Source organism: Ovis canadensis, chromosome 26 (assembly GCF_042477335.2).
Source record: "Ovis canadensis isolate MfBH-ARS-UI-01 breed Bighorn chromosome 26, ARS-UI_OviCan_v2, whole genome shotgun sequence".
Lineage (NCBI taxonomy): Eukaryota > Metazoa > Chordata > Mammalia > Artiodactyla > Bovidae > Ovis > Ovis canadensis.
In genome coordinates, this window is record NC_091270.1 from 14,698,462 (window position 1) to 14,978,967 (window position 280,506).

Here is a 280,506-nt window from a genome sequence, read left to right on the forward strand (position 1 = left end):
GCGGAAATGGGCCTCATCTCGCCTGGAGGGCAAAACCTCCTGGATTTTCTCGAGTTGCGGCAGGTGCTCTCGACTTACGACGGGGACCTCAGGGACCCGCTCTGGTGGCCTCAGGAAAGGCCAGTCCCCATGCTAGTTCCTCGGGGGCCTCTCGGGATTCCTCTCCCGTCGATGCCGGGGCCTAAAACCTTGTGTGGAGTCGGGGCCGGAACCTGAGGATTCCTCTCCAGTGCTGACATGGATCTTGGGGTACTTCTGGAGTCTCCCCAGGGGAGTCAGTCCTCGTCTCGAATGCGGGCATGCACTTGCGCTTTCCTCCAGAGCGGTAGCAGCAGTGTCACGCAGTCCGCCGCGTGGATCAAAGGATCTATGGTTTTCCCTCGAGTCTTTCCCCCGAGGCTTTCCCACGAGGCTTTCCCACAGGGCTGTCCCACGTGCACACGTGGTGGGAGTCGATCCTCGGCTTGAACGTCAAGGCAGTGCAGGGAAAACAGGTTCCTCTGGAATGGACTGACATATCTGGGGGACTCTTGGAATGGTGGCACGACCCTGGAGTTCCTCTCGCCTTTCCTGTGGAGAGCGCCTCCTCTTGAGATGCGACGGGAACGCCGGGAATTCTTTCCCTACGAAACAGGGAAGGATCCCTCATCTCGAGCTAGGAGGTGGAAACGGAGCTCCCCTGGATGTGTGAGGGACCCCACGTGCTTCCACTCGAGTGGAGACGGGTATGTCGGGGAACTTCTGGACTTGCAGCAAGGGTGTGAAGGACCCTTTGGAAGTTCCAGTGGTTAGATGTGATTGGCCTCGAGAAGCCTCAGCGGAAATGGGCCTCATCTCGCCTGGAGGGCAAAACCTCCTGGATTTTCTCGAGTTGCGGCAGGTGCTCTCGACTTACGACGGGGACCTCAGGGACCCGCTCTGGTGGCCTCAGGAAAGGCCAGTCCCCATGCGAGTTCCTCGGGGGCCTCTCGGGATTCCTCTCCCGTCGATGCCGGGGCCTAAGACCTTGTGTGGAGTCGGGGCCGGAACCTGAGGATTCCTCTCCAGTGCTGACATGGATCTTGGGGTACTTCTGGAGTCTCCCCAGGGGAGTCAGTCCTCGTCTCGAATTCGGGCATGCACTTGCGCTTTCCTCCAGAGCGGTAGGAGCAGTGTCACGCAGTCCGCCGCGTGGATCAAAGGATCTATGGTTTTCCCTCGAGTCTTTCCCACGAGGCTTTCCCACGAGGCTTTCCCACAGGGCTTTCCCACGTGCACACGTGGTGGGAGTCGATCCTCGGCTTGAACGTCAAGGCAGTGCAGGGAAAACAGGTTCCTCTGGAATGGACTGACACATCTGGGGGACTCTTGGAATGGTGGCACGACCCTGGAGTTCCTCTCGCCTTTCCTGTGGAGAGCGCCTCCTCTTGAGATGCGACGGGAACGCCGGGAATTCTTTCCCTACGAAACAGGGAAAGGATCCCTCATCTCGAGCTAGGAGGCGGAAACGGGGCTCCCCTGGATGTGTGCGGGACACCACGTGCTTCCTCTCGAGTGGAGACGGGTATGTCGGGGAACTTCTTAAGTTGCAGCAATGGTGTGAAGGACCCTTTGGAAGTTCCAGTGGTTAGATGTGATTGGCCTCGAGAAGCCTCAGCGGAAATGGGCCTCATCTCGCCTGGAGGGCAAAACCTCCTGGATTTTCTCGAGTTGCGGCAGGTGCTCTCGACTTACGACGGGGACCTCAGGGACCCGCTCTGGTGGCCTCAGGAAAGGCCAGTCCCCATGCTAGTTCCTCGGGGGCCTCTCGGGATTCCTCTCCCGTTGATGCCGGGGCCTAAGACCTTGTGTGGAGTCGGGGCCGGAACCTGAGGATTCCTCTCCAGTGCTGACATGGATCTTGGGGTACTTCTGGAGTCTCCCCAGGGGAGTCAGTCCTCGTCTCGAATGCGGGCATGCACTTGCGCTTTCCTCCAGAGCGGTAGCAGCAGTGTCACGCAGTCCGCCGCGTGGATCAAAGGATCTATGGTTTTCCCTCGAGTCTTACCCACGAGGCTTTCCCACGAGGCTTTTCCACAGGGCTGTCCCACGTGCACACGTGGTGGGAGTCGATCCTCGGCTTGAACGTCAAGGCAGTGCAGGGAAAACAGGTTCCTCTGGAATGGACTGACATATCTGGGGGTCTCTTGGAATGGTGGCACGACCCTGGAGTTCCTCTCCCCTTTCCTGTGGAGAGCACCTCCTCTTGAGATGCGACGGGAACGCCGGGAATTCTTTCCCTACGAAACAGGGAAGGATCCCTCATCTCGAGCTAGGAGGTGGAAACGGAGCTCCCCTGGATGTGTGAGGGACCCCACGTGCTTCCACTCGAGTGGAGACGGGTATGTCGGGGAACTTCTGGACTTGCAGCAAGGGTGTGAAGGACCCTTTGGAAGTTCCAGTGGTTAGATGTGATTGGCCTCGAGAAGCCTCAGCGGAAATGGGCCTCATCTCGCCTGGAGGGCAAAACCTCCTGGATTTTCTCGAGTTGCGGCAGGTGCTCTCGACTTACGACGGGGACCTCAGGGACCCGCTCTGGTGGCCTCAGGAAAGGCCAGTCCCCAAGCGAGTTCCTCGGGGGCCTCTCGGGATTCCTCTCCCGTCGATGCCGGGGCCTAAGACCTTGTGTGGAGTCGGGGCCGGAACCTGAGGATTCCTCTCCAGTGCTGACATGGATCTTGGGGTACTTCTGGAGTCTCCCCAGGGGAGTCAGTCCTCATCTCGAATGCGGGCATGCACTTGCGCTTTCCTCCAGAGCGGTAGGAGCAGTGTCACGCAGTCCGCCGCGTTGATCAAAGGATCTATGGTTTTCCCTCGAGTCTTTCCCACGAGGCTTTCCCACGAGGCTTTCCCACAGGGCTTTCCCACGTGCACACGTGGTGGGAGTCGATCCTCGGCTTGAACGTCAAGGCAGTGCAGGGAAAACAGGTTCCTCTGGAATGGACTGACACATCTGGGGGACTCTTGGAATGGTGGCACGACCCTGGAGTTCCTCTCGCCTTTCCTGTGGAGAGCGCCTCCTCTTGAGATGCGACGGGAACGCCGGGAATTCTTTCCCTACGAAACAGGGAAAGGATCCCTCATCTCGAGCTAGGAGGCGGAAACGGGGCTCCCCTGGATGTGTGCGGGACACCACGTGCTTCCTCTCGAGTGGAGACGGGTATGTCGGGGAACTTCTTGAGTTGCAGCAATGGTGTGAAGGACCCTTTGGAAGTTCCAGTGGTTAGATGTGACTGGCCTCGAGAAGCCTCAGCGGAAATGGGCCTCATCTCGCCTGGAGGGCAAAACCTCCTGGATTTTCTCGAGTTGCGGCAGGTGCTCTCGACTTACGACGGGGACCTCAGGGACCCGATCTGGTGGCCTCAGGAAAGGCCAGTCCCCATGCTAGTTCCTCGGGGGCCTCTCGGGATTCCTCTCCCGTTGATGCCGGGGCCTAAGACCTTGTGTGGAGTCGGGGCCGGAACCTGAGGATTCCTCTCCAGTGCTGACATGGATCTTGGGGTACTTCTGGAGTCTCCCCAGGGGAGTCAGTCCTCGTCTCGAATGCGGGCATGCACTTGCGCTTTCCTCCAGAGCGGTAGCAGCAGTGTCACGCAGTCCGCCGCGTGGATCAAAGGATCTATGGTTTTCCCTCGAGTCTTTCCCACGAGGCTTTCCCACGAGGCTTTCCCACAGGGCTGTCCCACGTGCACACGTGGTGGGAGTCGATCCTCGGCTTGAACGTCAAGGCAGTGCAGGGAAAACAGGTTCCTCTGGAATGGACTGACATATCTGGGGGTCTCTTGGAATGGTGGCACGACCCTGGAGTTCCTCTCCCCTTTCCTGTGGAGAGCGCCTCCTCTTGAGATGCGACGGGAAGCCGGGAATTCTTTCCCTACGAAACAGGGAAGGATCCCTCATCTCGAGCTAGGAGGTGGAAACGGAGCTCCCCTGGATGTGTGAGGGACCCCACGTGCTTCCACTCGAGTGGAGACGGGTATGTCGGGGAACTTCTGGACTTGCAGCAAGGGTGTGAAGGACCCTTTGGAAGTTCCAGTGGTTAGATGTGATTGGCCTCGAGAAGCCTCAGCGGAAATGGGCCTCATCTCGCCTGGAGGGCAAAACCTCCTGGATTTTCTCGAGTTGCGGCAGGTGCTCTCGACTTACGACGGGGACCTCAGGGACCCGCTCTGGTGGCCTTAGGAAAGGCCAGTCCCCATGCGAGTTCCTCGCGGGCCTCTCGGGATTCCTCTCCCGTCGATGCCGGGGCCTAAGACCTTGTGTGGAGTCGGGGCCGGAACCTGAGGATTCGTCTCCAGTGCTGACATGGATCTTGGGGTACTTCTGGAGTCTCCCCAGGGGAGTCAGTCCTCGTCTCGAATGCGGGCATGCACTTGCGCTTTCCTCCAGAGCGGTAGGAGCAGTGTCACGCAGTCCGCCGCGTGGATCAAAGGATCTATGGTTTTCCCTCGAGTCTTTCCCTCGAGGCTTTCCCACGAGGCTTTCCCACAGGGCTTTCCCACGTGCACACGTGGTGGGAGTCGATCCTCGGCTTGAACGTCAAGGCAGTGCAGGGAAAACAGGTTCCTCTGGAATGGACTGACACATCTGGGGGACTCTTGGAATGGTGGCACGACCCTGGAGTTCCTCTCGCCTTTCCTGTGGAGAGCGCCTCCTCTTGAGATGCGACGGGAACGCCGGGAATTCTTTCCCTACGAAACAGGGAAAGGATCCCTCATCTCGAGCTAGGAGGCGGAAACGGGGCTCCGCTGGATGTGTGCGGGACACCACGTGCTTCCTCTCGAGTGGAGACGGGTATGTCGGGGAACTTCTTGAGTTGCAGCAATGGTGTGAAGGACCCTTTGGAAGTTCCAGTGGTTAGATGTGATTGGCCTCGAGAAGCCTCAGCGGAAATGGGCCTCATCTCGCCTGGAGGGCAAAACCTCCTGGATTTTCTCGAGTTGCGGCAGGTGCTCTCGACTTACGACGGGGACCTCAGGGACCCGCTCTGGTGGCCTCAGGAAAGGCCAGTCCCCATGCTAGTTCCTCGGGGGCCTCTCGGGATTCCTCTCCCGTTGATGCCGGGGCCTAAGACCTTGTGTGGAGTCGGGGCCGGAACCTGAGGATTCCTCTCCAGTGCTGACATGGATCTTGGGGTACTTCTGGAGTCTCCCCAGGGGAGTCAGTCCTCGTCTCGAATGCGGGCATGCACTTGCGCTTTCCTCCAGAGCGGTAGCAGCAGTGTCACGCAGTCCGCCGCGTTGATCAAAGGATCTATGGTTTTCCCTCGAGTCTTTCCCACGAGGCTTTCCCACGAGGCTTTTCCACAGGGCTGTCCCACGTGCACACGTGGTGGAAGTCGATCCTCGGCTTGAACGTCAAGGCAGTGCAGGGAAAACAGGTTCCTCTGGATTGGACTGACACATCTGGGGGTCTCTTGGAATGGTGGCACGACCCTGGAGTTCCTCTCCCCTTTCCTGTGGAGAGCACCTCCTCTTGAGATGCGACGGGAATGCCGGGAATTCTTTCCCTACGAAACAGGGAAGGATCCCTCATCTCGAGCTAGGAGGTGGAAACGGAGCTCCCCTGGATGTGTGAGGGACCCCACGTGCTTCCACTCGAGTGCAGACGGGTATGTCGGGGAACTTCTGGACTTGCAGCAAGGGTGTGAAGGACCCTTTGGAAGTTCCAGTGGTTAGAAGTGATTGGCCTCGAGAAGCCTCAGCGGAAATGGGCCTCATCTCGCCTGGAGGGCAAAACCTCCTGGATTTTCTCGAGTTGCGGCAGGTGCTCTCGACTTACGACGGGGACCTCAGGGACCCGCTCTGGTGGCCTCAGGAAAGGCCAGTCCCCATGCGAGTTCCTCGGGGGCCTCTCGGGATTCCTCTCCCGTCGATGCCGGGGCCTAAGACCTTGTGTGGAGTCGGGGCCGGAACCTGAGGATTCCTCTCCAGTGCTGACATGGATCTTGGGGTACTTCTGGAGTCTCCCCAGGGGAGTCAGTCCTCGTCTCGAATGCGGGCATGCACTTGCGCTTTCCTCCAGAGCGGTAGCAGCAGTGTCACGCAGTCCGCCGCGTGGATCAAAGGATCTATGGTTTTCCCTCGAGTCTTTCCCACGAGGCTTTCCCACGAGGCTTTCCCACAGGGCTTTCAAACGTGCACACGTGGTGGGAGTCGATCCTCGGCTTGAACGTCAAGGCAGTGCAGGGAAAACAGGTTCCTCTGGAATGGACTGACACATCTGGGGGACTCTTGGAATGGTGGCACGACCCTGGAGTTCCTCTCGCCTTTCCTGTGGAGAGCGCCTCCTCTTGAGATGCGACGGGAACGCCGGGAATTCTTTCCCTACGAAACAGGGAAAGGATCCCTCATCTCGAGCTAGGAGGCGGAAACGGGGCTCCCCTGGATGTGTGCGGGACACCACGTGCTTCCTCTCGAGTGGAGACGGGTATGTCGGGGAACTTCTTGAGTTGCAGCAAGGGTGTGAAGGACCCTTTGGAAGTTCCAGTGGTTAGATGTGATTGGCCTCGAGAAGCCTCAGCGGAAATGGGCCTCATCTCGCCTGGAGGGCAAAACCTCCTGGATTTTCTCGAGATGCGGCAGGTGCTCTCGACTTACGACGGGGACCTCAGGGACCCGCTCTGGTGGCCTCAGGAAAGGCCAGTCCCCATGCTAGTTCCTCGGGGGCCTCTCGGGATTCCTCTCCCGTTGATGCCGGGGCCTAAGACCTTGTGTGGAGTCGGGGCCGGAACCTGAGGATTCCTCTCCAGTGCTGACATGGATCTTGGGGTACTTCTGGAGTCTCCCCAGGGGAGTCAGTCCTCGTCTCGAATGCGGGCATGCACTTGCGCTTTCCTCCAGAGCGGTAGCAGCAGTGTCACGCAGTCCGCCACGTGGATCAAAGGATCTATGGTTTTCCCTCGAGTCTTTCCCACGAGGCTTTCCCACGAGGCTTTCCCACAGGGCTGTCCCACGTGCACACGTGGTGGGAGTCGATCCTCGGCTTGAACGTCAAGGCAGTGCAGGGAAAACAGGTTCCTCTGGAATGGACTGACACATCTGGGGGACTCTTGGAATGGTGGCACGACCCTGGAGTTCCTCTCGCCTTTCCTGTGGAGAGCGCCTCCTCTTGAGATGCGACGGGAGCGCCGGGAATTCTTTCCCTACGAAACAGGGAAAGGATCCCTCATCTCGAACTAGGAGGCGGAAACGGGGCTCCCCTGGATGTGTGCGGGACACCACGTGCTTCCTCTCGAGTGGAGACGGGTATGTCGGGGAACTTCTTGAGTTGCAGGAAGGGTGTGAAGGACCCTTTGGAAGTTCCAGTGGTTAGATGTGATTGGGCTTGAGAAGCCTCAGCGGAAATGGGCCTCATCTCGCCTGGAGGGCAAAACCTCCTGGATTTTCTCGAGTTGCGGCAGGTGCTCTCGACTTACGACGGGGACCTCAGGGACCCGCTCTGGTGGCCTCAGGAAAGGCCAGTCCCCATGCGAGTTCCTCGGGGGCATCTCGGGATTCCTCTCCCGTCGATGCCGGGGCCTAAGACCTTTGTGGAGTCGGGGCCGGAACCTGAGGATTCCTCTCCAGTGCTGACATGGATCTTGGGGTACTTCTGGAGTCTCCCCAGGGGAGTCAGTCCTCGTCTCGAATGCGGGCATGCACTTGCGCTTTCCTCCAGAGCGGTAGCAGCAGTGTCACGCAGTCCGCCGCGTGGATCAAAGGATCTATGGTTTTCCCTCGAGTCTTTCCCACGAGGCTTTCCCACGAGGCTTTCCCACAGGGCTGTCCCACGTGCACACGTGGTGGGAGTCGATCCTCGGCTTGAACGTCAAGGCAGTGCAGGGAAAACAGGTTCCTCTGGAATGGACTGACACATCTGGGGGACTCTTGGAATGGTGGCACGACTCTGGAGTTCTTCTCGCCTTTCCTGTGGAGAGCGCCTCCTCTTGAGATGCGACGGGAACGCCGGGAATTCTTTCCCTACGAAACAGGGAAAGGATCCCTCATCTCGAGCTAGGAGGCCAACGGGGCTCCCCTGGATGTGTGCGGGACACCACGGGCTTCCTCTCGAGTGGAGACGGGTATGTCGGGGAACTTCTTGAGTTGCAGCAAGGGTGTTAAGGACCCTTTGGAAGTTCCAGTGGTTAGATGTGATTGGCCTCGAGAAGCCTCAGCGGAAATGGGCCTCATCTCGCCTGGAGGGCAAAACCTCCTGGATTTTCTCGAGTTGCGGCAGGTGCTCTCGACTTACGACGGGGACCTCAGGGACCCGCTCTGGTGGCCTCAGGAAAGGCCAGTCCCCATGCTAGTTCCTCGGGGGCCTCTCGGGATTCCTCTCCCGTTGATGCCGGGGCCTAAGACCTTGTGTGGAGTCGGGGCCGGAACCTGAGGATTCCTCTCCAGTGCTGACATGGATCTTGGGGTACTTCTGGAGTCTCCCCAGGGGAGTCAGTCCTCGTCTCGAATGCGGGCATGCACTTGCGCTTTCCTCCAGAGCGGTAGCAGCAGTGTCACGCAGTCCGCCGCGTGGATCAAAGGATCTATGGTTTTCCCTCGAGTCTTTCCCACGAGGCTTTCCCACGAGGCTTTTCCACAGGGCTGTCCCACGTGCACACGTGGTGGGAGTCGATCCTCGGCTTGAACGTCAAGGCAGTGCAGGGAAAACAGGTTCCTCTGGATTGGACTGACACATCTGGGGGTCTCTTGGAATGGTGGCACGACCCTGGAGTTCCTCTCCCCTTTCCTGTGGAGAGCACCTCCTCTTGAGATGCGACGGGAACGCCGGGAATTCTTTCCCTACGAAACAGGGAAGGATCCCTCATCTCGAGCTAGGAGGTGGAAACGGAGCTCCCCTGGATGTGTGAGGGACCCCACGTGCTTCCACTCGAGTGCAGACGGGTATGTCGGGGAACTTCTGGACTTGCAGCAAGGGTGTGAAGGACCCTTTGGAAGTTCCAGTGGTTAGAAGTGATTGGCCTCGAGAAGCCTCAGCGGAAATGGGCCTCATCTCGCCTGGAGGGCAAAACCTCCTGGATTTTCTCGAGTTGCGGCAGGTGCTCTCGACTTACGACGGGGACCTCAGGGACCCGCTCTGGTGGCCTCAGGAAAGGCCAGTCCCCATGAGAGTTCCTCGGGGGCGTCTCGGGATTCCTCTCCCGTCGATGCCGGGGCCTAAGACCTTGTGTGGAGTCGGGGCCGGAACCTGAGGATTCCTCTCCACTGCTGACATGGATCTTGGGGTACCTCTGGAGTCTCCCCAGGGGAGTCAGTCCTCGTCTCGAATGCGGGCATGCACTTGCGCTTTCCTCCAGAGCGGTAGCAGCAGTGTCACGCAGTCCGCCACGTGGATCAAAGGATCTATGGTTTTCCCTCGAGTCTTTCACACGAGGCTTTCCCACGAGGCTTTCCCACAGGGCTGTCCCACGTGCACACGTGGTGGCAGTCGATCCTCGGCTTGAACGTCAAGGCAGTGCAGGGAAAACAGGTTCCTCTGGAATGGACTGACATATCTGGGGGTCTCTTGGAATGGTGGCACGACCCTGGAGTTCCTCTCCCCTTTCCTGTGGAGAGCACCTCCTCTTGAGATGCGACGGGAACGCCGGGAATTCTTTCCCTACGAAACAGGGAAGGATCCCTCATCTCGAGCTAGGAGGTGGAAACGGAGCTCCCCTGGATGTGTGAGGGACCCCACGTGCTTCCTCTCGAATGGAGACGGGTATGTCGGGGAACTTCTTGAGTTGCAGCAATGGTGTGAAGGACCCTTTGGAAGTTCCAGTGGTTAGATGTGATTGGCCTCGAGAAGCCTCAGCGGAAATGGGCCTCATCTCGCCTGGAGGGCAAAACCTCCTGGATTTTCTCGAGTTGCGGCAGGTGCTCTCGACTTACGACGGGGACCTCAGGGACCCGCTCTGGTGGCCTCAGGAAAGGCCAGTCCCCATGCTAGTTCCTCGGGGGCCTCTCGGGATTCCTCTCCCGTCGATGCCGGGGCCTAAGACCTTGTGTGGAGTCGGGGCCGGAACCTGAGGATTCCTCTCCAGTGCTGACATGGATCTTGGGGTACTTCTGGAGTCTCCCCAGGGGAGTCAGTCCTCGTCTCGAATGCGGGCATGCACTTGCGCTTTCCTCCAGAGCGGTAGCAGCAGTGTCACGCAGTCCGCCGCGTGGATCAAAGGATCTATGGTTTTCCCTCGAGTCTTTCCCACGAGGCTTTCCCACGAGGCTTTCCCACAGGGCTGTCCCACGTGCACACGTGGTGGGAGTCGATCCTCGGCTTGAACGTCAAGGCAGTGCAGGGAAAACAGGTTCCTCTGGAATGGACTGACATATCTGGGGGTCTCTTGGAATGGTGGCACGACCCTGGAGTTCCTCTCCCCTTTCCTGTGGAGAGCACCTCCTCTTGAGATGCGACGGGAAGCCGGGAATTCTTTCCCTACGAAACAGGGAAGGATCCCTCATCTCGAGCTAGGAGGTGGAAACTGAGCTCCCCTGGATGTGTGAGGGACCCCACGTGCTTCCACTCGAGTGGAGACGGGTATGTCGGGGAACTTCTGGACTTGCAGCAAGGGTGTGAAGGACCCTTTGGAAGTTCCAGTGGTTAGATGTGATTGGCCTCGAGAAGCCTCAGCGGAAATGGGCCTCATCTCGCCTGGAGGGCAAAACCTCCTGGATTTTCTCGAGTTGCGGCAGGTGCTCTCGACTTACGACGGGGACCTCAGGGACCCGCTCTGGTGGCCTCAGGAAAGGCCAGTCCCCATGCGAGTTCCTCGGGGGCCTCTCGGGATTCCTCTCCCGTCGATGCCGGGGCCTAAGACCTTGTGTGGAGTCGGGGCCGGAACCTGAGGATTCCTCTCCAGTGCTGACATGGATCTTGGGGTACTTCTGGAGTCTCCCCAGGGGAGTCAGTCCTCGTCTCGAATGCGGGCATGCACTTGCGCTTTCCTCCAGAGCGGTAGGAGCAGTGTCATGCAGTCCGCCGCGTGGATCAAAGGATCTATGGTTTTCCCTCTAGTCTTTCCCTCGAGGCTTTCCCACGAGGCTTTCCCACAGGGCTTTCCCACGTGCACACGTGGTGGGAGTCGATCCTCGGCTTGAACGTCAAGGCAGTGCAGGGAAAACAGGTTCCTCTTGAATGGACTGACACATCTGGGGGTCTCTTGGAATGGTGTCACGACCCTGGAGTTCCTCTCGCCTTTCCTGTGGAGAGCGCCTCCTCTTGAGATGCGACGGGAACGCCGGGAATTCTTTCCCTACGAAACAGGGAAAGGATCCCTCATCTCGAGCTAGGAGGCGGAAACGGGGCTCCCCTGGATGTGTGCGGGACCCCACGTGCTTCCTCTCGAGTGGAGACGGGTATGTCGGGGAACTTCTTGAGTTGCAGCAAGGGTGTGAAGGACCGTTTGGAAGTTCCAGTGGTTAGACGTGATTGGCCTCGAGAAGCCTCAGCGGAAATGGGCCTCATCTCGCCTGGAGGGCAAATCCTCCTGGATTTTCTCGAGTTGCGGCAGGTGCTCTCGACTTACGACGGGGACCTCAGGGACCCGCTCTGGTGGCCTCAGGAAAGGCCAGTCTCCATGCGAGTTCCTCGGGGGCCTCTCGGGATTCCTCTCTCGTCCATGCCGGGGCCTAAGACCTTGTGTGGAGTCGGGGCCGGAACCTGAGGATTCCTCTCCAGTGCTGACATGGATCTTGGGGTACTTCTGGAGTCTCCCCAGGGGAGTCAGTCCTCGTCTCGAATGCGGGCATGCACTTGCGCTTTCCTCCAGAGCGGTAGCAGCAGTGTCACGCAGTTCGCCGCGTGGATCAAAGGATCTATGGTTTTCCCTCCAGTCTTTCCCCACGAGGCTTTCCCACGAGGCTTTCCCACAGGGCTGTCCCACGTGCACACGTGGTGGGAGTCGATCCTCAGCTTGAACGTCAAGGCAGTGCCGGGAAAACAGGTTCCTCTGGAATGGACTGACACATCTGGGGGACTCTTGGAATGGTGGCACGACCCTGGAGTTCCTCTCGCCTTTCCTGTGGAGAGCGCCTCCTCTTGAGATGCGACGGGAACGCCGGGAATTCTTTCCCTACGAAACAGGGAAAGGATCCCTCATCTCGAGCTAGGAGGAGGAAACGGGGCTCCCCTGGATGTGTGCGTGACCCACGTGCTTCCTCTCGAGTGGAGACGGGTATGTCGGGGAACTTCTTGAGTTGCAGCAAGGGTGTGAAGGACCCTTTGGAAGTTCCAGTGGTTAGACGTCATTAGCCTCGAGAAGCCTCAGCAGAAATGGGCCTCATCTCGCCTGGAGGGCAAAACCTCGTGGATTTTCTCGAGTTGCGGCAGGTGCTCTCGACTTACGACGGGGACCTCAGGGAACCGCTCTGGTGGCCTCAGGAAAGGCCAGTCCCCATGCGAGTTCCTCGGGGGCCTCTCGGGATTCCTCTCCCGTCGATGCCGGGGCCTAAGACCTTGTGTGGAATCTGGGCCGGAACCTGAGGATTCCTCTCCAGTGCTGACATGGATCTTGGGGTACTTCTGGAGTCTCCCCAGGGGAGTCAGTGCTCGTCTCGAATGCGGGCATGCACTTGCGCTTTCCTCCAGAGCGGTAGCAGCAGCGTCACGCAGTCCGCCGCGTGGATCAAAGGATCTATGATTTTCCCTCGAGTCTTTCCCACGAGGCTTTCCCACGAGGCTTTCCCACAGGGCTGTCCCACGTGCACACGTGGTGGGAGTCGATCCTCGGCTTGAACGTCAAGGCAGTGCAGGGAAAACAGGTTCCTCTGGAATGGACTGACTCATCTGGGGGACTCTTGGAATGGTGGCACGACCCTGGAGTTCCTCTCGCCTTTCCTGTGGAGAGCGCCTCCTCTTGAGATGCGACGGGAACGCCGGGAATTCTTTCCCTACGAAACAGGGAAAGGATCACTCATCTCGAGCTAGGAGGCGGAATCGGGGCTCCCCTGGATGTGTGCGGGACACCACGTGCTTCCTCTCGAGTGCAGACAGGTATGTCGTGGAACTTCTTGAGTTGCAGCAATGGTGTGAAGGACCCTTTGCAAGTTCCAGTGGTTAGATGTGATTGGCCTCGAGAAGCCTCAGCGGAAATGGGCCTCATCTCGCCTGGAGGGCAAAACCTCCTGGATTTTCTCGAGTTGCGGCAGGTGCTCTCGACTTACGACGGGGACCTCAGGGACCCGCTCTGGTGGCCTCAGGAAAGGCCAGTCCCCATGCGAGTTCCTCGGGGGCGTCTCGGGATTCCTCTCCCGTCGATGCCAGGGCCTAAGACCTTGTGTGGAGTCGGGCCCGGAACCTTAGGATTCCTCTCCAGTGCTGACATGGATCTTGGGGTACTTCTGGAGTCTCCCCAGGGGAGTCAGTCCTCGTCTCGAATGCGGGCATGCACTTGCGCTTTCCTCCAGAGCGGTAGCAGCAGTGTCATGCAGTCCGCCGCGTGGATCAAAGGATCTATGGTTTTCCCTCAAGTCTTTCCCACGAGGCTTTCCCACGAGGCTTTCCCACAGGGCTGTCCCACGTGCACACGTGGTGGGAGTCGATCCTCGGCTTGAACGTCAAGGCAGTGCAGGGAAAACAGGTTCCTCTTGAATGGACTGACACATCTGGGGGACTCTTGGAATGGTGTCACGACCCTGGAGTTCCTCTCGCCTTTCCTGTGGAGAGCGCCTCCTCTTGAGATGCGACGGGAACGCCGGGAATTCTTTCCCTACGAAACAGGGAAAGGATCCCTCATCTCGAGCTAGGAGGCGGAAACGGGGCTCCCCTGGATGTGTGCGGGACCCCACGTGCTTCCTCTCGAGTGGAGACGGGTATGTCGGGGAACTTCTTGAGTTGCAGCAAGGGTGTGAAGGACCGTTTGGAAGTTCCAGTGGTTAGACGTGATTGGCCTCGAGAAGCCTCAGCGGAAATGGGCCTCATCTCGCCTGGAGGGCAAATTCTCCTGGATTTTCTCGAGTTGCGGCAGGTGTTCTCGACTTATGACGGGGACCTCAGGGACCCGCTCTGGTGGCCTCAGGAAAGGCCAGTCCCCATGCGAGTTCCTCGGGGGCCTCTCGGGATTCCTCTCCCGTCGATGCCGGGGCCTAAGACCTTGTGTGGAGTCGGGGCCGGAACCTGAGGATTCCTCTCCAGTGCTGACATGGATCTTGGGGTACTTCTGGAGTCTCCCCAGGGGAGTCAGTGCTCGTCTCGAATGCGGGCATGCACTTGCGCTTTCCTCCAGAGCGGTAGCAGCAGCGTCACGCAGTCCGCCGCGTGGATCAAAGGATCTATGATTTTCCCTCGAGTCTTTCCCACGAGGCTTTCCCACGAGGCTTTCCCACAGGGCTGTCCCACGTGCACACGTGGTGGGAGTCGATCCTCGACTTGAACGTCAAGGCAGTGCAGGGAAAACAGGTTCCTCTGGAATGGACTGACTCATCTGGGGGACTCTTGGAATGGTGGCACGAACCTGGAGTTCCTCTCGCCTTTCCTGTGGAGAGCGCCTCCTCTTGAGATGCGACGGGAACGCCGGGAATTCTTTCCCTACGAAACAGGGAAAGGATCACTCATCTCGAGCTAGGAGGCGGAATCGGGGCTCCCCTGGATGTGTGCGGGACACCACGTGCTTCCTCTCGAGTGCAGACAGGTATGTCGGGGAACTTCTTGAGTTGCAGCAATGGTGTGAAGGACCCTTTGGAAGTTCCAGTGGTTAGATGTGATTGGCCTCGAGAAGCCTCAGCGGAAATGGGACTCATCTCGCCTGGAGGGCAAAACCTCCTGGATTTTCTCGAGTTGCGGCAGGTGCTCTCGACTTACGACGGGGACCTCAGGGACCCGCTCTGGTGGCCTCAGGAAAGGCCAGTCCCCATGCGAGTTCCTCGGGGGCGTCTCGGATTCCTCTCCCGTCGATGCCGGGGCCTCAGACCTTGTGTGGAGTCGGGGCCGGAACCTGAGGATTCCTCTCCAGTGCTGACATGGATCTTGGGGTACTTCTGGAGTCTCCCCAGGGGAGTCAGTCCTCGTCTCGAATGCGGGCATGCACTTGCGCTTTCCTCCAGAGCGGTAGCAGCAGTGTCATGCAGTCCGCCGCGTGGATCAAAGGATCTATGGTTTTCCCTCAAGTCTTTCCCACGAGTCTTTCCCACGAGGCTTTCCCACGAGGCTGTCCCACGTGCACACGTGGTGGGAGTCGATCCTCGGCTTGAACGTCAAGGCAGTACAGGGAAAACAGGTTCCTCTTGAATGGATTGACACATCTGGGGGACTCTTGGAATGGTGTCACGACCCTGGAGTTCCTCTCGCCTTTCCTGTGGAGAGCGCCTCCTCTTGAGATGCGACGGGAACGCCGGGAATTCTTTCCCTACGAAACAGGGAAAGGATCCCTCATCTCGAGCTAGGAGGCGGAAACGGGGCTCCCCTGGATGTGTGCGGGACCCCACGTGCTTCCTCACGAGTGGAGACGGGTATGTCGGGGAACTTTTGAGTTGCAGCAAGGGTGTGAAGGACCCTTTGGAAGTTCCAGTGGTTAGACTTGATTGGCCTCGAGAAACCTCAGCGGAAATGGGCCTCATCTCGCCTGGAGGGCAAAACCTCCTGGATTTTCTCGAGTTGCGGCAGGTGTTCTCGACTTACGACGGGGACCTCAGGGACCCGCTCTGGTGGCCTCAGGAAAGGCCAGTCTCCATGCGAGTTCCTCGGGGGCCTCTCGGGATTCCTCTCTCGTCGATGCCGGGGCCTAAGACCTTGTGTGGAGTCGGGGCCGGAACCTGAGGATTCCTCTCCAGTGCTGACATGGATCTTGGGGTACTTCTGGAGTCTCCCCAGGGGAGTCAGTCCTCGTCTCGAATGCGGGCATGCACTTGCGCTTTCCTCCAGAACGGTAGAAGCAGTGTCACGCATTCGGCCGCGTGGATCAAAGGATCTATGGTTTTCCCTCGAGTCTTTCCCACGAGGCTTTCCCACGAGGCTTTCCGACAGGGATGTCCCACGTGCACACGTGGTGGGAGTCGATCCTCGGCTTGAACGTCAAGGCAGTGCAGGGAAAACAGGTTCCTCTGGAATGGACTGACACATCTGGGGGACTCTTGGAATGGTGGCACGACCCTGGAGTTCCTCTCGCCTTTCCTGTGGAGAGCGCCTCCTCTTGAGATGCGACGGGAACGCCGGGAATTCTTTCCCTACGAAACAGGGAAAGGATCCCTCATCTCGAGCTAGGAGGCGGAAACGGGGCTCCCCTGGATGTGTGCGTGACCCACGTGCTTCCTCTCGAGTGAAGATGGGTATGTCGGGGAACTTCTTGAGTTGCAGCAAGGGTGGGAAGGACCCTTTGGAAGTTCCAGTGGTTAGACGTGATTAGCCTCGAGAAGCCTCAGCGGAAATGGGCCTCATCTCGCCTGGAGGGCAAAACCTCCTGGATTTTCTCGAGTTGCGGCAGGTGTTCTCGACTTATGACGGGGACCTCAGGGACCCGCTCTGGTGGCCTCAGGAAAGGCCAGTCCCCATGCGAGTTCCTCGGGGGCCTCTCGGGATTCCTCTCCCGTCGATGCCGGGGACTAAGACCTTGTGTGGAGTCGGGGCCGGAACCTGAGGATTCCTCTCCAGTGCTGACATGGATCTTGGGGTACTTCTGGAGTCTCCCCAGGGGAGTCAGTCCTCCTCTCAAATGCGGGCATGCACTTGCGCTTTCCTCCAGAGCGGTAGCAGCAGCGTCACGCAGTCCTCTGCGTGGATCAAAGGATCTATGACTTTCCCTCGAGTCTTTCCCACGAGGCTTTCCCACGAGGCTTTCCCACAGGGCTGTCCCACGTGCACACGTGGTGGGAGTCGATCCTCGGCTTAAACGTCAAGGCAGTGCAGGGAAAACAGGTTCCTTTGGAATGGACTGGCACATCTGGGGGACTCTTGGAATGCTGTCACGACCCTGGAGTTCCTCTCGCCTTTCCTGTGGAGAGCGCCTCCTCTTGAGATGCGACGGGAACGCCGGGAATTCTTTCCCTACGAAACAGGGAAAGGATCCCTCATCTCGAGCTAGGAGGTGGAAACGGGGCTCCCCTGGATGTGTGCGGGACACCACGTGCTTCCTCTCGAGTGCAGACGGGTATGTCGGGGAACTTCTTGAGTTGCAGCAAGGGTGGGAAGGACCCTTTGGAAGTTCCAGTGGTTAGACGTGATTAGCCTCGAGAAGCCTCAGCGGAAATGGGCCTCATCTCGCCTGGAGGGCAAAACCTCCTGGATTTTCTCGAGTTGCGGCAGGTGCTCTCGACTTACGACGGGGACCCCAGGGACCCGCTCTGGTGGCCTCAGGAAAGGCCAGTCCCCATGCGAGTTCCTCGGGGGCCTCTCGGGATTCCTCTCCCATCGATGCCGGGGCCTAAGACCTTGTGTGGAGTCGGGGCCGGAACCTGAGGATTCCTCTCCAGTGCTGACATGGATCTTGGGGTACTTCTGGAGTCTCCCCAGGGGAGTCAGTCCTCGTCTCGAATGCGGGCATGCACTTGCGCTTTCCTCCAGAGCGGTAGCAGCAGTGAAACGCAGTCCGCCGCGTGGATCAAAGGATCTATGGTTTTCCCTCGAGTCTTTCCCACGAGGCTTTCCCACGAGGCTTTCCCACAGGGCTGTCCCACGTGCACACGTGGTGGGAGTCGATCCTCGGCTTGAACGTCAAGGCAGTGCCGGGAAAACAGGTTCCTCTGGAATGGACTGACACATCTGGGGGACTCTTGGAATGGTGGCACGACCCTGGAGTTCCTCTCGCCTTTCCTGTGGAGAGCGCCTCCTCTTGAGATGCGACGGGAACGCCGGGAATTCTTTCCCTACGAAACAGGGAAAGGATCACTCATCTCGAGCTAGGAGGCGGAATCGGGGCTCCCCTGGATGTGTGCGGGACACCACGTGCTTCCTCTCGAGTGCAGACAGGTATGTCGGGGAACTTCTTGAGTTGCAGCAATGGTGTGAAGGACCCTTTGGAAGTTCCAGTGGTTAGATGTGATTGGCCTCGAGAAGCCTCAGCGGAAATGGGCCTCATCTCGCCTGGAGGGCAAAACCTCCTTGATTTTCTCGAGTTGCGGCAGGTGCTCTCGACTTATGACGGGGACCTCAGCGACCCGCTCTGGTGGCCTCAGGAAAGGCCAGTCTCCATGCGAGTTCCTCGGGGGCCTCTCGGGATTCCTCTCTCGTCGATGCCGGGGCCTAAGATCTTGTGTGGAGTCGGGGCCTGAACCTGAGGATTCCTCTCCAGTGCTGACATGGATCTTGGGGTACTTCTGGAGTCTCCCCAGGGGAGTCAGTCCTCGTCTCGAATGCGGGCATGCACTTGCGCTTTCCTCCAGAACGGTAGAAGCAGTGTCACGCATTCGGCCGCGTGGATCAAAGGATCTATGGTTTTCCCTCGAGTCTTTCCCACGAGGCTTTCCCACGAGGCTTTCCGACAGGGCTGTCCCACGTGCACACGTGGTGGGAGTCGATCCTCGGCTTGAACGTCAAGGCAGTGCAGGGAAAACAGGTTCCTCTGGAATGGACTGACACATCTGCGGGACTCTTGGAATGGTGGCACGACCCTGGAGTTCCTCTCGCCTTTCCTGTGGAGAGCGCCTCCTCTTGAGATGCGACGGGAACGCCGGGAATTCTTTCCCTACGAAACAGGGAAAGGATCCCTCATCTCGAGCTAGGAGGCGGAAACGGGGCTCCCCTGGATGTGTGCGTGACCCACGTGCTTCCTCTCGAGTGGAGATGGGTATGTCGGGGAACTTCTTGAGTTGCAGCAAGGGTGTGAAGGACCCTTTGGAAGTTCCAGTGGTTAGACGTGATTAGCCTCGAGAAGCCTCAGCGGAAATGGGCCTCATCTCGCCTGGAGGGCAAAACCTCCTGGATTTTCTCGAGTTGCGGCAGGTGTTCTCGACTTATGATGGGGACCTCAGGGACCCGCTCTGGTGGCCTCAGGAAAGGCCAGTCCCCATGCGAGTTCCTCGGGGGCCTCTCGGGATTCCTCTCCCGTCGATGCCGGGGCCTAAGACCTTGTGTGGAGTCGGGTCCTGAACCTGAGGATTCCTCTCCAGTGCTGACATGGATCTTGGGGTATTTCTGGAGTCTCCCCAGGGGAGTCAGTCCTCGTCTCGAATGCGGGCATGCACTTGCGCTTTCCTCCAGAACGGTAGAAGCAGTGTCACGCATTCTGCCGCGTGGATCAAAGGATCTATGGTTTTCCCTCGAGTCTTTCCCACGAGGCTTTCCCACGAGGCTTTCCCACAGGGCTGTCCCACGTGCACACGTGGTGGGAGTCGATCCTCGGCTTGAACGTCAAGGCAGTGCCGGGAAAACAGGTTCCTCTGGAATGGACTGACACATCTGGGGGACTCTTGGAATGGTGGCACGACCCTGGAGTTCCTCTCGCCTTTCCTGTGGAGAGCGCCTCCTCTTGAGATGCGACGGGAACGCCGGGAATTCTTTCCCTACGAAACAGGGAAAGGATCCCTCATCTCGAGCTAGGAGGCGGAAACGGGGCTCCCCTGGATGTGTGCGTGACCCACGTGCTTCCTCTCGAGTGGAGACGGGTATGTCGGGGAACTTCTTGAGTTGCAGCAAGGGTGTGAAGGACCCTTTGGAAGTTCCAGTGGTTAGACGTGATTAGCCTCGAGAAGCCTAAGCGGAAATGGGCCTCATCTCGCCTGGAGGGCAAAACCTCGTGGATTTTCTCGAGTTGCGGCAGGTGCTCTCGACTTACGACGGGGACCTCAGGGACCCGCTCTGGTGGCCTCAGGAAAGGCCAGTCCCCATGCGAGTTCCTCGGGGGCCTCTCGGGATTCCTCTCCCGTCGATGCCGGGGCCTAAGACCTTGTGTGGAGTCGGGGCCGGAACCTGAGGATTCCTCTCCAGTGCTGACATGGATCTTGGGGTACTTCTGGGGTATCCCCAGGGGAGTCAGTCCTCGTCTCGAATGCGGGCATGCACTTGCGCTTTCCTCCAGAGCGGTAGCAGCAGTGTCACGCAGTCCGCCGGGTGGACCAAAGGATGTTTGGTTTTCCCTCGAGTCTTTCCCACGAGGCTTTCCCACGAGGCTGTCCCACGTGCACACGTGGTGGGAGTCGATCCTCGGCTGAACGTCAAGGCAGTGCCGGGAAAACAGGTTCCTCTGGAATGGACTGACACATATGGGGGACTCTTGGAATGGTGGCACGACCCTGGAGTTCCTCTCGCCTTTCCTGTGGAGAGCGCCTCCTCTTGAGATGCGACGGGAACGCCGGGAATTCTTTCCCTACGAAACAGGGAAAGGATCACTCATCTCGAGCTAGGAGGCGGAAACGGGGCTCCCCTGGATGTGTGCGGGACCCCACGTGCTTCCTCTTGAGTGGAGACTGGTATGTCGGGGAACTTCTTGAGTTGCAGCAAGGGTGTGAAGGACCCTTTGGAAGTTCCAGTGGTTAGATGTGATTGGCCTCGAGAAGCCTCAGCGGAAATGGGCCTCATCTCGCCTGGAGGGCAAAACCTCGTGGATTTTCTCGAGTTGCGGCAGGTGCTCTCGACTTACGACGGGGACCTCAGGGAACCGCTCTGGTGGCCTCAGGAAAGGCCAGTCCCCATGCGAGTTCCTCGGGGGCCTCTCGGGATTCCTCTCCCGTCGATGCCGGGGCGTAAGACCTTGTGTGGAATCGGGGCCGGAACCTGAGGATTCCTCTCCAGTGCTGACATGGATCTTGGGGTACTTCTGGAGTCTCCCCAGGGGAGTCAGTCCTCGTCTCGAATGCGGGCATGCACTTGCGCTTTCCTCCAGAGCGGTAGCAGCAGTGTCACGCAGTCCGCCGCGTGGATCAAAGGATCTATGGTTTTCCCTCGAGTCTTTCCCACGAGGCTTTCCCACGAGGCTTTCCCACAGGGCTGTCCCACGTGCACACGTGGTGGGAGTCGTTCCTCGGCTTGAACGTCAAGGCAGTGGAGGGAAAAGAGGTTCCTCTGGAATGGACTGACACATCTGGGGGACTCTTGGAATGGTGGCACGACCCTGGAGTTCCTCTCGCCTTTCCTGTGGAGAGCGCCTCCTCTTGAGATGCGACGGGAACGCCGGGAATTCTTTCCCTACGAAACAGGGAAAGGATCCCTCATCTCGAGTTAGGAGGCGGAAACGGGGCTCCCCTGGATGTGTGCGGGACCCACGTGCTTCCTCTCGAGTGGAGACGGGTATGTCGGGGAACTTCTTGAGTTGCAGCAAGGGTGTGAAGTACCCTTTGGAAGTTCCAGTGGTTAGACGTGATTAGCCTCGAGAAGCCTCAGCGGAAATGGGCCTCATCTCGCCTGGAGGGCAAAACCTCGTGGATTTTCTCGAGTTGCGGCAGGTGCTCTCGACTTACGACGGGGACCTCAGGGACCCGCTCTGGTGGCCTCAGGAAAGGCCAGTCCCCAAGCGAGTTCCTCGGGGGCCTCTCGGGATTCCTCTCCCGTCGATGCCCGGGCCTAAGACCTTGTGTGGAGTCGGGGCCGGAACCTGAGGATTCCTCTCCAGTGCTGACATGGATCTTGGGGTACTTCTGGAGTCTCCCCAGGGGAGTCAGTCCTCGTCTCGAATGCGGGCATGCACTTGCGCTTTCCTCCAGAGCGGTAGCAGCAGTGTCACGCAGTCCGCCGCGTGGATCAAAGGATCTATGGTTTTCGCTCGAGTCTTTCCCAAGAGGCTTTCCCACGAGGCTTTCCCACAGGGCTGTCCCACGGGCACACGTGGTGGGAGTCGATCCTCGGCTTGAACGTCAAGTCAGTGCAGGGAAAAAAGGTTCCTCTGGAATGGACTGACACATCTGGGGGACTCTTGGAATGGTGTCACGACCCTGGAGTTCCTCTCGCCTTTCCTGTGGAGAGCGCCTCCTCTTGAGATGCGACGGGAACGCCGGGAATTCTTTCCCTACGAAACAGGGAAAGGATCACTCATCTCGAGCTAAGAGGCGGAAACGGGGCTCCCCTGGATGTGTGCGGGACCCCACGTGCTTCCTCTTGAGTGGAGACTGGTATGTCGGGGAACTTCTTGAGTTGCAGCAAGGGTGTGAAGGACCCTATGGAAGTTCCAGTGGTTAGATGTGATTGGCCTCGAGAAGACTCAGCGGAAATGGGCCTCATCTCGCCTGGACGGCAAAACCTCCTGGATTTTCTCGAGTTGCGGCAGGTGCTCTCGACTTACGACGGGGACCTGAGGGAACCGCTCTGGTGGCCTCAGGAAAGGCCAGTCCCCATGCGAGTTCCTCGGGGGCGTCTCGGGATTCCTCTCCCGTCGATGCCGGGGCCTAAGACCTTGTGTGGAGTCGGGGCCGGAACGTGAGGATTCTTCTCCAGTGCTGACATGGATCTTGGGGTACTTCTGGAGTCTCCCCAGGGGAGTCAGTCCTCGTCTCGAATGCGGGCATGCACTTGCGCTTTCCTCCAGAGCGGTAGCAGCAGTGTCACGCAGTCCGCCGCGTGGATCAAAGGATCTATGGTTTTCCCTCGAGTCTTTCCCACGAGGCTTTCCCACGAGGCTTTCCCACGAGGCTTTCCCACAGGGCTGTCCCACGTGCACACGTGGTGGGAGTCGATCCTCGGCTTGAACGTCAAGTGCAGGGAAAAAAGGTTCCTCTGGAATGGACTGACACATCTGGGGGACTCTTGGAATGGTGGCACGACCCTGGAGTTCCTCTCGCCTTTCCTGTGGAGAGCGCCTCCTCTTGAGATGCGACGGGAACGCCGGGAATTCTTTCCCTACGAAACAGGGAAAGGATCCCTCATCTCGAGCTAGGAGGCGGAAACGGGGCTCCCCTGGATGTGTGCGGGACACCACGTGCTTCCTCTCGAGTGCAGACGGGTATGTCGGGGAACTTCTTGAGTTGCAGCAAGGGTGTGAAGGACCCTTTGGAAGTTCCAGTGGTTAGACGTGATTAGCCTCGAGAAGCCTCAGCGGAAATGGGCCTCATCTCGCCTGGAGGGCAAAACCTCGTGGATTTTCTCGAGTTGCGGCAGGTGCTCTCGACTTACGACGGGGACCTCAGGGAACCGCTCTGGTGGCCTCAGGAAAGGCCAGTCCCCATGCGAGTTCCTCGGGTGCCTCTCGGGATTCCTCTCCTGTCGATGCCGTGGCCTAAGACCTTGTGTGGAGTCGGGGCCGAAACCTGAGGATTCCTCTCCAGTGCTGACATGGATCTTGGGGTACGTCTGGAGTCTCCCCAGGGGAGTCAGTCCTCGTCTCGAATGCGGGCATGCATTGCGCTTTCCTCCAGAGCGGTAGCAGCAGTGTCACGCAGTCCGCCGCGTGGATCAAAGGATCTATGGTTTTCCCTCGAGTCTTTCCCACGAGGCTTTCCCAGGAGGCTTTCCCACAGGGCTGTCCCACGTGCACACGTGGTGGGAGTCGATCCTCGGCTTGAACGTCAAGGCAGTGCAGGGAAAACAGGTTCCTCTGGAATGGACTGACACATCTGGGGGACTCTTGGAATGGTGTCACGACCCTGGAGTTCCTCTCGCCTTTCCTGTGGAGAGCGCCTCCTCTTGAGATGCGACGGGAACGCCGGGAATTCTTTCCCTACGAAACAGGGAAAGGATCCCTCATCTCGAGCTAGGAGGCGGAAACGGGGCTCCCCTGGATGTGTGCGGGACCCCACGTGCTTCCTCTTGAGTGGAGACTGGTATGTCGGGGAACTTCTTGAGTTGCAGCAAGGGTGTGAAGGACCCTTTGGAAGGTCCAGTGGTTAGATGTGATTGGCCTCGAGAAGCCTCAGCGGAAATGGGCCTCATCTCGCCTGGAGGGCAAAACCTCCTGGATTTTCTCGAGTTGCGGCAGGTGCTCTCGACTTACGACGGGGACCTCAGGGAACCGCTCTGGTGGCCTCAGGAAAGGCCAGTCCCCATGCGAGTTCCTCGGGGGCGTCTCGGGATTCCTCTCCAGTCGATGCCGGGGCCTAAGACCTTGTGTGGAGTCGGGGCCGGAACCTGAGGATTCCTCTCCAGTGCTGACATGGATCTTGGGGTACTTCTGGAGTCTCCCCAGGGGAGTCAGTCCTCGTCTCGAATGCGGGCATGCACTTGCGCTTTCCTCCAGAGCGGTAGCAGCAGTGTCACGCAGTCCGCTGCGTGGATCAAAGGATCTATGGTTTTCCCTCGAGTCTTTCCCACGAGGCTTTCCCACGAGGCTTTCCCACAGGGCTTTCCCACGTGCACACGTGGTGGGAGTCGATCCTCGGCTTGAACGTCAAGGCAGTGCAGGGAAAACAGGTTCCTCTGGAATGGACTGACACATCTGGGGGACTCTTGGAATGGTGGCACGACCCTGGAGTTCCTCTCGCCTTTCCTGTGGAGAGCGCCTCCTCTTGAGATGCGACGGGAACGCCGGGAATTCTTTCCCTACGAAACAGGGAAAGGATCCCTCATCTCGAGCTAGGAGGCGGAAACGGGGCTCCCCTGGATGTGTGCGGGACACCACGTGCTTCCTCTCGAGTGCAGACGGGTATGTCGGGGAACTTCTTGAGTTGCAGCAAGGGTGTGAAGGACCCTTTGGAAGTTCCAGTGGTTAGATGTGATTGGCCTCGAGAAGCCTCAGCGGAAATGGGCCTCATCTCGCCTGGAGGGCAAAACCTCCTGGATTTTCTCGAGTTGCGGCAGGTGCTCTCGACTTACGACGGGGACCTCAGGGACCCGCTCTGGTGGCCTCAGGAAAGGCCAGTCCCCATGCGAGTTCCTCGGGGGCCTCTCGGGATTCCTCTCCCGTCGATGCCGGGGCCTAAGACCTTGTGTGGATTCGGGGCCGGAACCTGAGGATTCCTCTCCAGTGCTGACATGGATCTTGATGTACGTTTGGAGTCTCCCCAGGGGAGTCAGTCCTCGTCTCGAATGCGGGCATGCATTGCGCTTTCCTCCAGAGCGGTAGCAGCAGTGTCACGCAGTCCGCTGCGTGGATCAAAGGATCTATGGTTTTCCCTCGAGTCTTTCCCACGAGGCTTTCCCACGAGGCTTTCCCACAGGGCTTTCCCACGTGCACACGAGCTGGGAGTCGATCCTCGCCTTAAACGTCATGGCAGTGCAGGGAAAACAGGTTCCTCTGGAATGGACTGACAAATCTGGGGGACTCTTGGAATGGTGGCACGACCCTGGAGTTCCTCTCGCCTTTCCTGTGGAGAGCGCCTCCTCTTGAGATGCGACGGGAACGCCGGGAATTCTTTCCCTACGAAACAGGGAAAGGATCCCTCATCTCGAGCTAGGAGGCGGAAACGGGGCTCCCCTGGGTGTGTGCGGGACACCACGTGCTTCCTCTCGAGTGCAGACGGGTATGTCGGGGAAATTCTTGAGTTGCAGCAATGGTGTGAAGGAACTTTTGGAAGTTCCAGTGGTTAGATGTGATTGGCCTCGAGAAGCCTCAGCGGAAATGGGCCTCATCTCGCCTGGAGGGCAAAACCTCCTGGATTTTCTCGAGTTGCGGCAGGTGCTCTCGACTTACGACGGGGACCTCAGGGAACCGCTCTGGTGGCCTCAGGAAAGGCCAGTCCCCATGCGAGTTCCTCGGGGGCCTCTCGGGATTCCTCTCCCGTCGATGCCGGGGCCTAAGACCTTGTGTGCATTCGGGGCCGGAACTTGAGGATTCCTCTCCAGTGCTGACATGGATCTTGGGGTACTTCTGGAGTCTCCCCAGGGGAGTCAGTCCTCGTCTCGAATGCGGGCATGCACTTGCGCTTTCCTCCAGAGCGGTAGCAGCAGTGTCACGCAGTCCGCAGCGTGGATCAAAGGATGTTTGGTTTTCCCTCGAGTCTTTCCCACGAGGCTTTCCCACGAGGCTGTCCCACGTGCACACGTGGTGGGAGTCGATCCTCGGCTTGAACGTCAAGGCAGTGCAGGGAAAACAGGTTCCTCTGGAATGGACTGACACATCTGGGGGACTCTTGGAATGGTGGCATGACCCTGGAGTTCCTCTCGCCTTTCCTGTGGAGAGCGTCTCCTCTTGAGATGCGACGGGAATGCCGGGAATTCTTTCCCTACGAAACAGGGAAAGGATCCCTCATCTCGAGCTAGGAGGCGGAAACGGGGCTCCCCTGGATGTGTGCGGGACACCACGTGCTTCCTCTCGAGTGCAGAAGGGTATGTCGGGGAACTTCTTGAGTTGCAGCAATGGTGTGAAGGACCCTTTGGAAGTTCCAGTGGTTAGATGTGATTGGCCTCGAGAACCCTCAGCGGAAATGGGCCTCATCTCGCCTGGAGGGCAAAACCTCCTGGATTTTCTCGAGTTGCGGCAGGTGCTCTCGACTTACGACGGGGACCTCAGGGACCCGCTCTGGTGGCCTCAGGAAAGGCCAGTCCCCATGCGAGTTCCTCTGGGGATTCCTCTCCCGTAGATGCCGGGGCCTAAGACGTTGTGTGGAGTCGGGGCCGGAACCTGAGGATTCCTCTCCAGTGCTGACATGGATCTTGGGGTACTTCTGGACTCTCCCCAGGGGAGTCAGTCCTCGTCTCGAATGCGGGCATGCACTTGCGCTTTCCTCCAGAGCGGTAGCAGCAGTGTCACGCAGTCCGCCCAATGGATCAAAGGATCTATGGTTTTCCCTCGAGTCTTTCCCACGAGGCTTTCCCACGAGGCTTTCCCTCAGGGCTGTCCCACGTGCACAAGTGGTGGGAGTCGATCCTCGGCTTGAACGTCAAGGCAGTGCAGGGAAAACAGGTTCCTCTGGAATGGACTGACACATCTGGGGGTCTCTTGGAATGGTGGCACGACCCTGGAGTTCCTCTCCCCTTTCCTGTGGAGAGCGCCTCCTCTTGAGATGCGACGGGAACGCCGGGAATTCTTTCCCTACGAAACAGGGAAAGGATCCCTCATCTCGAGCTAGGAGGCGGAAACGGGGCTCCCCTGGATGTGTGCGGGACACCACGTGCTTCCTCTCGAGTGGAGACGGGTATGTCGGGGAACTTCTTGAGTTGCAGCAAGGGTGTGAAGGACCCTTTGGAAGTTCCAGTGGTTAGACGTGATTAGCCTCGAGAAGCCTCAGCGGAAATGGGCCTCGTCTCGCCTGGAGGGCAAAACCTCCTGGATTTTCTCGAGTTGCGGCAGGTGCTCTCGACTTACGACGGGGACCTCAGGGACCCGCTCTGGTGGCCTCAGGAAAGGCCAGTCCCCATGCGAGTTCTTCGGGGGCCTCTCGGGATTCCTCTCCCGTCGATGCCGGGGCCTAAGTCCTTGTGTGGAGTCGGGGCCGGAACCTGAGGATTCCTCTCCAGGGCTGACATGGATCTTGGGGTACTTCTGGAGTTTCCCCAGGGGAGTCAGTCTTCGTCTCGAATGCGGGCATGCACTTGCGCTTTCCTCCAGAGCGGTAGCAGTAGTGTCACCCAGTCCGCCTCGTGGATCAAAGGATCTATGGTTTTCCCTCGAGTATTTTCCACGAGGCTTTCCCACGAGGTTTTCCCACAGGGCTGTCCCACGTGCACACGTGGTGGGAGTCGATCCTCGGCTTGAACGTCAAGGCAGTGCAGGGAAAACAGGTTCCTCTGGAATGGACTGACACATCTGGGGGACTCTTGGAATGGTGGCACGACCCTGGAGTTCCTCTCGCCTTTCCTGTGGAGAGCGCCTCCTCTTGAGATGCGACGGGAACGCCGGGAATTCTTTCCCTAAGAAGCAGGGAAAGGATCCCTCATCTCGAGCTAGGAGTCGGAAACGGAGCTCCCCTGGATGTGGGCGGGAAACCACATGCTTCCTCTCGAGTGGAGACGGGTATGTCGGGGAACTTCTTGAGTTGCAGCAAGGGTGTGAAGGACCCTTTGGAAGTTCCAGTGGTTAGACGTGATTAGCCTCGAGAAGCCTCAGCGGAAATGGGCCTCATCTCGCCTGGAGGGCAAAACCTCCTGGATTTTCTCGAGTTGCGGCAGGTGCTCTCGACTTACGACGGGGACCTCAGGGAACCGCTCTGGTGGCCTCAGGAAAGGCCAGTCCCCATGCGAGTTCCTCTGGGGATTCCACTCCCGTCGATGCCGGGGCCTAAGACCTTGTGTGGAGTCGGGGCCGGAACCTGAGGATTCCTCTCCAGTGCTGACATGGATCTTGGGGTACTTCTGGAATCTACCCCAGGGGAGTCAGTCCTCGTCTCAAATGCGGGCATGCACTTGCGCTTTCCTCCAGAGCGGTAGCAGCAGTGTCACGCAGTCCGCCGCATGGATCAAAGGATCTATGGTTTTCCCTCGAGTCTTTCCCACCATGCTTTCCCACGAGGCTTTCCCACAGGGCTGTCCCACGTGCACACGTGGTGGGAGTCGATCCTTGGCTTGAACGTCAAGGCAGTGCAGGGAAAACAGGTTCCTCTGGAATGGACTGACACATCTGGGGGACTCTTGGAATGGTGTCACGACCCTGGAGTTCCTCTCGCCTTTCCTGTGGAGAGCGCCTCCTCTTGAGATGCGACGGGAACGCCGGGAATTCTTTCCCTACGAAACAGGGAAAGGATCCCTCATCTCGAGCTAGGAGGCGGAAACGGGGCTCCCCTGGATGTGTGCGGGACACCACGTGCTTCCTCTCGAGTGGAGACGGGTATGTCGGGGAACTTCTTGAGTTGCAGCAAGGGTGTGAAGGACCCTTTGGAAGTTCCAGTGGTTAGATGTGATTGGCCTCCAGAAGCCTCAGCGGAAATGGGCCTCATCTCGCCTGGAGGGCAAAACCTCCTGGATTTTCTCGAGTTGCGGCAGGTTCTCTCGACTTACGACGGGGACCTCAGGGACCCGCTCTGGTGGCCTCAGGAAAGGCCAGTCCCCATGCGAGTTCCTCTGGGGATTCCTCTCCCGTCGATGCCGGGGCCTAAGACCTTGTGTGAAGTCGGGGCCGGAACCTGAGGATTCCTCTCCAGTGCTGACATGGATCTTGGGGTACTTCTGGACTCTCCCCAGGGGAGTCAGTCCTCGTCTCGAATGCGGGCATGCACTTGCGCTTTCCTCCAGAGCGGTAGCAGCAGTGTCACGCAGTCCGCCCAATGGATCAAAGGATCTATGGTTTTCCCTCGAGTCTTTCCCACGAGGCTTTCCCACGAGGCTTTCCCTCAGGGCTGTCCCACGTGCACACGTGGTGGGAGTCGATCCTCGGCTTGAACGTCAAGGCAGTGCAGGGAAAACAGGTTCCTCTGTAATGGACTGACACATCTGGGGGTCTCTTGGAATGGTGGCACGACCCTGGAGTTCCTCTCCCCTTTCCTGTGGAGAGCGCCTCCTCTTGAGATGCGACGGGAACGCCGGGAATTCTTTCCCTACGAAACAGGGAAAGGATCCCTCATCTCGAGCTAGGAGGCGGAAACGGGGCTCCCCTGGATGTGTGCGGGACCCCACGTGCTTCCTCTCGAGTGGAGACGGGTATGTCGGGGAAGTTCTTGAGTTGCAGCAAGGGTGTGAAGGACCCTTTGGAAGTTCCAGTGGTTAGACGTGATTAGCCTCGAGAAGCCTCAGCGGAAATGGGCCTCATCTCGCCTGGAGGGCAAAACCTCCTGGATTTTCTCGAGTTGCGGCAGGTGCTCTCGACTTACGACGGGGACCTCAGGGACCCGCTCTGGTGGCCTCAGGAAAGGCCAGTCCCCATGCGAGTTCTTCGGGGGCCTCTCGGGATTCCTCTCCCGTCGATGCCGGGGCCTAAGTCCTTGTGTGGAGTCGGGGCCGGAACCTGAGGATTCCTCTCCAGGGCTGACATGGATCTTGGGGTACTTCTGGAGTTTCCCCAGGGGAGTCAGTCTTCGTCTCGAATGCGGGCATGCACTTGCGCTTTCCTCCAGAGCGGTAGCAGTAGTGTCACCCAGTCCGCCTCGAGGATCAAAGGATCTATGGTTTTCCCTCGAGTCTTTTCCACGAGGCTTTCCCACGAGGTTTTCCCACAGGGCTGTCCCACGTGCACACGTGGTGGGAGTCGATCCTCGGCTTGAACGTCAAGGCAGTGCAGGGAAAACAGGTTCCTCTGGAATGGACTGACACATCTGGGGGACTCTTGGAATGGTGTCACGACCCTGGAGTTCCTCTCGCCTTTCCTGTGGAGAGCGCCTCCTCTTGAGATGCGACGGGAACGCCGGGAATTCTTTCCCTACGAAACAGGGAAAGGATCCCTCATCTCGAGCTAGGAGGCGGAAACGGGGCTCCCCTGGGTGTGTGCGGGACACCACGTGCTTCCTCTCGAGTGCAGACGGGTATGTCGGGGAAATTCTTGAGTTGCAGCAATGGTGTGAAGGAACTTTTGGAAGTTCCAGTGGTTAGATGTGATTGGCCTCGAGAAGCCTCAGCGGAAATGGGCCTCATCTCGCCTGGAGGGCAAAACCTCCTGGATTTTCTCGAGTTGCGGCAGGTGCTCTCGACTTACGACGGGGACCTCAGGGAACCGCTCTGGTGGCCTCAGGAAAGGCCAGTCCCCATGCGAGTTCCTCGGGGGCCTCTCGGGATTCCTCTCCCGTCGATGCCGGGGCCTAAGACCTTGTGTGCATTCGGGGCCGGAACTTGAGGATTCCTCTCCAGTGCTGACATGGATCTTGGGGTACTTCTGGAGTCTCCCCAGGGGAGTCAGTCCTCGTCTCGAATGCGGGCATGCACTTGCGCTTTCCTCCAGAGCGGTAGCAGCAGTGTCACGCAGTCCGCAGCGTGGATCAAAGGATGTTTGGTTTTCCCTCGAGTCTTTCCCACGAGGCTTTCCCACGAGGCTGTCCCACGTGCACACGTGGTGGGAGTCGATCCTCGGCTTGAACGTCAAGGCAGTGCAGGGAAAACAGGTTCCTCTGGAATGGACTGACACATCTGGGGGACTCTTGGAATGGTGGCATGACCCTGGAGTTCCTCTCGCCTTTCCTGTGGAGAGCGTCTCCTCTTGAGATGCGACGGGAATGCCGGGAATTCTTTCCCTACGAAACAGGGAAAGGATCCCTCATCTCGAGCTAGGAGGCGGAAACGGGGCTCCCCTGGATGTGTGCGGGACACCACGTGCTTCCTCTCGAGTGCAGAAGGGTATGTCGGGGAACTTCTTGAGTTGCAGCAATGGTGTGAAGGACCCTTTGGAAGTTCCAGTGGTTAGATGTGATTGGCCTCGAGAACCCTCAGCGGAAATGGGCCTCATCTCGCCTGGAGGGCAAAACCTCCTGGATTTTCTCGAGTTGCGGCAGGTGCTCTCGACTTACGACGGGGACCTCAGGGACCCGCTCTGGTGGCCTCAGGAAAGGCCAGTCCCCATGCGAGTTCCTCTGGGGATTCCTCTCCCGTCGATGCCGGGGCCTAAGACCTTGTGTGGAGTCGGGGCCGGAACCTGAGGATTCCTCTCCAGTGCTGACATGGATCTTGGGGTACTTCTGGACTCTCCCCAGGGGAGTCAGTCCTCGTCTCGAATGCGGGCATGCACTTGCGCTTTCCTCCAGAGCGGTAGCAGCAGTGTCACGCAGTCCGCCCAATGGATCAAAGGATCTATGGTTTTCCCTCGAGTCTTTCCCACGAGGCTTTCCCACGAGGCTTTCCCTCAGGGCTGTCCCACGTGCACAAGTGGTGGGAGTCGATCCTCGGCTTGAACGTCAAGGCAGTGCAGGGAAAACAGGTTCCTCTGGAATGGACTGACACATCTGGGGGTCTCTTGGAATGGTGGCACGACCCTGGAGTTCCTCTCCCCTTTCCTGTGGAGAGCGCCTCCTCTTGAGATGCGACGGGAACGCCGGGAATTCTTTCCCTACGAAACAGGGAAAGGATCCCTCATCTCGAGCTAGGAGGCGGAAACGGGGCTCCCCTGGATGTGTGCGGGACACCACGTGCTTCCTCTCGAGTGGAGACGGGTATGTCGGGGAACTTCTTGAGTTGCAGCAAGGGTGTGAAGGACCCTTTGGAAGTTCCAGTGGTTAGACGTGATTAGCCTCGAGAAGCCTCAGCGGAAATGGGCCTCGTCTCGCCTGGAGGGCAAAACCTCCTGGATTTTCTCGAGTTGCGGCAGGTGCTCTCGACTTACGACGGGGACCTCAGGGACCCGCTCTGGTGGCCTCAGGAAAGGCCAGTCCCCATGCGAGTTCTTCGGGGGCCTCTCGGGATTCCTCTCCCGTCGATGCCGGGGCCTAAGTCCTTGTGTGGAGTCGGGGCCGGAACCTGAGGATTCCTCTCCAGGGCTGACATGGATCTTGGGGTACTTCTGGAGTTTCCCCAGGGGAGTCAGTCTTCGTCTCGAATGCGGGCATGCACTTGCGCTTTCCTCCAGAGCGGTAGCAGTAGTGTCACCCAGTCCGCCTCGTGGATCAAAGGATCTATGGTTTTCCCTCGAGTATTTTCCACGAGGCTTTCCCACGAGGTTTTCCCACAGGGCTGTCCCACGTGCACACGTGGTGGGAGTCGATCCTCGGCTTGAACGTCAAGGCAGTGCAGGGAAAACAGGTTCCTCTGGAATGGACTGACACATCTGGGGGACTCTTGGAATGGTGGCACGACCCTGGAGTTCCTCTCGCCTTTCCTGTGGAGAGCGCCTCCTCTTGAGATGCGACGGGAACGCCGGGAATTCTTTCCCTAAGAAGCAGGGAAAGGATCCCTCATCTCGAGCTAGGAGTCGGAAACGGAGCTCCCCTGGATGTGGGCGGGAAACCACATGCTTCCTCTCGAGTGGAGACGGGTATGTCGGGGAACTTCTTGAGTTGCAGCAAGGGTGTGAAGGACCCTTTGGAAGTTCCAGTGGTTAGACGTGATTAGCCTCGAGAAGCCTCAGCGGAAATGGGCCTCATCTCGCCTGGAGGGCAAAACCTCCTGGATTTTCTCGAGTTGCGGCAGGTGCTCTCGACTTACGACGGGGACCTCAGGGAACCGCTCTGGTGGCCTCAGGAAAGGCCAGTGCCCATGCGAGTTCCTCTGGGGATTCCACTCCCGTCGATGCCGGGGCCTAAGACCTTGTGTGGAGTCGGGGCCGGAACCTGAGGATTCCTCTCCAGTGCTGACATGGATCTTGGGGTACTTCTGGAATCTACCCCAGGGGAGTCAGTCCTCGTCTCAAATGCGGGCATGCACTTGCGCTTTCCTCCAGAGCGGTAGCAGCAGTGTCACGCAGTCCGCCGCATGGATCAAAGGATCTATGGTTTTCCCTCGAGTCTTTCCCACCATGCTTTCCCACGAGGCTTTCCCACAGGGCTGTCCCACGTGCACACGTGGTGGGAGTCGATCCTTGGCTTGAACGTCAAGGCAGTGCAGGGAAAACAGGTTCCTCTGGAATGGACTGACACATCTGGGGGACTCTTGGAATGGTGTCACGACCCTGGAGTTCCTCTCGCCTTTCCTGTGGAGAGCGCCTCCTCTTGAGATGCGACGGGAACGCCGGGAATTCTTTCCCTACGAAACAGGGAAAGGATCCCTCATCTCGAGCTAGGAGGCGGAAACGGGGCTCCCCTGGATGTGTGCGGGACACCACGTGCTTCCTCTCGAGTGGAGACGGGTATGTCGGGGAACTTCTTGAGTTGCAGCAAGGGTGTGAAGGACCCTTTGGAAGTTCCAGTGGTTAGATGTGATTGGCCTCCAGAAGCCTCAGCGGAAATGGGCCTCATCTCGCCTGGAGGGCAAAACCTCCTGGATTTTCTCGAGTTGCGGCAGGTTCTCTCGACTTACGACGGGGACCTCAGGGACCCGCTCTGGTGGCCTCAGGAAAGGCCAGTCCCCATGCGAGTTCCTCTGGGGATTCCTCTCCCGTCGATGCCGGGGCCTAAGACCTTGTGTGAAGTCGGGGCCGGAACCTGAGGATTCCTCTCCAGTGCTGACATGGATCTTGGGGTACTTCTGGACTCTCCCCAGGGGAGTCAGTCCTCGTCTCGAATGCGGGCATGCACTTGCGCTTTCCTCCAGAGCGGTAGCAGCAGTGTCACGCAGTCCGCCCAATGGATCAAAGGATCTATGGTTTTCCCTCGAGTCTTTCCCACGAGGCTTTCCCACGAGGCTTTCCCTCAGGGCTGTCCCACGTGCACACGTGGTGGGAGTCGATCCTCGGCTTGAACGTCAAGGCAGTGCAGGGAAAACAGGTTCCTCTGTAATGGACTGACACATCTGGGGGTCTCTTGGAATGGTGGCACGACCCTGGAGTTCCTCTCCCCTTTCCTGTGGAGAGCGCCTCCTCTTGAGATGCGACGGGAACGCCGGGAATTCTTTCCCTACGAAACAGGGAAAGGATCCCTCATCTCGAGCTAGGAGGCGGAAACGGGGCTCCCCTGGATGTGTGCGGGACCCCACGTGCTTCCTCTCGAGTGGAGACGGGTATGTCGGGGAAGTTCTTGAGTTGCAGCAAGGGTGTGAAGGACCCTTTGGAAGTTCCAGTGGTTAGACGTGATTAGCCTCGAGAAGCCTCAGCGGAAATGGGCCTCATCTCGCCTGGAGGGCAAAACCTCCTGGATTTTCTCGAGTTGCGGCAGGTGCTCTCGACTTACGACGGGGACCTCAGGGACCCGCTCTGGTGGCCTCAGGAAAGGCCAGTCCCCATGCGAGTTCTTCGGGGGCCTCTCGGGATTCCTCTCCCGTCGATGCCGGGGCCTAAGTCCTTGTGTGGAGTCGGGGCCGGAACCTGAGGATTCCTCTCCAGGGCTGACATGGATCTTGGGGTACTTCTGGAGTTTCCCCAGGGGAGTCAGTCTTCGTCTCGAATGCGGGCATGCACTTGCGCTTTCCTCCAGAGCGGTAGCAGTAGTGTCACCCAGTCCGCCTCGAGGATCAAAGGATCTATGGTTTTCCCTCGAGTCTTTTCCACGAGGCTTTCCCACGAGGTTTTCCCACAGGGCTGTCCCACGTGCACACGTGGTGGGAGTCGATCCTCGGCTTGAACGTCAAGGCAGTGCAGGGAAAACAGGTTCCTCTGGAATGGACTGACACATCTGGGGGACTCTTGGAATGGTGGCACGACCCTGGAGTTCCTCTCGCCTTTCCTGTGGAGAGCGCCTCCTCTTGAGATGCGACGGGAACGCCGGGAATTCTTTCCCTAAGAAGCAGGGAAAGGATCCCTCATCTCGAGCTAGGAGTCGGAAACGGAGCTCCCCTGGATGTGGGCGGGAAACCACATGCTTCCTCTCGAGTGGAGACGGGTATGTCGGGGAACTTCTTGAGTTGCAGCAAGGGTGTGAAGGACCCTTTGGAAGTTCCAGTGGTTAGACGTGATTAGCCTCGAGAAGCCTCAGCGGAAATGGGCCTCATCTCGCCTGGAGGGCAAAACCTCCTGGATTTTCTCGAGTTGCGGCAGGTGCTCTCGACTTACGACGGGGACCTCAGGGAACCGCTCTGGTGGCCTCAGGAAAGGCCAGTCCCCATGCGAGTTCCTCTGGGGATTCCACTCCCGTCGATGCCGGGGCCTAAGACCTTGTGTGGAGTCGGGGCCGGAACCTGAGGATTCCTCTCCAGTGCTGACATGGATCTTGGGGTACTTCTGGAATCTACCCCAGGGGAGTCAGTCCTCGTCTCAAATGCGGGCATGCACTTGCGCTTTCCTCCAGAGCGGTAGCAGCAGTGTCACGCAGTCCGCCGCATGGATCAAAGGATCTATGGTTTTCCCTCGAGTCTTTCCCACCATGCTTTCCCACGAGGCTTTCCCACAGGGCTGTCCCACGTGCACACGTGGTGGGAGTCGATCCTTGGCTTGAACGTCAAGGCAGTGCAGGGAAAACAGGTTCCTCTGGAATGGACTGACACATCTGGGGGACTCTTGGAATGGTGTCACGACCCTGGAGTTCCTCTCGCCTTTCCTGTGGAGAGCGCCTCCTCTTGAGATGCGACGGGAACGCCGGGAATTCTTTCCCTACGAAACAGGGAAAGGATCCCTCATCTCGAGCTAGGAGGCGGAAACGGGGCTCCCCTGGATGTGTGCGGGACACCACGTGCTTCCTCTCGAGTGGAGACGGGTATGTCGGGGAACTTCTTGAGTTGCAGCAAGGGTGTGAAGGACCCTTTGGAAGTTCCAGTGGTTAGATGTGATTGGCCTCCAGAAGCCTCAGCGGAAATGGGCCTCATCTCGCCTGGAGGGCAAAACCTCCTGGATTTTCTCGAGTTGCGGCAGGTTCTCTCGACTTACGACGGGGACCTCAGGGACCCGCTCTGGTGGCCTCAGGAAAGGCCAGTCCCCATGCGAGTTCCTCTGGGGATTCCTCTCCCGTCGATGCCGGGGCCTAAGACCTTGTGTGAAGTCGGGGCCGGAACCTGAGGATTCCTCTCCAGTGCTGACATGGATCTTGGGGTACTTCTGGACTCTCCCCAGGGGAGTCAGTCCTCGTCTCGAATGCGGGCATGCACTTGCGCTTTCCTCCAGAGCGGTAGCAGCAGTGTCACGCAGTCCGCCCAATGGATCAAAGGATCTATGGTTTTCCCTCGAGTCTTTCCCACGAGGCTTTCCCACGAGGCTTTCCCTCAGGGCTGTCCCACGTGCACACGTGGTGGGAGTCGATCCTCGGCTTGAACGTCAAGGCAGTGCAGGGAAAACAGGTTCCTCTGTAATGGACTGACACATCTGGGGGTCTCTTGGAATGGTGGCACGACCCTGGAGTTCCTCTCCCCTTTCCTGTGGAGAGCGCCTCCTCTTGAGATGCGACGGGAACGCCGGGAATTCTTTCCCTACGAAACAGGGAAAGGATCCCTCATCTCGAGCTAGGAGGCGGAAACGGGGCTCCCCTGGATGTGTGCGGGACCCCACGTGCTTCCTCTCGAGTGGAGACGGGTATGTCGGGGAAGTTCTTGAGTTGCAGCAAGGGTGTGAAGGACCCTTTGGAAGTTCCAGTGGTTAGACGTGATTAGCCTCGAGAAGCCTCAGCGGAAATGGGCCTCATCTCGCCTGGAGGGCAAAACCTCCTGGATTTTCTCGAGTTGCGGCAGGTGCTCTCGACTTACGACGGGGACCTCAGGGACCCGCTCTGGTGGCCTCAGGAAAGGCCAGTCCCCATGCGAGTTCTTCGGGGGCCTCTCGGGATTCCTCTCCCGTCGATGCCGGGGCCTAAGTCCTTGTGTGGAGTCGGGGCCGGAACCTGAGGATTCCTCTCCAGTGCTGACATGGATCTTGGGGTACTTCTGGAGTTTCCCCAGGGGAGTCAGTCTTCGTCTCGAATGCGGGCATGCACTTGCGCTTTCCTCCAGAGCGGTAGCAGTAGTGTCACACAGTCCGCCACGTGGATCAAAGGATCTATGGTTTTCCCTCGAGTCTTTTCCACGAGGCTTTCCCACGAGGTTTTCCCACAGGGCTGTCCCACGTGCACACGTGGTGGGAGTCGATCCTCGGCTTGAACGTCAAGGCAGTGCAGGGAAAACAGGTTCCTCTGGAATGGACTGACACATCTGGGGGACTCTTGGAATGGTGGCACGACCCTGGAGTTCCTCTCGCCTTTCCTGTGGAGAGCGCCTCCTCTTGAGATGCGACGGGAACGCCGGGAATTCTGTCCCTAAGAAGCAGGGAAAGGATCCCTCATCTCGAGCTAGGAGTCGGAAACGGAGCTCCCCTGGATGTGGGCGGGAAACCACATGCTTCCTCTCGAGTGGAGACGGGTATGTCGGGGAACTTCTTGAGTTGCAGCAAGGGTGTGAAGGACCCTTTGGAAGTTCCAGTGGTTAGACGTGATTAGCCTCGAGAAGCCTCAGCGGAAATGGGCCTCATCTCGCCTGGAGGGCAAAACCTCCTGGATTTTCTCGAGTTGCGGCAGGTGCTCTCGACTTACGACGGGGACCTCAGGGACCCGCTCTGGTGGCCTCAGGAAAGGCCAGTGCCCATGCGAGTTCCTCTGGGGATTCCACTCCCGTCGATGCCGGGGCCTAAGACCTTGTGTGGAGTCGGGGCCGGAACCTGAGGATTCCTCTCCAGTGCTGACATGGATCTTGGGGCACTTCTGGAATCTACCCCAGGGGAGTCAGTCCTCGTCTCGAATGCGGGCATGCACTTGCGCTTTCCTCCAGAGCGGTAGCAGCAGTGTCACGCAGTCCGCCGCATGGATCAAAGGATCTATGGTTTTCCCTCGAGTCATTCCCACCATGCTTTCCCACGAGGCTTTCCCACAGGGCTGTTCCACGTGCACACGTGGTGGGAGTCGATCCTTGGCTTGAACGTCAAGGCAGTGCAGGGAAAACAGGTTCCTCTGGAATGGACTGACACATCTGGGGGACTCTTGGAATGGTGGCACGACCCTGGAGTTCCTCTCGCCTTTCCTGTGGAGAGCGCCTCCTCTTGAGATGCGACGGGAACGCCGGGAATTCTTTCCCTACGAAACAGGGAAAGGATCCCTCATCTCGAGCTAGGAGGCGGAAACGGGGCTCCCCTGGATGTGTGCGGGACCCGACGTGCTTCCTCTCGAGTGGAGACGGGTATGTCGGGGAACTTCTTGAGTTGCAGCAAGGGTGTGAAGGACCCTTTGGAAGTTCCAGTGGTTAGATGTGATTGGCCTCCAGAAGCCTCAGCGGAAATGGGCCTCATCTCGCCTGGAGGGCAAAACCTCCTGGATTTTCTCGAGTTGCGGCAGGTTCTCTCGACTTACGACGGGGACCTCAGGGACCCGCTCTGGTGGCCTCAGGAAAGGCCAGTCCCCATGCGAGTTCCTCGGGGGCGTCTTGGGATTCCTCTCCCGTCGATGCCGGGGCCTAAGACCTTGTGTGGAGTCGGGGCCGGAACCTGAGGATTCCTCTCCAGTGCTGACATGGATATTGGGGTACTTCTGGAGTCTCCCCAGGGGAGTCAGTCCTCGTCTCGAATGCGGGCATGCACTTGCGCTTTCCTCCAGAGCGGTAGCAGTAGTGTCACCCATTCCGCCTCGTGGATCAAAGGATCTATGGTTTTCCTCGAGTCTTTTCCACGAGGCTTTCCCACGAGGTTTTCCCACAGGGCTGTCCCACGTGCACACGTGGTGGGAGTCGATCCTCGGCTTGAACGTCAAGGCAGTGCAGGGAAAACAGGTTCCTCTGGAATGGACTGACACATCTGGGGGACTCTTGGAATGGTGGCACGACCCTGGAGTTCCTCTCGCCTTTCCTGTGGAGAGCGCCTCCTCTTGAGATGCGACGGGAACGCCGGGAATTCTTTCCCTAAGAAGCAGGGAAAGGATCCCTCATCTCGAGCTAGGAGTCAGAAACGGAGCTCCCCTGGATGTGGGCGGGAAACCACATGCTTCCTCTCGAGTGGAGACGGGGATGTCGGGGAACTTCTGGAGTTGCAGCAAGGGTGTGAAGGACCCTTTGGAAGTTCCAGTGGTTAGACGTGATTTGCCTCGAGAAGCCTCAGCGGAAATGGGCCTCATCTCGCCTGGAGGGCAAAACCTCCTGGATTTTCTCGAGTTGCGGCAGGTGCTCTCGACTTACGACGGGGACCTCAGGGAACCGCTCTGGTGGCCTCAGGAAAGGCCAGTGCCCATGCGAGTTCCTCTGGGGATTCCACTCCCGTCGATGCCGGGGCCTAAGACCTTGTGTGGAGTCGGGGCCGGAACCTGAGGATTCCTCTCCAGTGCTGACATGGATCTTGGGGTACTTCTGGAATCTACCCCAGGGGAGTCAGTCCTCGTCTCAAATGCGGGCATGCACTTGCGCTTTCCTCCAGAGCGGTAGCAGCAGTGTCACGCAGTCCGCCGCATGGATCAAAGGATCTATGGTTTTCCCTCGAGTCTTTCCCACCATGCTTTCCCACGAGGCTTTCCCACAGGGCTGTCCCACGTGCACACGTGGTGGGAGTCGATCCTTGGCTTGAACGTCAAGGCAGTGCAGGGAAAACAGGTTCCTCTGGAATGGACTGACACATCTGGGGGACTCTTGGAATGGTGGCACGACCCTGGAGTTCCTCTCGCCTTTCCTGTGGAGAGCGCCTCCTCTTGAGATGCGACGGGAACGCCGGGAATTCTTTCCCTACGAAACAGGGAAAGGATCCCTCATCTCGAGCTAGGAGGCGGAAACGGGGCTCCCCTGGATGTGTGCGGGACACCACGTGCTTCCTCTCGAGTGGAGACGGGTATGTCGGGGAACTTCTTGAGTTGCAGCAAGGGTGTGAAGGACCCTTTGGAAGTTCCAGTGGTTAGATGTGATTGGCCTCCAGAAGCCTCAGCGGAAATGGGCCTCATCTCGCCTGGAGGGCAAAACCTCCTGGATTTTCTCGAGTTGCGGCAGGTTCTCTCAACTTACGACGGGGACCTCAGGGACCCGCTCTGGTGGCCTCAGGAAAGGCCAGTCCCCATGCGAGTTCCTCTGGGGATTCCTCTCCCGTCGATGCCGGGGCCTAAGACCTTGTGTGAAGTCGGGGCCGGAACCTGAGGATTCCTCTCCAGTGCTGACATGGATCTTGGGGTACTTCTGGACTCTCCCCAGGGGAGTCAGTCCTCGTCTCGAATGCCGGCATGCACTTGCGCTTTCCTCCAGAGCGGTAGCAGCAGTGTCACGCAGTCCGCCCAATGGATCAAAGGATCTATGGTTTTCCCTCGAGTCTTTCCCACGAGGCTTTCCCAGGAGGCTTTCCCTCAGGGCTGTCCCACGTGCACACGTGGTGGGAGTCGATCCTCGGCTTGAACGTCAAGGCAGTGCAGGGAAAACAGGTTCCTCTGTAATGGACTGACACATCTGGGGGTCTCTTGGAATGGTGGCACGACCCTGGAGTTCCTCTCCCCTTTCCTGTGGAGAGCGCCTCCTCTTGAGATGCGACGGGAACGCCGGGAATTCTTTCCCTACGAAACAGGGAAAGGATCCCTCATCTCGAGCTAGGAGGCGGAAACGGGGCTCCCCTGGATGTGTGCGGGACCCCACGTGCTTCCTCTCGAGTGGAGACGGGTATGTCGGGGAAGTTCTTGAGTTGCAGCAAGGGTGTGAAGGACCCTTTGGAAGTTCCAGTGGTTAGACGTGATTAGCCTCGAGAAGCCTCAGCGGAAATGGGCCTCATCTCGCCTGGAGGGCAAAACCTCCTGGATTTTCTCGAGTTGCGGCAGGTGCTCTCGACTTACGACGGGGACCTCAGGGACCCGCTCTGGTGGCCTCAGGAAAGGCCAGTCCCCATGCGAGTTCTTCGGGGGCCTCTCGGGATTCCTCTCCCGTCGATGCCGGGGCCTAAGTCCTTGTGTGGAGTCGGGGCCGGAACCTGAGGATTCCTCTCCAGTGCTGACATGGATCTTGGGGTACTTCTGGAGTTTCCCCAGGGGAGTCAGTCTTCGTCTCGAATGCGGGCATGCACTTGCGCTTTCCTCCAGAGCGGTAGCAGCAGTGTCACGCAGTCCGCCTCGTGGATCAAAGGATCTATGGTTTTCCCTCGAGTCTTTTCCACGAGGCTTTCCCACGAGGTTTTCCCACAGGGCTGTCCCACGTGCACACGTGGTGGGAGTCGATCCTCGGCTTGAACGTCAAGGCAGTGCAGGGAAAACAGGTTCCTCTGGAATGGACTGACACATCTGGGGGACTCTTGGAATGGTGGCACGACCCTGGAGTTCCTCTCGCCTTTCCTGTGGAGAGCGCCTCATCTTGAGATGCGACGGGAACGCCGGGAATTCTTTCCCTAAGAAGCAGGGAAAGGATCCCTCATCTCGAGCTAGGAGTCGGAAACGGAGCTCCCCTGGATGTGGGCGGGAAACCACATGCTTCCTCTCGAGTGGAGACGGGTATGTCGGGGAACTTCTTGAGTTGCAGCAAGGGTGTGAAGGACCCTTTGGAAGTTCCAGTGGTTAGACGTGATTAGCCTCGAGAAGCCTCAGCGGAAATGGGCCTCATCTCGCCTGGAGGGTAAAAACCTCCTGGATTTTCTCAAGTTGCGGCAGGTGCTCTCGACTTACGACGGGGACCTCAGGGACCCGCTCTGGTGGCCTCAGGAAAGGCCAGTCCCCATGCGAGTTCCTCTGGGGATTCCACTCCCGTCGATGCCGGGGCCTAAGACCTTGTGTGGAGTCGGGGCCGGAACCTGAGGATTCCTCTCCAGTGCTGACATGGATCTTGGGGCACTTCTGGAATCTACCCCAGGGGAGTCAGTCCTCGTCTCGAATGCGGGCATGCACTTGCGCTCTCCTCCAGAGGGGTAGCAGCAGTGTCACGCAGTCCGCCGCATTGATCAAAGGATCTATGGTTTTCCCTCGAGTCATTCCCACCATGCTTTCCCACGAGGCTTTCCCACAGGGCTGTCCCACGTGCACACGTGGTGGGAGTCGATCCTTGGCTTGAACGTCAAGGCAGTGCAGGGAAAACAGGTTCCTCTGGAATGGACTGACACATCTGGGGGACTCTTGGAATGGTGGCACGACCCTGGAGTTCCTCTCGCCTTTCCTGTGGAGAGCGCCTCCTCTTGAGATGCGACGGGAACGCCGGGAATTCTTTCCCTACGAAACAGGGAAAGGATCCCTCATCTCGAGCTAGGAGGCGGAAACGGGGCTCCCCTGGATGTGTGCGGGACACCACGTGCTTCCTCTCGAGTGGAGACGGGTATGTCGGGGAACTTCTTGAGTTGCAGCAAGGGTGTGAAGGACCCTTTGGAAGTTCCAGTGGTTAGACGTGATTAGCCTCGAGAAGCCTCAGCGGAAATGGGCCTCATCTCGCCTGGAGGGCAAAACCTCCTGGATTTTCTCGAGTTGCGGCAGGTGCTCTCGACTTACGACGGGGACCTCAGGGAACCGCTCTGGTGGCCTCAGGAAAGGCCAGTCCCCATGCGAGTTCCTCTGGGGATTCCACTCCCGTCGATGCCGGGGCCTAAGACCTTGTGTGGAGTCGGGGCCGGAACCTGAGGATTCCTCTCCAGTGCTGACATGGATCTTGGGGTACTTCTGGAATCTACCCCAGGGGAGTCAGTCCTCGTCTCAAATGCGGGCATGCACTTGCGCTTTCCTCCAGAGCGGTAGCAGCAGTGTCACGCAGTCCGCCGCATGGATCAAAGGATCTATGGTTTTCCCTCGAGTCTTTCCCACCATGCTTTCCCACGAGGCTTTCCCACAGGGCTGTCCCAGGTGCACACGTGGTGGGAGTCGATCCTTGGCTTGAACGTCAAGGCAGTGCAGGGAAAACAGGTTCCTCTGGAATGGACTGACACATCTGGGGGACTCTTGGAATGGTGTCACGACCCTGGAGTTCCTCTCGCCTTTCCTGTGGAGAGCGCCTCCTCTTGAGATGCGACGGGAACGCCGGGAATTCTTTCCCTACGAAACAGGGAAAGGATCCCTCATCTCGAGCTAGGAGGCGGAAACGGGGCTCCCCTGGATGTGTGCGGGACACCACGTGCTTCCTCTCGAGTGGAGACGGGTATGTCGGGGAACTTCTTGAGTTGCAGCAAGGGTGTGAAGGACCCTTTGGAAGTTCCAGTGGTTAGATGTGATTGGCCTCCAGAAGCCTCAGCGGAAATGGGCCTCATCTCGCCTGGAGGGCAAAACCTCCTGGATTTTCTCGAGTTGCGGCAGGTTCTCTCGACTTACGACGGGGACCTCAGGGACCCGCTCTGGTGGCCTCAGGAAAGGCCAGTCCCCATGCGAGTTCCTCTGGGGATTCCTCTCCCGTCGATGCCGGGGCCTAAGACCTTGTGTGAAGTCGGGGCCGGAACCTGAGGATTCCTCTCCAGTGCTGACATGGATCTTGGGGTACTTCTGGACTCTCCCCAGGGGAGTCAGTCCTCGTCTCGAATGCGGGCATGCACTTGCGCTTTCCTCCAGAGCGGTAGCAGCAGTGTCACGCAGTCCGCCCAATGGATCAAAGGATCTATGGTTTTCCCTCGAGTCTTTCCCACGAGGCTTTCCCACGAGGCTTTCCCTCAGGGCTGTCCCACGTGCACACGTGGTGGGAGTCGATCCTCGGCTTGAACGTCAAGGCAGTGCAGGGAAAACAGGTTCCTCTGTAATGGACTGACACATCTGGGGGTCTCTTGGAATGGTGGCACGACCCTGGAGTTCCTCTCCCCTTTCCTGTGGAGAGCGCCTCCTCTTGAGATGCGACGGGAACGCCGGGAATTCTTTCCCTACGAAACAGGGAAAGGATCCCTCATCTCGAGCTAGGAGGCGGAAACGGGGCTCCCCTGGATGTGTGCGGGACCCCACGTGCTTCCTCTCGAGTGGAGACGGGTATGTCGGGGAAGTTCTTGAGTTGCAGCAAGGGTGTGAAGGACCCTTTGGAAGTTCCAGTGGTTAGACGTGATTAGCCTCGAGAAGCCTCAGCGGAAATGGGCCTCATCTCGCCTGGAGGGCAAAACCTCCTGGATTTTCTCGAGTTGCGGCAGGTGCTCTCGACTTACGACGGGGACCTCAGGGACCCGCTCTGGTGGCCTCAGGAAAGGCCAGTCCCCATGCGAGTTCTTCGGGAGCCTCTCGGGATTCCTCTCCCGTGGATGCCGGGGCCTAAGTCCTTGTGTGGAGTCGGGGCCGGAACCTGAGGATTCCTCTCCAGTGCTGACATGGATCTTGGGGTACTTCTGGAGTTTCCCCAGGGGAGTCAGTCTTCGTCTCGAATGCGGGCATGCACTTGCGCTTTCCTCCAGAGCGGTAGCAGTAGTGTCACACAGTCCGCCTCGTGGATCAAAGGATCTATGGTTTTCCCTCGAGTCTTTTCCACGAGGCTTTCCCACGAGGTTTTCCCACAGGGCTGTCCCACGTGCACACGTGGTGGGAGTCGATCCTCGGCTTGAACGTCAAGGCAGTGCAGGGAAAACAGGTTCCTCTGGAATGGACTGACACATCTGGGGGACTCTTGGAATGGTGGCACGACCCTGGAGTTCCTCTCGCCTTTCCTGTGGAGAGCGCCTCCTCTTGAGATGCGACGGGAACGCCGGGAATTCTTTCCCTAAGAAGCAGGGAAAGGATCCCTCATCTCGAGCTAGGAGTCGGAAACGGAGCTCCCCTGGATGTGGGCGGGAAACCACATGCTTCCTCTCGAGTGGAGACGGGTATGTCGGGGAACTTCTTGAGTTGCAGCAAGGGTGTGAAGGACCCTTTGGAAGTTCCAGTGGTTAGACGTGATTAGCCTCGAGAAGCCTCAGCGGAAATGGGCCTCATCTCGCCTGGAGGGCAAAACCTCCTGGATTTTCTCGAGTTGCGGCAGGTGCTCTCGACTTACGACGGGGACCTCAGGGACCCGCTCTGGTGGCCTCAGGAAAGGCCAGTCCCCATGCGAGTTCCTCTGGGGATTCCACTCCCGTCGATGCCGGGGCCTAAGACCTTGTGTGGAGTCGGGGCCGGAACCTGAGGATTCCTCTCCAGTGCTGACATGGATCTTGGGGCACTTCTGGAATCTACCCCAGGGGAGTCAGTCCTCGTCTCGAATGCGGGCATGCACTTGCGCTTTCCTCCAGAGCGGTAGCAGCAGTGTCACGCAGTCCGCCGCATGGATCAAAGGATCTATGGTTTTCCCTCGAGTCATTCCCACCATGCTTTCCCACGAGGCTTTCCCACAGGGCTGTTCCACGTGCACACGTGGTGGGAGTCGATCCTTGGCTTGAACGTCAAGGCAGTGCAGGGAAAACAGGTTCCTCTGGAATGGACTGACACATCTGGGGGACTCTTGGAATGGTGGCACGACCCTGGAGTTCCTCTCGCCTTTCCTGTGGAGAGCGCCTCCTCTTGAGATGCGACGGGAACACCGGGAATTCTTTCCCTACGAAACAGGGAAAGGATCCCTCATCTCGAGCTAGGAGGCGGAAACGGGGCTCCCCTGGATGTGTGCGGGACACCACGTGCTTCCTCTCGAGTGGAGACGGGTATGTCGGGGAACTTCTTGAGTTGCAGCAAGGGTGTGAAGGACCCTTTGGAAGTTCCAGTGGTTAGATGTGATTGGCCTCCAGAAGCCACAGCGGAAATGGGCCTCATCTCGCCTGGAGGGCAAAACCTCCTGGATTTTCTCGAGTTGCGGCAGGTTCTCTCGACTTACGACGGGGACCTCAGGGACCCGCTCTGGTGGCCTCAGGAAAGGCCAGTCCCCATGCGAGTTCCTCGGGGGCGTCTTGGGATTCCTCTCCCGTCGATGCCGGGGCCTAAGACCTTGTGTGGAGTCGGGGCCGGAACCTGAGGATTCCTCTCCAGTGCTGACATGGATATTGGGGTACTTCTGGAGTCTCCCCAGGGGAGTCAGTCCTCGTCTCGAATGCGGGCATGCACTTGCGCTTTCCTCCAGAACGGTAGCAGTAGTGTCACCCAGTCCGCCTCGTGGATCAAAGGATCTATGGTTTTCCTCGAGTCTTTTCCACGAGGCTTTCCCACGAGGTTTTCCCACAGGGCTGTCCCACGTGCACACGTGGTGGGAGTCGATCCTCGGCTTGAACGTCAAGGCAGTGCAGGGAAAACAGGTTCCTCTGGAATGGACTGACACATCTGGGGGACTCTTGGAATGGTGGCACGACCCTGGAGTTCCTCTCGCCTTTCCTGTGGAGAGCGCCTCCTCTTGAGATGCGACGGGAACGCCGGGAATTCTTTCCCTAAGAAGCAGGGAAAGGATCCCTCATCTCGAGCTAGGAGTCAGAAACGGAGCTCCCCTGGATGTGGGCGGGAAACCACATGCTTCCTCTCGAGTGGAGACGGGTATGTCGGGGAACTTCTTGAGTTGCAGCAAGGGTGTGAAGGACCCTTTGGAAGTTCCAGTGGTTAGACGTGATTAGCCTCGAGAAGCCTCAGCGGAAATGGGCCTCATCTCGCCTGGAGGGCAAAACCTCCTGGATTTTCTCGAGTTGCGGCAGGTGCTCTCGACTTACGACGGGGACCTCAGGGAACCGCTCTGGTGGCCTCAGGAAAGGCCAGTCCCCATGCGAGTTCCTCTGGGGATTCCACTCCCGTCGATGCCGGGGCCTAAGACCTTGTGTGGAGTCGGGGCCGGAACCTGAGGATTCCTCTCCAGTGCTGACATGGATCTTGGGGTACTTCTGGAATCTACCCCAGGGGAGTCAGTCCTCGTCTCAAATGCGGGCATGCACTTGCGCTTTCCTCCAGAGCGGTAGCAGCAGTGTCACGCAGTCCGCCGCATGGATCAAAGGATCTATGGTTTTCCCTCGAGTCTTTCCCACCATGCTTTCCCACGAGGCTTTCCCACAGGGCTGTCCCACGTGCACACGTGGTGGGAGTCGATCCTTGGCTTGAACGTCAAGGCAGTGTAGGGAAAACAGGTTCCTCTGGAATGGACTGACACATCTGGGGGACTCTTGGAATGGTGGCACGACCCTGGAGTTCCTCTCGCCTTTCCTGTGGAGAGCGCCTCCTCTTGAGATGCGACGGGAACGCCGGGAATTCTTTCCCTACGAAACAGGGAAAGGATCCCTCATCTCGAGCTAGGAGGCGGAAACGGGGCTCCCCTGGATGTGTGCGGGACACCACGTGCTTCCTCTCGAGTGGAGACGGGTATGTCGGGGAACTTCTTGAGTTGCAGCAAGGGTGTGAAGGACCCTTTGGAAGTTCCAGTGGTTAGATGTGATTGGCCTCCAGAAGCCTCAGCGGAAATGGGCCTCATCTCGCCTGGAGGGCAAAACCTCCTGGATTTTCTCGAGTTGCGGCAGGTTCTCTCGACTTACGACGGGGACCTCAGGGACCCGCTCTGGTGGCCTCAGGAAAGGCCAGTCCCCATGCGAGTTCCTCTGGGGATTCCTCTCCCGTCGATGCCGGGGCCTAAGACCTTGTGTGAAGTCGGGGCCGGAACCTGAGGATTCCTCTCCAGTGCTGACATGGATCTTGGGGTACTTCTGGACTCTCCCCAGGGGAGTCAGTCCTCGTCTCGAATGCGGGCATGCACTTGCGCTTTCCTCCAGAGCGGTAGCAGCAGTGTCACGCAGTCCGCCCAATGGATCAAAGGATCTATGGTTTTCCCTCGAGTCTTTCCCACGAGGCTTTCCCACGAGGCTTTCCCTCAGGGCTGTCCCACGTGCACACGTGGTGGGAGTCGATACTCGGCTTGAACGTCAAGGCAGTGCAGGGAAAACAGGTTCCTCTGTAATGGACTGACACATCTGGGGGTCTCTTGGAATGGTGGCACGACCCTGGAGTTCCTCTCCCCTTTCCTGTGGAGAGCGCCTCCTCTTGAGATGCGACGGGAACGCCGGGAATTCTTTCCCTACGAAACAGGGAAAGGATCCCTCATCTCGAGCTAGGAGGCGGAAACGGGGCTCCCCTGGATGTGCGCGGGACCCCCGTGCTTCCTCTCGAGTGGAGACGGGTATGTCGGGGAAGTTCTTGAGTTGCAGCAAGGGTGTGAAGGACCCTTTGGAAGTTCCAGTGGTTAGACGTGATTAGCCTCGAGAAGCCTCAGCGGAAATGGGCCTCATCTCGCCTGGAGGGCAAAACCTCCTGGATTTTCTCGAGTTGCGGCAGGTGCTCTCGACTTACGACGGGGACCTCAGGGACCCGCTCTGGTGGCCTCAGGAAAGGCCAGTCCCCATGCGAGTTCTTCGGGGGCCTCTCGGGATTCCTCTCCCGTCGATGCTGGGGCCTAAGTCCTTGTGTGGAGTCGGGGCCGGAACCTGAGGATTCCTCTCCAGTGCTGACATGGATCATGGGATACTTCTGGAGTTTCCCCAGGGGAGTCAGTCTTCGTCTCGAATGCGGGCATGCACTTGCGCTTTCCTCCAGAGCGGTAGCAGCAGTGTCACGCAGTCCGCCTCGTGGATCAAAGGATCTATGGTTTTCCCTCGAGTCTTTTCCACGAGGCTTTCCCACGAGGTTTTCCCACAGGGCTGTCCCACGTGCACACGTGGTGGGAGTCGATCCTCGGCTTGAACGTCAAGGCAGTGCAGGGAAAACAGGTTCCTCTGGAATGGACTGACACATCTGGGGGACTCTTGGAATGGTGGCACGACCCTGGAGTTCCTCTCGCCTTTCCTGTGGAGAGCGCCTCCTCTTGAGATGCGACGGGAACGCCGGGAATTCTTTCCCTAAGAAGCTGGGAAAGGATCCCTCATCTCGAGCTAGGAGTCGGAAACGGAGCTCCCCTGGATGTGGGCGGGAAACCACATGCTTCCTCTCGAGTGGAGACGGGTATGTCGGGGAACTTCTTGAGTTGCAGCAAGGGTGTGAAGGACCCTTTGGAAGTTCCAGTGGTTAGACGTGATTAGCCTCGAGAAGCCTCAGCGGAAATGGGCCTCATCTCGCCTGGAGGGCAAAACCTCCTGGATTTTCTCGAGTTGCGGCAGGTGCTCTCGACTTACGACGGGGACCTCAGGGACCCGCTCTGGTGGCCTCAGGAAAGGCCAGTCCCCATGCGAGTTCCTCTGGGGATTCCACTCCCGTCGATGCCGGGGCCTAAGACCTTGTGTGGAGTCGGGGCCGGAACCTGAGGATTCCTCTCCAGTGCTGACATGGATCTTGGGGCACTTCTGGAATCTACCCCAGGGGAGTCAGTCCTCGTCTCGAATGCGGGCATGCACTTGCGCTTTCCTCCAGAGGGGTAGCAGCAGTGTCACGCAGTCCGCCGCATTGATCAAAGGATCTATGGTTTTCCCTCGAGTCATTCCCACCATGCTTTCCCACGAGGCTTTCCCACAGGGCTGTCCCACGTGCACTCGTGGTGGGAGTCGATCCTTGGCTTGAACGTCAAGGCAGTGCAGGGAAAACAGGTTCCTCTGGAATGGACTGACACATCTGGGGGACTCTTGGAATGGTGGCACGACCCTGGAGTTCCTCTCGCCTTTCCTGTGGAGAGCGCCTCCTCTTGAGATGCGACGGGAACGCCGGGAATTCTTTCCCTACGAAACAGGGAAAGGATCCCTCATCTCGAGCTAGGAGGCGGAAACGGGGCTCCCCTGGATGTGTGCGGGACACCACGTGCTTCCTCTCGAGTGGAGACGGGTATGTCGGGGAACTTCTTGAGTTGCAGCAAGGGTGTGAAGGACCCTTTGGATGTTCCAGTGGTTAGATGTGATTGGCCTCCAGAAGCCTCAGCGGAAATGGGCCTCATCTCGCCTGGAGGGCAAAACCTCCTGGATTTTCTCGAGTTGCGGAAGGTTCTCTCGACTTACGACGGGGACCTCAGGGACCCGCTCTGGTGGCCTCAGGAAAGGCCAGTCCCCATGCGAGTTCCTCTGGGGATTCCACTCCCGTCGATGCCGGGGCCTAAGACCTTGTGTGGAGTCGGGGCCGGAACCTGAGGATTCCTCTCCAGTGCTGACATGGATCTTGGGGCACTTCTGGAATCTACCCCAGGGGAGTCAGTCCTCGTCTCGAATGCGGGCATGCACTTGCGCTTTCCTCCAGAGCGGTAGCAGCAGTGTCACGCAGTCCGCCGCATGGATCAAAGGATCTATGGTTTTCCCTCGAGTCATTCCCACCATGCTTTCCCACGAGGCTTTCCCACAGGGCTGTCCCACGTGCACACGTGGTGGGAGTCGATCCTTGGCTTGAACGTCAAGGCAGTGCAGGGAAAACAGGTTCCTCTGGAATGGACTGACACATCTGGGGGACTCTTGGAATGGTGGCACGACCCTGGAGTTCCTCTCGCCTTTCCTGTGGAGAGCGCCTCCTCTTGAGATGCGACGGGAACGCCGGGAATTCTTTCCCTACGAAACAGGGAAAGGATCCCTCATCTCGAGCTAGGAGGCGGAAACGGGGCTCCCCTGGATGTGTGCGGGACACCACGTGCTTCCTCTCGAGTGGAGACGGGTATGTCGGGGAACTTCTTGAGTTGCAGCAAGGGTGTGAAGGACCCTTTGGATGTTCCAGTGGTTAGATGTGATTGGCCTCCAGAAGCCTCAGCGGAAATGGGCCTCATCTCGCCTGGAGGGCAAAACCTCCTGGATTTTCTCGAGTTGCGGCAGGTTCTCTCGACTTACGACGGGGACCTCAGGGACCCGCTCTGGTGGCCTCAGGAAAGGCCAGTCCCCATGCGAGTTCCTCGGGGGCGTCTTGGGATTCCTCTCCCGTCGATGCCGGGGCCTAAGACCTTGTGTGGAGTCGGTGCCGGAACCTGAGGATTCCTCTCCAGTGCTGACATGGATCTTGGGGTACTTCTGGAGTCTCCCCAGGGGAGTCAGTCCTCGTCTCGAATGCGGGCATGCACTTGCGCTTTCCTCCAGGGCGGTAGCAGCACTGTCATGCAGTCCGCCGCGTGGATCAAAGGATCTATGGTTTTCCCTCGAGTCTTTCCCACGAGGCTTTCCCACGAGGCTTTCCCACAGGGCTGTCCCACGTGCACACGTGGTGGGAGTCGATCCTCGGCTTGAACGTCAAGGCAGTGCAGGGAAAACAGGTTCCTCTGGAATGGACTGACACATCTGGGGGACTCTTGGAATGGTGTCACGACCCTGGAGTTCCTCTCGCCTTTCCTGTGGAGAGCGCCTCCTCTTGAGATGCGACGGGAACGCCGGGAATTCTTTCCCTACGAAACAGGGAAAGGATCCCTCATCTCGAGCTAGGAGGCGGAAACGGGGCTCCCCTGGATGTGTGCAGGACACCATGTGCTTCCTCTCGAGTGGAGACGGGTATGTCGGGAACTTCTTGAGTTGCAGCAAGGGTGTGCAGGACCCTTTGGAAGTTCCAGTGGTTAGATGTGATTGGCCTCGAGAAGCCTCAGCGGAAATGGGCCTCATCTCTCCTGGAGGGTAAAACCTCCTGGATTTTTTCGAGTTGCGGCAGGTGCTCTCGACTTACGACGGGGACCTCAGGGACCCGCTCTGGTGGCCTCAGGAAAGGCCAGTCCCCATGCGAGTTCCTCGGGGGCCTCTCGAGATTCCTCTCCCGTCGATGCCGGGGCCTAAGACTTTGTGTGGAGTCGGGGCCGGAACATGAGGATTCCTCTCCAGTGCTGACATGGATCTTGGGGTACTTCTGGAGTCTCCCCAGGGGAGTCAGTCCTCGTCTCGAATGCGGGCATGCACTTGCGCTTTCCTCCAAAGCGGTAGCAGCAGTGTCACGCAGTCCGCCGCGTGGATCAAAGGATCTATGGTTTTCCCTCGAGTCTTTCCCATGAGGCTTTCCCACGAGGCTTTCCCACAGGGCTGTCCCACGTGCACACGTGGTGGGAGTCGATCCTCGGCTTGAACGTCAAGGCAGTGCAGGGAAAACAGGTTCCTCTGGAATGGACTGACACATCTGGGGGACTCTTGGAATGGTGGCACGACCCTGGAGTTCCTCTCGCCTTTCCTGTGGAGAGCGCCTCCTCTTGAGATGCGACGGGAACGCCGGGAATTCTTTCCCTACGAAACAGGGAAAGGATCCCTCATCTCGAGCTAGGAGGCGGAAACGGGGCTCCCCTGGATGTGTGCGGGACACCACGTGCTTCCTCTCGAGTGCAGACGGGTATGTCGGGGAACTTCTTGAGTTGCAGCAAGGGTGTGAAGGACCCTTTGGAAGTTCCAGTGGGTAGATGTGATTGGCCTCAAGAAGCCTCAGCGGAAATGGGCCTCATCTTGCCTGGAGGGCAAAACCTCCTGGATTTTCTCGAGTTGCGGCAGGTGCTCTCGACTTACGACGGGGACCTCAGGGACCCGCTCTGGTGGCCTCAGGAAAGGCCAGCCCCCATGCGAGTTACTCGGTGGCCTCTCGGGAGTCCTCTCCCGTCGATGCCGTGGCCTAAGACCCTGTGTGGAGTCGGGGCCGGAACCTGAGGATTCCTCTCCAGTGCTGACATGGATCTTGGGGTACTTCTGGAGTCTCCCCAGGGGAGTCATTCCTCGTCTCGAATGCGGGCATGCACTTGCGCTTTCCTCCAGAGCGGTAGCAGCAGTGTCACGCAGTCCGCCGCGTGGATCAAAGGATCTATGGTTTTCCCTCGAGTCTTTCCCACGAGGCTTTCCCACGAGGCTTTCCCACAGGGCTGTCCCACGTGCACACGTGGTGGGAGTCGATCCTCGGCTTGAACGTCACGGCAGTGCAGGGAAAACAGGTTCCTCTGGAATGGACTGACACATCTGGGGGACTCTTGGAATGGTGGCACGACCCTGGAGTTCCTCTCGCCTTTCCTGTGGAGAGCGCCTCCTCTTGAGATGCGACGGGAACGCCGGGAAGTCTTTCCCTACGAAACAGGGAAAGGATCCCTCATCTCGAGCTAGGAGGCGGAAACGGGGCTCCCCTGAATGTGTGAGGGACCCCACGTGCTTCCTCTCGAGTGGAGACGGGTATGTCGGGGAACTTCTTGAGTTGCAGCAAGGGTGTGAAGGACCCTTTGGAAGTTCCAGTGGTTAGATGTGATTGGCCTCGAGAAGCCTCAGCGGAAATGGGCCTCATCTCGCCTGGAAGGCAAAACCTCCTGGATTTTCTCGAGTTGCGGCAGGTGCTTTCGACTTACGACGGGGACCTCAGGGACCCGCTCTGGTGGCCTCAGGAAAGGCCAGTCCCCATGCGAGTTCCTCCGGGGCCTCTCGGGATTCCTCTCCCGTCAATGCCGGGGCCTAAGACCTTGTGTGGAGTCGGGGCCGGAACCTGAGGATTCCTCTCCAGTGCTGACATGGATCTTGGGGTACTTCTGGAGTCTCCCCAGGGGAGTCAGTCCTCGTCTCGAATGCGGGCATGCACTTGCGCTTTCCTCCAGAGCGGTAGCAGCCGTGTCACGCTGTCCGCCGCGTGGATCAAAGGATCTATGGTTTTCCCTCGAGTCTTTCCCACGAGGCTTTCCCACGAGGCTTTCCCACAGGGCTGTCCCACGTGCACACGTGGTGGGAGTGGATCCTCGGCTTGAACGTCAAGGCAGTGCAGGGAAAACAGGTTCCTCTGGAATGGACTGACACATCTGGGGGACTCTTGGAATGGTGTCACGACCCTGGAGTTCTTCTCGCCTTTCCTGTGGAGAGCGCCTCCTCTTGAGATGCGACGGAAACGCCGGGAATTCTTTCCCTACGAAACAGGGAAAGGATCCCTCATCTCGAGCTAGGAGGCGGAAACGGGGCTCCCCTGGATGTGTGCGGGACACCACGTGCTTCCTCTCGAGTGGAGACGGGTATGACGGGGAACTTCTTGAGTTGCAGCAAGGGTGTGAAGGACCCTTTGGAAGTTCCAGTGGTTAGATGTGATTGGCCTCGAGAAGCCTCAGCAGAAATGGGCCTCATCTCGACTGGAGGGCAAAACCTCCTGGATTTTCTCGAGTTGCGGCAGGTGCTCTCGACTTACGACGGGGACCTCAGGGACCCGCTCTGGTGGCCTCAGGAAAGGCCAGTCCCCATGCGAGTTCCTCGGGGGCCTCTCGGGATTCCTCTCCCGTCGATGCCGGGGCCTAAGACCTTGTGTGGAGTCGGGGCAGGAACCTGAGGATTCCTCTCCAGTGCTGACATGGATCTTGGGGTACTTCTGGAGTCTCCCCAGGGGAGTCAGTCCTCGTCTCAAATGCGGGCATGCACTTGCGCTTTCCTCCAGAGCGGTAGCAGCAGTGTCACGCAGTCCGCCGCGTGGATCAAAGGATCTATGGTTTTCCCTCGAGTCTTTCCCACGAGGCTTTCCCACGAGGCTTTCCCACAGGGCTGTCCCACGTGCACACGTGGTGGGAGTCGATCCTCGGCTTGAACGTCAAGGCAATGCAGGGAAAACAGGTTCCTCTGGAATGGACTGACACATCTGGGGGACTCTTGGAATGGTGGCACGACCCTGGAGTTCCTCTCGCCTTTCCTGTGGAGAGCGCCTCCTCTTGAGATGCGACGGGAACGCCGGGAATTCTTTCCCTACGAAACAGGGAAAGGATCCCTCATCTCGAGCTAGGAGGCGGAAACGGGGCTCCCCTGGATGTGTGCGGGACCCCAAGTGCTTCCTCTCGAGTGGAGACGGGTATGTCGGGGAACTTCTTGAGTTGCAGCAAGGGTGTGGAGGACCCTTTGGAAGTTCCAGTGGTTAGATGTGATTGGCCTTGAGAAGCCTCAGCGGAAATGGGCCTCATCTCGCCTGGAGGGCAAAACCTCCTGGATTGTCTCGAGTTGCGGCAGGTGCTCTCGACTTACGACGGGGACCTCAGGGACCCGCTCTGGTGGCCTCAGGAAAGGCCAGTCCCCATGCGAGTTCCTCGGGGTCCTCTCGGGATTCCTCTCCCGTCGATGCCGGGGCCTAAGACCTTGTGTGGAGTCGGGGCCGGAACCTGAGGATTCCTCTCCAGTGCTGACATGGATCTTGGGGTACTTCTGGAGTCTCCCCAGGGGAGTCAGTCCTCGTCTCGAATGCGGGCATGCACTTGCGCTTTCCTCCAGAGCGGTAGCAGCAGTGTCACGCAGTCCGCCGCGTGGATCAAAGGATCTATGGTTTTCCCTCGAGTCTTTCCCACGAGGCTTTCCCACGAGGCTTTCCCACAGGGCTGTCCCACATGCACACGTGGTGGGAGTCGATCCTCGGCTTGAACGTCAAGGCAATGCAGGGAAAACAGGTTCCTCTGGAATGGACTGACACATCTGGGGGACTCTTGGAATGGTGGCACGACCCTGGAGTTCCTCTCGCCTTTCCTGTGGAGAGCGCCTCCTCTTGAGATGCGACGGGAACGCCGGGAATTCTTTCCCTACGAAACAGGGAAAGGATCCCTCATCTCGAGCTAGGAGGCGGAAACGGGGCTCCCCTGGATGTGTGCGGGACCCCAAGTGCTTCCTCTCGAGTGGAGACGGGTATGTCGGGGAACTTCTTGAGTTGCAGCAAGGGTGTGGAGGACCCTTTGGAAGTTCCAGTGGTTAGATGTGATTGGCCTTGAGAAGCCTCAGCGGAAATGGGCCTCATCTCGCCTGGAGGGCAAAACCTCCTGGATTTTCTCGAGTTGCGGCAGGTGCTCTCGACTTACGACGGGGACCTCAGGGACCCGCTCTGGTGGCCTCAGGAAAGGCCAGTCCCCATGCGAGTTCCTCGGGGGCCTCTCGGGATTCCTCTCCCGTCGATGTCGGGGCCTAAGACCTTGTGTGGAGTCGGGGCCGGAACCTGAGGATTCCTCTCCAGTGCTGACATGGATCTTGGTGTACTTCTGAAGTCTCCCCAGGGGAGTCAGTCCTCGTCTCGAATGCGGGCATGCACTTGCGCTTTCTTCCAGAGCGGTAGCAGCAGTGTCACGCAGTCCCCCGGGTGGAGCAAAGGATCTATGGTTTTCCCTCGAGTCTTTCCCACGAGGCTTTCCCACGAGGCTTTCCCACAGGGCTGTCCCACGTGCACACGTGGTGGGAGTCGATCCTCGGCTTGAACGTCAAGGCAGTGCAGGGAAAACAGGTTCCTCTGGAATGGACTGACACATCTGGGGGACTCTTGGAATGGTGGCACGACCCTGGAGTTCCTCTCGCCTTTCCTGTGGATAGCGCTTCCTCTTGAGATGCGACGGGAATGCCGGGAATTCTTTCCCTACGAAACAGGGAAAGGATCCCTCATCTCGAGCTAGGAGGCGGAAACGGGGCTCCCCTGGATGTGTGCGGGACCCCACGTGCTTCCTCTCGAGTGGAGACGGGTATGTCGGGGAACTTCTTGAGTTGCAGCAAGGGTGTGAAGGACCCGTTGGAAGTTCCAGTGGTTAGATGTGATTGGCCTCGAGAAGCCTCAGCGGAAATGGGCCTCATCTCGCCTGGAGGGCAAAACCTCCTGGATTTTCTCGAGTTGCTGCAGGTGCTCTCGACTTTCGACGGGGACCTCAGGGAACCGCTCTGGTGGCCTCAGGAAAGGCCAGTCCCCATGCGAGTTCCTCGGGGGCGTCTCGGGATTCCTCTCCCGTCGATGCAGTGGCCTAAGACCTTGTGTGGAGTCGGGGCCGGAACCTGAGGATTCCTCTCCAGTGCTGACATGGATCTTGGGGTACTTCTGGAGTCTCCCCAGGGGAGTCAGTCCTCGTCTCGAATGCGGGCATGCACTTGCGCTTTCCTCCAGAGCGGTAGAAGCAGTGTCACGCAGTCCGCCGCGTGGATCAAATGATCTATGGTTTTCCCTCGAGTCTTTCCCAGGAGGCTTTCCCACGAGGCTTTACCACAGGGCTGTCCCACGTGCACACGTGGTGGGAGTCGATCCTCGGCTTAACGTCAAGGCAGTGCAGGGAAAACAGGTTCCTCTGGAATGGACTGACACATCTGGGGGACTCTTGGAATGGTGGCACGACCCTGGAGTTCCTTTCGCCTTTCCTGTGGAGAGCGCCTCCTCTTGAGATGCGACGGGAACGCCGGGAATTCTTTCCCTACGAAACAGGGAAAGGATCCCTCATCTTGAGCTAGGAGGCGGAAACGGGGCTCCCCTGGATGTGTGCGGGACACCACGTGCTTCCTCTCGAGTGGAGACGGGTATGTCGGGGAACTTCTTGAGTTGCAGCAAGGGTGTGAAGGACCCTTTGGAAGTTTCAGTGGTTTGATGTGATTGGCCTCGAGAAGCCTCAGCGGAAATGGGCCTCATCTCGCCTGGAGGGCAAAACTGGATTTTCTCGAGTTGCGGCAGGTGCTCTCGACTCGACGGGGACCTCAGGGAACCGCTCTGGTGGCCTCAGGAAAGGCCAGTCATGCGAGTTCCTCGGGGGCGTCTCGGGATTCCTCTCCCGTCGATGCAGTGGCCTAAGACCTTGTGTGGAGTCGGGGCCACCTGAGGATTCCTCTCCAGTGCTGACATGGATCTTGACTTCTGGAGTCTCCCCAGGGGAGTCAGTCCTCGTCTCGAATGCATGCACTTGCGCTTTCCTCCAGCGGTAGAAGCAGTGTCACGCAGTCCGCCGCGTGGATCAAAGGATCTATGGTCGAGTCTTTCCCACGAGGCTTTCCCACGAGCTTACCACAGGGCTGTCCCACGTGCACACGGGTGGGAGTCGATCCTCGGCTTAAACGTCAAGGCAGTGCAGGGAAAACAGGTTCCTCTGGAATGGACTGACACATCTGGGGGACTCTTGGAATGGTGGCACGACCCTGGAGTTCCTTTCGCCTTTCCTGTGGAGAGCGCCTCCTCTTGAGATGCGACGGGAACGCCGGGAATTCTTTCCCTACGAAACAGGGAAAGGATCCCTCATCTTGAGCTAGGAGGCGGAAACGGGGCTCCCCTGGATGTGTGCGGGACACCACGTGCTTCCTCTCGAGTGGAGACGGGTATGTCGGGGAACTTCTTGAGTTGCAGCAAGGGTGTGAAGGACCCTTTGGAAGTTTCAGTGGTTTGATGTGATTGGCCTCGAGAAGCCTCAGCGGAAATGGGCCTCATCTCGCCTGGAGGGCAAAACTTCCTGGATTTTCTCGAGTTGCGGCAGGTGCTCTCGACTTACGACGGGGACCTCAGGGACCCGCTCTGGTGGCCTCAGGAAAGGCCAGTCACCATGTGAGTTCCTCGGGGGCCTCTCGGGATTCCTCTCCCGTCGATGCCGGGGCCTAAGACCTTGTGTGGAGTCGGGGCCGGAACCTGAGGATTCCTCTCCAGTGCTGACATGGATCTTGGGGTACTTCTGGAGTCTCCCCAGGGGAGTCAGTCCTCGTCTCGAATGCGGGCATGCACTTGCGCTTTCCTCCAGAGCGGTAGCAGCAGTGTCACGCAGTCCGCCGCGTGGATCAAAGGATCTAAGGTTTTCCCTCGAGTCTTTCCCACGAGGCTTTCCCACGAGGCTTTCCCACAGGGCTGTCCCACGTGCACACGTGGTGGGAGTCGATCCTCGGCTTGAACGTCAAGGCAGTGCAGGGAAAACAGGTTCCTCTGGAATGGACTGACACATGTGGGCGACTCTTGGAATGGTGGCACGACCCTGGAGTTCCTCACGCCTTTCCTGTGGAGAGCGCCTCCTCTTGAGATGCGACGGGAACGCCGGGAATTCTTTCCCTACGAAACAGGGAAAGGATCCCTCATCTCGAGCTAGGAGGCGGAAACGGGGCTCCCCAGGATATGTGCGGGACCCCACGTGCTTCCTCTCGAGTGGAGACGGGTATGTCGGGGAACTTCTTGAGTTGCAGCAAGGGTGTGGAGGACCCTTTGGAAGTTCCAGTGGTTAGATGTGATTGGCCTTGAGAAGCCTCAGCGGAAATGGGCCTCATCTCGCCTGGAGGGCAAAACCTCCTGGATTTTCTCGAGTTGCGGCAGGTGCTCTCGACTTACGACGGGGACCTCAGGGACCCGCTCTGGTGGCCTCAGGAAAGGCCAGTCACCATGTGAGTTCCTCGGGGGCCTCTCGGGATTCCTCTCCCCTCGATGCCGGGGCCTAAGACCTTGTGTGGAGTCGGGGCCGGAACCTGAGGATTCCTCTCCAGTGCTGACATGGATCTTGGGGTACTTCTGGAGTCTCCCCAGGGGAGTCAGTCCTCGTCTCGAATGCGGGCATGCACTTGCGCTTTCCTCCAGAGCGGTAGCAGCAGTGTCACGCAGTCCGCCGCGTGGATCAAAGGATCTAAGGTTTTCCCTCGAGTCTTTCCCACGAGGCTTTCCCACGAGGCTTTCCCACAGGGCTGTCCCACGTGCACACGTGGTGGGAGTCGATCCTCGGCTTGAACGTCAAGGCAGTGCAGGGAAAACAGGTTCCTCTGGAATGGACTGACACATCTGGGGGACTCTTGGAATGGTGGCACGACCCTGGAGTTCCTCTCGCCTTTCCTGTGGAGAGCGCCTCCTCTTGAGATGCGACGGGAACGCCGGGAATTCTTTCCCTACGAAACAGGGAAAGGATCCCTCATCTCGAGCTAGGAGGCGGAAACGGGGCTCCCCTGGATGTGTGCGGGACACCACGTGCTTCCTCTCGAGTGGAGACGGGTATGTCGGGGAACTTCTTGAGTTGCAGCAAGGGTGTGAAGGACCCTTTGGAAGTTCCAGTGGTTAGACGTGATTAGCCTCGAGAAGCCTCAGCGGAAATGGGCCTCATCTCGCCTGGAGGGCAAAACCTCCTGGATTTTCTCGAGTTGCGGCAGGTGCTCTCGACTTACGACGGGGACCTCAGGGAACCTCTCTGGTGGCCTCAGGAAAGGCCAGTCCCCATGCGAGTTCCTCGGTGGCCTCTCGGGATTCCTCTCCCGTCGATGCCGGGGCCTAAGACCTTGTGTGGAGTCGGGGCCGGAACCTGAGGATTCCTCTCCAGTGCTGACATGGATCTTGGGGTACTTCTGGAGTCTCCCCAGGGGAGTCAGTGCTCGTCTCGAATGCGGGCATGCACTTGCGCTTTCCTAAAGAGCGGTAGCAGCAGTGTCACGCAGTCCGCCGCGTGGATCAAAGGATCTATGGTTTTCCCTCGAGTCTTTCCCACGAGGCTTTCCCACGAGGCTTTCCCACAGGGCTGTCCCACGTGCACACGTGGTGGGAGTCGATCCTCGGCTTGAACGTCAAGGCAGTGCAGGGAAAACAGGTTCCTCTGGAATGGACTGACATATCTGGGGGTCTCTTGGAATGGTGGCACGACCCTGGAGTTCCTCTCGCCTTTCCTGTGGAGAGCACCTCCTCTTGAGATGCGACGGGACCGCCGGGAATTCTTTCCCTACGAAACAGGGAAGGATCACTCATCTCGAGCGAGGAGGCGGAAACGGGGCTCCCCTGGATGTGTGAGGGACCCCACGTGCTTCCTCTCGAGTGGAGACGCGTATGTCGGGGAACTTCTTGAGTTGCAGCAATGGTGTGAAGGACCCTTTGGAAGTTCCAGTGGTTAGATGTGATTGGCCTCGAGAAGCCTCAGCGGAAATGGGCCTCATCTCGCCTGGAGGGCAAAACCTCCTGGATTTTCTCGAGTTGCGGCAGGTGCTCTCGACTTACGACGGGGACCTCAGGGAACCGCTCTGGTGGCCTCAGGAAAGGCCAGTCCCCATGCTAGTTCCTCGGTGGCCTCTCGGGATTCCGCTCCCGTCGATGCCGGGGCCTAAGACCTTGTGTGGAGTCGGGGCCGGATCCTGAGGATTCCTCTCCAGTGCTGACATGCATCTTGGGGTACTTCTGGAGTCTCCCCAGGGGAGTCAGTCCTCGTCTCGAATGCGGGCATGCACTTGCGCTTTCCTCCAGAGCGGTAGCAGCAGTGTCACGCAGTCCGCCGCGTGGATCAAAGGATCTATGGTTTTCCCTCGAGTCTTTCCCACGAGGCTTTCCCACGAGGCTTTCCCACAGGGCTGTCCCACGTGCACACGTGGTGGGAGTCGATCCTCGGCTTGAACGTCAAGGCAGTGCAGGGAAAACAGGTTCCTCTGGAATGGACTGACACATCTGGGGGACTCTTGGAATGGTGTCTCGACCCTGGAGTTCCTCTCGCCTTTCCTGTGGAGAGCTCCTCCTCTTGAGATGCGACGGGAACGCCGGGAATTCTTTCCCTACGAAACAGGGAAAGGATCCCTCATCTCGAGCTAGGAGGCGGAAACGGCGCTCCCCTGGATGTGTGCGGGACCCCAAGTGCTTCCTCTCGAGTGGAGACGGGTATGTCTCGGAACTTCTTGAGTTGCAGCAAGGGTGTGGAGGACCCTTTGGAAGTTCCAGTGGTTAAATGTGATTGGCCTTGAGAAGCCTCAGCGGAAATGGGCCTCATCTCGCCTGGAGGGCAAAACCTCCTGGATTTTCTCGAGTTGCGGCAGGTGCTCTCGACTTACGACGGGGACCTCAGGGACCCGCTCTGGTGGCCTCAGGAAAGGCCAGTCCCCATGCGAGTTCCTCGGGGGCCTCTCGGGATTCCTCTCCCGTCGATGCCGGGGCCTAAGACCTTGTGTGGAGTCGGGGCCGGAACCTGAGGATTCCTCTCCAGTGCTGACATGGATCTTGGTGTACTTCTGGAGTCTCCCCAGGGGAGTCAGTCCTCGTCTCGATTGCGGGCATGCACTTGCGCTTTCCTCCAGAGCGGTAGCAGCAGTGTCACGCAGTCCGCCGCGTGGATCAAAGGATCTATGGTTTTCCCTCGAGTCTTTCCCACGAGGCTTTCCCACGAGGCTTTCCCACAGGGCTGTCCCACGTGCACACGTGGTGGGAGTCGATCCTCGGCTTGAACGTCAAGGCAGTGCAGGGAAAACAGGTTCCTCTGGAATGGACTGACATATCTGGGGGTCTCTTGGAATGGTGTCACGACCCTGGAGTTCCTCTCCCCTTTCCTGTGGAGAGCACCTCCTGTTGAGATGCGACGGGAACGCCGGGAATTCTTTCCCTACGAAACAGGGAAGGATCACTCATCTCGAGCGAGGAGGTGGAAACGGAGCTCCCCTGGATGTGTGAGGGACCCCACGTGCTTCCTCTCGAGTGGAGACGGGCATGTCGGGGAACTTCTTGAGTTGCAGCAATGGTGTGAAGGACCCTTTGGAAGTTCCAGTGGTTAGATGTGATTGGCCTCGAGAAGCCTCAGCGGAAATGGGCCTCATCTCGCCTGGAGGGCAAAACCTCCTGGATTTTCTCGAGTTGCGGCAGGTGCTCTCGACTTACGACGGGGACCTCAGGGAACCGCTCTGGTGGCCTCAGGAAAGGCCAGTCCCCATGCGAGTTCCTCGGGGGCCTCTCGGGATTCCTCTCCCTTCGATGCCGGGGCCTAAGACCTTCTGTGGAGTCGGGGCCGGATCCTGAGGATTCCTCTCCAGTGCTGACATGGATCTTGGGGTACTTCTGGAGTCTCCCCAGGGGAGTCAGTCCTCGTCTCGAATGCGGGCATGCATTTGCGCTTTCCTCCAGAGCGGTAGCAGCAGTGTCACGCAGTCCGCCGCGTGGATCAAAGGATCTATGGTTTTCCCTCGAGTCTTTCCCACGAGGCTTTCCCACGAGGCTTTCCCACAGGGCTGTCCCACGTGCTCACGTGGTGGGAGTCGATCCTCGGCTTGAACGTCAAGGCAGTGCAGGGCAAACAGGTTCCTCTGGAATGGACTGACACATCTGGGGGACTCTTGGAATGGTGTCTCGACCCTGGAGTTCCTCTCGCCTTTCCTGTGGAGAGCTCCTTCTCTTGAGATGCGACGGGAACGCCGGGAATTCTTTCCCTATGAAACAGGGAAAGGATCCCTCATCTCGAGCTAGGAGGCGGAAACGGGGCTCCCCTGGATGTGTGCGGGACCCCAAGTGCTTCCTCTCGAGTGGAGACGGGTATGTCGGGGAACTTCTTGAGTTGCAGCAAGGGTGTGGAGGACCCTTTGGAAGTTCCAGTGGTTAGATGTGATTGGCCTTGAGAAGCCTCAGCGGAAATGGGCCTCATCTCGCCTGGAGGGCAAAACCTCCTGGATTTTCTCGAGGTGCGGCAGGTGCTCTCGACTTACGACGGGGACCTCAGGGACCCGCTCTGGTGGCCTCAGGAAAGGCCAGTCCCCATGCGAGTTCCTCGGGGGCCTCTCGGGATTCCTCTCCCGTCGATGCCGGGGCCTAAGACCTTGTGTGGAGTCGGGGCCGGAACCTGAGGATTCCTCTCCAGTGCTGACATGGATCATGGGGTACTTCTGGAGTCTCCCCAGGGGAGTCAGTCCTCGTCTCGAATGCGGGCATGCGCTTGCGCTTTCCTCCAGAGCGGTAGGAGCAGTGTCACGCAGTCCGCCGCGTGGATCAAAGGATCTATGGTTTTCCCTTGAGTCTTTCCCACGAGGCTTTCCCACGAGGCTTTCCCACAGGGCTGTCCCACGTGCACACGTGGTGTGAGTCGATCCTCGGCTTGAACGTCAAGGCAGTGCAGGGAAAACAGGTTCCTCTGGAATGGACTGACACATCTGGGGGACTCTTGGAATGGTGGCACGACCCTGGAGTTCCTCTCGCCTTTCCTGTGGAGAGCGCCTCCTCTTGAGATGCGACGGGAACGCCGGGAATTCTTTCCCTACGAAACAGGGAAAGGATCCCTCATCTCGAGCTAGGAGGCGGAAACGGGGCTCCCCTGGATGTGTGCGGGACACCACGTGCTTCCTCTCGACTGGAGACGGGTATGTCGGGGAACTTCTTGAGTTGCAGCAAGGGTGTGAAGGACCCTTTGGAAGTTCCAGTGGTTAGATGTGATTGGCCTTGAGAAACCTCAGCGGAAATGGGCCTCATCTCGCCTGGAGGGCAAAACCTCCTGGATTTTCTCGAGTTGCGGCAGGTGCTCTCGACTTACGACGGGGACCTCAGGGACCCGCTCTGGTGGCCTCAGGAAAGGCCAGTCCCCATGCTAGTTCCTCGGGGGCCTCTCGGGATTCCTCTCCCGTCGATGCCGGGGCCTAAGACCTTGTGTGGAGTCGGGGCCGGAACCTGAGGATTCCTCTCCAGTGCTGACATGGATCTTGGGGTACTTCTGGAGTCTCCCCAGGGGAGTCAGTCCTCGTCTCGAATGCGGGCATGCACTTGCGCTTTCCTCCAGAGCGGTAGGAGCAGTGTCACGCAGTCCGCCGCGTGGATCAAAGGATCTATGGTTTTCCCTCAAGTCTTTCCCACGAGGCTTTCCCACGAGGCTTTCCCACAGGGCTTTCCCACGTGCACACGTGGTGGGAGTCGATCCTCGGCTTGAACGTCAAGGCAGTGCAGGGAAAACAGGTTCCTCTGGAATGGACTGACACATCTGGGGGACTCTTGGAATGGTGGCACGACCCTGGAGTTCCTCTCCCCTTTCCTGTGGAGAGCGCCTCCTCTTGAGATGCGACGGGAACGCCGGGAATTCTTTCCCTACGAAACAGGGAAAGGATCCCTCATCTCGAGCTAGGAGGCGGAAACGGGGCTCCCCTGGATGTGTGCGGGACACCACGTGCTTCCTCTCGAGTGGAGACGGGTATGTCGGGGAACTTCTTGAGTTGCAGCAATGGTGTGAAGGACCCTTTGGAAGTTCCAGTGGTTAGATGTGATTAGCCTCGAGAAGCCTCAGTGGAAATGGCCCTCATCTCGCCTGGAGGGCAAAACCGCCTGGATTTTCTCGAGTTGCGGCAGGTGCTCTCGACTTACGACGGGGACCTCAGGGACCCGCTCTGGTGGCCTCAGGAAAGGCCAGTCCCCATGCGAGTTCTTCGGTGGCCTCTCGGGATTCCTCTCCCGTCGATGCCGGGGCCTAAGACCTTGTGTGGAGTCGGGGCCGGAACCTGAGGATTCCTCTCCAGTGCTGACATGGATCTTGGGGTACTTCTGGAGTCTCCCCAGGGGAGTCAGTCCTCGTCTCGAATGCGGGCATGCACTTGCGCTTTCCTCCAGAGCGGTAGCAGCAGTGTCACGCAGTCCGCCCAATGGATCAAAGGATCTATGGTTTTCCCTCGAGTCTTTCCCACGAGGCTTTCCCACGAGGCTTTCCCACAGGGCTGTCCCACGTGCACACGTGGTGGGAGTCGATCCTCGGCTTGAACGTCAAGGCAGTGCAGGGAAAACAGGTTCCTCTGGAATGGACTGACATATCTGGGGGTCTCTTGGAATGGTGGCACGACCCTGGAGTTCCTCTCCCCTTTCCTGTGGAGAGCACCTCCTCTTGAGATGCGACGGGAACGCCGGGAATTCTTTCCCTACGAAACAGGGAAAGGATCCCTCATCTCGAGCTAGGAGGCGGAAACGGGGCTCCCCTGGATGTGTGCGGGACCCCAAGTGCTTCCTCTCGAGTGGAGACGGGTATGTCGGGGAACTTCTTGAGTTGCAGCAAGGGTGTGGAGGACCCTTTGGAAGTTCCAGTGGTTAGATGTGATTGGCCTTGAGAAGCCTCAGCGGAAATGGGCCTCATCTCGCCTGGAGGGCAAAACCTCCTGGATTTTCTCGAGTTGCGGCAGGTGCTCTCGACTTACGACGGGGACCTCAGGGACCCGCTCTGGTGGCCTCAGGAAAGGCCAGTCCCCATGCGAGTTCCTCGGGGGCCTCTCGGGATTCCTCTCCCGTCGATGCCGGGGCCTAAGACCTTGTGTGGAGTCGGGGCCGGAACCTGAGGATTCCTCTCCAGTGCTGACATGGATCATGGGGTACTTCTGGAGTCTCCCCAGGGGAGTCAGTCCTCGTCTCGAATGCGGGCATGCGCTTGCGCTTTCCTTCAGAGCGGTAGGAGCAGTGTCACGCAGTCCGCCGCGTGGATCAAAGGATCTATGGTTTTCCCTTGAGTCTTTCCCACGAGGCTTTCCCACGAGGCTTTCCCACAGGGCTGTCCCACGTGCACACGTGGTGGGAGTCGATCCTCGGCTTGAACGTCAAGGCAGTGCAGGGAAAACAGGTTCCTCTGGAATGGACTGACACATCTGGGGGACTCTTGGAATGGTGGCACGACCCTGGAGTTCCTCTCGCCTTTCCTGTGGAGAGCGCCTCCTCTTGAGATGCGACGGGAACGCCGGGAATTCTTTCCCTACGAAACAGGGAAAGGATCCCTCATCTCGAGCTAGGAGGCGGAAACGGGGCTCCCCTGGATGTGTGCGGGACACCACGTGCTTCCTCTCGACTGGAGACGGGTATGTCGGGGAACTTCTTGAGTTGCAGCAAGGGTGTGAAGGACCCTTTGGAAGTTCCAGTGGTTAGATGTGATTGGCCTTGAGAAGCCTCAGCGGAAATGGGCCTCATCTCGCCTGGAGGGCAAAACCTCCTGGATTTTCTCGAGTTGCGGCAGGTGCTCTCGACTTACGACGGGGACCTCAGGGACCCGCTCTGGTGGCCTCAGGAAAGGCCAGTCCCCATGCTAGTTCCTCGGGGGCCTCTCGGGTTTCCTCTCCCGTCGATGCCGGGGCCTAAGACCTTGTGTGGAGTCGGGGCCGGAACATGAGGATTCCTCTCCAGTGCTGACATGGATCTTGGGGTACTTCTGGAGTCTCCCCAGGGGAGTCAGTCCTCGTCTCGAATGCGGGCATGCACTTGCGCTTTCCTCCAGAGCGGTAGCAGCAGTGTCACGCAGTCCGCCTCGTGGATCAAAGGATCTATGGTTTTCCCTCAAGTCTTTCCCACGAGGCTTTCCCACGAGGCTTTCCCACAGGGCTTTCCCACGTGCACACGTGGTGGGAGTCGATCCTCGGCTTGAACGTCAAGGCAGTGCAGGGAAAACAGGTTCCTCTGGAATGGACTGACACATCTGGGGGACTCTTGGAATGGTGGCACGACCCTGGAGTTCCTCTCGCCTTTCCTGTGGAGAGCGCCTCCTCTTGAGATGCGACGGGAACGCCGGGAATTCTTTCCCTACGAAACAGGGAAAGGATCCCTCTTCTCGAGCTAGGAGGCGGAAACGGGGCTCCCCTGGATGTGTGCGGGACACCACGTGCTTCCTCTCGAGTGGAGACGGGTATGTCGGGGAACTTCTTGAGTTGCAGCAATGGTGTGAAGGACCCTTTGGAAGTTCCAGTGGTTAGATGTGATTGGCCTCGAGAAGCCTCAGCGGAAATGGGCCTCATCTCGCCTGGAGGGCAAAACCTCCTGGATTTTCTCGAGTTGCGGCAGGTGCTCTCGACTTACGACGGGGACCTCAGGGACCCGCTCTGGTGGCCTCAGGAAAGGCCAGTCCCCATGCTAGTTCCTCGGGGGCCTCTCGGGATTCCTCTCCCGTCGATGCCGGGGCCTAAAACCTTGTGTGGAGTCGGGGCCGGAACCTGAGGATTCCTCTCCAGTGCTGACATGGATCTTGGGGTACTTCTGGAGTCTCCCCAGGGGAGTCAGTCCTCGTCTCGAATGCGGGCATGCACTTGCGCTTTCCTCCAGAGCGGTAGCAGCAGTGTCACGCAGTCCGCCCAATGGATCAAAGGATCTATGGTTTTCCCTCGAGTCTTTCCCACGAGGCTTTCCCACGAGGCTTTCCCACAGGGCTGTCCCACGTGCACACGTGGTGGGAGTCGATCCTCGGCTTGAACGTCAAGGCAGTGCAGGGAAAACAGGTTCCTCTGGAATGGACTGACATATCTGGGGGTCTCTTGGAATGGTGGCACGACCCTGGAGTTCCTCTCCCCTTTCCTGTGGAGAGCACCTCCTCTTGAGATGCGACGGGAACGCCGGGAATTCTTTCCCTACGAAACAGGGAAAGGATCCCTCATCTCGAGCTAGGAGGCGGAAACGGGGCTCCCCTGGATGTGTGCGGGACCCCAAGTGCTTCCTCTCGAGTGGAGACGGGTATGTCGGGGAACTTCTTGAGTTGCAGCAAGGGTGTGGAGGACCCTTTGGAAGTTCCAGTGGTTAGATGTGATTGGCCTTGAGAAGCCTCAGCGGAAATGGGCCTCATCTCGCCTGGAGGGCAAAACCTCCTGGATTTTCTCGAGTTGCGGCAGGTGCTCTCGACTTACGACGGGGACCTCAGGGACCCGCTCTGGTGGCCTCAGGAAAGGCCAGTCCCCATGCGAGTTCCTCGGGGGCCTCTCGGGATTCCTCTCCCGTCGATGCCGGGGCCTAAGACCTTGTGTGGAGTCGGGGCCGGAACCTGAGGTTTCCTCTCCAGTGCTGACATGGATCTTGGTGTACTTCTGGAGTCTCCCCAGGGGAGTCAGTCCTCGTCTCGATTGCGGGCATGCACTTGCGCTTTCCTCCAGAGCGGTAGCAGCAGTGTCACGCAGTCCGCCGCGTGGATCAAAGGATCTATGGTTTTCCCTCGAGTCTTTCCCACGAGGCTTTCCCACGAGGCTTTCCCACAGGGCTGTCCCACGTGCACACGTGTTGGGAGTCGATCCTCGGCTTGAACGTCAAGGCAGTGCAGGGAAAACAGGTTCCTCTGGAATGGACTGACATATCTGGGGGTCTCTTGGAATGGTGTCACGACCCTGGAGTTCCTCTCCCCTTTCCTGTGGAGAGCACCTCCTGTTGAGATGCGACGGGAACGCCGGGAATTCTCTCCCTACGAAACAGGGAAGGATCACTCATCTCGAGCGAGGAGGTGGAAACGGAGCTCCCCTGGATGTGTGAGGGACCCCACGTGCTTCCTCTCGAGTGGAGACGGGCATGTCGGGGAACTTCTTGAGTTGCAGCAATGGTGTGAAAGACCCTTTGGAAGTTCCAGTGGTTAGATGTGATTGGCCTCGAGAAGCCTCAGCGGAAATGGGCCTCATCTCGCCTGGAGGGCAAAACCTCCTGGATTTTCTCGAGTTGCGGCAGGTGCTCTCGACTTACGACGGGGACCTCAGGGAACCGCTCTGGTGGCCTCAGGAAAGGCCAGTCCCCATGCGAGTTCCTCGGGGGCCTCTCGGGATTCCTCTCCCTTCGATGCCGGGGCCTAAGACCTTCTGTGGAGTCGGGGCCGGATCCTGAGGATTCCTCTCCAGTGCTGACATGGATCTTGGGGTACTTCTGGAGTCTCCCCAGGGGAGTCAGTCCTCGTCTCGAATGCGGGCATGCACTTGCGCTTTCCTCCAGAGCGGTAGCAGCAGTGTCACGCAGTCCGCCGCGTGGATCAAAGGATCTATGGTTTTCCCTCGAGTCTTTCCCACGAGGCTTTCCCACGAGGCTTTCCCACAGGGCTGTCCCACGTGCACACGTGGTGGGAGTCGATCCTCGGCTTGAACGTCAAGGCAGTGCAGGGAAAACAGGTTCCTCTGGAATGGACTGACACATCTGGGGGACTCTTGGAATGGTGTCTCGACCCTGGAGTTCCTCTCGCCTTTCCTGTGGAGAGCTCCTCCTCTTGAGATGCGACGGGAACGCCGGGAATTCTTTCCCTACGAAACAGGGAAAGGATCCCTCATCTCGAGCTAGGAGGCGGAAACGGGGCTCCCCTGGATGTGTGCGGGACCCCAAGTGCTTCCTCTCGAGTGGAGACGGGTATGTCGGGGAACTTCTTGAGTTGCAGCAAGGGTGTGGAGGACCCTTTGGAAGTTCCAGTGGTTAGATGTGATTGGCCTTGAGAAGCCTCAGCGGAAATGGGCCTCATCTCGCCTGGAGGGCAAAACCTCCTGGATTTTCTCGAGGTGCGGCAGGTGCTCTCGACTTACGACGGGGACCTCAGGGACCCGCTCTGGTGGCCTCAGGAAAGGCCAGTCCCCATGCGAGTTCCTCGGGGGCCTCTCGGGATTCCTCTCCCGTCGATGCCGGGGCCTAAGACCTTGTGTGGAGTCGGGGCCGGAACCTGAGGATTCCTCTCCAGTGCTGACATGGATCATGGGGTACTTCTGGAGTCTCCCCAGGGGAGTCAGTCCTCGTCTCGAATGCGGGCATGCGCTTGCGCTTTCCTCCAGAGCGGTAGGAGCAGTGTCACGCAGTCCGCCGCGTGGATCAAAGGATCTATGGTTTTCCCTTGAGTCTTTCCCACGAGGCTTTCCCACGAGGCTTTCCCACAGGGCTGTCCCACGTGCACACGTGGTGGGAGTCGATCCTCGGCTTGAACGTCAAGGCAGTGCAGGGAAAACAGGTTCCTCTGGAATGGACTGACACATCTGGGGGACTCTTGGAATGGTGGCACGACCCTGGAGTTCCTCTCGCCTTTCCTGTGGAGAGCGCCTCCTCTTGAGATGCGACGGGAACGCCGGGAATTCTTTCCCTACGAAACAGGGAAAGGATCCCTCATCTCGAGCTAGGAGGCGGAAACGGGGCTCCCCTGGATGTGTGCGGGACACCACGTGCTTCCTCTCGACTGGAGACGGGTATGTCGGGGAACTTCTTGAGTTGCAGCAAGGGTGTGAAGGACCCTTTGGAAGTTCCAGTGGTTAGATGTGATTGGCCTTGAGAAGCCTCAGCGGAAATGGGCCTCATCTCGCCTGGAGGGCAAAACCTCCTGGATTTTCTCGAGTTGCGGCAGGTGCTCTCGACTTACGACGGGGACCTCAGGGACCCGCTCTGGTGGCCTCAGGAAAGGCCAGTCCCCATGCTAGTTCCTCGGGGGCCTCTCGGGATTCCTCTCCCGTCGATGCCGGGGCCTAAGACCTTGTGTGGAGTCGGGGCCGGAACCTGAGGATTCCTCTCCAGTGCTGACATGGATCTTGGGGTACTTCTGGAGTCTCCCCAGGGGAGTCAGTCCTCGTCTCGAATGCGGGCATGCACTTGCGCTTTCCTCCAGAGCGGTAGGAGCAGTGTCACGCAGTCCGCCGCGTGGATCAAAGGATCTATGGTTTTCCCTCGAGTCTTTCCCACGAGGCTTTCCCACGAGGCTTTCCCACAGGGCTTTCCCACGTGCACACGTGGTGGGAGTCGATCCTCGGCTTGAACGTCAAGGCAGTGCAGGGAAAACAGGTTCCTCTGGAATGGACTGACACATCTGGGGGACTCTTGGAATGGTGGCACGACCCTGGAGTTCCTCTCGCCTTTCCTGTGGAGAGCGCCTCCTCTTGAGATGCGACGGGAACGCCGGGAATTCTTTCCCTACGAAACAGGGAAAGGATCCCTCATCTCGAGCTAGGAGGCGGAAACGGGGCTCCCCTGGATGTGTGCGGGACACCACGTGCTTCCTCTCGAGTGGAGACGGGTATGTCGGGGAACTTCTTAAGTTGCAGCAATGGTGTGAAGGACCCTTTGGAAGTTCCAGTGGTTAGATGTGATTGGCCTCGAGAAGCCTCAGCGGAAATGGGCCTCATCTCGCCTGGAGGGCAAAACCTCCTGGATTTTCTCGAGTTGCGGCAGGTGCTCTCGACTTACGACGGGGACCTCAGGGACCCGCTCTGGTGGCCTCAGGAAAGGCCAGTCCCCATGCTAGTTCCTCGGGGGCCTCTCGGGATTCCTCTCCCGTTGATGCCGGGGCCTAAGACCTTGTGTGGAGTCGGGGCCGGAACCTGAGGATTCCTCTCCACTGCTGACATGGATCTTGGGGTACCTCTGGAGTCTCCCCAGGGGAGTCAGTCCTCGTCTCGAATGCGGGCATGCACTTGCGCTTTCCTCCAGAGCGGTAGCAGCAGTGTCATGCAGTCCGCCACGTGGATCAAAGGATCTATGGTTTTCCCTCGAGTCTTTCACACGAGGCTTTCCCACGAGGCTTTCCCACAGGGCTGTCCCACGTGCACACGTGGTGGCAGTCGATCCTCGGCTTGAACGTCAAGGCAGTGCAGGGAAAACAGGTTCCTCTGGAATGGACTGACATATCTGGGGGTCTCTTGGAATGGTGGCACGACCCTGGAGTTCCTCTCCCCTTTCCTGTGGAGAGCACCTCCTCTTGAGATGCGACGGGAACGCCGGGAATTCTTTCCCTACGAAACAGGGAAGGATCCCTCATCTCGAGCTAGGAGGTGGAAACGGAGCTCCCCTGGATGTGTGAGGGACCCCACGTGCTTCCTCTCGAGTGGAGACGGGTATGTCGGGGAACTTCTTGAGTTGCAGCAATGGTGTGAAGGACCCTTTGGAAGTTCCAGTGGTTAGATGTGATTGGCCTCGAGAAGCCTCAGCGGAAATGGGCCTCATCTCGCCTGGAGGGCAAAACCTCCTGGATTTTCTCGAGTTGCGGCAGGTGCTCTCGACTTACGACGGGGACCTCAGGGACCCGCTCTGGTGGCCTCAGGAAAGGCCAGTCCCCATGCTAGTTCCTCGGGGGCCTCTCGGGATTCCTCTCCCGTCGATGCCGGGGCCTAAGACCTTGTGTGGAGTCGGGGCCGGAACCTGAGGATTCCTCTCCAGTGCTGACATGGATCTTGGGGTACTTCTGGAGTCTCCCCAGGGGAGTCAGTCCTCGTCTCGAATGCGGGCATGCACTTGCGCTTTCCTCCAGAGCGGTAGGAGCAGTGTCACGCAGTCCGCCGCGTGGATCAAAGGATCTATGGTTTTCCCTCGAGTCTTTCCCTTGAGGCTTTCCCACGAGGCTTTCCCACAGGGCTTTCCCACGTGCACACGTGGTGGGAGTCGATCCTCGGCTTGAACGTCAAGGCAGTGCAGGGAAAACAGGTTCCTCTGGAATGGACTGACACATCTGGGGGACTCTTGGAATGGTGGCACGACCCTGGAGTTCCTCTCGCCTTTCCTGTGGAGAGCGCCTCCTCTTGAGATGCGACGGGAACGCCGGGAATTCTTTCCCTACGAAACAGGGAAAGGATCCCTCATCTCGAGCTAGGAGGCGGAAACGGGGCTCCCCTGGATGTGTGCGGGACACCACGTGCTTCCTCTCGAGTGGAGACGGGTATGTCGGGGAACTTCTTGAGTTGCAGCAATGGTGTGAAGGACCCTTTGGAAGTTCCAGTGGTTAGATGTGATTGGCCTCGAGAAGCCTCAGCGGAAATGGGCCTCATCTCGCCTGGAGGGCAAACCCTCCTGGATTTTCTCGAGTTGCGGCAGGTGCTCTCGACTTACGACGGGGACCTCAGGGACCCGCTCTGGTGGCCTCAGGAAAGGCCAGTCCCCATGCTAGTTCCTCGGGGGCCTCTCGGGATTCCTCTCCCGTTGATGCCGGGGCCTAAGACCTTGTGTGGAGTCGGGGCCGGAACCTGAGGATTCCTCTCCAGTGCTGACATGGATCTTGGGGTACTTCTGGAGTCTCCCCAGGGGAGTCAGTCCTCGTCTCGAATGCGGGCATGCACTTGCGCTTTCCTCCAGAGCGGTAGCAGCAGTGTCACGCAGTCCGCCGCGTGGATCAAAGGATCTATGGTTTTCCCTCGAGTCTTTCCCACGAGGCTTTCCCACGAGGCTTTTCCACAGGGCTGTCCCACGTGCACACGTGGTGGGAGTCGATCCTCGGCTTGAACGTCAAGGCAGTGCAGGGAAAACAGGTTCCTCTGGATTGGACTGACACATCTGGGGGTCTCTTGGAATGGTGGCACGACCCTGGAGTTCCTCTCGCCTTTCCTGTGGAGAGCACCTCCTCTTGAGATGCGACGGGAACGCCGGGAATTCTTTCCCTACGAAACAGGGAAGGATCCCTCATCTCGAGCTAGGAGGTGGAAACGGAGCTCCCCTGGATGTGTGAGGGACCCCACGTGCTTCCACTCGAGTGCAGACGGGTATGTCGTGGAACTTCTGGACTTGCAGCAAGGGTGTGAAGGACCCTTTGGAAGTTCCAGTGGTTAGAAGTGATTGGCCTCGAGAAGCCTCAGCGGAAATGGGCCTCATCTCGCCTGGAGGGCAAAACCTCCTGGATTTTCTCGAGTTGCGGCAGGTGCTCTCGACTTACGACGGGGACCTCAGGGACCCGCTCTGGTGGCCTCAGGAAAGGCCAGTCCCCATGAGAGTTCCTCGGGGGCGTCTCGGGATTCCTCTCCCGTCGATGCCGGGGCCTAAGACCTTGTGTGGAGTCGGGGCCGGAACCTGAGGATTCCTCTCCACTGCTGACATGGATCTTGGGGTACCTCTGGAGTCTCCCCAGGGGAGTCAGTCCTCGTCTCGAATGCGGGCATGCACTTGCGCTTTCCTCCAGAGCGGTAGCAGCAGTGTCACGCAGTCCGCCACGTGGATCAAAGGATCTATGGTTTTCCCTCGAGTCTTTCACACGAGGCTTTCCCACGAGGCTTTCCCACAGGGCTGTCCCACGTGCACACGTGGTGGCAGTCGATCCTCGGCTTGAACGTCAAGGCAGTGCAGGGAAAACAGGTTCCTCTGGAATGGACTGACATATCTGGGGGTCTCTTGGAATGGTGGCACGACCCTGGAGTTCCTCTCCCCTTTCCTGTGGAGAGCACCTCCTCTTGAGATGCGACGGGAACGCCGGGAATTCTTTCCCTACGAAACAGGGAAGGATCCCTCATCTCGAGCTAGGAGGTGGAAACGGAGCTCCCCTGGATGTGTGAGGGACCCCACGTGCTTCCTCTCGAATGGAGACGGGTATGTCGGGGAACTTCTTGAGTTGCAGCAATGGTGTGAAGGACCCTTTGGAAGTTCCAGTGGTTAGATGTGATTGGCCTCGAGAAGCCTCAGCGGAAATGGGCCTCATCTCGCCTGGAGGGCAAAACCTCCTGGATTTTCTCGAGTTGCGGCAGGTGCTCTCGACTTACGACGGGGACCTCAGGGACCCGCTCTGGTGGCCTCAGGAAAGGCCAGTCCCCATGCTAGTTCCTCGGGGGCCTCTCGGGATTCCTCTCCCGTCGATGCCGGGGCCTAAGACCTTGTGTGGAGTCGGGGCCGGAACCTGAGGATTCCTCTCCAGTGCTGACATGGATCTTGGGGTACTTCTGGAGTCTCCCCAGGGGAGTCAGTCCTCGTCTCGAATGCGGGCATGCACTTGCGCTTTCCTCCAGAGCGGTAGCAGCAGTGTCACGCAGTCCGCCGCGTGGATCAAAGGATCTATGGTTTTCCATCGAGTCTTTCCCACGAGGCTTTCCCACGAGGCTTTCCCACAGGGCTGTCCCACGTGCACACGTGGTGGGAGTCGATCCTCGGCTTGAACGTCAAGGCAGTGCAGGGAAAACAGGTTCCTCTGGAATGGACTGACATATCTGGGGGTCTCTTGGAATGGTGGCACGACCCTGGAGTTCCTCTCCCCTTTCCTGTGGAGAGCACCTCCTCTTGAGATGCGACGGGAAGCCGGGAATTCTTTCCCTACGAAACAGGGAAGGATCCCTCATCTCGAGCTAGGAGGTGGAAACTGAGCTCCCCTGGATGTGTGAGGGACCCCACGTGCTTCCACTCGAGTGGAGACGGGTATGTCGGGGAACTTCTGGACTTGCAGCAAGGGTGTGAAGGACCCTTTGGAAGTTCCAGTGGTTAGATGTGATTGGCCTCGAGAAGCCTCAGCGGAAATGGGCCTCATCTCGCCTGGAGGGCAAAACCTCCTGGATTTTCTCGAGTTGCGGCAGGTGCTCTCGACTTACGACGGGGACCTCAGGGACCCGCTCTGGTGGCCTCAGGAAAGGCCAGTCCCCATGCGAGTTCCTCGGGGGCCTCTCGGGATTCCTCTCCCGTCGATGCCGGGGCCTAAGACCTTGTGTGGAGTCGGGGCCGGAACCTGAGGATTCCTCTCCAGTGCTGACATGGATCTTGGGGTACTTCTGGAGTCTCCCCAGGGGAGTCAGTCCTCGTCTCGAATGCGGGCATGCACTTGCGCTTTCCTCCAGAGCGGTAGGAGCAGTGTCACGCAGTCCGCCGCGTGGATCAAAGGATCTATGGTTTTCCCTCGAGTCTTTCCCTCGAGGCTTTCCCACGAGGCTTTCCCACAGGGCTTTCCCACGTGCACACGTGGTGGGAGTCGATCCTCGGCTTGAACGTCAAGGCAGTGCAGGGAAAACAGGTTCCTCTGGATTGGACTGACACATCTGGGGGACTCTTGGAATGGTGGCACGACCCTGGAGTTCCTCTCCCCTTTCCTGTGGAGAGCACCTCCTCTTGAGATGCGACGGGAACGCCGGGAATTCTTTCCCTACGAAACAGGGAAGGATCCCTCATCTCGAGCTAGGAGGCCAACGGGGCTCCCCTGGATGTGTGCGGGACACCACGGGCTTCCTCTCGAGTGGAGACGGGTATGTCGGGGAACTTCTTGAGTTGCAGCAAGGGTGTGAAGGACCCTTTGGAAGTTCCAGTGGTTAGATGTGATTGGCCTCGAGAAGCCTCAGCGGAAATGGGCCTCATCTCGCCTGGAGGGCAAAACCTCCTGGATTTTCTCGAGTTGCGGCAGGTGCTCTCGACTTACGACGGGGACCTCAGGGACCCGCTCTGGTGGCCTCAGGAAAGGCCAGTCCCCATGCTAGTTCCTCGGGGGCCTCTCGAGATTCCTCTCCCGTTGATGCCGGGGCCTAAGACCTTGTGTGGAGTCGGGGCCGGAACCTGAGGATTCCTCTCCAGTGCTGACATGGATCTTGGGGTACTTCTGGAGTCTCCCCAGGGGAGTCAGTCCTCGTCTCGAATGCGGGCATGCACTTGCGCTTTCCTCCAGAGCGGTAGCAGCAGTGTCACGCAGTCCGCCACGTGGATCAAAGGATCTATGGTTTTCCCTCGAGTCTTTCCCACGAGGCTTTCCCACGAGGCTTTCCCACAGGGCTGTCCCACGTGCACACGTGGTGGGAGTCGATCCTCGGCTTGAACGTCAAGGCAGTGCAGGGAAAACAGGTTCCTCTGGAATGGACTGACACATCTGGGGGACTCTTGGAATGGTGGCACGACCCTGGAGTTCCTCTCGCCTTTCCTGTGGAGAGCGCCTCCTCTTGAGATGCGACGGGAGCGCCGGGAATTCTTTCCCTACGAAACAGGGAAAGGATCCCTCATCTCGAACTAGGAGGCGGAAACGGGGCTCCCCTGGATGTGTGCGGGACACCACGTGCTTCCTCTCGAGTGGAGACGGGTATGTCGGGGAACTTCTTGAGTTGCAGCAAGGGTGTGAAGGACCCTTTGGAAGTTCCAGTGGTTAGATGTGATTGGCCTTGAGAAGCCTCAGCGGAAATGGGCCTCATCTCGCCTGGAGGGCAAAACCTCCTGGATTTTCTCGAGTTGCGGCAGGTGCTCTCGACTTACGACGGGGACCTCAGGGACCCGCTCTGGTGGCCTCAGGAAAGGCCAGTCCCCATGCGAGTTCCTCGGGGGCATCTCGGGATTCCTCTCCCGTCGATGCCGGGGCCTAAGACCTTTGTGGAGTCGGGGCCGGAACCTGAGGATTCCTCTCCAGTGCTGACATGGATCTTGGGGTACTTCTGGAGTCTCCCCAGGGGAGTCAGTCCTCGTCTCGAATGCGGGCATGCACTTGCGCTTTCCTCCAGAGCGGTAGCAGCAGTGTCACGCAGTCCGCCGCGTGGATCAAAGGATCTATGGTTTTCCCTCGAGTCTTTCCCACGAGGCTTTCCCACGAGGCTTTCCCACAGGGCTGTCCCACGTGCACACGTGGTGGGAGTCGATCCTCGGCTTGAACGTCAAGGCAGTGCAGGGAAAACAGGTTCCTCTGGAATGGACTGACACATCTGGGGGACTCTTGGAATGGTGGCACGACTCTGGAGTTCTTCTCGCCTTTCCTGTGGAGAGCGCCTCCTCTTGAGATGCGACGGGAACGCCGGGAATTCTTTCCCTACGAAACAGGGAAAGGATCCCTCATCTCGAGCTAGGAGGCCAACGGGGCTCCCCTGGATGTGTGCGGGACACCACGGGCTTCCTCTCGAGTGGAGACGGGTATGTCGGGGAACTTCTTGAGTTGCAGCAAGGGTGTTAAGGACCCTTTGGAAGTTCCAGTGGTTAGATGTGATTGGCCTCGAGAAGCCTCAGCGGAAATGGGCCTCATCTCGCCTGGAGGGCAAAACCTCCTGGATTTTCTCGAGTTGCGGCAGGTGCTCTCGACTTACGACGGGGACCTCAGGGACCCGCTCTGGTGGCCTCAGGAAAGGCCAGTCCCCATGCGAGTTCCTCGGGGGCGTCTCGGGATTCCTCTCCCGTCGATGCCGGGGCCTAAGACCTTGTGTGGAGTCGGGGCCGGAACCTGAGGATTCCTCTCCAGTGCTGACATGGATCTTGGGGTACCTCTGGAGTCTCCCCAGGGGAGTCAGTCCTCGACTCGAATGCGGGCATGCACTTGCGCTTTCCTCCAGAGCGGTAGCAGCAGTGTCACGCAGTCCGCCACGTGGATCAAAGGATCTATGGTTTTCCCTCGAGTCTTTCACACGAGGCTTTCCCACGAGGCTTTCCCACAGGGCTGTCCCACGTGCACACGTGGTGGCAGTCGATCCTCGGCTTGAACGTCAAGGCAGTGCAGGGAAAACAGGTTCCTCTGGAATGGACTGACATATCTGGGGGTCTCTTGGAATGGTGGCACGACCCTGGAGTTCCTCTCCCCTTTCCTGTGGAGAGCACCTCCTCTTGAGATGCGACGGGAACGCCGGGAATTCTTTCCCTACGAAACAGGGAAGGATCCCTCATCTTGAGGTAGGAGGTGGAAACGGAGCTCCCCTGGATGTGTGAGGGACCCCACGTGCTTCCTCTCGAGTGGAGCCCGTTATGTCGGGGAACTTCTTGAGTTGCAGCAATGGTGTGAAGGACCCTTTGGAAGTTCCAGTGGTTAGATGTGATTGGCCTCGAGAAGCCTCAGCGGAAATGGGCCTCATCTCGCCTGGAGGGCAAAACCTCCTGGATTTTCTCGAGTTGCGGCAGGTGCTCTCGACTTACGACGGGGACCTCAGGGACCCGCTCTGGTGGCCTCAGGAAAGGCCAGTCCCCATGCGAGTTCCTCGGGGGCCTCTCGGGATTCCTCTCCCGTCGATGCCGGGGCCTAAGACCTTGTGTGGAGTAGGGGCCGGAACCTGAGGATTCCTCTCCAGTGCTGACATGGATCTTGGGGTACTTCTGGAGTCTCCCCAGGGGAGTCAGTCCTCGTCTCGAATGCGGGCATGCTCTTGCGCTTTCCTCCAGAGCGGTAGCAGCAGTGTCACGCAGTCCGCCGCGTGGATCAAAGGATCTATGGTTTTCCCTCGAGTCTTTCCCACGAGGCTTTCCCACGAGGCTTTCCCACAGGGCTGTCCCACGTGCACACGTGGTGGGAGTGGATCCTCGGCTTGAACGTCAAGGCAGTGCAGGGAAAACAGGTTCCTCTGGAATGGACTGACACATCTGGGGGACTCTTGGAATGGTGGCACGACACTGGAGTTCCTCTCGCCTTTCCTGTGGAGAGCGCCTCCTCTTGAGATGCGACGGGAACGCCGGGAATTCTATCCCTACGAAACAGGGAAAGGATCCCTCATCTCGAGCTAGGAGGCGGAAACGGGGCTCCCCTGGATGTGTGCGGGACCCCACGTGCTTCCTCTCGAGTGGAGACGGGTATGTCGGGGAACTTCTTGAGTTGCAGCAAGGGTGTGAAGGACCCTTTGGAAGTTCCAGTGGTTAGACGTGATTAGCCTCGAGAAGCCTCAGCGGAAATGGGCCTCATCTCCCCTGGAGGGCAAAACCTCCTGGATTTTCTCGAGTTGCGGCAGGTGCTCTCGACTTACGACGGGGACCTCAGGGACCCGCTCTGGTGGCCTCAGGAAAGGCCAGTCCCCATGCGAGTTCCTCGGGGGCCTCTCGGGATTCCTCTCCCGTCGATGCCGGGGCCTAAGTCCTTGTGTGGAGTCGGGGCCGGAACCTGAGGATTCCTCTCCAGTGCTGACATGGATCTTGGGGTACTTCTGGAGTCTCCCCAGGGGAGTCAGTCCTCGTCTCGAATGCGGGCATGCACTTGCGCTTTCCTCCAGAGCGGTAGCAGCAGTGTCACGCAGTCCGCCGCGTGGATCAAAGGATCTATGGTTTTCCCTCGAGTCTTTCCCATGAGGCTTTCCCACGAGGCTTTCCCACAGGGCTGTCCCACGTGCACACGTGGTGGGAGTCGATCCTCGGCTTGAACGTCAAGGCAGTGCAGGGAAAACAGGTTCCTCTGGAATGGACTGACACATCTGGGGGACTCTTGGAATGGTGGCACGACCCTGGAGTTCCTCTCGCCTTTCCTGTGGAGAGCACCTCCTCTTGAGATGCGACGGGAACGCCGGGAATTCTTACCCTACGAAACAGGGAAAGGATCCCTCATCTCGAGCTAGGAGGCGGAAACGGGGCTCCCCTGGATGTGTGCGGGACCCCACGTGCTTCCTCTCGAGTGGAGACGGGTATGTCGGGGAACTTCTTGAGTTGCAGCAAGGGTGTGAAGGACCCTTTGGAAGTTCCAGTGGTTAGACGTGATTAGCCTCGAGAAGCCTCAGCGGAAATGGGCCTCATCTCGCCTGGAGGGCAAAACCTCCTGGATTTTCTCGAGTTGCGGCAGGTGCTCTCGACTTACGACGGGGACCTCAGGGACCCGCTCTGGTGGCCTCAGGAAAGGCCAGTCCCCATGCGAGTTCCTCGGGGGCCTCTCGGGATTCCTCTCCCGTCGATGCCGGGGCCTAAGACCTTGTGTGGAGTCGGGGCCGGAACCTGAGGATTCCTCTCCAGTGCTGACATGGATCTTGGGGTACTTCTGGAGTCTCCCCAGGGGAGTCAGTCCTCGTCTCGAATGCGGGCATGCTCTTGCGCTTTCCTCCAGAGCGGTAGCAGCAGTGTCACGCAGTCCGCCGCGTGGATCAAAGGATTTATGGTTTTCCCTCGAGTCTTTCCCACGAGTCTTTCCCACGAGGCTTTCCCACAGGGCTGTCCCACGTGTAAACGTGGTGGGAGTGGATCCTCGGCTTGAACGTCAAGGCAGTGCAGGGAAAACAGGTTCCTCTGGAATGGACTGACACATCTGGGGGACTCTTGGAATGGTGGCACGACCCTGGAGTTCCTCTCGCCTTTCCTGTGGGGAGCGCCTCCTCTTGAGATGCGACGGGAACCCCGGGAATTCTTTCCCTACGAAACAGGGAAAGGATCCCTCATCTCGAGGTAGGAGGCGGAAACGGGGCTCCCCTGGATGTGTGCGGGACCCCACGTGCTTCCTCTCGAGTGGAGACGGGTATGTCGCGGAACTTCTTGAGTTGCAGCAAGGGTGTGAAGGACCCTTTGGAAGTTCCAGTGGTTAGACGTGATTAGCCTCGAGAAGCCTCAGCGGAAATGGGCCTCATCTCGCCTGGAGGGCAAAACCTCCTGGATTTTCTCGAGTTGCTGCAGGTGCTCTCGACTTACGACGGGGTCCTCGGGGACCCGGTCTGGTGGCCTCAGGAAAGGCCAGTCCCCATGTGAGTTCCTCGGGGGCCGCTCGGGATTCCTCTCCCATCGATGCCGGGGCCTAAGACCTTGTGTGGAGTCGGGGGGGGAACCTGAGGATTCCTCTCCAGTGCTGACATGGATCTTGGGGTACTTCTGGAGTCTCCCCAGGGGAGTCAGTCCTCGTCTCGAATGCGGGCATGCACTTGCGCTTTCCTCCAGAGCGGTAGCAGCAGTGTCACGCAGTCCGCCGCGTGGATCAAAGGATCTATGGTTTTCCCTCGAGTCTTTCCCACGAGGCTTTCCCACGAGGCTTTCCCACAGGGCTGTCCCACGTGCACACGTGGTGGGAGTCGATCCTCGGCTTGAACGTCAAGGCAGTGCAGGGAAAACAGGTTCCTCTATAATGGACTGACACATCTGGGGGACTCTTGGAATGGTGTCTCGACCCTGGAGTTCCTCTCGCCTTTCCTGTGGAGAGCGCCTCCTCTTGAGATGCGACGGGAACGCCGGGAATTCTTTCCCTACGAAACAGGGAAAGGATCCCTCATCTCGAGCTGGGAGGCGGAAAAGGGGCTTCCCTGGATGTGTGCGGGACCCTCGTGATTCCTCTCGAGTGGAGACGGGTATGTCGGGGAACTTCTTGAGTTGCAGGAAGGGTGTGAAGGACCCTTTGGAAGTTCCAGTGGTTAGATGTGATTAGCCTCGAGAAGCCTCAGCAGAAATGGGCCTCATCTCGCCTGGAGGGCAAAAACTCCTGGATTTTCTCGAGTTGCGGCAGGTGCTCTCGACTTACGACGGGGACCTCAGGGACCCGCTCTGGTGGCCTCAGGAAAGGCCAGTCCCCATGCGAGTTCCTCGGGTCCTCTCGGGATTCCTCTCCCGTCGATGCTGGGGCCTAAGACCTTGTGTGGAGTCGGGGCCGGAACCTGAGGATTCCTCTGCAGTGCTGACATGGATTTGGGGTACTTCTGGAGTCTCCCCAGGGGAGTCAGTCCTCGTCTCGAATGCGGGCATGCACTTTCGCTTTCCTCCAGATCGGTAGCAGCAGTGTCACGCAGTCTGCCGCGTGAATCACAGGATCTATGGTTTTCCCTCGAGTCTTTCCCACGAGGCTTTCCCACGAGGCTTTCCCACAGGGCTGTCCCACGTGCACACGTGGTGGGAGTGGATCCTCGGCTTGAACGTCAAGGCAGTGCAGGGAAAACAGGTTCCTCTGGAATGGACTGACACATCTGGGCGTCTCTTGGAATGGTGGCACGACCCTGGAGTTCCTCTCGCCTCTCCTGTGGAGAGCGCCTCCTCTTGAGATGCGACGGGAACGCCGGGAATTCTTTCCCTACGAAACAGGGAAAGGATCACTCATCTCGAGCTAGGAGGCGGAAACGGGGCTCCCCTGGATGTGTGCGGGAACCCACGTGCTTCCTCTCGAGTGGAGACGGGTATGTCGGGGAACTTCTTGAGTTGCAGCCAGGGTGTGAAGGACCCTTTGGAAGTTCCAGTGGTTAGACGTGATTAGCCTCGAGAAGCCTCAGCGGAAATGGGCCTCATCGCGCCTGGAGGGCAAAACCTCCTGGATTTTCTCGAGTTGCGGCAGGTGCTCTCGACTTACGACGGGGACCTCAGGGACCCGCTCTGGTGGCCTCAGGAAAGGCCAGTCCCCATGCGAGTTCCTCGGGGGCCTCTCGGGATTCCTCTCCCGTCGATGCCGGGGCCTAAGACCTTGTGTGGAGTCGGGGCCGGAACCTGAGGATTCCTCTCCAGTGCTGACATGGATCTTTGGGTACTTCTGGAGTCTCCCCAGGGGAGTCAGTCCTCGTCTGGAATGCGGGCATGCACTTGCGCTTTCCTCCAGAGCGGTAGCAGCAGTGTCACGCAGTCCGCCGCCTGGATCAAAGGATCTATGGTTTTCCCTCGAGTCTTTCCCACGAGGCTTTCCCACGAGGCTTTCCCACAGGGCTGTCCCACGTGCACACGTGGTGGGAGTCAATCCTCGGCTTGAACGTCAAGGCAGTGCAGGGAAAACAGGTTCCTCTGGAATGGACTGACACATCTGTGGGACTCTTGGAATGGTGGCACGACCCTGGAGTTCCTCTCGCCTTTCCTGTGGAGAGCACCTCCTCTTGAGATGCGACGGGAACGCCGGGAATTCTTTCCCTACGAAACAGGGAAAGGATCCCTCATCTCGAGCTAGGAGGCGGAAACGGGGCTCCCCTGGATGTGTGCGGGACCCTCGTGCTTCCTCTCAAGTGGAGACGTGTATGTCGGGGAACTTCTTGAGTTGCAGCAAGGGTGTGAAGGACCCAATGGAAGTTCCAGTGGTTAGATGTGATTAGCATCGAGAAGCCTCAGCGGAAATGGGCCTCATCTCGCCTGGAGGGCAAAACCTCCTGGATTTTCTCGAGTTGCGGCAGGTGCTCTCGACTTACGATGGGGACCTCAGGGACCCGCTCTGGTGGCCTCAGGAAAGGCCAGTCCCCATGTGAGATCCTCGGTGGCCTCTCGGGATTCCTCTCCCGTCGATGCCGGGGCCTAAGACCTTGTGTGGAGTCGGGGCCGGAACCTGAGGATTCCTCTCCAGTGCTGACATGGATCTTGGGGTACTTCTGGAGTCTCCCCAGGGGAGTCAGTCCTCGTCTCGAAAGCGGGCATGCACTTGCGCTTTCCTCCAGAGCGGTAGCAGCAGTGTCACGCAGTCCGCCGCGTTGATCAAAGGATCTATGGTTTTCCCTCGAGTCTTTCCCACGAGGCTTTCCCACGAGGCTTTCCCACAGGGCTGTCCCACGTGCACACGTGGTGGGAGTCGATCCTCGGCTTGAACGTCAAGGCAGTTCAGGGAAAACAGGTTCCTCTGGAATGGACTGACACATCTGGGGGTCTCTGGGAATGGTGCCACGACCCTGGAGTTCCTCTCGCCTTTCCTGTGGAGAGCGCCTCCTCTTGAGATGCGACGGGAACGCCGGGAATTCTTTCCCTACAAAACAGGGAAAGGATCCCTCATCTCGAGCTAGGAGGCGGAAACGGGGCTCCCCTGGATGTGTGCGGGACCCCACGTGCTTCCTCTCGAGTGGAGACGGGTATGTCGGGGAACTTCTTGAGTTGCAGCAAGGGTGTGAAGGACCCTTTGGAAGTTCCAGTGGTTAGACGTGATTAGCCTCGAGATGCCTCAGCGGAAATGGGCATCATCTCGCCTGGAGGGCAAAACCTCCTGGATTTTCTCGAGTTGCGGCAGGTGCTCTCGTCTTACGACGGGGACCTCAGGGACCCGCTCTGGTGGCCTCAGGAAAGGCCAGTCCCCATGCGAATTCCTCGGGGGCCTCTCGGGATTCCTCTCCCGTCGATGCCGGGGCCTAAGACCTTGTGTGGAGTCGGGGCCGGAACCTGAGGATTCCTCTCCAGTGCTGACATGGATCTTGGGGTACTTCTGGAGTCTCCCCAGGGGAGTCAGTCCTCGTCTCGAAAGCGGGCATGCACTTGCGCTTTCCTCCAGAGCGGTAGCAGCAGTGTCACGCAGTCCGCCGCGTTGATCAAAGGATCTATGGTTTTCCCTCGAGTCTTTCCCACGAGGCTTTCCCACGAGGCTTTCCCACAGGGCTGTCCCACGTGCACACGTGGTGGGAGTGGATCCTCGGCTTGAACGTCAAGGCAGTGCAGGGAAAACAGGTTCCTCTGGAATGGACTGACACATCTGGGCGTCTCTTGGAATGGTGGCACGACCCTGGAGTTCCTCTCGCCTCTCCTGTGGAGAGCGCCTCCTCTTGAGATGCGACGGGAACGCCGGGAATTCTTTCCCTAAGAAACAGGGAAAGGATCACTCATCTCGAGCTAGGAGGCGGAAACGGGGCTCCCCTGGATGTGTGCGGGACCCCACGTGCTTCCTCTCGAGTGGAGACGGGTATGTCGGGGAACTTCTTGAGTTGCAGCCAGGGTGTGAAGGACCCTTTGGAAGTTCCAGTGGTTAGACGTGATTAGCCTCGAGAAGCCTCAGCGGAAATGGGCCTCATCGCGCCTGGAGGGCAAAACCTCCTGGATTTTCTCGAGTTGCGGCAGGTGCTCTCGACTTACGACGGGGACCTCAGGGACCCGCTCTGGTGGCCTCAGGAAAGGCCAGTCCCCATGCGAGTTCCTCGGGGGCCTCTCGGGATTCCTCTCCCGTCGATGCCGGGGCCTAAGACCTTGTGTGGAGTCGGGGCCGGAACCTGAGGATTCCTCTCCAGTGCTGACATGGATCTTTGGGTACTTCTGGAGTCTCCCCAGGGGAGTCAGTCCTCGTCTGGAATGCGGGCATGCACTTGCGCTTTCCTCCAGAGCGGTAGCAGCAGTGTCACGCAGTCCGCCGCCTGGATCAAAGGATCTATGGTTTTCCCTCGAGTCTTTCCCACGAGGCTTTCCCACGAGGCTTTCCCACAGGGCTGTCCCACGTGCACACGTGGTGGGAGTCAATCCTCGGCTTGAACGTCAAGGCAGTGCAGGGAAAACAGGTTCCTCTGGAATGGACTGACACATCTGTGGGACTCTTGGAATGGTGGCACGACCCTGGAGTTCCTCTCGCCTTTCCTGTGGAGAGCACCTCCTCTTGAGATGCGACGGGAACGCCGGGAATTCTTTCCCTACGAAACAGGGAAAGGATCCCTCATCTCGAGCTAGGAGGCGGAAACGGGGCTCCCCTGGATGTGTGCGGGACCCTCGTGCTTCCTCTCAAGTGGAGACGTGTATGTCGGGGAACTTCTTGAGTTGCAGCAAGGGTGTGAAGGACCCAATGGAAGTTCCAGTGGTTAGATGTGATTAGCATCGAGAAGCCTCAGCGGAAATGGGCCTCATCTCGCCTGGAGGGCAAAACCTCCTGGATTTTCTCGAGTTGCGGCAGGTGCTCTCGACTTACGATGGGGACCTCAGGGACCCGCTCTGGTGGCCTCAGGAAAGGCCAGTCCCCATGTGAGATCCTCGGTGGCCTCTCGGGATTCCTCTCCCGTCGATGCCGGGGCCTAAGACCTTGTGTGGAGTCGGGGCCGGAACCTGAGGATTCCTCTCCAGTGCTGACATGGATCTTGGGGTACTTCTGGAGTCTCCCCAGGGGAGTCTGTCCTCGTCTCGAATGCGGGCATGCACTTGCGCTTTCCTCCAGAGCGGTAGCAGCAGTGTCACGCAGTCCGCCGCGTGGATCAAAGGATCTATGTTTTTCTCTCGAATCTTTCCCACGAGGCTTTCCCACGAGGCTTTCCCACAGGGCTGTCCCACGTGCACACGTTGTGGGAGTCGATCCTCGGCTTGAACGTCAAGGCAGCGCAGGGAAAACAGGTTCCTCTGGAATGGACTGACATATCTGGGGGTCTCTTGGAATGGTGGTACCACCCTGGAGTTCCTCTCGCCTTTCCTGTGGAGAGCGCCTCCTCTTGAGATGCGACGGGAACACCGTGAATTCTTTCCCTACGAAACAGGGAAAGGATCCCTCATCTCGAGCTGGGAGGCAGAAACGGGGCTCCCCTGGATGTGTGCGGGACATTCGTGCTTCCTCTCGAGTGGAGACGGGTATGTCGGGGAACTTCTTGAGTTGCAGCAAGGGTGTGAAGGACCCTTTGGAAGTTCCAGTGGTTAGATGTGATTAGCCTCGAGAAGGCTCAGCGGACATGGGCCTCATCTCGCCTGGAGGGCAAAACCTCCTGGATTTTCTCGAGTTGCGGCAGGTGCTCTCGACTTACGACGGGGACCTCAGGAACACGCTCTGGTGGCCTCAGGAAAGGCCACTCCCCATGCGAGTTCCTCGGGGGCCTCTCGGGATTCCTCTCCCGTCGATGCCGGGTCCTAAGACCTTGTGTGGAGTCGGGGCCGGAACCTGAGGATTCCTCTCCAGTGCTGACATGGATCTTGGGGTACTTCTGGAGTCTCCCCAGGGGAGTCAGTCCTCGTCTCGAATGCGGGCATGCACTTGCGCTTTCCTCCAGAGCGGTAGCAGCAGTGTCACGCAGTCCGCCGCGTGGATCAAAGGATCTATGGTTTTCCCTCGACTCTTTCCCACGAGGCTTTCCCACGAGGCTTTCCCACAGGGTTGTCCCACGTGCACACGTGGTGGGAGTCGATCCTCGGCTTGAACGTCAAGGCAGTGCAGGGAAAACAGGTTCCTCTGGAATGGACCGACACATCTGGGGGACTCTTGGAATGGTGGCACGACCCTGGAGTTCCTCTCGCCTTTCCTGTGGAGAGCACCTCCTCTTGAGATGCGACAGGAACGCCGGGAATTCTTTCCCTACGAAACAGGGAAAGGATCCCTCATCTCGAGCTAGGAGGCGGAAACGGGGTTCCCATGGATCTGTGCGGGACCCTCGTGCTTCCTCTCGAGTTGAGACGGGTATGTCGGGGAACTTCTTAAGTCGCAGCAAGTGTGTGAAGGACCCTTTGGAAGTTCCAGTGGTTAGATGTGATTAGCCTCGAGAAGCCTCAGCGGAAATGGGCCTCTTCTCGCCTGGAGGGCAAAACCTCCTGGATTTTCTCGAGTTGCGGCAGGTGCTCTCGACTTACGACGGGGACCTCAGGGACCCACTCGGGTGGCCTCAGGAATGGCCAGTCCCCATGCGAGTTCCTCGGGGGCCTCTCGGGATTCCTCTCCCGTCGATGCCGGGGCCTAAGACCTTGTAAGGCTTTGGGGCCGGAACCTGAGGATTCCTCTCCAGTGCTGACATGGATCTTGGGGTACTTCTGGAGTCTCCCCAGGGGAGTCAGTCCTCGTCTCCAATGCGGGCATGCACTTGCGCTTTCCTCCAGAGCGGTAGCAGCAGTGTCACATTGTCCGACGCGTGAATAAAAGGATGTATGGTTTTCCCTCGAGTCTTTATCACGAGGCTTTCCCAAGAGGCTTTCCCACAGGGCTGTCCCACGTGCACACGTCGTGGGATTCGATCCTCGGCTTGAACGTCAAGGCAGTGCAGGGAAAACAGGTTCCTCTGGAATGGACTGACACATCTGGGGGACGCTTGGAATGGTGGCACGACCCTGGAGTTCCTCTCGCCTTTCCAGTGGAGAGCGCCTCCTCTTGAGATGCGGCGGGAACGCCGGTAATTCTTTCCCTATGAAACAGGGAAAGGATCCCTCATCTCGAGCTAGGAGGCGGAAACGGGGCTCCCCTGGATGTGTGCGGGACCCTCGTGCTTCCTCTCGAGTGGAGACGGGTATGTCGGGGAACTTCTTGAGTCGCAGCAAGGGTGTTAAGGACCCTTTGGAAGTTCCAGTGGTTAGATGTGATGAGCCTCGAGAAGCCTCAGCGGAAATGGGCCTCATCTCGCCTGGAGGGCAAAACCTCCTGGATTTTCTCGAGTTGCAGCAGGTGCTCTCGACATACGACGGGGACCACAGGGACCCGCTCTGGTGGCCACAGGAAAGGCCAGTCCCCATGCGAGTTCCTCGGGGGCCTCTCGGGATTCCTCTCCCTTCGATGCCAGGGCCTAAGACCTTGTGCGGAGTCGGGGCCGGAACCTGAGGATTCTTCTTCAGTGCTGACATGGATCTTGGGGTACTTCTGGAGTCTCCCCAGGGGAGTCAGTCCTCGTCTCGAATGCGGGCATGCAGTTGCGCTTTCCTCCAGAGCGGTAGCAGCAGTGTCACGCAGTCCGCCGCGTGGAGCAAAGTATCTATTGTTTTCCCTCGAGTCTTTCCCACGAGGCATTCCCACGAGGCTTTCCCACGATTCTTTCCCACAGGGCTGTCCCACGTGCACACGTGGTGGGAGTCGATCCTCGGCTTGAACGTCAAGGCAGTGCAGGGAAAACAGGTTCCTCTGGAATGGACTGACACATCTGGCGGACTCTTGGAATGGTGGCACAACCCTGGAGTTCCTCTCGCCTGTCCTGTGGAAAGCGCCTCCTCTTGAGATGCGACGGGAACGCCGGGAATTCTTTCCCTACGAAACAGGGAAAGAATCCCTCATCTCGAGCTGGGAGGCGGAAACGTGGCTCCCCTGGATGTGTGCGGGACCCTCGTGCTTCCTCTCGAGTGGAGACGTATATGTCGGGGAACTTCTTGAGTTGCAGCAAGGGTGTGAAGGACCCTTTGGAAGTTCCAGTGGTTAGATGTGATTAGCCTCGAGAAGCCTCAGCGGAAATGGGCCTCATCTCGCCTGGAGGGCAAAACCTCCTGGATTTTCTCGAGTTGCGGCAGGTGCTCTCGACTTACGACGGGGACCTCAGGGACCCGCTCTGGTGGCCTCAGGAAAGGCCACTCCCAATGCGAGTTCCACGGGGGCCTCTCGGGATTCCTCTCCCGTCGATGCCGGGGCCTAAGACCTTGTGTGGAGTCGGGGCCCGAACCTGAGGATTCCTCTCCAGTGCTGACATGGATCTTGGGGTACTTCTGGAGTCTCCCCCGGGGAGGCAGTCCTCGTCTCAAATGGGGGCATGCACGTGGGCTTTCCTCCAGAGCGGGAGCAGCAGTGTCACCCAGTCCCTCGCGTGGATCAAAGAATCTATGGTTTTCCCTCGAGGCTTTCCCACGAGGCTTTCCCACGAGGCTTTCCCACAGGGCTGTCCCACGTGCACACGTGGTGGGAGTCGATCCTCGGCTTGAACGTCAAGGCAGTGCAGGGAAAACAGGTTCCTCTGGAATGGACTGACACATCTGGGAGACTGTTGGAATGGTGGCACGACCCTGGAATTCCTCTCGCCTTTCCTGTGGAGAGCGCCTCCTCTTGAGATGCTACGGGAACGCAGGGAAATCTTTCCCTACGAAACAGGGAAAGGATCCCTCATCTCGAGCTAGGAGGCGGAAACGGGGCTCCCCTGGATGTGTGCGGGACCTTCGTGCTTCCTCTCGAGTGGAGACGAGTATGTCGTGGATCTTCTTGACTTGCAGCAAGGGTGTGAAGGACCCTTTGGAAGTTCCAGTGGTTAGATGTGATTAGCCTCGAGTAGCCTCAGCGGAAATGGGCCTCGTCTCGCCTGGAGGACAAAACCTCCTGGATTTTCTCGAGTTGCGGCAGGTGCTCTCGACGTACGATGGGGACCTCAAGGACCCGCTCTGGTGGCCTCAGGAAAAGCCAGTCCCCATGCGAGTTCCTCGGGGGCCTCTCGGGATTCCTCTCCCGTCGACGCCGGGGCCTAAGACCTTGTGTGGAGTCGGGGCCGGAACCTGAGGATTCCTCTCCAGTGCTGACATGGATCTTGGGGTACTTCTGGAGTCTCCCCAGGGGAGTCAGTCCTAGTCTCGAATGCGGGCATGCACTTGTGCTTTCCTCCAGAGCGGTAGCAGCAGTGTCACGCAGTCCGCCGCGTGGATCAAAGGATCTATGGTTTTCCCTCGAGTCTTTCCCTCGAGTCTTTCCCACGAGGCTTTCCCACAGTGCTGTCCCACATGCACACGTGTTGGGAGTCGATCCACGGCTTGAAGGTCAAGGCAGTGCAGGGGAAACAGGTTCCTCTGGAATGGACTGACACATCTGGGGGACTCTTGGAATGGTGGCACGACCCTGGAGTTCCTCTCGCCTTTCCTGTGGAGAGCGCCTCCTCTTGAGTTGCGACGGGAACGCCGGGAATTCTTTCTCTATGAAACAGGCAAAGGATCCCACATCTCGAGCTAGGAGGCGGAAACGGGGCTCCCCTGGATGTGTGCGGGACCCTCGTGCTTCCTCTCGAGTGGAGACGGGTATGTCGGGGAACTTCTGGAGTTGCATCAAGGGTGTGAAGGACCCTTTGGAAGTTCCAGTGGTTAGATGTGATTAGCCTTGAGAAGCCTCAGCGGAAATGGGCCTCATCTCCCCTGGAAGGCAAAGCCTCCTGGATTTTCTCGAGTTGCGGCAGGTGCTCTAGACTTACGACGGGGACACCAGGAACCCGCTCTGGTGGCCTCAGGAAAGGCCAGTCCCCATGCGACTTCCTCGGGGGCCTATCGGGATTCCTCTCCCGTCGATGCCGGGGCCTAAGACCTTGTGTGGAGTCGGGGCCAGAACCTGATCATTCCTCTTCAGTGCTGACATGGATCTTGGGGTACTTCTGGAGTCTTCCCAGGGGAGTCAGTCCTCGTCTCGAATGCGGGCATGCCCTTGCGCTTTCCTCCAGAGCGGTAGCAGCAGTGTCACGCAGTCCGCCGCGTGGATCAAAGGATCTAAGTTTTTCCCTCGAGTCTTTCCCCCGAGGCTTTCCCACAGGGCTGTCCCACGTGCACACGTGGTGGGAGTCGATCCTCGGCTTGAACGTCAAGGCAGTGCAGGGAAAACAGGTTACTCTGGAATGGACTGACACATCTGGGGGACTCTGGGAATGGTGGCACGACCCTGGAGTTCCTCTCCCCTTTCCTGTGGAGAGTGCCTCCTCTTGAGATGCGACGGGAACGCCGGGAATTCTTTCCCTACGAAACAGGGAAAGGATCCCTCATCTGGAGCTAGGAGGCGGAAACGGGGCTCCCCTGGATGTGTGCGGGACCCTCGTGCTTTCTCTCGAGTGGAGACGGGTATGTCGGGGAACTTCTTGAGTTGCAGCAAGGGTGTGAAGGACCCTTTCCAAGTTCCAGTGGTTAGATGTGATTAGCCTCGAGAAGCCTCAGCGGAAATGGGCCTCATCTCGCCTGGAGGGCAAAACCTCCTGGATTTTCTCGAGTTGCGGCAGGTGCCCTCGACATAGGAAAGGGACCTCAGGGACCCGCTCCGTTGGCCTCAGGAAAGGCCAGTCCCCATGCGAGTTCCTCGGGGGCTTCTCGGGATTACTCTCCCGTCGATGCTGGGTCCTACGACCTTGTGTGGAGTCGGGGCCAGAACCTTAGGATTCCTCTCCAGTGCTGACATGGATCTTGGGGTACTCTGGTGTCTCCCCAGGGGAGTCAGTCCTCGTCTCGAATGCGGGTATGCACTTGCGCTTTCCTCCAGAGCGGTAGCAGCAGTGTCACGCAGTCTGCCGCGTGGATCAAAGGATCTATGGTTTTCCCTCGAGTCTTTCCCACGAGGCTTTCCCACGAGGCTTTCCCACAGGGCTGTCCCACGTGCACACGTGGTGGGAGTCGATCCTCGGCTTGAACGACAAGGCAGTGCAGGGAAAACATGTTCCTCTGGAATGGACTGACACATCTGGGGGACTCTTGAAATGGTGGCACGACCCTGGAGTTCCTCTCGCCTTTCCTGTGGAGAGCGCCTGCTCTTGAGATGCGACGGGAACGCCGGGAATTCTTTCCCTACGAAACAGGGAAAGGATCCCTCATCTCGAGCTAGGAGGCGGAAACGGGGCTCCCCTGGATGTGTGCGGGACCCTCGTGCTTCCTCTCGAGTGGAGACGGGTATGTCGGGGACCTTCTTGAGTTGCAGCAAGGGTGTGAAGGACCCTTTGGAAGTTCCAGTGGTTAGATGTGATTAGCCTCGAGAAGCCTCAGCGGAAATGGGCCTCATCTCGCCTGGAGGGCAAAACCTCCTGGATTTTCTCGAGTTGCGGCAGGTGCTCTAGACTTACAACGGGGACCCCAGGGACCCGCTCTGGTGGCCTCAGGAAAGGCCAGTCCCCATTCGACTTCCTCGGGGTGGTCTCGGGATTCCTCTCCCGTCGATGCCGGGGCCTAAGACCGTGTGTGGAGTCGGGGCCGGAACCTGACGATTCCTCTCCAGTGCTGACATGGATCTTGGGGTACTTCTGGCGTCTCCCCAGGGGAGTCAGTCCTCATTTTGAATGCGGGCAAGCACTTGCGCTTTCCTCCAGAGCGGTAGCAGCAGTGTCACGCATTCTGCCGCGTGCATTAAGGGATCTATGGCTTTCCCTCGAGGCTTTCCCACGAGGCTTTCCCACAGGGCTGACCTACGTGCCACCGTGGTGGGAGTCGATCCTCGGCATAAACGTCGAGGCAATGCAGGGAAAATAGGTTCCTCTGGAATGGACTGACACGTCTGGGGGACTCTTGGAATGGTGGCACGACCCTGGAGTTCCTCTCGCCTTTCCTGTGGAGAGCGCCTCCTCTTGAGATGCGACAGTAACGCCGGGAATTATTTCCCTACGAAACAGGGAAAGGATCCCTCATCTCGAGCTAGGAGGCAGAAACGGGGCATCCCTTGATGTGTGCGGGACCCTCGAGATTCCTCTCGAGTGGAGACGTGTATGTCGGGGAACTACTTGAGTTGCAGCAAGGGTGTGAAGGACCCTTTGGAAGTTCCTGTGGTTAGATGTTGTTAGCCTCGAGAAGCCTCAGCGGAAATGGGCCTCATCTCGCCTGGAGGGCAAAACCTCCTGGATTTTCTCGAGTTGCGGCAGGTGCTCTCGACTTACGATGGGGACCTCAGGGACCCGCTCTGGGGGCCTCAGGAAAGGACAGTCCCCATGCAAGTTCCTCGGGGGCCTCTCGGGATTCCTCTCCCGTCGATGCCGGGGCCTAAGACCTTGTGTGGAATCGGGCCCGGAACCTGAGGATTCCTCTCCAGTGCTGACATGGATCTTGGGGTACTTCTGGAGTCTCCCCAGGGGAGTCAGTCCTCCTCTCGAATGCCGGCATGCACTTCCGCTTTCCTCCAGAGCGGTAGCAGCAGTGTCACGCAGTCCGCCGCGTGGATCAAAGGATGTATGGTTTTCCCTCGAGTCTTTCCCACGAGGCTTTCCCACGAGGCTTTCCCACAGGGCTGTCCCACGTGCACACGTGGTGGGAGTCGATCCTCGGCTTGAACGTCAAGGCAGTGCAGGGAAAACAGGTTCCTCTGGAATGGACTGACACACTGGGGGACTCTTGGAATGGTGGCACGACCCTGGAGTTCCTCTCGCCTTTCCTGTGGAGAGCGCCTCCTCTTGAGATGCGACGGGAACGCCGGGAATTCTTTCCCTACGAAACAGGGAAAGGATCCCTCATCTCGAGCTAGGAGGCGGAAACGGGGCTCCCCTGGATGTGTGCGGGACCCTCGTGCTTCCTCTCAAGTGGAGACGTGTATGTCGGGGAACTTCTTGAGTCGCAGAAAGGGTGTGAAGGACCCAATGGAAGTTCCAGTGGTTAGATGTGATTAGCATCGAGAAGCCTCAGCGGAAATGGGCCTCATCTCGCCTGGAGGGCAAAACCTCCTGGATTTTCTCGAGTTGCGGCAGGTGCTCTCGACTTACGACGGGGACCTCAGGGACCCGCTCTGGTGGCCTCAGGAAAGGCCAGTCCCCATGTGAGATCCTCGGTGGCCTCTCGGGATTCCTCTCCCGTCGATGCCGGGGCCTAAGACCTTGTGTGGAGTCGGGGCCGGAACCTGAGGATTCCTCTCCAGTGCTGACATGGATCTTGGGGTACTTCTGGAGTCTCCCCAGGGGAGTCTGTCCTCGTCTCGAATGCGGGCATGCACTTGCGCTTTCCTCCAGAGCGGTAGCAGCAGTGTCACGCAGTCCGCCGCGTGGATCAAAGGATCTATGGTTTTCCTCGAATCTTTCCCACGAGGCTTTCCCACGAGGCTTTCCCACAGGGCTGTCCCACGTGCACACGTTGTGGGAGTCGATCCTCGGCTTGAACGTCAAGGCAGCGCAGGGAAAACAGGTTCCTCTGGAATGGACTGACATATCTGGGGGTCTCTTGGAATGGTGGTACCACCCTGGAGTTCCTCTCGCCTTTCCTGTGGAGAGCGCCTCCTCTTGAGATGCGACGGGAACACCGTGAATTCTTTCCCTACGACACAGGGAAAGGATCCCTCATCTCGAGCTGGGAGGCAGAAACGGGGCTCCCCTGGATGTGTGCGGGACACTCGTGCTTCCTCTCGAGTGGAGACGGGTATATCGGGGAACTTCTTGAGTTGCAGCAAGGGTGTGAAGGACCCTTTGGAAGTTCCAGTGGTTAGATGTGATTAGCCTCGAGAAGCGTCAGCGGACATGGGCCTCATCTCGCCTGGAGGGCAAAACCTCCTGGATTTTCTCGAGTTGCGGCAGGTGCTCTCGACTTACGACGGGGACCTCAGGAACACGCTCTGGTGGCCTCAGGAAAGGCCACTCCCCATGCGAGTTCCTCGGGGGCCTCTCGGGATTCCTCTCCCGTCGATGCCGGGTCCTAAGACCTTGTGTGGAGTCGGGGCCGGAACCTGAGGATTCCTCTCCAGTGCTGACATGGATCTTGGGGTACTTCTGGAGTCTCCCCAGGGGAGTCAGTCCTCGTCTCGAATGCGGGTATGCACTTGCGCTTTCCTCCAGAGCGGTAGCAGCAGTGTCACGCAGTCCGCCGCGTGGATCAAAGGATCTATGGTTTTCCCTCGACTCTTTCCCACGAGGCTTTCCCACGAGGCTTTCCCACAGGGTTGTCCCACGTGCACACGTGGTGGGAGTCGATCCTCGGCTTGAACGTCAAGGCAGTGCAGGGAAAACAGGTTCCTCTGGAATGGACCGACACATCTGGGGGACTCTTGGAATGGTGGCACGACGCTGGAGTTCCTCTCGCCTTTCCTGTGGAGAGCACCTCCTCTTGAGATGCGACAGGAACGCCGGGAATTCTTTCCCTACGAAACAGGGAAAGGATCCCTCATCTCGAGCTAGGAGGCGGAAACGGGGTTCCCATGGATCTGTGCGGGACCCTCGTGCTTCCTCTCGAGTTAAGACGGGTATGTCGGGGAACTTCTTAAGTCGCAGCAAGTGTGTGAAGGACCCTTTGGAAGTTCCAGTGGTTAGATGTGATTAGCCTCGAGAAGCCTCAGCGGAAATGGGCCTCTTCTCGCCTGGAGGGCAAAACCTCCTGGATTTTCTCGAGTTGCGGCAGGTGCTCTCGACGGACGACGGGGACCTCAGGGACCCGCTCGGGTGGCCTCAGGAATGGCCAGTCCCCATGCGAGTTCCTCGGGGGCCTCTCGGGATTCCTCTCCCGTCGATGCCGGGGCCTAAGACCTTGTGTGGAGTCGTGGCCGGAAGCTGAGGATTCCTCTCCAGGGCTGACGTGGGTCTTGGGGTACTTCTGGAGTCTCCCCAGGGGAGTCAGTCCAGGTCTCGAATGTGGGCATGCACTTGCGCTTTCCTCCAGAGCGGCAGCATCAGTGTCACGCAGTCCGCCGCGTGGATCAAAGGATCTATGCTTTTCCCTGGAGTCTTTCCCACGAGGCTTTCCCACGAGGCTTTCCCACAGGGCTGTCCCACGTGCACACATAGTGGGAGTCGATCCTCGGCTTGAACGTCAAGGCAGTGCAGGGAAAACAGGTTCCTCTGGAATGGACTGACACATCTGGGGGACTCTTGGAATGGTGGCACGACCCTGGAGTTCCTCTCGCCTTTCCTGTGGAGAGCGCCTCCTCTTGAGATGCGACGGGAACGCCGGGAATTCTTTCCCTACGAAACAGGGAAAGGATCGCTCATCTCGAGCTAGGAGGCGGAAACGGGGCTCCCCTGGATGTGTGCGGGACCCTCGTGCTTCCTCTCGAGTGGAGACGGGTATGTCGGGGAACTTCTTGAGTCGCAGCAAGGGTGTGAAGGACCCTTTGGAAGTTCCAGTGGTTAGATGTGATTAGCCTCGAGAAGCCTCAGCGGAAATGGGCCTCTTCTCGCCTGGAGGGCAAAACCTCCTGGATTTTTTCGAGTTGCGGCAGGTGCTCTCGCCTTACGACGGGGACATCAGGGACCAGCTCTGGTGGCCTCAGGAAAGGCCAGTCCCCATTCGAATTCCTCGGGGGCCTCTCGGGATTCCTCTCCCGTCGATGCCGGGGCCCAAGACCTTGTAGAGCTTCGGGCCGGAACCTGAGGATTCCTCTCCAGTGCTGACATGGATCTTGGGGTACTTCTGGAGTCTCCCCAGGGGAGTCAGTCCTCGTCTCGAATGCGGGCATGCACTTGCGCTTTACTCCAGAGCGGTAGCAGCAGTGTCACGCAGTCCGCCGCGTGGATCAAAGGATCTATGGTTTTCCCTCGACCCTTTCCTACGAGGCTTTCCCACGAGGCTTTCCCACAGGGCTGTCCCACGTGCACACGTGGTGGGAGTCGATCCTCGGCTTGAACGTCAAGGCAGTGCAGGGAATACAGGTTCCTCTGGAATGGACTGACACATCTGGGGGACTCTTGGAATGGTGGCACGACCCTGGAGTTCCTCTCGCCTTTCCTGTGGAGAGCACCTCCTCTTTAGATGCCATGGGAACGCAAGGAATTCTATACCTACGAAACAGGGAAAGGTTCCCTCATCTCGAGTTAGGAGGCGGAAACGGGGCTCCCCTGGATGTGTGCGGGACCCTCGTGCTTCCTCTCGAGTGGAGACGGCTATGTCGGGGAACTTCTTGATTTGCAGCAAGGGTGTGAAGGACCCTTTGGAAGTTCCAGTGGTTAGATGTGATTAGCCTCGAGAAGCCTCAGAGGAAATGGGCCTCATCTCGCCTGGAGTGCAAAATCTCCTGGATTTTCTCGAGTTGCAGCAGGTGCTCTCGACTTACGACGGGGACCTCAGGGACCCGCTCTGGTGGCCTCAGGAAAGGCCAGTCCCCATGCGAGTTCTTGGGGGCCTCTCGGGATTCCTCTCCCGTCGATGCCGGGGCCTAAGAACTTGTGTGGAGTCGGGGCCGGAACCCGTGGATTCCTCTCCAGTGCTGACATGGATCTTGGGGTACTTCTGGAGTCTCCCCAGGGGAGTCAGTCCTCGTCTCGAATGCGGGCATGCACTTGCGCTTTCCTCCAGAGCGGTAGCAGCAGTGTCCCGCAGTCCGCCACGTGGATCAAAGGATCTATGGTTTTCCCTCGACTCTTTCCCACGAGGCTTTCCCACGAGGCTTTCCCACGAGGCTTTCCCACAGGACTGTCCCACGTGCACACGTGGTGGGAGTCGATCCTCGGCTTGAACGTCAAGGCAGCGCAGGGAAAACAGGTTCCTCTGGAATGGACTGACACATCTGGGGGACTCTTGGAATGGTGGCACGACCCTGGAGTTCCTCTCGCCTTTCCTGTGGAGAGCACCTCCTCTTGAGATGCGACGGCAACGCCGGGAATTCTTTCCCTAAGAAACAGGGAAAGGATCCCTCATCTCGAGCTAGGAGTCGGAAACGGGGCTCCCCTGGATGTGTGCGGGACCCTCGTGCTTCCTCTCGAATGGAGACGGGTATGTCGGGGAACTTCTTGAGTTGCAGCAAGGGTGTGAGGGACCCTTTGGAAGTCCCAGTGGTTAGATGTGATTAGCCTCGAGAAGCCTCAGCGGAAATGGGCCTCATCTCGCCTGGAGGGCAAAACCTCCTGGATTTTCTCGAGTTGCGGCAGGTGCTCTCGACTTACGACGGGGACCTCAGGGACCCGCTCTGGTGGCCTCAGGAAAGGCCAGTCCCCATGCGAGTTCTTGGGGGCCTCTCGGGATTCCTCTCCCGTCGATGCCGGGGCCTAAGACCTTGTGTGGAGTCGGGGCCGGAACCCGTGGATTCCTCTCCAGTGCTGACATGGATCTTGGGGTAATTCTGGAGTCTCCCCAGGGGCGTCAGTCCTCGTCTCGAATGCGGGCATGCACTTGCGCTTTCCTCCAGAGCGGTAGCAGCAGTGTCACTCAGTCCGCCGCGTGGATCAAAGGATCTTTGGTTTTCCCTCGAGTCTTTCCCACGAGGCTTTCCCACGAGGCTTTCCCACAGGGCTGTCCCACGTGCACACGTTGTGGGAGTCGATCCTCGGCTTGAACGTCAAGGCAGTGCAGGGAAAACAGGTTCCTCTGGAAAGGACTGACCCACCTCGGGGACTCTTGGAATGGTGGCACGACACTGGAGTTCCTCTCGCCTTTCCTGTGGAGAGGGCCTCCTCTTGAGATGCGACGGGAACGCCGGGAATTCTTTCCCTACGAAACATGGAAAGGATCTCTCATCTCGAGCAAGGAGTCGGAAACGTGGTCCCCTGGATGTGTGCGGGACCCTCGTGCTTCCTCTCGAGTCGAGATGGGTATGTCTGGGAACTTCTGCACTTGCAGCAAGGGTGTGAGGGACCCTTTGGAAGTTCCAGTGGTTAGATGTGATTAGCCTCGAGAAGCCTCAGCGGAAATGGGCCTCATCTCGCCTGGAGGGCAAAACCTCCTGGATTTTCTCGAGTTGCGGCAGGTGCTCTCGACTTATGACGAGGACCTTAGGGACTCGCTCTGGAGGCCTCAGGAAAGGCCAGTCCCCATGCGAGTTCCTCGGGGGCCTCTCGGGATTCCTCTCCCGTCGATGCCGGGGCCTAATGCCTTGTGTGGAGTCGGGGCCCGAACTTGAGGATTCCTCTAGAGTGCTGACATGGATCTTGGGGTACTTCTGGAGTCTCCCCAGGGGAGTCAGTCCTCGCCTCCAATGTGGGCATGAACTTGCGCTCTCCTCCAGAGCGGTAGCAGCAGTGTCACGCAGTCCGCCGCGTGGATCAAAGGATCTATGGTTTTCCCTCGAGTCTTTCCCACGAGGCTTTCCCACGAGGCTTTCCCACAGGGCTGTCCCACGTACACACGTGGTGGGAGTCGATCCTCGGCTTGAACGTCAAGGCAGGGCAGGGAAAACAGGTTCCTATGGAATGGACTGACACATCTGGGAGACTCTTGGAATGGTGTCAAGACCTTGGAGTTCCTCTCGCCTTTCCTGTGGAGAGCGCCTCCTCTTGAGATGCGACTGGAACGCCGGGAATTCTTTCCCTACGAAACAGGGAAAGGATCCCTCATCTCGAGATAGGAGGCGGAAACGGGGCTCCCCTGGATGTGTGCGGGACCCTCGTGCTTCCTCTCGAGTGGAGACGGTTATGTCGGGGAACTTCTGGACTTGCAGCAAGGGTGTGAAGGACCCTTTGGAAGTTCCAGTTGTTAGATGTGATGAGCCTCGAGAAGCCTCAGCGGAAATGGGCCTCATCTCGCCTGGAGGGCAAAACATCCTGGTTTTTCTTGAGTTGCGGCAGGTGCTCTCGACTTACGATGGGGACCTCAGGGACCCGCTCTGGTGGCCTCAGGAAAGGCCAGTCCCCATGCGAGTTCTTGGGGGCCTCTCGGGAGTCCTCTCCCGTCGATGCCGGGGCCTAAGACCTTGTGTGGAGTCGGGGCCGGAACCCGTGGATTCCTCTCCAGTGCTGACATGGATCTTGGGGTAATTCTGGAGTCTCCCCAGGGGCGTCAGTCCTCGTCTCGAATGCGGGCATGCACTTGCGCTTTCCTCCAGAGCGGTAGCAGCAGTGTCACTCAGTCCGCCGCGTGGATCAAAGGATCTATGGTTTTCCCTCGAGTCTTTCCCACGAGGCTTTCCCACGAGGCTTTCCCACAGGGCTGTCCCACGTGCACACGTTGTGGGAGTCGATCCTCGGCTTGAACGTCAAGGCAGTGCAGGGAAAACAGGTTCCTCTGGAAAGGACTGACCCACCTGGGGGACTCTTGGAATGGTGGCACGACACTGGAGTTCCTCTGGCCTTTCCTGTGGAGAGCGCCTCCTCTTGAGATGCGACGGGAACGCCGGGAATTCTTTCCCTACGAAACATGGAAAGGATCTCTCATCTCGAGCAAGGAGGCGGAAACGGGGCTCCCCTGGATGTGTGCGGGACCCTCGTGCTTCCTCTGGAGTCGAGATGGGTATGTCTGGGAACTTCTGCACTTGCAGCAAGGGTGTGAAGGACCCTTTGGAAGTTCCAGTGGTTAGATGTGATTAGCCTCGAGAAGCCTCAGCGGAAATGGGCCTCATCTCGCCTGGAGGGCAAAACCTCCTGGATTTTCTCGAGTTGCGGCAGGTGCTCTCGACTTATGACGGGGACCTTAGGGACTCGCTCTGGAGGCCTCAGGAAAGGCCAGTCCCCATGCGAGTTCCTCGGGGGCCTCTCGGGATTCCTCTCCCGTCGATGCCGGGGCCTAATGCCTTGTGTGGAGTCGGGGCCCGAACTTGAGGATTCCTCTAGAGTGCTGACATGGATCTTGGGGTACTTCTGGAGTCTCCCCAGGGGAGTCAGTCCTCGCCTCCAATGTGGGCATGAACTTGCGCTCTCCTCCAGAGCGGTAGCAGCAGTGTCACGCAGTCCGCCGCGTGGATCAAAGGATCTATGGTTTTCCCTCGAGTCTTTCCCACGAGGCTTTCCCACGAGGCTTTCCCACAGGGCTGTCCCACGTGCACACGTGGTGGGAGTCGATCCTCGGCTTGAACGTCAAGGCAGGGCAGGGAAAACAGGTTCCTATGGAATGGACTGACACATCTGGGAGACTCTTGGAATGGTGTCAAGACCTTGGAGTTCCTCTCGCCTTTCCTGTGGAGAGCGCCTCCTCTTGAGATGCGACTGGAACGCCGGGAATTCTTTCCCTACGAAACAGGGAAAGGATCCCTCATCTCGAGCTAGGAGGCAGAAACGGGGCTCCCCTGGATGTGTGCGGGACCCTCGTGCTTCCTCTCGAGTGGAGACGGGTATGTCGGGGAACTTCTGGACTTGCAGCAAGGGTGTGAAGGAGCCTTTGGAAGTTCCAGTGGTTAGATGTGATGAGCCTCGAGAAGCCTCAGCGGAAATGGGCCTCATCTCGCCTGGAGGGCAAAACATCCTGGTTTTTCTTGAGTTGCGGCAGGTGCTCTCGACTTACGATGGGGACCTCAGGGACCCGCTCTGGTGGCCTCAGGAAAGGCCAGTCCCCATGCGAGTTCCTCGGGGGCCTCTCGGGATTCCTCTCCCGTCGATGCCGGGGCCTAAGGCCTTGTGTGGAGTCGGGGCCGGAACCTGAGGATTCCTCTCCAGTGCTGACATGGATCTTGGGGTACTTCTAGAGTCTCCCCAGGGGAGTCAGTCCTCGTCTCGAATGCGGGCATGCACTTGCGCTTTCCTCCAGAGCGGTAGCAGCAGTGTCACGCAGTCCGCCGCGTGAATCAAAGGATCTATGGTTTTCCCTCGAGCCTTTCCCACGAGGCTTTCCCACGAGGCTTTCCCACAGGGCTGTCCCACGTGCACACGTGGTGGGAGTCGATCCTCGGCTTGAACGTCAAGGCAGTGCAGGGAAAACAGGTTCCTCTGGAATGGACTGACACATGAGGGGGACTCTTTTAATGGTGGCACGACCCTGGAGTTCCTCTCGCCTTTCCTGTGGAGAGCGCCTCTTCTTGAGATGCGACGGGAACGACGGGAATTCTTTCCCTACCAATGAGGGAAAGGATCCCTCATCTCGTGCTAGGAGGCGGAAACGGGGCTCCCCTGGATGTGTGCGGGACCCTCGTGCTTCCTCTCGAGTGGAGACGGGTGTGTCGGGGACGTTCTTGAGTTGCAGCAAGGGTGTGAATGACCCTTTGGAAGTTCCAGAGGTTAGATGTGATGAGCCTCGAGAAGCCTCAGCGGAAATGGGCCTCATCTCGCCTGGAGGGCAAACCCTCCTGGATTTTCTCGAGTTGCGGCAGGTGCTCTCGACTTACGACGGGGACCTCAGGGACCCGCTCTGGTGGCCTCAGGAAAGGCCAGTCCCCATGCGAGTTCCTCGGGGGCCTCTCGGGATTCCTCTCCCGTCGATGCCGGGGCCTAAGACCTTGTGTGAATTCGGGGCCGGAACCTGAGGATTCCTCTCCGGTGCTGACATGGATTTTGGGGTACTTCTGGAGTCTCCCCAGGGGAGTAAGTCCTCGCCTCCAATGCGGTCATGCTCTTGCGCTTTCCTCCAGAGCGGTAGCAGCAGTGTCACGCAGTCCGCCGCGTGGATCAAAGGATCTATGGTTTTCCCTCGAGTCTTTCCCACGAGGCTTTCCCACGAGGCTTTCCCACAGGGCTGTCCCACGTGCACACGTGGTGGGATTCGATCCTCCACTTGAACGTCAAGGCAGTGCAGGGAAAACAGGTTCCTCTGGAATGGACTGACACATCTGGGGGACTCTTGGAATGGTGGCACGACCCTGGAGTTCGTCTCGCCTTTCCTGTGGAGAGCGCCTCCTCTTGAGATGCGACGGGAACGCCGGGAATTCTTTCCCTAAGAAACAGGGAAAGGATCCCTCATCTCTAGCTAGGAGGCGGAAACGGGGCTCCCCTGAATGTGTGCGGGACCCTCGTGCTTCCTCTCGAGTGGAGACGGGTATGTCGGGAACTTCTTGAGTTGCAGCAAGGGTGCGAAGGACCCTTTGGAAGTTCCAGTGGTTAGATGTGATGAGCCTCGAGAAGCCTCAGAAGAAATGGGCCTCATCTCGCCTGGAGGGCAAAACCTCCTGTGTTTTCTCGAGTTGCGGCAGGTGCTCTCGTCTTACGACGGGGACCTCAGGGACTCGCTCTGGTGGCCTCAGGAAAGGCTAGTCCCCATGCGAGTTCCTCGGGGGCCTCTCGGGATTCCTCTCCCGTCGATGCCGGGGCCTAAGACCTTGTGTGGTGTCGGGGCCGGAACCTGAGGATTTCTCTCCAGTGCTGACATGGATCTTGGGGTACTTCTGGAGTCTCCCCAGGGGAGTCAGTCCTCGCTTCCAATGCGGGCATGCACTTGCGCTTTCCTCCAGAGCGGTAGCAGCAGTGTCACGCAGTCCGCCGCATGGATCAAAGGATCTATGGTTTTCCCTCGAGTCTTTCCCACGAGGCTTTCCCACGAGGCTTTCCCACAGGGCTGTCCCACGTGAACACGTGGTGGGAGTCGATCCTCGGCTTGAACGTCAAGGCAGTGCAGGGAAAACATGTTCCTCTGGAATGGACTGACACATCTGGGGGACTCTTGGAATGGTGGCACGACCCTGGAATTCCTCTCGCCTTTCCTGTGGAGAGCGCCTCCTCTTGAGATGCGACGGGAATGCCGGGAATTCTTTCCCTACGAAACAGTTAAAGGATCCCTCATCTCGAGCTAGGAGGCGGATACGGGGCTCTCCTGGATATGTGCGGGACGCACGTGCTTCCTCTTGAGTGGACACGGGTATGTCGGGGGAACTTCTTGAGTTGCAGCAAGGGTGTGAAGGACCCTTTGGAAGTTCCAGTGGTTAGATGTGATGAGCCTCAAGAAGCCTCAGCGGAAATGGGCCTCATCTCGCCTCGAGGGCAAAACCTCCTGGATTTTCTCGAGTTGCGGCAGGTGCTCTCGACTTACGACGGGGACCTCAGGGACCCGCTCTGGTGGCCTCAGGAACGGACAGTCCCCATGCGAGTTCCTCGGGGGCCTCTCGGGATTCCGCTCCCGTCCATGCCGGCTCCTAAGGCCTTTTGTGGAGTCGGGGCCGGAACCTGAGGATTCCTCTCCAGTGCTGACATGGATCTTGGGGTACTTCTGGAGTCTCCCCAGGGGAGTCAGTCCTCGCCCCCAATGCGGGCATGCACTTGCGCTTTCCTCCAGAGCGGTAGCAGCAGTGTCACTCAGTCCGCCGCGTGGATCAAAGGATCTATGGTTTTCCCTCGAGTCTTTCCACGAGGCTTTCCCACGAGGCTTTCCCACAGGGGTGTCCCACGTGCACACGTGGTGGGAGTCGATCCTCGGCTTGAACGTCAAGGCAGTGCAGGGAAAACAGGTTCCTCTGGAATGGACTGACACATCTGGGGGACTCTTGGAATGGTGGCACGACCCTGGAGTTCCTCTCGCCTTTCCTGTGGAGAGCTTCTCCTCTTGAGATGCGACGGGAACGCCGGGAATTCTTTCCCTATGGAACAGAGAAAGGATCCCTCATCTCGAGCTAGGAGGCGGAAACGGGGCTCCCCTGGATGTGTGCGGGACCCTCGTGCTTCCTCTCGAGTGGACATGGGTATGTCGGGGAACTTCTTGAGTTGTAGCAAGGGTGTGAAGGACCCTTTGGAAGTTCCAGTGGTTAGATGTGATTAGCCTCGATAAGCCTCAGCGGAAATGGGCCTCATCTCGCCAGGAGGGCAAAACCTCCTGGATTTTCTCGAGTTGCGGCAGGTGCTCTCGACTTACGACGGGGACCTCAGGGACCCGCTCTGGTGGCCTCAGGAAAGGCAAGTCCCCATGCGAGTTCCTCGGGGTCCTCTCGGGATTCCTCTCCCGTCGATGCCGGGGCCTAAGACGTTGTGTGGAGTCGGGACCGGAACCTGAGGATTCCTCTCCAGTGCTGACATGGATCTTGGGGTACTTCTGGAGTCTCCCCAGGGGAGTCAGTCCTCGCCTCCAATGCGGGCATGCACTTGCGCTTTCCTCCAGAGCGGTAGCAGCAGTGTCACGCAGTCCCCCGCGTGGATCAAAGGATCTGTGGTTTTCCCTCGAGTCTTTCCCACGAGGCTTTCCCATGAGGCTTTGCCACAGGGCTGTCCCACGTGCACACGTGGTGGGAGTCGATCCTCGGCTTGAACGTCAAGGCAGTGCAGGGAAAACAGGTTCCTCTGGAATGGACTGACACATCTGGGTAACTCTTGGAATGGTGGCACGACCCTGGAGTTCCTCTCGCCTTTCCTGTGGAGAGCGCCTCCTCTTGAGATGCGACGGGAATGCCGGGAATTCTTTCCCTACGAAACAGTTAAAGGATCCCTCATCTCGAGCTAGGAGGCGGATACGGGGCTCTCCTGGATGTGTGGGGGACCCTCGAGCTTCCTCTTGAGTGGACACGGGTATGTCGGGGAACTTCTTGAGTTGCAGCAAGGGTGTGAAGGACCCTTTGGAAGTTCCAGTGGTTAGATGTGATGAGCCTCGAGAAGCCTCAGCATAAATGGGCCTCATCTCGCCTGGAGGGCAAAACCTCCTGGATTTTCTCGAGTTGCGGCAGGTGCTCTCGACTTACGATGGGGACCTCAGGGACCCGCTCTGGTGGCCTCAGGAAAGGCCAGTCCCCATGCGAGTTCCTCGGGGGCCTCTCGGGATTCCTCTCCGGTCGATGTCGGGGCCTAAGACCTTGTGTACATTCGGGGCCGGAAACTGAGGATTCCTCTCCAGTGCTGACATGGATCTTGGGGTACTTCTGGAGTCTCCCCAGGGGCGTCAGTCCTCGTCTCGAATGCGGCCATGCACTTGCGCTTTCCTCCAGAGCGGTAGCAGCAGTGTCACGCAGTCCGCCGCGTGGATCAAAGGATCTATGGTTTTCCCTCGAGTCTTTCCCACGAGGCTTTCCCACGAGGCTTTCCCACAGGGCTGTCCCACGTGCACACGTGGTGGGAGTCGATCCTCGGCTTGAACGTCAAGGCAGTGCAGGGAAAACAGGTTCCTCTGGAATGGACAGACACATCTGGGGGACTCTTGGAATGGTGGCACGACCCTGGAGTTCCTCTCGCCTTTCCTGTGGAGAGCTCCTCCTCTTGATATGCGACGGGAACGCCGGGAATTCTTTCCCTACGAAACAGGGAAAGGATCCCTCATCTCGAGCTAGGAGGCGGAAACGGGGCTCCCCTGGATGTGTGCGGAACCCTCGTGCTTCCTCTCGAGTGGACACGGGTATGTCGGGGAACTTCTTGAGTTGCAGCAAGGGTGTGAAGGACCCTTTGGAAGTTCCAGTGGTTAGATGTGATGAGCCTCGAGAAGCCTCAGCGGAAATGGGCCTCATCTCGCCTGGAGGGCAAAACCTCCTGGATTTTCTCGAGTTGCGGCAGGTGCTCTCGACTTACGATGGGGACCTCAGGGACCCGCTCTGGTGGCCTCAGGAAAGGCCAGTCCCCATGCGAGTTCCTCGGGGGCCTCTCGGGATTCCTCTCCGGTCGATGTCGGGGCCTAAGACCTTGTGTAGATTCGGGGCCGGAAACTGAGGATTCCTCTCCAGTGCTGACATGGATCTTGGGGTACTTCTGGAGTCTCCCCAGGGGCGTCAGTCCTCGTCTCGAATGCGGCCATGCACTTGCGCTTTCCTCCAGAGCGGTAGCAGCAGTGTCACGCAGTCCGCCGCGTGGATCAAAGGATCTATGGTTTTCCCTCGAGTCTTTCCCACGAGGCTTTCCCACGAGGCTTTCCCACATTGCTGTCCAACGTGCACACGTGGTGGTAGTCGATCCTCGGCTTGAACCTCAAGGCAGTGCAGGGAAAACAGGTTCCTCTGGAATGGACTGACACATCTGGGGGACTCTTGGAATGGTGGCACGACCCTGGAGTTCCTCTCGCCTTTCCTGTGGAGAGCCCCTCCTCTTGAGATGCGACGGGAACGCCGGGAATTTTTTCCCTACGAAACAGGGAAAGGATCCCTCATCTCGGGCTAGGAGGCGGAAACGGGGCTCCCCTGGATGTGTGCCGGACCCTCGTGCTTCCTCTCGAGTGGACACGGGTATGTCGGGGAATTTCTTGAGTTGCTGTAAGGGTGTGAAGGACCCTTTGGAAGTTCCAGTGGTTAGATGTGATGAGCCTCGAGATGCCTCAGCGGAAATGGGCCTCATCTCGCCTGGAGGGCAAAACCTCCTGGATTTTCTCGAGTTGCGGCAGGTGCTCACGACTTACGACGGGGACTTCAGGGACCCGCTCTGGTGGCCTCAGGAAAGGACAGTCCCCATGCGAGTTCCTCGCGGGCCTCTCGGGATTCCGCTCCCGTCCATGCCGGCTCCTAAGGCCTTGTGTGGAGTCGGGGCCGGAACCTGAGGATTCCTCTCCAGTGCTGACATGGATCTTGGGGTACTTCTGGAGTCTCCCCAGGGGAGTCAGTCCTCGCCTCCAATGCGGGCATGCACTTGCGCTTTCCTCCAGAGCGGTAGCAGCAGTGTCACGCAGTCCGCCGCCTGGATCAAAGGATCTATGGTTTTCCCTCGAGTCTTTCCCACGAGGCGTTCCCACGAGGCTTTCCTACAGGGCTGTCCCACGTGCACACGTGGTGGGAGTCGATCCTCGGCTTGAACGTCAAGGCAGTGCAGGGAAAACAGGTTCCTCTGGAATGGACAGACACATCTGGGGGACTCTTGGAATGGTGGCACGACCCTGGAGTTCCTCTCGCCTTTCCTGTGTAGAGCGCCTCCTCTTGAGATGCGACGGGAATGCCGGGAATTCTTTCCCTACGAAACAGTTAAAGGATCCCTCATCTCGAGCTAGGAGGCGGATACGGGGCTCTCCTGGTTGTGTGCGGGACCCTCTTGCTTCCTCTTGAGTGGACACGTGTATGTCGGGGAACTTCTTGAGTTGCAGCAAGGGTGTGAAGGACCCTTTGGAAGTTCCAGTGGTTAGATGTGATGAGCCTCGAGAAGCCTCAGCGGAAATGGGCCTCATCTCGTCTGGAGGGCAAATCTTCCTGGATTTTCTCGAGTTGCGGCAGGTGCTCTCGACTTACGACGGGGACCTCAGGGACCCGCTCTGGTGGCCTCAGGAAAGGACAGTCTCCATGCGAGTTCCTCGGGGGCCTCTCAGGATTCCGCTCCCGTCCATGCCGGCTCCTAAGGCCTTGTGTGGAGTCGGGGCCGGAACCTGAGGATTCCTCTCCAGTGCTGACATGGATCTTGGGGTACTTCTGGAGTCTCCCCAGGGGAGTCAGTCCTCGCCTCCAATGCGGGCATGCACTTGCGCTTTCCTCCAGAGCGGTAGCAGCAGTGTCACGCAGTCCGCCGCTTGGATCAAAGGATCTATGGTTTTCCCTCGAGTCTTTCCCACGAGGTTTTCCCGCGAGGCTTTCCCACAGGGCTGTCCCACGTGCACACGTGGTGGGAGTCGATCCTCGGCTTGAACGTCAAGGCAGTGCAGGGAAAACAGGTTCCTCTGGAATGGACTGACACATCTGGGGGACTCTTGGAATGGTGGCACGACCCTGTGGTTCCTCTTGCCTTTCCTGTGGAGAGGCTCTCCTCTTGAGATGCGACGGGAACGCCGGGAATTCTTTCCCTACGAAACAGGGAAAGAATCCCTCATCTCGAGCTAGGAGGCGGAAACGGGGCTCCCCTGGATGTGTGCGGGACCCTCGTGCTTCCCCTCGAGTGGAGACGGGTATGTCGGGGAACTTCTGGACTTGCAGCAAGGGTGTGAAGAACCCTTTGGAAGTTCCAGTGGTTAGATGTGATTAGCCTCGAGAAGCCTCAGCGGAAATGGGCCTCATCTCGCCTGGAGGGCAAAACCTCCTGGATTTTCTCGAGTTGCGGCAGGTGCTCTCGACTTATGACGGGGACCTCAGGGACCCGCTCCGGTGGCCTCAGAAAAGGCCAGTCCCCATGCGCGATCCTCAGGAGCCTCTCGGGATTCCTCTCCCGGCGATGCCGGGGCCTAAGACCTTGTGTGGAGTCGGGGCCGGAACCTGAGGATTCCTCTCCAGTGCTGACATGGATCTTGGGGTACTTCTGGAGTCTTCCCAGTGGAGTCAGTCCTCGCCTCCAATGCGGGCATGCACTTGCGCTTCCTCCAGTGCGGTAGCAGCAGTGTCACGCAGTCCACCGCTTGGATCAAAGGATCTATGTTTTTCCCTCGAGCCTTTCCCACGAGGCTTTCGCACGAGGCTTTCCCACAGGGCTGTCCCACGTGCACACGTGGTGGGAGTCGATCCTCGGCTTGAACGTCAAGGCAGTGCAGGGAAAACAGGTTCCTCTGGAATGGACTGACACATCTGGGGGACTCTTGGAATGGTGGCACGACCCTGGGGTTGCTCTTGCCTTTCCTGTGGAGAGGCTCTCCTCTTGAGATGCGACGGGAACGCCGGGAATTCTTTCCCTACGAAACAGGGAAAGGATCCCTCATCTCGAGCTAGGAGGCGGAAACGGGGCTCCCCTGGATATGTGCGGAACCCTCGTGCTTCCTCTCGAGTGGACACGGGTATGTCGAGGAACTTCTTGAGTTGCAGCAAGGGTGTGAAGGACCCTTTGGAAGTTCCAGTGGTTAGATGTGATTAGCCTCGAGAAGCCTCAGCGGAAATGGGCCTCATCTCTCCTGGAGGGCAAACCGTCCTGTATTTTCTCGAGTTGCGGCAGGTGCTCTCGACTTACGACGGGGACCTCAGGGACCCGCTCTGGTGGCCTCAGGAAAGGCCAGTCCCGATGTGAGTTCCTCGGGGGCCTCTCGGGATTCCTCTCCCGTCGATGCCGGGGCCTAAGACCTTGTGTGGAGTCGGGGCCGGAACCTGAGGATTCCTCTCCAGTGCTGACATGGATCTTGGGGTACTTCTGGAGTCTCCCCAGGGGAGTCAGTCCTCGCCTCCAAAGCGGGCATGCACTTGCGCTTTCCTCCAGAGCGGTAGCAGCAGTGTCACGCAGTCCGCCGCGTGGATCAAAGGATCTATGGTTTTCCCTCGAGTCTTTCCCAGGAGGCTTTCCCACGAGGGTTTCCCACAGGGCTGTCCCACGTGCACACGTGGTGGGAGTCGATCCTCGGCTTGAACGTCAAGGCAGTGCAGGGAAAACAGGTTCCTCTGAAATGGACTGACACATCTGGGGGACTCTTGGAATGGTGGCACGACCCTGGAGTTCCTCTCTCCTTTCCTGTGGAGAGCGCCTCCTCTTGAGATGCGACGGGAACGCCGGGAATTCTTTCCCTACGAAAGAGGGAAAGGATCCCTCATCTCGAGCTAGGAGGCGGAAACGGGGCTCCCCTGGATGTGTGCGGGACCCTCGTACTTCCTCTCGAGTGGAGACGGGTATGTGGGGGAACTTCGTGAGTTGCAGCAAGGGTGTGAAGGACCCTTTGGAAGTTCCAGTGGTTAGATGTGATTAGCCTCGAGAAGCCTCAGCGGAAATGGGCCTCATCTCGCCTGGAGGGCAAAACCTCCTGGATTTTCTCGAGTTGCAGCAGGTGCTCTCGACTTACGACGGGGACCTCGGGGACCCGCTCTGGTGGCCTCAGGAAAGGCCAGTCCCCATGCGAGTTCCGCAGGGGCCTCTCGGGATTCCTCTCCCATCGATGCCGGGGCCTAAGACCTTGTGTGGAGTCGGGGCCGGAACCTGAGGATTCCTCTCCAGTGCTGACATGGATCTTGGGGTACTTCTGGAATCTTCCCAGTGGAGTCAGTCCTCGTCTCGAATGCGGGCATGCACTTGCACTTTCCTCTAGAGCGGTAGCAGCAGTGTCACGCAGTCCGCCGCGTGGATCAAAGGATCTATGTTTTTCCCTCGAGCCTTTCCCAAGAGGCTTTCCCACAGGGCTGTCCCACGTGCACACGTGGTGGAAGTCGATCCTCGGCTTCACCGTCAAGGCAGTGCAGGGAAAACCGATTCCTCTGGAATGGACTGACACATCTGGGGGACTCTTGGAATGGTGGCACGACCCTGTGGTTCCTCTTGCCTTTCCTGTGGAGAGGCTCTCCTCTTGAGATGCGACGGGAACGCCGGGAATTCTTTCCCTACGAAACAGGGAAAGAATCCCTCATCTCGAGCTAGGAGGATGAAACGGGGCTCCCCTGGATGTGTGCGGGACCCTCGTGCTTCCCCTCAAGTGGAGACGGGTATGTCGGGGAACTTCTGGACTTGCAGCAAGGGTGTGAAGGACCCTTTGGAAGTTCCAGTGGTTAGATGTGATTAGCCTAGAGAAGCCTCAGCGGAAATGGGCCTCATCTCGCCTGGAGGGCAAAACCTCCTGGATTTTCTCGAGTTGCGGCAGGTGCTCTCGACTTACGACGGGGACCTCAGGGACCCGCTCTGGTGGCCTCAGGAAAGGCCAGTCCCCATGCGCGTTCCTCAGGAGCCTCTCGGGATTCCTCTCCCGTCGATGCCGGGGCCTAAGACCTTGTGTGGAGTCAGGGCCGGAACCTGAGGATTTCTCTCCAGTGCTGACATGGATCTTGGGGAACTTCTGGAGTCTCCCCAGGGAAGTCAGTCCTCTCCTCCAATTCGGGCATGCACTTGCGCTTTCCTCAAGAGCGGTAGCAGCAGTGACAAGCAGTCCGCCGCGTGGATCAAAGGATCTATGGTTTTCCCTGGAGTCTTTCCCACGAGGCTTTCCCACAGGGCTGTCCCACGTGCACACGTGGTGGGAGTCGATCCTCGGCTTGAACGTCAAGACAGGGCAGGGAAAACAGGTTCCTCTGGAATGGAATGACACATCTGGGGGACTCTTGGAATGGTGGCACGACCCTGGAGTTCCTCTCGCCTTTCCTGTGGAGAGCGCCTCCTCTTGAGATGGGACGAGAACGCCGGGAATTCTTTCCCTACGAAACAGGGAAAGGATCCCTCATCTCGAGCTAGGAGGCGGAAACGGGGCTCACCTGGATGTGTGCGGGACTCTCGTGCTTCCTCTCGAGTGGACACGGGTATGTCGGGGAACTTCTTGAGTTGCAGCAAGGGTGTGAAGGACCCTTTGGAAGTTCCAGTGGTTAGATGTGATGAGCCTCTAGAAGCCTCAGCGGAAATGGGCCTCATCTCGCCTGGAGGGCAAAACCTCCTGGATTTTCTCGAGTTGCAGCAGGTGCTCTCAACTTACGACGGGGACCTCAGGGACCCGCTCTGGTGGCCTCAGGAAAGGCCAGTCCCCATGCGAGTTCCTCGGGGGCCTCTCGGGATTCCTCTCCCGTCGATGTCGGGGCCTAAGACCTTGTGTGGAGTGGGGCCGGAACCTGTGGATTTCTCTCCAGTGCTGACATGGATCTTGGGGTACATCTGGAGTCTCCCCAGGGGAGTCAGTTCTCGCTTCCAATGCGGGCATACACTTGCGCTTTCCTCCAGAGCGGTAGCAGCAGTGTCACGCAGTCCGCCGCGAGGATCAAAGGATCTATGGTTTTCCCTCGAGTCTTTCCCACGAGGCTTTCCCACGAGGCTTTCCCACAGGGCTGTCCCACGTGCACACGTGGTGGGAGTCGATCCTCGGCTTGAACGTCAAGGCAGTGCAGGGAAAACAGGTTCCTCTGGAGTGGACAGACACATCTGGGGGACTCTTGGAATGGTGGCACGACCCTGGAGTTCCTCTCGCCTTTCCTGTGGAGAGCGCCTCCTCTTGAGATGCGACGGGAACGCCGGGAATTCTTTCCGTACGAAACAGGGAAAGAATCCCTCATCTCGAGCTAGGAGGCGGAAACGGGGCTCCCCTGGATGTGAGCGGGACCCTCGTGCTTCCTCTCGAGTGGAGTCGGTTATGTCGGGGAACTTCTGGACTTGCAGCAAGGGTGTGAAGGACCCTTTGGAAGTTCCAGTGGTTAGATGTGATTAGCCTCGAGAAGCCTCAGCGGAAATGGGCCTCATCTCGCCTGGAGGGCAAAACCTCCTGGATTTTCTCGAGTTGGGGCAGGTGCTCTTGACTTACGACGGGGACCTCAGGGACCCGCTCTGGTGGCCTCAGGAAAGGCCAGTCCCCATGCGAGTTCCTCGGGGGCCTCTCGGGATTCCTCTCCCGTCGATGCCGGGGCCTAAGACCTTGTGTGGAGTCGGGGCCGGAACCTGAGGATTCCTCTTCAGTGCTGACATGGATCTTGGGGTACATCTGGAGTCTCCCCAGGGGAGTCAGTCCTCGTCTCGAATGCGGGCATGCACTTGCGCTTTCCTCCAGAGCGGTAGCAGCAGTGTCAGGCAGTCCACCGCTTGGATCAAAGGATCTATGGTTTTCCCTCGAGTTTTTCCCACGAGGCTTTCCCACGAGGCTTTCCCACAGGGCGGTCCCACGTGCACACGTGGTGGGAGTCGATCCTCGGCTTGAACGTCAAGGCAGTGCAGGGGAAACAGTTTCCTCTGGAATGGACTGACAAATCTGGGGGACTCTTGGAATGGTGGCACGACCCTGGAGTTCCTCTCGCCTTTCCTGTGGAGAGCGCCTCCTCTTGAGATGCGACGGGAACGCGTCGAATTCTTTCCCTACGATACAGGGAAACGATCCCTCATCTCGAGCTAGGAGGCGGAAACGGAGCTCCCCTGGATGTGTGCGGGACCCTCGTGCTTCCTCTCGAGTGGAGTCGTCTATGTCGGGGAACTTCTGGACTTGCAGCAAGGGTGTGAAGGACCCTTTGGAAGTTCCAGTGGTTAGATGTGATTAGCCTCGAGAAGCCTCAGCGGAAATGGGCCTCATCTCGCCTGGAGGGCAAAACCTCCTGGATTTTCTCGAGTTGCGGCAGGTGCTCTCGACTTACGACGGGGACCTCAGGGACCCGCTCTGGTGGCCTCAGGAAAGGCCAGTCCCCATGCGAGTTCCACGGGGGCCTCTCGGGATTCCTCTCCCGGCGATGCCGGGGCCTAAGACCTTGTGTGGAGTCGGGGCCGGAACCTGAGGATTCCTATCCAGTGCTGACATGGATCTTGGGGTACTTCTGGAGTCTCCCCAGGGGAGTCAGTCCTCCCCTCCAATGTGGGCATGCACTTGCGCTTTCCTCCAGAGCGGTAGCAGCAGTGTTACGCAGTCCGCTGCGTGGATTAAAGGATCTATGGTTTTCCCTCGAGTCTTTCCCACGAGGCTTTCCCACGAGGCTTTCCCACAGGGCTGTCCCACGTGCACACGTGGTGGGAGTCGATCCTCGGCTTGAACCTCAAGGCAGTGCAGGGAAAACAGGTTCCTCTGGAATGGACTGACACATCTGGGGGACTCTTGGAATGGTGGCACGACCCTGGAGTTCCTCTCGCCTTTCCTGTGAAGAGCGCCTCCTCTTGCGATGGGACGGGAACGCCGGGAATTCTTTCCCTATGAAACAGGGAAAGGAGCCCTCATCTCGAGCTAGGAGGCGGAAACGGGGCTCCCCTGGATGTGTGCGGGACCCTCGTGCTTCCTCTCGAGTGGAGACGGGTATGTCGGGGAACTTCTTGAGTTGCAGCAAGGGTGTGAAGGACACTTTGGAAGTTCCAGTGGTTAGATGTGATTGGCCTTGAGAAGCCTCAGAGGAAATAGGCCTCATCTCGCCTGGAGGGCAAAACCTCCTGGATTTTCTCGAGATGCGGCAGGTGCTCTCGACTTACGACGGGGACCTCGGGGACCCGCTCTGGTGGCCTCAGGAAAGGCCAGTCCCCATGCGAGTTCCTCGGGGGCCTCTCGGGATTCCTCTCCCGTCGATGCCGGGGCCAAAGACCTTGTGTGGAGTCGGGGCCGGAACCTGAGGATTCCTCTCCAGTGCTGACATGGATCTTGGGGTACATCTGGAGTCTCTCCAGGGGAGTCAGTCCTCGTCTCGAATGCCGGCATGCACTTGCGCTTTCCTCCAGAGCGGTAGCAGCAGTGTCAGGCAGTCTGCCGCGTGGATCAAAGGATCTATGGTTTTCCATCGAGTTTTTCCCACGAGGCTTTCCCACGAGGCTTTCCCACAGGGCGGTCCCACGTGCACACGTGGTGGGAGTCGATCCTCGGCTTGAACGTCAAGGCAGTGCAGGGGAAACAGTTTCCTCTGGAATGGACTGACAAATCTGGGGGACTCTTGGAATGGTGGCACCACCCTGGAGTTCCTCTCGCCTTTCCTGTGGAGAGCGCCTCCTCTTGAGATGCGACGGGAACGCCTCGAATTCTTTCCCTACGAAACAGGGAAATGATCCCACATCTCGAGCTAGGAGGCGGAAACGGAGCTCCTCTGGATGTGTGCGGGACCCGCGTGCTTCCTCTCGAGTGGAGTCGTCTATGTCGGGGAACTTCTGGACTTGCAGCAAGGGTGTGAAGGACCCTTTGGAAGTTCCAGTGGTTCGATGTGATTAGCCTCGAGAAGCCTCAGCGGAAATGGGCCTCATCTCGCCTGGAGGGCAAAACCTCCTGGATTTTCTCGAGTTGCGGCAGGTGCTCTCGACGTACGACGGGGACCTCGGGGACCCGCTCTGGTTGCCTCAGGAAAGGGCAGTCCCCATGCGAGTTCCTCGGGGGCCTCTCGGGATTCCTCTCCCGTCGATGCCGGGGCCTAAGACCTTGTCTGAAGTCGGGGCCGGAACCTGAGGATTCCTCTCCAGTGCTGACATGGATCTTGGGGTACTTCTGGAGTCTCCCCAGGGGAGTCAGTCCTCGCCTCCAATGCAGGCATGCACTTGCGCTGTCCTCCAGAGCGGTTGCAGCAGTGTCACGCAATCCGCCGTGTGGATCAAAGGATCTATGGTTTTCCCTCGAGTCTTTCCCACGAGGCTTTCCCACGAGGCTTTCCCACAGGCTTTCCCACGTGCACACGTGGTGGGAGTCAATCCTCGGCTTGAACGTCAAGGCAGTGCAGGGAAAACAGGTTCCTCTGGAATGGACTGACACATCTGCGGGACTCTGGGAATGGTGGCACGACCTTGGAGTTCCTCTCGCCTTTCCTGTCTAGAGCGCCTCCTGTTGAGTTGCGACGGGAACGCCGGGAATTCTTTCCCTACGAAACAGGGAAAGGATCCCTCATCTCGAGCTAGGAGGGGGGACGGGGCTCCCCTGGATGTGTGCGGGACCCGCGTGCTTCCTCTCGAGTGGAGACGGGTATGTCGGGGAACTTCTTGAGTTGCAGGAAGGGTGTGAAGGACCCTTTGGAAGTTACCGTGGTAGATGTGATTAGCCTCGAGAAGCCTCAGCGGAAATGGGCCTCATCTCGCCTGGAGGGGAAAACCTCCTGGATTTTCTCGAGTTGCGGCAGCTGCTCTCGACTTACGACGGGGACCTCAGGGACCCGCTCTGGTGGCCTCAGGAAAGGCCAGTCCCCATGCGAGATCCTCGGGCGCCTCTCGGGATTCCTCTCCCGTCGATGCCGGGGCCTAAGACCTTGTGTGGAGTCGGGGCCCGATACTGAGGATTCCTCTCCAGTGCTGACATGGATCTTGGGGTACTTCTGGAGTCTCCCCAGGGGAGTCAGTCCTCGCCTCCAATGTGGGCATGCACTTGCGCTTTCCTCCAGAGCGGTAGCAGCAGTGTCACGCAGTCCGCCGCGTGGATAAAAGGATCTATGGTTTTCCCTCGAGTCTTTCCCACGAGGCTTTCCCACGAGGCTTTCCCACAGGGCTGACCCACGTGCACACGTGGTGGGAGTCGATCCTCGGCTTGAACGTCAAGGCAGTGGAGGGAAATCATGTTCCTCTGGAATGGACTGACACATCTGGGGGACTCTTGGAATGGTGGCATGACCCTGCAGTTCCTCTCTCCTTTCCTGTGGAGAGCGCCTCCTCTTGAGTTGCGACGGGAATGCCGGGAATTCTTTCCCTACGAAACAGGGAAAGGATCCCTCATCTCGAGCTAGGAGGCGGAAACGGGGCTCCCCTGGATGTGTGCGGGACCCTCGTGCTTCCTCTCGAGTGGAGACGGGTATGTCGGGGAACTTCTTGAGTTGCAGCAAGGGTGTGAAGGACCCTTTGGAAGTTCCAGTGGTTAGATGTGATTTGCCTTGAGAAGCCACAGCGGAAATGGGCCTCATCTCGCCTGGAGGGCAAAACCTCCTGGATTTTCTCGAGTTGCTCAGGTGCCCTCGACTTACGACGGGGACCTCAGGGACCCGCTCTGGTGGCCTCAGGAAAGGCCAGTCCCCATGCGAGTTCCTCGGGGGCCTCTCGGGATTCCTCTCCCGTCGATGCCGGGGCCTAAGACCTTGTGTGGAGTCGGGGCAGGAATCTGAGGATTCCTATCCAGTGCTGACATGGATCTTGGGTTACTTCTGGAGTCTCCCCAGGGGAGTCAGTCCTCGCCTTCAATGCGGGCATGTACTTGCGCTTTCCTCCTGAGCGGTAGCAGCAGTGTCACGCAGTCCGCCGCGTGGATCAAAGGATCTATGGTTTTCCCTCGAGTCTTTCCCACGAGGCTTTCCCACGAGGCCTTCTCACAGGGTTGTCCCAGGTGCACACGTGGTGGGAGTCGATCCTCGGCTTGAACGTCAAGGCAGTGCAGGGAAAACAGGTTCCTCTGGAATGGACTGACACATCTGGGGGACTCTTGGAATGGTGGCACGACCCTGGAGTTCCTCTCGCCTTTCCTGTGGAGAGCGCCTCCTCTTGAGATGGGACGAGAACGCCGGGAATTCTTTCCCTACGAAACAGGGAAAGGATCCCTCATCTCGAGCTAGGAGGCGGAAACGGGGCTCCCCTGGATGTGTGCGGGACCCTCGTGCTTCGTCTCGAGTGGAGACGGGTATGTCGGGGAACTTCTTGAGTTGCAGCAAGGGTGTGAAGGACCCTTTGGAAGTTCCAGTGGTTAAATGTGATTAGCCTCGAGAAGCCACAGCGCAAATGGGCCTCATCTCGCCTGGAGGGCAAAACCTCCTGGATTTTCTCGAGTTGCGGCAGGTGCTCTCGACTTACGACGGGGACCTCAGGGACCCGCTATGGTGGCCTCAGGAAAGGCCAGTCCCCTTGCGAGTTCATCGGGGGCCTCTCGGGATTCCTCTCCCGTCGATGCCGGGGCCTAAGACCTTTTGTGGAGTCGGAGCCGGAACCTGAGGATTCCTCTCCAGTGCTGACATGGATCTTGGGGTACTTCTGGAGTCTCCCCAGGGGAGTCAGTCCTCGCCTCCAATGCGGGCATGCACTTGCGCTTTCCTCCAGATTGGTAGCAGCAGTGTCACGCAGTCTGCCGCGTGGATCAAAGGATCTGTGGTTTTCCCTCGAGTCTTACCCACGAGGCTTTCCCACGAGGCTTTCCCACAGGGCTGTCCCACGTGCACACGTGGTGGGAGTCGATCCTCGGCTTGAACGTCAATGCAGTGCAGGAAAACAGGTTCCTCTGGAATGGACTGACACATCTGGGGGACTCTTGGAAAGGTGGCACGACCCTGGAGTTCCTCTCGCCTTTCCTGTGGAGAGCGCCTCCTCTTGAGATGCGACGGGAACGCCGGGAATTCTTTCCCTTCGAAACAGGGAAAGGATCCCTCATCTCGAGCTAGGAGGCGGAAACGGGGCTCCCCTGGATGTGTGCGGGACCCTCGTGCTTCCTCTCGAGTGGAGACGGGTATGTCGGGGAACTTCTTGAGTTGCAGCAAGGGTGTGAAGGACCCTTTGGAAGTTCCAGTGGTTAGGTGTGATTAGCCTCGAGAAGCCTCAGCGGAAATGGGCCTCATCTCGCCTGGAGGGCAAAACCTCCTGGATTTTCTCGAGTTGCGGCTGGTGCTCTCGACTTACGACAGGGACCTCAGGGACCCGCTCTGGTGGCCTCAGGAAAGGCCAGTCCTCATGCGAGTTCCACGGGGGCCTCTCAGGATTCCTCTCCCGTCGATGCCGGGGCCTAAGACTTTGTGTGGAGTCGGGGCCGGAACCTGAGGATTCCTCTCCAGTGCTGACATGGATCTTGGGGTACTTCTGGAGTCTCCCCAGGGGAGTCAGTCCTCGCCTCCAATGCGGGCATGCACTTGCGCTTTCCTCCAGAGCGGTAGCAGCAGTGTCACGCAGTCCGCCGCGTGGATCAAAGGATCTCTGGTTTTCCCTCGAGTCTTACCCACGAGGCTTTCCCACGAGGCTTTCCCACAGGGCTGTCCCACGTGCACACGTGGTGGGAGTCGATCCTCGGCTTGAACGTCAAGGCAGTGCAGGGAAAACAGGTTCCTCTGGAATGGACTGACACATCTGGGGGACTCTTGGAATGGTGGCACGACCCTGGAGTTCCTCTCGCCTTTCCTGTGGAGAGCGCCTCCTCTTGAGATGCGACGGGAACGCCGGGAATTCTTTCCCTACGAAACAGGGAAAGGATCCCTCATCTCGAGCTAGGAGGCGGAAACGGGGCTCCCCTGGATGTGTGCGGGACCCTCGTGCTTCCTCTCGAGTGGAGACGGGTATGTCGGGGAACTTCTTGAGTTGCAGCAAGGGTGTGAAGGACCCTTTGGAAGTTCCAGTGGTTAGATGTGATTGGCCTCGAGAAGCCTCAGCGGAAATGGGCCTCATCTCGCCTGGAGGGCAAAACCTCCTGGATTTTCTCGAGTTGCGGCAGGTGCTCTCGACTTACGACGGGGACCTCAGGAACCCGATCTGGTGGCCTCAGGAAAGGCCAGTCCCCATGCGAGATCCTCGGGGGCCTCTCGGGATTCCTCTCCCGTCGATGCCGGGGCCTAAGACCTTGTGTGCAGTCGGGACCCGAAACTGAGGATTCCTCTCCAGTGCTGACATGGATCTTGGGGTACTTCTGGAGTCTCCCCAGGGGAGTCAGTCCTCGCCTCCAATGTGGGCATGCACTTGCGCTTTCCTCCAGAGCGGTAGCAGCAGTGTCACGCAGTCCGCCGCGTGGATCAAAGGATCTATGGTTTTCCCTCGAGTCTTTCCCACGAGGCTTTCCCACGAGGCTTTCCCACAGGGCTGTCCCACGTGCACACGTGGTGGGAGTCGATCCTCGGCTTGAACGTCAAGGCAGTGCAGGGAAAACATGTTCCTCTGGAATGGACTGACACATCTGGGGGACTCTTGGAATGGTGGCACGACCCTGGAGTTCCTCTCGCCTTTCCTGTGGAGTGCGCCTCCTCTTGAAATGGGACGGGAACGCCGGGAATTCTTTCCCTACGAATCAGGGAAAGGATCCCTCATCTCGAGCTAGGAGGCAGAAACGGGGCTCCCCTGGATGTGTGCGGGACCCTCGTGCTTCCTCTCAAATGAAGACGGGAATGTCGGGGAACTTCTTGAGTTGCAGCAAGGGTGTGAAGGACCCTTTGGAAGTTCCAGTGGTTAGATGTGATTTGCCTTGAGAAGCCTCAGCGGAAATGGGCCTCATCTCGCCTGGAGGGCAAAACCTCCTGGATTTTCTCGAGTTGCGGCAGGTGCTCTCAACTTACGACGGGGACCTCAGGGACCCGCTCTGGTGGCCTCAGGAAAGGCCAGTCCCCATGCGAGATCCTCGGTGGCCTCTCGGGATTCCTCTCCCGTCGATGCCGGGGCCTAAGACCTTGTGTGGAGTCGGGGCCGGAAACTGAGGATTCCTCTCCAGTGCTGACTTGGATCTTGGGGTACTTCTGGAGTCTCCCCAGGGGAGTCCGTCCTCGCCTCCAATGCGGGCATGCACTTCCGCTTTCCTCCAGAGCGGTAGCAGCAGTGTCACGCAGTCCGCCGCGTGGATCAAACGATCTATGGTTTTCCCTCGAGTCTTACCCACGAGGCTTTCCCACGAGGCTTTCCCACAGGGCTGTCCCACGTGCACACGTGGAGGGAATCGATCCTCGGCTTGAACGTCAAGGCAGTGCAGGAAAACAGGTTCCTCTGGAATGGACTGACACATCTGGGGGACTCTTGGAATGGTGTCACGACCCTGGAGTTCCTCTCGCCTTTCCTGTGGAGCGCGCCTCCTCTTGAGATGCGACGGGAACACCGGGAATTGTTTCCCTTCGAAACAGGGAAAGGATCCCTCATCTCGAGCTAGGAGGCGGAAACGGGGCTCCCCTGGATGTGTGCGGGACCCTCGTGCTTCCTCTCAAATGGAGACGGGTATGTCGGGGAACTTCTTGAGTTGCAGCAAAGGTGTGAAGGACCCTTTGGAAGTTCCAGTGGTTAGATGTGATTGGCCTTGAGAAGCCTCAGCGGAAATGGGCCTCATCTCGCCTGGAGGGCAAAACCTCCTGGATTTTCTCGAGTTGCGGCAGGTGCTCTCGACTTACGACGGGGACTCAGGGACCCGCTCTGGTGGCCTCAGGAAAGGCCAGTCCCCATGCGAGTTCCTCGGGGGCCTCTCGGGATTCCTCTCCCGTCGATGCCGGGGCCTAAGACCTTGTGTGGAGTCGGGGCCGGAACCTGAGGATTCCTCTTCAGTGCTGACATGGATCTTGGGGTACTTCTGGAGTCTCCCCAGGGGAGTCAGTCCTCGCCTCCAATGCGGGCATGCACTTGCGCTTTCCTCCAGAGCGGTAGCAGCAGTGTCACGCAGTCCGCCGCGTGGATCAAAGGATCTGTGGTTTTCCCTCGAGTCTTACCCACGAAGCTTTCCCACGAGGCTTTCCCACAGGGCTGTCCCACGTGCACACGTGGTGGGAGTCGATCCTCGTCTTGAACGTCAAGGCAGTGCAGGAAAACAGGTTCCTCTGGAATGGACTGACACATCTGGGGGACTCTTGGAATGGTGGCACGACCCTGGAGTTCCTCTCGCCTTTCCTGTGGAGAGCGCCTCCTCTTCAGATGCGACGGGAAAGCCGGGAATTGTTTCCCTTCGAAACAGGGAAAGGATCCCTCATCTCGAGCTAGGAGGCGGAAACGGGGCTCCCCTGGATGTGTGCGGGACCCTTGTGCTTCCTCTCGAGTGGAGACGGGTATGTCGGGGAACTTCTTGAGTTGCAGCAAGGGTGTGAAGGACCCTTTGGAAGTTCCAGTGGTTAGATGTGATTAGCCTCGAGAAGCCTCAGCGGAAATGGGCCTCATCTCGCCTGGAGGGCAAAACCTCCTGGATTTTCTCGAGTTGCGGCAGGTGCTCTCGACTTACGACGGGGACCTCAGGAACCCGATCTAGTGGCCTCAGGAAAGGCCAGTCCCCATGCGAGATCCTCGGTGGCCTCTCGGGATTCCTCTCCCGTCGATGCCGGGGCCTAAGACCTTGTGTGGAGTCGGGGCCGGAACCTGAGGATTCCTCTCCAGTGCTGACATGGATCTTGGGGTACTTCTGGAGTCTCCCCTGGGGAGTCAGTCCTCGCCTCCAATGCGCGCATGCACTTCCGCTTTCCTCCAGAGCGGTAGCAGCAGTGTCACGCAGTCCGCCGCGTGGATCAAAGGATCTATGGTTTTCCCTCGAGTCTTTCCCACGAGGCTTTCCCACGAGGCTTTCCCACAGGGCTGTCCCACGTGCACACGTGGTGGGAGTCGAATCTCGGCTTGAACGTCAAGGCAGTGCAGGGAAAACAGGTTCCTCTGGAATGGACTGACACATCTGGGGGACTCTTTGAATGGTGGCACGACCCTGGAGTTCCTCTCGCCTTTCCTGTATAGAGGCTCTCCTCTTGAGATGCGACGGGAACGCCGGGAATTCTTTCCCTACGAAACAGGGAAAGAATCCCTCATCTCGAGCTAGGAGGCGGAAACGGGGCTCCCCTGGATGTGTGCGGGACCCTCGTGCTTCCTCTCGAGTGGAGACGGGTATGTCGGGGAACTTCTTGAGTTGCAGCAAGGGTGTGAAGGACCCTTTGGAAGTTCCAGTGGTTAGATGTGATTAGCCTCGAGAAGCCTCATTGGAAATGGGCCTCATCTCGCCTAGAGGGCAAAACCTCCTGGATTTTCTCGAGTTGCGGGAGCTGCTCTCGACTTACGACGGGGACCTCAGGGACCTGCTCTGGTGGCCTCAGGAAAGGCCAGTCCCCATGCGCGTTCCTCGGGAGCCTCTCGGGATTCCTCTCCCGTCGATGCCGGGGCCTAAGACCTTGTGTGGAGTCGGGGCCGGAACCTGAGAATTCCTCTCCAGTGCTGACATGGATCTTGGGGTACTTCTGGAGTCTTCCCAGTGGAGTCAGTCCTCGTCTCGAATGCGGGCATGCACTTGCGCTTTCCTCCAGAGCGGTAGCAGCAGTGTCTCGCAGTCCGCCGCGTGGATCAAAGGATCTATGTTTTTCCCTCTAGCCTTTCCCACGAGGCTTTCCCACGAGGCTTTTCCACAGGGCTGTCCCACGTGCACACGTGGTGGGAGTCGTTCCTCGGCTTGAACGTCAAGGCAGTGCAGGGAAAACAGGTTCCTCTGGAATGGACTGACACATCTGGGGGACTCTTGGAATGGTGGCACGACCCTGGAGTTCCTCTCGCCTTTCCTGTGGAGAGCTCCTCCTCTTGAGATGCGACGGGAAGGCCGGGAATTGTTTCCCTACGAAACAGGGAAAGGATCCCTCATCTCGAGCTAGGAGGCGGAAACGGGGCTCCCCTGGATGTGTGCGGGACCCTCGTGCTTCCTCTCGAGTGGAGACGGGTATGTCGGGGAACTTCTTGAGTTGCAGCAAGGGTGTGAAGGACCCTTTGGAAGTTCCAGTGGTTAGACGTGATTAGCCTCGAGAAGCCTCAGCGGAAATGGGCCTCATCTCGCCTGGAGGGCAAAACCTCCTGGATTTTCTCGAGTTGCGGCAGGTGCTCTCGACTTACGACGGGGACCTCAGGGACCCGCTCTGGTGGCCTCAGGAAAGGCCAGTCCCCATGCGAGTTCCTCGGGGGCCTCTCGGGATTCCTCTCCCGTCGATGTCGGGGCCTAAGACCTTGTGTGGAGTCGGGGCCGGAACCTGAGGTTTCCTCTCCAGTGCTGACATGGATCTTGGGGTACTTCTGGAGTCTCCCCAGGGGAGTCAGTCCTCGTCTCGAATGCGGGCATGCACTTGCGCTTTCCTCCAGAGCGGTAGCAGCAGTGTCACGCAGTCCGCCGCGTGGATCAAAGGATCTATGGTTTTCCCTCGAGTCTTTCCCACGAGGCTTTCCCACGAGGCTTTCCCACAGGGCTGTCCCACGTGCACACGTGGTGGGAGTCGAATCTCGGCTTAAACGTCAAGGCAGTGCAGGGAAAACAGGTTCCTCTGGAATGGACTGACACATCTGGGGGCTCTTGCAATGGTGGCACGACCCTGTGGTTCCTCTTGCCTTTCCTGTGGAGAGGCTCTCCTCTTGAGATGCGACGGGAATGCCGGGAATTCTTTCCCTACGAAACAGGGAAAGAATCCCTCATCTCGAGCTAGGAGGCGGAAACGGGGCTCCCCTGGATGTGTGCGGGACCCTCGTGCTTGCTCTCGAGTGGAGACGGGTATGTCGGGGAACTTCTTGAGTTGCAGCAAGGGTGTGAAGGACCCTTTGGAAGTTCCAGTGGTTAGATGTGATTAGCCTCGAGAAGCCTCAGCGGAAATGGGCCTCATCTCGCCTGGAGGGCAAAACCTCCTGGATTTTCTCGAGTTGCGGCAGGTGCTCTCGACTTACGACGGGGACCTCAGGGACCCGCTCTGGTGGCCTCAGGAAAGGCCAGTCCTCATGCGAGTTCCTCAAGGGCCTCTCGGGATACCTCTCCCGTCGATGTCGGGGCCTAAGACCTTGTGTGGAGTTGGGGCCGGAACCTGTGGATTTCTCTCCAGTGCTGACATGGATCTTGGGGTACTTCTGGAGTCTCCCCAGGGGAGTCAGTTCTCGTCTCCAATGCGGGCATACACTTGCGCTTTCCTCCAGAGCGGTAGCAGCAGTGTCACGCAGTCCGCCGCGTGGATCAAAGGATCTATGTTTTTCCCTCGAGTCTTTCCCACGAGGCTTTCCCACGAGGCTTTCCCACAGGGCTGTCCCACGTGCCCACGTGGTGGGAGTCGATCCTCCGCTTGAACGTCAAGGCAGTGCAGGGAAAACAGGTTCCTCTGGAATGGACTGACACATCTGGGGGACTCTTGGAATGGTGGCACGACCCTGGAGTTCCTCTCGCCTTTCCTGTGGAGAGCGCCTCCTCTTGAGATGCGTCGGGAAAGCCGGGAATTCTTTCCCTACGAAACAGGGAAAGGATCCCTCATCTCGAGCTAGGAGGCGGAAACGGGGCTCCCCTGGATGTGTGCGGGACCTTCGTGCTTCCTCTCGAGTGGACACGGGTATGTCGGGGAACTTCTTGTGTTGCAGCAAGGGTGTGAAGGACCCTTTGGAAGTTCCAGTGGTTAGATGTGATGAGCCTCGAGAAGCCTCAGCGGAAATGGGCCTCATCTCGCCTGGAGGGCAAAACCTCCTGGATTTTCTCGAGTTGCGGCAGGTGCTCTCGACTTACGACGGGGACCTCAGGGACCCGCTCTGGTGGCCTCAGAAAAGGCCAGTCCCCATGCGAGTTCCTCAGGGGCCTCTCGGGATTCCTCTCCCGTCGATGTCGGGGCCTAAGACCTTGTGTGGAGTTGGGGCCGGAACCTGTGGATTTCTCTCCAGTGCTGACATGGATCTTGGGGTACCTCTGGAGTCTCCCCAGGGGAGTCAGTTCTCGCCTCCAATACGGGCATACATTGCGCTTTCCTCCAGAGCGGTAGCAGCAGTGTCACGCAGTCCGCCGAGTGGATCAAAGGATCTATGCTTTTCCCTCGAGTCTTTCCCACGAGGATTTCCCACGAGGCTTTCCCACAGGGCTGTCCCACGTGCACACGTGGTGGGAGTCGATCCTCCGCTTGAACGTCAAGGCAGTGCAGGGAAAACAGGTTCCTCTGGAATGGACTGACACATCTGGGGGACTCTTGGAATGGTGGCACGACCCTGGAGTTCCTCTCGCCTTTCCTGTGGAGAGCGCCTCCTCTTGAGATGCGATAGGAACGCCGGGAATTCTTTCCCTACGATAGAGGGAAAGGATCCCTCATCTCGAGCTAGGAGGCGGAAACGGGGCTCCCCTCGATGTGTGCGGGACCTTCGTGCTTCCTCTCGAGTGGACACCGGTATGTCGGGGAACTTCTTGAGTTGCACCAAGGGTGTGAAGGACCCTTTGGAAGTTCCAGTGGTTAGATGTGATGAGCCTCGAGAAGCCTCAGCGGAAATGGGCCTCATCTCGCCTGGAGGGCAAAACCTCCTGGATTTTCTCGAGTTGCGGCAGATGCTCTCGACTTACGACGGGGACCTCAGGGACCCGCTCTGGTGGCCTCAGGAAAGGCCATTCCCCATGCGATTTCCTCGGGGGCCTCTGGGGATTCCTCTCCCGTCGATGCCGGGGCCTAAGACCTTGTGTGGAGTCGGGGCCGGAACCTGAGGATTCCTCTCCAGTGCTGACATGGATCTTGGGGTACTTCTGGATTCTCCCCAGGGGAGTCAGTCCTCGCCTCCAATGCGGGCATGCACTTGCGCTTTCCTCCAGAGCGGTAGCAGCAGTGTCACGCAGTCCGCCGCGTGGATCAAAGGATCTATGGTTTTCCCTCGAGTCTTTCCCACGAGGCTTTCCCACGAGGCTTTGCCACAGGGCTGTCCCACGTGCACACGTGGTGGGAGTCGATCCTCGGCTTGAACGTCAAGGCAGTGCAGGGAAAACAGCTTCCTCTGTAATGGACTGACACATCTGGGGGTCTCTTGGAATGGCGGCACGACTCTGGAGTTCCTCTTCCCTTTCCTGTGGAGAGCGCCTCCTCTTGAGATGCGACGGGAACGCCGGGAATTCTTTCCCTAGGAAACAGGGAAAGGATCCCTCATCTCGAGCTTGGAGGCGGAAACGGGGCTCCCCTGGATGTGTGCGGGACCCTCGTGCTTCCTCTCGAGTGGAGACGGGTATGTCGGGGAACTTCTTGATTTGCAGCAAGGGTGTGAAGGACCCTTTGGAAGTTCCAGTGGTTAGACGTGATTAGCCTAGAGAAGCCTCAGCGGAAATGGGCCTCATCTCGCCTGGAGGGCAAAACCTCCTGGATTTTCACGAGATGCGGTAGGTGCTCTCGACTTACGACGGGGACCTCAGGGACCCGCTCTGGTGGCCTCAGGAAAGGCCAGTCCCCATGATAGTTCCTCGGGGGCCGCTCCGGATTCCTCTCCCGTCGATGCCGGGGCCTAAGACCTTGTGTGGAGTCGGGGCCGGAACCTGAGGATTCCTCTCCAGTGCTGACATGGATCTTGGGGTACTTCTGGAGTCTCCCCAGGGGAGTCAGTCCTCGTCTCGAATGCGGGCATGCACTTGCGCTTTCCTCCAGAGCGGTAGCAGCAGTGTCACGAAGTCCGCCATGTGGATCAAAGGATCTATGGTTTTCCCTCGAGTCTTTCCCACGAGGCTTTCCCACGAGGCTTTCCCACAGGGCTGTCCCACGTGCACACGTGGTGGGAGTCGATCCTCGGCTTGAACGTCATGGCAGTGCAGAGAAAACAGGTTCCTCTGGAATGGACTGACATCTGGGGGTCTCTTGGAATGGTAGCACGACCCTGGAGTTCCTCTCGCCTTTCCTGTGGAGAGCGCCCCCTCTTGAGATGCGACGGGAACGCCGGGAATTCTTTCCCTACGAAACAGGGAAAGGATCCCTCATCTCGAGCTAGGAGGCGGAAACGGGGATCCCTTGGATGTGTGCGGGAACCTCGTGCTTCCTCTCGAGTGGAGACGGGTATATCGGGGAACTTCTTGAGTTGCAGCAAGGGTGTGAAGGACCCTTTGGAAGTTCCAGTGGTTAGATGTGATTAGCCTCGAGAAGCCTCAGCGGAAATGGGCCTCATCTCGCCTGGAGGGCAAAACCTCCTGGATTTTCTCGAGTTGCGGCAGGTGCTCTCGACTTACGACGCGGACCTCAGGGACCCGCTCTGGTGGCCTCAGGAAAGGCCAGTCCCCATGCGAGTTCCTCGGGGGCCTCTCGGGATTCCTCTCCCGTCGATGCCGGGGCCTAAGACCTTGTGTGGAGTCGGGGCCGGAACCTGAGGATTCCTCTCCAGTGCTGACATGGATCTTGGAGTACTTCTGGAGTCTCCTGAGGGAAGTCAGTCCTCGTCTCGAATGCGGGCATGCATTGCGCTTTCCTCCAGAGCGGTAGCAGCAGTGTCACGCAGTCTGCCGCGTGGATCAAAGGATCTATGGTTTTCCCGCGAGTCTTTCACACGAGGCTTTCCCACGAGGCTTTGCCACAGGGCTGTCCCACGTGCACGCGTTGTGGGAGTCGATCCTCGGCTTGAACGTCAAGGCAGTGCAGGGAAACAGGTTCCTCTGGAATGGACTGACACATCTGGGGGTCTCTTGGAATGGCGGCACGACTCTGGAGTTCCTCTTCCCTTTCCTGTGGAGAGCTCCTCCTCTTGAGATGCGACGCGAACGCCGGGAATTCTTTCCCTACGAAACTGGGAAAGGATCCCTCATCTCGAGCTAGGAGGCGGAAATGGGCTCCCCTGGATGTGTGCGGGACCCCACGTGCTTCCTCTCGAGTGGAGACGGGTATGTCGTGGAACTTCTTGAGTTGCAGCAAGGGTGTGAAGGACCCTTTGGAAGTTCCAGTGGTTAGACGTGATTAGCCTCGAGAAGCCTCAGCGGAAATGGGCCTCATCTCGCCTGGAGGGCAAAACATCCTGGATTTTCTCGAGATGCGGCAGGTGCTCTCGACTTACGACGGGGACCTCAGGGACCCGCTCTGGTGGCCTCAGGAAAGGCCAGTCCCCATGCGAGTTCCTCGGGGGCCTCTCGGGATTCCTCTCCCGTCGATGCCGGGGCCTAAGACCTTGTGTGGAGTCGGGGCCGGAACCTGAGGATTCCTCTCCAGTGCTGACATGGATCTTGGGGTACTTCTGGAGTCTCCCCAGGAGAGTCAGTCCTCGTCTCGAATGCGGGAATGCCCTTGCGCTTTCCTCCAGAGCGGTAGGAGCAGTGTCACGCAGTCCGCCGCGTGGATCAAAGGATCTATGGTTTCCCTCGAGTCTTTCCCACGAGGCTTTCCCACGAGGCTTTCCCACAGGGCTGTCCCACGTGCACACGTGGTGGGAGTCGATCCTCGGCTTGAACGTCAAGGCAGTGCAGGGAAATCAGGTTCCTCTGGAATGGACTGACACATCTGGGGGACTCTTGGAATGGTGGCACGACCCTGGAGTTCCTCTCGCCTTTCCTGTGGAGAGCACCTTCTCTTGAGATGCGACGGGAACGCCGGGAATTCTTTCCCTACGAAACAGGGAAAGGATCCCTCATCTCGAGCTATGAGGGGGAAACGGGGCTCACCTGGATGTGTGCGGGACCCTCGTGCTTCCTCTCGAGTGGAGACGGGTATGTCGGGGAACTTCTTGAGTTGCAGCAAGGGTGTGAAGGACCCTTTGGAAGTTCCAGTGGTTAGATGTGATTAGCCTCGAGAAGCCTCAGCGGAAATGGGCCTCATCTCGCCTGGAGGGTAAAACCTCCTGGATTTTCTCGAGTTGCGGCAGGTGCTCTCGACTTACGACGGGGACCTCAGGGACCCGCTCTGGAGTCCTCAGGAAAGGCCAGTCCCCATGCGAGTTCCTCGGGGGCCTCTCGGGATTCCTCTCCCGTCGATGCCGGGGCCTAAGACCTTGTGTGGAATCGGGGCCGAAACCTGAGGATTCCGCTCCAATGCTGACATGGATCCTGGGGTACTTAGGGGTCTCCCCAGGGGAGTCAGTCCTCGTCTCGAATGCGGACATGCACTTGCGCTTTCCTCCAGAGCGGTAGCAGCAGTGTCACGCTGTCGGCCGCGTGGATCAAAGGATCTATGGTTTTCCCTCCAGTGTTTCCCACGAGGCTTTCCCACGAGGCTTTCCCACGAGGCTTTCCCACAGGGCTGTCCCACGTGCACACGTTCTGGGAGTCGATCCTCGGCTTGAACGTCAAGGCAGTGCAGGGAAAACAGGTTCCTATGGATGGACTGACACATCTGGGGGACTCTTGGTATGGTGGCACGACCCTGGAGTTCCTCTCGCCTTTCCTGTGGAGAGGGCCTCCTCTTGAGATGCGACGGGAACGCCGGGAATTCTTTCCCTACGAAACAGGGAAAGGATCCCTCATCTCGAGCTAGGAGGCGGAAACGGGGCTCCCCTGGATGTGTCCGGGACCCTCGTGCTTCCTCTCGAGTGGAGACGTGTATGTCGGGGAACTTCTTGAGTTGCAGCAAGAGTGTGAAGGACCCTTTGGAAGTTCCAGTGGTAAGAGGTGATTGGCCTCGAGAAGCCTCAGCGGAAATGGGCCTCATCTCGCCTGGAGGGTAAAACCTCCTGGATTTTCTCGAGTTGCGGCAGGTGCTCTCGACTTACGACGGGGACCTCAGGGACCCGCTCTGGTGGCCTCAGGAAAGGCCAGTCCCCATGCGAGTTCCTCGGGGGCCTCTCGGGATTCCTCTCCCGTCGATGCCGGGGCCTAAGACCTTGTGTGGAGTCGGGGCCGGAAACTGAGGATTCCTCTCCAGTGCTGACATGGATCTTGGGGTACTTCCGGAGTCTCCCCAGGGGAGTCAGTCCTCGTCTCGAATGCGGGCATGCACTTGCGCTTTCCTCCAGAGCGGTAGCAGCAGTGTCACGCAGTCCGCCGCGTGGATCAATGGATCTATGGTTTTCCCTCGAGTCTTTCCCACGAGGCTTTCCCACGAGGCTTTCCCACAGGGCTGTCCCACGTGCACACGTGGTGGGAGTCGATCCTCGGCTTGAACGTCAAGGCAGTGCAGGGAAAACAGGTTCCTCTGGAATGGACTGACACATCTGGGGGACTCTTGCAATGGTGGCACGACCCTGGAGTTCCTCTCGCCTTTCCTGTGGAGAGCGCCTCCTCTTGAGATGCGACGGGAACGCCGGGAATCTTTCCCTAAGAAACAGGATAAGGATCCCTCATCTCGAGCTAGGAGGCGGAAACGGGGCTCCCCTGGATGTGTACGGGACCCCACGTGCTTCCTCTCGAGTGGAGACGGGTATGTCGGGGAACTTCTTGAGTTGCAGCAAGGGTGTGAAGGACCCTTGGAAGTTCCAGTGGTTAGACGTGATTAGCCTCGAGAAGCCTCAGCGGAAATGGGCCTCAACTCGCCTGGAGGGCAAAACCTCCTGGATTTTCTCGAGTTGCGGCAGGTGCTCTCGACTTACGACTGGGACCTCAGGGACCCGCTCTGGTGGCCTCAGGAAAGGCCAGTCCCCATGCGAGTTCCTCGGGGGCCTTTCGGGATTCCTCTCCCGTTGATGCCGGGGCCTAAGACCTTGTGTGGAGTCGGGGCCGGAACCTGAGGATTCCTCTGCAGTGCTGACATGGATCTTGGGGTACTTCTGGAGTCTCCGCAGGGGAGTCAGTCCTCGTCTTGAATGCGGGCATGCACTTGCGCTTTCCTCCAGAGCGGTAGCAGCAGTGTCACGCAGTCCGCCGCGTGGATCAAAGGATCTATGCTTTTCCCTCGAGTCTTTCCCACGAGGCTTTCCCACAGGGCTGTCCCACGTGCACACGTGGTGGGACTCGATCCTCGGCTTGAACGTCAAGGAAGTGCAGGGAAAACAGGTTCCTCTGGAATGGACTGACACATTTGGGGGACTCTTGGAATGGTGGCACGACCCTGGAGTTCCTCTCGCCTTTCCTGTTGAGAGCGCCTCCTCTTGAGATGCGACGGGAACGCCGGGAATTCTTTCCCTATCAAACAGGGAAAGGATCCCTCATCTCGAGCTAGGAGGCGGAAACGGGGCTCCCCTGGATGTGTGCGGGAACCTCGTGCTTCCTCTCGAGTGGAGACGTTTATGTCGGGGAACTTCTTGAGTTGCAGAAAGGGTGTGAAGGACCCTTTGGAAGTTCCAGTGTTTAGATGTGATTAGCCTCGAGAAGCCTCAGCGGAAACGGGCCTCATCTCGCCTGGAGGGCAAAACCTCCTGGATTTTCTCGAGTTGCGGCAGGTGTTCTCGACTTACGATGGGGACCTCAGGGACACGCTCTGGTGGCCTCATGAAAGGCCAGTCCCATGCGAGTTCCTCGTGGGCCTCTCGGGATTCCTCTCCCGTCGATGCCGGGGCCTAAGACCTTGTGTGGAGTCGGGGCCGGAACCTGAGGATTCCTCTCCAGTGCTGACATGGATCTTGGAGTACTTCTGGAGTCTCCCCAGGGGAGTCAGTCCTCGTCTCGAATGCGGGCATGCACTTGCGCTTTCCTCCAGAGCGGTAGCAGCAGTGTCACGCAGTCCGCCGCGTGGATCAAAGGATCTATGGTTTTCCCTCGAGTCTTTCCACGAGGCTTTCCCACGAGGCTTTCCCACAGGGCTGTCCCACGTGCACACGTGGTGGGAGTCGATCCTCGGCTTGAACGTCAAGGCAGGGCAGGGAAAACAGGTTCCTCTGGAATGGACTGACACATCTAGGGGTTCTTGGAATGGTGGCACGACCCTGGAGTTCCTCTCGCCTTTCCTGTGGAGAGCGCCTCCTCTTGAGATGCGACGGGAACACCGGGAATTCTTTCCCTATGAAACAGGGGAAGGATCCCTCATCCCGAGCTAGGAGGCGGAAACGGGGCTCCCTTGGATGTGTGCGCGAACCTCGTGCTTCCTCTCGAGTGGAGACGGGTATGTCGGGGAACTTCTTGAGTTGCAGCAAGGGTGTGAAGGACCCTTTGAAAGTTCCAGTGGTTAGATGTGATTAGCCTCGAGAAGCCTCAGCGGAAATGGGCCTCATCTCGCCTGGAGGGTAAAACCTCCTGGATTTTCTCGAGTGGCGGCAGGTGCTCTCGACTTACGACGGGGACCTCAGGGACCCGCTCTGGTGGCCTCAGGAAAGGCCAGTCCCCATGCGAGTTCCTCAGGGGCCTCTCGGGATTCCTCTCCCGTCGATGCCGGGGCCTAAGACCTTGTGTGGAGTCGGGGCCGGAACCTGAGGATTCCTCTCCAGTGCTGACATGGATCTTGGGGTACTTCTGGAGTCTCCCCAGGGGAGTCAGTCCTCGTCTCGAATGCGGGCATGCACTTGCGCTTTCCTCCAGACCGGTAGCAGCAGTGTCACGCACTCCGCCGCGTGGATCAAAGGATCTATGATTTTCCCTCGAGTCTTTCCCACGAGGCTTTCCCACGAGGCTTTCCCACAGGGCTGTCCCACGTGCACACGTGGTGGGAGTCGATCCTCGGTTTGAACGTCAAGGCAGTGCAGGGAAAACAGGTTCCTCTGGAATGGACTGACAAAACTGGGGGTCTCTTGGAATGGTGCCACGACCCTGGAGTTCCTCTCGCCTTTCCTCTGGAGAGCGCCTCCTCTTGAGATGCGACGGGAACGCTGGGAATTCTTTCCCTACTAAACAGGGAAAGGATCCCTCATCTCGAGCTAGGAGGCGGAAACGGTGCTCCACTGGATGTTTCCGGAACCCCACGTGCTTCCTCTCGAGTGGAGACGGGTATGTCGGGGAACTTCTTGAGTTGCAGCAAGGGTGAGAAGGACCCTTTGGATGTTCCAGTGGTTAGATGTGATTAGCCTCGAGAAGCCTCAGAGGAAATGTGCCTCATTTCGCCTGGAGGGCAAAACCTCCCGGATTTTCTCGAGTTGCGGCAGGTGCTCTCGACTTACGACGGGGACCTCAGGGACCCGCTCTCTTGGCATCAGGAAAGGCCAGTTCCCATGCGAGTTCCTCGGGGGCCTCTCGGGATTCCTCTCCCGTCGATGCCGGGGCCTAAGACCTTGTGTGGAGTCGGGGCCGGAACCTGAGGATTCCTCTCCAGTGCTGACATGGATCTTGGGGTACTTCTGGAGTCTCCCCAGGGGAGTCAGTCCTCGTCTCGAATGCGGGCATGCACTTGCGCTTTCCTCCAGAGCGGTAGCAGCAGTGTCACGCAGTCCGCCGCGTGGATCAAAGGATCTATGGTTTTCCCTCGAGTCTTTCCCACGAGGCTTTCCCACGAGGCTTTCCCACAGGGCTGTCCCACGTGCACACGTGGTGGGAGTCGATCCTCTTCTTGAACGTCAAGGCAGTGCAGGGAAAACAGGTTCCTCTGGAATGGACTGACACATCTGGGGGTCTCTTGGAATGGTGCCACGACCCTGGAGTTCCTCTCCTCTTTCCTGTGGAGAGCGCCTCCTCTTGAGATGCGACGGGAACGCCGGGAATTCTTTCCCTACGAAACAGGGAAAGGGTCCCTCATCTCGAGCTAGGAGGCGGAAACGCGGCTCCCCTGGATGTGTGCGGGACCGTCGTGCTTCCTCTTGAGTGGAGACGGGTATGTCGGGGAACTTCTTGAGTTGCAGCAAGGGTGTGAAGGACCCTTTGGAAGTTCCAGTGGTTAGATGTGATTAGCCTCGAGAAGCCTCAGCGGAAATGGGCCTCATCTCGCCTGGAGGCCAAAACCTCCTGGATTTTCTCGAGTTGTGGCAGGTGCTCTCGACTTACGACGGGGACCTCAGGGACCCGCTCTGGTGGCTTCAGGAAAGGCCAGTCCCCATGCGAGTTCCTCGGGGGCCTCTCAGGATTCCTCTCCCGTCGATGCCGGGGCCTAAGGCCTTGTGTGGAGTCGGGACCGGAACCTGAGGATTGTTCTCCAGTGCTGACATGGATCTTGGGGTACTTCTGGAGTCTCCCCAGGGGAGTCAGTCCTCGTCTCGAATGCGGGCATGCACTTGCGCTTTCCTCCAGAGCGGTAGCAGCAGTGTCACGCAGTCCGCCGCGTGGATCAAAGGATCTATGGTTTTCCCTCGAGTCTTTCCCACGAGGCTTTCCCACGAGGCTTTCCCACAGGGCTGTCCCACGTGCACACGTGGTGGGAGTCGATCCTCTTCTTGAACGTCAAGGCAGTGCAGGGAAAACAGGTTCCTCTGTAATGGACTGACACATCTGGGGGTCTCTTGGAATGGTGCCACGACCCTGGAGTTCCTCTCCTCTTTCCTGTGGAGAGCGCCTCCTCTTGAGATGCGACGGGAACGCCGGGAATTCTTTCCCTACGAAACAGGGAAAGGATCCCTCATCTCGAGCTTGGAGGCGGAAACGGGGCTCCCCTGGATGTGTGCGGGACCCCACGTGCTTCCTCTCGAATGGAGACGGGTATGTCGGGGAACTTCTTGAGTTGCAGCAAGGGTGTGAAGGACCCTTAGGAATTTCCAGTGGTTCGAACTGGTTAGCCTCGAGAAGCCTCAGCGGAAATGGGCCTCATCTCGCCTGGAGGGCAAAACCTCCTGGATTTTCTCGAGTTGCGGCAGGTGCTCTCGACTTACGACGGGGACCTCAGGGACCCGCTCTGGTGGCCTCAGGAAAGGCCAGTCCCCATGCGAGTTCCTCGGGGGCCTCTCGGGATTCCTCTCCCGTCGATGCCGGGGCCTAAGACCTTGTGTGGAGTCGGGGCCGGAACCTGAGGATTCCTCTCCAGTGCTGACATGGATCTTGGGGTACTTCTGGAGTCTCCCCAGGGGAGTCAGTCCTCGTCTCAAATGCGGGCATGCACTTGAGCTTTCCTCCAGGGCGGTAGCAGCAGTGTCACGCAGTCCGCCGCGTGGATCAAAGGATCTATGGTTTTCCCTCGAGTCTTTCCCACGAGGCTTTCCCACGAGGCTTTCCCACAGGGCTGTCCCACGTGCACACGTGGTGGGAGTCGATCCTCGGCTAGAACGTCAAGGCAGTGCAGGGAAAACAGGTTCCTCTGGAATGGACTGACACATCTGGGGGACTCTTGGAATGGTGGCACGACCCTGGAGTTCCTTTCGCCTTTCCTGTGGAGAGCGCCTCCTCTTGAGATGCGCCGGGAACGCCGGGAATTCTTTCCCTACGAAACAGGGAAAGGATCCGTCATCTCGAGCTAGGAGGCGGAAACGGGGCTCCCCTGGATGTGTGCGGGACCCCACGTGCTTCCTCTCGAGTGGAGACGGGTATGTCGGGAACTTCTTGAGTTGCAGCAAGGGTGTGAAGGACCCTTTGGAAGTTCCAGTGGTTAGATGTGATTAGCCTCGAGAAGCCTCAGCGGAAATGGGCCTCATCTCGCCTGGAGGCCAAAACCTCCTGGATTTTCTCGAGTTGCGGCAGGTGCTCTCGGCTTACGACGGGGACCTCAGGGACCCGCTCTGGTGGCCTCAGGAAAGGCCAGTCCCCATGCGAGTTCCTCGGGGGCCTCTCGGGATTCCTCTCCCGTCGATGCCGGGGCCTAAGGCCTTGTGTGGAGTCGGGGCCGGAACCTGAGGATTCCTCTCCAGTGCTGACATGGATCTTGGGGTACTTCTGGAGTCTCCCCAGGGGAGTCAGTCCTCGTCTCGAATGCGGGCATGCACTTGTGCTTTCCTCCAGAGCGGTAGCAGCAGTGTCACGCAATCCGTCACGTGGATCAAAGGATCTATGTTTTTCCCTCGAGTCTTTCCCACCAGGCTTTCCCACGAGGCTTTCCCACAGGGCTGTCCCACGTGCACACGTGGTGGGATTCGATCCTCAGCTTGAACTTCAAGGCAGTGCAGGGAAAACAGGTTCCTCTGGAATGGACTGACACATCTGGGGGACTCTTGGAATGGTGGCACGACCCTGGAGTTCCTCTCGCCTTTCCTGTGGAGAGCGCCTCCTCTTGAGATGCGACGGGAACGCCTGGAATTCTTTCCCTACGAAACAGGGAAAGGATCCCTCATCTCGATCTAGGAGGCGGAAACGGGGCTCCCCTGGATGTGTGCGGGACCCTCGTGCTTCCTCTCGAGTGGAGACGGGTATGTCGGGGAACTTCTTGAGTTGCAGCAAGGGTGAGAAGGACCCTTTGGATGTTCCAGTGGTTAGACGTGGTTAGCCTCGAGAAGCCTCACCGGAAATGGGCCTCATCTCGCCTGGAGGGCAAAACCTCCTGGATTTTCTCGAGTTGTGGCAGGTGCTCTCGACTTACGACGGGGACCTCAGGGACCCGCTCTGGTGGCCTCAGGAAAGGCCAGTCCCCATGCGAGTTCCTCGGGGGCCTCTCGGGATTCCTCTCCCGTCGATGCCGGGGCCTAAGACCTTGTGTGGAGTCGGGGCCGGAACCTGAGGATTCCTCTCCAGTGCTGACATGGATCTTGGGCTACTTAAGGAGTCTCCCCAGGGGAGTCAGTCCTCGTCTCGAATGCGGGCATGCACTTGAGCTTTCCTCCAGGGCGGTAGCAGCAGTGTCACGCAGTCCGCCCCGTGGATCAAAGGATCTATGGTTTTTCCTCGAGTCTTTCCCACGAGGCTTTCCCACGAGGCTTTCCCACAGGGCTGTCCCACGTGCACACGTGGTGGGAGTCGATCCTCGGCTAGAACGTCAAGGCAGTGCAGGGAAAACAGGTTCCTCTGGAACGGACTGACACATCTGGGGGACTCTTGGAATGGTGGCACGACCCTGGAGTTCCTCTCGCCTTTCCTGTGTAGAGCGCCTCCTCTTGGGATGCGACGGGAACACCGGGAATTCTTTCCCTACGAAACAGGGAAAGGATCCCTCATCTCGAGCTAGCAGGCGGAAACGGGGCTCCCCTGGATGTGTGCGGGACCCCACGTGCTTCTTCTCGAGTGGAGACGGGTATGTCGGGGAACTTCTTGAGTTGCAGCAAGGGTGTGAAGGACCCTTTGGAAGTTCCAGTGGTTAGACCTGATTAGCCTCGAGAAGCCTCAGCGGAAATGTGCCTCATGTCGCCTGGAGGGCAAAACCTCCTGGATTTTCTCGAGTTGCGGCAGGTGCTCTCGACTTACGACGGGGACCTCAGGGACCCGCTCTGGTGGCCTCAGGAAAGGCCAGTCCCCATGCGATTTCCTCGGGGGCCTCTCGGGATTCCTCTCCCGTCGATGCCGGTGCCTAAGACCTTGTGTGGAGTCGGGGCCGGAACCTGAGGATTCCTCTCCAGTGCTGACATGGATCTTGGGGTACTTCTGGAGTCTCCCCAGGGGAGTCAGTCCTCGTCTCGAATGCGGGCATGCACTTGCGCTTTCCTCCAGAGCGGTAGCAGCAGTGTCACGCAATCCACCGCGTGGATCAAAGGATCCATGGTTTTCCCTCGAGTCTTTCCCACGAGGCTTTCCCACGAGGCTTTCCCACAGGGCTGTCCCACGTGCACACGTGGTGGGAGTCGATCCTCGGCTTGAACGTCAAGGCAGTTCAGGGAAAACAGGTTCCTCTGGAATGGACTGACACATCTGGGGGACTCTTGGAATGGTGGCACGACCCTGGAGTTCTTCTCGCCTTTCCTGTGGAGAGCGCCTCCTCTTGAGATGCGACGGGAACGCCGGGAATTCTTTCCCTACGAAACAGGGAAAGGATCGCTCATCTCGAGTTAGGAGGCGGAAACGGGGCTCCCCTGGATGTGTGCGAGACCCCACGTGCTTCCTCTCGAGTGGAGACGGGTATGTCGGGGAACTTCTTGAGTTGCAGTAAGGGTGTGAAGGACACTTTGGAAGTTCCAGTGGTTAGATATGATTAGCATCGAGAAGCCTCAGCGGAAATGGGCCTCATCTCGCCTGGAGGGCAAAACCTCCTGGATTTTCTCGAGTTGCGCCAGGTGCTCTCGACTTACGACGGGGACCTCAGGGACCCGCTCTGGTGGCCTCAGGAAAGGCCAGTCCCCATGCGAGTTCCTCGGGGGCCTCTCGGGATTCCTCTCCCGTCGATGCCGGGGCCTAAGACCTTGTGTGGAGTCGGGGCCGGAACCTGAGGATTCCTCTCCAGTGCTGACATGGATCTTGGGGTACTTCTGGAGTCTCCCCAGGGGAGTCAGTCCTCGTCTCGAATGCGGGCATGCACTTGCGCTTTCCTCCAGAGCGGTAGCAGCAGTGTCACGCAATCCGTCACGTGGATCAAAGGATCTATGGTTTTCCCTCGAGTATTTCCCACCAGGCTTTCCCACGAGGCTTTCCCACAGGGCTGTCCCACGTGCACACGTGGTGGGATTCGATCCTCAGCTTGAACGTCAAGGCAGTGCAGGGAAAACAGGTTCCTCTGGAATGGACTGACACATCTGGGGGACTCTTGGAATGGTGGCACGACCCTGGAGTTCCTCTCGCCTTTCCTGTGGAGAGCGCCTCCTCTTGAGTTGCGACGGGAACGGCGGGAAATCTTTCCCTACGAAACAGGGAAAGGATCCCTCATCTCGAGCTAGGAGGCGGAAACGGGGCTCCCCTGGATGTGTGCGGGACCCCATGTGCTTCCTGTCAAATGGAGACGGGTATGTCGGGGAACTTCTTGAGTTGCAGCAAGGGTGTGAAGGATCCTTTGGAAGTTCCAGTGGTTAGATGTGATTAGCCTCGAGAAGCCTCAGCGGAAATGGGCCTCATCTCGCCTGGAGGGCAAAACCTCCTGGATTTTCTCGAGTTGCGGCAGGTGCTCTCGACTTACGACGGGGACCTCAGGGACCCGCTCTGGTGGCCTCAGGAAAGGCCAGTCCCCATGCGAGTTCCTCGAGGGCCTCTTGGGATTCCTCTCCTGTCGATGCCGGGGCCTAAGACCTTGTGTGGAGTCGGGGCCGGAACCTGAGGATTCCTCTCCAGTGCTGACATGGATCTTGGGGTACTTCTGGAGTCTCCCCAGGGGAGTCAGTCCTTGTCTCGAATGCGGGCATGCACTTGCGCTTTCCTCCAGAGCGGTAGCAGCAGTGTCACGCAGTCCGCCGCGTGGATCAAAGGATCTATGGTTTTCCCTCGAGTCTTTCCCACGAGGCTGTCCCACGAGGCTTTCCCACAGGGCTGTCCCACGTGCACACGTGGTGGGAGTCGATACTCGGCTTGCACGTCAAGGCAATTCAGGGAAAACAGGTTCCTCTGGAATGGACTGACACATCTGGGGGACTCTTGTAATGGTGACACGACTCTGGAGTTGCTCTCACCTTTCCTGTGGAGAGCGCCTCCTCTTGAGATGCGACGGGAACGCCGGGAATTCTTTCCCTACGAAACAGGGATAGGATCCCTCATCTCGAACTAGGAGGCGGAAACGGGGCTCCCCTGGATGTGTGCGGCACCGCACGTGCTTCCTCTCGAGTGGAGACGGGTATGTCGCGGAACTGCTTGAGTTGCAGCAAGGGTGTGAAGGACCCTTTGGAAGTTCCAGTGGTTAGACGTGATAAGCCTCGAGAAACCTCAGCGGAAATGGGCCTCATCTCGCCAGGAGGGCAAAACCTCCTGGATTTTCTCGAGTTGCGGCAGGTGCTCTCGACTTACGACTGGGACCTCAGGGACCCGCTCTGGTGGCCTCAGGAAAGGCCAGTCCCCATGCGAGTTCCTCGGGGCCTCTCGGGATTCCACTCCCGTCAATGCCGGGGCCTAAGCCCTTGTGTGGAGTCGGGGCCGGAACCTGAGGATTCCTCTCCAGTGCTGACATGGATCTTGGGGTACTTCTGGAGTCTCCCCAGGGGAGTCAGTGCTCGTCTCGAATGCGGGCATGCACTTGTGCTTTCCTCCAGAGCAGTAGCAGCAGTGTCACGCAGTCTGCCGCGTGGATCAAAGGATCTATGTTTTTCCCTCGAGTCTTTCAAACGAGGCTTTCCCACGAGGCTTTCCCACAGGGCTGTCCCACGTGCACACGTGGTGGGAGTCGATCCTCGGCTTGAACGTCAAGGCAGTGCAGGGAAAACAGGTTCCTCTGGAATGGACTGACACATCTGGGGGACTCTTGGAATGGTGGCACGACCCTGTAGTTCCTCTCACCTTTCCTGTGGAGAGCGACTCCTTTTGAGATGCGCTGGGAACGCCGGGAATTCTTTCCCTAGGAAACAGGGAAAGGATCCCTCATCTCGAGCTAGGAGGCGGAAACGGGGCTCCCCTGGAAATGTGCGGGACCCTGGTGCTTCCTCTCGAGTGGAGACGGGTATGTCGGGGAACTTCTTGAGTTGCAGCAAGGGTGTGAAGGTCCCTTTGGAAGTTCCAGTGGTTAGATGTGATTAGCCTCGAGAACCCTCAGCGGAAATCGGCCTCATTTCGCCTGGAGGGCAAAACCTCCTGGATTTTCTCGAGTTGCGGCAGCTGCTCTCGACTTATGACGGGGAACTCAGGGACCCGCTCTGGTGGCCTCAGGAAAGGCCAGTCCCCATGCGAGTTCCTAGGGGGCCTCTCGGGATTCCTCTCCCGTCGATGCCGGGGCCTAAGACCTTGTGTGGAGTCGGGGCCGGAACCTGAGGTTTCCTCTCCAGTGCTGACATGGACTTGGGGTACTTCTGGAGTCTCCCCAGGGGAGTCAGTCCTCGTCTCGAATGCGGGCATGCACTTGCGCTTTCCTCCAGAGCGGTAGCAGCAGTGTCACGCAGTCCGCCCCGTGGATCAAAGGATCTATGGTTTTCCCTCGAGTCTTTCCCACGAGGCTTTTCCACGAGGCTTTCCCACAGGGCTGTCCCACGTGCACACGTGGTGGGAGTCGATCCTCGGCTTGAACGTCAAGGCAGTGCAGGGAAAACAGGTTCCTCTGGAATGGACTGACACATCTGGGGGTCTCTTGGAATGGTGGCACGACCCTGGAGTTCCTCTCGCCTTTCCTGTGGAGAGCGCCCCCTCTTGAGATGCGACGGGAACGCCGGGAATTCTTTCCCTACGAAACAGGGAAAGGATCCCTCATCTCGAGCTAGGAGGCGGAAACGGGGCTCCCCTGGATATGTGCGGGACCCCACGTGCTTCCTCTCGAGTGGAGACGGGTATGTCGCGGAACTGCTTGAGTTGCAGCAAGGGTGTGAAGGACCCCTTGGAAGTTCCAGTGGTTAGATGTGATTAGCCTCGAGAAGCCTCAGCGGAAATGGGCCTCATCTCGCCTGGAGGGCAAAACCTCCTGGATTTTCTCGAGTTGCGGCAGGTGCTCTCGACTTACGATGGGGACCTCAGGGAACCGCTCTGGTGGCCTCAGGAAAGGCCAGTCCATATGCGAATTCCTCGGGGGCCTCTCGGGATTCCTCTCCCGTCGATGCCGGGGCCTAAGACCTTGTGTGGAGTCGGGGCCGGAACCTGAGTATTCCTCTCCAGTGCTGACATGGATCCTGGGGTACTTCTGGAGTCTCCCCAGGGGAGTCAGTGCTCGTCTCGAATGGGGGCATGCACTTGCGCTTTCCTCCAGAGCGGTAGCAGCAGAGTCACGCAGTCCGCCGCGTGGATCAAAGGATCTATGGTTTTCCCTCGAGTCTTTCCCACGAGGCTTTCCCACGAGGCTTTCCCACAGGGCTGTCCCACGTGCACACGTGGTGGGAGTCGATCCTCGGCTTGAACGTCAAGGCAGTGCAGGGAAAACAGATTCCTCTGGAATGGACTGACACATCTGGGGGACTCTTGGAATGGTGGCACGACCCTGTAGTTCCTCTCACCTTTCCTGTGGAGAGCGACTCCTTTTGAGATGCGACGGGAACGCCGGGAATTCTTTCCCTAGGAAACAGGGAAAGGATCCCTCATCTCGAGCTAGGAGGCGGAAACGGGGCTCCCCTGGAAATGTGCGGGACCCTGGTGCTTCCTCTCGAGTGGAGACGGGTATGTCGGGGAACTTCTTGAGTTGCAGCAAGGGTGTGAAGGTCCCTTTGGAAGTTCCAGTGGTTAGATGTGATTAGCCTCGAGAACCCTCAGCGGAAATTGGCCTCATCTCGCCTGGAGGGCAAAACCTCCTGGATTTTCTCGAGTTGCGGCATGTGCTCTCGACTTACGACGGGGAACTCAGGGACCCGCTCTGGTGGCCTCAGGAAAGGCCAGTCCCCATGCGAGTTCCTCGGGGGCCTCTCGGGATTCCTCTCCCGTCGATGCCGGGGCCTAAGACCTTGTGTGGACTCGGGGCCGGAACCTGAGGATTCCTCTCCAGAGCTGACATGGATCTTGGGGTACTTCTGGAGTCTCCCCAGCGGAGTCAGTCCTGGTCTCGAATGCGGGCATGCACTTGCGCTTTCCTCCAGAGCGGTAGCAGCAGTGTCACGCAGTCCGCCGCGTGGATCAAAGGATCTATGGTTTTCCCTCGAGTCTTTCCCACGAGGCTTTCATACGAGGCTTTCCCACAGGGCTGTCCCACGTGCACACGTGGTGTGAGTCTATCCTCGGCTTGAACGTCAAGGCAGTGCAGGGAAAACAGGTTCCTCTGGAATGGACTGACACATCTGGGGGACTCTTGGAATGGTGGCACGACCCTGGAGTTCCTCTCGCCTTTCCTGTGGAGAGAGCCTCCTATTGAGATGCGACGGGAAGGCCGGGAATTCTTTCCCTACGAAACAGGGAAATGATCCCTCATCTCGAGCTAGGAGGCGGAAACGGGGCTCCCCTGGATGTGTGCGGGACCCTCGGGCTTCCTATCGAGTGGAGACGGGTATGTCGGGGAACTTCTTGAGTTGCAGCAAGGGTGTGAAGCACCCTTTGAAAGTTCCAGTGGTTAGATGTGATTAGCCTCGAGAAGCCTCAGCTTAAATGGGCCTCATCTCGCCTGGAGAGCAAAACCTCCTGGATTTTCTCGAGTTGCGGCATGAGCTCTCGACTTTCGACGGGGACCTCGGGGACCCGCTCTGGTGGCCTCAGGAAAGGCCAGTCCCCATGCGAGTTCCTCGGGGGCCTCTCGGGACTCCTCTCCCGTCGATGCCGGGGTCTAAGACCTTGTGTGGAGTCGAGGCCGGAATCTGAGGATTCCTCTCCAGTGCTGACATGGATCTTGGGGTACTTCTGGAGTCTCCCCAGGGGAGTCAGTCCTCGTCTCGAATGCGGGCATGCACTTGCGCTTTCCTCCAGAGCGGTAGCAGCAGTGTCACGCAGTCCCCCGCGTGGATTAAAGGATCTATGGTTTTCCCTCGAGACTTTCCCACGAGGCTTTCCCACGAGGCTTTCCCACAGGGCAGTCCCACGTGCACACGTGGTGGGAGTCGATCCTCGGCTTGAACGTCAAGGCAGTGCAGGGAAAACAGGTTCCTCTGGAATGGAATGACACATCTGGGGGACTCTTGGAATGGTGGCACGACCCTGGAGTTCCTCTCGCCTTTCCTGTGGAGAGCGCCTCCTCTTGAGATGCGACGGGAACGCCGGGAATTTTTTCCCTACGAAACAGGGAAAGGATCCCTCATCTCGAGCTAGGAGGCGGAAACGGGGCTCCCCTGGATGTGTGGGGGACCTTGGTGCTTCCTCTCGAGTGGAGACGGGTATGTCGGGGAACTTCTTGAGTTGCAGCAAGGGTGTGAAGGACCCTGTGGAAGTTCAAGTGGTTAGATGTGATTAGCCTCGAGAAGCCTCAGCGGAAATCGGCCTCATTTCGCCTGGAGGGCAAAACCTCCTGGATTTTCTCGAGTTGCGGCAGCTGCTCTCGACTTATGACGGGGAACTCAGGGACCCGCTCTGGTGGCCTCAGGAAAGGCCAGTCCCCATGCGAGTTCCTAGGGGGCCTCTCGGGATTCCTCTCCCGTCGATGCCGGGGCCTAAGACCTTGTGTGGAGTCGGGGCCGGAACCTGAGGTTTCCTCTCCAGTGCTGACATGGACTTGGGGTACTTCTGGAGTCTCCCCAGGGGAGTCAGTCCTCGTCTCGAATGCGGGCATGCACTTGCGCTTTCCTCCAGAGCGGTAGCAGCAGTGTCACGCAGTCCGCCCCGTGGATCAAAGGATCTATGGTTTTCCCTCGAGTCTTTCCCACGAGGCTTTTCCACGAGGCTTTCCCACAGGGCTGTCCCACGTGCACACGTGGTGGGAGTCGATCCTCGGCTTGAACGTCAAGGCAGTGCAGGGAAAACAGGTTCCTCTGGAATGGACTGACACATCTGGGGGTCTCTTGGAATGGTGGCACGACCCTGGAGTTCCTCTCGCCTTTCCTGTGGAGAGCGCCCCCTCTTGAGATGCGACGGGAACGCCGGGAATTCTTTCCCTACGAAACAGGGAAAGGATCCCTCATCTCGAGCTAGGAGGCGGAAACGGGGCTCCCCTGGATATGTGCGGGACCCCACGTGCTTCCTCTCGAGTGGAGACGGGTATGTCGCGGAACTGCTTGAGTTGCAGCAAGGGTGTGAAGGACCCCTTGGAAGTTCCAGTGGTTAGATGTGATTAGCCTCGAGAAGCCTCAGCGGAAATGGGCCTCATCTCGCCTGGAGGGCAAAACCTCCTGGATTTTCTCGAGTTGCGGCAGGTGCTCTCGACTTACGATGGGGACCTCAGGGAACCGCTCTGGTGGCCTCAGGAAAGGCCAGTCCATATGCGAATTCCTCGGGGGCCTCTCGGGATTCCTCTCCCGTCGATGCCGGGGCCTAAGACCTTGTGTGGAGTCGGGGCCGGAACCTGAGTATTCCTCTCCAGTGCTGACATGGATCCTGGGGTACTTCTGGAGTCTCCCCAGGGGAGTCAGTGCTCGTCTCGAATGGGGGCATGCACTTGCGCTTTCCTCCAGAGCGGTAGCAGCAGAGTCACGCAGTCCGCCGCGTGGATCAAAGGATCTATGGTTTTCCCTCGAGTCTTTCCCACGAGGCTTTCCCACGAGGCTTTCCCACAGGGCTGTCCCACGTGCACACGTGGTGGGAGTCGATCCTCGGCTTGAACGTCAAGGCAGTGCAGGGAAAACAGATTCCTCTGGAATGGACTGACACATCTGGGGGACTCTTGGAATGGTGGCACGACCCTGTAGTTCCTCTCACCTTTCCTGTGGAGAGCGACTCCTTTTGAGATGCGACGGGAACGCCGGGAATTCTTTCCCTAGGAAACAGGGAAAGGATCCCTCATCTCGAGCTAGGAGGCGGAAACGGGGCTCCCCTGGAAATGTGCGGGACCCTGGTGCTTCCTCTCGAGTGGAGACGGGTATGTCGGGGAACTTCTTGAGTTGCAGCAAGGGTGTGAAGGTCCCTTTGGAAGTTCCAGTGGTTAGATGTGATTAGCCTCGAGAACCCTCAGCGGAAATTGGCCTCATCTCGCCTGGAGGGCAAAACCTCCTGGATTTTCTCGAGTTGCGGCATGTGCTCTCGACTTACGACGGGGAACTCAGGGACCCGCTCTGGTGGCCTCAGGAAAGGCCAGTCCCCATGCGAGATCCTCGGGGGCCTCTCGGGATTCCTCTCCCGTCGATGCCGGGGCCTAAGACCTTGTGTGGACTCGGGGCCGGAACCTGAGGATTCCTCTCCAGAGCTGACATGGATCTTGGGGTACTTCTGGAGTCTCCCCAGCGGAGTCAGTCCTGGTCTCGAATGCGGGCATGCACTTGCGCTTTCCTCCAGAGCGGTAGCAGCAGTGTCACGCAGTCCGCCGCGTGGATCAAAGGATCTATGGTTTTCCCTCGAGTCTTTCCCACGAGGCTTTCATACGAGGCTTTCCCACAGGGCTGTCCCACGTGCACACGTGGTGTGAGTCTATCCTCGGCTTGAACGTCAAGGCAGTGCAGGGAAAACAGGTTCCTCTGGAATGGACTGACACATCTGGGGGACTCTTGGAATGGTGGCACGACCCTGGAGTTCCTCTCGCCTTTCCTGTGGAGAGAGCCTCCTATTGAGATGCGACGGGAAGGCCGGGAATTCTTTCCCTACGAAACAGGGAAATGATCCCTCATCTCGAGCTAGGAGGCGGAAACGGGGCTCCCCTGGATGTGTGCGGGACCCTCGGGCTTCCTATCGAGTGGAGACGGGTATGTCGGGGAACTTCTTGAGTTGCAGCAAGGGTGTGAAGCACCCTTTGAAAGTTCCAGTGGTTAGATGTGATTAGCCTCGAGAAGCCTCAGCTTAAATGGGCCTCATCTCGCCTGGAGAGCAAAACCTCCTGGATTTTCTCGAGTTGCGGCATGAGCTCTCGACTTTCGACGGGGACCTCGGGGACCCGCTCTGGTGGCCTCAGGAAAGGCCAGTCCCTATGCGAGTTCCTCGGGGGCCTCTCGGGATTCCTCTCCCGTCGATGCCGGGGCCTACGACCTTGTGTGGAGTCGGGGCCGGAACCTGAGGATTCCTCTCCAGTGATGACATGGATCTTGGGGTACTTCTGGAGTCTCCCCAGGGGAGTCAGTGCTCGTCTCGAATGCGGGCATGCACTTGCGCTTTCCTCCAGAGCGGTAGCAGCAGTGTCACGCAGTCCGCCACGTGGATCAAAGGATCTATGGTTTTCCCTCGAGTCTTTCCCACGAGGCTTTCCCACAGGGCTGTCCCACGTGCACACGTCGTGGGAGTCGATCCTCGGCTTGAACGTCAAGGCAGTGCAGGGAAAACATGTTCCTCTGGAATGGACTGACACATCTGGGGGTCTCTTGGAATGGTGGCACGACCCTGGAGTTCCTCTCGCCTTTCCTGTGGAGAGCGCCCCCTCTTGAGATGCGACGGGAACGCCGGGAATTCTTTCCCTACGAAACAGGGAAAGGATCCCTCATCTCGAGCTAGGAGGCGGAAACGGGGCTCCCCTGGATATGTGCGGGACCCCACATGCTTCCTCTCGAGTGGAGACGGGTATGTCGCGGAACTGCTTGAGTTGCAGCAAGGGTGTGAAGGACCCCTTGGAAGTTCCAGTGGTTAGATGTGATTAGCCTCGAGTAGCCTCAGCGGAAATGGGCCTCATCTCGCCTGGAGGGCAAAACCTCCTGGATTTTCTCGAGTTGCGGCAGGTGCTCTCGAGTTACGATGGGGACCTCAGGGAACCGCTCTGGTGGCCTCAGGAAAGGCCAGTCCATATGCGAATTCCTCGGGGGCCTCTCGGGATTCCTCTCCCGTCGATGCCGGGGCCTAAGACCTTGTGTGGAGTCGGGGCCGGCACCTGAGGATTCCTCTCCAGAGCTGACATGGATCTTGGGGTACTTCTGGAGTCTCCCCAGGGGAGTCAGTGCTCGTCTCGAATGCGGGCATGCACTTGCGCTTTCCTCCAGAGCGGTAGCAGCAGTGTCACGCAGTCCGCCGCGTGGATCAAAGGATCTATGGTTTTCCCTCGAGTCTTTCCCACGAGGCTTTCCCACAGGGCTGTCCCACGTGCACACGTGGTGGGAGTCGATCCTCGGCTTGAACGTCAAGGCAGTGCAGGGAAAACAGGTTCCTCTGGATGGACTGACACATCTGGGGGACTCTTGGAATGGTGGCACGACCCTGGAGTTCCTCTCGCCTTTCCTGTGGAGAGCGCCTCCTATTGAGATGCGATGGGAACGCAAGGAATTCTTTCCCTACGAAACAGGGAAAGGATCACTCATTTCGAGCTAGGAGGCGAAAACGGGGCTCGCCTGGATATGTGCGGGACCCTCGTGCTTCCTCTCGAGTGGAGACGGGTATGTCGGGGAACTTCTTGAGTTGCAGCATGGGTGTGAAGGACCCTTTGGATGTTCCAGTGGTTAGATGTGATTAGCCTCGAGAAGCCTCAGCGGAAATGGGCCACGTCTCGCCTGGAGGGCAAAACCTCCTGGATTTTCTCGAATTGCGGCAGGGGCCCTCGACTTACGACGGGGAACTCGGGAACCGCTCTGGTGGCCTCAGGAAAGGCCTGTCCCCATGCGAGTTCCTCGGGGGCCTCTCGGGATTCCTCTCCCGTCGATGCCGGGGCCTAAGACCTTGTGTGGAGTCGGGGCCGGAACCTGAGGATTCCTCTCCAGTGCTGACATGGATCTTGGGGTACTTCTGGAGTCTCCCCAGGGGAGTCAGTCCTCGTCTCGAATGCGGGCATGCACTTGCGCTTTCCTCCAGAGCGGTAGCAGCAGTGTCACGCAGTCCGCCCCGTGGATCAAAGGATCTATGGTTTTCCCTCGAGTCTTTCCCACGAGGCTTTCCCACGAGGCTTTCCCACAGGGCTGTCCCACGTGCACACGTGGTGGGAGTCGATCCTCGGCTTGAACGTCAAGGCAGTGCAGGGAAAACAGGTTCCTCTGGAATGGACTGACACATCTGGGGGACTCTTGGAATGGTGGCACGACCCTGGAGTTCCTCTCGCCTTTCCTGTGGAGAGCGCCTCCTCTTGAGATGCGACGGGAACCCCGGGAATTCTTTCCCTACTAAACAGGGAAAGGATCCCTCATCTCGAGCTAGGAGGCGGAAACGGGGCTCCCCTGGATGTGTGCGTTACCCTCGTGCTTCCTCTCGAGTGGAGACGGGTATGTCGGGGAACTTTTTGAGTTGCAGCAAGGGTGTGAAGGACCTTTTGGATGTTCCAGTGGTTAGATGTGATTAGCCTCGAGAAGCCTCAGCGGAAATGGGCCACGTCTCGCCTGGAGGGCAAAACCTCCTGGATTTTCTCGAGTTGCGGTAGGTGCTCTCGACTTACGACGGGGACCTCGGGGACCCGCTCTGGTGGCCTCAGGAAAGGCCAGTCCCCATGCGAGTTCCTCGGGGGCCTCTCGGGACTCCTCTCCCGTCGATGCCGGGGTCTAAGACCTTGTGTGGAGTCGAGGCCGGAATCTGAGGATTCCTCTCCAGTGCTGACATGGATCTTGGGGTACTTCTGGAGTCTCCCCAGGGGAGTCAGTCCTCGTCTCGAATGCGGGCATGCACTTGCGCTTTCCTCCAGAGCGGTAGCAGCAGTGTCACGCAGTCCCCCGCGTGGATTAAAGGATCTATGGTTTTCCCTCGAGACTTTCCCACGAGGCTTTCCCACGAGGCTTTCCCACAGGGCAGTCCCACGTGCACACGTGGTGGGAGTCGATCCTCGGCTTGAACGTCAAGGCAGTGCAGGGAAAACAGGTTCCTCTGGAATGGAATGACACATCTGGGGGACTCTTGGAATGGTGGCACGACCCTGGAGTTCCTCTCGCCTTTCCTGTGGAGAGCGCCTCCTCTTGAGATGCGACGGGAACGCCGGGAATTTTTTCCCTACGAAACAGGGAAAGGATCCCTCATCTCGAGCTAGGAGGCGGAAACGGGGCTCCCCTGGATGTGTGCGGGACCTTGGTGCTTCCTCTCGAGTGGAGACGGGTATGTCGGGGAACTTCTTGAGTTGCAGCAAGGGTGTGAAGGACCCTGTGGAAGTTCAAGTGGTTAGATGTGATTAGCCTCGAGAAGCCTCAGCGGAAATCGGCCTCATTTCGCCTGGAGGGCAAAACCTCCTGGATTTTCTCGAGTTGCGGCAGCTGCTCTCGACTTATGACGGGGAACTCAGGGACCCGCTCTGGTGGCCTCAGGAAAGGCCAGTCCCCATGCGAGTTCCTAGGGGGCCTCTCGGGATTCCTCTCCCGTCGATGCCGGGGCCTAAGACCTTGTGTGGAGTCGGGGCCGGAACCTGAGGATTCCTCTCCAGTGCTGACATGGACTTGGGGTACTTCTGGAGTCTCCCCAGGGGAGTCAGTCCTCGTCTCGAATGCGGGCATGCACTTGCGCTTTCCTCCAGAGCGGTAGCAGCAGTGTCACGCAGTCCGCCCCGTGGATCAAAGGATCTATGGTTTTCCCTCGAGTCTTTCCCACGAGGCTTTTCCACGAGGCTTTCCCACAGGGCTGTCCCACGTGCACACGTGGTGGGAGTCGATCCTCGGCTTGAACGTCAAGGCAGTGCAGGGAAAACAGGTTCCTCTGGAATGGACTGACACATCTGGGGGTCTCTTGGAATGGTGGCACGACCCTGGAGTTCCTCTCGCCTTTCCTGTGGAGAGCGCCCCCTCTTGAGATGCGACGGGAACGCCGGGAATTCTTTCCCTACGAAACAGGGAAAGGATCCCTCATCTCGAGCTAGGAGGCGGAAACGGGGCTCCCCTGGATATGTGCGGGACCCCACGTGCTTCCTCTCGAGTGGAGACGGGTATGTCGCGGAACTGCTTGAGTTGCAGCAAGGGTGTGAAGGACCCCTTGGAAGTTCCAGTGGTTAGATGTGATTAGCCTCGAGAAGCCTCAGCGGAAATGGGCCTCATCTCGCCTGGAGGGCAAAACCTCCTGGATTTTCTCGAGTTGCGGCAGGTGCTCTCGACTTACGATGGGGACCTCAGGGAACCGCTCTGGTGGCCTCAGGAAAGGCCAGTCCATATGCGAATTCCTCGGGGGCCTCTCGGGATTCCTCTCCCGTCGATGCCGGGTCCTAAGACCTTGTGTGGAGTCGGGGCCGGAACCTGAGTATTCCTCTCCAGTGCTGACATGGATCCTGGGGTACTTCTGGAGTCTCCCCAGGGGAGTCAGTCCTCGTCTCGAATGGGGGCATGCACTTGCGCTTTCCTCCAGAGCGGTAGCAGCAGAGTCACGCAGTCCGCCGCGTGGATCAAAGGATCTATGGTTTTCCCTCGAGTCTTTCCCACGAGGCTTTCCCACGAGGCTTTCCCACAGGGCTGTCCCACGTGCACACGTGGTGGGAGTCGATCCTCGGCTTGAACGTCAAGGCAGTGCAGGGAAAACAGATTCCTCTGGAATGGACTGACACATCTGGGGGACTCATGGAATGGTGGCACGACCCTGGAGTTCCTCTCGCCTTTCCTGTGGAGAGCGCCTCCTATTGAGATGCGACGGGAACGCCTTGAATTCTTTCCCTACGAAACAGGGAAAGGATCCCTCATCTCGAGCTAGGAGGCGGAAACGGGGCCCCCCTGGATGTGTGCGGGACCCTCGTGCTTCCTCTCGAGTGGAGACGGGTATGTCGGGGAACTTCGTGAGTTGCAGCAAGGGTGTGAAGGACCCTTTGGAAGTTCCAGTGGTTAGATGTGATTAGCCTCGAGAAGCCTCAGCGGAAATGGGCCTCATTTCGCCTGGAGGGCAAAACCTCCTGGATTTTCTCGAGTTGCGGCAGGTGCTCTCGACGTACGATGGGGACCTCGGGGACCCGCTCTGGTGGCCTCAGGAAAGGCCAGTCCCCATGCGAGTTCCTCGGGGGCCTCTCGGGATTACTCTCCCGTCGATGCCGGGGCCTAAGACCTTGTGTGGAGTTGGGGCCGGAACCTGAGGATTCCTCTCCAGTGCTGACATGGATCTTGGGCTACTTCTGGAGTCTCCGCAGGGGAGTCAGTCCTCTTCTCGAATGCGGGCATGCACTTGTGCTTTCCTCCAGAGCGGTAGCAGCAGTGTCACGCAGTCCGCCGGGTGGATCAAAGGATCTATGATTTTCCCTCGAGTCTTTCCCACGAGGCTTTCCCACAGTGCTGTTCCACGTGCACACGTGGTGGGAGTCGATCCTCGGCTTGAACGTCAAGGCAGTGCAGGGAAAACAGGTTCCTCTGGAATGGACTGACACATCTGGGGGACTCTTGGAATGGTGGCACGACCCTGGAGTTCCTCTCGCCTTTCCTGTGGAGAGCGCCTCCTCTTGAGATGCGACGGGAACGCCGGGAATTCTTTCCCTACGAAACAGGGAAAGGATCCCTCATCTCGAGCTAGGCGGGGGAAACGGGGCTCCCCTGGATGTGTGCGGGACCCTCGTGCTTCCTCTCGAGTGGAGACGGGTATGTCGGGGAACTTCTTGAGTTGCAGCAAGGGTGTGAAGGACCCTTTGGAAGTTCCAGAGGTTAGATGTGATTAGCCTCGAGAAGCCTCAGCGGAAATGGGCCACATCTCGCCTGGAGGGCAAAACCTCCTGGATTTTCTCGAATTGCGGCAGGTGCCCTCGACTTTCGACGGGGAACTCGGGGACCCGCTCTGGTGGCCTCAGGAAAGGCCAGTCCCCATGCGAGTTCCTCGAGGGCCTCTTGGGATTCCTCTCCTGTCGATGCCGGGGCCTAAGACCTTGTGTGGAGTCGGGGCCGGAACCTGAGGATTCCTCTCCAGTGCTGACATGGATCTTGGGGTACTTCTGGAGTCTCCCCAGGGGAGTCAGTCCTTGTCTCGAATGCGGGCATGCACTTGCGCTTTCCTCCTGAGCGGTAGCAGCAGTGTCACGCAGTCCGCCGCGTGGATCAAAGGATCTATGGTTTTCCCTCGAGTCTTTCCCACGAGGCTGTCCCACGAGGCTTTCCCACAGGGCTGTCCCACGTGCACACGTGGTGGGAGTCGATACTCGGCTTGAACGTCAAGGCAATTCAGGGAAAACAGGTTCCTCTGGAATGGACTGACACATCTGGGGGACTCTTGTAATGGTGACACGACTCTGGAGTTGCTCTCGCCTTTACTGTGGAGAGCGCCTCCTCTTGAGATGCGACGGGAACGCCGGGAATTCTTTCCCGACGAAACAGGGATAGGATCCCTCATCTCGAACTAGGAGGCGGAAACGGGGCTCCCCTGGATGTGTGCGGCACCGCACGTGCTTCCTCTCGAGTGGAGACGGGTATGTCGCGGAACTGCTTGAGTTGCAGCAAGGGTGTGAAGGACCCTTTGGAAGTTCCAGTGGTTAGACGTGATTAGCCTCGAGAAACCTCAGCGGAAATGGGCCTCATCTCGCCAGGAGGGCAAAACCTCCTGGATTTTCTCGAGTTGCGGCAGGTGCTCTCGACTTACGACTGGGACCTCAGGGACCCGCTCTGGTGGCCTCAGGAAAGGCCAGTCCCCATGCGAGTTCCTCGGGGCCTCTCGGGATTCCACTCCCGTCAATGCCGGGGCCTAAGACCTTGTGTGGAGTCGGGGCCGGAACCTGAGGATTCCTCTCCAGTGCTGACATGGATCTTGGGGTACTTCTGGAGTCTCCCCAGGGGAGTCAGTGCTCGTCTCGAATGCGGGCATGCACTTGTGCTTTCCTCCAGAGCAGTAGCAGCAGTGTCACGCAGTCTGCCGCGTGGATCAAAGGATCTATGTTTTTCCCTCGAGTCTTTCCCACGAGGCTTTCCCACGAGGCTTTCCCACAGGGCTGTCCCACGTGCACACGTGGTGGGAGTCGATCCTCGGCTTGAACGTCAAGGCAGTGCAGGGAAAACAGGTTCCTCTGGAATGGACTGACACATCTGGGGGACTCTTGGAATGGTGGCACGACCCTGTAGTTCCTCTCACCTTTCCTGTGGAGAGCGACTCCTTTTGAGATGCGACGGGAACGCCGGGAATTCTTTCCCTACGAAACAGGGAAATGATCCCTCATCTCGAGCTAGGAGGCGGAAACGGGGCTCCCCTGGATGTGTGCGGGACCCTCGGGCTTCCTATCGAGTGGAGACGGGTATGTCGGGGAACTTCTTGAGTTGCAGCAAGGGTGTGAAGCACCCTTTGAAAGTTCCAGTGGTTAGATGTGATTAGCCTCGAGAAGCCTCAGCTTAAATGGGCCTCATCTCGCCTGGAGAGCAAAACCTCCTGGATTTTCTCGAGTTGCGGCATGAGCTCTCGACTTTCGACGGGGACCTCGGGGACCCGCTCTGGTGGCCTCAGGAAAGGCCAGTCCCTATGCTAGTTCCTCGGGGGCCTCTCGGGATTCCTCTCCCGTCGATGCCGGGGCCTACGACCTTGTGTGGAGTCGGGGCCGGAACCTGAGGATTCCTCTCCAGTGATGACATGGATCTTGGGGTACTTCTGGAGTCTCCCCAGGGGAGTCAGTGCTCGTCTCGAATGCGGGCATGCACTTGCGCTTTCCTCCAGAGCGGTAGCAGCAGTGTCACGCAGTCCGCCGCGTGGATCAAAGGATCTATGGTTTTCCCTCGAGTCTTTCCCACGAGGCTTTCCCACAGGGCTGTCCCACGTGCACACGTCGTGGGAGTCGATCCTCGGCTTGAACGTCAAGGCAGTGCAGGGAAAACATGTTCCTCTGGAATGGACTGACACATCTGGGGGTCTCTTGGAATGGTGGCACGACCCTGGAGTTCCTCTCGCCTTTCCTGTGGAGAGCGCCCCCTCTTGAGATGCGACGGGAACGCCGGGAATTCTTTCCCTACGAAACAGGGAAAGGATCCCTCATCTCGAGCTAGGAGGCGGAAACGGGGCTCCCCTGGATATGTGCGGGACCCCACGTGCTTCCTCTCGAGTGGAGACGGGTATGTCGCGGAACTGCTTGAGTTGCAGCAAGGGTGTGAAGGACCCCTTGGAAGTTCCAGTGGTTAGATGTGATTAGCCTCGAGTAGCCTCAGCGGAAATGGGCCTCATCTCGCCTGGAGGGCAAAACCTCCTGGATTTTCTCGAGTTGCGGCAGGTGCTCTCGAGTTACGATGGGGACCTCAGGGAACCGCTCTGGTGGCCTCAGGAAAGGCCAGTCCATATGCGAATTCCTCGGGGGCCTCTCGGGATTCCTCTCCCGTCGATGCCGGGGCCTAAGACCTTGTGTGGAGTCGGGGCCGGCACCTGAGGATTCCTCTCCAGAGCTGACATGGATCTTGGGGTACTTCTGGAGTCTCCCCAGGGGAGTCAGTGCTCGTCTCGAATGCGGGCATGCACTTGCGCTTTCCTCCAGAGCGGTAGCAGCAGTGTCACGCAGTCCGCCGCGTGGATCAAAGGATCTATGGTTTTCCCTCGAGTCTTTCCCACGAGGCTTTCCCACAGGGCTGTCCCACGTGCACACGTCGTGGGAGTCGATCCTCGGCTTGAACGTCAAGGCAGTGCAGGGAAAACAGGTTCCTCTGGATGGACTGACACATCTGGGGGACTCTTGGAATGGTGGCACGACCCTGGAGTTCCTCTCGCCTTTCCTGTGGAGAGCGCCTCCTATTGAGATGCGATGGGAACGCAAGGAATTCTTTCCCTACGAAACAGGGAAAGGATCCCTCATTTCGAGCTAGGAGGCGAAAACGGGGCTCGCCTGGATATGTGCGGGACCCTCGTGCTTCCTCTCGAGTGGAGACGGGTATGTCGGGGAACTTCTTGAGTTGCAGCATGGGTGTGAAGGACCCTTTGGATGTTCCAGTGGTTAGATGTGATTAGCCTCGAGAAGCCTCAGCGGAAATGGGCCACGTCTCGCCTGGAGGGCAAAACCTCCTGGATTTTCTCGAATTGCGGCAGGGGCCCTCGACTTACGACGGGGAACTCGGGAACCGCTCTGGTGGCCTCAGGAAAGGCCTGTCCCCATGCGAGTTCCTCGGGGGCCTCTCGGGATTCCTCTCCCGTCGATGCTGGGGCCTAAGACCTTGTGTGGAGTCGGGGCCGGAACCTGAGGATTCCTCTCCAGTGCTGACATGGATCTTGGGGTACTTCTGGAGTCTCCCCAGGGGAGTCAGTCCTCGTCTCGAATGCGGGCATGCACTTGCGCTTTCCTCCAGAGCGGTAGCAGCAGTGTCACGCAGTCCGCCGCGTGGATCAAAGGATCTATGGTTTCCCTCGAGTCTTTCCCACGAGGCTTTCCCACGAGGCTTTCCCACAGGGCTGTCCCACGTGCACACGTGGTGGGAGTCGATCCTCGGCTTGAACGTCAAGGCAGTGCAGGGAAAACAGGTTCCTCTGGAATGGACTGACACATCTGGGGGACTCTTGGAATGGTGGCACGACCCTGGAGTTCCTCTCGCCTTTCCTGTGGAGAGCGCCTCCTCTTGAGATGCGACGGGAACGCCGGGAATTTTTTCCCTACGAAACAGGGAAAGGATCCCTCATCTCGAGCTAGGAGGAGGAAACGGGGCTCCCCTGGATGTGTGCGGGACCTTGGTGCTTCCTCTCGAGTGGAGACGGGTATGTCGGGGAACTTCTTGAGTTGCAGCAAGGGTGTGAAGGACCCTGTGGAAGTTCAAGTGGTTAGATGTGATTAGCCTCGAGAAGCCTCAGCGGAAATCGGCCTCATTTCGCCTGGAGGGCAAAACCTCCTGGATTTTCTCGAGTTGCGGCAGCTGCTCTCGACTTATGACGGGGACCTCAGGGACCCGCTCTGGTGGCCTCAGGAAAGGCCAGTCCCCATGCGAGTTCCTAGGGGGCCTCTCGGGATTCCTCTCCCGTCGATGCCGGGGCCTAAGACCTTGTGTGGAGTCGGGGCCGGAACCTGAGGATTCCTCTCCAGTGCTGACATGGATCTTGGGGTACTTCTGGAGTCTCCCCAGGGGAGTCAGTCCTCGTCTCGAATGCGGGCATGCACTTGCGCTTTCCTCCAGAGCGGTAGCAGCAGTGTCACGCAGTCCGCCCCGTGGATCAAAGGATCTATGGTTTTCCCTCGAGTCTTTCCCACGAGGCTTTTCCACGAGGCTTTCCCACAGGGCTGTCCCACGTGCACACGTGGTGGGAGTCGATCCTCGGCTTGAACGTCAAGGCAGTGCAGGGAAAACAGGTTCCTCTGGAATGGACTGACACATCTGGGGGTCTCTTGGAATGGTGGCACGACCCTGGAGTTCCTCTCGCCTTTCCTGTGGAGAGCGCCCCCTCTTGAGATGCGACGGGAACGCCGGGAATTCTTTCCCTACGAAACAGGGAAAGGATCCCTCATCTCGAGCTAGGAGGCGGAAACGGGGCTCCCCTGGATATGTGCGGGACCCCACGTGCTTCCTCTCGAGTGGAGACGGGTATGTCGCGGAACTGCTTGAGTTGCAGCAAGGGTGTGAAGGACCCCTTGGAAGTTCCAGTGGTTAGATGTGATTAGCCTCGAGAAGCCTCAGCGGAAATGGGCCTCATCTCGCCTGGAGGGCAAAACCTCCTGGATTTTCTCGAGTTGCGGCAGGTGCTCTCGACTTACGATGGGGACCTCAGGGAACCGCTCTGGTGGCCTCAGGAAAGGCCAGTCCATATGCGAATTCCTCGGGGGCCTCTCGGGATTCCTCTCCCGTCGATGCCGGGCCTAAGACCTTGTGTGGAGTCGGGGCCGGAACCTGAGTATTCCTCTCCAGTGCTGACATGGATCCTGGGGTACTTCTGGAGTCTCCCCAGGGGAGTCAGTCCTCGTCTCGAATGGGGGCATGCACTTGCGCTTTCCTCCAGAGCGGTAGCAGCAGAGTCACGCAGTCCGCCGCGTGGATCAAAGGATCTATGGTTTTCCCTCGAGTCTTTCCCACGAGGCTTTCCCACGAGGCTTTCCCACAGGGCTGTCCCACGTGCACACGTGGTGGGAGTCGATCCTCGGCTTGAACGTCAAAGCAGTGCAGGGAAAACAGGTTCCTCTGGAATGGAATGACACATCTGGGGGACTCTTGGAATGGTGGCACGACCCTGGAGTTCCTCTCGCCTTTCCTGTGGAGAGCGCCTCCTCTTGAGATGCGACGGGAACGCCGGGAATTTTTTCCCTACGAAACAGGGAAAGGATCCCTCATCTCGAGCTAGGAGGCGGAAACGGGGCTCCCCTGGATGTGTGCGGGACCTTGGTGCTTCCTCTCGAGTGGAGACGGGTATGTCGGGGAACTTCTTGAGTTGCAGCAAGGGTGTGAAGGACCCTGTGGAAGTTCAAGAGGTTAGATGTGATTAGCCTCGAGAAGCCTCAGAGGAAATCGGCCTCATTTCGCCTGGAGGGCAAAACCTCCTGGATTTTCTCGAGTTGCGGCAGCTGCTCTCGACTTACGACGGGGACCTCAGGGACCCGCTCTGGTGGCCTCAGGAAAGGCCAGCCCCCATGCGAGTTACTCGGTGGCCTCTCGGGAGTCCTCTCCCGTCGATGCCGTGGCCTAAGACCCTGTGTGGAGTCGGGGCCGGAACCTGAGGATTCCTCTCCAGTGCTGACATGGATCTTGGGGTACTTCTGGAGTCTCCCCAGGGGAGTCATTCCTCGTCTCGAATGCGGGCATGCACTTGCGCTTTCCTCCAGAGCGGTAGCAGCAGAGTCACGCAGTCCGCCGCGTGGATCAAAGGATCTATGGTTTTCCCTCGAGTCTTTCCCACGAGGCTTTCCCACGAGGCTTTCCCACAGGGCTGTCCCACGTGCACACGTGGTGGGAGTCGATCCTCGGCTTGAACGTCAAGGCAGTGCAGGGAAAACAGATTCCTCTGGAATGGACTGACACATCTGGGGGACTCATGGAATGGTGGCACGACCCTGGAGTTCCTCTCGCCTTTCCTGTGGAGAGCGCCTCCTATTGAGATGCGACGGGAACGCCTTGAATTCTTTCCCTACGAAACAGGGAAAGGATCCCTCATCTCGAGCTAGGAGGCGGAAACGGGGCCCCCCTGGATGTGTGCTGGACCCTGCTGCTTCCTCTCGAGTGGAGACGGGTATGTCGGGGAACTTCTTGAGTTGCAGCAAGGGTGTGAAGGACCCTTTGGAAGTTCCAGTGGTTAGATGTGATTAGCCTCGAGAAGCCTCAGCGGAAATGGGCCTCATTTCGCCTGGAGGGCAAAACCTCCTGGATTTTCTCGAGTTGCGGCAGGTGCTCTCGACGTACGATGGGGACCTCGGGGACCCGCTCTGGTGGCCTCAGGAAAGGCCAGTCCCCATGCGAGTTCCTCGGGGGCCTCTCGGGATTACTCTCCCGTCGATGCCGGGGCCTAAGACCTTGTGTGGAGTTGGGGCCGGAACCTGAGGATTCCTCTCCAGTGCTGACATGGATCTTGGGCTACTTCTGGAGTCTCCGCAGGGGAGTCAGTCCTCTTCTCGAATGCGGGCATGCACTTGTGCTTTCCTCCAGAGCGGTAGCAGCAGTGTCACGCAGTCCGCCGCGTGGATCAAAGGATCTATGATTTTCCCTCGAGTCTTTCCCACGAGGCTTTCCCACAGTGCTGTTCCACGTGCACACGTGGTGGGAGTCGATCCTCGGCTTGAACGTCAAGGCAGTGCAGGGAAAACAGGTTCCTCTGGAATGGACTGACACATTTGGGGGACTCTTGGAATGGTGGCACGACCCTGGAGTTCCTCTCGCCTTTCCTGTGGAGAGCGCCTCCTCTTGAGATGCGACGGGAACGCCGGGAATTCTTTCCCTACGAAACAGGGAAAGGATCCCTCATCTCGAGCTAGGCGGGGGAAACGGGGCTCCCCTGGATGTGTGCGGGACCCTCGTGCTTCCTCTCGAGTGGAGACGGGTATGTCGGGGAACTTCTTGAGTTGCAGCAAGGGTGTGAAGGACCCTTTGGAAGTTCCAGAGGTTAGATGTGATTAGCCTCGAGAAGCCTCAGCGGAAATGGGCCACATCTCGCCTGGAGGGCAAAACCTCCTGGATTTTCTCGAGTTGCGGCAGGTGCCCTCGACTTTCGACGGGGAACTCGGGGACCCGCTCTGGTGGCCTGAGGAAAGGCCAGTCCCCATGCCAGTTCCTCGGGGGCCTCTCGGGATTCCTCTCCCGTCGATGCCGGGGCCTAAGACCTTGTGTGGAGTCGGGGCCGGAACCTGAGGATTCCTCTCCAGTGCTGACATGGATCCTGGGCTACTTCTGGAGTCTCCCCAGGGGAGTCAGTCCTCGTCTTGAATGCGGGCATGCACTTGCGCTTTCCTCCAGAGCGGTAGCAGCAGTGTCACGCAGTCCGCCGCGTGGAGCAAAGGATCTATGGTTTTCCCTCGAGACTTTCCCACGAGGCTTTCCCAAGAGGCTTTCCCACAGGGCTGTCCCACGTGCACACGTGGTGGGAGTCGATCCTCGGCTTGAACGTCAAGGCAGTGCAGGGAAAACAGGTTCCTCTGGAATGGACTGACACATCTGGGGGACTCTTGGAATGGTGGCACGACCCTGGAGTTCCTCTCGCCTTTCCTGTGGAGAGCGCCTCCTCTTGAGATGCGACGGGAACGCCGGGAATTCTTTCCCTACGAAACAGGGAAAGGATCCCACATCTCGAGCTAGGAGGCGGAAACGAGGCTCCCCTGGATGTGTGCGGGACCTTGGTGCTTCCTCTCGAGTGGAGACGTGTATGTCGGGGAACTTCTTGAGTTGCAGCAAGGGTGTGAAGGACCCCTTGGAAGTTCCAGTGGTTAGATGTGATTAGCCTCGAGTAGCCTCAGCGGAAATGGGCCTCATTTCGCCTGGAGGGCAAAACCTCCTGGATTTTCTCGAGTTGCGGCAGGTGCTCTCCAATAACGACGGGGACCTCAGGGACCCGCTCTGGTGGCCTCAGGAAAGGCCAGTCCCCATGCGAGTTCCTCGGGGGCCTCTCGGGATTCCTCTCCCGTCCATGCCGGGGCCTAATACCTTGTGTGGATTCGGGGCCGGAACCTGAGGATTCCTCTCCAGTGCTGACATGGATCTTGGGGTACTTCTGGTGTCTCCCCAGGGGAGTCAGTCCTCGTCTCGAATGCAGGCATGCACTTGCGCTTTCCTCCAGAGCGGTAGCAGCAGTGTCACGCAGTCCGCCGCGTGGATCAAAGGATCTATGGTTTTCCCTCGAGTCTTTCCCACGAGGCCTTCCCACGAGGCTTTCCCACAGGGCTGTTCCACGTGCACACGTGGTGGGAGTCGATCCTCGGCTTGAACGTCAAGGCAGTGCAGGGAAAACAGGTTCCTCTGGAATGGACTGACACATCTGAGGGACTCTTGGAATGGTGGCACGACCCTGGAGTTCCTCTCGCCTTTCCTGTGGAGAGCGACTCCTCTTGAGATGCGATGGGAACGCCGGGAATTCTTTCCCTACGAAACAGGGAAAGGATCCCTCATCTCGAGCTAGGAGGCGGAAACGGGGCTCCCCTGCATGTGTGCGGGACCCTCGTGCTTCCTGTCGAGTGGAGACGGGTATGTCGGGGAACTTCTTCAGTTGCAGCAAGGGTGTGATGGACCCTTTGAAAGTTCCAGTGGTTAGATGTGATTAGCCTCGAGAAGCCTCAGCGGAAATGGGCCTCATTTCGCCTGGAGGGCAAAACCTCCTGGATTTTCTCGAGTTGCGGCAGGTGCTCTCGACTAACGACGGGGACCTCGGGGACCCGCTCTGGTGGCCTCAGGAAAGGCCAGTCCCCATGCGAGTTCCTCGGGGGCCTCTCGGGATTCCTCTCCCTTCCATGCCGGGGCCTAATACCTTGTGTGGATTCGGGGCCGGAACCTGAGGATTCCTCTCCAGTGCTGACATGGATCTTGGGGTACTTCTGGAGTCTCCCCAGGGGAGTCATTCCTCTTCTCGAATGCGGGCATGCACTTGTGCTTTCCTCCAGAGCGGTAGCAGCAGTGTCACGCAGTCCGCCGCGTGGATCAAAGGATCTATGGTTTTCCCTCGAGTCTTTCCCACGAGGCTTTCCCACGAGGCTTTCCCACAGGGCTGTCCCACGTGCACACGTGGTGGGAGTCGATCCTCGGCTTGAACGTAAAGGCAGTGCAGGGAAAACAGGTTCCTCTGGAATGGACTGACACATCTGGGGGACTCTTGGAATGGTGGCACGACCCTGGAGTTCCTCTCGCCTTTCCTGTGGAGAGCGCCTCCTCTTGAGATGCGACGGGAACGCCGGGAATTCTTTCCCTACGAAACAGGGAAAGGATCCCTCATCTCGAGCTAGGAGGCGGAAACGGGGCTCCCCTGGATGTGTGCGGGACCTTGGTGCTTCCTCTCGAGGGGAGACGTGTATGTCGGGGAACTTCTTGAGTTGCAGCAATGGTGTGATGGACCCTTTGGAAGTTCCAGTGGTTAGATGTGATTAGCCTCGAGAAGCCTCAGCGGAAATGGGCCTCATTTCGCCTGGAGGGCAAAACCTCCTGGATTTTCTCGAGTTGCGGCAGGTGCTCTCGACTAACGACGGGGACCTCGGGGACCCGCTCTGGTGGCCTCAGGACAGGCCAGTCCCCATGCGAGTTCCTCGGGGGCCTCTCGGGATTCCTCTCCCGTCCATGCCGGGGCCTAATACCTTGTGTGGATTCGGGGCCGGAACCAGAGGATTCCTCTCCAGTGCTGACATGGATCTTGGGGTACTTCTGGAGTCTCCCCAGGGGAGTCAGTCCTCTTCTCGAATGCTGGCATGCACTTGTGCTTTCCTCCAGAGCGGTAGCAGCAGTGTCACGCAGTCCGCCGCGTGGATCAAAGGATCTATGGTTTTCCCTCGAGTCTTTCCAACGAGGCCTTCCCACGAGGCTTTCCCACAGGGCTGTCCCACGTGCACATGAGGTGGGAGTCGATCCTCGGCTTGAACGTCAAGGCACTGCAGGGAAAACAGGTTCCTCTGGAATGGACTGACACATCTGGGGGACTCTTGGAATGGTGGCACGACCCTGGAGTTCCTCTCGCCTTTCCTGTGGAGAGCGCCTCCTCTTGAGATGCGACGGGAACGCCGGGAATTCTTTCCCTACGAAAGAGGGAAAGGATCCCTCATCTCGAGCTAGGAGGCGGAAACGGGGCTCCCCTGGATGTGTGCGGGACCCCAAGTGCTTCCTCTCGAGTGGAGACTGGTATGTCGGGGATCTTCTTGAGTTGCAGCAAGGGTGTGAAGGACCCTTTGGAAGTTCCAGTGGTTAGATGTGATAAGCCTCGAGAAGCCTCAGCGGAAATGGGCCTCATCTCGCCTGGAGGGCATAACCTCCTGGATTTTCTCGAGTTGCGGCAGGTGCTCTCGACGTACGACGGGGACCTCAGGGACCCGCTCTGGTGGCCTCAGGAAAGGCCAGTCCCCATGCGAGTTCCTCGGGGGCCTCTCGAGATTCCTCTCCCGTCGTTGCCGGGGCCTAAGACCTTCTGTGGAGTCGGGGCCGGAACCTGAGGATTCCTTTCCAGTGCTGACAAGGATCCTGGGGTACTTCTGGAGTCTCCACAGGGGAGTCAGTCCTCGTCTCGAATGCGGACATGCACTTGCGCTTTCCTTCAGAGCGGTAGCAGAAGTGTCACGCAGTCCGCCGCGTGGATCAAAGGATCTATGGTTTTCCCTCGAGTCTTTCCCACGAGGCTTTCCCACGAGGCTTTCCCACAGGGCTGTCCCACGTGCACACGTGGTGGGAGTCGATCCTCGGCTTGAACGTCAAGGCAGTGCAGGGAAAACAGGTTCCTCTGGAATGGACTGACACATCAGGGGGACTCTTGGAATGGTGGCACGACCCTGGAGTTCCTCTCGCCTTTCCTGTGGAGAGCCCCTCCTCTTGAGATGCGACGGGAACGCCGGGAATTCTTTCCCTACGAAACAGGGAAAGGATCCCTCATCTCGAACTAGGCGGGGGAAACGGGGCTCCCCTGGATGTGTGCCCGACCCTCGTGCTTCCTCTCGAGTGGAGACTGGTAAGTCGGGGATCTTCTTGAGTTGCAGCAAGGGTGTGAAGGACCCTTTGGAAGTTCCAGTGGTTAGATGTGATTAGCCTCGAGAAGCCTCAGCGGAAATGGGCCTCATCTCGCCTGGAGGGCAAAACCACCTGGATTTTCTCGAGTTGCGGCAGGTGCTCTCGACTTACGACGGGGACCTCAGGGACCCGCTCTGGTGACCTCAGGAAAGGCCAGTCCCCATGCCAGTTCCTCGGGGGCCTCTCGAGATTCCTCTCCCGTCGTTGCCGGGGCCTAAGACCTTGTGTGGAGTCGGGGCCGGAACCTGAGGATTCCTTTCCAGTGCTGACAAGGATCCTGGGGTACTTCTGGAGTCTCCACAGGGGAGTCAGTCCTCGTCTCGAATGCGGACATGCACTTGCGCTTTCCTTCAGAGCGGTAGCAGCAGTGTCACGCAGTCCGCCGCGTGAATCAAAGGATCTATGGTTTTCCCTCGAGTCTTTCCCACGAGGCTTTCCCACAGGGCTGTCCCACGTGCACACGTGGTGGGAGTCGATCCTCGGCTTGAACGTCAAGGCAGTGCAGGGAAAACAGGATCCTCTGGATGGACTGACACATCTGGGGGACTCTTGGAATGGTGGCACGACCCTGGAGTTCCTCTCGCCTTTCCTGTGGAGAGCGCCTCCTCTTGAGATGCGACGGGAACGCCGGGAATTCTTTCCCTACGAAACAGGGAAAGGATCACTCATCTCGAGCTAGGAGGTGGAAACGGGGCTCCCCTGGATGTGTGCGGGAACCTCGTGCTTCCTCTCGAGTGGAGACGGTTATGTCGGGGAACTTCTTGAGTTGCAGCAAGGGTGTGAAGGACCCTTTGGAATTTCCAGTGGTTAGATGTGATTAGCCTCGAGAAGCCTCAGCGGAAATGGCCTCATCTCGCCTGGAGGGCAAAACCTCCTGGATTTTCTCGGGTTGCGGCAGGTTCTCTCGACTTACGACGGGGACCTCAGGGACCCGCTCTGGTGGCCTCAGGAAAGGCCAGTCCCCATGCGAGTTCCTCAGGGGGCTCTCGGGATTCCTCTCCCGTCGATGCCGGGGCCTAAGACCTTGTGTGGAGTCGGGGCCGGAACCTGAGGATTTGTCTCCAGTGCTGACATGGATCTTGTGGTACTTCTGGAGTCTCCCCAGGGGAGTCAGTCCTCGTCTCAAATGCGGGCATGCACTTGCGCTTACCTCCAGAGCGGTAGCAGCAGTGTCACGCAGTCCGCGGCTTGGGTCAAAGGATCTATGGTTTTCCCTCGAGTCTTTCCCACGAGGCTTTCCCACGAGGCTTTCCCACAGGGCTGTCCCACGTGCACACGTGGTGGGAGTCGATCCTCGGCTTGAACGTCAAGGCAGTGCAGGGAAAACAGGATCCTCTGGATGGACTGACACATCTGGGGGACTCTTGGTATGGTGGCACGACCCTGGAGTTCCTCTCGCCTTTCCTGTGGAGAGCGCCTCCTCTTGAGATGCGACGGGAACGCCGGGAATTCTTTCCCTACGAAACAGGGAAAGGATCCCTCATCTCGAGCTAGGAGGCGGAAACGGGGCTTCCCTGGATGTGTGCGGGACCCCACGTGCTTCCTCTCGAGTGGAGACGGGTATGTCGGGGAACTTCTTGAGTTGCAGCAAGGGTGTGAAGGACCCTTTGGAAGTTCCAGTGGTTAGACGTGATTAGCCTCGAGAAACCTCAGCGGAAATGGGCCTCATCTCGCCTGGAGGGCAAAACCTCCTGGATTTTCTCCAGTTGCGGAAGGTGCTCTCGACTTACGACGGGGACCTCAGAGACCCGCTCTGGTGGTCTCAGGAAAGGCCAGTCCCATGCGAGTTCCTCGGGGCCTCTCCGGATTCCTCTCCCGTCAATGCCGGGGCCTAAGACCTTGTGTGGAGTCGGGGCCGGAAACTGAGGATTCCTCTGCAGTGCTGACATGGATCTTGGGGTACTTCTGGAGTCTCCCCAGGGGAGTCAGTCCTCGTCTCGAATGCGGGCATGCACGTGCGCTTTCCTCCTGAGCGGTAACAGCAGTGTCACGCAGTCCACCGCGTGGATCAAAGGATCTATGGTTTTCCCTCGAGTCTTTCCCACGAGGTTTTCCCACGAGGCTTTGCCACAGGCCTGTCCCACGTGCACACGTGGTGGGAGTCGATCCTCGGCTTGAACGTCAAGGCAGTGCAGGGAAAACAGGTTCCTCTGGAATGGACTGACACATCTGGGGGTCTCTTGGAATGGCGGCACGACTGTGGAGTTCCTCTTCCCTTTCCTGTGGAGAGCGCCTCCTCTTGAGATGCGACGGGAACGCCGGGAATTCTTTCCCTACGAAACAGATAAAGGATCCCTCATCTCGAGCTATGAGGCGGAAACGGGGCTCCCCTGGATGTCTGCGGGACCCTCGGGCTTCCTCTCGAGTGGAGACGGGTATGTCGGGGAACTTCTTGAGTTGCAGCAAGGGTGTGAAGGACTCTTTGGAAGTTCCAGTGGTTAGACGTGATTAGCCTCGAGAAGCCTCAGCGGAAATGGGCCTCATCTCGCCTGGAGGGCAAAACCTCCTGGGTTTTCTCGAGTTGCGGCAGGTGCTCTCGACTTACGACTGGGACCTCAGGGACCCGCTCTGGTGGCCTCAGGAAAGGCCAGTCCCCATGCGAGTTCCTCAGGGGGCTCTCGGGATTCCTCTCCCGTCGATGCCGGGGCCTAAGACCTTGTGTGGAGTCGGGGCCGGAACCTGAGGATTCCTCTCCAGTGCTGACATGGATCTTGTGGTACTTCTGGAGTCTCCCCAGGGGAGTCAGTCCTCGTCTCGAATGCGGGCATGCACTTGCGCTTACCTCCAGAGCGGTAGCAGCAGTGTCACGCAGTCCGCGGCGTGGATCAAAGGATCTATGGTTTTCCCTCGAGTCTTTCCCACGAGGCTTTCCCACGAGGCTTTCCCACAGGGCTGTCCCACGTGCACACGTGGTGGGAGTCGATCCTCGGCTTGAACGTCAAGGCAGTGCAGGGAAAACAGGTTCCTCTGGAATGGACTGACACATCTGGGGGACTCTTGGAATGGTGGCACGACCCTGGAGTTCCTCTCGCCTTTCCTGTGGAGAGCGCCTCCTCTTGAGATGCGACGGGAACGCCGGGAATTCTTTCCCTACGAAACAGGGAAAGGATCACTCATCTCGAGCTAGGAGGTGGAAACGGGGCTCCCCTGGATGTGTGCGGGAACCTCGTGCTTCCTCTGGAGTGGAGACGGTTATGTCGGGGAACTTCTTGAGTTGCAGCAAGGGTGTGAAGGACCCTTTGGAATTTCCAGTGGTTAGATGTGATTAGCCTCGAGAAGCCTCAGCGGAAATGGCCTCATCTCGCCTGGAGGGCAAAACCTCCTGGATTTTCTCGAGTTGCGGCAGGTTCTCTCGACTTACGACTGGGACCTCAGGGACCCGCTCTGGTGGCCTCAGGAAAGGCCAGTTCCCATGCGAGTTCCTCAGGGGGCTCTCGGGATTCCTCTCCCGTCGATGCCGGGGCCTAAGACCTTGTGTGGAGTCGGGGCCGGAACCTGAGGATTTCTCTCCAGTGCTGACATGGATCTTGTGGTACTTCTGGAGTCTCCCCAGGGGAGTCAGTCCTCGTCTCGAATGCGGGCATGCACTTGCGCTTACCTCCAGAGCGGTAGCAGCAGTGTCACGCAGTCCGCGGCTTGGGTCAAAGGATCTATGGTTTTCCCTCGAGTCTTTCCCACGAGGCTTTCCCACGAGCCTTTCCCACAGGGCTGTCCCACGTGCACACGTGGTGGGAGTCGATCCTCGGCTTGAACGTCAAGGCAGTGAGGGAAAACAGGATCCTCTGGATGGACTGACACATCTGGGGGACTCTTGGTATGGTGGCACGACCCTGGAGTTCCTCTCGCCTTTCCTGTGGAGAGCGCCTCCTCTTGAGATGCGACGGGAACGCCGGGAATTCTTTCCCTACGAAACAGGGAAAGGATCCCTCATTTCGAGCTAGGAGGCGGAAACGGGGCTTCCCTGGATGTGTGCGGGACCCCACGTGCTTCCTCTCGAGTGGAGACGGGTATGTCGGGGAACTTCTTGAGTTGCAGCAAGGGTGTGAAGGACCCTTTGGAAGTTCCAGTGGTTAGACGTGATTAGCCTCGAGAAACCTCAGCGGAAATGGGCCTCATCTCGCCTGGAGGGAAAAACCTCCTGGATTTTCTCCAGTTGCGGAAGGTGCTCTCGACTTACGACGGGGACCTCAGAGACCCGCTCTGGTGGTCTCAGGAAAGGCCAGTCCCATGCGAGTTCCTCGGGGCCTCTCCGGATTCCTCTCCCGTCAATGCCGGGGCCTAAGACCTTGTGTGGAGTCGGGGCCGGAAACTGAGGATTCCTCTGCAGTGCTGACATGGATCTTGGGGTACTTCTGGAGTCTCCCCAGGGGAGTCAGTCCTCGTCTCGAATGCGGGCATGCACGTGCGCTTTCCTCCTGAGCGGTAACAGCAGTGTCACGCAGTCCACCGCGTGGATCAAAGGATCTATGGTTTTCCCTCGAGTCTTTCCCTCGAGGCTTGCCCACGAGGCTTTCCCACAGGGCTGTCCCACGTGCACACGTGGTGGGAGTCGTTCCTCGGCTTGAACGTCAAGGCAGTGCAGGGAAAACAGCTTCCTCTGTAATGGACTGACACATCTGGGGGTCTCTTGGAATGGCGGCACGACTCTAGGGTTCCTCTTCCCTTTCCTGTGGAGAGCGCCTCCTCTTGAGTTGCGACGGGAACGCCGGGAATTCTTTCCCTACGAAACAGGGAAAGGATCCCTCATCTCAAGCTATGAGGCGGAAACGGGGCTCCCCTGGATGTGTGCGGGACCCTCGTGCTTCCTCTCGAGTGGAGACGGGTATGTCGGGGAACTTCTTCAGTTGCAGCAAGGGTGTGAAGGACCCTTTGGAAGTTCCAGTGGTTAGACGTGATTAGCCTCCAGAAGCCTCAGCGGAAATGGGCCTCATCTCGCCTGGAGGGCAAAACCTCCTGGATTTTCTCGAGTTGCGGCAGGTGCTCTCGACTTACGACGTGGACCTCAGGGACCCGCTCTGGTGGCCTCAGGAACGGCCAGTCCCCATGCGAGTTCCTCGGGGGCCTCTCGGGATTCCTCTCCCGTCGATGCCGGGGCCTAAGACCTTTTGTGGAGTCGGGGCCGGAACCTGAGGATTCCTCTCCAGTGCTGACATGGATCTTGGAGTACTTCTGGAGTCTCCTCAGGGGAGTCAGTCCTCGTCTCGAATGCGGGCATGCATTGCGCTTTCCTCCAGAGCGGTAGCAGCAGTGTCACGCAGTCCGCCGCGTGGATCAAAGGATCTATGATTTTCCCGCGAGTCTTTCCCACGAGGCTTTCCCACGAGGCTTTGCCACAGGGCTGTCCCACGTGCACGCGTGGTGGGAGTCGATCCTCGGCTTGAACGTCAAGGCAGTGCAGGGAAACAGGTTCCTCTGTAATGGACTGACACATCTGGGGGTCTCTTGGAATGGCGGCACGACTCTGGAGTTCCTCTTCCCTTTCCTGTGGAGAGCGCCTCCTCTTGAGATGCGACGGGAACGCCGGGAATTCTTTCCCTACGAAACTGGGAAAGGATCCCTCATCTCGAGCTAGGAGGCGGAAATGGGCTCCCCTGGATGTGTGCGGGACCCCACGTGCTTCCTCTCGAGTGGAGACGGGTATGTCGGGGAACTTCTTGAGTTGCAGCAAGGGTGTGAAGGAACCTTTGGAAGTTCCAGTGGTTAGACGTGATTAGCCTCGAGAAGCCTCAGCGGAAAGGGGCCTCATCTCGCCTGGAGGGCAAAACCTCCTGGATTTTCTCGAGATGCGGCAGGTGCTCTCGACTTACGACGGGGACCTCAGGGACCCGCTCTGGTGGCCTGAGGAAAGGCCAGTCCCCATGCGAGTTCCTCGGGGGCCTCTCGGGATTCCTCTCCCGTCGATGCCGGGGCCTAAGACCTTGTGTGGAGTCGGGGCCGGAACCTGAGGATTCCTCTCCAGTGCTGACATGGATCTTGGGGTACTTCTGGAGTCTCCCCAGGAGAGTCAGTCCTCGTCTCGAATGCGGGAATGCCCTTGCCCTTTCCTCCAGAGCGGTAGGAGCAGTGTCACGCAGTCCGCCGCGTGGATCAAAGGATCTATGGTTTCCCTCGAGTCTTTCCCACGAGGCTTTCCCACGAGGCTTTCCCACAGGGCTGTCCCACGTGCACACGTGGTGGGAGTCGATCCTCGGCTTGAACGTCAAGGCAGTGCAGGGAAAACAGGTTCCTCTGGAATGGACTGACACATCTGGGGGACTCTTGGAATGGTGGCACGACCCTGGAGTTCCTCTCGCCTTTCCTGTGGAGAGCACCTTCTCTTGAGATGCGACGGGAACGCCGGGAATTCTTTCCCTACGAAACAGGGAAAGGATCCCTCATCTCGAGCTATGAGGGGGAAACGGGGCTCACCTGGATGTGTGCGGGACCCTCGTGCTTCCTCTCGAGTGGAGACGGGTATGTCGGGGAACTTCTTGAGTTGCAGCAAGAGTGTGAAGGACCCTTTGGAAGTTCCAGTGGTTAGATGTGATTAGCCTCGAGAAGCCTCAGCGGAAATGGGCCTCATCTCGCCTGGAGGGTAAAACCTCCTGGATTTTCTCGAGTTGCGGCAGGTGCTCTCGACTTACGACGGGGACCTCAGGGACCCGCTCTGGAGTCCTCAGGAAAGGCCAGTCCCCATGCGAGTTCCTCGGGGGCCTCTCGGGATTCCTCTCCCGTCGATGCCGGGGCCTAAGACCTTGTGTGGAATCGGGGCCGAAACCTGAGGATTCCTCTCCAATGCTGACATGGATCCTGGGGTACTTAGGAGTCTCCCCAGGGGAGTCAGTCCTCGTCTCGAATGCGGACATGCACTTGCGCTTTCCTCCAGAGCGGTAGCAGCAGTGTCACGCTGTCCGCCGCGTGGATCAAAGGATCTATGGTTTTCCCTCCAGTGTTTCCCACGAGGCTTTCCCACGAGGCTTTCCCACGAGGCTTTCCCACAGGGCTGTCCCACGTGCACACGTGGTGGGAGTCGATCCTCGGTTTGAACGTCAAGGCAGTGCAGGGAAAACAGGTTCCTCTGGAATGGACTGACACATCTGGGGGACTCTTGGAATGGTGGCACGACCCTGGAGTTCCTCTCGCCTTTCCTGTGGAGAGCGCCTCCTCTTGAGATGCGACGGGAACGCCGGGAATTCTTTCCCTCCGAAACAGGGGCGGATGCCTCATCTCGAGCTAGGAGGCGGAAACGGGGCTCCCCTGGATATGTGCCGGACCCCACGTGCTTCCTCTCGAGTGGAGACGGGTAAGTCGCGGAACTGCTTGAGTTGCAGCAAGGGTGTGAAGGACCCTTTGGAAGTTCCAGTGGTTAGATGTGATTAGCCTCGAGAAGCCTCAGCGGAAATGGGCCTCATCTCGCCTGGAGGGCAAAACCTCCTGGATTTTCTCGAGTTGCGGCAGGTGCTCTCGACTTACGACGGGGACCTTGGGGACCCGCTCTGGTGTCCTCAGGAAAGGCCAGTCCCCATGCGAGTTCCTCGGGGACCTCTCGGGATTCATCTCCCGTCGATGCCGGGGCCTAAGACCTTGTGTGGAGTCGGGGCCGGAACCTGAGGATTCCTCTCCAGTGCTGACATGGATCTTGGGCTACTTCTGGAGTCTCCGCAGGGGAGTCAGTCCTCTTCTCGAATGCGGGCATGCACTTGTGCTTTCCTCCAGAGCGGTAGCAGCAGTGTCACGCAGTCCGCCGGGTGGATCAAAGGATCTATGATTTTCCCTCGAGTCTTTCCCACGAGGCTTTCCCACAGTGCTGTTCCACGTGCACACGTGGTGGGAGTCGATCCTCGGCTTGAACGTCAAGGCAGTGCAGGGAAAACAGGTTCCTCTGGAATGGACTGACACATCTGGGGGACTCTTGGAATGGTGGCACGACCCTGGAGTTCCTCTCGCCTTTCCTGTGGAGAGCGCCTCCTATTGAGATGCGACGGGAACGCCGGGAATTCTTTCCCTACGAAACAGGGAAAGGATCCCTCATCTCGAGCTAGGCGGGGGAAACGGGGCTCCCCTGGATGTGTGCGGGACCCTCGTGCTTCCTCTCGAGTGGAGACGGGTATGTCGGGGAACTTCTTGAGTTGCAGCAAGGGTGTGAAGGACCCTTTGGAAGTTCCAGAGGTTAGATGTGATTAGCCTCGAGAAGCCTCAGCGGAAATGGGCCACATCTCGCCTGGAGGGCAAAACCTCCTGGATTTTCTCGAATTGCGGCAGGTGCCCTCGACTTTCGACGGGGAACTCGGGGACCCGCTCTGGTGGCCTGAGGAAAGGCCAGTCCCCATGCGAGTTCCTCGGGGGCCTCTCGGGATTCCTCTCCCGTCGATGCCGGGGCCTAAGACCTTGTGTGGAGTCGGGGCCCGAACCTGAGGATTCCTCTCCAGTGCTGACATGGATCCTGGGCTACTTCTGGAGTCTCCCCAGGGGAGTCAGTCCTCGTCTTGAATGCGGGCATGCCCTTGCGCTTTCCTCCAGAGCGGTAGCAGCAGTGTCACGCAGTCCGCCGCGTGGAGCAAAGGATCTATGGTTTTCCCTCGAGACTTTCCCACGAGGCTTTCCCACGAGGCTTTCCCACAGGGCTGTCCCACGTGCACACGTGGTGGGAGTCGATCCTCGGCTTGAACGTCAAGGCAGTGCAGGGAAAACAGGTTCCTCTGGAATGGACTGACACATCTGGGGGACTCTTGGAATGGTGGCACGACCCTGGAGTTCCTCTCGCCTTTCCTGTGGAGAGCGCCTCCTCTTGAGATGCGACGGGAACGCCGGGAATTCTTTCCCTACGAAACAGGGAAAGGATCCCTCATCTCGAGCTAGGAGGCGGAAACGAGGCTCCCCTGGATGTGTGCGGGACCTTGGTGCTTCCTCTGGAGTGGAGACGTGTATGTCGGGGAACTTCTTGAGTTGCAGCAAGGGTGTGATGGACCCTTTGGAAGTTCCAGTGGTTAGATGTGATTAGCCTCGAGAAGCCTCAGCGGAAATGGGCCTCATTTCGCCTGGAGGGCAAAACCTCCTGGATTTTCTCGAGTTGCGGCAGGTGCTCTCCAATAACGACGGGGACCTCAGGGACCCGCTCTGGTGGCCTCAGGAAAGGCCAGTCCCCATGCGAGTTCCTCGGGGGCCTCTCGGGATTCCTCTCCCGTCCATGCCGGGGCCTAATACCTTGTGTGGATTCGGGGCCGGAACCTGAGGATTCCTCTCCAGTGCTGACATGGATCTTGGGGTACTTCTGGTGTCTCCCCAGGGGAGTCAGTCCTCGTGTCGAATGCGGGCATGCACTTGAGCTTTCCTCCAGAGCGGTAGCAGCAGTGTCACGCAGTCCGCCGCGTGGATCATAGGATCTATGGTTTTCCCTCGAGTCTTTCCCACGAGGCCTTCCCACGAGGCTTTCCCACAGGGCTGTTCCACATGCACACGTGGTGGGAGTCGATCCTCGGCTTGAACGTCAAGGCAGTGCAGGGAAAACAGGTTCCTCTGGAATGGACTGACACATCTGAGGGACTCTTGGAATGGTGGCACGACCCTGGAGTTCCTCTCGCCTTTCCTGTGGAGAGCGACTCCTCTTGAGATGCGATGGGAACGCCGGGAATTCTTTCCCTACGAAACAGGGAAAGGATCCCTCATCTCGAGCTAGGAGGCGGAAACGGGGCTCCCCTGCATGTGTGCGGGACCCTCGTGCTTCCTGTCGAGTGGAGACGGGTATGTCGGGGAACTTCTTGAGTTGCAGCAAGGGTGTGATGGACCCTTTGAAAGTTCCAGTGGTTAGATGTGATTAGCCTTGAGAAGCCTCAGCGGAAATGGGCCTCATCTCGCCTGGAGGGCAAAACCTCCTGGATTTTCTCGAGTTGCGGCAGGTGCTCTCGACTTACGACGGGGACCTCAGGAACCCGATCTGGTGGCCTCAGGAAAGGCCATTCCCCATGCGAGATCCTCGGGGGCCTCTCGGGATTCCTCTCCCGTCGATGCCGGGGCCTAAGACCTTGTGTGGAGTCGGGGCCGGAACCTGAGGATTCCTCTCCAGTGCTGACATGGATCTTGGGGTACTTCTGGAGTCTCCCCAGGGGAGTCATTCCTCTTCTCGAATGCTGGCATGCACTTGTGCTTTCCTCCAGAGCGGTAGCAGCAGTGTCACGCAGCCCGCCGCGTGGATCAAAGGATCTATGGTTTTCCCTCGAGTCTTTCCAACGAGGCTTTCCCACGAGGCTTTCCCACAGGGCTGTCCCACGTGCACATGTGGTGGGAGTCGATCCTCGGCTTGAACGTCAAGGCACTGCAGGGAAAACAGGTTCCTCTGGAATGGACTGACACATCTGGGGGACTCTTGAAATGGTGGCACGACCCTGGAGTTCCTCTCGCCTTTCCTGTGGAGAGCGCCTCCTCTTGAGATGCGACGGGAACGCCGGGAATTCTTTCCCTACGAAACAGGGAAAGGATCCCTCATCTCGAGCTAGGCGGCGGAAACGGGGCTCCCCTGGATGTGTGCCCGACCCTCGTGCTTCCTCTCGAGTGGAGACTGGTATGTCGGGGATCTTCTTGAGTTGCAGCAAGGGTGTGAAGGACCCTTTGGAAGTTCCAGTGGTTAGATGTGATTAGCCTCGAGAAGCCTCAGCGGAAATGGGCCTCATCTCGCCTGGAGGGCAAAACCACCTGGATTTTCTCGAGTTGCGGCAGGTGCTCTCGACTTACGACGGGGACCTCAGGGACCCGCTCTGGTGGCCTCAGGAAAGGCCAGTCCCCATGCGAGTTCCTCGGGGGCCTCTCGAGATTCCTCTCCTGTCGTTGCCGGGGCCTAAGACCTTGTGTGGAGTCGGGGCCGGAACCTGAGGATTCCTTTCCAGTGCTGACAAGGATCCTGGGGTACTTCTGGAGTCTCCACAGGGGAGTCAGTCCTCGTCTCGAATGCGGACATGCACTTGCGCTTTCCTTCAGAGCGGTAGCAGCAGTGTCACGCAGTCCGCCGCGTGGATCAAAGGATCTATGGTTTTCCCTCGAGTCTTTCCCACGAGGCTTTCCCACGAGGCTTTCCCACAGGGCTGTCCCACGTGCACACGTGGTGGGAGTCGATCCTCGGCTTGAACGTCAAGGCAGTGCAGGGAAAACAGGTTCCTCTGGAATGGACTGACACATCAGGGGGACTCTTGGAATGGTGGCACGACCCTGGAGTTCCTCTCGCCTTTCCTGTGGAGAGCGCCTTCTCTTGAGATGCGACGGGAACGCCGGGAATTCTTTCCCTACGAAACAGGGAAAGGATCCCTCATCTCGAGCTAGGAGGCGGAAACGGGGCTCCCCTGGATGTGTGCGGGACCCTCGTGCTTCCTCTCGAGTGGAGACGGGTATGTCGGGGAACTTCTTGAGTTGCAGCAAGGGTGTGAAGGACCCTTTGGAAGTTCCAGTGGTTAGATGTGATTAGCCTCGAGAAGCCTCAGCGGAAATGGGCCTCATCTCGCCTGGAGGGAAAACCTCCTGGATTTTCTCGAGTTGCGGCAGGTGCTCTCGACTTACGACTGGGACCTCAGGGACCCGCTCTGGTGGCCTCAGGAAAGGCCAGTCCCCATGCGAGTTCCTCGGGGGCCTCTCGGGATTCCTCTCCCGTCGATGCCGGGGCTTAAGACCTTGTGTGGAGTCGGGGCCGGAACCTGAGGATTCCTCTCCAGTGCTGACATGGATCTTGGGGTACTTCTGGAGTCTCCCCAGGGGAGTCAGTCCTCGTCTCGAATGCGGGAATGCCCTTGCGCTTTCCTCCAGTGCGGTAGGAGAAGTGTCACGCAGTCCGCCGCGTGGATCAAAGGATCTATGGTTTCCCTCGCGTCTTTCCCACGAGGCTTTCCCACGAGGCTTTCCCACAGGGCTGTCCCACGTGCACACGTGGTGGGAGTCGATCCTCGGCTTGAACGTCAAGGCAGTGCAGGGAAAACAGGTTCCTCTGGAATGGACTGACACATCTGGGGGACTCTTGGAATGGTGGCACGACCCTGGAGTTCCTCTCGCCTTTCCTGTGGAGAGCGCCTCCTCTTGAGATGCGACGGGAACGCCGGGAATTCTTTCCCTACGAAACAGGGAAAGGATCCCTCATCTCGAGCTAGGAGGCGGAAACGGGGCTCCCCTGAATGTGTGCGGGACCCCACGTGCTTCCTCTCGAGTGGAGACGGGTATGTCGGGGAACTTCTTGAGTTGCAGCAAGGGTGTGAAGGACCCTTTGGAAGTTCCAGTGGTTAGACGTGATTAGCCTCGAGAAGCCTCAGCGGAAATGGGCCTCATCTCGCCTGGAGGGCAAAACCTCCTGGGTTTTCTCGAGTTGCGGCAGGTTCTCTCGACTTACGACTGGGACCTCAGGGACCCGCTCTGGTGGCCTCAGGAAAGGCCAGTCCCCATGCGAGTTCCTCAGGGGGCTCTCGGGATTCCTCTCCCGTCGATGCCGGGGCCTAAGACCTTGTGTGGAGTCGGGGCCGGAACCTGAGGATTCCTCTCCAGTGCTGACATGGATCTTGTGGTACTTCTGGAGTCTCCCCAGGGGAGTCAGTCCTCGTCTCGAATGCGGGCATGCACTTGCGCTTACCTCCAGAGCGGTAGCAGCAGTGTCACGCAGTCCGCGGCGTGGATCAAAGGATCTATGGTTTTCCCTCGAGTCTTTCCCACGAGGCTTTCCCACGAGGCTTTCCCACAGGGCTGTCCCACGTGCACACGTGGTGGGAGTCGATCCTCGGCTTGAACGTCAAGGCAGTGCAGGGAAAACAGGTTCCTCTGGAATGGACTGACACATCTGGGGGACTCTTGGAATGGTGGCACGACCCTGGAGTTCCTCTCGCCTTTCCTGTGGAGAGCGCCCCCTCTTGAGATGCGACGGGAACGCCGGGAATTCTTTCCCTACGAAACAGGGAAAGGATCCCTCATCTCGAGCTAGGAGGCGGAAACGGGGCTCCCTTGGATGTGTGCGGGAACCTCGTGCTTCCTCTCGAGTGGAGACGGGTATGTCGGGGAACGTCTTGAGTTGCAGCAAGGGTGTGAAGGATCCTTTGGAAGTTCCAGTGGTTAGATGTGATTAGCCTCGAGAAGCCTCAGCGGAAATGGGCCTCATCTCGCCTGGAGGGCAAAACCTCCTGGATTTTCTCGAGTTGCGGCAGGTGCTCTCGACTTACGACGCGGACCTCAGGGACCCGCTCTGGTGGCCTCAGGAAAGGCCAGTCCCCATGCGAGTTCCTCGGGGGCCTCTCGGGATTCCTCTCCCGTCGATGCCGGGGCCTAAGACCTTTTGTGGAGTCGGGGCCGGAACCTGAGGATTCCTCTCCAGTGCTGACATGGATCTTGGAGTACTTCTGGAGTCTCCTCAGGGGAGTCAGTCCTCGTCTCGAATGCGGGCATGCATTGCGCTTTCCTCCAGAGCGGTAGCAGCAGTGTCACGCAGTCCGCCGCGTGGATCAAAGGATCTATGGTTTTCCCGCGAGTCTTTCACACGAGGCTTTCCCACGAGGCTTTGACACAGGGCTGTCCCACGTGCACGCGTGGTGGGAGTCGATCCTCGGCTTGAACGTCAAGGCAGTGCAGGGAAACAGGTTCCTCTGTAATGGACTGACACATCTGGGGGTCTCTTGGAATGGCGGCACGACTCTGGAGTTCCTCTTCCCTTTCCTGTGGAGAGCGCCTCCTCTTGAGATGCGACGGGAACGCCGGGAATTCTTTCCCTACGAAACTGGGAAAGGATCCCTCATCGCGAGCTAGGAGGCGGAAATGGGCTCCCCTGGATGTGTGCGGGACCCCACGTGCTTCCTCTCGAGTGGAGACGGGTATGTCGGGGAACTTCTTGAGTTGCAGCAAGGGTGTGAAGGAACCTTTGGAAGTTCCCGTGGTTAGACGTGATTAGCCTCGAGAAGCCTCAGCGGAAAGGGGCCTCATCTCGCCTGGAGGGCAAAACCTCCTGGATTTTCTCGAGATGCGGCAGGTGCTCTCGACTTACGACGGGGACCTCAGGGACCCGCTCTGGTGGCCTCAGGAAAGGCCAGTCCCCATGCGAGTTCCTCGGGGGCCTCTCGGGATTCCTCTCCCGTCGATGCCGGGGCCTAAGACCTTGTGTGGAGTCGGGGCCGGAACCTGAGGATTCCTCTCCAGTGCTGACATGGATCTTGGGGTACTTCTGGAGTCTCCCCAGGAGAGTCAGTCCTCGTCTCGAATGCGGGAATGCCCTTGCCCTTTCCTCCAGAGCGGTAGGAGCAGTGTCACGCAGTCCGCCGCGTGGATCAAAGGATCTATGGTTTCCCTCGAGTCTTTCCCACGAGGCTTTCCCACGAGGCTTTCCCACAGGGCTGTCCCACGTGCACACGTGGTGGGAGTCGATCCTCGGCTTGAACGTCAAGGCAGTGCAGGGAAAACAGGTTCCTCTGGAATGGACTGACACATCTGGGGGACTCTTGGAATGGTGGCACGACCCTGGAGTTCCTCTCGCCTTTCCTGTGGAGAGCACCTTCTCTTGAGATGCGACGGGAACGCCGGGAATTCTTTCCCTACGAAACAGGGAAAGGATCCCTCAGCTCGAGCTATGAGGGGGAAACGGGGCTCACCTGGATGTGTGCGGGACCCTCGTGCTTCCTCTCGAGTGGAGACGGGTATGTCGGGGAACTTCTTGAGTTGCAGCAAGGGTGTGAAGGACCCTTTGGAAGTTCCAGTGGTTAGATGTGATTAGGCTCGAGAAGCCTCAGCGGAAATGGGCCTCATCTCGCCTGGAGGGTAAAACCTCCTGGATTTTCTCGAGTTGCGGCAGGTGCTCTCGACTTACGACGGGGACCTCAGGGACCCGCTCTGGAGTCCTCAGGAAAGGCCAGTCCCCATGCGAGTTCCTCGGGGGTCTCTCGGGATTCCTCTCCCGTCGATGCCGGGGCCTAAGACCTTGTGTGGAATCGGGGAGGAAACCTGAGGATTCCTCTCCAATGCTGACATGGATCCTGGGGTACTTAGGAGTCTCCCCAGGGGAGTCAGTCCTTGTCTCGAATGCGGACATGCACTTGCGCTTTCCTCCAGAGCGGTAGCAGCAGTGTCACGCTGTCCGCCGCGTGGATCAAAGGATCTATGGTTTTCCCTCCAGTGTTTCCCACGAGGCTTTCCCACGAGGCTTTCCCACGAGGCTTTCCCACAGGGCTGTCCCACGTGCACACGTGGTGGGAGTCGATCCTCGGCTTGAACGTCAAGGCAGTGCAGGGAAAACAGGTTCCTCTGGAATGGACTGACACATCTGGGGGACTCTTGGAATAGTGGCACGACCCTGGAGTTCCTCTCGCCTTTCCTGTGGAGAGCGCCTCCTCTTGAGATGCGATGGGAACGCCGGGAATCTTTCCCTACGAAACAGGGAAAGGATCCCTCATCTCGAGCTAGGAGGCGGAAACGGGGCTCCCCTGGATGTGTGCGGGAACATCATGCTTCCTCTCGAGTGGAGACGGGTATGTCGGGGAACTTCTTGTGTTGCAGCAAGGGTGTGAAGGACCCTTTGGAAGTTCCAGTGGTTAGACGTGATTGGCCTCGAGAAGCCTCAGCGGAAATGGGCCTCATCTCGCCTGGAGGGCAAAACCTCCTGGATTTTCTCGAGTTGCGGCCGGTGCTCTCGACTTACGACGGGGACCTCAGGGACCCGCTCTGGTGGCCTCAGGAAAGGCCAGTCCCCATGCGAGTTCCTCGGGGGCCTCTCGGGATTCCTCTCCCGTCGATGCCGGGGCCTAAGACCTTGTGTGGAGTCGGGGCCGGAACCTGAGGATTCCTCTCCAGTGCTGACATGGATCTTGGGGTACTTCTGGAGTCTCCCCAGGGGAGTCAGTCCTCGTCTCGAATGCGGGCATGCACTTGCGCTTTCCTCCAGAGCGGTAGCAGCAGTGTCACGCAGTCCGCCGGGTGGATCAAAGGATCTATGGTTTTCCTTCGAGTCTATCCCACGAGGCTTTCCAACGAGGCTTTCCCAGAGGGCTGTCCCACGTGCACACGTGGTGGGAGTCGATCCTCGGCTTGAACGTCAAGGCAGTGCAGGGAAAACAGGTTCCTCTGGAATGGACTGATACATCTGGGGGACTCTTGGAATGGTGGCACGACCCTGGAGTTCCTCTCGCCTTTCCTGTGGAGAGCGCCTCCTCTTGAGATGCGACGGGAACGCCGGGAATTCTTTCCCTACGAAACAGGGAAAGGATCCCTCATCTCGAGCTAGGAGGCGGAAACGGGGCTCCCCTGGATGTGTGCGGGACCCTCATGCTTCCTCTCGAGTGGAGACGTGTATGTCGGGGAACTTCTTGAGTTGCAACAAGGGTGTGAAGGACCCTTTGGAAGTTCCAGTGGTTAGATGTGATTAGCCTCGAGAAGCCTCAGCGGAAATGGTCCTCATCTCGCCTGGAGGGCAAAACCTCCTGGATTTTCTCGAGTTGCGGCAGGTGCTCTCGTCTTACGACGGGGACCTCAGGGACCCGCTCTGGTGGCCTCAGGAAAGGCCAGTCCCCATGCGAGTTCCTCTGGGGCCTTTCGGGATTCCTCTCCCGTCGATGCCGTGGCCTAAGACCTTGTGTGGAGTCGGGGCCGGAACCTGAGGATTCCTCTGCAGTGCTGACATGGATCTTGGGGTACTTCTGGAGTCTCCGCAGGGGAGTCAGTCCTCGTCTCGAATGCGGGCATGCACTTGCGCTTTCCTCCAGAGCGGTAGCAGCAGTGTCACGCAGTCCGCCGCGTGGATCAAAGGATCTATGGTTTTCCCTCGAGTCTTTCCCACGAGGCTTTCCCACGAGGCTTTCCCACAGGGCTGTCCCACGTGCACACGTGGTGGGACTCGATCCTCGGCTTGAACGTCAAGGCAGTGCAGGGAAAACAGGTTCCTCTGGAATGGACTGACACATCTCGGGGTCTCTTGGAATGGTGGCACGACCCTGGAGTTCCTTTCGCCTTTCCTGTGGAGAGCGCCTTCTCTTGAGATGCGACGGGAACGGCGGAAATCTTTCCCTACGAAACAGAGAAAGGATCCCTCATCTCGAGCTAGGAGGCGGAAACGGGGCTCCCCTGGATGTGTGCGGGACCCCACGTGCATCCTCTCGAGTGGAGACGGGTATGTCGGGGAACTTCTTGAGTTGCAGCAAGGGTGTGAAGGACCCTTTGGAAGTTCCAGTGGTAAGACGTGATTGGCCTCGAGAAGCCTCAGCGGAAATGGGCCTCATCTCGCCTGGAGGGTAAAACCTCCTGGATTTTATCGAGTTGTGGCAGGTGCTCTCGACTTACGACGGGGACCTCAGGGACCCGCTCTGGTGGCCTCAGGAGAGGCCAGTCCCCATGCGAGTTCCTCGGGGGCATCTCGGGATTCCTCTCCCGTCGATGCCGGGGCCTAAGACCTTGTGTGGAGTCGGGGCCGGAACCTGAGGATTCCTCTCCAGTGCTGACATGGATCTTGGGATACTTCTGGAGTCTCCCCAGGGGAGTCAGTCCTCGTCTCGAATGCGGGCATGCACTTGCGCTTTCCTCCAGAGCGGTAGCAGCAGTGTCACGCAGTCCGCCGCGTGGATCAAAGGATCTCTGGTTTTCCCTCGAGTCTTTCCCACGAGGCTTTCCCACGAGGCTTTCCACAGGGCTGTCCCACGTGCACACGTGGTGGGACTCGATCCTCGGCTTGAACGTCAAGGCAGTGCAGGGAAAACAGGTTCCTCTGGAATGGACTGACACATCTGGGTGTCTCTTGGAATGGTGGCACGACCCTGGAGTTCCTCTCGCCTTTCCTGTGGAGAGCGCCTCCTCTTGAGATGCGACAGGAACGCCGGGAATCTTTCCCTACGAAACAGGGAAAGGATCCGTCATCTCGAGCTAGGAGGCGGAAACGGGGCTCCCCTGGATGTGTGCGGGACCCCACGTGCTTCCTCTCGAGTGGAGACGGGTATGTCGGGGAACTTCTTGAGTTGCAGCAAGGGTGTGAAGGACCCTTTGGAAGTTCCAGTGGTTAGATGTGATTAGCCTCGAGAAGCCTCAGCGGAAATGGGCCTCATCTCGCCTGGAGGGCAAAACCTCCTGGATTTTCTCGAGTTGCGGCAGGTGCTCTCGACTTACGACGGGGACCTCAGGGACCCGCTCTGGTGGCCTCAGGAAAGGCCAGTCCCCATGCGAGTTCCTCGGGGGCCTCTCGGGATTCCTCTCCCGTCGATGCCGGGGCCTAAGACCTTGTGTGGAGTCGTGGCCGGAACTTGAGGATTCCTCTCCAGTGCTGACATGGATCTTGGGGTACTTCTGGAGTCTCCCCAGGGGAGTCAGTCCTCGTCTCGAATGCGGGCATGCACTTGCGCTTTCCTCCAGAGCAGTAGCAGCAGTGTCACGCAGTCCTCCGCGTAGATCAAAGGATCTATGGTTTTCCCTCGAGTCTTTCCCACGAGGCTTTCCCACGAGGCTTTCCCACAGGGCTGTCCCACGTGCACACGTGGTGGGAGTCGATCCTCGGCTTGAACGTCAAGGCAGTGCAGGGAAAACAGCTTCCTCTGTAATGGACTGACACATCTGGGGGTCTCTTGGAATGGTGGCACGACCCTGGAGTTCCTCTCGCCTTTCCTGTGGAGAGCGCCTCCTCTTGAAATGCGACGGGAACGCCGGGAATTCTTTCCCTACGAAACAGGGAAAGGATCCCTCATCTCGAGCTAGGAGGCGGAAACGGGGCTCCCCTGGATGAGTGCGGGACCCCACGTGCTTCCTCTCGAGTGGAGACTGGTATGTCACGGAACTGCTTGAGTTGCAGCAAGGGTGTGAAGGACCCTTTGGAAGTTCCATTGGTTAGATGTGATTAGCCTCGAAAAGCCACAGCGGAAATGGGCCTCATCTCGCCTGGAGGGCAAAACCTCCTGGATTTTCTCGAGTTGCGGCAGGTGCTCTCGACTTACGACGGGGACCTCAGGGACCCGCTCTGGTGGCCTCAGGAAAGGCCAGTCCCCATGCGAGTTCCACGGGGGCCTCTCGGGTTTCCTCTCCCGTCGATGCCGGGGCCTAAGACCTTGTGTGGAGTCGGGGCCGGAACCTGAGGATTCCTCTCCAGTGCTGACAAGGATCTTGGGGTACTTCTGGAGTCTCCCCAGGGGAGTCAGTCCTCGTCTCGAATGCGGGCATGCACTTGCGCTTTCCTCCAGAGCGGTAGCAGCAGTGTCACGCAGTCCGCCGCGTGGATCAAAGGATCTATGCTTTTCCCTCGAGTCTTTCCCACGAGGCTTTCCCACAGGGCTGTCCCACGTGCACACGTGGTGGGAGTCGATCCTCGGCTTGAACGTCAAGGCAGTGCAGGGAAAACAGGTTCCTCTGGAATGGACTGACACATCTGGGGGACTCTTGGAATGGTGGCACGACCCTGGAGTTCCTCTCGCCTTTCCTGTGGAGAGCGCCTCCTCTTGAGATGCGACGGGAACGCCGGGAATTCTTTCCCTATGAAACAGGGAAAGGATCCCTCATCTCGAGCTAGGAGGCGGAAACGGGACTCCCCTGGATGTGTGCGAGACCCCACGTGCTTCCTCTCGAGTGGAGACGGGTATGTCGGGGAACTTCTTGAGTTGCAGTAAGGGTGTGAAGGACACTTTAGAATTTCCAGTGGTTAGACGTGATTAGCCTCAAGAAGCCTCAGCGGAAATGGGCCTCATTCCGCCTGGAGGGCAAAACCTCCTGGATTTTCTCGAGTTGCGGCAGGTTCTCTCGACTTACGACGGGGACCTCAGGGACCCGCTCTGGGGGCCTCAGGAAAGACCAGTCCCCATGCGAGTTCCTCGGGGGCCTCTCGGGATTCCTCTCCCATCGATGCCGGGGCCTAAGACCTTGTGTGGAGTCGGGGCCGGAACCTGAGGATTCCTCTCCAGTGCTGACATGGATCTTGGGGTACTTCTGGAGTCTCCCCAGGGGAGTAAGTCCTCGTCTCGAATGCGAGCATGCACTTTCGCTTTCCTCCAGAGAGGTAGCAGCAGTGTCACGCAGTCCGCCGCAGTGGATCAAAGGATCTATGGTTTTCCCTCGAGTCTTTCCCACGAGGCTTTCCCACGAGGCTTACCCACAGGGCTGTCCCACGTGCACACGTGGTGGGAGTCGATCCTCAGCTTGAACGTCAAGGCAGTGCCGGGAAAACAGGTTCCTCTGGAATGGACTGACACATCTGGGGGTCTCTTGGAATGGTGGCACGACCCTGGAGTTCCTCTCGCCTTTCCTGTGGAGAGCGCCTCCTCTTGAGATGCGACGGGAACGCCGGGAATTCTTTCCCTACGAAAAAGGGAAAGGATCCCTCATCTCGAGCTAGGAGGCGGAAACGGGGCTCCCCTGGATGTGTGCGGGACCCTCGTGCTTCCTCTCGAGTGGAGACGGGTATGTCGGGGAACTTCTTGAGTTGCAGCAAGGGTGAGAAGGACCCTTTGGATGTTCCAGTGTTTAGATGTGATTAGCCTCGAGAAGCCTCAGCGGAAATGGGCCTCATCTCGCCTGGAGGGCAAAACCTCCTGGATTTTCTCGAGTTGCGGCAGGTGCTCTCGACTTATGGCGGGGACCTCAGGGACCCGCTCTGGTGGCCTCAGGAAAGGCCAGTCCCCATGCGAGTTCCTCGGGGGCCTCTCAGGATTCCTCTCCCATCGATGCCGGGGCCTAAGACCTTGTGTGGAGTCGGGGCCGGAACCTGAGGATTCCTCTCCAGTGCTGACATGGATCTTGGGGTACTTCTGGAGTTTCCCCAGGGGAGTCAGTCCTCGTCTCGAATGCGGGCATGCACTTGCGCTTTCCTCCAGAGCGGTAGCAGCAGTGTCACGAAGTCCGCCGCGTGGATAAAATGATCTATGGTTTTCCCTCGAGTCTTTTCAACGAGGCTTTCCCACGAGGCTTTCTCACAGGGCTGTCCCACGTGCACACGTGGTGGGAGTCGATCCTCGGCTTGAACGTCAAGGCACTGCAGGGAAAACAGGTTCCTCTGGAATGGACTGACACATCTGGGGGACTCTTGGAATGGTGGCACGACCCTGGAGTTCCTCTCGCCTTTCCTGTGGAGAGCGCCTCCTCTTGAGATGCGACGAGAACGCCGGGAATTCTTTCCCTACGAAACAGGGAAAGGATCGCTCATCTCGAGCTAGGAGGCGGAAACGGGGCTCCCCTGGATGTGTGCGAGACCCCACGTGCTTCCTCTCGAGTGGAGACGGGTATGTCGGGGAACTTCTTGAGTTGCAGTAAGGGTGTGAAGGACACTTTGGAAGTTCCAGTGGTTAGACGTGATTAGCCTCGAGAAGCCTCAGCGGAAATGGGCCTCATCTCGCCTGGAGGGCAAAACCTCCTGGATTTTCTCGAGTTGCGGCAGGTGCTCTCGACTTACGACGGGGACCTCATGGACCCGCTCTGGTGGCCTCAGGAAAGGCCAGTCCCGATGCGAGTTCCTCGGGGGCCTCTCGGGATTCCTCTCCCGTCGATGCCGGGGCCTAAGACCTTGTGTGGAGTCGGGGCCGGAACCTGAGGATTCCTCTCCAGTGCTGACATGGATCTTGGGGTACTTCTGGAGTCTCCCCAGGGGAGTCAGTCCTCGTCTCGAATGCGGGCATTCACTTGCGCTTTCCTCCAGAGCGGTAGCAGCAGTGTCACGCAGTCCGCCCCGTTTATCAAAGGATCTATGGTTTTCCCTCGAGTCTTTCCCACGAGGCTTTCCCACGAGGCTTTCCCACAGGGCTGTCCCACGTGCACACGTGGTGGGAGTCGATCCTCGGCTAGAACGTCAAGGCAGTGCAGGGAAAACAGGTTCCTCTGGAATGGACTGACACATTTGGGGGACTCTTGGAATGGTGGCACGACCCTGGAGTTCCTCTCGCCTTTCCTGTGGAGAGCGCCTCCTCTTGAGATGCGACGGGAACGCCGGGAAATCTTTCCCTACGAAACAGGGAAAGGATCCCTCATCTCGAGCTAGCAGGTGGAAACGGGGCTCCCCTGGATGTGTGCGGGACCCTCGTGCTTCCTCTCGAGTGGAGACGGGTATGTCGGGGAACTTCTTGAGTTGCAGCAAGGGTGTGAAGGACCCTTTGGAAGTTCCAGTGGTTAGATGTGATTAGCCTCGAGAAGCCTCAGCGGAAATGGGCCTCATCTCGCCTGGAGGGTAAAACCTCCTGGATTTTCTCGAGTTACGGCAGGTGCTCTCGACTTACAAAGGGGACCTCAGGGACCCGCTCTGGAGTCCTCAGGAAAGGCCAGTCCCCATGCGAGTTCCACGGGGGCCTCTCGGGATTCCTCTCCCGTCGATGCCGGGGCCTAAGACCTTGTGTGGAATCGGGGCCGAAACCTGAGGATTCCTCTCCAATGCTGACATGGATCCTGGGGTACTTAGGAGTCTCCCCAGGGGAGTCAGTCCTCGTCTCGAATGCGGACATGCACTTGCGCTTTCCTCCAGAGCGGTAGCAGCAGTGTCACGCTGTCCGCCACGTGGATCAAAGGATCTATGGTTTTCCCTCCAGTGTTTCCCACGAGGCTTTCCCACGAGGCTTTCCCACGAGGCTTTCCCACAGGGCTGTCCCACGTGCACACGTGGTGGGACTCGATCCTCGGCTTGAACGTCAAGGCAGTGCAGGGAAAACAGGTTCCTCTGGAATGGACTGACACATCTCGGGGTCTCTTGGAATGGTGGCACGACCCTGGAGTTCCTTTCGCCTTTCCTGTGGAGAGCGCCTTCTCTTGAGATGCGACGGGAACGGCGGAAATCTTTCCCTACGAAACAGAGAAAGGATCCCTCATCTCGAGCTAGGAGGCGGAAACGGGGCTCCCCTGGATGTGTGCGGGACCCCACGTGCATCCTCTCGAGTGGAGACGGGTATGTCGGGGAACTTCTTGAGTTGCAGCAAGGGTGTGAAGGACCCTTTGGAAGTTCCAGTGGTAAGACGTGATTGGCCTCGAGAAGCCTCAGCGGAAATGGGCCTCATCTCGCCTGGAGGGTAAAACCTCCTGGATTTTATCGAGTTGTGGCAGGTGCTCTCGACTTACGACGGGGACCTCAGGGACCCGCTCTGGTGGCCTCAGGAGAGGCCAGTCCCCATGCGAGTTCCTCGGGGGCATCTCGGGATTCCTCTCCCGTCGATGCCGGGGCCTAAGACCTTGTGTGGAGTCGGGGCCGGAACCTGAGGATTCCTCTCCAGTGCTGACATGGATCTTGGGATACTTCTGGAGTCTCCCCAGGGGAGTCAGTCCTCGTCTCGAATGCGGGCATGCACTTGCGCTTTCCTCCAGAGCGGTAGCAGCAGTGTCACGCAGTCCGCCGCGTGGATCAAAGGATCTCTGGTTTTCCCTCGAGTCTTTCCCACGAGGCTTTCCCACGAGGCTTTCCACAGGGCTGTCCCACGTGCACACGTGGTGGGACTCGATCCTCGGCTTGAACGTCAAGGCAGTGCAGGGAAAACAGGTTCCTCTGGAATGGACTGACACATCTGGGTGTCTCTTGGAATGGTGGCACGACCCTGGAGTTCCTCTCGCCTTTCCTGTGGAGAGCGCCTCCTCTTGAGATGCGACAGGAACGCCGGGAATCTTTCCCTACGAAACAGGGAAAGGATCCGTCATCTCGAGCTAGGAGGCGGAAACGGGGCTCCCCTGGATGTGTGCGGGACCCCACGTGCTTCCTCTCGAGTGGAGACGGGTATGTCGGGGAACTTCTTGAGTTGCAGCAAGGGTGTGAAGGACCCTTTGGAAGTTCCAGTGGTTAGATGTGATTAGCCTCGAGAAGCCTCAGCGGAAATGGGCCTCATCTCGCCTGGAGGGCAAAACCTCCTGGATTTTCTCGAGTTGCGGCAGGTGCTCTCGACTTACGACGGGGACCTCAGGGACCCGCTCTGGTGGCCTCAGGAAAGGCCAGTCCCCATGCGAGTTCCTCGGGGGCCTCTCGGGATTCCTCTCCCGTCGATGCCGGGGCCTAAGACCTTGTGTGGAGTCGTGGCCGGAACTTGAGGATTCCTCTCCAGTGCTGACATGGATCTTGGGGTACTTCTGGAGTCTCCCCAGGGGAGTCAGTCCTCGTCTCGAATGCGGGCATGCACTTGCGCTTTCCTCCAGAGCAGTAGCAGCAGTGTCACGCAGTCCGCCGCGTAGATCAAAGGATCTATGGTTTTCCCTCGAGTCTTTCCCACGAGGCTTTCCCACGAGGCTTTCCCACAGGGCTGTCCCACGTGCACACGTGGTGGGAGTCGATCCTCGGCTTGAACGTCAAGGCAGTGCAGGGAAAACAGCTTCCTCTGTAATGGACTGACACATCTGGGGGTCTCTTGGAATGGTGGCACGACCCTGGAGTTCCTCTCGCCTTTCCTGTGGAGAGCGCCTCCTCTTGAAATGCGACGGGAACGCCGGGAATTCTTTCCCTACGAAACAGGGAAAGGATCCCTCATCTCGAGCTAGGAGGCGGAAACGGGGCTCCCCTGGATGAGTGCGGGACCCCACGTGCTTCCTCTCGAGTGGAGACTGGTATGTCACGGAACTGCTTGAGTTGCAGCAAGGGTGTGAAGGACCCTTTGGAAGTTCCATTGGTTAGATGTGATTAGCCTCGAAAAGCCACAGCGGAAATGGGCCTCATCTCGCCTGGAGGGCAAAACCTCCTGGATTTTCTCGAGTTGCGGCAGGTGCTCTCGACTTACGACGGGGACCTCAGGGACCCGCTCTGGTGGCCTCAGGAAAGGCCAGTCCCCATGCGAGTTCCACGGGGGCCTCTCGGGTTTCCTCTCCCGTCGATGCCGGGGCCTAAGACCTTGTGTGGAGTCGGGGCCGGAACCTGAGGATTCCTCTCCAGTGCTGACAAGGATCTTGGGGTACTTCTGGAGTCTCCCCAGGGGAGTCAGTCCTCGTCTCGAATGCGGGCATGCACTTGCGCTTTCCTCCAGAGCGGTAGCAGCAGTGTCACGCAGTCCGCCGCGTGGATCAAAGGATCTATGCTTTTCCCTCGAGTCTTTCCCACGAGGCTTTCCCACAGGGCTGTCCCACGTGCACACGTGGTGGGAGTCGATCCTCGGCTTGAACGTCAAGGCAGTGCAGGGAAAACAGGTTCCTCTGGAATGGACTGACACATCTGGGGGACTCTTGGAATGGTGGCACGACCCTGGAGTTCCTCTCGCCTTTCCTGTGGAGAGCGCCTCCTCTTGAGATGCGACGGGAACGCCGGGAATTCTTTCCCTATGAAACAGGGAAAGGATCCCTCATCTCGAGCTAGGAGGCGGAAACGGGACTCCCCTGGATGTGTGCGAGACCCCACGTGCTTCCTCTCGAGTGGAGACGGGTATGTCGGGGAACTTCTTGAGTTGCAGTAAGGGTGTGAAGGACACTTTAGAATTTCCAGTGGTTAGACGTGATTAGCCTCAAGAAGCCTCAGCGGAAATGGGCCTCATTCCGCCTGGAGGGCAAAACCTCCTGGATTTTCTCGAGTTGCGGCAGGTGCTCTCGACTTACGACGGGGACCTCAGGGACCCGCTCTGGGGGCCTCAGGAAAGACCAGTCCCCATGCGAGTTCCTCGGGGGCCTCTCGGGATTCCTCTCCCATCGATGCCGGGGCCTAAGACCTTGTGTGGAGTCGGGGCCGGAACCTGAGGATTCCTCTCCAGTGCTGACATGGATCTTGGGGTACTTCTGGAGTCTCCCCAGGGGAGTAAGTCCTCGTCTCGAATGCGAGCATGCACTTTCGCTTTCCTCCAGAGAGGTAGCAGCAGTGTCACGCAGTCCGCCGCAGTGGATCAAAGGATCTATGGTTTTCCCTCGAGTCTTTCCCACGAGGCTTTCCCACGAGGCTTACCCACAGGGCTGTCCCACGTGCACACGTGGTGGGAGTCGATCCTCAGCTTGAACGTCAAGGCAGTGCCGGGAAAACAGGTTCCTCTGGAATGGACTGACACATCTGGGGGTCTCTTGGAATGGTGGCACGACCCTGGAGTTCCTCTCGCCTTTCCTGTGGAGAGCGCCTCCTCTTGAGATGCGACGGGAACGCCGGGAATTCTTTCCCTACGAAAAAGGGAAAGGATCCCTCATCTCGAGCTAGGAGGCGGAAACGGGGCTCCCCTGGATGTGTGCGGGACCCTCGTGCTTCCTCTCGAGTGGAGACGGGTATGTCGGGGAACTTCTTGAGTTGCAGCAAGGGTGAGAAGGACCCTTTGGATGTTCCAGTGTTTAGATGTGATTAGCCTCGAGAAGCCTCAGCGGAAATGGGCCTCATCTCGCCTGGAGGGCAAAACCTCCTGGATTTTCTCGAGTTGCGGCAGGTGCTCTCGACTTATGGCGGGGACCTCAGGGACCCGCTCTGGTGGCCTCAGGAAAGGCCAGTCCCCATGCGAGTTCCTCGGGGGCCTCTCAGGATTCCTCTCCCATCGATGCCGGGGCCTAAGACCTTGTGTGGAGTCGGGGCCGGAACCTGAGGATTCCTCTCCAGTGCTGACATGGATCTTGGGGTACTTCTGGAGTTTCCCCAGGGGAGTCAGTCCTCGTCTCGAATGCGGGCATGCACTTGCGCTTTCCTCCAGAGCGGTAGCAGCAGTGTCACGAAGTCCGCCGCGTGGATAAAATGATCTATGGTTTTCCCTCGAGTCTTTTCAACGAGGCTTTCCCACGAGGCTTTCTCACAGGGCTGTCCCACGTGCACACGTGGTGGGAGTCGATCCTCGGCTTGAACGTCAAGGCACTGCAGGGAAAACAGGTTCCTCTGGAATGGACTGACACATCTGGGGGACTCTTGGAATGGTGGCACGACCCTGGAGTTCCTCTCGCCTTTCCTGTGGAGAGCGCCTCCTCTTGAGATGCGACGAGAACGCCGGGAATTCTTTCCCTACGAAACAGGGAAAGGATCGCTCATCTCGAGCTAGGAGGCGGAAACGGGGCTCCCCTGGATGTGTGCGAGACCCCACGTGCTTCCTCTCGAGTGGAGACGGGTATGTCGGGGAACTTCTTGAGTTGCAGTAAGGGTGTGAAGGACCCTTTGGAAGTTCCAGTGGTTAGACGTGATTAGCCTCGAGAAGCCTCAGCGGAAATGGGCCTCATCTCGCCTGGAGGGCAAAACCTCCTGGATTTTCTCGAGTTGCGGCAGGTGCTCTCGACTTACGACGGGGACCTCATGGACCCGCTCTGGTGGCCTCAGGAAAGGCCAGTCCCGATGCGAGTTCCTCGGGGGCCTCTCGGGATTCCTCTCCCGTCGATGCCGGGGCCTAAGACCTTGTGTGGAGTCGGGGCCGGAACCTGAGGATTCCTCTCCAGTGCTGACATGGATCTTGGGGTACTTCTGGAGTCTCCCCAGGGGAGTCAGTCCTCGTCTCGAATGCGGGCATTCACTTGCGCTTTCCTCCAGAGCGGTAGCAGCAGTGTCACGCAGTCCGCCCCGTTTATCAAAGGATCTATGGTTTTCCCTCGAGTCTTTCCCACGAGGCTTTCCCACGAGGCTTTCCCACAGGGCTGTCCCACGTGCACACGTGGTGGGAGTCGATCCTCGGCTAGAACGTCAAGGCAGTGCAGGGAAAACAGGTTCCTCTGGAATGGACTGACACATTTGGGGGACTCTTGGAATGGTGGCACGACCCTGGAGTTCCTCTCGCCTTTCCTGTGGAGAGCGCCTCCTCTTGAGATGCGACGGGAACGCCGGGAAATCTTTCCCTACGAAACAGGGAAAGGATCCCTCATCTCGAGCTAGCAGGTGGAAACGGGGCTCCCCTGGATGTGTGCGGGACCCTCGTGCTTCCTCTCGAGTGGAGACGGGTATGTCGGGGAACTTCTTGAGTTGCAGCAAGGGTGTGAAGGACCCTTTGGAAGTTCCAGTGGTTAGATGTGATTAGCCTCGAGAAGCCTCAGCGGAAATGGGCCTCATCTCGCCTGGAGGGTAAAACCTCCTGGATTTTCTCGAGTTACGGCAGGTGCTCTCGACTTACAAAGGGGACCTCAGGGACCCGCTCTGGAGTCCTCAGGAAAGGCCAGTCCCCATGCGAGTTCCACGGGGGCCTCTCGGGATTCCTCTCCCGTCGATGCCGGGGCCTAAGACCTTGTGTGGAATCGGGGCCGAAACCTGAGGATTCCTCTCCAATGCTGACATGGATCCTGGGGTACTTAGGAGTCTCCCCAGGGGAGTCAGTCCTCGTCTCGAATGCGGACATGCACTTGCGCTTTCCTCCAGAGCGGTAGCAGCAGTGTCACGCTGTCCGCCACGTGGATCAAAGGATCTATGGTTTTCCCTCCAGTGTTTCCCACGAGGCTTTCCCACGAGGCTTTCCCACGAGGCTTTCCCACAGGGCTGTCCCACGTGCACACGTGGTGGGAGTCGATCCTCGGCTTGAACGTCAAGGCAGTGCAGGGAAAACAGGTTCCTCTGGAATGGACTGACACATCTGGGGGACTCTTGGAATAGTGGCACGACCCTGGAGTTCCTCTCGCCTTTCCTGTGGAGAGCGCCTCCTCTTGAGATGCGACGGGAACGCCGGGAATCTTTCCCTACGAAACAGGGAAAGGATCCCTCATCTCGAGCTAGGAGGCGGAAACGGGGCTCCCCTGGATGTGTGCGGGAACATCGTGCTTCCTCTCGAGTGGAGACGGGTATGTCGGGGAACTTCTTGTGTTGCAGCAAGGGTGTGAAGGACCCTTTGGAAGTTCCAGTGGTTAGACGTGATTGGCCTCGAGAAGCCTCAGCGGAAATGGGCCTCATCTCGCCTGGAGGGCAAAACCTCTTGGATTTTCTCGAGTTGCGGCAGGTGCTCTCGACTTACGACGGGGACCTCAGGGACCCGCTCTGGTGGCCTCAGGAAAGGCCAGTCCCCATGCGAGTTCCTCGGGGGCCTCTCGGGATTCCTCTCCCGTCGATGCCGGGGCCTAAGACCTTGTGTGGAGTCGGGGCCGGAACCTGAGGATTCCTCTCCAGTGCTGACATGGATCTTGGGGTACTTCTGGAGTCTCCCCAGGGGAGTCAGTCCTCGTCTCGAATGCGGGCATGCACTTGCGCTTTCCTCCAGAGCGGTAGCAGCAGTGTCACGCAGTCCGCCGGGTGGATCAAAGGATCTATGGTTTTCCTTCGAGTCTATCCCACGAGGCTTTCCAACGAGGCTTTCCCAGAGGGCTGTCCCACGTGCACACGTGGTGGGAGTCGATCCTCGGCTTGAACGTCAAGGCAGTGCAGGGAAAACAGGTTCCTCTGGAATGGACTGACACATCTGGGGGACTCTTGGAATGGTGGCACGACCCTGGAGTTCCTCTCGCCTTTCCTGTGGAGAGCGCCTCCTCTTGAGATGCGACGGGAACGCCGGGAATTCTTTCCCTACGAAACAGGGAAAGGATCCCTCATCTCGAGCTAGGAGGCCGAAACGGGGCTCCCCTGGATGTGTGCGGGACCCTCATGCTTCCTCTCGAGTGGAGACGTGTATGTCGGGGAACTTCTTGAGTTGCAACAAGGGTGTGAAGGACCCTTTGGAAGTTCCAGTGGTTAGATGTGATTAGCCTCGAGAAGCCTCAGCGGAAATGGGCCTCATCTCGCCTGGAGGGCAAAACCTCCTGGATTTTCTCGAGTTGCGGCAGGTGCTCTCGACTTACGACGGGGACCTCAGGGACCCGCTCTGGTGGCCTCAGGAAAGGCCAGTCCCCATGCGAGTTCCTCTGGGGCCTTTCGGGATTCCTCTCCCGTCGATGCCGTGGCCTAAGACCTTGTGTGGAGTCGGGGCCGGAACCTGAGGATTCCTCTGCAGTGCTGACATGGATCTTGGGGTACTTCTGGAGTCTCCGCAGGGGAGTCAGTCCTCGTCTCGAATGCGGGCATGCACTTGCGCTTTCCTCTAGAGCGGTAGCAGCAGTGTCACGCAGTCCGCCGCGTGGATCAAAGGATCTATGGTTTTCCCTCGAGTCTTTCCCACGAGGCTTTCCCACGAGGCTTTCCCACAGGGCTGTCCCACGTGCACACGTGGTGGGACTCGATCCTCGGCTTGAACGTCAAGGCAGTGCAGGGAAAACAGGTTCCTCTGGAATGGACTGACACATCTCGGGGTCTCTTGGAATGGTGGCACGACCCTGGAGTTCCTTTCGCCTTTCCTGTGGAGAGCGCCTTCTCTTGAGATGCGACGGGAACGGCGGAAATCTTTCCCTACGAAACAGAGAAAGGATCCCTCATCTCGAGCTAGGAGGCGGAAACGGGGCTCCCCTGGATGTGTGCGGGACCCCACGTGCATCCTCTCGAGTGGAGACGGGTATGTCGGGGAACTTCTTGAGTTGCAGCAAGGGTGTGAAGGACCCTTTGGAAGTTCCAGTGGTAAGACGTGATTGGCCTCGAGAAGCCGCAGCGGAAATGGGCCTCATCTCGCCTGGAGGGTAAAACCTCCTGGATTTTCTCGATTTGTGGCAGGTGCTCTCGACTTACGACGGGGACCTCAGGGACCCGCTCTGGTGGCCTCAGGAGAGGCCAGTCCCCATGCGAGTTCCTCGGGGGCCTCTCGGGATTCCTCTCCCGTCGATGCCGGGGCCTAAGACCTTGTGTGGAGTCGGGGCCGGAACCTGAGGATTCCTCTCCAGTGCTGACATGGATCTTGGGATACTTCTGGAGTCTCCCCAGGGGAGTCAGTCCTCGTCTCGAATGCGGGCATGCACTTGCGCTTTCCTCCAGAGCGGTAGCAGCAGTGTCACGCAGTCCGCCGCGTGGATCAAAGGATCTCTGGTTTTCCCTCGAGTCTTTCCCACGAGGCTTTCCCACGAGGCTTTCCACAGGGCTGTCCCACGTGCACACGTGGTGGGACTCGATCCTCGGCTTGAACGTCAAGGCAGTGCAGGGAAAACAGGTTCCTCTGGAATGGACTGACACATCTGGGTGTCTCTTGCAATGGTGGCACGACCCTGGAGTTCCTCTCGCCTTTCCTGTGGAGAGCGCCTCCTCTTGAGATGCGACAGGAACGCCGGCAATCTTTCCCTACGAAACAGGGAAAGGATCCGTCATCTCGAGCTAGGAGGCGGAAACGGGGCTCCCCTGGATGTGTGCGGGACCCCACGTGCTTCCTCTCGAGTGGAGACGGGTATGTCGGGGAACTTCTTGAGTTGCAGCAAGGGTGTGAAGGACCCTTGGAAGTTCCAAGGGTTAGACGTGATTAGCCTGGAGAAGCCTCAGCGGAAATGGGCCTCAACTCGCCTGGAGGGCAAAACCTCCTGGATTTTCTCGAGTTGCGGCAGGTGCTCTCGACTTACGACTGGGACCTCAGGGACCCGCTCTGGTGGCCTCAGGAAAGGCCAGTCCCCATGCGAGTTCCTCAGGGGGCTCTCGGGATTCCTCTCCCGTCGATGCCGGGGCCTAAGACCTTGTGTGGAGTCGGGGCCGGAACCTGAGGATTCCTCTCCAGTGCTGACATGGATCTTGGGGTACTTCTGGAGTCTCCCCAGGGGAGTCAGTCCTCGTCTCGAATGCGGGCATGCACTTGCGCTTTCCTCCAGAGCGGCAGCAGCAGTGTCACGCAGTCCGCCGCGTGGATCAAAGGATCTATGGTTTTCCCTCGAGTCTTTCCCACGAGGCTTTCCCACGAGGCTTTCCCACAGGGCTGTCCCACGTGCACACGTGTTGGGACTCGATCCTCGGCTTGAACGTCAAGGCAGTGCAGGGAAAACAGGTTCCTCTGGAATGGACTGACACATCTCGGGGTCTCTTGGAATGGTGGCACGACCCTGGAGTTCCTTTCGCCTTTCCTGTGGAGAGCGCCTTCTCTTGAGATGCGACGGGAACGCCGGGAATTCTTTCCCTACGAAACAGGGAAAGGATCCCTCATCTCGACCTAGGAGGCGGAAAAGGGGCTCCCCTGGATGTGTGCGGGAACATCGTGCTTCCTCTCGAGTGGAGACGGGTATGTCGGGGAACTTCTTGTGTTGCAGCAAGGGTGTGAAGGACCCTTTGGAAGTTCCAGTGGTTAGACGTGATTGGCCTCGAGAAGCCTCAGCGGAAATGGGCCTCATCTCGCCTGGAGGGCAAAACCTCCTGGATTTTCTCGAGTTGCGGCAGGTGCTCTCGACTTACGACGGGGACCTCAGGGACCCGCTCTGGTGGCCTCAGGAAAGGCCAGTCCCCATGCGAGTTCCTCGGGGGCCTCACGGGATTCCTCTCCCGTCGATGCCGGGGCCTAAGACCTTGTGTGGATTCGGGGCCGGAACCTGAGGATTCCTCTCCAGTGCTGACAAGGATCTTGGGGTACTTCTGGAGTCTCCCCAGGGGAGTCAGTCCTCGTCTCGAATGCGGGCATGCACTTGCGCTTTCCTCCAGAGCGGTAGCAGCAGTGTCACGCAGTCCGCCGCGTGGATCAAAGGATCTATGGTTTTCCCTCGAGTCTTTCCCACGAGGCTTTCCCACGAGGCTTTCCCACAGGGCTGTCCCACGTGCACACGTGTTGGGAGTCGATCCTTGGCTTGAAAGTCAAGGCAGTGCAGGGAAAACAGGTTCCTCTGGAATGGACTGACACAACTGGGGGTCTCTTGGAATGGTGCCACGACCCTGGAGTTCCCCTCGCCTTTCCTGTAGAGAGCGCCTCCTCTTGAGATGCGACGGGAACGCCGGGAATTCTTTCCCTACGAAACAGGGAAAGGATCCCTCATCTCGAGCTAGGAGGCGAAAACGGGGCTCCCCTGGATGTGTGCGGGACCCTCGTGCTTCCTCTCGAGTGGAGACGGGTATGTCGGGGAACTTCTTGAGTTGCAGCAAGGGTGAGAAGGACCCTTTGGATGTTCCAGTGGTTAGATGTGATTAGCCTCGAGAAGCCTCAGCGGAAATGGGCCTCATCTCGCCTGGAGGGCAAAACCTCCTGGATTTTCTCGAGTTGCGGCAGGTGCTCTCGACTTATGACGGGGACCTCAGGGACCCGCTCTGGTGGCCTCAGGAAAGGCCAGTCCCCATGCGAGTTCCTCGGGGGCCTCTCGGGATTCCTCTCCCATCGATGCCGGGGCCTAAGACCTTGTGTGGAGTCGGGGCCGGAACCTGAGGATTCCTCTCCAGTGCTGACATGGATCTTGGGGTACTTCTGGAGTCTCCCCAGGGGAGTCAGTCCTCGTCTCGAATGCGGGCATGCACTTGCGCTTTCCTCCAGAGCGGTAGCAGCAGTGTCACGCAGTCCGCCGCGTGGATAAAATGATCTATGGTTTTCCCTCGAGTCTTTCCCACGAGGCTTTCCCACGAGGCTTTCTCACAGGGCTGTCCCACGTGCACACGTGGTGGGAGTCGATCCTCGGCTTGAACGTCAAGGCACTGCAGGGAAAACAGGTTCCTCTGGAATGGACTGACACATCTGGGGGTCTCTTGGAATGGTGGCACGACCCTGGAGTTCCTCTCGCCTTTCCTGTGGAGAGCGCCTCCTCTTGAGATGCGACGGGAACGCCGGGAATTCTTTCCCTACGAAACAGGGAAAGGATCCCTCATCTCGAGCTAGGAGGCGGAAACGGGGCTCCCCTGGATGTGTGCGGGACCCCACGTGCTTCCTCTCGAGTGGAGACGGGTATGTCGGGGAACTTCTTGAGTTGCAGCAAGGGTGTGAAGGAGCCTTTGGAAGTTCCAGTGGTTAGACGTGATTAGCCTCGAGAAGCCTCAGAGGAAATGTGCCTCATTTCGCCTGGAGGGCAAAACCTCCTGGATTTTCTCGAGTTGCGGCAGGTGCTCTCGACTTAGGAAGGGGACCTCAGGGACCCGCTCTGGTGGCCTCAGGAAAGGCCAGTCCCCATGCGAGTTCCTCGGGGCCTCTCGGGATAACTCTCCCGTCGATGCCGGGGCCTAAGACCTTGTGTGGAGTCGGGGCCGGAACCTGAGGATTCCTCTCCAGTGCTGACATGGATCTTGGGGTACTTCTGGAGTCTCCCCAGGGGAGTCAGTCCTCGTCTCGAATGCGGGCATGCACTTGCGCTTTCCTCCAGAGCGGTAGCAGCAGTGTCACGCAGTCCGCCGCGTGGATCAAAGGATCAATGGTTTTCCCTCGAGTCTTTCCCACGAGGCTTTCCCACGAGGCTTTCCCACAGGTCTGTCCCACGTGCACACGTGGTGGGAGTCGATCCTCGGCTTGAACGTCAAGGCAGTGCAGGGAAAACAGCTTCCTCTGTAATGGACTGTCATATCTGGGGGTCTCTTGGAATGGTGCCACGATCCTGGAGTTCCTCTCGCCTTTCCTGTGGAGAGCGCCTCCTCTTGAGATGCGACGGGAACGCCGGGAATTCTTTCCCTACTAAACAGGGAAAGGATCCCTCATCTCGAGCTAGGAGGCGGAAACGGGGCTCCCCTGGATGTGTGCGGGACCCCACGTGCTTCCTCTCGAGTGGAGACGGGTATGTCGGGGAACTGCTTGAGTTGCAGCAAGGGTGTGAAGGACCCTTTGGAAGTTCCAGTGGTTAGATATGATTAGCATCGAGAAGCCTCAGCGGAAATGGGCCTCATCTCGCCTGGAGGGCAAAACCTCCTGGATTTTCTCGAGTTGCGGCAGGTGCTCTCGACTTACGACGGGGACCTCAGGGCCCCGCTCTGGTGGCCTCAGGAAAGGCTAGTCCCCATGCGAGTTCCGCGGGGGCCTCTCGGGATTCCTCTCCCGTCGATGCCGGGGCCTAAGACCTTGTGTGGAGTCGGGGCCGGAACCTGATGATTCCTCTCCAGTGCTGACATGGATCTTGGGGTACTTCTGGAGTCTCCCCAGGGGAGTCAGTCCTCGTCTCGAATGCGGGCATGCACTTGCGCTTTCCTCCAGAGCGGTAGCAGCAGTGTCACGCAGTCCGCCGCGTGGATCAAAGGATCTATGGTTTTCCCTCGAGTCTTTCCCACGAGGCTTTCCCACAGGGCTGTCCCACGTGCACACGTGGTGGGAGTCGATCCTCTTCTTGAACGTCAAGGCAGTGCAGGGAAAACAGGTTCCACTGGAATGGACTGACACATCTGGGGGTCTCTTGGAATGGTGCCACGACCCTGGAGTTCCTCTCCTCTTTCCTGTGGAGAGCGCCTCCTCTTGAGATGCGACGGGAACGCCGGGAATTCTTTCCCTACGAAACAGGGAAAGGATCCCTCATCTCGAGCTAGAAGGCGGAAACGGGGCTCCCCTGGATGTGTGCGGGACCCCACGTGCTTCCTCTCGAGTGGAGACGGGTATGTCGGGGAACTTCTTGAGTTGCAGCAAGGGTGTGAAGGACCCTTAGGAATTTCCAGTGGTTAGAACTGATTAGCCTCGAGAAGCCTCAGCGGAAATGGGCCTCATCTCGCCTGGAGGGCAAAACCTCCTGGATTTTCTCGAGTTGCAGCAGGTGCTCTCGACTTACGACGGGGACCTCAGGGACCCGCTCTGGTGGCCTCAGGAAAGGCTAGTCCCCATGCGAGTTCCTCGGGGGCCTCTCGGGATTCCTCTCCCGTCGATGCCGGGGCCTAAGACCTTGTGTGGAGTCGGGGCCGGAACCTGAGGATTCCTCTCCAGTGCTGACATGGATCTTGGGGTACTTCTGGAGTCTCCCCAGGGGAGTCAGTCCTCGTCTCGAATGCGGGCATGCACTTGCGCTTTCCTCCAGAGCGGTAGCAGCAGTGTCACGCAATCCGTCGCGTGGATCAAAGGATCTATGGTTTTCCCTCGAGTATTTCCCACCAGGCTTTCCCACGAGGCTTTCCCACAGGGCTGTCCCACGTGCACACGTGGTGGGATTCGATCCTCAGCTTGAACGTCAAGGCAGTGCAGGGAAAACAGCTTCCTCTGTAATGGACTGACACATCTGGGGGTCTCTTGCAATGGTGGCACGACCCTGGAGTTCCTCTCGCCTTTCCTGTGGAGAGCGCCTCCTCTTGAGATGCGACGGGAACGCCGGGAATTCTTTCCCTACTAAACAGGGGAAGGATCCCTCATCTCGAGCTAGGAGGCGGAAACGGGGCTCCCCTGGATGTGTGCGGTACCCCACGTGCTTCCTCTCGAGTGGAGACGGGTATGTCGGGGAACTTCTTGAGTTGCAGCAAGGGTGTGAAGGACCCTTTGGAAGTTCCAGTGGTTAGATGTGATTAGCCTCGAGAAGCCTCAGCGGAAATGGGCCTCATCTCGCCTGGAGGCCAAAACCTCCTGGATTTTCTCGAGTTGCGGCAGGTGCTCTCGACTTAGGACGGGGACCTCAGGGACCCGCTCTGGTGGCCTCAGGAAAGGCCAGTCCCCATGCGAGTTCCTCGGGGGCCTCTCGGGATTCCTCTCCCGTCGATGCCGGGGCCTAAGACCTTGTGTGGATTCGGGGTCAGAACCTGAGGATTCCTCTCCAGTGCTGACATGGATCTTGGGGTACTTCTGGAGTCTCCCCAGGGGAGTCAGTCCTCGTCTCGAATGCGGGCATGCACTTGCGCTTTCCTCCAGAGCGGTAGCAGCAGTGTCACGCAGTCCGCCGCGTGGATCAAAGGATCTATGGTTTTCCCTCGAGTCTTTCCCACGAGGCTTTCCCACGAGGCTTTCCCACAGGGCTGTCCCACGTGCACACGTGGTGGGAGTCGATCCTCGGCTTGAACGTCAAGGCAGTGCAGGGAAAACAGGTTCCTCTGGAATGGACTGACATATCTGGGGGTCTCTTGGAATGGTGCCACGACCCTGGAGTTCCTCTCGCCTTTCCTGTGGAGAGCGCCTCCTCTTGAGATGCGACGGGAACGCCGGGAATTCTTTCCCTTCTAAACAGGGAAAGGATACCTCATCTCGAGCTAGGAGGCGGAAACGGGGCTCCCCTGGATGTGTGCGGGACCCCACGTGCTTCCTCTCGAGTGGAGACGGGTATGTCGCGGAACTGCTTGAGTTGCAGCAAGGTTGTGAAGGACCCTTTGGAAGTTCCAGTGGTTAGATATGATTAGCATCGAGAAGCCTCAGCGGAAATGGGCCTCATCTCGCCTGGAGGGCAAAACCTCCTGGATTTTCTCGAGTTGCGCCAGGTGCTCTCGACTTACGACGGGGACCTCAGGGCCCCGCTCTGGAGGCCTCAGGAAAGGCTAGTCCCCATGCGAGTTCCGCGGGGGCCTCTCGGGATTCCTCTCCCGTCGATGCCGGGGCCTAAGACCTTGTGTGGAGTCGGGGCCGGAACCTGAGGATTCCTCTCCAGTGCTGACATGGATCTTGGGGTACTTCTGGAGTCTCCCCAGGGGAGTCAGTCCTCGTCTCGAATGCGGGCATGCACTTGCGCTTTCCTCCAGAGCGGTAGCAGCAGTGTCACGCAGTCCGCCGCGTGGATCAATGGATCTATGGTTTTCCCTCGAGTCTTTCCCACGAGGCTTTCCCACGAGGCTTTCCCACAGGGCTGTCCCACGTGCAAACGTGGTGGGAGTCGATCCTCGGCTTGAACGTCAAGGCAGTGCAGGGAAAACAGGTTCCTCTGGAATGGACTGACATATCTGGGGGTCTCTTGGAATGGTGCCATGACCCTGGAGTTCCTCTCGCCTTTCCTGTGGAGAGCGCCTCCTCTTGAGATGCGACGGGAACGCCGGGAATTCTTTCCCTATGAAACAGGGAAAGGATCCCTCATCTCGAGCTAGGAGGCGGAAACGGGGCTCCCCTCGATGTGTGCGGGACCCTCGTGCTTCCTCTCGAGTGGAGACGGGTATGTCGGGGAACTTCTTGAGTTGCAGCAAGGGTGTGAAGGACCCTTTGCAAGTTCCAGTGGTTAGACGTGATTAGCCTCGAGAAGCCTCAGCGGAAATGTGCCTCATCTCGCCTGGAGGGCAAAACCTCCTGGATTTTCTCGAGTTGCGGCAGGTGCTCTCGACTTACGACGGGGACCTCAGGGACCCGCTCTGGTGGCTTCAGGAAAGGCCAGTCCCCATGCGAGTTCCTCGGGGGCCTCTCGGGATTCCTCTCCCGTCGATGCCGGGGCCTAAGACCTTGTGTGGAGTCGGGACCGGAACCTGAGGATTCCTCTCCAGTGCTGACATGGATCTTGGGGTACTTCTGGAGTCTCCCCAGGGGAGTCAGTCCTCGTCTCGAATGCGAGCATGCACTTGCGCTTTCCTCCAGAGCGGTAGCAGCAGTGTCACGCAATCCGTCGCGTGGATCAAAGGATCTATGGTTTTCCCTCGAGTATTTCCCACCAGGCTTTCCCACGAGGCTTTCCCACAGGGCTGTCCCACGTGCACACGTGGTGGGATTCGATCCTCAGCTTGAACGTCAAGGCAGTGCAGGGAAAACAGGTTCCTCTGGAAAGGACTGACACATCTGGGGGACTCTTGGAATGGTGGCACGACCCTGGAGTTCCTCTCGCCTTTCCTGTGGAGAGCGCCTCCTCTTGAGATGCGACGGGAACGCCGGGAATTCTTTCCCTATGAAACAGGGAAAGGATCCCTCATCTCGAGCTAGGAGGCGGAAACGGGGCTCCGCTCGATGTGTGCGGGACCCTCGTGCTTCCTCTCGAGTGGAGACGGGTATGTCGGGGAACTTCTTGAGTTGCAGCAAGGGTGTGAAGGACCCTTTGCAAGTTCCAGTGGTTAGACGTGATTAGCCTCGAGAAGCCTCAGCGGAAATGTGCCTCATCTCGCCTGGAGGGCAAAACCTCCTGGATTTTCTCGAGTTGCGGCAGGTGCTCTCGACTTACGACGGGGACCTCAGGGACCCGCTCTGGTGGCCTCAGGAAAGGCCAGTCCCCATGCGAGTTCCTCGGGGGCCTCTCGGGATTCCTCTCCCGTCGATGCCGGTGCCTAAGACCTTGTGTGGAGTCGGGGCCGGAACCTGAGGATTCCTCTCCAGTGCTGACATGGATCTTGGGGTACTTCTGGAGTCTCCCCAGGGGAGTCAGTCCTCGTCTCGAATGCGGGCATGCACTTGCGCTTTCCTCCAGAGCGGTAGCAGCAGTGTCACGCAATCCACCGCATGGATCAAAGGATCCATGGTTTTCCCTCTAGTCTTTCCCACGAGGCTTTCCCACGAGGCTTTCCCACAGGGCTGTCCCACGTGCACACGTGGTGGGAGTCGATCCTCGGCTTGAACGTCAAGGCAGTGCAGGGAAAACAGGTTCCTCTGGAATGTACTGACACATCTGGGGGTCTCTTGGAATGGTGGCACGACCCTGGAGTTCCTCTCGCCTTTCCTGTGGAGAGTGCCTCCTTTTGAGTTGCGACGGGAACGCCGGGAAATCTTTCCCTACGAAACTGGGAAAGGATCCCTCATCTCGAGCTAGGAGGCGGAAACGGGGCTCCCCTGGATGTGTGCGGGACCCCATGTGCTTCCTCTCAAATGGAGACGGGTATGTCGGGGAACTTCTTGAGTTGCAGCAAGGGTGTGAAGGATCCTTTGGAAGTTCCAGTGGTTAGATGTGATTAGCCTCGAGAAGCCTCAGCGGAAATGGGCCTCATCTCGCCCGGAGGGCAAAACCTCCTGGATTTTCCCGAGTTGCGGCAGGTGCTCTCGACTTACGACGGGGACCTCAGGGACCCGATCTGGTGGCCTCAGGAAAGGCCAGTCCCCATGCGAGTTCCTCGAGGGCCTCTTGGGATTCCTCTCCTGTCGATGCCGGGGCCTAAGACCTTATGTGGAGTCGGGGCCGGAACCTGAGGATTCCTCTCCAGTGCTGACATGGATCTTGGGGTACTTCTGGAGTCTCCCCAGGGGAGTCAGTCCTTGTCTCGAATGCGGGCATGCACTTGCGCTTTCCTCCAGAGCGGTAGCAGCAGTGTCACACAGTCCGCCGCATGGATCAAAGGATCTATGGTTTTCCCTCGAGTCTTTCCCACGAGGCTGTCCCACGAGGCTTTCCCACAGGGCTGTCCCACGTGCACACGTGGTGGGACTCGATCCTCGGCTTGAACGTCAAGGCAGTTCAGGGAAAACAGGTTCCTCTGGAATGGACTGACACATCTGGGGGACTCTTGGAATGGTGGAACGACCCTGGAGTTCCTCTCGCCTTTCCTGTGGAGAGCGCCTCCTCTCGAGATGCGAAGGGAACGCCGGGAATTCTTTCCCTACGAAACAGGGAAAGGATCCCTTATCTCGAGCTAGGAGGCGGAAACGGGGCTCCCCTGGATGTGTGCGGGACCCCACGTGCTTCCTCTCGAGTGCGGACTGGTATGTCGGGGAACTTCTTGAGTTGCAGCAAGGGTGTGAAGGACCCTTTGGAAGTTCCAGTGGTTAGACGTGATTAGCCTCGAGAAGCCTCAGCGGAAATGTGCCTCATCTCGCCTGGAGGGCAAAACCTCCTGGATTTTCTCGAGTTGCGGCAGGTGCTCTCGACTTACGACGGGGACCTCAGGGACCCGCTCTGGTGGCCTCAGGAAAGGCCAGTCCCCATGCGAGTTCCTCGGGGGCCTCTCGGGATTCCTCTCCCGTGGATGCCGGGGCCTAAGACCTTGTGTGGAGTCGGGGCCGGAACCTGAGGATTCCTCTCCAGTGCTGACATGGATCTTGGGGTACTTCTGGAGTCTTCCCAGGGGAGTCAGTCCTCGTCTCGAATGCGGGCATGCACTTGCGCTTTCCTCCAGAGCGGTAGCAGCAGTGTCACGCAGTCCGCCGCGTGGATCAAAGGATCTATGGTTTTCCCTCGAGTCTTTCCCACGAGGATTTCTCACGAGGCTTTCCCCAGGGCTGTCCCACGTGCACACGTGGTGGGAGTCGATCCTCGGCTTGAACGTCAAGGCAGTGCAGGGAAAACAGGTTCCTCTGGAATGGACTGACACATCTGGGGGACTCTTGGAATGGTGGCACATCCCTGGAGTTCCTCTCGCCTTTCCTGTGGAGAGCGCCTCCTCTTGAGATGCGACGGGAACGCCGGGAATTCTTTCCCTAAGAAACAGGGAAAGGATCCCTCATCTCGAGCTAGCAGGCGGAAACGGGGCTCCCCTGGATGTGTGCGGGAAACCCATGTGCTTCCTCTCAAATGGAGACGGGTATGTCGGGGAACTTCTTGAGTTGCAGCAAGGGTGTGAAGGATCCTTTGGAAGTTCCAGTGGTTAGATGTGATTAGCCTCGAGAAGCCTCAGCGGAAATGGGCCTCATCTCGCCTGGAGGGCAAAACCTCCTGGATTTTCTCGAGTTGCGGCAGGTGCTCTCGACTTACGACGGGGACCTCAGGGACCCGCTCTGGTGGCCTCAGGAAAGGCCAGTCCCCATGCGAGTTCCTCGAGGGCCTCTTGGGATTCCTCTCCTGTCGATGCCGGGGCCTAAGACCTTGTGTTTAGTCGGGGCCGGAACCTGAGGATTCCTCTCCAGTGCTGACATGGATCTTGGGGTACTTCTGGAGTCTCCCCAGGGGAGTCAGTCCTTCTCTCGAATGCGAGCATGCACTTGCGCTTTCCTCCAGAGCGGTAGCAGCAGTGTCACGCAATCCGTCGCGTGGATCAAAGGATCTATGGTTTTCCCTCGAGTATTTCCCACCAGGCTTTCCCACGAGGCTTTCCCACAGGGCTGTCCCACGTGCACACGTGGTGGGATTCGATCCTCAGCTTGAACGTCAAGGCAGTGCAGGGAAAACAGGTTCCTCTGGAAAGGACTGACACATCTGGGGGACTCTTGGAATGGTGGCACGACCCTGGAGTTCCTCTCGCCTTTCCTGTGGAGAGCGCCTCCTCTTGAGATGCGACGGGAACGCCGGGAATTCTTTCCCTATGAAACAGGGAAAGGATCCCTCATCTCGAGCTAGGAGGCGGAAACGGGGCTCCGCTCGATGTGTGCGGGACCCTCGTGCTTCCTCTCGAGTGGAGACGGGTATGTCGGGGAACTTCTTGAGTTGCAGCAAGGGTGTGAAGGACCCTTTGCAAGTTCCAGTGGTTAGACGTGATTAGCCTCGAGAAGCCTCAGCGGAAATGTGCCTCATCTCGCCTGGAGGGCAAAACCTCCTGGATTTTCTCGAGTTGCGGCAGGTGCTCTCGACTTACGACGGGGACCTCAGGGACCCGCTCTGGTGGCTTCAGGAAAGGCCAGTCCCCATGCGAGTTCCTCGGGGGCCTCTCGGGATTCCTCTCCCGTCGATGCCGGGGCCTAAGACCTTGTGTGGAGTCGGGACCGGAACCTGAGGATTCCTCTCCAGTGCTGACATGGATCTTGGGGTACTTCTGGAGTCTCCCCAGGGGAGTCAGTCCTCGTCTCGAATGCGAGCATGCACTTGCGCTTTCCTCCAGAGCGGTAGCAGCAGTGTCACGCAATCCGTCGCGTGGATCAAAGGATCTATGGTTTTCCCTCGAGTATTTCCCACCAGGCTTTCCCACGAGGCTTTCCCACAGGGCTGTCCCACGTGCACACGTGGTGGGATTCGATCCTCAGCTTGAACGTCAAGGCAGTGCAGGGAAAACAGGTTCCTCTGGAAAGGACTGACACATCTGGGGGACTCTTGGAATGGTGGCACGACCCTGGAGTTCCTCTCGCCTTTCCTGTGGAGAGCGCCTCCTCTTGAGATGCGACGGGAACGCCGGGAATTCTTTCCCTATGAAACAGGGAAAGGATCCCTCATCTCGAGCTAGGAGGCGGAAACGGGGCTCCCCTCGATGTGTGCGGGACCCTCGTGCTTCCTCTCGAGTGGAGACGGGTATGTCGGGGAACTTCTTGAGTTGCAGCAAGGGTGTGAAGGACCCTTTGCAAGTTCCAGTGGTTAGACGTGATTAGCCTCGAGAAGCCTCAGCGGAAATGTGCCTCATCTCGCCTGGAGGGCAAAACCTCCTGGATTTTCTCGAGTTGCGGCAGGTGCTCTCGACTTACGACGGGGACCTCAGGGACCCGCTCTGGTGGCCTCAGGAAAGGCCAGTCCCCATGCGAGTTCCTCGGGGGCCTCTCGGGATTCCTCTCCCGTGGATGCCGGGGCCTAAGACCTTGTGTGGAGTCGGGGCCGGAACCTGAGGATTCCTCTCCAGTGCTGACATGGATCTTGGGGTACTTCTGGAGTCTTCCCAGGGGAGTCAGTCCTCGTCTCGAATGCGGGCATGCACTTGCGCTTTCCTCCAGAGCGGTAGCAGCAGTGTCACGCAGTCCGCCGCGTGGATCAAAGGATCTATGGTTTTCCCTCGAGTCTTTCCCACGAGGCTTTCTCACGAGGCTTTCCCCAGGGCTGTCCCACGTGCACACGTGGTGGGAGTCGATCCTCGGCTTGAACGTCAAGGCAGTGCAGGGAAAACAGGTTCCTCTGGAATGGACTGACACATCTGGGGGACTCTTGGAATGGTGGCACATCCCTGGAGTTCCTCTCGCCTTTCCTGTGGAGAGCGCCTCCTCTTGAGATGCGACGGGAACGCCGGGAATTCTTTCCCTAAGAAACAGGGAAAGGATCCCTCATCTCGAGCTAGCAGGCGGAAACGGGGCTCCCCTGGATGTGTGCGGGAAACCCATGTGCTTCCTCTCAAATGGAGACGGGTATGTCGGGGAACTTCTTGAGTTGCAGCAAGGGTGTGAAGGATCCTTTGGAAGTTCCAGTGGTTAGATGTGATTAGCCTCGAGAAGCCTCAGCGGAAATGGGCCTCATCTCGCCTGGAGGGCAAAACCTCCTGGATTTTCTCGAGTTGCGGCAGGTGCTCTCGACTTACGACGGGGACCTCAGGGACCCGCTCTGGTGGCCTCAGGAAAGGCCAGTCCCCATGCGAGTTCCTCGAGGGCCTCTTGGGATTCCTCTCCTGTCGATGCCGGGGCCTAAGACCTTGTGTTTAGTCGGGGCCGGAACCTGAGGATTCCTCTCCAGTGCTGACATGGATCTTGGGGTACTTCTGGAGTCTCCCCAGGGGAGTCAGTCCTTCTCTCGAATGCGGGCATGCACTTGCGCTTTTCTCCAGAGCGGTAGCAGCAGTGACACACAGTCCGCCGCATGGATCAAAGGATCTATGGTTTTCCCTCGAGTCTTTCCCACGAGGCTGTCCCACGAGGCTTTCCCACAGGGCTGTCCCACGTGCACACGTGGTGGGAGTCGATACTCGGCTTGAACGTCAAGGCAGTTCAGGGAAAACAGGTTCCTCTGGAATGGACTGACACATCTGGGGGACTCTTGTAATGGTGGCACGACTCTGGAGTTGCTCTCGCCTTTCCTGTGGAGAGCGCCTCCTCTTGAGATGCGACGGGAACGCCGGGAATTCTTTCCCTACGAAACAGGGATAGGATCCGTCATCTCGAACTAGGAGGCGGAAACGGGGCTCCCCTGGATGTGTGCGGCACCCCACGTGCTTCCTCTCGAGTGGAGACGGGTATGTCGCGGAACTGCTTGAGTTGCAGCAAGGGTGTGAAGGACCCTTTGGAAGTTCCAGTGGTTAGATGTGATTAGCCTCGAGAAGCCTCAGCGGAAATGGGCCTCATCTCGCCTGGAGGGCAAAAGCTCCTGGATTTTCTCGAGTTGCGGCAGGTGCTCTGGACTTACGACGGGGACCTCAGGGACCCGCTCTGGTGGCCTCAGGAAAGGCCAGTCCCCATGCGAGTTCCTCGGGGGCCTCTCGGGATTCCTCTCCCGTGGATGCCGGGGCCTAAGACCTTGTGTGGAGTCGGGGCCGGAACCTGAGGATTCCTCTCCAGTGCTGACATGGATCTTGGGGTACTTCTGGAGTCTCCCCAGGGGCGTCAGTCCTCGTCTCGAATGCGGGCATGCACTTGCGCTTTCCTCCAGAGCGGTAGCAGCAGTGTCACGTAGTCCGCCGCGTGGATCAAAGGATCTAAGGTTTTCCCTCGAGTCTTTCCCACGATGCTTTCCCCCGAGGCTTTCCCACAGGGCTGTCCCACGTTCAAACGTGGTGGGAGTCGATCCTCGGCTTGAACGTCAAGGCAGTGCAGGGAAAACAGGTTCCTCTGGAATGGACTGACACATCTGGGGGACTCTTGGAATGGTGGCACGACCCTGGAGTTCCTCTCGCCTTTCCTGTGGAGAGCGCCTCCTCTTGAGATGCGACGGGAACGCCGGGAATTTTTTCCCTACGAAACAGGGAAAGGATCCCTCATCTCGAGCTAGGACGCGGAAACGGGGCTCCCCTGGATGTGGGCGGGACCCTCTGGCTTCCTCTCGAGTGGAGACGGGTATGTCGGGGAACTTCTTGAGTTGCAGCAAGGGTGTGAAGGACCCTTGGGAAGTTCCAGTGGTTAGATGTGATTAGCCTCGAGAAGCCTCAGCGGAAATGGGCCTCATCTCGCCTGGAGGGCAAAACCTCCTGGATTTTCTCGAGTTGCGGCAGGTGCTCTCGACTTACGACGGGGACCTCAGGGACCCGCTCTTGTGGCCTCAGGAAAGGCCAGTCCCCATGCGAGTTCCGCGGGGGCCTCTCGGGATTCCTCTCCCGTCGATGCCGGGGCCTAAGACCTTGTGTGGAGTCGGGGCCGGAACCTGAGGATTCCTCTCCAGTGCTGACATGGATCTTGGGGTACTTCTGGAGTCTCCCCAGGGGAGTCAGTCCTCGTCTCGAATGCGGGCATGCACTTGCGCTTTCCTCCAGAGCGGTAGCAGCAGTGTCACGCAGTCCGCCGCGTTTATCAAAGGATCTATGGTTTTCCCTCGAGTCTTTCCCACGAGGCTTTCCCACGAGGCTATCCCACAGGGCTGTCCCACGTGCACACGTGGTGGGACTCGATCTTCGGCTTGAACGTCAAGGCAGTGCAGGGAAAACAGGTTCCTATGGAATGGACTGACATATCTGGGGGATTCTTGGAATGGTGGCATGACCCTGGAGTTCCTCTCGCCTTTCCTGTGGAGAGTGCCTCCTCTTGAGATGCGACGGGAACGCCGGGAATTCTTTCCCTATGAAACAGGGAAAGGATCCCTCATCTCAAGCTAGGAGGCGGAAACGGGGCTCCCCTGGATGTGTGCCGGACCCCACGAGCTTCCTCTCGAGTGGAGACGGATATGTCGGGGAACTTCTTGAGTTGCAGCAAGGGTGTGAAGGACCCTTAGGAAGTTCCAGTGGTTAGATGTGATTGGCCTCGAGAAGCCTCAGCGGAAATGGGCCTCATCTCGCCTGGAGGGCAAAACCTCCTGGATTTTCTCGAGTTGCGGCAGGTGCTCTCGACTTACGACGGGGACCTCAGGGACTCGCTCTGGTGGCCTCAGGAAAGGCCAGTCCCCATGCGAGTTCCTCAGGGGCCTCTCGGGATTCCTCTCCCTTCAATGCCGGGGACTAAGACATTGGGTGGAGTCCGGCCCGGCACCTGAGGATTCCTCTCCAGTGTTGACATGGATCTTGGGGTACTTCTGGAGTCTCCCCAGGGGAGTCAGTCCTCGTCTCGAATGCGGGCATGCACTTGCGCTTTCCTCCAGAGCGGTAGCAGCAGTGTCACGCAGTCCGCCACCTGGATCAAAGGATCTATGGTTTTCCCTCGAGTCTTTCCCACGAGGCTTTCCGACAGGGCTGTCCCACGTGCACACGTGGTGGGAGTCGATCCTCGGCTTGAACGGCAAGGAAGTGCAGGGAAAACAGGTTCCTCTAAAATGGACTGACACATCTGAGGGTCTCTTGGAATGGTGGCACGACCCTGGAGTTCCTCTCGCCGTTCCTGTGGAGAGCGCCTCCTCTTGAGATGCGACGGGAATGCCGGGAATTCTTTCCCTACCAAACAGGGAAAGGATCCCTCATCTCGAGCTAGGAGGCGGAAACGGGGCTCCCCTGGATGTGTGCGGGACCCTCGTGCATCCTCTCGAGTGGAGACGGGTATGTCGGGGAACTTCTTGAGTTGCAGCAAGGGTGTGAAGGACCCTTTGGAAGTTCCAGTGGTTAGACGTGATTAGCCTCGAGAAGCCTCAGCGGAAATGAGCCTCATCTCGCCTGGAGGGCAAAACCTCCTGGATTTTCTCGAGTTGCGGCAGGTGATCTCGAGTGACGATGGGGACCTCAGGGACCCGCTCTGGTGGCCTCAGGAAAAGCCAGTCCCCATGCGAGTTCCTCGGGGGCCTCTCGGGATCCCTATCCCGTCGATGCCGGGGCCTAAGACCTTGTGTGGAGTCGGGGCCGGAACCTGAGGATTCCTCTCCAGTGCTGACATGGATCTTGGGGTACTTCTGGAGTCTCCCCAGGGGAGTCAGTCCTCGTCTCGAATGCGGGCATGCACTTGCGCTTTCCTCCAGAGCGGTAGCAGCAGTGTCACGCAGTCCGCCGCGTGGATCAAAGGATCTATGGTTTTCCCTCGAGTCTTTCCCACGAGGCTTTCCCACGAGGCTTTCCCACAGGGCTGTCTCACGTGCACACGTGTGGGAGTCGATCCTCGGCTTGAACGTCAAGGCAGTGCAGGGAAAACAGGTTCCTCTGGAATGGACTGACACATCTGGGGGACTCTTGGAATGGTGGCACGACCCTGGAGTTCCTCTCGCCTTTCCTGTGGAGAGCGCCTCCTCTTGAGATGCGACGGGAACGCCGGGAATTCTTTCCCTACGAAACAGGGAAAGGATCCCTCATCTCGAGCTAGGAGGCGGAAACGAGGCTCCCCTGGATGTGTGCGGGACCCCACGTGCTTCCTCTCGAGTCGAGAAGGGTATGTCGGGGAACTTCTTGAGTTGCAGCAAGGGTGTGAAGGACCCTTTGGAAGTTCCAGTGGTTAGAAGTGATTGGCCTCGAGAAGCCTCAGCGGAAATGGGCCTCATCTCGCCTGGAGGGCAAAACCGCCTTGATTTTCTCGAGTTGCGGCAGGTGCTCTCGACTTACGACGGGGACCTCAGGGACCCGCTCTGGTGGCCTCAGGAAAGGCCAGTCCCCATGCGAGTTCCTCTGGGGATTCCTCTCCCGTCGATGCCGGGGCCTAAGACCTTGTGTGGAGTCGGGGCCGGAACCTGAGGATTCCTCTCCAGTGCTGACATGGATCTTGGGGTACTTCTGGAGTCTCCCCAGGGGAGTCAGTCCTTGTCTCGAATGCGGGCATGCACTTGCGCTTTCCTCCAGAGCGGTAGCAGCAGTGTCACGCAGTCCGCCGCGTGGATCAAAGGATCTATGGTTTTCCCTCGAGTCTTTCCACGAGGCTTTCCCACCAGGCTTTCCCACAGGGCTGTCCCACGTGCACACGTGGTGGGAATCGATCCTCGGCTTGAACGTCAAGGCAGTGCAGGGAAAACAGGTTCCTCTGTAATGGACTGACACATCTGGGGGTCTCTTGGAATGGTGGCACGACCCTGGAGTTCCTCTCCCCTTTCCTGTGGAGAGCGCTTCCTCTTGAGATGCGACGGGATCGCCGGGAATTCTTTCCCTACGAAACATGGAAAGGATCCCTCATCTCGAGCTAGGAGGCGGAATCGGGGCTCCCCTGGATGTGTGCGGGACCCCACGTGCTTCCTCTCAAGTGGAGACGGGTATGTCGGGGAAGTTCTTGAGTTGCAGCAAGGGTGTGAATGACCCTTTGGAAGTTCCAGTGGTTAGACGTGATTAGCCTCGAGAAGCCTCAGCGGAAATGGGCCTCATCTCGCCTGGAGGGCAAAACCTCCTGGATTTTCTCGAGTTGCGGCAGGTGCTCTCGACTTACGACGGGGACCTCAGGGACCCGCTCTGGTGGCCTCAGGAAAGCCCAGTCCCCATGCGAGTTCCTCGGGGGCCTCTCGGGATTCCTCTCCCGTCGATGCCGGGGCCAAAGACCTTGTGTGGAGTCGGGGCCGGAACCTGAGGATTCCTCTCCAGTGCTGACATGGATCTTGGGGTACTTCTGGAGTATCCCCAGGGGAGTCAGTCCTCGTCTCGAATGCGGGCATGCACTTGCGCTTTCCTCCAGAGCGGTAGCAGCAGTGTCACGCAGTCCGCCGCGTGGATCAAAGGATCTATGGTTTTCCCTCGAGTCTTTCCCACGAGGCTTTCCCACGAGGCTTTCCCACAGGGCTGTCCCACGTGCACACGTGGTGGGAGTCGATCCTCGGCTTGAACGTCAAGGCAGTGCAGGGAAAACAGTTTCCTCTGAAATGGACTGACACATCTGGAGGACTCTTGGAATGGTGTCACGACCCTGGAGTTCCTCTCGCCTTTCCTGTGGAGAGCGCCTCCTCTTGAGATGCGACGGGAACGCCGGGAATTCTTTCCCTACGAAACAGGGAAAGGATCCCTCATCTCGAGCTAGGAGGCGGAAACGGGGCTCCCCTGGATGTGTGCGGGACCCACGTGCTTCCTCTCGAGTGGAGACGGGTATGTCGGGGAACTTCTTGAGTTGCAGCAAGGGTGTGAAGGACCCATTGGAAGTTCTAGTGGTTAGACGTGATTAGCCTCGAGAAGCCTCAGCGGAAATGGGCCTCATCTCGCCTGGAGGGCAAAACCTCCTGGATTTTCTCGAGTTGCGGCAGGTGCTCTCGACTTACGACGGGGACCTCAGGGACCCGCTCTGGTGGCCTCAGGAAAGGCCAGTCCCCATGCGAGTTCCTCGGGGGCCTCTGGGGATTCCTCTCCCGTCGATGCCGGGGTCTAAGACCTTGTGTGGAGTCGGGCCCGGAACCTGAGGATTCCGCTCCAGTGCCGACATGGATCTTGGGGTACTTCTGGAGTCTCCCCAGGGGAGTCAGTCCTCGTCTCGAATGCGGGCATGCACTTGCGCTTTCCTCCAGAGCGGTAGCAGCAATGTCACGCAGTCCGCCGCGTGGATCAAAGGATCTATGGTTTTCTCTCGAGTCTTTCCCACGAGGCTTTCCCACGAGGCTTTCCCACAGGGCTGTCCCACGTGCACACGTGGTGGGAGTCGATCCTCGGCTTGAACGTCAAGGCAGTGCAGGGAAAACAGGTTCCTTTGGAATGGACTGACACATCTGGGGGACTCTTGGAATGGTGGCACGACCCTGGAGTTCCTCTCGCCTTTCCTGTGGAGAGTGCCTCCTCTTGAGATGCGACGGGAACGCCGGGAATTCTTTCCCTACGAAACAGGGAAAGGATCCCTCAACTCGAGCTAGTAGGCGGAAACGGGGCTCCCCTGGATGTGTGCGGGACACCACGTGCTTCCTCTCGAGTGGAGACGGGTATGTCGGGGAACTTCTTGAGTTGCAGCAATGGTGAGAAGGACCCTTTGGAAGTTCCAGTGGTTAGATGTGATTGGCCTCGAGAAGCCTCAGCGGAAATGGGCCTCATCTCGCCTGGAGGGCAAATCCTCCTGGATTTTCTCGAGTTGCGGCAGGTGCTCTCGACTTACGACGGGGACCTCAGGGACCCGCTCTGGTGGCTGCAGGAAAGGCCAGTCCCCATGCGAGTTCCTCGGGGGCCTCTCGGGATTCCTCTCCCTTCGATGCCGGGGCCTAAGACCTTGTGTGGAGTCGGGGCCGGAACCTGAGGATTCCTCTCCAGTGCTGACATGGATCTTGGGGTACTTCTGGAGTATCCCCAGGGGAGTCAGTCCTCGTCTCGAATGCGGGCATGCACTTGCGCTTTCCTCCAGAGCGGTAGCAGCAGTGTCACGCAGTCCGCCGCGTGGATCAAAGGATCTATGGTTTTCCCTCGAGTCTTTCCCACGAGGCTTTCCCACGAGGCTTTCCCACAGGGCTGTCCCACGTGCACACGTGGTGGGAGTCGATCCTCGGCTTGAACGTCAATGCCGTGCAGGGAAAACAGGTTCCTCTGGAATGGACTGACACATCTGGGGGACTCTTGGAATGGTGTCACGACCCTGGAGTTCCTCTCGCCTTTCCTGTGGAGAGCGCCTCCTCTTGAGATGCGACAGGAACGCCGGGAATTCTTTCCCTACGAAACAGGGAAGGATCCCTCATCTCGAGCTAGGAGGCGGAAACAGGGCTCCCCTGGATGTGTGAGGGACCCCACGTGCTTCCTCTCGAGTGGAGACGGTTATGTCGGGGAACTTCTTGAGTTGCAGCAATGGTGTGAAGGACCCTTTGGAAGTTCCAGTGGTTAGATGTGATTGGCCTCGAGAAGCCTCAGCGGAAATGGGCCTCATCTCGCCTGGAGGGCAAAACCTCCTGGATTTTCTCGAGTTGCGGCAGGTGCTCTCGACTTACGACGGGGACCTCAGGGACCCGCTCTGGTGGCCTCAGGAAAGGCCAGTCCCCATGTGAGTTCCTCGGCGGCCTCTCGGGATTCCTCTCCCGTCGATGCCGGGGCCTAAGACCTTGTGTGGAGTCGGGGCCGGAACCTGAGGATTCCTCTCCAGTGCTGACATGGATCTTGGGGTACTTCTGGAGTCTCCCCAGGGGAGTCAGTCCTCATCTCGAATGCGGGCATGCCCTTGCGCTTTCCTCCAGAGCGGTAGCAGCAGTGTCACGCAGTCCGCCGCGTGGATCAAAGGATCTATGGTTTTCCCTCGAGTCTTTCCCACGAGGCTTTCCCACGAGGCTTTCCCACAGGGCTGTTCCACGTGCACACGTGGTGGGAGTCGATCCTCGGCTTGAACGTCAAGGCAGTGCAGGGAAAACAGGTTCCTCTGGAATGGACTGACACATCTGGGGGACTCTTGGAATGGTGGCATGACCCTGGAGTTCCTCTCGCCTTTCCTGTGGAGAGCGCCTCCTCTTGAGATGCGACGGGAACGCCGGGAATTCTTTCCCTACGAAAGAGGGAAAGGATCCCTCATCTCGAGCTAGGAGGCGGAAACGGGGCTCCCCTGGATGTGTGCGGGACACCACGTGCTTCCTCTCGAGTGGAGACGGGTATGTCGGGGAACTTCTTGAGTTGCAGCAAGGGTGTGAAGGACCCTTTGGAAGTTCCAGTGGTTAGATGTGATTGGCCTCGAGAAGCCTCAGCGGAAATGGGCCTCATCTCGCCTGGAGGGCAAAACCTCCTGGATTTTCTCGAGTTGCGGCAGGTGCTCTCGACTTACGACGGGGACCTCAGGGACCCGCTCTGGTGGCCTCAGGAAAGGCCAGTCCCCATGCGAGTTCCTCGGGGGCCTCTCGGGATTCCTCTCCCGTCGATACCAGGGCCTAAGACCTTGTGTGGAGTCGGGGCCGGAACCTGAGGATTCCTCTCCAGTGCTGACATGGATCTTGGGGTACTTCTGGAGTCTCCCCAGGGGAGTCAGTCCTCGTCTCGAATGCGGTCATGCACTTGCGCTTTCCTCCAGAGCGGTAGCAGCAGTGTCACGCAGTCCGCCGTGTGGATCAAAGGATCTATGGTTTTCCCTCGAGTCTTTCCCACGAGGCTTTCCCACGAGGCTTTCCCACAGGGTTGTCCCACGTGCACACGTGGTGGGAGTCGATCCTCGGCTTGAACGTCAACGCAGTGCAGGGAAAACAGGTTCCTCTGGAATGGACTGACACATCTGGGGGACTCTTGGAATGGTGGCACGACCCTGGAGTTCCTCTCGGCTTTCCTGTGGAGAGCGCCTCCTCTTGAGATGCGACGGGAACGCCGGGAAATCTTTCCCTACGAAACAGGGAAAGGATCACTCATCTCGAGGTAGGAGGCGGAAACGGGGCTCTCCTGGATGTGTGCGGGACACCACGTACTTCCTCTCGAGTGGAGACGGGTATGTCGGGGAACTTCTTGAGTTGCAGCAAGGGTGTGAAGGACCCTTTGGAAGTTCCAGTGGTTAGAAGTGATTGGCCTCGAGAAGCCTCAGCGGAAATGGGCCTCATCTCGCCTGGAGGGCAAAACCTCCTGGATTTTCTCGAGTTGCGGCAGGTGCTCTCGACTTACGACGGGGACCTCAGGGACCCGATCTGGTGGCCTCAGGAAAGGCCAGTCCCCATGCGAGTTCCTCGGGGGCCTCTCGGGATTCCTCTCCCGTCGATGGCGGGGCCTAAGACCTTGTGTGGAGTCGGGGCCGGAACCTGAGGATTCCTCTCCAGTGCTGACATGGATCTTGGGGTACTTCTGGAGTCTCCCCAGGGGAGTCAGTCCTCGTCTCGAATGCGGGCATGCACTTGCGCTTTCCTCCAGAGCGGTAGCAGCAGTGTCACGCAGTCCGCCGCGTGGATCAAAGGATCTATAGTTTTCCCTCGAGTCTTTCCCACGAAGCTTTCCAACGAGGCTTTCCCACAGGGCTGTCCCACGTGCACACGTGATGGGAGTCGATCCTCGGCTTGAACGTCAAGGCAGTGCAGGGAAAACAGGTTCCTCTGGAATGGACTGACACATCTGGGGGACTCTTGGAATGTTGTCACGACCCTGGAGTTCCTCTCGCCTTTCCTGTGGAGAGCGCCTCCTCTTGAGATGCGACGGGAACGCCCGGAATTCTTTCCCTACGAAACAGGGAAAGGATCCCTCATCTTGAGCTAGGAGGCGAAACGGGGCTCCCCTGGATGTGTGCGGGACACCACGTACTTCCTCTCGAGTGGAGACGGGTATGTCGGGGAACTTCTTGAGTTGCAGCAAGGGTGTGAAGGACCCTTTGGAAGTTCCATTGGTTAGATGTGATTGGCCTCGAGAAGCCTCAGCGGAAATGGGCCTCATCTCGCCTGGAGGGCAAAACCTCCTGGATTTTCTCGAGTTGCGGCAGGTGCTCTCGACTTACGACGGGGACCTCAGGGACCCGCTCTGGTGGCCTCAGGAAAGGCCAGTCCCCATGCGAGTTCCTCGGGGGCCTCTCGGGATTCCTCTCCCTTCGAAGGCGGGGCCTAAGTCCTTGTGTGGAGTCGGGGCCGGAATCTGAGGATTCCTCTCCAGTGCTGACATGGATCTTGGGGTACTTCTGGAGTCTCCCCAGGGGAGTCAGTTCTCGTCTCGAATGCGGGCATGCACTTGCGCTTTCCTCCAGAGCGGTAGCCGCAGTGTCACGCAGTCCGCCGCGTGGATCAAAAGATCTATGGTTTTCCCTCGAGTCTTTCCCACGAGGCTTTCCCACGAGGCTTTCCCACAGGGCTGTCCCACGTGCACACGTGGTGGGAGTCGATCCTCGGCTTGAACGTCAAGGCAGTGCAGGGAAAACAGGTTCCTCTGGAATGGACTGACACATCTGGGGGACTCTTGGAATGGTGTCACGACCCTGGAGTTCCTCTTGCCTTTCCTGTGGAGAGCGCCTCCTCTTGATATGCGATGGGAACGCCCGGAATTCTTTCCCTACGAAACAGGGAAAGGATCCCTCATCTCGAGCTAGGAGGCGAAACGGGGCTCCCCTGGATGTGTGCGGGACACCACGTACTTACTCTCTAGTGGAGATGGGTATGTCGGGGAACTTCTTGAGTTGCAGCAAGGGTGTGAAGGACCCTTTGGAAGTTCCAGTGGTTAGATGTGATTGGCCTCGAGAAGCCTCAGCGGAAATGGGCCTCATCTCGCCTGGAGGGCAAAACCTCCTGGATTTTCTCGAGTTGCGGCAGGTGCTCTCGACTTACGACGGGGACCTCAGGGACCCGCTCTGGTGGCCTCAGGAAAGGCCAGTCCCGATGCGAGTTCCTCGGGGGCCTCTCGGGATTCCTCTCCCTTCGATGGCGGGGCCTAAGTCCTTGTGTGGAGTCGGGGCCGGAATCTGAGGATTCCTCTCCAGTGCTGACATGGATCTTGGGGTACTTCTGGAGTCTCCCCAGGGGAGCCAGTCCTCGTCTCGAATGCGGGCATGCACTTGCGCTTTCCTCCAGAGCGGTAGCAGCAGTGTCACGCAGTCCGCCGCGTGGATCAAAGGATCTATGGTTTTCCCTCGAGTCTTTCCCACGAAGCTTTCCCACGAGGCTTTCCCACAGGGCTGTCACACGTGCACACGTGGTGGGAGTCGATCCTCGGCTTGAACGTCAAGGCAGTGCAGGGAAAACAGGTTCCTCTGGAATGGACTGACACATCTGGGGGACTCTTGGAATGGTGTCACGACCCTGGAGTTCCTCTTGCCTTTCCTGTGGATAGCGCCTCCTCTTGAGATGCGACGGGAACGCCAGGAATTCTTTCCCTACGAAACAGGGAAGGATCCCTCATCTCGAGCTAGGAGGCGGAAACGGGGCTCCCCTGGATGTGTGAGGGACCGCACGTGCTTCCTTTCGAGTGGAGACGGGTATGTCGGGGAACTTCTTGAGTTGCAGCAATGGTGTGAAGGACCCTTTGGAAGTTCCAGTGGTTAGATGTGATTGGCCTCGAGAAGCCTCAGCGGAAATGGGCCTCATCTCGCCTGAAGGGCAAAACCTCCTGGATTTTCTCGAGTTGCGGCAAGTGCTCTCGACTTACGACGGGGACCTCAGGAACCGCTCTGGTGGCCTCAGGAAAGGCCAGTCCCCATGCGAGTTCCTCGGGGGCCTCTCGGGATTCCTCTCCCGTCGATGCCAGGGCCTAAGACCTTGTGTGGAGTCGGGGCCGGAACCTGAGGATTCCTCTCCAGTGCTGACATGGATCTTGGGGTACTTCTGGAGTCTCCCCGGGGGAGTCACTCCTCGTCTTGAATGCGGGCATGCACTTGCGCTTTCCTCCGGAGCGGTAGCAGCAGTGTCACGCAGTCCGCCGCGTGGATCAAAGGATCTATGGTTTTCCCTCGAGTCTTTCCCACGAGGCTTTCCCACGAGGCTTTCCCACAGGGCTGTCCCACGTGCACACGTGGTGGGAGTCGATCCTCGGCTTGAACGTCAAGGCAGTGCAGGAAAAACAGTTTCCTCTGGAATCGACTGACACATCTGGGGGACTCTTGGAATGGTGTCACGACCCTGGAGTTCCTCTCGCCTTTCCTGTGGAGAGCGCCTCCTCTTGAGATGCGACTGGAACGCCGGGAATTCTTTCCCTACGAAACAGGGAAAGGATCCCTCATCTCGAGCTAGGAGGCGGAAACGGGGCTCCCCTGGTTGTGTGCGGGACACCACGTGCTTCCTCTCGAGTGCAGACGTGTATGTCGGGGAACTTCTTGAGTTGCAGCAAGGGTGTGAAGGACCCTTTGGAATTTCCAGTGGTTAGATGTGATTGGCCTCGAGAAGCCTCAGCGGAAATGGGCCTCATCTCGCCTGGAGGGCAAAACCTCCTGGATTTTCTCGAGTTGCGGCAGGTGCTCTAGACTTACGACGGGGACCTCAGGGACCCGCTCTGGTGGCCTCAGGAAAGGCCAGTCCCCATGCGAGTTCCTCGGGGCCCTCTCGTGATTCCTCTCCCGTCGATGCCGGGGCCTAAGTCCTTGTGTGGAGTCGGGGCCGGAACCTGAGGATTCCTCTCCAGTGCTGACATGGATCTTGGGGTACTTCTGGAGTCTCCCCAGGGGAGTCAGTCCTCGTCTCGAATGCGGGCATGCACTTGCGCTTTCCTCCAGAGCGGTAGCAGCAGTGTCACGCAGTCCGCCGCGTGGATCAAAGGATCTATGGTTTTCCCTCGAGTCTTTCCCACGAGGCTTTCCAACGAGGCTTTCCCACAGGGCTGTCCCACGTGCACACGTGGTGGGAGTCGATCCTCGGCTTGAACGTCAAGGCAGTGCAGGGAAAACAGGTTCCTCTGGAATGGACTGACACATCTGGGGGACTCTTGGAATGGTGGCATGACCCTGGAGTTCCTCTCGCCTTTCCTGTGGAGAGCGCCTCCTCTTGAGATGCGACGAGAACGCCGGGAATTCTTTCCCTACGAAACAGGGAAAGGATCCCTCATCTCGAGCTAGGAGGCGGAAACGGGGCTCCCCTGGATGTGTGCGGGACACCACGTGCTTCCTCTCGATTGGAGACGGGTATGTCGGGGAACTTCTTGAGTTGCAGCAAGGGTGTGAAGGACCCTTTGGAAGTTCCAGTGGTTAGACGTGATTTGCCTCGAGAAGCCTCAGCGGAAATGGGCCTCATCTCGCCTGGAGGGCAAAACCTCCTGGATTTTCTCGAGTTGCGGCAGGTGCTCTCGACTTACGACGGGGACCTCAGGGAACCGCTCTGGTGGCCTCAGGAAAGGCCCGTCCCTCTGCGAGTTCCTCGGGGGCCTCTCGGGATTCCTCTCCCGTCGATGCCGGGGCCTAAGACCTTGTGTGGAGTCGGGCCCGGAACCTGAGGATTCCTCTCCAGTGCTGACATGGATCTTGGGGTACTTCTGGAGTCTCCCCAGGGGAGTCAGTCCTCGTCTCGAATGCTGGCATGCACTTGCGCTTTCCTCCAGAGCGGTAGCAGCAGTGTCACGCAGTCCGCCGCATGGATCAAAGGATCTATGGTTTTCCCTCGAGTCTTTCCCACGAGGCTTTCCCACGAGGCTTTCCCACAGGGCTGTCCCACGTGCACACGTGGTGGGAGTCGATCCTCGGCTTGAAAGTCAAGGCAGTGCAGGGAAAACAGGTTCCTCTGGAATGGACTGACACATCTGGGTGACTCTTGGAATGGTGTCATGACCCTGGAGTTCCTCTCGCCTTTCCTGTGGAGAGCGCCTCCTCTTGAGATGCGACTGGAACGCCGGGAATTCTTTCCCTACGAAACAGTTAAAGGATCCCTCATCTCGAGCTAGGAGGCGGAAACGGGGCTCCCCTGGATGTGTGCGGGACACCACGTGCTTCCTCTCGAGTGCAGACGGGTATGTCGGGGAACTTCTTGAGTTGCAGCAAGGGTGTGAAGGACCCTTTGGAAGTTCCAGTGGTTAGATGTGATTGGCCTCGAGAAGCCTCAGCGGAAATGGGCCTCATCTCGCCTGGAGGGCAAAACCTCCTGGATTTTCTCGAGTTGCGGCAGGTGCTCTCGACTTACGACGGGGACCTCAGGGACCCGCTCTGGTGGCCTCAGGAAAGGCCAGTCCCCATGCGAGTTCCTCAGGGCCCTTTCGTGATTCCTCTCCCGTCGATGCCGGGGCCTAAGACCTTGTGTGGAGTCGGGGCCGGAACCTGAGGATTCCTCTCCAGTGCTGACATGGATCTTGGGGTACTTCTGGAGTCTCCCCAGGGGAGTCAGTCCTCGTCTCGAATGCGGGCATGCACTTGCGCTTTCCTCCAGAGCGGTAGCAGCAGTGTCACGCAGTCCGCCGCGTGGATCAAAGGATCTATGGTTTTCCCTCGAGTCTTTCCCACGAGGCTTTCCCACGAGGCTTTCCCACAGGGCTGTCCCACGTTCACACGTGGTGGGAGTCGATCCTCGGCTTGAACGTCAAGGCAGTGCAGGGAAAACAGGTTCCTCTGGAATGGACTGACACATCTGGGGGACTCTTGGAATGGTGGCCCGACCCTGGAGTTCCTCTCGCCTTTCCTGTGGAGAGCGCCTCCTCTTGAGATGCGACAAGAACGCCGGGAATTCTTTCCCTACGAAACAGGGAAAGGATCCCTCATCTCGAGCTAGGAGGCGGAAACGGGGCTCCCCTGGATGTGTGCGGGACACCACGTGCTTCCTCTGGGGTGCAGACGGGTATGTCGGGGAACTTCTTGAGTTGCAGCAAGGGTGTGAAGGACCCTTTGGAAGTTCCAGTGGTTAGACGTGATTGGCCTCGAGAAGCCTCAGCGGAAATGGGCCTCATCTCGCCTGGAGGGCAAAACCTCCTGGATTTTCTCGAGTTGCAGCAGGTGCTCTCGACTTACGATGGGGACCTCAGGGAACCGCTCTGGTGGCCTCAGGAAAGGCCAGTCCCCATGCGAGTTCCTCGGGGGCCTCTCGGGATTCCTCTCCCGTCGATGCCGGGGCCTAAGACCTTGTGTGGAGTCGGGGCCGGAACCTGAGGATTCCTCTCCAGTGCTGACATGGATCTTGGGGTACTTCTGGAGTCTCCCCAGGGGAGTCAGTCCTCGTCTCGAATGCGGGCATGCACTTGCGCTTTCCTCCAGAGCGGTAGCAGCAGTGTCACGCAGTCCGCCGCGTGGATCAAAGGATTTATGGTTTTCCCTCGAGTCTTTCCCACGAGGCTTTCCCACGAGGCTTTCCCACAGGTCTGTCCCACGTGCACACGTGGTGGGTGTCGATCCTCGGCTTGAACGTCAAGGCACTGCAGGGAAAACAGGTTCCTCTGGAATGGACTGACACATCTGGGGAACTCTTGGAATGGTGGCATGACCCTGGAGTTCCTCTCGCCTTTCCTGTGGAGAGCGCCTCCTCTTGAGATGCGACGGGAACGCCGGGAATTCTTTCCCTACGAAACAGGGAAAGGATCCCTCATCTCGAGCTAGGAGGCGGAAACGGGTCTCCCCTGGATGTTTGCGGGACACCACATGCTTCCTCTCGAGTGGAGACGGGTATGTCGGGGAACTTCTTGAGTTGCAGCAAGGGTGTGAAGGACCCTTTGTAAGTTCCATTGGTTAGACGTGATTTGCCTCGAGAAGCCTCAGCGGAAATGGGCCTCATCTCGCCTGGAGGGCAAAACCTCCTGGATTTTCTCGAGTTGCGGCAGGTGCTCTCGACTTACGACGGGGATCTCAGGGACCCGCTCTGGTGGCCTCAGGAAAGGCCAGTCCCCATGCGAGTTCCTCGGGGGCATCTCGGGATTCCTCTCCCGTCGATGCCGGGGCCTAAGACCTTGTGTGGAGTCGGGGCCGGAACCTGAGGATTCCTCTCCAGTGCTGACATGGGTCTTGGGGTAATTCTGGAGTCTCCCCAGGGGAGTCAGTCCTCGTCTCGAATGCGGGCATGCACTTGTGCTTTCCTCCAGAGCGGTAGCAGCAGTGTCACCCAGTCCGCCGCGTGGATAAAAGGATATATGGTTTTCCCTCGAGTCTTTCCCAGGAGGCTTTCCCACGATGCTTTCCCACATGGCTGTCCCACGTGCACACGTGGTGGGAGTCGATCCTCGGCTTGAACGTCAAGGCAGTGCAGGGAAAACAGGTTCCTCTGGAATGGACTGACACATCTGTGGGACTCTTGGAATGGTGGCATGACCCTGGAGTTCCTCTCGCCTTTCCTGTGGAGAGCGCCTCCTCTTGAGATGCGACGGGAAAGCCGGGAATTCTTTCCCTACGAAACAGGGAAAGGATCCCTCATCTCGAGCTAGGAGGCGGAAACGGGGCTCCCCTGGATGTGTGCGGGACACCACGTGCTTCCTCTCGAGTGCAGACGGGTATGTCGGGGAACTTCTTGAGTTGCAGCAAGGGTGTGAAGGACCCTTTGGTAGTTCCAGTGGTTAGACGTGATTGGCCTCGAGAAGCCTCAGCGGAAATGGGCCTCATCTCGCCTGGAGGGCAAAACCTCCTGGATTTTCTCGAGTTGCGGCAGGTGCTCTCGACTTACGACGGGGACCTCAGGGACCCGCTCTGGTGGCCTCAGGACAGGCCAGTCCCCATGCGAGTTCCTCGGGGGCCTCTCGGGATTCCTCTCCCGTCGATGCCGGGGCCTAAGACCTTGTGTGGAGTCGGGGCCGGAACCTGAGGATTCCGCTCCAGTGCTGACATAGATCTTGGGGTACTTCTGGAGTCTCCCCAGGGGAGTCAGTCCTCGTCTCGAATGCGGGCATGCACTTGCGCTTTCCTCCAGAGCGGTAGCAGCAGTGTCACGCAGTCCGCCGCGTGGATCAAAGGATCTATGGTTTTCCCTCGAGTCTTTCCCACGAGGCTTTCCCACGAGGCTTTCCCACAGGGCTGTCCCACGTGCACACGTGGTGGGAGTCGATCCTTGGCTTGAACGTCAAGGCAGTGCAGGGAAAACAGGTTCCTCTGGAATGGACTGACACATCTGGGGGACTCTTGGAATGGTGGCACGACCCTGGAGATCCTCTCGCCTTTCATGTGGAGAGCGCCTCCTCTTGAGATGCGACGGGAACGCCGGGAATTCTTTCCCTACGAAACAGGGAAAGGATCCCTCATCTCGAGCTAGGAGGCGGAAACGGGGCTCCCCTGGATGTGTGCGGGACACCACGTGCTTCCTCTCGAGTGCAGACGGGTATGTCAGGGAACTTCTTGAGTTGCAGCAAGGGTGTGAAGGACCCTTTGGAAGTTCCAGTGGTTAGATGTGATTGGCCTCGAGAAGCCTCAGCGGAAATGGGCCTCATCTCGCCTGGAGGGCAAAACCTCCTGGATTTTCTCGAGTTGCGGCAGGTGCTCTCGACTTAGGACGGGGACCTCAGGGACCCGCTCTGGTGGCCTCAGGAGAGGCCAGTCCCCATGCGAGTTCCTCGGGGGCCTCTCGGGATTCCTCTCCCGTCGATGCCGGGGCCTAAGACCTTGTGTGGAGTCGGGGCCGGAACCTGAGGATTCCTCTCCAGTGCTGACATGGATCTTGGGGTACTTCTGGAGTCTCCCCAGGGGAGTCACTCCTCGTCTCGAATGCGAGCATGCACTTGCGCTTTCCTCCAGAGCGGTAGCATCAGTGTCACGCAGTCCGCCGCGTGGATCAAAGGATCTATGGTTTTCCCTCGAGTCCTTCCCACGAGGCTTTCCCAGGAGGCTTTCCCACAGGGCTGTCCCACGTGCACACGTGGTGGGAGTCGATCATCGGCTTGAACGTCAAGGCAGTGCAGGGAAAACAGGTTCCTCTGGAATGGACTGACACATCTGGGGGACTCTTGGAATGGTGGCACGACCCTGGAGTTCCTCTTGCCTTTCCTGTGGAGAGCGCCTCCTCTTGAGATGCGACGGGAACGCCGGGAATTCTTTCCCTACGAAACAGGGAAAGGATCCCTCATCTCGAGCTAGGAGGCGGAAACGGGGCTCCCCTGGATGTGTGCGGGACCCCACGTGCTTCCTCTCGAGTGGAGATGGGTATGTCGGGGAACTTCTTGAGTTGCAGCAATGGTGTGAAGGACCCTTTGGAAGTTCCAGTGGTTAGACGTGATTGGCCTCGAGAAGCCTCAGCGGAAATGGGCCTCATCTCGCCTGGAGGGCAAAACCTCCTGGATTTTCTCGAGTTGCGGCAGGTGCTCTCGACTTACGACGGGGACCTCAGGGACCCGCTCTGGTGGCCTCAGGAAAGGCCAGTCCCCATGCGAGTTCCTCGGGGGCCTCTAGGGATTCCTCTCCCGTCGATGCCGGGGCCTAAGACCTTGTGTGGAGTCGGGGCCGGAACCTGAGGATTCCTCTCCAGTGCTGACATGGATCTTGGGGTACTTCTGGAGTCTCCCCAGGGGAGTCAGTCCTCGTCTCGAATGCGGGCATGCACTTGCGCTTCCCTCCAGAACGATAGCAGCAGTGTCACGCAGTCCGCCGCGTGGATCAAAGGATCTATGGTTTTCCCTCGAGTCTTTCCCACGAGGCTTTCCCACGAGGCTTTCCCACAGGGCTGTCCCACGTGCACACGTGGTGGGAGTCGATCCTCGGCTTGAACGTCAAGGCAGTGCAGGGAAAACAGGTTCCTCTGGAATGGACTGATACATCTGGGGGACTCTTGGAATGGTGGCATGACCCTGGAGTTCCTCTCGCCTTTCCTGTGGAGAGCGCCTCCTCTTGAGATGCGACGGGAACGCCGGGAATTCTTTCCCTACGAAACAGGGAAAGGATCCCTCATCTAGAGCTAGGAGGCGGAAACGGGGCTCCCCTGGATGTGTGCGGGACCCCACGTGCTTCCTCTCGAGTGGAGACGGGTATGTCGGGGAACTTCTTGAGTTGCAGCAATGGTGTGAAGGACCCTTTGGAAGTTCCAGCGGTTAGATGTTATTGGCCTCGAGAAGCCTCAGCGGAAATGGGCCTCATCTCGCCTGGAGGGCAAAACCTCCTGGATTTTCTCGAGTTGCGGCAGGTGCTCTCGACTTACGACGGGGACCTCAGGGACCCGCTCTGGTGGCCTCAGGAAAGGCCAGTCCCCATGCGAGTTCCTCGGGGGCGTCTCGGGATTCCTCTCCCGTCGATGCCGGGGCCTAAGACCTTGTGTGGAGTCGGGGCCGGAACCTGAGGATTCCTCTCCAGTGCTGACATGGATCTTGGGGTACTTCTGGAGTCTCCCCAGGGGAGTCAGTCCTCGTCTCGAATGCGGGCATGCACTTGCGCTTTCCTCCAGAGCGGTAGCAGCAGTGTCACGCAATCCGCCACGTGGATCAAAGGATTTATGGTTTTCCCTCGAGGATTTCCCACGAGGCTTTCCCACAGGGCTGTCCCAAGTGCACACGTGGTGGGAGTCGATCCTCGGCTTGAACGTCAAGGCAGTGCAGGGAAAACAGGTTCCTCTGGAATGGACTGACACATCTGGGTGACTCTTGGAATGGTGTCACGACCCTGGAGTTCCTCTCGCCTTTCCTGTGGAGAGCGCCTCCTCTTGAGATGCGACTGGAACGCCGGGAATTCTTTCCCTACGAAACAGGGAAAGGATCCCTCATCTCGAGCTAGGAGGCGGAAACGGGGCTCCCCTGGATGTGTGCGGGACACCACGTGCTTCCTCTCGAGTGCAGACGGGTATTTCGGGGAACTTCTTGAGTTGCCGCAAGGGTGTGAAGGACCCTTTGGAAGTTCCAGTGGTTAGATGTGATTGGCCTCGAGAAGCCTCAGCGAAAATGGGCCTCATCTCGCCTGGAGGGCAAAACCTCCTGGATTTTCTCGAGTTGCGGCAGGTGCTCTCGACTTACGACGGGGACCTCAGGGACCCGCTCTGGTGGCCTCAGGAAAGGCCCGTCCCCATGCGAGTTCCTCGGGGGCGTCTCGGGATTCCTCTCCCGTCGATGCCGGGGCCTAAGACCTTGTGTGGAGTCGGGGCCGGAACCTGAGGATTCCTCTCCAGTGCTGACATGGATCTTGGGGTACTTCTGGAGTCTCCCCAGGGGAGTCAGTCCTCGTCTCGAATGCGGGCATGCACTTGCGCTTTCCTCCAGAGCGCTAGCAGCAGTGTCACGCAGTCCGCCGCGTGGATCAAAGGATCTATGGTTTTCCCTCGAGTCTTTCCCACGAGGCTTTCCCACGAGGCTTTCCCACAGGGCTGTCCCACGTGCACACGTGGTGGGAGTCGATCCTCGGCTTGAACGTCAAGGCAGTGCAGGGAAAACAGGTTCCTCTGGAACGGACTGACACATCTGGGGGACTCTTGGAATGGTGGCACGACCCTGGAGTTCCTCTCGCCTTTCCTGTGGAGAGCGCCTCCTCTTGAGATGCGACTGGAACGCCGGGAATTCTTTCCCTACGAAACAGGGAAAGGATCCCTCATCTCGAGCTAGGAGGCGGAAACGGGGCTCCCCTGGATGTGTGCTGGACACCACGTGCTTCCTCTCGAGTGCAGACGGGTATGTCAGGGAACTTCTTGAGTTGCAGCAAGGGTGTGAAGGACCCTTTGGAAGTTCCAGTGGTTAGATGTGATTGGCCTCGAGAAGCCTCAGCGGAAATGGGCCTCATCTCGCCTGGAGGGCAAAACCTCCTGGATTTTCTCGAGTTGCGGCAGGTGCTCTCGACTTACGACGGGGACCTCAGGGACCCGCTCTGGTGGCCTCAGGAAAGGCCAGTCCCCATGCGAGTTCCTCGGGGCCCTCTCGTGATTCCTCTCCCGTCGATGCCGGGGCCTAAGACCTTGTGTGGAGTCGGGGCCGGAACCTGAGGATTCCTCTCCAGTGCTGACATGGATCTTGGGGTACTTCTGGAGTCTCCCCAGGGGAGTCAGTCCTCGTCTCGAATGCGGGCATGCACTTGCGCTTTCCTCCAGAGCGGTAGCAGCAGTGTCACGCAGTCCGCCGCGTGGATCAAAGGATCTATGGTTTTCCCTCGAGTCCTTCCCACGAGGCTTTCCCACGAGGCTTTCCCACAGGGCTGTCCCACGTGCACAAGTGGTGGGACTCGATCCTCGGCTTGAACGTCAAGGCAGTGCAGGGAAAACAGGTTCCTCTGGAATGGACTGACACATCTGTGGGACTCTTGGAATGGTGGCATGACCCTGGAGTTCCTCTCGCCTTTCCTGTGGAGAGCGCCTCCTCTTGAGATGCGACGAGAACGCCGGGAATTCTTTCCCTACGAAACAGGGAAAGGATCCCTCATCTCGAGCTAGGAGGCGGAAACGGGGCTCCCCTGGATGTGTGCGGGACACCACGTGCTTCCTCTCGAGTGCAGACGGGTATGTCGGGGAACTTCTTGAGTTGCAGCAAGGGTGTGAAGGACCCTTTGGAAGTTCCAGTGGTTAGACGTGATTGGCCTCGAGAAGCCTCAGCGGAAATGGGCCTCATCTCGCCTGGAGGGCAAAACCTCCTGGATTTTCTCGAGTTGCGGCAGGTGCTCTCGACTTACGACGGGGACCTCAGGGAACCGCTCTGGTGGCCTCAGGAAAGGCCCGTCCCCATGCGAGTTCCTCGGGGGCCTCTCGGGATTCCTCTCCCGTCGATGCCGGGGCCTAAGACCTTGTGTGGAGTCGGGGCTGGAACCTGAGGATTCCTCTCCAGTGCTGACATCGATCTTGGGGTACTTCTGGAGTCTCCCCAGGGGAGTCAGTCCTCGTCTCGAATGCGGGCATGCACTTGCGCTTTCCTCCAGAGCGGTAGCAGCAGTGTCACGCAGTCCGCCGCATGGATCAAATGATCTATGGTTTTCCCTCGAGTCTTTCCCACGAGTCTTTCCCACGAGGCTTTCCCACAGGGATGTCCCACGTGCACACGTGGTGGGAGTTGATCCTCGGCTTGAACGTCAAGGCAGTGCAGGGAAAACAGGTTCCTCTGGAATGGACTGACTCATCTGGGAGACTCTTGGAATGGTGGCACGACCCTGGAGGACCTCTCGCCTTTCCTGTGGAGAGCGCCTCCTCTTGAGATGCGACGGGAACGCCGGGAATTCTTTCCCTACGAAACAGGGAAAGGATCCCTCATCTCGAGATAGGAGTCGGAAACGGGGCACCCCTCGATGTGTGCGGGACCCCACGTGCTTCCTCTCGAGTGCAGACGGGTATGTCGGGGAACTTCTTGAGTTGCAGCAAGGGTGTGAAGGAACCTTTGGAAGTTCCAGTGGTTAGATGTGATTGGCCTCGAGAAGCCTCAGCGAAAATGGGCCTCATCTCGCCTGGAGGGCAAAACCTCCTGGATTTTCTCGAGTTGCGGCAGGTGCTCTCGACTTACGACGGGGACCTCAGGGACCCGCTCTGGTGGCCTCAGGAAAGGCCCGTCCCCATGCGAGTTCCTCGGGGGCGTCTCGGGATTCCTCTCCCGTCGATGCCGGGGCCTAAGACCTTGTGTGGAGTCGGGGCCGGAACCTGAGGATTCCTCTCCAGTGCTGACATGGATCTTGGGGTACTTCTGGAGTCTCCCCAGGGGAGTCAGTCCTCGTCTCGAATGCGGGCATGCACTTGCGCTTTCCTCCAGAGCGGTAGCAGCAGTGTCACGCATTCCGCCGCGTGGATCAAAGGATCTATGGTTTTCCCTCGAGTCCTTCCCACGAGGCTTTCCCACGAGGCTTTCCCACAGGGCTGTCCCACGTGCACACGTGGTGGGACTCGATCCTCGGCTTGAACGTCAAGGCAGTGCAGGGAAAACAGGTTCCTCTGGAATGGACTGACACATCTGGGGGACTCTTGGAATGGTGGCACGACCCTGGAGTTCCTCTCGCCTTTCCTGTGGAGAGCGCCTCCTCTTGAGATGCGACGAGAACGCCGGGAATTCTTTCCCTATGAAACAGGGAAAGGATCCCTCATCTCGAGCTAGGAGGCGGAAACGGGGCTCCCCTGGATGTGTGCGGGACACCACGTGCTTCCTCTCGAGTGCAGACGGGTATGTCGGGGAACTTCTTGAGTTGCAGCAAGGGTGTGAAGGACCCTTTGGAAGTTCCAGTGGTTAGATGTGATTGGCCTCGAGAAGCCTCAGCGGAAATGGGCCTCATCTCGCCTGGAGGGCAAAACCTCCTGGATTTTCTCGAGTTGCGGCAGGTGCTCTCGACTTACGACGGGGACCTCAGGGAACCGCTCTGGTGGCCTCAGGAAAGGCCCGTCCCCATGCGAGTTCCTCGGGGGCCTCTCGGGATTCCTCTCCCGTCGATGCCGGGGCCTAAGACCTTGTGTGGAGTCGGGTCCGGAACCTGAGGATTCCTCTCCAGTGCTGACATCGATCTTGGGGTACTTCTGGAGTCTCCCCAGGGGAGTCAGTCCTCGTCTCGAATGCGGGCATGCACTTGCGCTTTCCTCCAGAGCGGTAGCAGCAGTGTCACGCAGTCCGCCGCATGGATCAAAGGATCTATGGTTTTCCCTCGAGTCTTTCCCACGAGGCTTTCCCACGAGGCTTTCCCACAGGGCTGTCCCACGTGCACACGTGGTGGGAGTCGATCCTCGGCTTGAACGTCAAGGCAGTGCAGGGAAAACAGGTTCCTCTGGAATGGACTGACTCATCTGGGAGACTCTTGGAATGGTGGCACGACCCTGGAGGACATCTCGCCTTTCCTGTGGAGAGCGCCTCCTCTTGAGATGCGACGGGAACGCCGGGAATTCTTTCCCTACGAAACAGGGAAAGGATCCCTCATCTCGAGCTAGGAGGCGGAAACGGGGCTCCCCTGGATGTGTGCGGGACCCCACGTGCTTCCTCTCGAGTGCAGACGGGTATGTCGGGGAACTTCTTGAGTTGCAGCAAGGGTGTGAAGGAACCTTTGGAAGTTCCAGTGGTTAGATGTGATTAGCCTCGAGAAGCCTCAGCGGAAATGGGCCTCATCTCGCCTGGAGGGCAAAACCTCCTGGATTTTCTCGAGTTGCGGCAGGTGCTCTCAACTTACGACGGGGACCTCAGGGACCCGCTCTGGTGGCCTCAGGAAAGGCCAGTCCCCATGCGAGTTCCTCGGGGGCCTCTAGGGATTCCTCTCCCGTCGATGCTGGGGCCTAAGACCTTGTGTGGAGTCGGGGCCGGAACCTGAGGATTCCTCTCCAGTGCTGACATGGATCTTGGGGTACTTCTGGAGTCTCCCCAGGGGAGTCAGTCCTCGTCTCGAATGCGGGCATGCACTTGCGCTTTCCTCCAGAACGATAGCAGCAGTGTCACGCAGTCCGCCGCGTGGATCAAAGGATCTATGGTTTTCCCTCGAGTCTTTCCCACGAGGCTTTCCCACGAGGCTTTCCCACAGGGCTGTCCCACGTGCACACGTGGCGGGAGTCGATCCTCGGCTTGAACGTCAAGGCAGTGCAGGGAAAACAGGTTCCTCTGGAATGGACTGATACATCTGGGGGACTCTTGGAATGGTGGCATGACCCTGGAGTTCCTCTCGCCTTTCCTGTGGAGAGCGCCTCCTCTTGAGATGCGACGGGAACGCCGGGAATTCTTTCCCTACGAAACAGGGAAAGGATCCCTCATCTCGAGCTAGGAGGCGGAAACGGGGCTCCCCTGGATGTGTGCGGGACCCCACGTGCTTCCTCTCGAGTGGAGACGGGTATGTCGGGGAACTTCTTGAGTTGCAGCAATGGTGTGAAGGACCCTTTGGAAGTTCCAGCGGTTAGATGTTATTGGCCTCAAGAAGCCTCAGCGGAAATGGGCCTCATCTCGCCAAGAGGGCAAAACCTCCTGGATTTTCTCGAGTTGCGGCAGGTGCTCTCGACTTACGACGGGGACCTCAGGGACCCGCTCTGGTGGCCTCAGGAAAGGCCAGTCCCCATGCGAGTTCCTCGGGGGCGTCTCGGGATTCCTCTCCCGTCGATGCCGGGGCCTAAGACCTTGTGTGGAGTCGGGGCCGGAACCTGAGGATTCCTCTCCAGTGCTGACATGGATCTTGGGGTACTTCTGGAGTCTCCCCAGGGGAGTCAGTCCTCGTCTCGAATGCGGGCATGCACTTGCGCTTTCCTCCAGAGCGGTAGCAGCAGTGTCACGCAATCCGCCACGTGGATCAAAGGATTTATGGTTTTCCCTCGAGGCTTTCCCACGAGGCTTTCCCACAGGGCTGTCCCAAGTGCACACGTGGTGGGAGTCGATCCTCGGCTTGAACGTCAAGGCAGTGCAGGGAAAACAGGTTCCTCTGGAATGGACTGACACATCTGGGTGACTCTTGGAATGGTGGCACGACCCTGGAGTTCCTCTCGCCTTTCCTGTGGAGAGCGCCTCCTCTTGAGATGCGACTGGAACGCCGGGAATTCTTTCCCTACGAAACAGGGAAAGGATCCCTCATCTCGAGCTAGGAGGCGGAAACGGGGCTCCCCTGAATGTGTGCGGGACACCACGTGCTTCCACTCGAGTGCAGACGGGTATGTCGGGGAACTTCTTGAGTTGCAGCAAGGGTGTGAAGGACCCTTTGGAAGTTCCAGTGGTTAGATGTGATTGGCCTCGAGAAGCCTCAGCGAAAATGGGCCTCATCTCGCCTGGAGGGCAAAACCTCCTGGATTTTCTCGAGTTGCGGCAGGTGCTCTCGACTTACGACGGGGACCTCAGGGAACCGCTCTGGTGGCCTCAGGAAAGGCCAGTCCCCATGCGAGTTCCTCGGGGGCCTCTCGGGATTCCTCTCCCGTCGATGCCGGGGCCTAAGACCTTGTGTGGAGTCGGGGCCGGAACCTGAGGATTCCTCTCCAGTGCTGACATGGATCTTGGGGTACTTCTGGAGTCTCCACAGGGGAGTCAGTCCTCGTCTCGAATGCGGGCATGCACTTGCGCTTTCCTCTAGAGCGGTAGCAGCAGTGTCACGCAGTCCGCCGCGTGGATCAAAGGATCTATGGTTTTCCCTCGAGTCTTTCCCACGAGGCTTTCCCACGAGGCTTTCCCACAGGGCTGTCCCACGTGCACACGTGGTGGGAGTCGATCCTCGGCTTGAACGTCAAGGCAGTGCAGGGAAAACAGGTTCCTCTGGAATGGACTGACACATCTGGGGGACTCTTGGAATGGTGGCACGACCCTGGAGTTCCTCTCGCCTTTCCTGTGGAGAGCGCCTCCTCTTGAGATGCGACTGGAACGCCGGGAATTCTTTCCCTACGAAACAGGGAAAGGATCCCTCATCTCGAGCTAGGAGGCGGAAACGGGGCTCCCCTGGATGTGTGCGGGACACCACGTGCTTCCTCTCGAGTGCAGACGGGTATGTCGGGGAACTTCTTGAGTTGCAGCAAGGGTGTGAAGGACCCTTTGGAAGTTCCAGTGGTTAGATGTGATTGGCCTCGAGAAGCCTCAGCGGAAATGGGCCTCATCTCGCCTGGAGGGCAAAACCTCCTGGATTTTCTCGAGTTGCGGCAGGTGCTCTCGACTTAGGACGGGGACCTCAGGGACCCGCTCTGGTGGCCTTAGGAAAGGCCAGTCCCCATGCGAGTTCCTCGGGGCCCTCTCGTGATTCCTCTCCCGTCGATGCCGGGGCCTAAGACCTTGTGTGGAGTCGGGGCCGGAACCTGAGGATTCCTCTCCAGTGCTGACATGGATCTTGGGGTACTTCTGGAGTCTCCCCAGGGGAGTCAGTCCTCGTCTCGAATGCGGGCATGCACTTGCGCTTTCCTCCAGAGCGGTAGCAGCAGTGTCACGCAGTCCGCCGCGTGGATCAAAGGATCTATGGTTTTCCCTCGAGTCTTTCCCACGAGGCTTTCCCACGAGGCTTTCCCACAGGGCTGTCCCACGTGCACACGTGGTGGAAGTCGATCCTCGGCTTGAACGTCAAGGCAGTGCAGGGAAAACAGGTTCCTCTGGAATGGACTGACACATCTGGGGGACTCTTGGAATGGTGGCACGACCCTGGAGTTCCTCTCGCCTTTCCTGTGGAGAGCGCCTCCTCTTGAGATGCGACTGGAACGCCGGGAATTCTTTCCCTACGAAACAGGGAAAGGATCCCTCATCTCGAGCTAGGAGGCGGAAACGGGTCTCCCCTGGATGTGTGCGGGACACCACATGCTTCCTCTCGAGTGGAGACGGGTATGTCGGGGAACTTCTTGAGTTGCAGCAAGGGTGTGAAGGACCCTTTGTAAGTTCCATTGGTTAGACGTGATTTGCCTCGAGAAGCCTCAGCGGAAATGGGCCTCATCTCGCCTGGAGGGCAAAACCTCCTGGATTTTCTCGAGTTGCGGCAGGTGCAATCGACTTACGACGGGGACCTCAGGGACCCGCTCTGGTGGCCTCAGGAAAGGCCAGTCCCCATGCGAGTTCCTCGGGGGCGTCTCGGGATTCCTCTCCCGTCGATGCCGGGGCCTAAGACCTTGTGTGGAGTCGGGGCCGGAACCTGAGGATTCCTCTCCAGTGCTGACATGGATCTTGGGGTACTTCTGGAGTCTCCCCAGGGGAGTCAGTCCTCGTCTCGAATGCGGGCATGCACTTGTGCTTTCCTCCAGAGCGGTAGCAGCAGTGTCACGCAGTCCGCCGCGTGGATCAAAGGATCTATGGTTTTCCCTCGAGTCTTTCCCACGAGGCTTTCCCACGAGGCTTTCCCACAGGGCTGTCCCACGTGCACACGTGGTGGGAGTCGATCCTCGGCTTGAACGTCAAGGCAGTGCAGGGAAAACAGGTTCCTCTGGAATGGACTGACACATCTGTGGGACTCTTGGAATGGTGGCATGACCCTGGAGTTCCACTCGCCTTTCCTGTGGAGAGCGCCTCCTCTTGAGATGCGACGGGAAAGCCGGGAATTCTTTCCCTACGAAACAGGGAAAGGATCCCTCATCTCGAGCTAGGAGGCGGAAACGGGGCTCCCCTGGATGTGTGCGGGACACCACGTGCTTCCTCTCGAGTGCAGACGGGTATGTCGGGGAACTTCTTGAGTTGCAGCAAGGGTGTGAATTACCCTTTGGACGTTCCAGTGGTTAGATGTGATTGGCCTCGAGAAGCCTCAGCGGAAATGGGCCTCATCTCGCCTGGAGGGCAAAACCTCCTGGATTTTCTCGAGTTGCGGCAGGTGCTCTCGACTTACGACGGGGACCTCAGGGACCCGCTCTGGTGGCCTCAGGACAGGCCAGTCCCCATGCGAGTTCCTCGGGGGCCTCTAGGGATTCCTCTCCCGTCGATGCCGGGGCCTAAGACCTTGTGTGGAGTCGGGGCCGGAACCTGAGGATTCCGCTCCAGTGCTGACATGGATCTTGGGGTACTTCTGGAGTCTCCCCAGGGGAGTCAGTCCTCGTCTCGAATGCGGGCATGCACTTGCGCTTTCCTCCAGAGCGGTAGCAGCAGTGTCACGCAGTCCGCCGCGTGGATCAAAGGATCTATGGTTTTCCCTCGAGTCTTTCCCACGAGGCTTTCCCACGAGGCTTTCCCACAGGGCTGTCCCACGTGCACACGTGGTGGGAGTCGATCCTCGGCTTGAACGTCAAGGCAGTGCAGGGAAAACAGGTTCCTCTGGAATGGACTGACTCATCTGGGAGACTCTTGGAATGGTGGCACGACCCTGGAGGACCTCTCGCCTTTCCTGTGGAGAGCGCCTCCTCTTGAGATGCGACGGGAACGCCGGGAATTCTTTCCCTACGAAACAGGGAAAGGATCCCTCATCTCGAGCTAGGAGGCGGAAACGGGGCTCCCCTGGATGTGTGCGGGACCCCACGTGCTTCCTCTCGAGTGCAGACGGGTATGTCGGGGAACTTCTTGAGTTGCAGCAAGGGTGTGAAGGAACCTTTGGAAGTTCCAGTGGTTAGATGTGATTAGCCTCGAGAAGCCTCAGCGGAAATGGGCCTCATCTCGCCTGGAGGGCAAAACCTCCTGGATTTTCTCGAGTTGCGGCAGGTGCTCTCAACTTACGACGGGGACCTCAGGGACCCGCTCTGGTGGCCTCAGGAAAGGCCAGTCCCCATGCGAGTTCCTCGGGGGCCTCTAGGGATTCCTCTCCCGTCGATGCTGGGGCCTAAGACTTGTGTGGAGTCGGGGCCGGAACCTGAGGATTCCTCTCCAGTGCTGACATGGATCTTGGGGTACTTCTGGAGTCTCCCCAGGGGAGTCAGTCCTCGTCTCGAATGCGGGCATGCACTTGCGCTTTCCTCCAGAACGATAGCAGCAGTGTCACGCAGTCCGCCGCGTGGATCAAAGGATCTATGGTTTTCCCTCGAGTCTTTCCCACGAGGCTTTCCCACGAGGCTTTCCCACAGGGCTGTCCCACGTGCACACGTGGCGTGAGTCGATCCTCGGCTTGAACGTCAAGGCAGTGCAGGGAAAACAGGTTCCTCTGGAATGGACTGATACATCTGGGGGACTCTTGGAATGGTGGCATGACCCTGGAGTTCCTCTCGCCTTTCCTGTGGAGAGCGCCTCCTCTTGAGATGCGACGGGAACGCCGGGAATTCTTTCCCTACGAAACAGGGAAAAGATCCCTCATCTCGAGCTAGGAGGCGGAAACGGGGCTCCCCTGGATGTGTGCGGGACCCCACGTGCTTCCTCTCGAGTGGAGACGGGTATGTCGGGGAACTTCTTGAGTTGCAGCAATGGTGTGAAGGACCCTTTGGAAGTTCCAGCGGTTAGATGTTATTGGCCTCGAGAAGCCTCAGCGGAAATGGGCCTCATCTCGCCAAGAGGGCAAAACCTCCTGGATTTTCTCGAGTTGCGGCAGGTGCTCTCGACTTACGAAGGGGACCTCAGGGACCCGCTCTGGTGGCCTCAGGAAAGGCCAGTCCCCATGCGAGTTCCTCGGGGGCGTCTCGGGATTCCTCTCCCGTCGATGCCGGGGCCTAAGACCTTGTGTGGAGTCGGGGCCGGAACCTGAGGATTCCTCTCCAGTGCTGACATGGATCTTGGGGTACTTCTGGAGTCTCCCCAGGGGAGTCAGTCCTCGTCTCGAATGCGGGCATGCACTTGCGCTTTCCTCCAGAGCGGTAGCAGCAGTGTCACGCAATCCGCCACGTGGATCAAAGGATTTATGGTTTTCCCTCGAGGCTTTCCCACGAGGCTTTCCCACAGGGCTGTCCCAAGTGCACACGTGGTGGGAGTCGATCCTCGGCTTGAACGTCAAGGCAGTGCAGGGAAAACAGGTTCCTCTGGAATGGACTGACACATCTGGGTGACTCTTGGAATGGTGGCACGACCCTGGAGTTCCTCTCGCCTTTCCTGTGGAGAGCGCCTCCTCTTGAGATGCGACTGGAACGCCGGGAATTCTTTCCCTACGAAACAGGGAAAGGATCCCTCATCTCGAGCTAGGAGGCGGAAACGGGGCTCCCCTGAATGTGTGCGGGACACCACGTGCTTCCTCTCGAGTGCAGACGGGTATGTCGGGGAACTTCTTGAGTTGCAGCAAGGGTGTGAAGGACCCTTTGGAAGTTCCAGTGGTTAGATGTGATTGGCCTCGAGAAGCCTCAGCGAAAATGGGCCTCATCTCGCCTGGAGGGCAAAACCTCCTGGATTTTCTCGAGTTGCGGCAGGTGCTCTCGACTTACGATGGGGACCTCAGGGAACCGCTCTGGTGGCCTCAGGAAAGGCCAGTCCCCATGCGAGTTCCTCGGGGGCGTCTCGGGATTCCTCTCCCGTCGATGCCGGGGCCTAAGACCTTGTGTGGAGTCGGGGCCGGAACCTGAGGATTCCTCTCCAGTGCTGACATGGATCTTGGGGTACTTCTGGAGTCTCCCCAGGGGAGTCAGTCCTCGTCTCGAATGCGGGCATGCACTTGCGCTTTCCTCCAGAGCGGTAGCAGCAGTGTCACGCAGTCCGCCGCGTGGATCAAAGGATCTATGGTTTTCCCTCGAGTCTTTCCCACGAGGCTTTCCCACGAGGCTTTCCCACAGGGCTGTCCCACGTGCACACGTGGTGGGAGTCGATCCTCGGCTTGAACGTCAAGGCAGTGCAGGGAAAACAGGTTCCTCTGGAATGGACTGACACATCTGGGGGACTCTTGGAATGGTGGCACGACCCTGGAGTTCCTCTCGCCTTTCCTGTGGAGAGCGCCTCCTCTTGAGATGCGACGGGAACGCCGGGAATTCTTTCCCTACGAAACAGGGAAAGGATCCCTAATCTCGAGCTAGGAGGCGGAAACGGGGCTCCCCTGGATGTGTGCGGGACACCACGTGCTTCCTCTCGAGTGCAGACGGGTATGTCAGGGAACTTCTTGAGTTGCAGCAAGGGTGTGAAGGACCCTTTGGAAGTTCCAGTGGTTAGATGTGATTGGCCTCGAGAAGCCTCATCGGAAATGGGCCTCATCTCGCCTGGAGGGCAAAACCTCCTGGATTTTCTCGAGTTGCGGCAGGTGCTCTCGACTTACGACGGGGACCTCAGGGACCCGCTCTGGTGGCCTCAGGAAAGGCCCGTCACCATGCGAGTTCCTCGGGGGCCTTTCGGGATTCCTCTCCCGTCGATGCCGGGGCCTAAGACCTTGTGTGGAGTCGGGGCCGGAACCTGAGGATTCCTCTCCAGTGCTGACATCGATCTTGGGGTACTTCTGGAGTCTCCCCAGGGGAGTCAGTCCTCGTCTCGAATGCGGGCATGCACTTGCGCTTTCCTCCAGAGCGGTAGCAGCAGTGTCACGCAGTCCGCCGCATGGATCAAAGGATCTATGGTTTTCCCTCGAGTCTTTCCCACGAGGCTTTCCCACGAGGCTTTCCCACAGGACTGTCCCACGTGCACACGTGGTGGGAGTCGATCCTCGGCTTGAACGTCAAGGCAGTGCAGGGAAAACAGGTTCCTCTGGAATGGACTGACTCATCTGGGAGACTCTTGGAATGGTGGCACGACCCTGGAGGACCTCTCGCCTTTCCTGTGGAGAGCGCCTCCTCTTGAGATGCGACGGGAACGCCGGGAATTCTTTCCCTACGAAACAGGGAAAGGATCCCTCATCTCGAGATAGGAGGCGGAAACGGGGCTCCCCTGGATGTGTGCGGGACCCCACGTGCTTCCTCTCGAGTGCAGACGGGTATGTCGGGGAACTTCTTGAGTTGCAGCAAGGGTGTGAAGGAACCTTTGGAAGTTCCTGTGGTTAGATGTGATTAGCCTCGAGAAGCCTCAGCGGAAATGGGCCTCATCTCGCCTGGAGGGCAAAACCTCCTGGATTTTCTCGAGTTGCGGCAGGTGCTCTCGACTTACGACGGGGACCTCAGGGACCCGCTCTGGTGGCCTCAGGAAAGGCCAGTCCCCATGCGAGTTCCTCGGGGGCCTCTAGGGATTCCTCTCCCGTCGATGCCGGGGCCTAAGACCTTGTGTGGAGTCGGGGCCGGAACCTGAGGATTCCTCTCCAGTGCTGACATGGATCTTGGGGTACTTCTGGAGTCTCCCCAGGGGAGTCAGTCCTCGTCTCGAATGCGGGCATGCACTTGCGCTTTCCTCCAGAGCGGTAGCAGCAGTGTCACGCATTCCGCCGCGTGGATCAAAGGATCTATGGTTTTCCCTCGAGTCCTTCCCACGAGGCTTTCCCACGAGGCTTTCCCACAGGGCTGTCCCACGTGCACACGTGGTGGGACTCGATCCTCGGCTTGAACGTCAAGGCAGTGCAGGGAAAACAGGTTCCTCTGGAATGGACTGACACATCTGGGGGACTCTTGGAATGGTGGCACGACCCTGGAGTTCCTCTCGCCTTTCCTGTGGAGAGCGCCTCCTCTTGAGATGCGACGAGAACGCCGGGAATTCTTTCCCTACGAAACAGGGAAAGGATCCCTCATCTCGAGCTAGGAGGCGGAAACGGGGCTCCCCTGGATGTGTGCGGGACACCACGTGCTTCCTCTCGAGTGCAGACGGGTATGTCGGGGAACTTCTTGAGTTGCAGCAAGGGTGTGAAGGACCCTTTGGAAGTTCCAGTGGTTAGACGTGATTGGCCTCGAGAAGCCTCAGCGGAAATGGGCCTCATCTCGCCTGGAGGGCAAAACCTCCTGGATTTTCTCGAGTTGCGGCAGGTGCTCTCGACTTACGACGGGGACCTCAGGGAACCGCTCTGGTGGCCTCAGGAAAGGCCCGTCCCCATGCGAGTTCCTCGGGGGCCTCTCGGGATTCCTCTCCCGTCGATGCCGGGGCCTAAGACCTTGTGTGGAGTCGGGGCCGGAACCTGAGGATTCCTCTCCAGTGCTGACATCGATCTTGGGGTACTTCTGGAGTCTCCCCAGGGGAGTCAGTCCTCGTCTCGAATGCGGGCATGCACTTGCGCTTTCCTCCAGAGCGGTAGCAGCAGTGTCACGCAGTCCGCCGCATGGATCAAAGGATCTATGGTTTTCCCTCGAGTCTTTCCCACGAGGCTTTCCCACGAGGCTTACCCACAGGGATGTCCCACGTGCACACGTGGTGGGAGTCGATCCTCGGCTTGAACGTCAAGGCAGTGCAGGGAAAACAGGTTCCTCTGGAATGGACTGACTCATCTGGGAGACTCTTGGAATGGTGGCACGACCCTGGAGGACCTCTCGCCTTTCCTGTGGAGAGCGCCTCCTCTTGAGATGCGACGGGAACGCCGGGAATTCTTTCCCTACGAAACAGGGAAAGGATCCCTCATCTCGAGATAGGAGGCAGAAACGGGGCTCCCCTGGATGTGTGCGGGACCCCTCGTGCTTACTCTCGAGTGGAGACGGGTATGTCGGGGAACTTCTTGAGTTGCAGCAAGGGTGTGAAGGAACCTTTGGAAGTTCCAGTGGTTAGATGTGATTAGCCTCGAGAAGCCTCAGCGGAAATGGGCCTCATCTCGCCTGGAGGGCAAAACCTCCTGGATTTTCTCGAGTTGCGGCAGGTGCTCTCAACTTACGACGGGGACCTCAGGGACCCGCTCTGGTGGCCTCAGGAAAGGCCAGTCCCCATGCGAGTTCCTCTGGGGATTCCTCTCCCGTCGATGCCGGGGCCTAAGACCTTGTGTGGAGTCGGGGCCGGAACCTGAGGATTCCTCTCCAGTGCTGACATGGATCTTGGGGTACTTCTGGAGTCTCCCCAGGGGAGTCAGTCCTTGTCTCGAATGCGGGCATGCACTTGCGCTTTCCTCCAGAGCGGTAGCAGCAGTGTCACGCAGTCCGCCGCGTGGATCAAAGGATCTATGGTTTTCCCTCGAGTCTTTCCACGAGGCTTTCCCACCAGGCTTTCGCACAGGGCTGTCCCACGTGCACACGTGGTGGGAATCGATCCTCGGCTTGAACGTCAAGGCAGTGCAGGGAAAACAGGTTCCTCTGTAATGGACTGACACATCTGGGGGTCTCTTGGAATGGTGGCACGACCCTGGAGTTCCTCTCCCCTTTCCTGTGGAGAGCGCTTCCTCTTGAGATGCGACGGGATCGCCGGGAATTCTTTCCCTACGAAACATGGAAAGGATCCCTCATCTCGAGCTAGGAGGCGGAAACGGGGCTCCCCTGGATGTGTGCGGGACCCCACGTGCTTCCTCTCGAGTGGAGACGGGTATGTCGGGGAAGTTCTTGAGTTGCAGCAAGGGTGTGAATGACCCTTTGGAAGTTCCAGTGGTTAGACGTGATTAGCCTCGAGAAGCCTCAGCGGAAATGGGCCTCATCTCGCCTGGAGGGCAAAACCTCCTGGATTTTCTCGAGTTGCGGCAGGTGCTCTCGACTTACGACGGGGACCTCAGGGACCCGCTCTGGTGGCCTCAGGAAAGCCCAGTCCCCATGCGAGTTCCTCGGGGGCCTCTCGGGATTCCTCTCCCGTCGATGCCGGGGCCTAAGACCTTGTGTGGAGTCGGGGCCGGAACCTGAGGATTCCTCTCCAGTGCTGACATGGATCTTGGGGTACTTCTGGAGTATCCCCAGGGGAGTCAGTCCTCGTCTCGAATGCGGGCATGCACTTGCGCTTTCCTCCAGAGCGGTAGCAGCAGTGTCACGCAGTCCGCCGCGTGGATCAAAGGATCTATGGTTTTCCCTCGAGTCTTTCCCACGAGGCTTTCCCACGAGGCTTTCCCACAGGGCTGTCCCACGTGCACACGTGGTGGGAGTCGATCCTCGGCTTGAACGTCAAGGCAGTGCAGGGAAAACAGTTTCCTCTGAAATGGACTGACACATCTGGGGGACTCTTGGAATGGTGTCACGACCCTGGAGTTCCTCTCGCCTTTCCTGTGGAGAGCGCCTCCTCTTGAGATGCGACGGGAACGCCGGGAATTCTTTCCCTACGAAACAGGGAAAGGATCCCTCATCTCGAGCTAGGAGGCGGAAACGGGGCTCCCCTGGATGTGTACGGGACCCCACGTGCTTCCTCTCGAGTGGAGACGGGTATGTCGGGGAAGTTCTTGAGTTGCAGCAAGGGTGTGAAGGACCCTTTGGATGTTCCAGTGGTTAGACGTGATTAGCCTCGAGAAGCCTCAGCGGAAATGGGCCTCATCTCGCCTGGAGGGCAAAACCTCTTGGATTTTCTCGAGTTGCGGCAGGTGCTCTCGACTTATGACGGGGACCTCAGTGACCCGCTCTGGTGGCCTCAGGAAAGGCCAGTCCCCATGCGAGTTCCTCGGGGGCCTCTGGGGATTCCTCTCCCGTCGATGCCGGGGCCTAAGTCCTTGTGTGGAGTCGGGGCCGGAACCTGAGGATTCCTCTCCAGTGCTGAAATGGATCTTGGGGTACTTCTGGAGTCTCCCCAGGGGAGTCAGTCTTCGTCTCGAATGCGGGCATGCACTTGCGCTTTCCTCCAGAGCGGTAGCAGCAGTGTCACGCAGTCCGCCTCGTGGATCAAAGGATCTATGGTTTTCCCTCGAGTCTTTTCCACGAGGCTTTCCCACGAGGCTTTCCCATAGGACTGTCCCACGTGCACACATGGTGGGAGTCGATCCTTGGCTTGAACGTCAAGGCAGTGCAGGGAAAACAGGTTCCTCTGGAATGGACTGACACATCTGGGGGTCTCTTGGAATGGTGGCACGACCCTGGAGTTCCTCTCGCCTTTCCTGTGGAGAGCGCCTCCTCTTGAGATGCGACGGGAACGCCGGGAATTCTTTCCCTACGAAACAGGGAAAGGATCCCTCATCTCGAGCTAGGAGGCGCAAACGGGGCTCCCCTGGATGTGTGCGGGATCCCACGTGCTTCCTCTCGAGTGGAGACGGGTATGTCGGGGAAGTTCTTGAGTTGCAGCAATGGTGTGAAGGACCCTTTGGAAGTTCCAGTGGTTAGATGTGATTGGCCTCGAGAAGCCTCAGCAGAAAAGGGCCTCATCAGGCCTGGAGGGCAAAACCTCCTGGATTTTCTCGAGTTGCGGCAGGTGCTCTCGACTTACAACGGGAACCTCAGGGAACCGCTCTGGTGGCCTCAGGAAAGGCCAGTCCCCATGCGAGTTCCTCGGGGGCCTCTCGGGATTCCTCTCCCGTCGATGCCGGGGCCTAAGACCTTGTGTGGAGTCGGGGCCGGAACCTGTGGATTCCTCTCCAGTACTGACATGGATCTTGGGGTACTTCTGGAGTCTCCCCAGGGGAGTCAGTCCTCGTCTCAAATGCGGGCATGCACTTGCGCTTTCCTCCAGAGCGGTAGCAGCAGTGTCACGAAGACCGACGCGTGGATCAAAGGATCTATGGTTTTCCCTCGAGTCTTTCCCACGAGGCTTTCCCACGCGGCTTTCCCACAGGGCTGTCCCACGTGCACAAGTGGTGGGAGTCGATCCTCGGCTTGAACGCCAAGGCAGTGCAGGGAAAACAGGTTCCTCTGGAATGGACTGACACATGTGGGGGACTCTTGGAATGGTGGCACGAACCTGGAGTTCCTCTCGCCTTTCCTGTGGAGAGCGCCTCCTCTTGAGATGCGACGGGAACGCCGGGAATTCTTTCCCTACGAAACAGGGAAAGGATCCCTCATCTTGAGCTAGGAGGCGGAAACGGGGCTCCCCTGGATGTGTGCGGGACCCCACGTGCTTCCTCTCGAGTGGAGATGGGTATGTCGGGGAACTTCTTGAGTTGCAGCAAGGGTGTGAAGGACCCTTTGGAAGTTCCAATGGTTAGATGTGATTGGCCTCGAGAAGCCTCAGCGGAAATTGGCCTCATCTCGCCTGGAGGGCAAAACCTCCTGGATTTTCTCGAGTTGCGGCAGGTGCTCTCGACTAACGACGGGGACCTCAGGGAACCGCTCTGGTGGCCTCAGGCAAGGCCAGTCCCCATGCGAGGTTCTCGGGGGCGTCTCAGCATTCCTCTCCCGTCGATGCCGGGGCCTAAGACCTTGTGTGGAGTCGGGGCCGGAACCTGAGGATTCCTCTCCAGTGCTTACATGGATCTGGGGTTCTTCTGGAGTCTCCCCAGGGGAGTCAGTCCTCGTCTCGAATGCGGGCATGCATTGCGCTTTCCTCCAGAGCGGTAGCAGCAGTGTCACGCAGTCCGCCGCGTGGATCAAAGGATCTATGGTTTTCCCTCGAGTCATTCCCACGAGGCTTTCCCACGAGGCTTTCCCACAGGGCTGTCCCACGTGCACACGTGGTGGGAGGCGATCCTTGGCTTGAACGCCAAGGCAGTGCAGGGAAAACAGGTTCCTCTGGAATGGAGTGACACATCTGGGGGACTGTTGGAATGGTGGCACGATCCTGGAGTTCCTCTCGCCTTTCCTGTGGAGAGCGCCTCCTCTTGAGATGCGACGGGAACGCCGGGAATTCTTTCCCTACGAAACAGGGAAGGGATCCCTCATCTCGAGCTAGGAGGCGGAAACGGGGCTCCGCTGGATGTGTGCGTGACCCCACGTGCTTCCATTCGAGTGGAGACGGGTATGTCGGGGAACTTCTTGAGTTGCAGCAAGGGTGTGAAGGACCGTTTGGAAGTTCCAGTGTTTAGACGTGATTAGCCTAGAGAAGCCTCAGCGGAAATGAGCCTCATCTCGCCTGGAGGGCAAAACCTCCTGGATTTTCTCGAGTTGCGGCAGGTGATCTCGACTTACGACGTGGACCTCAGGGACCCGCTCTGGTGGCCTCAGGAAAAGCCAGTCCCCATGCGAGTTCCTCGGGGGCCTCTCAGGATTCCTCTCCCGTCGATGCCGGGGCCTAAGACCTTGTGTGGAGTCGGGGCCGGAACCTGAGGATTCCTCTCCAGTGCTTACATGGATCTGGGGTTCTTCTGGAGTCTCCCCAGGGGAGTCAGTCCTCGTCTCGAATGCGGGCATGCATTGCGCTTTCCTCCAGAGCGGTAGCAGCAGTGTCACGCAGTCCGCCACGTGGATCAAAGGATCTATGGTTTTCCCTCGAGTCTTTCCCACGAGGCTTTCCCACGAGGCTTTCCCACAGGGCTGTCCCACGTGCACACGTGGTGGGAGTCGATCCTCGGCTTGATCATCAAGGCAGTGCAGGGAAAACAGGTTCCTCTGTAATGGACTGACACATCTGGGGGTCTCTTGGAATGGTGGCACGACCCTGGAGATCCTCTCCCCTTTCCTGTGGAGAGCGCCTCCTCTTGAGATGCGACGGGAACGCCGGGAATTCTTTCCCTACGAAACAGGGAAAGGATCCCTCATCTCGAGCTAGGAGGCGGAAACGGGGCTCCCCTGGATGTGTGCGGGACCCCACGTGCTTCCTCTCGAGTGGAGACGGGTATGTCGGGGAAGTTCTTGAGTTGCAGCAAGGGTGTGAAGGACCCTTTGGATGTTCCAGTGGTTAGACGTGATTAGCCTCGAGAAGCCTCAGGGGAAATGGGCCTCATCTCGCCTGGAGGGCAAAACCTCCTGGATTTTCTCGAGTTGCGACATGCGCTCTCGCATTACGACGGGGACCTCAGGGACCCGCTCTGGTGGCCTCAGGAAAGGCCAGTCCCATGCGAGTTCCTCGGAGGCCTCTGGGGATTCCTCTCCCGTCGATGCGGGGGCCTAAGTTCTGGTGTGGAGTCGGGGCCGGAACCTGAGAATTCCTCTCCAGTGCTGACATGGATCTTGGGGTACTTCTGGAGTCTCCCCAGGGGAGTCATTCTTCGTCTCGAATGCGGGCATGCACTTGCGCTTTCCTCCAGAGCGGTAGCAGCAGTGTCACGCAGTCCGCCTCGTGGATCAAAGGATCTATGGTTTTCCCTTGAGTCTTTCCCACCAGGCTTTCCCACGAGGCTTTCCCACAGGGCTGTCCCACGTGCACACGTGGTGGGAGTCGATCCTCGGCTTGAACGTCAAGGCAGTGCAGGGAAAACAGGTTCCTCTGGAATGGACTGACACATCTGGTGGACTCTTGGAATGGTGGCACGACCCTGGAGTTCCTCTCGCCTTTACTGTGGAGAGCGCCTCGTCTTGAGATGCGACGGGAACGCCGGGAATTCTTTCCCTACGAAACAGGGAAAGGATCCCTCATCTCGAGCTAGGAGTCGGAAACGGAGCTCCCCTGGATGTGGGCGGGACCCCACGTGCTTCCTCCGAGTGCAGACGGGTATGTCGGGGAACTTCTTGAGTTGCAGCAAGGGTGTGAAGGACCCTTTGGAAGTTCCAGTGGTTAAATATGATTGGCCTCAAGAAGCCTCAGCGGAAATGGGCCTCATCTCGCCTGGAGGGCAAAACCTCCTGGATTTTCTCGAGTTGCGGCAGGTGCTCTCGACTTACGACGGGGACCTCAGGGACCCGCTCTGGTGGCCTCAGGAAAGGCCAGACCCCATGCGAGTTCCTCGGGGGCATCTGGGGATTCCTCTCCCGTCGATGCCGGGGCCTAAGACCTTGTGTGGAGTCGGGGCCGGAACCTGAGGATTCCTCTCCAGTGCTGACATGGATCTTGGGGTAATTCTGGAGTCTCCCCAGGGGAGTCAGTCCTCGTCTCGAATGCGGGCATGCACTTGCGCTTTCCTCCAGAGCGGTAGCAGCAATGTCACGCAGTCCGCCGCGTGGATCAAAGGATCTATGGTTTTCCCTCGAGTCTTTCCCACGAGGCTTTCCCACGAGGCTTTCCCACAGGGCTGTCCCACGTGCACACGTGGTGGGAGTCGATCCTCGGCTTGAACGTCAAGGCAGTGCAGGGAAAACAGGTTCCTCTGGAATGGACTGACACATCTGGGGGACTCTTGGAATGGTGGCATGACCCTGGAGTTCCTCTCGCCTTTCCTGTGGAGAGCGCCTCCTCTTGAGATGCGACGGGAACGCCGGGAATTCTTTCCCTACGAAACAGGGAAAGGATCCCTCATCTCGAGCTAGGAGGCGGAAACGGGTCTCCCCTGGATGTGTGCGGGACCCCACGTGCTTCCTCTCAAGTGCAGACGGGTATGTCGGGGAACTTCTTGAGTTGCAGCAAGGGTGTGAAGGACCCTTTGGAAGTTCCAGTGGTTAGACGTGATTAGCCTCGAGAAGCCTCAGCGGAAATGAGCCTCATCTCGCCTGGAGGGCAAAACCTCCTGGATTTTCTCGAGTTGCGGCAGGTGATCTCGACTGACGATGGGGACCTCAGGGACCCGCTCTGGTGGCCTCAGGAAAAGCCAGTCCCCATGCGAGTTCCTCGGGGGCCTCTCGGGATCCCTATGCCGTCGATGCCGGGGCCTAAGACCTTGTGTGGAGTCGGGGCCGGAACCTGAGGATTCCTCTCCAGTGCTGACATGGATCTTGGGGTACTTCTGGAGTCTCCCCAGGGGAGTCAGTCCTCGTCTCGAATGCGGGCATGCACTTGCGCTTTCCTCCAGAGCGGTAGCAGCAGTGTCACGCAGTCCGCCGCGTGGATCAAAGGATCTATGGTTTTCCCTCGAGTCTTTCCCACGAGGCTTTCCCACGAGGCTTTCCCACAGGGCTGTCCCACGTGCACACGTGGTGGGAGTCGATCCTCGGCTTGAACGTCAAGGCAGTGCAGGGAAAACAGGTTCCTCTGGAATGGACTGACACATCTGGGGGTCTCTTGGAATGGTGGCACGACCCTGGAGTTCCTCTCGCCTTTCCTGTGGAGAGCGCCTCCTCTTGAGATGCGACGGGAACGCTGGGAATTCTTTCCGTACGAAACAGGGAAAGGATCCCTCATCTCGAGCTAGGAGGCGGAAACGGGGCTCCCCTGGATGTGTGAGGGACCCCACGTGCTTCCTCTCGAGTGGAGACGGGTACGTCGGGGAACTTCTTGTGTTGCAGCAAGGGTGTGAAGGACCCTTTGGAAGTTCCAGTGGTTAGATGTGATTGGCCTCGAGAAGCCTCAGCGGAAATGGGCCTCATCTCGCCTGGAGGGCAAAACCTCCTGGATTTTCTCGAGTTGCGGCAGGTGCTCTCGACTTACGACGGGGACCACAGGAACCGCTCTGGTGGCCTCAGGAAAGGCCAGTCCCCATGCGAGTTCCTCGGGGGCCTCTTGGGATTCCTCTCCCGTCGATGCCAGGGCCTAAGACCTTGTGTAGAGTCGGGGCCGGTTCCTGGGGATTCCTCTCCAGTGCTGACATGGATCTTGGGGTACTTCTGGAGTCTCCCCAGGGGAGTCAGTCCTCGTCTCGAATGCGGGCATGCACTTGCGCTTTCCTCCAGAGCGGTAGCAGCAGTGTCACGCAGTCCGCCGCGTGGATCAAAGGATCTATGGTTTTCCCTCGAGTCTTTCCACGAGGCTTTCCCACCAGGCTTTCCCACAGGGCTGTCCCACGTGCACACGTGGTGGGAATCGATCCTCGGCTTGAACGTCAAGGCAGTGCAGGGAAAACAGGTTCCTCTGTAATGGACTGACACATCTGGGGGTCTCTTGGAATGGTGGCACGACCCTGGAGTTCCTCTCCCCTTTCCTGTGGAGAGCACTTCCTCTTGAGATGCGACGGGATCGCCGGGAATTCTTTCCCTACGAAACATGGAAAGGATCCCTCATCTCGAGCTAGGAGGCGGAATCGGGGCTCCCCTGGATGTGTGCGGGACCCCACGTGCTTCCTCTCGAGTGGAGACGGGTATGTCGGGGAAGTTCTTGAGTTGCAGCAAGGGTGTGAATGACCCTTTGGAAGTTCCAGTGGTTAGACGTGATTAGCCTCGAGAAGCCTCAGCGGAAATGGGCCTCATCTCGCCTGGAGGGCAAAACCTCCTGGATTTTCTCGAGTTGCGGCAGGTGCTCTCGACTTACGACGGGGACATCAGGGACCCGCTCTGGTGGCCTCAGGAAAGGCCAGTCCCCATGCGAGTTCCACGGGGGCCTCTGGGGATTCCTCTCCCGTCGATGCCGGGGCCTAAGACCTTGTGTGGAGTCGGGGCCGGAACCTGAGGATTCCGCTCCAGTGCCGACATGGATCTTGGGGTACTTCTGGAGTCTCCCCAGGGGAGTCAGTCCTCGTCTCGAATGCGGGCATGCACTTGCGCTTTCCTCCAGAGCGGTAGCAGCAATGTAACGCAGTCCGCCGCGTGGATCAAAGGATCTATGGTTTTCCCTCGAGTCTTTCCCACGAGGCTTTCCCACGAGGCTTTCCCACAGGGCTGTCCCACGTGCACACGTGGTGGGAGTCGATCCTCGGCTTGAACGTCAAGGTAGTGCAGGGAAAACAGGTTCCTTTGGAATGGACTGACACATCTGGGGGACTCTTGGAATGGTGGCACGACCCTGGAGTTCCTCTCGCCTTTCCTGTGGATAGCGCCTCCTCTTGAGATGCGACGGGAACGCCGGGAATTCTTTCCCTACGAAACAGGAAAGGATCCCTCATCTCGAGCTAGGAGGCGGAAACGGGGCTCCCCTGGATGTGTGCGGGACCCACGTGCTTCCTCTCGAGTGGAGACGGGTATGTCGGGGAACTTCTTGAGTTGCAGCAAGGGTGTGAAGGACCCTTTGGAAGTTCCAGTGGTTAGACGTGATTAGCCTCCAGAACCCTCAGCGGAAATGGGCCTCATCTCGCCTGGAGGGCAAAACCTCCTGGATTTTCGCGAGTTGCGGCAGGTGCTCTCGACTTACGACGGGGACCTCAGGGACCCGCTCTGGTGGCCTCAGGAAAGGCCAGTCCCCATGCGAGTTCCACGGGGGCCTCTCGGGATTCCTCTCCCGTCGATGCCGGGGCCTAAGACCTTGTGTGGAGTCGGGGCCGGAACCTGAGGATTCCTCTCCAGTGCTGACATGGATCTTGGGGTACTTCTGGAGTCTCCCCAGGGGAGTCAGTCCTCGTCTCGAATGCGGGCATGCACTTGCGCTTTCCTCCAGAGTGGTAGCAGCAGTGTCACGCAGTCCGCCGCGTGGATCAAAGGATCTATGGTTTTCCCTCGAGTCTTTCCCACGAGGCTTTCCCACGAGGCTTTCCCACAGGGCTGTCCCACGTGCACACGTGGTGGGAGTCGATCCTCGGCTTGAACGTCAAGGCAGTGCAGGGAAAACAGTTTCCTCTGAAATGGACTGACACATCTGGAGGACTCTTGGAATGGTGTCACGACCCTGGAGTTCCTCTCGCCTTTCCTGTGGAGAGCGCCTCCTCTTGAGATGCGACGGGAACGCCGGGAATTCTTTCCCTACGAAACAGGGAAAGGATCCCTCATCTCGAGCTAGGAGGCGGAAACGGGGCTCCCCTGGATGTGTGCGGGACCCACGTGCTTCCTCTCGAGTGGAGACGGGTATGTCGGGGAACTTCTTGAGTTGCAGCAAGGGTGTGAAGGACCCATTGGAAGTTCCAGTGGTTAGACCTGATTAGCCTCGAGAAGCCTCAGCGGAAATGGGCCTCATCTCGCCTGGAGGGCAAAACCTCCTGGATTTTCTCGAGTTGCGGCAGGTGCTCTCGACTTACGACGGGGACCTCAGGGACCCGCTCTGGTGGCCTCAGGAAAGGCCAGTCCCCATGCGAGTTCCTCGGGGGCCTCTGGGGATTCCTCTCCCGTCGATGCCGGGGCCTAAGACCTTGTGTGGAGTCGGGGCCGGAACCTGAGGATTCCGCTCCAGTGCCGACATGGATCTTGGGGTACTTCTGGAGTCTCCCCAGGGGAGTCAGTCCTCGTCTCGAATGCGGGCATGCACTTGCGCTTTCCTCCAGAGCGGTAGCAGCAATGTCACGAAGTCCGCCGCGTGGATCAAAGGATCTATGGTTTTCCCTCGAGTCTTTCCCACGAGGCTTTCCCACGAGGCTTTCCCACAGGGCTGTCCCACGTGCACACGTGGTGGGAGTCGATCCTCGGCTTGAACGTCAAGGCAGTGCAGGGAAAACAGGTTCCTTTGGAATGGACTGACACATCTGGGGGACTCTTGGAATGGTGGCACGACCCTGGAGTTCCTCTCGCCTTTCCTGTGGAGAGCGCCTCCTCTTGAGATGCGACGGGAACGCCGGGAATTCTTTCCCTACGAAACAGGGAAAGGATCCCTCAACTCGAGCTAGTAGGCGGAAACGGGGCTCCCCTGGATGTGTGCGGGACCCACGTGCTTCCTCTCGAGTTGAGACGGGTATGTCGGGGAACTTCTTGAGTTGCAGCAAGGGTGTGAAGGACCCTTTGGAAGTTCCAGTGGTTAGACGTGATTAGCCTCCAGAACCCTCAGCGGAAATGGACCTCATCTCGCCTGGAGGGCAAAACCTCCTGGATTTTCGCGAGTTGCGGCAGGTGCTCTCGACTTACGACGGGGACCTCAGGGACCCGCTCTGGTGGCCTCAGGAAAGGCCAGTCCCCATGCGAGTTCCACGGGGGCCTCTCGGGATTCCTCTCCCGTCGATGCCGGGGCCTAAGACCTTGTGTGGAGTCGGGGCCGGAACCTGAGGATTCCTCTCCAGTGCTGACATGGATCTTGGGGTACTTCTGGAGTCTCCCCAGGGGAGTCAGTCCTTGTCTCGAATGCGGGCATGCACTTGCGCTTTCCTCCAGAGCGGTAGCAGCAGTGTCACGCAGTCCGCCGCGTGGATCAAAGGATCTATGGTTTTCCCTCGAGTCTTTCCACGAGGCTTTCCCACCAGGCTTTCCCACAGGGCTGTCCCACGTGCACACGTGGTGGGAATCGATCCTCGGCTTGAACGTCAAGGCAGTGCAGGGAAAACAGGTTCCTCTGTAATGGACTGACACATCTGGGGGTCTCTTGGAATGGTGGCACGACCCTGGAGTTCCTCTCCCCTTGCCTGTGGAGAGCGCTTCCTCTTGAGATGCGACGGGATCGCCGGGAATTTTTTCCCTACGAAACATGGAAAGGATCCCTCATCTCGAGCTAGGAGGCGGAATCGGGGCTCCCCTCGATGTGTGCGGGACCCCACGTGCTTCCTCTCGAGTGGAGACGGGTATGTCGGGGAAGTTCTTGAGTTGCAGCAAGGGTGTGAATGACCCTTTGGAAGTTCCAGTGGTTAGACGTGATTAGCCTCGAGAAGCCTCAGCGGAAATGGGCCACATCTCGCCTGGAGGGCAAAACCTCCTGGATTTTCTCGAGTTGCGGCAGGTGCTCTCGACTTACGACGGGGACCTCAGGGACCCGCTCTGGTGGCCTCAGGAAAGGCCAGTCCCCATGCGAGTTCCTCGGGGGCCTCTCGGGATTCCTCTCCCGTCGATGCCGGGGCCTAAGACCTTGTGTGGAGTCGGGGCCGGAACCTGAGGATTCCTCTCCAGTGCTGACATGGATCTTGGGGTACTTCTGGAGTATCCCCAGGGGAGTCAGTCCTCGTCTCGAATGCGGGCATGCACTTGCGCTTTCCTCCAGAGCGGTAGCAGCAGTGTCACGCAGTCCGCCGCGTGGATCAAAGGGTCTATGGTTTTCCCTCGAGTCTTTCCCACGAGGCTTTCCCACGAGGCTTTCCCACAGGGCTGTCCCACGTGCACACGTGGTGGGAGTCGATCCTCGGCTTGAACGTCAAGGCAGTGCAGGGAAAACAGTTTCCTCTGAAATGGACTGACACATCTGGAGGACTCTTGGAATGGTGTCACGACCCTGGAGTTCCTCTCGCCTTTCCTGTGGAGAGCGCCTCCTCTTGAGATGCGACGGGAACGCCGGGAATTCTTTCCCTACGAAACAGGGAAAGGATCCCTCATCTCGAGCTAGGAGGCGGAAACGGGGCTCCCCTGGATGTGTGCGGGACCCACGTGCTTCCTCTCGAGTGGAGACGGGTATGTCGGGGAACTTCTTGAGTTGCAGCAAGGGTGTGAAGGACCCATTGGAAGTTCCAGTGGTTAGACGTGATTAGCCTCGAGAAGCCTCAGCGGAAATGGGCCTCATCTCGCCTGGAGGGCAAAACCTCCTGGATTTTCTCGAGTTGCGGCAGGTGCTCTCGACTTACGACGGGGACCTCAGGGACCCGCTCTGGTGGCCTCAGGAAAGGCCAGTCCCCATGCGAGTTCCTCGGGGGCCTCTGGGGATTCCTCTCCCGTCGATGCCGGGGCCTAAGACCTTGTGTGGAGTCGGGGCCGGAACCTGAGGATTCCGCTCCAGTGCCGACATGGATCTTGGGGTACTTCTGGAGTCTCCCCAGGGGAGTCAGTCCTCGTCTCGAATGCGGGCATGCACTTGCGCTTTCCTCCAGAGCGGTAGCAGCAATGTCACGCAGTCCGCCGCGTGGATCAAAGGATCTATGGTTTTCCCTCGAGTCTTTCCCACGAGGCTTTCCCACGAGGCTTTCCCACAGGGCTGTCCCACGTGCACACGTGGTGGGAGTCGATCCTCGGATTGAACGTCAAGGCAGTGCAGGGAAAACAGGTTCCTTTGGAATGGACTGACACATCTGGGGGACTCTTGGAATGGTGGCACGACCCTGGAGTTCCTCTCGCCTTTCCTGTGGAGAGCGCCTCCTCTTGAGATACGACGGGAACGCCGGGAATTCTTTCCCTACCAAACAGGGAAAGGATCCCTCATCTCGAGCTAGGAGGCGGAAACGGGGCTCCCCTGGATGTGTGCGGGACCCCACGTGCTTCCTCTCGAGTGGAGACGGGTATGTCGGGGAAATTCTTGAGTTGCAGCAAGGGTGTGAAGGACCCTTTGGAAGTTCCAGTGGTTAGATGTGATTGGCCTCGAGAAGCCTCAGTGGAAATGGGCCTCATCTCGCCTGGAGGGCAAAACCTCCTGGATTTTCTCGAGTTGCGGCAGGTGCTCTCGACGGACGACGGGGACCTCAGGGACCCGCTCTGGTGGCCTCAGGAAAGGCCAGTCCCGATGCGAGTTCCTCGGGGGCCTCTCGTGATTCCTCTCCCGTCGATGGCGGGGCCTAAGTCCTTGTGTGGAATCGGGGCCGGAACCTGAGGATTCCTCTCCAGTGCTGACATGGATCTTGGGGTACTTCTGGAGTCTCCCCAGGGGCGTCAGTCCTCGTCTCGAATGCGGGCATGCACTTGCGCTTTCCTCCAGAGCGGTAGCAGCAGTGTCACGCAGTCCGCCGCGTGGATCAAAGGATCTATGGTTTTCCCTCGAGTCTTTCCCACGAGGCTTTCCCACGAGGCTTTCCCACAGGGCTGTCCCACGTGCACACGTGGTGGGAGTCGATCCTCGGCTTGAACGTCAAGGCAGTGCAGGGAAAACAGGTTCCTCTGGAATGGACTGACACATCTGGGGGACTCTTGGAATGGTGGCACGACCCTGGAGTTCCTCTCGCCTTTCCTGTGGAGAGCGCCTCCTCTTGAGATGCGACGGGAACGCCGGGAATTCTTTCCCTACGAAACAGGGAAAGGATCCCTCATCTCGAGCTAGGAGGCGGAAACGGGGCTCCCCTGGATGTGTGCGGGACCCCACGTGCTTCCTCTCGAGTGGAGACGGGTATGTCGGGGATCTTCTTGAGTTGCAGCAAGGGTGTGAAGGACCCTTTGGAAGTTCCAGTGGTTAGATGTGATTGGCCTCGAGAAGCCTCAGCGGAAATGGGCCTCATCTCGCCTGGAGGGCAAAACCTCCTGGATTTTCTCGAGTTGCGGCAGGTGCTCTCGACTGACGACAAGGACCTCAGGGACCCGCTCTGGTGGCCTCAGGAAAGGCCAGTCCCCATGCGAGTTCCTCTGGGGATTCCTCTCCCGTCGATGCCGGGGCCTAAGACCTTGTGTGGAGTCGGGGCCGGAACCTGAGGATTCCTCTCCAGTGCTGACATGGATCTTGGGGTACTTCTGGAGTCTCCCCAGGGGAGTCAGTCCTCGTCTCGAATGCGGGCATGCACTTGCGCTTTCCTCCAGAGCGGTAGCAGCAGTGTCACGCAGTCCGCCGCATGGATCAAAGGATCTATGGTTTTCCCTCGAGTCTTTCCCACGAGGCTTTCCCACGAGGCTTTCCCACAGGGCTGTCCCACGTGCACACGTGGTGGGAGTCGATCCTCGCCTTGAACGTCAAGGCAGTGCAGGGAAAACAGGTTCCTCTGGAATGGACTGACACATCTGGGGGTCTCTTGGAATGGTGGCACGACCCTGGAGTTCCTCTCGCCTTTCCTGTGGAGAGCGCCTCCTCTTGAGATGCGACGGGAACGCCGGGAATTCTTTCCCTACGAAACAGGGAAAGGATCCCTCATCTCGAGCTAGGAGGCGGAAACGGGGCTCCCCTGGATGTGTGAGGGACTCCACGTGCTTCCTCTCGAGTGGAGACGGGTACGTCGGGGAACTTCTTGAGTTGCAGCAATGGTGTGAAGGACCCTTTGGAAGTTCCAGTGGTTAGATGTGATTGGCCTAGAGAAGCCTCAGCGGAAATGGGCCTCATCTCGCCTGAAGGGCAAAACCTCCTGGATTTTCTCGAGTTGCGGCAGGTGCTCTCGACTTACGACGGGGACCTCAGGAACCGCTCTGGTGGCCTCAGGAAAGGCCAGTCCCCATGCGAGTTCCTCGGGGGCCTCTTGGGATTCCTCTCCCGTCGATGCCAGGGCCTAAGACCTTGTGTAGAGTCGGGGCCGGATCCTGGGGATTACTCTCCAGTGCTGACATGGATCTTGGGGTACTTCTGGAGTCTCCCCAGGGGAGTCAGTCCTCGTCTCGAATGCGGGCATGCACTTGCGCTTTCCTCCAGAGCGGTAGCAGCAGTGTCACGCAGTCCGCCGCGTGGATCAAAGGATCTATGGTTTTCCCTCGAGTCTTTCCCACGAGGCTTTCCCACGAGGCTTTCCCACAGGGCTGTCTCACGTGCACACGTGTGGGAGTCGATCCTCGGCTTGAACGTCAAGGCAGTGCAGGGAAAACAGGTTCCTCTGGAATGGACTGACACATCTGGGGGACTCTTGGAATGGTGGCACGACCCTGGAGTTCCTCTCGCCTTTCCTGTGGAGAGCGCCTCCTCTTGAGATGCGACGGGAACGCCGGGAATTCTTTCCGTACGAAACAGGGAAAGGATCCCTCATCTCGAGCTAGGAGGCGGAAACGGGGCTCCCCTGGATGTGTGCGGGACCCCACGTGCTTCCTCTCGAGTGGAGACGGGTATGTCGGGGAACTTCTTGAGTTGCAGCAAGGGTGTGAAGGACCCTTTGGAAGTTCCAGTGGTTAGAAGTGATTGGCCTCGAGAAGCCTCAGCGGAAATGGGCCTCATCTCGCCTGGAGGGCAAAACCGCCTGGATTTTCTCGAGTTGCGGCAGGTGCTCTCGACTTACGACGGGGACCTCAGGGACCCGCTCTGGTGGCCTCAGGAAAGGCCAGTCCCCATGCGAGTTCCTCTGGGGATTCCTCTCCCGTCGATGCCGGGGCCTAAGACCTTGTGTGGAGTCGGGGCCGGAACCTGAGGATTCCTCTCCAGTGCTGACATGGATCTTGGGGTACTTCTGGAGTCTCCCCAGGGGATTCAGTCCTCGTCTCGAATGCTGGCATGCACTTGCGCTTTCCTCCAGAGCGGTAGCAGCAGTGTCACGCAGTCCGCCGCGTGGATCAAAGGATCCATGGTTTTCCCTCGAGTCTTTCCCACGAGGCTTTCCCACGAGGCTTTCCCACATTGCTGACCCACGAGCACACGTGGTGGGAGTCGATCCTTGGCTTGAACGTCAAGGCAGTGCAGGGAAAACAGGTTCCTCTGGAATGGACTGACACATCTGGGGGTCTCTTGGAATGGTGGCACGACCCTGGAGTTCCTCTCGCCTTTCCTGTGGAGAGCGCCTCCTCTTGAGATGCGACGGGATCGCCGGGAATTCTTTCCCTACGAAACAGGGAAAGGATCCCTCATCTCGAGCTAGGAGGCGGAAACGGGGCTCCCCTGGATGTGTGCGGTACCCCACGTGCTTCCTCTCGAGTGGAGACGGGTATGTCGGGGAAGTTCTTGAGTTGCAGCAAGGGTGTGAATGACCCTTTGGAAGTTCCAGTGGTTAGACGTGATTAGCCTCGAGAAGCCTCAGCGGAAATGGGCCTCATCTCGCCTGGAGGGCAAAACCTCCTGGATTTTCGCGAGTTGCGGCAGGTGCTCTCGACTTACGACGGGGACCTCAGGGACCCGCTCTGGTGGCCTCAGGAAAGGCCAGTCCCCATGCGAGTTCCTCGGGGGCCTCTCGGGATTCCTCTCCCGTCGATGCCGGGGCCTAAGACCTTGTGTGGAGTCGGGGCCGGAACCTGAGGATTCCTCTCCAGTGCTGACATGGATCTTGGGGTACTTCTGGAGTCTCCCCAGGGGAGTCAGTCCTCGTCTCGAATGCGGGCATGCACTTGCGCTTTCCTCCAGAGCGGTAGCAGCAGTGTCACGCAGTCCGCCGCGTGGATCAAAAGATCTATGGTTTTCCCTCGAGTCTTTCCCACGAGGCTTTCCCACGAGGCTTTCCCACAGGGCTGTCCCACGTGCACACGTGGTGGGAGTCGATCCTCGGCTTGAACGTCAAGGCAGTGCAGGGAAAACAGGTTCCTCTGGAATGGACTGACACATCTGGGGGACTCTTGGAATGGTGGCACGACCCTGGAGTTCCTCTCGCCTTTCCTGTGGAGAGCGCCTCCTCTTGAGATGCGACGGGAACGCCGGGAATTCTTTCCCTACGAAACAGGGAAAGGATCCCTCATCTCGAGCTAGGAGGCGGAAACGGGGCTCCCCTGGATGTGTGCGGGACCCCACGTGCTTCCTCTCGAGTGGAGACGGGTATGTCGGGGAAGTTCTTGAGTTGCAGCAAGGGTGTGAATGACCCTTTGGAAGTTCCAGTGGTTAGACGTGATTAGCCTCGAGAAGCCTCAGCGGAAATGGGCCTCATCTCGCCTGGAGGGCAAAACCTCCTGGATTTTCTCGAGTTGCGGCAGGTGCTCTCGACTTACGACGGGGACCTCAGGGACCCGCTCTGGTGGCCTCAGGAAAGGCCAGTCCCCATGCGAGTTCCTCGGGGGCCTCTCGGGATTCCTCTCCCGTCGATGCCGGGGCCTAAGACCTTGTGTGGAGTCGGGGCCGGAACCTGAGGATTCCTCTCCAGTGCTGACATGGATCTTGGGGTACTTCTGGAGTATCCCCAGGGGAGTCAGTCCTCGTCTCGAATGCGGGCATGCACTTGCGCTTTCCTCCAGAGCGGTAGCAGCAGTGTCACGCAGTCCGCCGCGTGGATCAAAGGGTCTATGGTTTTCCCTCGAGTCTTTCCCACGAGGCTTTCCCACGAGGCTTTCCCACAGGGCTGTCCCACGTGCACACGTGGTGGGAGTCGATCCTCGGCTTGAACGTCAAGGCAGTGCAGGGAAAACAGTTTCCTCTGAAATGGACTGACACATCTGGAGGACTCTTGGAATGGTGTCACGACCCTGGAGTTCCTCTCGCCTTTCCTGTGGAGAGCGCCTCCTCTTGAGATGCGACGGGAACGCCGGGAATTCTTTCCCTACGAAACAGGGAAAGGATCCCTCATCTCGAGCTAGGAGGCGGAAACGGGGCTCCCCTGGATGTGTGCGGGACCCACGTGCTTCCTCTCGAGTGGAGACGGGTATGTCGGGGAACTTCTTGAGTTGCAGCAAGGGTGTGAAGGACCCATTGGAAGTTCCAGTGGTTAGACGTGATTAGCCTCGAGAAGCCTCAGCGGAAATGGGCCTCATCTCGCCTGGAGGGCAAAACCTCCTGGATTTTCTCGAGTTGCGGCAGGTGCTCTCGACTTACGACGGGGACCTCAGGGACCCGCTCTGGTGGCCTCAGGAAAGGCCAGTCCCCATGCGAGTTCCTCGGGGGCCTCTGGGGATTCCTCTCCCGTCGATGCCGGGGCCTAAGACCTTGTGTGGAGTCGGGGCCGGAACCTGAGGATTCCGCTCCAGTGCCGACATGGATCTTGGGGTACTTCTGGAGTCTCCCCAGGGGAGTCAGTCCTCGTCTCGAATGCGGGCATGCACTTGCGCTTTCCTCCAGAGCGGTAGCAGCAATGTCACGCAGTCCGCCGCGTGGATCAAAGGATCTATGGTTTTCCCTCGAGTCTTTCCCACGAGGCTTTCCCACGAGGCTTTCCCACAGGGCTGTCCCACGTGCACACGTGGTGGGAGTCGATCCTCGGATTGAACGTCAAGGCAGTGCAGGGAAAACAGGTTCCTTTCGAATGGACTGACACATCTGGGGGACTCTTGGAATGGTGGCACGACCCTGGAGTTCCTCTCGCCTTTCCTGTGGAGAGCGCCTCCTCTTGAGATACGACGGGAACGCCGGGAATTCTTTCCCTACCAAACAGGGAAAGGATCCCTCATCTCGAGCTAGGAGGCGGAAACGGGGCTCCCCTGGATGTGTGCGGGACCCCACGTGCTTCCTCTCGAGTGGAGACGGGTATGTCGGGGAAATTCTTGAGTTGCAGCAAGGGTGTGAAGGACCCTTTGGAAGTTCCAGTGGTTAGATGTGATTGGCCTCGAGAAGCCTCAGTGGAAATGGGCCTCATCTCGCCTGGAGGGCAAAACCTCCTGGATTTTCTCGAGTTGCGGCAGGTGCTCTCGACTTACGACGGGGACCTCAGGGACCCGCTCTGGTGGCCTCAGGAAAGGCCAGTCCCGATGCGAGTTCCTCGGGGGCCTCTCGTGATTCCTCTCCCGTCGATGGCGGGGCCTAAGTCCTTGTGTGGAATCGGGGCCGGAACCTGAGGTTTCCTCTCCAGTGCTGACATGGATCTTGGGGTACTTCTGGAGTCTCCCCAGGGGAGTCAGTCCTCGTCTCGAATGCGGGCATGCACTTGCGCTTTCCTCCAGAGCGGTAGCAGCAGTGTCACGCAGTCCGCCGCGTGGATCAAAGGATCTATGGTTTTCCCTCGAGTCTTTCCCACGAGGCTTTCCCACGAGGCTTTCCCACAGGGCTGTCCCACGTGCACACGTGGTGGGAGTCGATCCTCGGCTTGAACGTCAAGGCAGTGCAGGGAAAACAGGTTCCTCTGGAATGGACTGACACATCTGGGGGACTCTTGGAATGGTGGCACGACCCTGGAGTTCCTCTCGCCTTTCCTGTGGAGAGCGCCTCCTCTTGAGATGCGACGGGAACGCCGGGAATTCTTTCCCTACGAAACAGGGAAAGGATCCCTCATCTCGAGCTAGGAGGCGGAAACGGGGCTCCCCTGGATGTGTGCGGGACCCCACGTGCTTCCTCTCGAGTGGAGACGGGTATGTCGGGGATCTTCTTGAGTTGCAGCAAGGGTGTGAAGGACCCTTTGGAAGTTCCAGTGGTTAGATGTGATTGGCCTCGAGAAGCCTCAGCGGAAATGGGCCTCATCTCGCCTGGAGGGCAAAACCTCCTGGATTTTCTCGAGTTGCGGCAGGTGCTCTCGACTGACGACAAGGACCTCAGGGACCCGCTCTGGTGGCCTCAGGAAAGGCCAGTCCCCATGCGAGTTCCTCTGGGGATTCCTCTCCCGTCGATGCCGGGGCCTAAGACCTTGTGTGGAGTCGGGGCCGGAACCTGAGGATTCCTCTCCAGTGCTGACATGGATCTTGGGGTACTTCTGGAGTCTCCCCAGGGGAGTCAGTCCTCGTCTCGAATGCGGGCATGCACTTGCGCTTTCCTCCAGAGCGGTAGCAGCAGTGTCACGCAGTCCGCCGCATGGATCAAAGGATCTATGGTTTTCCCTCGAGTCTTTCCCACGAGGCTTTCCCACGAGGCTTTCCCACAGGGCTGTCCCACGTGCACACGTGGTGGGAGTCGATCCTCGCCTTGAACGTCAAGGCAGTGCAGGGAAAACAGGTTCCTCTGGAATGGACTGACACATCTGGGGGTCTCTTGGAATGGTGGCACGACCCTGGAGTTCCTCTCGCCTTTCCTGTGGAGAGCGCCTCCTCTTGAGATGCGACGGGAACGCCGGGAATTCTTTCCCTACGAAACAGGGAAAGGATCCCTCATCTCGAGCTAGGAGGCGGAAACGGGGCTCCCCTGGATGTGTGCGGGACCCCACGTGCTTCCTCTCGAGTGGAGACGGGTATGTCGGGGAAGTTCTTGAGTTGCAGCAAGGGTGTGAATGACCCTTTGGAAGTTCCAGTGGTTAGACGTGATTAGCCTCGAGAAGCCTCAGCGGAAATGGGCCTCATCTCGCCTGGAGGGCAAAACCTCCTGGATTTTCTCGAGTTGCGGCAGGTGCTCTCGACTTACGACGGGGACCTCAGGGACCCGCTCTGGTGGCCTCAGGAAAGGCCAGTCCCCATGCGAGTTCCTCGGGGGCCTCTCGGGATTCCTCTCCCGTCGATGCCGGGGCCTAAGACCTTGTGTGGAGTCGGGGCCGGAACCTGAGGATTCCTCTCCAGTGCTGACATGGATCTTGGGGTACTTCTGGAGTATCCCCAGGGGAGTCAGTCCTCGTCTCGAATGCGGGCATGCACTTGCGCTTTCCTCCAGAGCGGTAGCAGCAGTGTCACGCAGTCCGCCGCGTGGATCAAAGGGTCTATGGTTTTCCCTCGAGTCTTTCCCACGAGGCTTTCCCACGAGGCTTTCCCACAGGGCTGTCCCACGTGCACACGTGGTGGGAGTCGATCCTCGGCTTGAACGTCAAGGCAGTGCAGGGAAAACAGTTTCCTCTGAAATGGACTGACACATCTGGAGGACTCTTGGAATGGTGTCACGACCCTGGAGTTCCTCTCGCCTTTCCTGTGGAGAGCGCCTCCTCTTGAGATGCGACGGGAACGCCGGGAATTCTTTCCCTACGAAACAGGGAAAGGATCCCTCATCTCGAGCTAGGAGGCGGAAACGGGGCTCCCCTGGATGTGTGCGGGACCCACGTGCTTCCTCTCGAGTGGAGACGGGTATGTCGGGGAACTTCTTGAGTTGCAGCAAGGGTGTGAAGGACCCATTGGAAGTTCCAGTGGTTAGACGTGATTAGCCTCGAGAAGCCTCAGCGGAAATGGGCCTCATCTCGCCTGGAGGGCAAAACCTCCTGGATTTTCTCGAGTTGCGGCAGGTGCTCTCGACTTACGACGGGGACCTCAGGGACCCGCTCTGGTGGCCTCAGGAAAGGCCAGTCCCCATGCGAGTTCCTCGGGGGCCTCTGGGGATTCCTCTCCCGTCGATGCCGGGGCCTAAGACCTTGTGTGGAGTCGGGGCCGGAACCTGAGGATTCCGCTCCAGTGCCGACATGGATCTTGGGGTACTTCTGGAGTCTCCCCAGGGGAGTCAGTCCTCGTCTCGAATGCGGGCATGCACTTGCGCTTTCCTCCAGAGCGGTAGCAGCAATGTCACGCAGTCCGCCGCGTGGATCAAAGGATCTATGGTTTTCCCTCGAGTCTTTCCCACGAGGCTTTCCCACGAGGCTTTCCCACAGGGCTGTCCCACGTGCACACGTGGTGGGAGTCGATCCTCGGATTGAACGTCAAGGCAGTGCAGGGAAAACAGGTTCCTTTGGAATGGACTGACACATCTGGGGGACTCTTGGAATGGTGGCACGACCCTGGAGTTCCTCTCGCCTTTCCTGTGGAGAGCGCCTCCTCTTGAGATACGACGGGAACGCCGGGAATTCTTTCCCTACCAAACAGGGAAAGGATCCCTCATCTCGAGCTAGGAGGCGGAAACGGGGCTCCCCTGGATGTGTGCGGGACCCCACGTGCTTCCTCTCGAGTGGAGACGGGTATGTCGGGGAAATTCTTGAGTTGCAGCAAGGGTGTGAAGGACCCTTTGGAAGTTCCAGTGGTTAGATGTGATTGGCCTCGAGAAGCCTCAGTGGAAATGGGCCTCATCTCGCCTGGAGGGCAAAACCTCCTGGATTTTCTCGAGTTGCGGCAGGTGCTCTCGACTTACGACGGGGACCTCAGGGACCCGCTCTGGTGGCCTCAGGAAAGGCCAGTCCCGATGCGAGTTCCTCGGGGGCCTCTCGTGATTCCTCTCCCGTCGATGGCGGGGCCTAAGTCCTTGTGTGGAATCGGGGCCGGAACCTGAGGATTCCTCTCCAGTGCTGACATGGATCTTGGGGTACTTCTGGAGTCTCCCCAGGGGAGTCAGTCCTCGTCTCGAATGCGGGCATGCACTTGCGCTTTCCTCCAGAGCGGTAGCAGCAGTGTCACGCAGTCCGCCGCGTGGATCAAAGGATCTATGGTTTTCCCTCGAGTCTTTCCCACGAGGCTTTCCCACGAGGCTTTCCCACAGGGCTGTCCCACGTGCACACGTGGTGGGAGTCGATCCTCGGCTTGAACGTCAAGGCAGTGCAGGGAAAACAGGTTCCTCTGGAATGGACTGACACATCTGGGGGACTCTTGGAATGGTGGCACGACCCTGGAGTTCCTCTCGCCTTTCCTGTGGAGAGCGCCTCCTCTTGAGATGCGACGGGAACGCCGGGAATTCTTTCCCTACGAAACAGGGAAAGGATCCCTCATCTCGAGCTAGGAGGCGGAAACGGGGCTCCCCTGGATGTGTGCGGGACCCCACGTGCTTCCTCTCGAGTGGAGACGGGTATGTCGGGGATCTTCTTGAGTTGCAGCAAGGGTGTGAAGGACCCTTTGGAAGTTCCAGTGGTTAGATGTGATTGGCCTCGAGAAGCCTCAGCGGAAATGGGCCTCATCTCGCCTGGAGGGCAAAACCTCCTGGATTTTCTCGAGTTGCGGCAGGTGCTCTCGACTGACGACAAGGACCTCAGGGACCCGCTCTGGTGGCCTCAGGAAAGGCCAGTCCCCATGCGAGTTCCTCTGGGGATTCCTCTCCCGTCGATGCCGGGGCCTAAGACCTTGTGTGGAGTCGGGGCCGGAACCTGAGGATTCCTCTCCAGTGCTGACATGGATCTTGGGGTACTTCTGGAGTCTCCCCAGGGGAGTCAGTCCTCGTCTCGAATGCGGGCATGCACTTGCGCTTTCCTCCAGAGCGGTAGCAGCAGTGTCACGCAGTCCGCCGCATGGATCAAAGGATCTATGGTTTTCCCTCGAGTCTTTCCCACGAGGCTTTCCCACGAGGCTTTCCCACAGGGCTGTCCCACGTGCACACGTGGTGGGAGTCGATCCTCGCCTTGAACGTCAAGGCAGTGCAGGGAAAACAGGTTCCTCTGGAATGGACTGACACATCTGGGGGTCTCTTGGAATGGTGGCACGACCCTGGAGTTCCTCTCGCCTTTCCTGTGGAGAGCGCCTCCTCTTGAGATGCGACGGGAACGCCGGGAATTCTTTCCCTACGAAACAGGGAAAGGATCCCTCATCTCGAGCTAGGAGGCGGAAACGGGGCTCCCCTGGATGTGTGAGGGACTCCACGTGCTTCCTCTCGAGTGGAGACGGGTACGTCGGGGAACTTCTTGAGTTGCAGCAATGGTGTGAAGGACCCTTTGGAAGTTCCAGTGGTTAGATGTGATTGGCCTAGAGAAGCCTCAGCGGAAATGGGCCTCATCTCGCCTGAAGGGCAAAACCTCCTGGATTTTCTCGAGTTGCGGCAGGTGCTCTCGACTTACGACGGGGACCTCAGGAACCGCTCTGGTGGCCTCAGGAAAGGCCAGTCCCCATGCGAGTTCCTCGGGGGCCTCTTGGGATTCCTCTCCCGTCGATGCCAGGGCCTAAGACCTTGTGTAGAGTCGGGGCCGGATCCTGGGGATTACTCTCCAGTGCTGACATGGATCTTGGGGTACTTCTGGAGTCTCCCCAGGGGAGTCAGTCCTCGTCTCGAATGCGGGCATGCACTTGCGCTTTCCTCCAGAGCGGTAGCAGCAGTGTCACGCAGTCCGCCGCGTGGATCAAAGGATCTATGGTTTTCCCTCGAGTCTTTCCCACGAGGCTTTCCCACGAGGCTTTCCCACAGGGCTGTCTCACGTGCACACGTGTGGGAGTCGATCCTCGGCTTGAACGTCAAGGCAGTGCAGGGAAAACAGGTTCCTCTGGAATGGACTGACACATCTGGGGGACTCTTGGAATGGTGGCACGACCCTGGAGTTCCTCTCGCCTTTCCTGTGGAGAGCGCCTCCTCTTGAGATGCGACGGGAACGCCGGGAATTCTTTCCGTACGAAACAGGGAAAGGATCCCTCATCTCGAGCTAGGAGGCGGAAACGGGGCTCCCCTGGATGTGTGCGGGACCCCACGTGCTTCCTCTCGAGTGGAGACGGGTATGTCGGGGAACTTCTTGAGTTGCAGCAAGGGTGTGAAGGACCCTTTGGAAGTTCCAGTGGTTAGAAGTGATTGGCCTCGAGAAGCCTCAGCGGAAATGGGCCTCATCTCGCCTGGAGGGCAAAACCGCCTGGATTTTCTCGAGTTGCGGCAGGTGCTCTCGACTTACGACGGGGACCTCAGGGACCCGCTCTGGTGGCCTCAGGAAAGGCCAGTCCCCATGCGAGTTCCTCTGGGGATTCCTCTCCCGTCGATGCCGGGGCCTAAGACCTTGTGTGGAGTCGGGGCCGGAACCTGAGGATTCCTCTCCAGTGCTGACATGGATCTTGGGGTACTTCTGGAGTCTCCCCAGGGGATTCAGTCCTCGTCTCGAATGCGGGCATGCACTTGCGCTTTCCTCCAGAGCGGTAGCAGCAGTGTCACGCAGTCCGCCGCGTGGATCAAAGGATCCATGGTTTTCCCTCGAGTCTTTCCCACGAGGCTTTCCCACGAGGCTTTCCCACATTGCTGACCCACGAGCACACGTGGTGGGAGTCGATCCTTGGCTTGAACGTCAAGGCAGTGCAGGGAAAACAGGTTCCTCTGGAATGGACTGACACATCTGGGGGTCTCTTGGAATGGTGGCACGACCCTGGAGTTCCTCTCGCCTTTCCTGTGGAGAGCGCCTCCTCTTGAGATGCGACGGGATCGCCGGGAATTCTTTCCCTACGAAACAGGGAAAGGATCCCTCATCTCGAGCTAGGAGGCGGAAACGGGGCTCCCCTGGATGTGTGCGGTACCCCACGTGCTTCCTCTCGAGTGGAGACGGGTATGTCGGGGAAGTTCTTGAGTTGCAGCAAGGGTGTGAATGACCCTTTGGAAGTTCCAGTGGTTAGACGTGATTAGCCTCGAGAAGCCTCAGCGGAAATGGGCCTCATCTCGCCTGGAGGGCAAAACCTCCTGGATTTTCGCGAGTTGCGGCAGGTGCTCTCGACTTACGACGGGGACCTCAGGGACCCGCTCTGGTGGCCTCAGGAAAGGCCAGTCCCCATGCGAGTTCCTCGGGGGCCTCTCGGGATTCCTCTCCCGTCGATGCCGGGGCCTAAGACCTTGTGTGGAGTCGGGGCCGGAACCTGAGGATTCCTCTCCAGTGCTGACATGGATCTTGGGGTACTTCTGGAGTCTCCCCAGGGGAGTCAGTCCTCGTCTCGAATGCGGGCATGCACTTGCGCTTTCCTCCAGAGCGGTAGCAGCAGTGTCACGCAGTCCGCCGCGTGGATCAAAAGATCTATGGTTTTCCCTCGAGTCTTTCCCACGAGGCTTTCCCACGAGGCTTTCCCACAGGGCTGTCCCACGTGCACACGTGGTGGGAGTCGATCCTCGGCTTGAACGTCAAGGCAGTGCAGGGAAAACAGGTTCCTCTGGAATGGACTGACACATCTGGGGGACTCTTGGAATGGTGGCACGACCCTGGAGTTCCTCTCGCCTTTCCTGTGGAGAGCGCCTCCTCTTGAGATGCGACGGGAACGCCGGGAATTCTTTCCCTACGAAACAGGGAAAGGATCCCTCATCTCGAGCTAGGAGGCGGAAACGGGGCTCCCCTGGATGTGTGCGGGACCCCACGTGCTTCCTCTCGAGTGGAGACGGGTATGTCGGGGATCTTCTTGAGTTGCAGCAAGGGTGTGAAGGACCCTTTGGAAGTTCCAGTGGTTAGATGTGATTGGCCTCGAGAAGCCTCAGCGGAAATGGGCCTCATCTCGCCTGGAGGGCAAAACCTCCTGGATTTTCTCGAGTTGCGGCAGGTGCTCTCGACTTACGACAAGGACCTCAGGGACCCGCTCTGGTGGCCTCAGGAAAGGCCAGTCCCCATGCGAGTTCCTCTGGGGATTCCTCTCCCGTCCATGCCGGGGCCTAAGACCTTGTGTGGAGTCGGGGCCGGAACCTGAGGATTCCTCTCCAGTGCTGACATGGATCTTGGGGTACTTCTGGAGTCTCCCCAGGGGAGTCAGTCCTCGTCTCGAATGCGGGCATGCACTTGCGCTTTCCTCCAGAGCGGTAGCAGCAGTGTCACGCAGTCCGCCGCGTGGATCAAAAGATCTATGGTTTTCCCTCGAGTCTTTCCCACGAGGCTTTCCCACGAGGCTTTCCCACAGGGCTGTCCCACGTGCACACGTGGTGGGAGTCGATCCTCGCCTTGAACGTCAAGGCAGTGCAGGGAAAACAGGTTCCTCTGAAATGGACTGACACATCTGGAGGACTCTTGGAATGGTGTCACGACCCTGGAGTTCCTCTCGCCTTTCCTGTGGAGAGCGCCTCCTCTTGAGATGCGACGGGAACGCCGGGAATTCTTTCCCTACGAAACAGGGAAAGGATCCCTCATCTCGAGCTAGGAGGCGGAAACGGGGCTCCCCTGGATGTGTGCGGGACCCACGTGCTTCCTCTCGAGTGGAGACGGGTATGTCGGGGAACTTCTTGAGTTACAGCAAGGGTGTGAAGGACCCATTGGAAGTTCCAGTGGTTAGACGTGATTAGCCTCGAGAAGCCTCAGCGGAAATGGGCCTCATCTCGCCTGGAGGGCAAAACCTCCTGGATTTTCTCGAGTTGCGGCAGGTGATCTCGACTTACGACGGGGACCTCAGGGACCCGCTCTGGTGGCCTCAGGAAAGGCCAGTCCCCATGCGAGTTCCTCGGGGGCCTCTGGGGATTCCTCTCCCGTCGATGCCGGGGCCTAAGACCTTGTGTGGAGTCGGGGCCGGAACCTGAGGATTCCGCTCCAGTGCCGACATGGATCTTGGGGTACTTCTGGAGTCTCCCCAGGGGAGTCAGTCCTCGTCTCGAATGCGGGCATGCACTTGCGCTTTCCTCCAGAGCGGTAGCAGCAGTGTCACGCAGTCCGCCGCGTGGATCAAAAGATCTATGGTTTTCCCTCGAGTCTTTCCCACGAGGCTTTCCCACGAGGCTTTCCCACAGGGCTGTCCCACGTGCACACGTGGTGGGAGTCGATCCTCGGCTTGAACGTCAAGGCAGTGCAGGGAAAACAGGTTCCTCTGGAATGGACTGACACATCTGGGGGACTCTTGGAATGGTGTCACGACCCTGGAGTTCCTCTTGCCTTTCCTGTGGAGAGCGCCTCCTCTTGAGATGCGACGGGAACGCCGGGAATTCTTTCCCTACGAAACAGGGAAAGGATCCCTCATCTCGAGCTAGGAGGCGAAACGGGGCTCCCCTGGATGTGTGCGGGACACCACGTACTTCCTCTCTAGTGGAGACGGGTATGTCGGGGAACTTCTTGAGTTGCAGCAAGGGTGTGAAGGACCCTTTGGAAGTTCCAGTGGTTAGATGTGATTGGCCTCGAGAAGCCTCAGCGGAAATGGGCCTCATCTCGCCTGGAGGGCAAAACCTCCTGGATTTTCTCGAGTTGCGGCAGGTGCTCTCGACTTACGACGGGGACCTCAGGGACCCGCTCTGGTGGCCTCAGGAAAGGCCAGTCCCGATGCGAGTTCCTCGGGGGCCTCTCGGGATTCCTCTCCCTTCGATGGCGGGGCCTAAGTCCTTGTGTGGAGTCGGGGCCGGAATCTGAGGATTCCTCTCCAGTGCTGACATGGATCTTGGGGTACTTCTGGAGTCTCCCCAGGGGAGCCAGTCCTCGTCTCGAATGCAGGCATGCACTTGCGCTTTCCTCCAGAGCGGTAGCAGCAGTGTCACGCAGTCCGCCGCGTGGATCAAAGGATCTATGGTTTTCCCTCGAGTCTTTCCCACGAAGCTTTCCCACGAGGCTTTCCCACAGGGCTGTCACACGTGCACACGTGGTGGGAGTCGATCCTCGGCTTGAACGTCAAGGCAGTGCAGGGAAAACAGGTTCCTCTGGAATGGACTGACACATCTGGGGGACTCTTGGAATGGTGTCACGACCCTGGAGTTCCTCTTGCCTTTCCTGTGGATAGCGCCTCCTCTTGAGATGCGACGGGAACGCCAGGAATTCTTTCCCTACGAAACAGGGAAGGATCCCTCATCTCGAGCCAGGAGGCGGAAACGGGGCTCCCCTGGATGTGTGAGGGACCCCACGTGCTTCCTCTCGAGTGGAGACGGGTATGTCGGGGAACTTCTTGAGTTGCAGCAATGGTGTGAAGGACCCTTTGGAAGTTCCTTTGGTTAGATGTGATTGGCCTCGAGAAGCCTCAGCGGAAATGGGCCTCATCTCGCCTGAAGGGCAAAACCTCCTGGATTTTCTCGAGTTGCGGCAAGTGCTCTCGACTTACGACGGGGACCTCAGGAACCGCTCTGGTGGCCTCAGGAAAGGCCAGTCCCCATGCGAGTTCCTCGGGGGCCTCTCGGGATTCCTCTCCCGTCGATGCCAGGGCCTAAGACCTTGTGTGGAGTCGGGGCCGGAACCTGAGGATTCCTCTCCAGTGCTGACATGGATCTTGGGGTACTTCTGGAGTCTCCCCGGGGGAGTCACTCCTCGTCTCGAATGCGGGCATGCACTTGCGCTTTCCTCCAGAGCGGTAGCAGCAGTGTCACGCAGTCCGCCGCGTGGATCAAAGGATCTATGGTTTTCCCTCGAGTCTTTCCCACGAGGCTTTCCCACGAGGCTTTCCCACAGGGCTGTCCCACGTGCACACGTGGTGGGAGTCGATCCTCGGCTTGAACGTCAAGGCAGTGCAGGAAAAACAGTTTCCTCTGGAATGGACTGACACATCTGGGGGACTCTTGGAATGGTGTCACGACCCTGGAGTTCCTCTCGCCTTTCCTGTGGAGAGCGCCTCCTCTTGAGATGCGACTGGAACGCCGGGAATTCTTTCCCTACGAAACAGGGAAAGGATCCCTCATCTCGAGCTAGGAGGCGGAAACGGGGCTCCCCTGGTTGTGTGCGGGACACCACGTGCTTCCTCTCGAGTGCAGACGTGTATGTCGGGGAACTTCTTGAGTTGCAGCAAGGGTGTGAAGGACCCTTTGGAATTTCCAGTGGTTAGATGTGATTGGCCTCGAGAAGCCTCAGCGGAAATGGGCCTCATCTCGCCTGGAGGGCAAAACCTCCTGGATTTTCTCGAGTTGCGGCAGGTGCTCTAGACTTACGACGGGGACCTCAGGGACCCGCTCTGGTGGCCTCAGGAAAGGCCAGTCCCCATGCGAGTTCCTCGGGGGCCTCTCGGGATTCCTCTCCCGTCGATGCCGGGGCCTAAGACCTTGTGTGGAGTCGGGGCCGGAACCTGAGGATTCCTCTCCAGTGCTGACATGGATCTTGGGGTACTTCTGGAGTCTCCCCAGGGGAGTCAGTCCTCGTCTCGAATGCGGGCATGCACTTGCGCTTTCCTCCAGAGCGGTAGCAGCAGTGTCACGCAGTCCGCCGCGTGGATCAAAGGATATATGGTTTTCCCTCGAGTCTTTCCCACGAGGCTTTCCAACGAGGCTTTCCCACAGGGCTGTCCCACGTGCACACGTGGTGGGAGTCGATCCTCGGCTTGAACGTCAAGGCAGTGCAGGGAAAACAGGTTCCTCTGGAATGGACTGACACATCTGGGGGACTCTTGGAATGGTGGCATGACCCTGGAGTTCCTCTCGCCTTTCCTGTGGAGAGCGCCTCCTCTTGAGATGCGACGAGAACGCCGGGAATTCTTTCCCTACGAAACAGGGAAAGGATCCCTCATCTCGAGCTAGGAGGCGGAAACGGGGCTCCCCTGGATGTGTGCGGGACACCACGTGCTTCCTCTCGATTGGAGACGGGTATGTCGGGGAACTTCTTGAGTTGCAGCAAGGGTGTGAAGGACCCTTTGGAAGTTCCAGTGGTTAGACGTGATTGGCCTCGAGAAGCCTCAGCGGAAATGGGCCTCATCTCGCCTGGAGGGCAAAACCTCCTGGATTTTCTCGAATTGCGGCAGGTGCTCTCGACTTACGACGGGGACCTCAGGGAACCGCTCTGGTGGCCTCAGGAAAGGCCCGTCCCTCTGCGAGTTCCTCGGGGGCCTCTCGGGATTCCTCTCCCGTCGATGCCGGGGCCTAAGACCTTGTGTGGAGTCGGGCCCGGAACCTGAGGATTCCTCTCCAGTGCTGACATGGATCTTGGGGTACTTCTGGAGTCTCCCCAGGGGAGTCAGTCCTCGTCTCGAATGCTGGCATGCACTTGCGCTTTCCTCCAGAGCGGTAGCAGCAGTGTCACGCAGTCCGCCGCATGGATCAAAGGATCTATGGTTTTCCCTCGAGTCTTTCCCACGAGGCTTTCCCACGAGGCTTTCCCACAGGGCTGTCCCACGTGCACACGTGGTGGGAGTCGATCCTCGGCTTGAACGTCAAGGCAGTGCAGGAAAAACAGGTTCCTCTGGAATGGACTGACTCATCTGGGAGACTCTTGGAATGGTGGCACGACCCTGGAGTTCCTCTCGCCTTTCCTGTGGAGAGCGCCTGCTCTTGAGATGCGACGGGAACGCCGGGAATTCTTTCCCTACGAAACAGGGAAAGGATCCCTCATCTCGAGATAGGAGGCGGAAACGGCGCTCCCCTGGATGTGTGCGGGACCCCACGTGCTTCCTCTCGAGTGCAGACGGGTATGTCGGGGAACTTCTTGAGTTGCACCAAGGGTGTGAAGGAACCTTTGGAAGTTCCAGTGGTTAGATGTGATTGGCCTCGAGTAGCCTCAGCGGAAATGGGCCTCATCTCGCCTGGAGGGCAAAACCTCGTGGATTTTCTCGAGTTGCGGCAGGTGCTCTCGACTTACGACGGGGACCTCAGGGACCCGCTCTGGTGGCCTCAGGAAAGGCCAGTCCCCATGCGAGTTCCTCGGGGGCCTCTAGGGATTCCTCTCCCGTCGATGCCGGGGCCTAAGACCTTGTGTGGAGTCGGGGCCGGAACCTGAGGATTCCTCTCCAGTGCTGACATGGATCTTGGGGTACTTCTGGAGTCTCCCCAGGGGAGTCAGTCCTCGTCTCGAATGCGGGCATGCACTTGCGATTTCCTCCAGAACGGCAGCAGCAGTGTCACGCAGTCCGCCGCGTGGATCAAAGGATCTATGGTTTTCCCTCGAGTCTTTCCCACGAGGCTTTCCCACGAGGCTTTCCCACAGGGCTGTCCCACGTGCACACGTGGTGGGAGTCGATCCTCGGCTTGAACGTCAAGGCAGTGCAGGGAAAACAGGTTCCTCTGGAATGGACTGATACATCTGGGGGACTCTTGGAATGGTGGCATGACCCTGGAGTTCCTCTCGCCTTTCCTGTGGAGAGCGCCTCCTCTTGAGAGGTGACGGGAACGCCGGGAATTCTTTCCCTACGAAACAGGGAAAGGATCCCTCATCTCGAGCTAGGAGGCGGAAACGGGGCTCCCCTGGATGTGTGCGGGACCCCACGTGCTTCCTCTCGAGTGGAGACGGGTATGTCGGGGAACTTCTTGAGTTGCAGCAATGGTGTGAAGGACCCTTTGGAAGTTCCAGCGGTTAGATGTTATTGGCCTCGAGAAGCCTCAGCGGAAATGGGCTTCATCTCGCCAAGAGGGCAAAACCTCCTGGATTTTCTCGAGTTGCGGCAGGTGCTCTCGACTTACGACGGGGTCCTCAGGGACCCGCTCTGGTGGCCTCAGGAAAGGCCAGTCCCCATGCGAGTTCCTCGGGGGCGTCTCGGGATTCCTCTCCCGTCGATGCCGGGGCCTAAGACCTTGTGTGGAGTCGGGGCCGGAACCTGAGGATTCCTCTCCAGTGCTGACATGGATCTTGGGGTACTTCTGGAGTCTCCCCAGGGGAGTCAGTCCTCGTCTCGAATGCGGGCATGCACTTGCGCTTTCCTCCAGAGCGGTAGCAGCAGTGTCACGCAATCCGCCACGTGGATCAAAGGATCTATGGTTTTCCCTCAAGGCTTTCCCACGAGGCTTTCCCACAGGGCTGTCCCAAGTGCACACGTGGTGGGAGTCGATCCTCGGCTTGAACGTCAAGGCAGTGCAGGGAAAACAGTTTCCTCTGGAATGGACTGACACATCTGGGGGACTCTTGGAATGGTGTCATGACCCTGGAGTTCCTCTCGCCTTTCCTGTGGAGAGCGCCTCCTCTTGAGATGCGACTGGAACGCCGGGAATTCTTTCCCTACGAAACAGTTAAAGGATCCCTCATCTCGAGCTAGGAGGCGGAAACGGGGCTCCCCTGGATGTGTGCGGGACACCACGTGCTTCCTCTCGAGTGCAGACGGGTATGTCGGGGAACTTCTTGAGTTGCAGCAAGGGTGTGAAGGACCCTTTGGAAGTTCCAGTGGTTAGATGTGATTGGCCTCGAGAAGCCTCAGCGGAAATGGGCCTCATCTCGCCTGGAGGGCAAAACCTCCTGGATTTTCTCGAGTTGCGGCAGGTGCTCTAGACTTACGACGGGGACCTCAGGGACCCGCTCTGGTGGCCTCAGGAAAGGCCAGGCCCCATGCGAGTTCCTCAGGGCCCTTTCGTGATTCCTCTCCCGTCGATGCCGGGGCCTAAGACCTTGTGTGGAGTCGGGGCCGGAACCTGAGGATTCCTCTCCAGTGCTGACATGGATCTTGGGGTACTTCTGGAGTCTCCCCAGGGGAGTCAGTCCTCGTCTCGAATGCGGGCATGCACTTGCGCTTTCCTCCAGAGCGGTAGCAGCAGTGTCACGCAGTCCGCCGCGTGGATCAAAGGATCTATGGTTTTCCCTCGAGTCTTTCCCACGAGGCTTTCCCACGAGGCTTTCCCACAGGGCTGTCCCACGTTCACACGTGGTGGGAGTCGATCCTCGGCTTGAACGTCAAGGCAGTGCAGGGAAAACAGGTTCCTCTGGAATGGACTGACACATCTGGGGGACTCTTGGAATGGTGGCCCGACCCTGGAGTTCCTCTCGCCTTTCCTGTGGAGAGCGCCTCCTCTTGAGATGCGACGAGAACGCCGGGAATTCTTTCCCTACGAAACAGGGAAAGGATCCCTCATCTCGAGCTAGGAGGCGGAAACGGGGCTCCCCTGGATGTGTGCGGGACACCACGTGCTTCCTCTCGAGTGCAGACGGGTATGTCGGGGAACTTCTTGAGTTGCAGCAAGGGTGTGAAGGACCCTTTGGAAGTTCCAGTGGTTAGACGTGATTGGCCTCGAGAAGCCTCAGAGGAAATGGGCCTCATCTCGCCTGGAGGGCAAAACCTCCTGGATTTTCTCGAGTTGCGGCAGGTGCTCTCGACTTACGACGGGGACCTCAGGGAACCGCTCTGGCGGCCTCAGGAAAGGCCCGTCCCCATGCGAGTTCCTCGGAGGCCTCTCGGGATTCCTCTCCCGTCGATGCCGGGGCCTAAGACCTTGTGTGGAGTCGGGGCCGGAACCTGAGGATTCCTCTCCAGTGCTGACATCGATCTTGGGGTACTTCTGGAGTCTCCCCAGGGGAGTCAGTCCTCGTCTCGAATGCGGGCATGCACTTGCGCTTTCCTCCAGAGCGGTAGCAGCAGTTTCACGCAGTCCGCCGCATGGATCAAAGGATCTATGGTTTTCCCTCGAGTCTTTCCCACGAGGCTTTCCCACGAGGCTTTCCCACAGGGATGTCCCACGTGCACACGTGGTGGGAGTCGATCCTCGGCTTGAACGTCAAGGCAGTGCAGGGAAAACAGGTTCCTCTGGAATGGACTGACTCATCTGGGAGACTCTTGGAATGGTGGCACGACCCTGGAGGACCTCTCGCCTTTCCTGTGGAGAGCGCCTCCTCTTGAGATGCGACGGGAACGCCGGGAATTCTTTCCCTACGAAACAGGGAAAGGATCCCTCATCTCGAGCTAGGAGGCGGAAACGGGGCTCCCCTGGATGTGTGCGGGACCCCACGTGCTTCCTCTCGAGTGCAGACGGGTATGTCAGGGAACTTCTTGAGTTGCAGCAAGGGTGTGAAGGACCCTTTGGAAGTTCCAGTGTTTAGATGTGATTAGCCTCGAGAAGCCTCAGCGGAAATGGGCCTCATCTCGCCTGGAGGGCAAAACCTCCTGGATTTTCTCGAGTTGCGGCAGGTGCTCTCGACTTACGACGGGGACCTCAGGGACCCGCTCTGGTGGCCTCAGGAAAGGCCCGTCCCCATGCGAGTTCCTCGGGGGCGTCTCGGGATTCCTCTCACATCGATGCCGGGGCCTAAGACCTTGTGTGGAGTCGGGGCCGGAACCTGAGGATTCCTCTCCAGTGCTGACATGGATCTTGGGGTACTTCTGGAGTCTCCCCAGGGGAGTCAGTCCTCGTCTCGAATGCGGGCATGCACTTGCGCTTTCCTCCAGAGCGGTAGCAGCAGTGTCACGCAATCCGCCCCGTGGATCAAAGGATTTATGGTTTTCCCTCGAGGCTTTCCCACGAGGCTTTCCCACAGGTCTGTTCCAAGTGCACACGTGGTGGGAGTCGATCCTCGGCTTGAACGTCAAGGCAGTGCAGGGAAAACAGGTTCCTCTGGAATGGACTGACACATCTGGGTGACTCTTGGAATGGTGTCACGACCCTGGAGTTCCTCTCGCCTTTCCTGTGGAGAGCGCCTCCTCTTGAGATGCGACTGGAACGCCGGGAATTCTTTCCCTACGAAACAGGGAAAGGATCCCTCATCTCGAGCTAGGAGGCGGAAACGGGGCTCCCCTGGATGTGTGCGGGACACCACGTGCTTCCTCTCGAGTGCAGACGGGTATGTCGGGGAACTTCTTGAGTTGCCGCAAGGGTGTGAAGGACCCTTTGGAAGTTCCAGTGGTTAGACGTGATTTGCCTCGAGAAGCCTCAGCGGAAATGGGCCTCATCTCGCCTGGAGGGCAAAACCTCCTGGATTTTCTCGAGTTGCGGCAGGTGCTCTCGACTTACGACGGGGATCTCAGGGACCCGCTCTGGTGGCCTCAGGAAAGGCCAGTCCCCATGCGAGTTCCTCGGGGGCATCTCGGGATTCCTCTCCCGTCGATGCCGGGGCCTAAGACCTTGTGTGGAGTCGGGGCCGGAACCTGAGGATTCCTCTCCAGTGCTGACATGGATCTTGGGGTAATTCTGGAGTCTCCCCAGGGGAGTCAGTCCTCGTCTCGAATGCGGGCATGCACTTGTGCTTTCCTCCAGAGCGGTAGCAGCAGTGTCACGCAGTCCGCCGCGTGGATAAAAGGATATATGGTTTTCCCTCGAGTCTTTCCCAGGAGGCTTTCCCACGAGGCTTTCCCACATGGCTGTCCCACGTGCACACGTGGTGGGAGTCGATCCTCGGCTTGAACGTCAAGGCAGTGCAGGGAAAACAGGTTCCTCTGGAATGGACTGACACATCTGGGGGACTCTTGGAATGGTGGCATGACCCTGGAGTTCCTCTCGCCTTTCCTGTGGAGAGCGCCTCCTCTTGAGATGCGACTGGAACGCCGGGAATTCTTTCCCTACGAAACAGGGAAAGGATCCCTCATCTCGAGCTAGGAGGCGGAAACGGGGCTCCCCTGGATGTGTGCGGGACACCACGTGCTTCCTCTCGAGTGCAGACGGGTATGTCGGGGAACTTCTTGAGTTGCAGCAAGGGTGTGAAGGACCCTTTGGAAGTTCCAGTGGTTAGACGTGATTGGCCTCGAGAAGCCTCAGCGGAAATGGGCCTCATCTCGCCTGGAGGGCAAAACCTCCTGGATTTTCTCGAGTTGCGGCAGGTGCTCTCGACTTACGACGGGGACCTCAGGGACCCGCTCTGGTGGCCTCAGGACAGGCCAGTCCCCATGCGAGTTCCTCGGGGGCCTCTCGGGATTCCTCTCCCGTCGATGCCGGGGCCTAAGACCTTGTGTGGAGTCGGGGCCGGAACCTGAGGATTCCGCTCCAGTGCTGACATAGATCTTGGGGTACTTCTGGAGTCTCCCCAGGGGAGTCAGTCCTCGTCTCGAATGCGGGCATGCACTTGCGCTTTCCTCCAGAGCGGTAGCAGCAGTGTCACGCAGTCCGCCGCGTGGATCAAAGGATCTATGGTTTTCCCTCGAGTCTTTCCCACGAGGCTTTCCCACGAGGCTTTCCCACAGGGCTGTCCCACGTGCACACGTGGTGGGAGTCGATCCTCGGCTTGAACGTCAAGGCAGTGCAGGGAAAACAGGTTCCTCTGGAATGGACTGACACATCTGGGGGACTCTTGGAATGGTGGCACGACCCTAGAGATCCTCTCGCCTTTCCTGTGGAGAGCGCCTCCTCTTGAGATGCGACGGGAACGCCGGGAATTCTTTCCCTACGAAACAGGGAAAGGATCCCTCATCTCGAGCTAGGAGGCGGAAACGGGGCTCCCCTGGATGTGTGCGGGACACCACGTGCTTCCTCTCGAGTGGAGACGGGTATGTCGGGGAACTTCTTGAGTTGCAGCAATGGTGTGAAGGACCCTTTGGAAGTTCCAGTGGTTAGACGTGATTGGCCTCGAGAAGCCTCAGCGGAAATGGGCCTCATCTCGCCTGGAGGGCAAAACCTCCTGGATTTTCTCGAGTTGCGGCAGGTGCTCTCGACTTACGACGGGGACCTCAGGGACCCGCTCTGGTGGCCTCAGGAAAGGCCAGTCCCCATGCGAGTTCCTCGGGGGCCTCTAGGGATTCCTCTCCCGTCGATGCCGGGGCCTAAGACCTTGTGTGGAGTCGGGGCCGGAACCTGAGGATTCCTCTCCAGTGCTGACATGGATCTTGGGGTACTTCTGGAGTCTCCCCAGGGGAGTCAGTCCTCGTCTCGAATGCGGGCATGCACTTGCGCTTTCCTCCAGAACGATAGCAGCAGTGTCACGCAGTCCGCCGCGTGGATCAAAGGATCTATGGTTTTCCCTCGAGTCTTTCCCACGAGGCTTTCCGACGAGGCTTTCCCACAGGGCTGTCCCACGTGCACACGTGGTGGGACTCGATCCTCGGCTTGAACGTTAAGGCAGTGCAGGGAAAACAGGTTCCTCTGGAATGGACTGACACATCTGGGGGACTCTTGGAATGGTGGCACGACCCTGGAGTTCCTCTCGCCTTTCCTGTGGAGAGCGCCTCCTCTTGAGATGCGACGAGAACGCCGGGAATTCTTTCCCTACGAAACAGGGAAAGGATCCCTCATCTCGAGCTAGGAGGCGGAAACGGGGCTCCCCTGGATGTGTGCGGGACACCACGTGCTTCCTCTCGAGTGGAGACGGGTATGTCGGGGAACTTCTTGAGTTGCAGCAAGGGTGTGAAGGACCCTTTGGAAGTTCCAGTGGTTAGACGTGATTGGCCTCGAGAAGCCTCAGAGGAAATGGGCCTCATCTCGCCTGGAGGGCAAAACCTCCTGGATTTTCTCGAGTTGCGGCAGGTGCTCTCGACTTACGACGGGGACCTCAGGGAACCGCTCTGGCGGCCTCAGGAAAGGCCCGTCCCCATGCGAGTTCCTCGGGGGCCTCTCGGGATTCCTCTCCCGTCGATGCCGGGGCCTAAGACCTTGTGTGGAGTCGGGGCCGGAACCTGAGGATTCCTCTCCAGTGCTGACATCGATCTTGGGGTACTTCTGGAGTCTCCCCAGGGGAGTCAGTCCTCGTCTCGAATGCGGGCATGCACTTGCGCTTTCCTCCAGAGCGGTAGCAGCAGTGTCACGCAGTCCGCCGCATGGATCAAAGGATCTATGGTTTTCCCTCGAGTCTTTCCCACGAGGCTTTCCCACGAGGCTTTCCCACAGGGATGTCCCACGTGCACACGTGGTGGGAGTCGATCCTCGGCTTGAACGTCAAGGCAGTGCAGGGAAAACAGGTTCCTCTGAAATGGACTGACTCATCTGGGAGACTCTTGGAATGGTGGCACGACCCTGGAGGACCTCTCGCCTTTCCTGTGGAGAGCGCCTCCTCTTGAGATGCGACGGGAACGCCGGGAATTCTTTCCCTACGAAACAGGGAAAGGATCCCTCATCTCGAGATAGGAGGCGGAAACGGGGCTCCCCTGGATGTGTGCGGGACCCCACGTGCTTCCTCTCGAGTGCAGACGGGTATGTCAGGGAACTTCTTGAGTTGCAGCAAGGGTGTGAAGGACCCTTTGGAAGTTCCAGTGTTTAGATGTGATTAGCCTCGAGAAGCCTCAGCGGAAATGGGCCTCATCTCGCCTGGAGGGCAAAACCTCCTGGATTTTCTCGAGTTGCGGCAGGTGCTCTCGACTTACGACGGGGACCTCAGGGACCCGCTCTGGTGGCCTCAGGAAAGGCCCGTCCCCATGCGAGTTCCTCGGGGGCGTCTCGGGATTCCTCTCCCGTCGATGCCGGGGCCTAAGACCTTGTGTGGAGTCGGGGCCGGAACCTGAGGATTCCTCTCCAGTGCTGACATGGATCTTGGGGTACTTCTGGAGTCTCCCCAGGGGAGTCAGTCCTCGTCTCGAATGCGGGCATGCACTTGCGCTTTCCTCCAGAGCGGTAGCAGCAGTGTCACGCAATCCGCCACGTGGATCAAAGGATTTATGGTTTTCCCTCGAGGCTTTCCCACGAGGCTTTCCCACAGGTCTGTCCCAAGTGCACACGTGGTGGGAGTCGATCCTCGGCTTGAACGTCAAGGCAGTGCAGGGAAAACAGGTTCCTCTGGAATGGACTGACACATCTGGGTGACTCTTGGAATGGTGTCACGACCCTGGAGTTCCTCTCGCCTTTCCTGTGGAGAGCGCCTCCTCTTGAGATGCGACTGGAACGCCGGGAATTCTTTCCCTACGAAACAGGGAAAGGATCCCTCATCTCGAGCTAGGAGGCGGAAACGGGGCTCCCCTGGATGTGTGCGGGACCCCACGTGCTTCCTCTCGAGTGCAGACGGGTATGTCGGGGAACTTCTTGAGTTGCCGCAAGGGTGTGAAGGACCCTTTGGAAGTTCCAGTGGTTAGATGTGATTGGCCTCGAGAAGCCTCAGCGAAAATGGGCCTCATCTCGCCTGGAGGGCAAAACCTCCTGGATTTTCTCGAGTTGCGGCAGGTGCTCTCGACTTTCGACGGGGACCTCAGGGACCCGCTCTGGTGGCCTCAGGAAAGGCCCGTCCCCATGCGAGTTCTTCGTGGGCGTCTCGGGATTCCTCTCCCGTCGATGCCGGGGCCTAAGACCTTGTGTGGAGTCGGGGCCGGAACCTGAGGATTCCTCTCCAGTGCTGACATGGATCTTGGGGTACTTCTGGAGTCTCCCCAGGGGAGTCAGTCCTCGTCTCGAATGCGGGCATGCACTTGCGCTTTCCTCCAGAGCGGTAGCAGCAGTGTCACGCAGTCCGCCGCGTGGATCAAAGGATCTATGGTTTTCCCTCGAGTCTTTCCCACGAGGCTTTCCCACGAGGCTTTCCCACAGGTCTGTCCCACGTGCACACGTGGTGGGTGTCGATCCTCGGCTTGAACGTCAAGGCACTGCAGGGAAAACAGGTTCCTCTGGAATGGACTGACACATCTGGGGGACTCTTGGAATGGTGGCACGACCCTGGAGTTCCTCTCGCCTTTCCTGTGGAGAGCGCCTCCTCTTGAGATGCGACGGGAACGCCGGGAATTCTTTCCCTACGAAAAAGGGAAAGGATCCCTCATCTCGAGCTAGGAGGCGGAAACGGGTCTCCCCTGGATGTGTGCGGGACACCACATGCTTCCTCTCGAGTGGAGACGGGTATGTCGGGGAACTTCTTGAGTTGCAGCAAGGGTGTGAAGGACCCTTTGTAAGTTCCATTGGTTAGACGTGATTTGCCTCGAGAAGCCTCAGCGGAAATGGGCCTCATCTCGCCTGGAGGGCAAAACCTCCTGGATTTTCTCGAGTTGCGGCAGGTGCTCTCGACTTACGACGGGGATCTCAGGGACCCGCTCTGGTGGCCTCAGGAAAGGCCAGTCCCCATGCGAGTTCCTCGGGAGCATCTCGGGATTCCTCTCCCGTCGATGCCGGGGCCTAAGACCTTGTGTGGAGTCGGGGCCGGAACCTGAGGATTCCTCTCCAGTGCTGACATGGATCTTGGGGTAATTCTGGAGTCTCCCCAGGGGAGTCAGTCCTCGTCTCGAATGCGGGCATGCACTTGTGCTTTCCTCCAGAGCGGTAGCAGCAGTGTCACGCAGTCCGCCGCGTGGATAAAAGGATATATGGTTTTCCCTCGAGTCTTTCCCACGAGGCTTTCCCACGAGGCTTTCCCACATGGCTGTCCCACGTGCACACGTGGTGGGAGTCGATCCTCGGCTTGAACGTCAAGGCAGTGCAGGGAAAACAGGTTCCTCTGGAATGGACTGACACATCTGGGGGACTCTTGGAATGGTGGCATGACCCTGGAGTTCCTCTCGCCTTTCCTGTGGAGAGCGCCTCCTCTTGAGATGCGACGGGAAAGCCGGGAATTCTTTCCCTACGAAACAGGGAAAGGATCCCTCATCTCGAGCTAGGAGGCGGAAACGGGGCTCCCCTGGATGTGTGCGGGACACAA